This window comes from Haliotis rubra, unplaced genomic scaffold (assembly GCF_003918875.1).
Source record: "Haliotis rubra isolate DU_JTF1 unplaced genomic scaffold, ASM391887v1 Scf180, whole genome shotgun sequence".
Classification (NCBI taxonomy): domain Eukaryota; kingdom Metazoa; phylum Mollusca; class Gastropoda; order Lepetellida; family Haliotidae; genus Haliotis; species Haliotis rubra.
The window spans coordinates 4,141-280,672 of NW_025765781.1; the positions used below are offsets into that span (position 1 = coordinate 4,141).

The following is a 276,532-nucleotide window of genomic DNA, read 5'->3' on the forward strand; positions in this document are numbered from 1 at the left end:
GAGTGGTACTTAACAATTTTAGTTTAAAAATTAACTAATTTCACAAATTAGGACACATCACTACAAAAGTATTACAGCGACAGTACTAATTCTACGGTAGTATAATACGAGAGCAGTGATTTTAGCAAAAAGGGCAATGTGGGTAATATTCACCTCACTGCAACAATGGTCAAGTATTAAAAAGCATAGGCGGAGACTCCAACTGCCACATAACAATGATCATTATGTCTCTTGCCAGACAAACATGTCGGATCTTGTCTCAGTGGCTGCGATCAAGGATCTTCTGACAGAGTGTCCAATATGCACAGAACACTTTGATGACTCAATACGAATTCCTCGTCATATGCCATGCTGTGTCCAGTCCATATGTCAGCCCTGTCTGGAAACCTACAGTGGAGGCAATACAACCATACCCTGCCCCATCTGTCTACACCAGCATAACCTGCCTGGTGGAGTGAAATCCCTACCCAAAGAGACGGTCATCCTGAAGACTCTGGACTACCTCAAGATCCAGAAAGGTCTTCATCTTCCATGTACAGACTGTCCTGACAAGGAAACAGCTCAAGCCCAGTGTGACAACTGTGGGGTATTTCTCTGTTCAATCTGTCTGAATGCCCACAGGAGGAATGTAGCAACAAAGACACACACAATAGTTACCTTTGATGAGATGAAGGGGCGACCTGTGCAGAGTTTCCGTCGTCGACATCAGTGTAGTCAACACCAGCAGCCTCTACAGTTCTACTGCCACACTTGTACCAAGGTCGTCTGTGTGTCATGCACTGTAGTAGATCACGATAAAGGGAAGGGACATAATGTTGTGTCTGTGGATGAGGCACACCAAGAACTGTCAAAATCCACAGAAGACGTTTTTGTGAAGATGAATGCAAAGTCAGAGTCACTGAGAAAAACAGAAGCAGAATTGATTCAGAAGCTAGAAAACATTGAAATGTCCAAGAGGGTTGCCACACATGATATCAACAAAACCTTTGACAATCTGGCAATTGAGCTGAAGCAACGGAGGGCAGTCCTCTTGTCAGATGTTGAACATAAATCTGCTCAGAATCTTCAGATGACAGAAGAGTCACTGGAATCAACAAGAGTTTTGCAGGCAAGAGTAAAATCTTCCACTGAATACACAAAACTAATGAGAAGTAAAGCTGACAGGATAGAGGATCTTCAGGTGATGGGGTCTTCAGCTGCCTCTTTGAGAGCCATGTTGGACGACACGCCACAAGAGGTATCCTTTGTCAGGACTGGTGTGAACTTTGTGGAGGCAAACATACATCATCTTCGTGATAGTATCAAGGCAGCTGGAATGGTCAGATCAGTCACGTTCTCCCCAACAGAGAGGCCGACAATACTGCCAGATTCTAAAGCATACAACGCCATCGTACTGGATCCAGCAGAGTTACCGACAGGTATGGTGTAGAAAATTAGTTAATAAATTAGTTAATGCTGTCGACCAGTCCTTGGTTTAGTTTTGAGTGAGTGAGTGAGTAAGTGAGTGAGTGAGTGAGTGAGTGAGAGAGTGATGGTAGCATGCTACCATCGGTGCGACATGGGCCAGACGTCGGTTGCATCATCGGCCCAACGTAGGTAAACTTCAATGGCCTTGCATCGACCCTACATCGGCCCTACATCGGCAAACTTTATTGGCCTTGCATCGACCCGGCACAACTTTATTGGCCTTGCACCGGCCAACGTTGCCATACTTTATCGGCACTGGTCCGTTGTAAGATGGAAACCCGAAACAGCGGCAAACAACGCTGGTTGAATACATGCTGCTTGCCATTGATAGCCGAATTATCTTTTGTATCCAACATAACATTAATATGGTGCAAACTCCCTTAGGCCTCCTTCCCAACAATATGCATAATGTTCTCTGTTGGAAGCCTAATAACACTGAATGTATGAGATCGTGTCCCACTGCAACGTTTCCCAAACCCTCGCGACTTCTGAGTAGCACGATGCATAAATCGAGTAAATTCCATAAACATAAAACAACCTCGCGATAGTGACTGTGAAATTAACCTTCCGCAATGGAGGTCAGATCGACCCATTTGCTGCACAATGACATTGTTGTATCGTTCTGAATAAACTTCAACTAAGATGACGGGCGCGAAAAAATGACTTTAACGTGTGAATGAGTGAGTGTGTGTGTGTGAGAGTGAGTGAGCGAGCGAACGAAAGCTGCAGTTCCGTATGAGAGTATATGATTCACTGAGTCACAGCATACTGACGACCAGTCCTTGTTTTATCCCCTAATGCTGATCGCCAGGCAAGGAGGCGTACCAATTTTAACGTCTTTGTGGTGCGACACGACCAGGGATCAACCACCGACCTTCCACTCTCAGGTTAATCTCTCCTTCCGCTCCACTGCACCACAGAGGTCATTATAATTGTTTTTGCAGAACCTTCTGTTTCGATAAAGGTCTGTGGGTTGTTTTACCAGTGACATAACATATATATGATATTGTGGAGATACAACATGACCTATACTTTTTCAGTGATGGAGATGGACCGGAAGTTGGGTGAAGGGGAGATAACATGTGAGTAGTTCTGGATGTGGGCATCTTGTCCTTGGTGAAGCTTCAATACGTTTTCTGTGTCACATGTGTCAATACATCACTCTAGTGTGATATTTATAATAGTAACATGAGACCCAGTTCATTTTCCTAGGAGGTACAGTTCGCTGTTTAAAGGCTATTGTGCAGCTACATACATTTGTTGTATCTCCATATTTTTTGTTTCTATAATATCAATAACTTCTCGTTCACTGTAATGGTTTGTATCAGGTATGAATGCTATTCTTCACACAGACCCTATGCTGGAATGGGACCCAGGAACAGCTCGGCGTGGTATAAGCGTATCTGGTCGGGTAGTCACCAACACTCCACCAACCACCCCTTCTCCTGATACAGGATGTCGGATACAAGAATGCAACTCAGTTCTGGCGTCCAGACCTCTGATGGTCGGAAACAGCCCCGGTCAACAGTGCATCTATCAACTAAACCTTGGGTTCTCTGTGAAAGAAACTATACCAGACAAGTGTATGATGCTAGAGACTGTTCTGACCCCCACCCCTGTAGATGCTTCCATCGGTCAACTCACTGGACTGAGTGTACGTGTTGCTACATGCCCCGACGACAAGCAGAAGCTGTGTCTCCGGGTTGCCTATAATAACACCTTCCTCAGTGACACCCCACTCACCCAGAACAGAGGTGGCCAGTCTCATGACCTACCACTGTGTTTTGTACTGGATGGAGCTAACAACAAACTGTCAGTTATCAGTGCTGCTGATAACACAGTGTACACCACTGTCACAGATGTAGATTTTGACAGACCCATGTGGGTCATGATGTATGTTGGTTATCCCGACTATGTAGATGTAACAGGAGAACTGTTATCAGGCCACAACGTTACACGATCCTTCAAAGACTACAATCGGTAACCAATCCTGGGTAAATTGTACAAGATCACATTATGCAGCAGATGCTGGTATTTGCAGTAATGATTAATGTTTTACTATTAGTGTTAATTACAAAGTTTATCGCAAAAGAGCAAACGAAAAATGAACTGCAACGCATGTCGCGAATATCTAAATATGATTCTGTACAGGTTAGAAAATCAGGTGTGTTTTATTTGGATCAGAATTTATCTGAAATAACGACAAATTTGTTTTCAATGGAACTAACTTTTTTCATTCATCGCATGTGTGCCTTTGTAAATAGCGGATCCATTCGTAGTGAATTATTACCTATTTATGAATGGTTGATGTGTTTTTGAAGTTTGAAATATTCTGATAGTTACCAGATTTCTAGTTCTAATTCATATGCTGTTTTCACCTAACATATAACCATAGTGTGATGTTTATTATTTACGAACGGCTGAAGTAATGTGTGATGTTTTTTCGCATGGTATCGTACTACTAGTCCCTTCACCCTAGAATATATGCCTTGATGCTTTACCAACACAGCGTTAGCAGTCACATTTTCTCTCATATTGAATACAAATATTTTATAAGAATGAATTTGTAGCTCCAAAGGGTGTTTACTAGTATGTAACAAAGAGAAACCCTCTTTTGTCCCGGTCGTTTCTAGAAATGTTACATTCTATCCACTACTATCCAACTACCTGGGTATAAATACTTATGTTATGTAAATGTCCATCTTTAACATGTTTACATACTATATGTGGCCTGTCTAATTAGACATCGACTACCTGTTGCTAACCTCTGCTTGTCACTACCTTCTATGCACATATACTCCTCATCACCTGGTCACTTTAAACTTGAAAACAGTGTGATATATAGTTCATGTTATTGTTCCTAACCTCTGCTTGTCACTACCTTCTATGCACATATACTTCTCATCAATTGGTCACTTTAAACTTGAAAACAGTGTGATATATTTCATGTTATTGTTCCTAACCTCTGCTTGTCACTACCTTCTATGCACATATACTTCTCATCAATTGGTCACTTTACGCTTAAAAACAGTGGGATATATTTCATGTTATTGTTCCTAACCTCTGCTTGTCACTACCTTCTATGCACATATACTTCTCATCAATTGGTCACTTTACGCTTGAAAACAGTGTGATATATTTCATGTTATTGTTCCTAACCTCTGCTTGTCACTACCTTCTATGCACATGTACTTCTCATCAATTGGTCACTTTAAGCTTGAAAACAGTGGGATATATTTCATGTTATTGTTCCTAACCTCTGCTTGTCACTACCTTCTATGCACATATACTTCTCATCAATTGGTCACTTTAAGCTTGAAAACAGTGTGATATATTTCATGTTATTGTTGCTAACCTCTGCTTGTCGCTACCTTCTATGCACATATACTCCACATCACCTGGTCACTTTACGCTTGAAAACAGTGTGATATATTTCATGTTATTGTTCCTAACCTCTGCTTGTCACTACCTTCTACGCACATGTACTTCTCATCAATTGGTCACTTTAAGCTTGAAAACAGTGTGATATATTCCATGTTATTGTTGCTAACCTCTGCTTGTCACTACCTTCTATGCACATATACTTCTCATCAATTGCTCACTTTAAACTTGAAAACAGAGTGATATATTTCATGTTATTGTTCCTAACCTCTGCTTGTCACTACCTTCTACGCACATGTACTTCTCATCAATTGCTCACTTTAAACTTGAAAACAGAGTGATATATTTCATGTTATTGTTCCTAACCTCTGCTTGTCACTACCTTCTACGCACATATACTTCTCATCAATTGCTCACTTTAAACTTGAAAACAGAGTGATATATTTCATGTTATTGTTCCTAACCTCTGCTTGTCACTACCTTCTATGCACATATACTTCTCATCACCTGGTCACTTTAAGCTTGAAAACAGTGTGATATATTTCATGTTATTGTTCCTAACCTCTGCTTGTCACTACCTTCTATGCACATATACTTCTCATCACCTGGTCACTTTAAGCTTGAAAACAGAGTGATATATAGTTCATGTTATTGTTTCTAACCTCTGCTTGTCACTACCTTCTATGCACATATACTTCTCATCAATTGGTCACTTTAAGCTTGAAAACAGTGTGATATATTTCATGTTATTGTTCCTAACCTCTGCTTGTCACTACCTTCTACGCACATGTACTTCTCATCACCTGGTCACTTTAAGCTTGAAAACAGTGTGATATATTTCATGTTATTGTTCCTAACCTCTGCTTGTCACTACCTTCTACGCACATATACTTCTCATCAATTGCTCACTTTAAGCTTGAAAACAGAGTGATATATTTCATGTTATTGTTCCTAACCTCTGCTTGTCACTACCTTCTATGCACATATACTTCTCATCAATTGGTCACTTTAAGCTTGAAAACAGAGTGATATATTTCATGTTATTGTTCCTAACCTCTGCTTGTCACTACCTTCTATGCACATATACTTCTCATCAATTGGTCACTTTAAGCTTGAAAACAGTGTGATATATTTCATGTTATTGTTCCTAACCTCTGCTTGTCACTACCTTCTACGCACATGTACTTCTCATCAATTGGTCACTTTAAGCTTGAAAACAGAGTGATATATTCCATGTTGTTTCTAACCTCTGCTTGTCACTACCTTCTATGCACATATACTTCTCATCAATTGGTCACTTTACGCTTGAAAACAGTGTGATATATTTCATGCTTTGGTTGCAACCTCTGCTTGTCATTGCATCAATGATCTTGAAAACAGTGTGATAATGATTTCATGCTTTGGCAACAACAACAAAATAGTAAAACTGCGTCTGTATATTGATCATTTTGGATTGTTGAGAGAAACCAGATGACATGAGTCATGACATGTGTTAACCAAGTCAGTGAGAGTCACCATCGACCTGCACAATCGGGATACGATGACATGTGTTAACCAAGTCAGTGAGAGTCACCATCGACCTGCACAACCGGGATACGATGACATGTGTTAACCAAGTCAGTGAGAGTCACCATCGACCTGCACAACCGGGATACGATGACATGTGTTAACCAAGTCAGTGAGAGTCACCATCGACCTGCACAACCGGGATACGATGACATGTGTTAACCAAGTCAGTGAGAGTCACCATCGACCTGCACAATCGGGATACGATGACATGTGTTAACCAAGTCAGTGAGAGTCACCATCGACCTGCACAACCGGGATACGATGACATGTGTTAACCAAGTCAGTGAGAGTCACCATCGACCTGCACAACCGGGATACGATGACATGTGTTAACCAAGTCAGTGAGAGTCACCATCGACCTGCACAACCGGGATACGATGACATGTGTTAACCAAGTCAGTGAGAGTCACCATCGACCTGCACAACCGGGATACGATGACATGTGTTAACCAAGTCAGTGAGAGTCACCATCGACCTGCACAATCGGGATACGATGACATGTGTTAACCAAGTCAGTGAGAGTCACCATCGACCTGCACAATCGGGATACGATGACATGTGTTAACCAAGTCAGTGAGAGTCACCATCGACCTGCACAACCGGGATACGATGACATGTGTTAACCAAGTCAGTGAGAGTCACCATCGACCTGCACAACCGGGATACGATGACATGTGTTAACCAAGTCAGTGAGAGTCACCATCGACCTGCACAACCGGGATACGATGACATGTGTTAACCAAGTCAGTGAGAGTCACCATCGACCTGCACAACCGGGATACGATGACATGTGTTAACCAAGTCAGTGAGAGTCACCATCGACCTGCACAACCGGGATACGATGACATGTGTTAACCAAGTCAGTGAGAGTCACCATCGACCTGCACAATCGGGATACGATGACATGTGTTAACCAAGTCAGTGAGAGTCACCATCGACCTGCACAACCGGGATACGATGACATGTGTTAACCAAGTCAGTGAGAGTCACCATCGACCTGCACAACCGGGATACGATGACATGTGTTAACCAAGTCAGTGAGAGTCACCATCGACCTGCACAACCGGGATACGATGACATGTGTTAACCAAGTCAGTGAGAGTCACCATCGACCTGCACAACCGGGATACGATGACATGTGTTAACCAAGTCAGTGAGAGTCACCATCGACCTGCACAACCGGGATACGATGACATGTGTTAACCAAGTCAGTGAGAGTCACCATTTGGTCCTGTGAAACACCTCTTACGACAGCATGGGTTGCTCAAGACCAATATTAAATAAAACTCTTCGCTGGTATTTTCTCTAATACTGAACACGATGATTATTTGCATATTGATAACACTTGTCTACAGCCCGGCAACGTCATCCGATACAACCACATCGACCACGTCTTGAGGCACATGGGTGAGTGAGTGGATGTGTGGGTGTGTGAGCGAGTGAGTGAGTGAGTGAGTGAGTGACTAAGTGAGTGAGTGAGAGGAGTGAGTGAGTGAGTGAGTGAGTGAGTGAGTGAGTGAGTGAGTGAGTGAGTGAGTGAGTGAGTGAGTGAGTGAGTGAGTGAGTGAGTGAGTGAGTGAGTGAGTGAGTGAGTGAGTGAGTGAGTGAGTGAGTGAGTGAGTGAGTGAGTGAGTGAGTGAGTGACTATGTATCGTCACATCGGCAAAATTTCAGTCACATCGTGACCAGAACAATTAAAAAGTATATGACAGACGAATAAAATTAGAAATTATAAGCCCTGTTGGCGAAGAACAGTAAAACTACTAGTGCATCACAGATATTAAAGTAAAATTAGTTGTTATCATAAACAATGTTATTAATGAGAACAATACAACTTAAAAACAGACAATAGATTGCCAACAACTGAGGGTAGATCACCATACTAGAGACCGTGGGGACTTACAGTACATTTGCTTCCTGCATGAATCGATCCCGTTAACAATTAAGACAAATCTGGCCATACATTAAAATGACACATATTCTAGAATTAAAAAGAGTGGAGAGATTTCATTTACTTTGAAGGTTTTCGGACTTATGTATCCTCTCGGGAGGACAATAATTTTACAATACTTTAACACACACACACCCCACCACACCTTTGAGGATAGAGCCCCTAACAATCACAGTGACTAATTTAATCTACCAATTTTATAATGCCATTGATCTATTTACAAAACATAGTATTCAAATTTTTCCTAACAATTCTATTTCTTTCAAAAACAACAATTACTATATGATATTAATACCATAAAAAGATCCTTAACTGTGTTGACACTGAAATATTTATCCCTTCTGATGGGAAAATTGAAACAAGACGATCGCAGGAAATATCAATGGTGACTCATCAAATTGTTCCTCACGTAAAGTTATCCAGCAATAGGACTAATTTGCTCCACGTGCTCTGCGTATGAGGAATTAACACTGCGTCGGAATATATTCTTCCGATACAATAATAGTGCTAGAAATTTATTCCATAATAACTCAAAGGAATTGCTTTCTAACTGAATTACCTGTTTAGTTTACAAGAGTAAGTCAGTGAGTTTAGTTTTACGCCGTTTTTGGCAATATTCCAACAATATCACGGCGGGAAAACACCAGAAATGGGCTTTACACGTTGTACCCATGTAGGGTATCGAACCCGGGTCTTTGGCGTGACGAGCGAACGCTTTAACCACTAGGTTACCCCACCGCCCCTTAGTTTACGAGAACATACACACAATAATCGCAATCCCTGTATAAGAAAAACAATGTCTAATACAGAATGAAACACAATATATATGCTAAATAATTGTGTCCGGTGAATTATGATTGCAAATTTCTATTCTTGATTAACGAAGTGTCTGATCACCTTTTTGTTTACCTTAATTCGTCGAGGGAATGCGATCTACAGTTTGACATCGTAAAATACTTGCATTATATATCAGAGGGTCTTGTTTACACATGTACGTCTGTAGTATACGTTTAAGGGGGTAACTGGCGAGATGCCGATATCCGGAAAATTGTTTATCTGGACGTAATGTCGAGGGGTTAGAGCCAGAACCACTTATAACCACACAGGCGCATTTCGAGAAACAGCACTCAAATGTTTGGAAAGTTATAAAAAAAAACAATAATCAATTCTTGTTTACTGTTTTGTGACTAGGTGACAGAGTATGCTGGTGCATTCATGTTACTATACAACCATAAATATAATCAGCCTAATTAGATAGGTATGACGAAAATAAACTTTAGCTTGTTCTGGCGTAAATGTAAAACACTCTGGGCTCTGTAAACATGAGAGCGATAATCAGTTAAATTAGAAACACAGTGTATGGCAGTTAAGAATATGTTGAAAATATGTCTGTCCCCGAGTCAAGAATCCGGTTATCTTTAAACAGGGGAATTTGGCATAGTTTGCGGATACGATTTTATCTGTGTCGCAGTTTCCACTAACTCGGGGAGCATTATCTTTGCCCATAACAATTGTATCAATGCGGAAGCCAACTAAAAGCAATGACACCTGATCTCAAGATCACCCATATCATCACAGCCAGCCAACCACTGTTTCCTCTAAGCCCTGTAACCATATCCTGAGGTAAAGCTGCTTTAGGCAGTATCCCACACTCTCAGCTGGTGGCTGGAACCATTAACCAGCAGTAACTGCCTTTCTGTTATTGAATGCATTTTACTTATAGCTCGCCTTAAATTGTGCTTGTGAGATTTTATCTTCACATGTTGTTATCACTGAAGACATCAGTAATTGCTTAAACCACCTTCAAGACTTTCTTTTAGACTTTTCTGTTAGATGACAACAGCGTCTCAATACTTTCAACATAGTTCCACAATGCATCATTACCGTGTACTTCTTTATTGAAGAATAAAACCAATTACTATAAGACATTGTAAGTGTTTCAGTATTTTTAACTATTTCAATATTATATTACATGTAAACAGAAATTCATAAACAGTATAGTTTCAAATTACTGAATAGAAGAAAATCAAGCACAGTCACACACATACACATAATACGCAACCACAGATAAGCCCATTGCATATTAAGTCAAATTAGGGATAAATGTAACGATCTGAGTAATAATTTAAGCCGCTTGGTATATAGAGTATCTTACCCGAGTGTCTTTTGATATCAAATATATCACCACGAGTTGATAAAGTAACAAATGTCCGAGGCCTCCCGATATTTTACTTTGATCAACGAATGTTGATATATTTGATATCAGAAGACACGAGGGATTGATTCTATTTATCATAAAAAATCACTCTTCCTTAGCTTTCAATGAAAAATGTACTTCTCTGAACACAGTACTGCCATTGAACTCGCAGTGCAGCAATGACATAGCAATGTGACGTCATCAAGGTCATGACGTCATAGCATTGTCAGGGCATTGTGCAAAATTTACTCTCAAAACGATATGTCCTAGGAGATATCGTCTGATCTCACACAAGCAATGTCTCCTGTGGAACACAGTTTTGGATGATAAAACTTAATAGAACTATGACACTAGACTATGACATAGATGAAGGCTAAAGACAAGATTACATTTGATACTAAATAAAATTAAGTCTGTTATAAGTGAATCAAGATTACATCACACAGATTAGATAGAACACTGATATGTTCATTTCAGAGACTAATCACATCACATTAGGTATTTGATGACATAGATATGTCATGTTAGATATGTGACATGTTAGATATAATAATGAGTAGTATTTCCTTTCGTTAATGATTTGCTGACGTCTCAAAATGTAAATGTCATTTTTTTAATTGAGAATTAATATTGATATCCACCTCTTAACACTATTTCATACTCTTTAAACTTGTTAAATAACTTATAGGAAAAGGTTTACGTAACTTTGTGGTCTGGTGGAAAAAAGTGATTTGTGTGAAATATGTGTGCAAGTTAAATTTGCAAAATGAGGAAATATATAGCAGAACACTTTACAGTAAATGAGGAGTCAGGAAATAATACAACATAACATTTTCTTGGAAACATGGCATGCCATTTGAATGAAAGTGACTAAGAAATATATAAAACCAGACTATGACACTATGATTATTACACTATCCTCACCCATGTCCACGATATAACATACACCATGTAATAGCACAAAGCAACGACTGTTGTTTCAGTGTCGTAGCTTTAGTGTGTATCGGTGTCTGTATCCTGCTCCAAGGCGTCAGGAAGGGGGAGGCATTCTACTTTGTCAGCATCTGTCCGGAGTTCTTTGTAATAGTTGTGATACTCTCTGGGTATAATACCCGACCGACAGAGTGACATGAGATCTTTTTTCTTGGCTGTGGAAATTGCTTGTTTTCCCGAGTACCTTCGGGTCAGAGGTCCACAGATACTCTGAGGTCTTCCCCGGTGGTTGCCTGTAGACACTTTCAGTTCTCTGAATGGCTCATTGCTGTGCTCAGTCTTGAAGAAGATGTTTTCTGGGTTGCCCTTAATGTAGCGCATCCAGCACATTGACAACCAGTTCACACGACCACCATCTGTAGGTGCAGCTGTCTGTTCAGGTATATATGTATATATAGGCGCATCACTCTGTTCTGGTATATATATATATATATATATATAGGGCATCACTCTGTTCTGGTATATATATATATATATATATAGGCGCATCACTCTCTGTTCTGGTATATATATATATATAGGTGCATCACTCTGTTCAGGTATATATATATATATATATATATATATATAGGCGCATCACTCTATTCTGGTTTGTCTATAGGCCCATAAGTCTGTACTGGTATGTCTATAGGCGCATCACTCTGTTCTGGTATGTCTATAGGCGCATCACTCTGTTCTGGTATATCTATAGGTGCATCACCCTGTACTTGTATGTCTATATGCGCATCACTCTGTTCTGGTACGTCTATAGGCGCATCAGACTGTACTTGTATGTCTATAGGCGCATCACTCTGTTCTGGTATGTCTATAGGCGCCTCAGACTGCACTTGTGTGTCTATAGGTGCATCATTCTGTGCTGTTATGTCTATAGGTGCATCACCCTGTACTTGTATGTCTATAGGCGCATCACTCTGTTCTGGTACGTCTACAGGCGCATCAGACTGTACTTGTATGTCTATAGGCGCATCAGTCTGTTCTGGTATGTCTATAGGCGCATCATTCTGTTCTGGTATGTCTATAGGCGCATCAGACTGCATTTGTATGTCTATAGGCGCATCAGTCTGTTCTGGTATGTCTATAGGCGCATCAGTCTGTTCTGGTATGTCTATAGGCGCATCAGACTGTTCTGGTATGTCTATAGGCGCATCAGTCTGTTCTGGTATGTCTATAGGCGCATCAGTCTGTTCTGGTATGTCTATAGGCGCATCAGTCTGTTCTGGTATGTCTATAGGCGCATCAGTCTGTTCTGGTATGTCTATAGGCGCATCAGTCTGTTCTGGTATGTCTATAGGCGCATCAGTCTGTTCTGGTATGTCTATAGGCGCATCAGTCTGTTCTGGTATGTCTATAGGCGCATCAGTCTGTTCTGGTATGTCTATAGGCGCATCAGTCTGTTCTGGTATGTCTATAGGCGCATCAGTCTGTTCTGGTATGTCTATAGGCGCATCATTCTGTTCTGGTATGTCTATAGGCGCATCAGTCTGTTCTGGTATGTCTATAGGCGCATCAGTCTGTTCTGGTATGTCTATAGGCGCATCAGTCTGTTCTGGTATGTCTATAGGCGCATCACTCTGTACTGGTATGTCTATAGGCGCATCATTCTGTTCTGGTATGTCTATAGGCGCATCAGTCTGTTCTGGTATGTCTATAGGCGCATCAGTCTGTTCTGGTATGTCTATAGGCGCATCAGTCTGTTCTGGTATGTCTATAGGCGCATCAGTCTGTTCTGGTATGTCTATAGGCGAATCAGACTGTAATTGTATGTCTATAGGCGCATCATTCTGTTCTGGTATGTCTATAGGCGCATCAGACTGCATTTGTATGTCTATAGGCGCAGCAGATTGCAATTGTATGTCTATAGGCGCATCAGACTGTAATTGTATGTCTATAGGCGCATCAGACTGCATTTGTATGTCTATAGGCGCATCAGACTGCACTTGTATGTCTATATGTGCATCACTCTTTACTATTGTGTCTGTAGTATCATTACTCTGTACAAGTATGTTTGCAGGCGCATCACTCTGTACTGGTATGTCTGCAGGCGCATCACTCTGTACTGGTATGTCTGCAGGCGCATCACTCTGTACAGGTATTGCACACTGCTGTGGTAAACATCTGGGCGTAGTATCCATCAGCTGTATTGATACAAACTGGGTTTGATTATCCTCAGTGGTATGATCTGGTGCTGGTATATCCACTGACTCATCCTCTTCATCATTTGCGTCATACTGTATTGGCATATCCGATAGTTTATCAGATTGTGCTGGGCATCCAGCCACTCCCCACATGGGTTTGGTTCATGTTGAATATAATCAGAATTGACAGACATATTAGTGGCAAGTGACCAACTTGTGGCTGTGGCAAAGTCAGATTGTAATAATTCATCTTCATCTGCGTCGGACCATAATTCAGACATCTTGCATAGACCTAAAACCAGAGTACTAAACTAAGGGACTGGCTAATATCACACACTGAATTTGATAACACTAACACTCAATAATCAAAGCAATTTAGTTTCAATTTTAATTAGTGCTGGCAAATAAATTTTATACAGACAGCAAATCTCGTAAGTGAAATACAAGTATATTACCACACTCATGTGTGTTATATTTAACAAGTACTTATTTTCTATTTACAGATATGACTTACCTGTAATGTCTTAGTGGGATTTCCGTACTGTAAATGTTCCTAATATAAACGCACACTTTAGAAAATAGCTCTTCTCCTAAGGTTCAAAATAAACTAACCTTGGTTAGTGTGAAACAAACCCTGTAAACAGCTGGGAGAGGCACGCTTATATATGGTCACAACAGAATAACAGTAATTAAGACCATCTGATCCCGGAGAGAGGTCCTTATCAGCTGTAAGTCTAAAGAGCCAGAACATTCCTTCAGCATATCAGTTGTTTTAACCGGTAACGGAAATTTTTGATGGACACCACACACAGTCTGCCAGAGGCGACTGTTGCCAGTTATGGGTTTATGGCATGAGAATATCAAGCGTGGTTACAGCAGTTGAGCAGGACTGAACGGTGTATATTAACATAGCATAACCTGGTCTATACCAAAAGGAGAGATAATTGATAAGTTGTTTGAACTCTAATGCATAACCACCTAATTAAGCCCCTGATTGCTATGGGCTTTTTTTATGAGTAACAAATCAGTATGTGAGTGCATTAATACCCTTACCTAAATTTGACAGAATTATTTACTTAAGGTGTTCTGGCACTAACCCCTCGATGCAGTAGTAGTAGTAGTAGTAGTAGTAGTAGTTGTAGTAGTAGGCGTGGTAGTTGTAGTAGTAGATGTGGTAGTAGAAGCTGTAGCAATGGTAGTTGTAGCTGTTGTAATAGCAGTGGAAGAAGCCAGAGCAGTAGCTGTAGCAATTGTGGTAGTAGTAGAAGTAGAAGTAGTAGTAGTAGTAGTAGTAGTAGTAGTAGTAGTAGTAGTAGTAGCAGAAGTAGTAGTAGTAGTAGTAGTAGTAATAGTAGTAGTAGTAGTAGCAGAAGTAGTAGCAATAGTAGTAGTAGTAGTAGTAGTAGTAGTAGTAGCAGTAGTAGTAGTAGTAAAAATAATAGTAGCAGTAGTAGTAGAAGTAGTTGTAGTAGTTGTAGTGGTAATGCTGATGAGGTAATATATTTATTTGTATTTATTATCATGTTATTTTTACACAAGCAACAGCAGTGACACTGTTTACTGATGATTTTACTATTTACTCATGATAACAACCGTTATAATTCTGATGTGATCGCACTGCAGCTATTATTGTGATTTTAAGCGAGATGTTATGAGTGGCGTATTGCATGTTGGACATCTCTACATGATCATCTTAAGTGGACTACTGGCTTCCTCATATACACTGGGGAAATATAGGAGTGGCGTAAACACGATGAATGATGATGGTGATGATGGTGGCAGTTGTGATGATGATGCGATACGAAGATGGGTGATGTTGATGGTGGCGATGATGACAATGTTGATAATGTTGAGGACGATATCACTTGGCCTGGAACTCTACAACATGGATGGCGGTTGTCATGTGAGACAAAGCCCTGCCCTAGCAGCAACTACACGTTATGGGAGATCCCCGTTATAGCGCTACTGGACCACAAGCTGAAATACCCTTGCATGACAGTGGCCGGGTGCATCGTTAAGCCAGAAACGGAATCGGATGCATTTCAGCTTCTGTGGAGGAACTTTTACAACTTCTATAGGAGTAAAAAGATTCCCTTTATTGTGAACATGAAGCCAGGGTGGCTGAACACGGACTATCATTACACGGCTTTGGATAGGTTTATTTTGTCCCTTCTGGATCTTAACGACGTGTACATTGTCACGATGCATCAGTTGGTTCAGTGGGTGAAGAACCCGCCGAATCTAACAGCTATTCATGAGTTCAAACCCTGGAAGTCTCCCGGGGCTTTGGGAGCTGGAGTTTCTGTGAATCTCAGTGTGCTTTTGTTGTTCTTGGAGTTTCCGTGCTGGGATATATTTCACGTCAGTGTTTTACAATGATGTTCATTGCGATGTTTACATTGATGGGCGTGTTACATTGATGTTCATTGCATTGATGTTTTCATTGCGATGTTTACATTCACGTTTACATTGATGTTCATTGCGATGTTTACATTGATGTTAATTACGATGTTTACAGTGATGTTCAATGCGATGTTTACATTGATGTTCACGTCAGTGTTTACATTGCTGTTCATTGCGATGTTTACAATGATGTTCATTCCGATGTTCTCTGTAATAGTCACGTCAGTGTTCACATTGATGTTTATTGCGATGTTTACAGTGATGTTCATTTCGATGTTTACAGTGATGTTTATTGCGATGTTTACTTTGATGTTCACGTCAGTGTTTACATTGATGTTCATTGCGATGTTTACATTGATGTTCATTGCGATGTTCACAGTAATGGTCACGTCAGTGTTCGCAAACGTGTTCACAACAGATACTTTCAGAAATGTTTTGTGTTCATCAAGATATTCCTGTGATGGGGGATATTTATTAAACTTGATATCCGCTTGACATGTTAACAACGACTGGTTTAGTTTAATTCTATCACGCATGATGCTATGTTCAATCACTTGTATTAGGAACTGATTTTATATTTTTCACTCAATAAATGTTCATTCGTTGGTATCCGGATAGCCGTTGTTTATAACAAGCAAAGCTCCCGTTAATGACTGCTTGATTTTAATGTTGGCTAAAGTTAAGCAAATCGGCAGCCAAGACTATAGTGAGGTCAGCACGGTTAGCAACAATTTCCCTTGAATGACACAGTGAATTCGAAGTTTTCTCTTTGGTTCAGTATGTGGGGAGATAATGTGCATACTGCAAATCGACAGTTGCAAATTGAACTTGTTCAACTTTGCAAACATTAAAGCAAATCTATTGAGTTTTGTAGCCTATACGGTGAAGTGAGGTGAAATTGGGTTTTACGTGGTGCTTGAGAATATTTCGCTCATATGACGACGTGCATGCGTGTGTATGTATGCGCGGCTGCTTGTACTAGCCCAGACTTAAGCTGGTTTTATAGTGCTAGCCCACTGAGATACCATGTCGCAGTGAAGCATGAATACCCCACTCAGACACATTATAGTGACTCCGAGCCGACCAACAAGTACCATACTTTAACGTCTTTTGGGTATGACGCGGTCGGGGATCGAACCCGCGACCTTCCGCTCTCCGGGCGGACGCTCTAACCACTACACCACGGAGGCGGTCTTTCTACCAACACAGAGAATGTTAATTTATCTTTGATACAAGGGTGCTGAGGTACATTTCCTGAACTCAGTATGTATTTAGCGGAGTTTGATGAGGCTTTGGAATTCAGTACAACAGATGAATTGACATGTCCTCCTGTTTTGGGATCAAACCAAGCGTCAATAGTACTGATGCATGGTTACAAAATGTTTCATGGCAGTGAGTGAGTGAGTGAGTATGGTTTTACGCTTTTAGCGTAATATTCCATCAATATCACGTGGGGAACACCTATGTGGGGAATCGAACCAGGGTCTTCAGCGTGACGAGCGAACGCTTCAACCACAAGGCTACTCCCACAAGGCTATGGTAGACATATGGAGGACATTTCAAAATTTAGAACCAAAATGACAAGCGAATAAAAAACTACTCATAATATATTCAGAATTATACAATCATACACAGGGTTTTGTCGCTTCTAGTGATGTTACATGTGACCTTTATGAGGTATAATGTTTGGTATTATTAAGTTAGGTTGTGGCTTTGTCAGTGGGAACAACCATGAACTTTCTATGTGGGAAGCCATACCTTGGATGACAGCTGTCCCCCCCATTTGGGGTATCGAACCCAGGTCTTCGGCGTGACAAGCAAACGCTTTAACCAAGGCTATCCCACTACACCGGTACGACCAGAATTTAAGTGTGTTATCATTAACATAACCATCTGAGGTCAATTATTAATTAACGAATTATATTGAAACACAAATTCATAGATCAACAATAGTAACAGGAATTATACTAGACAACAGGGGAAATATTTAAGAATCCCTGTACTAAATCTTTGATTCACGAATGTACATAATTTGTCACAGTTTTTAATTTGATAACATTTTGGTATCATTGAACTATACAATTGTTTTTGTTCTGTAAGTGCTATAAATGTGTTTTATCTGTGACACGCTTTTCAGTTGTTGAATATCTAACGTGCTACGAGGCGTGATTGTAACGTGGTAGGAATACCCATGATTCGTTGATGTCCACGGGTCCCTTTCGATTAGGTCACCGTGACCTAGCATAACATTTGCTAACGGTTTTTAACATGGTGATAAATGACGCGTAGCGTAGATATTGGAAGATAAGACGCCTCCGTGGCCCAGTGGGCCTGCCCCGGACAGTTGAAGGCTGGTGGTTCGATACCTTACCACGTCATAGCAGAACCAAACGCGAAGATCAAAGTCAAATGCATATGAAATGTCTCTTTTTCCCATGAGTATAAAGTTTTAAATAAATATTTTTGGTATAATGTTTTTATTTGACCTCTCTGTATTGTTCACTTCGTAATGCACACAAATAAGATCTTTTTTTTAGACGAAAGTGAATGAGTAAATCGGGTTTGACGTGGCTTTAAACAACATTCCAGCAAAACGACAGGGGACATCAGAAATGGGCTTCACACCTTGTACCCATGTGGGAATCGAACCCGAATCTCTCAAGCGAGATCTGTCCTTTGAACATGCTCCAGTGCCCCAAGTCAGGTAGAAGAACTGGTCACAAAGTGACAGTATTCCAAATATGTGATGCTTCAATGTGTGATGGGCATACATCAACACAGATGCTGTGTACACCTGTAAGTGGAGCGGCTAAGCAGATACAATGTGCATTTAATGATAACATGAAACTTTCCACATTTATAGACTGATGCATAGTGAACATTTTAGGATATGGAGGCACTCAAAATAATTTCATTTTGCGCATGCACAGTATATAATTAATAGTTTGCCTTTCCAGGATGCTGTTATACTTTTGGACCTGCCATCAATACCCTACTGGGACGACGTTTTTACAGAGTACTGTCCCAAAATACTGAGCAATTGCCATAGAGTGCTCTTACTTCGTGTGGGTTGGAAGCTGAGGGAGCTTCTAAGCCTACATCTGTGTATGTTCGAAGTATCACCTATCTCATCCAGAAGGATATAGTTGTTTTGGCTACTTCTGCTGTGAAATCTCTCATGAGCGGGATGAAGAGTCGTCTTAACTTCTGACGTCTGGTGCTCGTTCTACATACATAGACGCGTAGGACTCCAACCAGACGCAGTGATAAGTCTTCCTTATCTGCATAGCCAAATGTTGAAGATGATTATATGATGTGAAACTGTCGGTCTGGCTGATTTTGGGCAATAAAATCCAAACAGAGACCAAGATGCGCTGATGCATTTGGACCTTTATCAATTCTGGTGAGGCTAAGGTCTATAGAATGGATCTCTCACATTCTGAGTGAGTTTGGAGCCTTCACCATGGTGATGACAGAGCTGAAGGGTGCTAAAATTGAACCCTGTCTGGAGATTTTTGAGGTTATGAGGTTGTATATCTGCTGGAATCCCTACTTCTGGCAAATTGGTCAAGACTCTTCAACTTATCATCATACAGGCTTCTGGTAGATCTGCGTAGAGACAGGGAGACTGCTGCTCTGCTGGAATAGCATCGCCTGGTCAAGTTCTTCTTGGTATGCTCCATGCGTGCAGATCGAAGACACCCGGGTTTTGATGCTTCTGCTTCATTTGAGGATAAGTGAGAAGGTTTGACCAATCTGGAAGTTTTAGAACCGGATTGCCTGCTAGCTGGATGAGTTGGCTGTCCTTCTCATCAATGACTGATTGGACAGTCAAGGGGCCCAGTGGCTAATGGCTCGGATAACTGCCTAACCTCAGTGATTGATGTGAAGTAGCTTCTCTTCTGGAGACCACATGTCATGGTGTGCTCCCCAACCCTGTAGAGACGCATCAACCTAGAGATGCAGGTTGAAACTTGACTCGCTTAGAAGGTCCCTGCGCAGACCTTCAATTTCATAGCCCACCACTGGAGATACTGTAGTAGGTGATGTGGTAGTTGTGGTCTGAAGTCCTGATGGTCCAGGAGTGAGGTTAGAAACCTCTGGATGGGTCGTAGTAGCCCCTTTTCGTTAGTGATTGGGCTGACGTTGGGCAGCAATTGTAGGGTGAAATTCAACTGACGTTGGAGTATAACAGCTTATTTATTTTTAATGCCTTATTTATTTTTAATGCCTTTGTCTAGGTAGAAGGTGCATCTAATTTACCCTGTTGTGCAGGAAACTCACGATGGACTTGGTTACCTGTGTGAATAACCACGGGCCATGAAACTGCCAAACTGTAGAACTCTCCACTGGTATTTTTTAAGGCTGAACGGGAATCGTAGATACTTTCTGGACCATGGGTGGATTGGCATATGCAAATATGCATCCCTTAAATCTATGCTTGCCAGAAAATTGTTCTGTTTTATCATCTGGAGAATTCTGAACTTCTCTGCCTTCAATAAATAATCGTTGTTGAACGTCTTCATATTAGTCTGGACTTTCTGATTAAATTGTTCTTGGGAACCAAGAAAACTTAGGAGCAGAACCCCGGATCGAGTGCCCTTTGAGGTATTACTTTTATTGCTTCTTTGGATAGAAATGTTTCTATCGCATCTGTGAGTTTGGGTTGTAGGGTTTCTGCGTAATCTATCTGCGGAAGATAGAGTGGAGCGGTGGCGTCGTGTTCCCGGAATGGTATATCTGTTCCTTAAGGACAAAAGCATACGTTCTTTGTCGGACTGTGGATCTTAAAAGTGTGATATCATTGCCTTGTTGATGGTTCTGGACATGTGAGGCCCAGGAAGACTCGTCTGATGATAGTATCAAGCTGAGCAAGCTGGGAAGACCCTGCATTCTGGTAGCTTTGGTTCTTGATGACTTACAAAGTTGCTCCAATTGGTGGTAAGGTGAAGGAGGACGATCCTTTGATGGGGAAGCTATAGGTAACCTGTCTGCAATCCAAGTTAGCTGTTTTTTATCATCGCAGATTGATGTTGGCCCTTCATGATGTGTGTCTAACCCTGTTGGCACTAATATGAGAGAGTGAAGAGTCAGAGACTTGGTCACGATATTGACCATTAAACAATAAAACCAATTAAGTATGATTTGCATCGGAAAAAATTAATGCTCCTTTGCAAAAGACAACCTGAAGTATCTCCCTCGCTTGCCCTTGAGCCATGAAGTTGGGGAATAATCACATAGATTTTGATTGTTAAACATATCCAAGACTTTTTAGCACCCCGGGGTATATAGTCGACGCCTCGGCCATCTGTCCGTCCGTAATCATTTTGTTTCCGGAGCTTAACTAAACAAAAGTTCCATATTTTTCAACCAAAATTGGTAGATATATTAAAGAGAACCCAAAGTAGTGTCTTTTGCTATTTACAGATTTTGTCATCTATATTTTTCTTGGTTTCCATAGAAACGATTTTAACTTAAATCTGAAATTATTTCAAACATGTTCTTTTATATGTTGACCAATTTTGGTGCTTTATCATCAAATGGACAATTCTTATGAAAACTTGATCTTAGCCGCTCCACTATGTCTATCAACATGGGCAGGATATCCTTCAAATAGGGGCGGTGGGGTAGCCTAGTGGATAAAGCGTTCGCCCATCACTTAGAAGACCGGGTTCGATTACCCACTTGGGTACAATGTGTAAAGCCCATTTCTGGTGCCCCCGCCGTGATATTGCTGGAATATTGCTAAAAGCGACGTAAAACTAAAGCTCATCGACTCACTCTTCCAAATACATGGCAGAGCGCTAGTTTGGACGTTTACTGTACGGTGGGGTAGCCTAGTGGTTAAAGCGTTCGTGCGTCACGTCGAAGACCCGGGTTCAATTCCCCACGTAGGTACAATGTGTGAAGCCCATTACTTGTGCCCCCGCCGTGATATTGCTGGAATAATGCTAAAGGCGGCGTAAAACTAAAGCTCATTGACTCACTCTTCCAAATACATGGTAGAGCGCTAGTTTGGACGTGTACTGTACAGCTGGAACACACTCCCAGTTAATGATGTCCATCAGATGCACATAAGCAGTGATAACTATATGGATGACAACATCAAAAGGTTAGACCAAAGGCCCCGTGCAAGGACGGATGCAAGGATGAAGACCAAAGGCCATCTATCGATGACAACATCAAAGGTTAGCCCTGTACACGGAGGGATGAAGACCAAGGCCATCTATGGATGACAACATAAAAGGTTAGCCCTGTACACGGAGGGATGATGACTAAGGCCATCTATGGATGACAACATCAAAGGTTAGCCCTGTACACGGAGGGATGAAGACTAAGGCCATCTATGGATGACAACATCAAAGGTTAGCCCTGTACACGGAGGGATGAAGACTAAGGCCATCTATGGATGACAACATCAAAGGTAAGGTTAGCCCTTTACACGGAGGGATGAAGACCAAGGCCATCTATGGATGACAACATCAAAGGTTAGCCCTGTACACGGAGGGATGAAGACTAAGGCCATCTATGGATGACAACATCAAAGGTAAGCCCTTTGCAAGGAGGGATGAAGACTAAGGCCATCTATGGATGACAACGTCAAAGGTTAGCCCATCACGGAAGGGATTAGGCCATCTGGATGACAACATCGGAGGGATGAAGACCAAGGCCATCTCTACATCGCTATTTAGAACTTGAAACAGTACTTAACTACTGTGTTTTGTATGAGTCACGCCAAGCACATTTGGCACGGTACTACTGTGACTGTATGATAAAACGTGCTCTAGAGTGAGTGAGTGAGTTCAGTTCTACGCCCCACAGCGACATTCCAGCCATATGGCGGCGGTCTGTAAATGATCGAGTCTGGACCAGACAATCCAGTGGTCAACATCATGAGCATCAATCTACGCAATTTGATACGATGACATGTGTCAACCAAGTCAGCGAGTCTGACAACCCGATAACGTTAGTCGGTTCTTGCGACAAGCATGGGTTACTGAAGATTAATTCTAACCCTGATCTTCACGGGTCGTGCTCTAGAGCTACTAAAGGGAGGGCAGTTGTTGTGTTGGTGGCGGCTAGGATATAACATCTCTATGTATATACCACAGATATTTGTGTTCTCCAGCCAGGAAGAAACAGATACAAGAACAATGCACCATGCAGCAGCTGCGACGGAAGATGGTGCTGAGTCCTGACGTCTGTGTCCTGTTGCTACACAATGGACCAGCAAACAAGTAAAGGAAGTCGTCTTCCTGACAGGTTGTCACTCAGGGGGAAAACACCAAACTGACCTGCTACATCTGTACACACACACCCGTGAAGATCCGGGTTAGTAGTGGTCTTCAGCAAAACGTGTAACAAAAGAGGATGCCCCACACAGATTTATAACTCATAAAATAAGATACATGTAATCGTGCCCACACTTAATATCTCAGCAGTTCAAGCGAAGCCAGCAAGTCGTATTTATAACTTACGTTCATGAATGTTTGTAACTATGTATGTGTGTGTGTGTGTGTGTGTGTGTGTGCTTGTGTGCGTAAAATGGTATTCTTCCAATAACATTTAATTGTAAGAGTGCCTCCCATTCCCCCATCCCCAAAAATAATAATATTATACAATTATCATAATATAATATTATATATAATAATATAATATAATACATAATATACTGAAAATGTAGGATGATAATATGATAATACCCTGTATTATTATTGTATTACCCAGGCACGGTATTGTTACAAAAAATATGGGGGAATTGAAGGAACTCTTTCCCATTTAATCATGTAACCATATTTATTTCCCTGCCCCTTCCAAAATCACCCTAAGTGGGTTACATAACCGACTTCATTACCCACGTGGTCAACGTATGGATAGTTGCATACTAATCTCGTACGTCACACGAGTGTCGTATCGCGTTGACCTGTGTCGTAACGACTTGACCTGAGATTCTAACGATTTGATTGGATAACCGATGACCTCTCAATTAGGTCACATTCTGACGTAACTATTTTTCATTCATAACAAACACGTGAATTTATTCATTCTTCAACTTAAATGCATTGTGGGAATGTAAACATCGCGAACGTTGCCGTGTCGCTGTTTAATTGTGAGTCGAACTGAGACATTATATCCGTCGAAAAAACATAAACGCAATGTTTCCACCAGTGATGTTAGCCGAATGAAACAACTGCAAACCAAGAAACGGGGTGCTACGGAGCAGTTTACTGTAGGAGGCTGTACGAGGCGATGACAACTGATATGCACTACCTAGGCAGTGACGTCATTACAGTGTGACGTCATGCAAATATTGTACTACAGTACAAAACTCTTCCGCAACCTCTTTATGAAACCGGTTTCGGTTTGAAACCAAAATATTAACAAAAATACGCTACTTTGTCAATTTAATGCATGTAAGACGTGGGTAATAAATAAAATACCACACTCGGTCTCATTACATACGAATTATACGACACTCGTGACCTTCCTATGTTATCTTTCGCTCGGTCAGATACCATAGGAAGGACACTCGTTTCGTATAATTCGTATATAATGAGACCTCGTGTAGTATTCTCTATTTGTGTGCTGGCGATTAAGTGCCTTACTCTGAGAGTGTGGGTTCGAATCCGGGATGGGACTCAACCTAATAAACCTACTGGAATCTATACTTTAACGATAAGGTGTAATCCCCAAAATGTTATATTTAACATTTGACTACTTTCAAAATGACACTGTGTTTTCAAGACTATCCCCGAGCAAGCCTCTCACTCCGCTGCACATAATGTGTTGTGTAACTAGACACGCTACTACAACGGGGACATTTTGTTTAAAGGCACAATGTCACACATTTTTAACAACATTTTTGGCCTATATTATATATATTGGAGCATGTGCACTCACTTTAGCCTCCCATTGATGCACGAAAAGACAATTATCCCTTACGACCTGCCTGAAAGCAATAAATGGAAATTCGAGGCGAACAGCTTCCAAAAAGAGAACACTTGCCATATATGGAATGTAAACGATTGCTCCGTACATCGAAAACTGTCGCACGCGGTGTTTGCCAAAGTGGTTTCAATCACAAGTTGTACGTAGGATATTCGTTGGGAGCGCTCAAAAGGATATAACTCTATGGGGTTCGCCTGAACCAATTTTCGGCCCGTAGAGGGCGCGCGAGTAGATTTAATGCAACGTTGCATTAATTCATACGAAATTTTCAATATAATATTGTTCTCTAATAATCTCTACGTAATTTTGGGGGAATAAATTATATGGTAGCTTCCCTGAGGGCTGATAGTTAGTATTATTGAGATAAATGCATCATTGATTTTTAGAGAAACGTCGTGTGATATAGTGCCTTGAAACATATTTTATTCACAAACTGAAAAAAGGTCGGTGACAAGTTCTTACAACGTATAAAACCTCTCTCCAGGAATATTGACAATAACACATCATAAATAGGTATTTAAAACAGACACACAGGAAGACGGACAATTAAGGGAAATGCTATAATAAAACACGGTGCAGAGGAAGATACGGTCTAGGCCGTGCTTGGCACTTATAATTTTACATCCTAGTGACCGCATCGCTAGCCCTAGGTACTGAAGATGATGATTTTGATTTTGATGATGATGATGATGATGGTGATGATGATGATGATTTGGACATTTAGCGTGCGCTTTCCGACACAATGCGTTTTGAACTTGGTTGATTTTGTGTTGTGTTTTTGTATTATTATTTTTTATGTTAGCATATGTTGGTTATGTGGTATTATAAGCGACCCTAAGAATAAACAATACTAGTAGTAAGCCTGCAATATTAATGAATAAAGATCTATCTCTCAGTCCATCAATAAAATGTGAGAGTAAGTGACTTGAATTGTTTTCATCACTGTCAAAAACCTAATGTTTGTGGACGGCTATTGTCGTTTACAAATAGTTATCTGCCAAGGCTTATCGGCTTGACCATACTTGTTGATAGCTGTGTCGCCCATAGGTGAGTAACCATCATGTTCAGAAGATATACGGGTTGCTCTTGTGGGAACTCACCACATGCTTGAAGACAGTGTTCGGAAGGTATCCAGCTAGTGACCTACAAGGTAAGAAATATACAGCCATATGGGTTCGTATTAGTATACTGTGTAGGAAACTTATTGGTATTCATAGATCATGGTGGAATGGTGTTCTTGTCATTGAATGACGGATGACCAAGTAGACAAACCATCAAACCATTTGGTTTAAACAATATCAACTTTGAGAGAAAATGACCGGTTGATAAGCTACTTGAGTGTCATTTCTAATACATACTCACACGCACGCACGCACGCATATATATATAGAGACACACAAACACACACACACATATGACATTTAAAAGATGAGTCCAGGTATTTCTTTTCTTCTTGTCTCTTCCAGATATTTCAAAACTCTGCACAAGATATTTCGCCGTTCAACCAATGTTGCTGAATGACGAGCGTTAAACAGCGGAAGAGCTTGTGCAGATAAAGCAGTTTTAAAATATCTGGACTCATCTTATATAAGTCATGTACATTAAATGCTGACTGACCACCTATATATTGTCCCCTCACTACTGATGATAACTGATCCCTCCCCACACCATAATCCTGTCTCCACTCCACCGATCTGTTTGCACAACACAGTCCTGATGGTAACGTTCTCCCCGTCGACGCCATCCCCGTAGAGGCCCGTAAGCATTTCGCAAAAGAAAACGTGACTCGTCGGAGAACACAACATCATGCCAACGTCGTAACAACCACAAACGATGCTGTTCAGCCCATCGTCGGAGTTCACGGCGATGTCTATCAGTCAGGATGGGTCCAACATAAGGGCGTCAATCGACACCGTAATCCTGCCGCACGGAGACGGCGTCGGACGGTGGAAGCACTGATCAAACCACGTCGGCCTTGGACAGCGTTGGCGGTTCTGGCAGCCGGCACGTACGATCCCGAATATGGCGCCGAACAATGCCTCGATCTTGGCGAGGGGTGGTAACACGTGCCTGGCCAGGACATTGGCGGTCCCTGGTGGTTCCTGTTTGTTGGTAACTGTTGGCAAGTCTTATGATGGTGGAATGATGGCAACCGAATCGTCTGGCAATAATCCTGCTTGATGTGCCAACCTGCAACATGCCCAACGCCCATTCTCGTTCCTCTGGTGACAATCTTGGCATTGCAAAATAAACTTTACTTGCGGAGGTGCAGCTAAAATGAGAACGGTTTTTTGCCGACGGTCATTTATGCCCCTGGGGCGGTGGGGTAGCCTAATGGTTAAAGCGTTGGCTCGTCACGCCGAAGACCCGGGTTCGAATCCCCACATGGGCACAATGTGTGAAGCCCATTTCTGGTGTCCCCCGCATTGATGTTGCTGGAATATTGCTGAAAGCGGCGTAAAACCAAACTCAGTCCGTCAGTCATTTATGCCCCTAATCAGCATGTTTTGCGCATGCAATTTGTGCTTTTCATGTGTGTTGTGCATGAATTTTGTTGCTGTCATGTGATGTGTTCCATGATGTGTTCGGGCAATCCGTTCTTTACTGTACAGCATTATTTATTGTTTTTTGTGTTATTAACAACATTTCCAACGTTCATCTACACTCTCAAAACAATCCTATTACCATATTTCAAAATGTAGAGGTTGTGCGTTTTCAATGATGTTCAGTATATTTTTTCGTGTTCCATACAGTCTAAGTATTACTATTGTAATTGGTACACTTACGTCTTTGAAATAAAGATTGGATTTTGTACGACTTAAGTTTTCGTCCACAATATTCAATTCTTTAACAGCAGGCGGTAAAATGAGTTCTTATATATTTCATACGGCACAGTGGCAGTCAGTGTCCATTTAAAAGCCTACTGTTATATACGGATTTGTAGACACGGATGGAAGTGATTTATTTCCTGAATGGAATGGGGCTGATAAACAGGCAAGGTATATCCACCTCTCCGAACAAAACATTTCAGAATTACGAGATTCGAACCCACACCATTAAAGTCAAACACTCACTCATTCACTCACTCCAAGTCAGCCGTCTAATCCATTCAACCCCCGCGGCTTCCATTTGTACTTTACTTGGAAAGTGTAATCCCAAATATAAGATGTGTTACACTTTAGTGGAATCCACAACCAACGTTCTGCCAAACCTAGAGATGAAATCATGGCATGTTGTTTTATGACGCAGGTTATCATTATCAAGATGGGCGTACTGAAGCACCTGCTGACGGCCACAGTTGCCGCCTACCTGGTGTTTGGCTTGTTCCGCTACCTGGACACGTCTGTTCCCGAGGGCGTGCCAGAAGTCTGGAACGCTAGGATCCTGGACGCTGCACTCAGGACTAATGGAAAACTGGTAGGTTTGGTTTTGTTTTGGGGGCGGTGGGGTAGCCTAGTGGTTAAAGCGTTCGCTCGTCACGTAGAAGACCCGGGTTTGATTTCCCACATGGGTAGAATGTGTGAAGCCCATTTCCGGTGTCCCCCGCCGTGATAATGCTGGAACATTGCTAAAAGCGGCATGAAACCATACTCACTCACTGTCTGTTTTTTGTTTGTTGTACTTATGTGAAACCCATGGGGCAATTCAAACCATCAGCCCTTGAGTGCAACTCAGCAATATTCCAGCTATATTGGTGGCGTACATTATTGTACATAATCGAATCTGGACCAGACAATCCAGGGATCAACATCATGAGCATCAATGTAGACAATTGGGATACGATGACATGTGTCAACCAAGACAGTGATCTTGCCGAGTACAAACTACATTTGTAGTATGTATTAATAATTGATGAGGCGGGTAGACAGATACACACAGAGACAGACAGTATATTTATATTTGAGTATATCTAACGTACCAGATACTATCCCTCCATGATTTCGGCATTACCGGCGGTGTCACGTGGTTCACCAGAAAGATGGTTGACGTCGTCTTGACAACACTCATCACCGGAAGTCCTTTCGGGAAAGGCGACGACCCAGAACTAAAGGTACTCACCTTTGTTTGTTGTTGTTCAATGTCGCGCTCATCAGTATTCCAGATGTACGGTCGGTAAATAATCCAGTCTGAGCGTAACTTCCCCTTTTCAAATTTACAGACAAACTCGTGGAGGTTTGAAGATGTAATTTCTAAAGCAAACACATCTTATTTCGTCCATGCCATCACAGGCGGCCATGTATTTTTTTAAGACGGGTTAGTTTTCCGTGCGGGAAATATGAATATTCGGAAGAAGACCGACAACTTAACGGTGATTGGTTAAGCTGAATTTCTGCAACGGTTACAATGGTACTCGAAACAGTTACAAGGCACATGTCATACCTGCATATACTGATCCTGCGCTGTGTATCTTTGTATCTTTTCAACTGTTAGTCAGCTTAATCTAAAATGAAACTTACAACTTTATCAATGAGAGCTACTTGTTTACTGCATAGAGCGATGTTTCGATGTATAATCTTACACCCTTATCAAGCCACTTTTAGCTTGATGACGGTGTACGAATCTCCATCGAAACTTCGCTCCATGCAATAAACAAGAAGTTGTTACTGATAAAGTTATATATTTCATTTTGACTCACCAACTTCTAGAATACCGATCAAATCTAAGCCTTATTATTTACCTCCAGATAACGGACACCCAGTATAAAGGCGTGGATGTGAGGGTCTACGAGCCAAAGTCCTGTTCTGGAACCGACAGACCGGTGTTGGTGTATTATCATGGAGGTGGCTGGTCTTGGCTGTCTATAGGTAGGTTCCAACTTACCTGTCACCATGACACATGACACATGACGTGATGGTGGCTGGTCCTGGCTGTCTATAGGTAGGTTCCAACAACTTACCTGTCACCATGACACATGACGTGATGGTGGATGGTCCTGGCTGTCTATTGGTAGGTTCCAACAACTTACCTGTCATCATGACACATGACGTGATGGTGGATGGTCCTGGCTGTCTATTGGTAGGTTACAACAACTTACCTGTCACCATGACACATGACGTGATGGTGGATGGTCCTGGCTGTCTATTGGTAGGTTCCAACAACTTACCTGTCACCATGACACATGACGTGATGGTGGCTGATCTTGGCTGTCTATTGGTAGGTTCCAACAACTCACCTGTCATCATGACACATGGCACATGACGTGATGGTGGATGGTCCTGGCTGTCTATAGGTAGGTTCCAACAACTTACCTGTCACCATGACACATGACGTGATGGTGGATGGTCCTGGCTGTCTATTGGTAGGTTACAACAACTTACCTGTCGCTGTCTATAGGTGGTTGCAACTTACCTGTCACTCATGAACATCATGACACATGACGTGATGGTGGATGGTCCTGGCTGTCTATTGGTAGGTTACAACAACTTACCTGTCACCATGACACATGACGTGATGGTGGATGGTCCTGGCTGTCTATTGGTAGGTTCCAACAACTTACCTGTCACCATGACACATGACGTGATGGTGGATGGTCCTGGCTGTCTATTGGTAGGTTCCAACAACTTACCTGTCACCATGACACATGACACATGACATGATGGTGGCTGGTCCTGGCTGTCTATAGGTAGGTTACAACAACACCTGTCACCATGACACATGACGATGATGATGGTGGATGGTCCTGGCTGTCTATTGGTAGGTTACAACAACTTACCTGTCACCATGACACATGACACATGACGTGATGGTGGCTGGTCCTGGCTGTCTATAGGTAGGTTACAACTCACCTGTCACCATGACACATGACACATGACGTGATGGTGGCTGGTCCTGGCTGTCTATAGGTAGGTTCCAACAACTTACCTGTCACCATGACACATGACACAAGACATGATGGTGGCTGGTCCTGGCTGTCTATAGGTAGGTTACAACTCACCTGTCACCATGACCTGACACTGTCTATAGGTAGGTTCCAACAACTTACCTGTCACCATGACACATGACACAAGACGTGATGGTGGCTGGTCCTGGCTGTCTATAGGTAGGTTCCAACAACACCTGTCACCATGACACATGACACATGACGTGATGGTGGCTGGTCCTGGCTGACACATCTATCCTGGGTAGGTAGGTTTACAACAACTGTACCTATCACACATGACACAAGACATGATGGTGGATGGTCCTTGACACTGTCTATAGGTAGGTTCAACAACTTACCTGTCACCATGACACATGACATGATGGTGGCTGGTCCTGGCTGTCTATAGGTAGGTTCCAGCAACTTACCTGTCACCATGACACATGACACATGACGTGATGGTGGCTGGTCTTGGCTGTCTATTGGTAGGTTCCAACAACTTACCTGTCACCATGACACATGACGTGATGGTGGATGGTCCTGGCTGTCTATTGGTAGGTTCCAACAACTTACCTGTCACCATGACACATGACGTGATGGTGGCTGGTCTTGGCTGTCTATTGGTAGGTTCCAACAACTTAGCTGTCACCATGACACATGACACAAGACATGATGGTGGCTGGTCCTGGCTGTCTATTGGTAGGTTTCAACAACTTACCTGTCACCATGACACATGACGTGATGGTGGCTGGTCTTGGCTGTCTATTGGTAGGTTCCAGCAACTTACCTGTCACCATGACACATGACACATGACGTGATGGTGGATGGTCCTGGCTGTCTATAGGTAGTTGACAACTCACCTGTCACCATGACACATGACACAAGCCGTGAGGGCGGCTGGTCCTGGCTGTCTATTGGTAGTTTACATCTCACCTGGCACCATGACACATGACACATGGCACATGACACAAGACGTGATGGTGAGTGGTACTGATTTTAATTTGAGCACACAAGGCCTCATTTACTGAATCAGTTGTTGGTTGTCTTCCAATTTTTACCCCGAGCGCTACTTCAATAACAAGATGCTTAATATATTCCCACATGGGGATCCTTATTGGTAGTACACTGGCTTTGGAAAGACAACTCATCGTTACATAATGAGGTCACATGTTAAGTGAAGAATTCGCATAACAGGAATGTTGCTGAGTGTAAACAGCAAATAAAACAAAAGCCATTTTGAGTTGATGATGTTTCCAGATGTGTACGACCCGACAATGAGGGTGCTGGCCTTTCACAGATACCGTCAGTCTCCCGAGCATGCTCATGCAATCCCTTTTCAAGACTGCCTCACCGCCACGGAGTACGTTTTAAACAACGCCGTCAAGCTACAGATAGATCCGACCCGCGTAGCGACATCAGGTGACAGCGCCGGAGGACATCTGATTGCCGCTGTGGCCCTCCGCCTGAGGAAGAAGATCAAGATCCAAGTTCCGATATATCCCTGTCTGCAGCTGCTGGATCTCCAGACTCCATCCTACATTGAGAACAGGATGTATATCCTCGGGATGCTGAACGACGTCTCCATGTTGTCCTACTGGCTGAACTACGGCAACATTAGCTACGACCATATGGACGACATCCTCGCCAACAGGCACACCTCATCTGCTGTCAAAAAGTCGAAATCCGCGGAAAGGATTAGTCCGAAATACTACATGAAGGAGCATAATTATCAGGACTGAGAGTTTGAAGTCACCCTGTAAACCCACTGATTTCGAAAACGAAAAACTCTTTTCGACAATTGAAGGCACTGTCCATGACCCATACTTGCGTCATTTATGGCCGATAACGCGGAGTAATGAGGGTTACCTTTGACCTATGTGTTAACCGTCGGATATGACGTGCTGCGCGACGATGGACTTATATATGCGCAGCGATTGAAGGAGGCAGGCGTGGACGTACATCTGGCGCATTATACGGAAGGTTTCCATGGAATGATTTTCTTTTTTGATGGACCAATACCATTTGAAGTAGGCAAACGGGCACTGGTGGATCTAGTGGTCTTCTTGGAGAATCATTTATGAACGTAGTCTCCGCTGAATTAGGTCTTTGATTGCCATCACAAGGTATATTGTAGTTAGGTCAAAATACTGCGACATGTGCGCAAGAAGCCTAGGGGCACTGGCAGATCTGAAGGTCTTCTTGAAGAAACACTTATGAACATAATCTCACTGAAATAGGCGCGAAGTAATGTATATATCGTCTTTGAATACCTTCAGGATGTGTTATATAATAAGATCGAAATGCTATGGCATGTACGCAAGAACTCATAGCAAAGCAAAATCAATTGATTGGATTGACTGAGAAAGATTTCTCCCCAAATGTGTCGATATAACTTTGTACGATACATATGCAGATGAGTGAAAACTTAAACAAATAAAACAACACATGTGCCACCATGTGTCTGATGTAATGTCATGATAGAAAGAGAGACGAAATCATGTATGATTGCTTGGTTGATTGCTTGATTAAGATAATTTCTCCCTAAATGCGTCGATATAACTTTGTACGATACATATAGAGCTGAGCACAATGCCAGAATGAACCATTCCCCTTCTCAGACAGAAACAAGCGATATGAAGGCACCTTGTGTACAGGACATCCATGCACCGAGAAACAACTGAACATCTGTATCCACTGAGGTTAGGTAGAAGTGTACCGAGCAGGTAGACACTAAATGAGTCGTACTAAATGTATTTCATGCGAGGAAAACATATTTTCTTATTTAAGAATTGTGACACCAACAGCATCCAAAAGATTCAATGCATCGACATATTCAGTAACTGATACAAATACTTCTATTGATCCACATGTATAGTAACAATTTCATGATTCTAATCGCTCTCCCAATATTTCTTTATTCACCGTTGGGCGGATCCACACACACACAGACACAGACACACACAGACAGACAGAGAGAGAGGAGAATTTTCCTCTAACCTTTGGATTTCATGATTTATGTGCACCCCTCTTCTCAATATCCTGGATCCGCCCCATGTATGAAATAAGCTGTTTGCTCCTGGTGGAACGTAAGGGCCCGTAAGTCTCTCGAAGTGCTACTTCCGGTACCGAGCTTCCGGTGACAAGCGTATATTCAAGAAGTTTTGGTTCCTTATTATATGGTCTCTGGTTTGTGTAAGTTGTGTTAGATATAATAAAACAGTTCAAAGAAATTTCTGAATTTTTCATTATTGATGATTGAAGGAACTATTCATATGGGTCAGAGGTCATAATGAAGCCCCCGGATCTCAAGATTCTTGCATTTACATAGCGACTTGTTTGTGCTCGTCGGGACCAACTAATGTGTGTTTTATCTTTCTGGCCAAGTTAGCCACCTTGCCACAGCTCCACATGGACATGTGGAATAATTTGGCGAGTCAATTTCACCTCGATTCATACTGGTTGGTTGGTTTGTTGTTTAACGCCCCACTCAGAAATATTCCAGTTATATGGCAGCGGTCTGTAAATAATCGAGTCTGGTCCAGACAATCCAGTGATCGACAGCATGAGCATCGATCTGCGCAAATGGGATACGATGACATGTCAACCAAGTCAGCATGCCTGACCACCCAATCCTGTTAGTCGCCTCTTAGGACAAGCATGGGTTACTGAAGATCAATTCTAACCCGGATCTTCACCGGTCAGTTTTAAGTGTAGTGCCTCTAGTTTCACAGATGTATTAGCAGAATCATTCACATCCTTCTGACAAATGCAAAAACTCTAGAGAAAGTGATTGAAAATGATTGTAAACATTTGTTTTACCAACTACCTATTTGATCTTCTAAACTTTCTTAAGAGTATAAAAGACCGACAGATCTAACAAAACATAGCTATTATTCATGAATTTATTTTCAAAGAACTATTTTTCTCATTGTTTTCAAACATAACTACCCTTCATTTCAGGGTTATTGCTACACTGAATGACATCATCCAATAAACTAAATTCATACAGCATCAGAATTTGTGTCACCAGACATAATCATGAATATAAATAAAACCTTAAAGAAGACATACTTGCTATTAACGACAGGTACATCCAGATCGGCTTATCGTTTACCACAGAGCTATTTTTGTGTGAAGGGATAGGTGGGCTGGGATTGATTATTTGCCAGGGCTGGTAATTTATTACGGAGGTAGTGAGGATAATGTGTTTGATAAATTACAAGGATAGTTATTCCAATTTCTCCTTAGGAATGGGTGGGTGGGCTGGTCATCATCCTTAGAGGTGGGTGGAGTTAGGTCATCTTCCATAGAGGTGGGTGGGCTGGGTACGTATTACATAGCTAGGTGGGATAATCATTTATCAAAGATGGAGACTGCATTGGTGGATCCAGAAGGGGGGGGGGATGTGTTGTTCAGGGGGTTCAAAACCACCACCACCCGTCCTTTTGAAAATGACTTAAGACCTCATTGAAGATTTTCTTTGCATTGGCAGAGCCAATGGGGGCTGAACACCCCACCCTACCCGTTTCAAAATTCCTGGATCCACCCATGGACTGGCTCAGGTATTATAAAGGTGGGAGGTTAAAAGAAATATTACTCTATGTAGGAAGTCATCAGCTATCATAAATAACCAGTCCCTAAGAGGTAATCTATCTCCAAGGGTGATTTAATAACATTAACAATATGGATTGATTCTCTTGTAACTGACCACCAACTGTGTACAATCACAAACTTAAAAAAGTCAAATATTTACCAGTATGACACTATTACTATGCTATACCCTCATAACTGGTCAACACATTTCTATTGGCGACAACAATAAAACTATGCTAGACCTATCTGAAGTACTAGAAATACTGAAACATCTGTTCATGCCTTCCTTGTGTTACCCGATACCCCGTAAAAATGACTAGATTTCTGATGTTTCATCATCCATAGTTCTGTTTGTTACAGAGAATCCCTGACAGTTTTACCCAAACGAAGTTAGGGGAAATGGTGAAAACATCTGTAAAGCAAGACTAGCAAGAGTGAAACTCGTTAGCAGCTTCGTGTCCTTGAAATACATTGAGTGTGTGAGTGAGTTTAGTTTCACGTCACATTCTGCAGTATTCCACTTATATGGCGGCGGTCTGTAAATAATTGAGTCTAGACCAGACAACCCATTGATCAACAGCATGAGCATCAATCTATGCAGTTGGGATACGATACATGTCGACCAAGTCAGTAAGCCTGACCACCCGATACTGTTAGTCTGATATACATTGAGATTAGCATGTCTCAATACCATAAGTATCAAGTTTCAGGAAAGCATATTGTATTATGCGAGTCAGTGGCAGACATATCATATCATTGTAACATATGAAACCTCAATACTGCTACACACAAATGTAATCTCTTTATATAATAATGTCATTCTAATCATTATGAAAAATGTAATTTCATCGAAAGTAAATGATATATCAGTATAAATACTATGTTTAAGTGAATCACCCTGTATACTGTACAGTGCTAAGTGATGCATAAAAACACTGATATGTCAACAAAATCCTATCTCAACATTTCCTTGTATAATTTGATGTGTAATGGATTGTGGTTGCAGGTTTATCAGAGTGAGTGAGTGAGTATGGTTTTATGCTGCTTTTAGCAATTTTCCAGCAACATCACAGCGGGGCACACCAGAAATCACAGAAATGGGCTTGATACTTTGTACCCATGTGGGGAATCGAAAACAGTTCTTCAGTGTAACAAACAAACCCTCTACCCACTTGGCTTCCCCACTAAACAACTGACATTAGTGCGTCCATATTAGCAAACAGGATAAACACACATAAAGTCACCGAGCCTGAACACGTTGGTAGCCTCTTATGACAATCATGGGTTGCTGAGGACCAATTCTAACCCAGATCTTCACAGGGAGACAACCATGGGTTGCTGAGGACCAATTCTAACCCAGATCTTCACAGGGAGACAATCATGGGTTGCTGAGGACCAATTCTAACCCAGATCTTCACAGGGAGACAACCATGGGTTGCTGAAGACCAATTCTAACCCAGATCTTCACAGGGAGACAACCATGGGTTGCTGAAGACCAATTCTAACCCAGATCTTCACAGGGAGACAACCATGGGTTGCTGAAGACCAATTCTAACCCAGATCTTCACAGGGAGACAACCATGGGTTGCTGAAGACCAATTCTAACCCAGATCTTCACAGGGAGACAACCATGGGTTGCTGAGGACCAATTCTAACCCAGATCTTCACAGGGAGACAACCATGGGGTTGAAGACCAATTTGAACCCAGATCTTCACAGGGGAGACAACCATGGGTTGCTGAAGACCAATTCTAACCCAGATCTTCACAGGGGAGACAATCATGGGTTGCTGAAGACCAATTCTAACCCAGATCTTCACAGGGAGACAACCATGGGTTACTGAGGACCAATTCTAACCCAGATCTTCACGAGGGGAGACAACCATGGGGTACTGAAGACCAATTTGAACCCGGATCTTCACGAGGGGAGACAACCATGGGGTACTGAAGACCAATTTGAACCCGGATCTTCATAAGGGGAGACAACCATGGGGTACTGAAGACCAATTTGAACCCAGATCTTCACAGGGGAGACAATCATGGGTTGCTGAAGACCAATTTGAACCCAGATCTTCACAGGGAGACAACCATGGGTTGCTGAAGACCAATTCTGAACCCAGATCTTCACAGGGGAGACAACCATGGGTTACTGAGGACCAATTCTAACCCAGATCTTCACAGGGAGACAACCATGGGTTGCTGAAGACCAATTCTAACCCAGATCTTCACAGGGGAGACAAGCATGGGTTGCTGAAGACCAATTCTAACCCGGATCTTCACAGGGGAGACAATCATGGGTTGCTGAGGACCAATTTGAACCCAGATCTTCACAGGGGAGACAACCATGGGTTACTGAAGACCAATTCTAACCCAGATCTTCACAGGGGAGACAACCATGGGGTTGCTGAGGACCAATTCTAACCCAGATCTTCACAGGGAGACAACCATGGGTTGCTGAAGACCAATTCTAACCCAGATCTTCACAGGTAGACAATCATGGGTTGCTGAGGACCAATTCTAACCCAGATCTTCACAGGGAGACAACCATGGGTTACTGAAGACCAATTCTAACCCAGATCTTCACAGGGAGACAACCATGGGTTGCTGAGGACCAATTCTAACCCAGATCTTCACAGGGAGACAATCATGGGTTGCTGAGGACCAATTCTAACCCAGATCTTCACAGGGAGACAATCCATGGGTTGCTGAGGACCAATTCTAACCCAGATCTTCACAGGTAGACAATCATGGGTTGTTGAAGACAACCCAGATCTTCACCAGTTATTTGACACACACATTGTGTAGAATGACCTCACGACAGTTACATAAACGGTCTACATCAACAGACATGACATAAACATGACAAGAAAAGATTATGCACAACAAATTCAACATATGTAAACAAATACATATAATAGAAAACAATTATATAGTAATATCACATACACAGTTCACATATGGTAAATATAAAATTCTAAAATAACATAATTACCAAAATTTGAGATGATGTATTCTGAAAATGACATATTCCTCAATACCTAGTAGATGGAAGACCTGTCAAAAGGCTAGGACCGGCAGAAGACAATTAGAACAATATTTTGCTTGCTGGTTTCTTTATTTTCTTATGAGGTCAAAAGCTCAAAATGGTAAGTGAAACTTACAGCCTCTAATATACAACAGAATATAGGAAAATGCATTAAGAAGTAACCTTAACCTCATGTACCTCAGTTGATTAGCAGCGATGACAATAGATTAGAGTTATTTCCCTCTGGTTTGAGTTTGCAGAATTGAAGATTCTTCCAGTTTTATTTAGATCTGCTGGGGGCCAATTTCATCCCCAAGTGTGCAGAAATCCTAATAGAATCTATCAAATTTGAACTAAAAACATCAAAACTGATGTTGCCAGTATTCTACTTTACAAATCAAAACATATTGCAATAGTTTTCGAATTATCAAGCCAACTTAATAGATATATAGATGTAATAGAAATGAATAAAGGATTGTCAACAATATCGGAATTGGCCATTTTCCTTCTATCTGTCAGATACTGTATGAAATCAAACTCTTAGCAGATCTACATAAATCTGGATGAATCTTCAATTCTGCAACTCAAACCAAAGGGAAATAACTCTCATCTATAGTTGCCATCATGCTAATGAACTGAGTTTTCTTACCCCTTGTTAAGGCTATAATGTATCTGGGACAACTGAAAGTACTGATGCATACTGTCCACAATATCATTGGTGTATTCAAATGCCTGTCAATACAGTCAAATTATGTATGAGTATTTTAGGTATCTGGAAATGAGAACATCCTCCTGGATTGCCTCCATAATTCACAACAAAGCAGCAGCACTATCAATGTTGACATATAACCCAGAGACAGAAACACGGCTGAGTGAGTGAGTGGTTGAACGGCTTTGTTTGTTGTCTAAAAGCAGCACTAAGCAATATTCCAGTAAAATAGCAACAGTCTGTCACGGACAATCCAGTGATCGACAGCATGATGGATGAATGAGTGACACCTGAAATTGTATTGCTTTTGTTCATATCAAGGTGTGTGTGTTCTTGACTTGCCCACCCGCAACTTTCCCTAATATTTACTAACGACAAGTAAAGTCTGTGATGGAATCTGTTCGAGAATTTGGTAAAATCCATTTTGTCCAAGGAATAAAATGAAAACAGTTACCATGGTAGTCTTGTCATTATCACATGTCGACTAACTGACATATATTGCATATATTGTGTCTACTAAGAATTACACCATTCCAAACCTGTTCCTATGAACCCTAACCTTTCTGGTACTGACCAAATATAACTGCTTAACACGTTGACTGCCACCACAAGTATACTCGTAGGCACAAGAAGCAAACATCTCATGGCGGTAACAAAAGAGTCCAGGAGATGATTGTTTTTTGTGCCCGTTTTGCCAACATGTGAAACTTGCTATATAATACTACTGATATACGTACGAGATAATTTGTAGTGGCAAATTCTGCCAGAATTGTTACTATGAGTATACTCATGATAGGCAGTCAACGCGTGAATGTCTATGACAATGACAGCCACGGCCTGTAAATAATCAAGTCAGGACCAGACAATCCAGTGACTGATATCATGAATAACATCCCATATCCTCAGGGTTGGATACAGGGTCACGTGTCACTGACCACCAAATCCTTTCCATCGTCTCTTATGATCAGCACAGGTCCCCGCTTTCAATTCTACCTAAAATCACGAAATGTGCAACAAAGATACAAGGAAGTACAATCACTCATTATCTCTCAACTAAGGCTGTCACATGACACTGCTGCATCTCTCTGGCACGGAAGACTGAGAGGAAGGAAGCTATTGAAGGTTGGCTTGAAAGACATGTTGGGCAGAGTGTTCCCGGGGAGACAACATCAAGTCTGTTTCCCGAATGGCTGGTCAAAGTCGTCATCTTGGAGAGCAGATAAAAACTCCCTGAAACCCAAAGAAACATTTACTAAAGTGTATATTGCAAAATGGGAGCATACAGATAGAAGAGTGACTGAAAAAGTGATTTTACACCACTTTCAGTGAGTGAGTGAGCGAGCGAGTATGCTTTTATGCCGCTTTAAGCAATATTTCAACGATATCACGTGGAGGACACCATAAATGGGCTTCACACATTGTATCCATGTGGGGAATCAAACCCGGGTCTTCAGCGTGACAAGCGGATGATTTAACCATCCACCCCTACACCGCTCTTAGCAAATTAGTGGTATGTTGTGTTAAACTAAACCAATAAACATGGTTTCATTATCTTTTAAAGACCGCTCTCAAGCTATTTGACAGTGGTCTGTAAACATTTGATATTTGTGCTTTGGTTCTTGTTTAATTTGTCAGTCAGCAATATAGGAGGCATATGACAGCAGTCTGTGAGTGAGTGAGTGAGTTTAGTTTTACGCCGCACTCAGCAATATTCCAGCCATATGGCGGCGGTCTGTAAATAATCAAGTCTGGACCAGCACAAGCATCGATCTACGCAATTGGGAACCGATGAGATGTGTCAACCAAGTCAGTGAGCTTGACCACCCGATCCTGTTAATCGCCTCTTACAACAAGCATGGGTTACTGAAGATCAATTCTGGCCCGGATCTTCACGGGTCTACAGCAGTCTGGAACAGATCATCCAGTCTGCAGACAACTGAGATAGACAATCCAGTGACTGACATCATGAGCTTCGATTCATTAACCAAGTCAGCGAGTCCAGGAGAAAATGTAGGTTGATAAAAAGCCAACCAGACATGTACATACTCTGGCTACCAGACAAAACAGACATTCATTGACGTACCCAAGTTCCTGGCGTTTCCTACTGGGGTCCTGTTGGGGAACAACATCAGGGGTTTGGTAGACCTCAGGCCGAGCTGCGAAGAAGACAGCCATCAGACTTATTAACAGTTCAAATAAACAATTTGGAGCCAAAGTCACTTCTGTACTAGCATCAAACCAAAATTCATCACTTCATGTCCTGATTTGTTTTATAACATGACTGATATTTCTGATGCCCAAAACCCATCTGTTAACTAAGCATCATGATATATAGGAAATGACAAACTCGTAACATCTTCTTCCCTTGAAGATTCAGGCCTGAATTGGTCCTTAGCAACCCATGATTGTCATATGAAGCAACTAATGGGTGGTCAGGCTCACTGACTTGGTTGACACATGTCATCGTATCCCAATTGGGTAGAATCATGCCGTTGATCACTGGCTTGTCTTGTCCAACTTGATTATTTACAGACCGCTGGTATATTTCTGGAATATTGCTTAGTGTGGTGTTAACAACGACCAAACAGCATGATCTTCTGTCAATATGCTCATCATGGAACATCCTCTACTTAAGAGATGGAGAACTCAACCATCGGTTTCATGTCAACTGAGTGAGTGAGTGATAGTTTTACGCCGCACTCAGCAATATTCCAGCTATATGGTGGCTGTCTGTAAATAATCAAGTCTGGACCAGACAATACAATGATCAACAGCATGAGCATCGATCTGCACAATTGGGAACCAATGACATGTGATAACCAAGTCAGCAAGCCGGACCACCCAATCCCGTGAGTCGCCTCTTATGACAAGCATGAGTTACTGAAGATCAATATTCTAACCGGATCTTCTTCAGATGACAACTGACTGAGTTTAGTTTTCGCTTTTAGCAATATCAAATATATTCTAACCGGAATCGAACCGGGTCTTGGCAGCGAGCCAGCGCTTTAACCACTAGGCTAACCCACCGCCCCCTCACGGGTCAGAACAGAACAGAAGCAACAAAAGCAGCATGCCCACCTCCAAATATACTCCTCGGCCCTGTTTTCCTCTTCTCTGTCTTGAGTTCCCCGGCAGAGTCCTGGAGTATCTTGGAGATGCGCTCCAGCTGTCGGTCCATGCGTGACGCTGACTGCGGAGACCTATTGTTTGAGGTCCGTGACTTCTCTCTGCTGTGACCATTGTCTACACTCAGGGAGTTCGTAGCCGCCATCAGGTCGTCAATGCTGATCTACAAGCACAGGAGCAAGGGAGGTAATTAACAAGATGAATGGAATTTCCCACCAATCTTCTACTAGGTCTGTAACTGTAAAAGTCAGTGTATGAAATAAGCCAAAAGTCCAGCCAGACATCAGGGCCGGTAACTTCAAAATGTTACCAGCCCAAAATGGATTTAACCAGACCAAATATGGTGAATTTACTCAGATGTATGGAACATTTAAAATTTTTACCAGACCATCGGGCTGGCTAGCTGTAAATTTAGACCGTTCGTCAGAAATCTAGACCGTCTCGGGCTGTCGGACGGGCCTTTTTTCATACACTGGTAAAAGGTATGGTTGTAAGGCTCGCTGATGTTGTTGACAAGGTAACGTCATATACCAATTGTGTACATTGATATTCATGATGTTTATCACTGGATTGTCTTATCAGACTCAATTATTTATTATTAAACAACAAACCAACCAACCAACCAATGTCTGCGACATAACAGACTCACCTCATTCCGGGGCCCCATGTGTTGAGACTTTAAGTCACTGAAATCAGTCGTCTTCATATACTCCACTGCCGCCTTGAAAGTCACCAAGCAGTAGCTGGGAAAACAATGATGATATACAGGATACAAAATACAAATAGATGTTAACATGAAATAGAAGAGTTCCCGTAACAGTTGAAAGCCTCAAGCCATGCAGGTTCTAATTGTTTACGTCGTTGGTGTAACCCATAATCTCATAACCAACCAGACTTGGTCCAAGTCCGTTGTTGTAGAGAACCAGGTTAGCTAACACTACCTGCACACATAACCTACCTGACATTGTCCATGTCCTTGGTGGTAGAGAACCAGGTTAGCTAACACTACCTGCACACATAACCTACCTGACATTGTCCATGTCCTTAACTAACACTACCTGTGGTAGAGAACCAGGTTAGCTAACACTACCTGCACACATAACCTACCTGACATTGTCCATGTCCTTGGTGGTAGAGAACCAGGTTAGCTAACACTACCTGCACACATAACCTACCAGACATTGTCCATGTCCTTGGTGGTAGAGAACCAGGTTAGCTAACACTACCTGCACACATAACCTACCTGACATTGTCCATGTCCTTGGTGGTAGAGAACCAGGTTAGCTAACACTACCTGCACACATAACCTACCTGACATTGTCCATGTCCTTGGTGGTAGAGAACCAGGTTAGCTAACACTACCTGCACACATAACCTACCTGACATTGTCCATGTCCTTGGTCATAGAGAACCAGGTTAGCTAACACTACCTGCACACATAACCTACCTGACATTGTCCATGTCCTTGGTGGTAGAGAACCAGGTTAGCTAACACTACCTGCACACATAACCTACCTGACATTGTCCATGTCCTTGGTGGTAGAGAACCAGGTTAGCTAACACTACCTGACATAAACCTACCTGACATTGTCCATGTCCTTGGTGGTAGAGAACCAGGTTAGCTAACACTACCTGCACACATAACCTACCAGACATTGTCCATGTCCTTGGTGGTAGAGAACCAGGTTATCTAACACTACCTGCACACATCCTACCTGGTTGTCCATGTCCTTGGTCAGAGAACCACCAGGTTAGCTAACACTACCTGCACACATAACCTACCTGACATTGTCCATGTCCTTGGTGGTAGAGAACCAGGTTAGCTAACACTACCTGCACACATAACCTACCTGACATTGTCCATGTCCTTGGTGGTAGAGAACCAGGTTAGCTAACACTACCTGCACACATAACCTACCTGACATTGTCCATGTCCTTGGTGGTAGAGAACCAGGTGAAGTTCTCCATGTAGTAAATGTCACTCTGGAGGTGACTACACTTGGCCTGGGCTATAACCGTCACCTGTAACAAGGTCCATGGGTCAGTATAGTCGCTCACAAGGGAAATTTCCCATTTTAAAGTAAATACTTCTTCTCTTTAATTCCATAAAACTACTGAATAAATAACAAATATGGGATAATCAAGTCGTATAAAGTTGGTAAGATAAGGTCAGCCCAAATTATTTGTATATTATTTGTATTTTCCAACTACACTGAATGGCACATTAGTTATGTGAATTAGGACACATCTCACAAAGCAAACTTATAGCCAAACTCCCATAGTTAACATAGGCTTATTACAGTCATAACACTCAGGCCACTTCGAGGATGGGCCTTCTAGCACCTCACAGGCGGCTTGGGTTATCTGGGGTAATAATAATATAATTCACTTGGTGAATGGAGTTTAGCTCATTATGAATGCACTTATGTTTCACAGATTAACGATGAAAATGCAGGAGAGAGGGTTCGGGTGATCCTGGCACAGTCAGGCTGGTAAGGCTCATCATCAGCTCAGGGCCCTTGTCCCCTCTAAATGCATCCCAGACAGCGAATGGGTCTACTCCCAGGAAACGCTGCCAAGTCGAACCCACCAAGAACTTACCGGAGAATATGAAGGCTCCCCAACACTGCAGTCTTTTGCATTACCCAGAGTGTCAGAAGGGCTGTCTCCCTGTGGAGAACCCGGGCACTCCCCTGATCTGTGCCAAGAGATCAGGAGGTACAAAACCAAGGGCACCGAGAACAATGGGGAGCCTGACGACAGTGTACTTGGGATGCAAGCGAGACATTTCAAGGCGAGGTCCGCATACTTAGTATGCTTTTCCTGAATCTTGCCAATCACATTGGCGTCAAAAGGGACGGAAAATTCAATATATATAAATTCATTGGCTTTATCAAAAAGGACAAGATCAGGTTTGTTAGCAGGAATTCTTCTGAGGCTGTATATGGGCCTATTCCACAGAAGTTTGAAAGCATCATTTCCCATGACACCCGGGACATGTTCAGGGTCGTACCATGGATGGACCTCGGAGTCAAAGCCACAGGCATGTCGGAGACAGTAGTAAAAGCAACGAGCCATGCCATCACAGTCTCTGTGAATTCATTGCAAAGTCAACATTTCGTGTCAATATTCTCTTAAAGAATCACATTTAGGCGATTGCGAGTGGGAGTGAGCAACATAAAGGAAGCCCACAGTTTCACATTGAAGACCAGCCGACTTCATCCAGGCGGAGGAGTCGGTGGAATCGCTATTCTGTTCCACACACTACATGTACACACGATGCAATGGTTTGTCAGAAAGCTTCTCCACAAACGACCGACTCTGGGCAGACTTGGTGAAGGACTTCACCTGGTTTACTCCCATTGCAATGATTGCTGTACCGTCCAGCAGTACATTGCCATCAACAAAATCCACCTCAAATTTCAGATTCTGTCCAACAAACTTGGCACGCTTAAAATAGCTGTGGAATTCCTTCCTTTCATCATGAGTCTTATTATTATCATCATTGTTCCTCATAGTGCAGTGGGGGCGGTGGGGTTGCCCAATGGTTAAAGCGTTGGCTTGTCACGCCGAAGACCCGGGTTCGAATCCCCACATGGGTACAATGTGTGAACCCCATTTCTGGTGTCCCCTGCCATGATGTTGCTGGAATATTGCTAACAGCAGCGTAAAACCAAACTCAGTCAGTCATAGTGCAGTGGAGCAGTTATTGCTCTGTAAGGCCCCTGAACAGAAGTCTGAATGTTACTTGAAGAAAGGTTATTATGAAATATTCTAATATAAATATTGAAAAGAAGCACTCCAATAATTTTCAACTGAAGTTCATCCTGACCAGTAACACACAGGAGCATCTGCTTCAGGATGAACATTCGTTTACCATACATTTTAATTTCACTTTGTTTCAAGTTGAGTATGGTCTTCAAAATCATTGTTACTTTTGCATGTGAGGCTCATTCTATGCCTCATGGCTTTAAACCAGGCCTCATGGCCTCCAGTCAGCCCCTCAAACCACAAATATTTGTGACTTATCCTAAAAATCGATTTAAAGCAAGCATTCGGCATGTATCAGATGAAACTGATACGGAAGATCGATTCCAACAACTCCAATGAAAGCAGGAGATTGCTTCCGTTATCTTTCCCCTTTGAAATACTTCAACAATTGAATGAGTGAGTGAAAAAAAGAGGTTTCAAGCCGCTCTTAGCAATATTTCAGCAATATCACCAGATATTGGCTTTACACATTTTGCCCAGTGGGAATCAAACCTATGTCTTCTGCATTAAAAGTGAATGCTTTAACCAACACGCTACCCCCCAATAAACAAACGTCAATTCTCGTAAGTCAGTGCCACATTGCACATGCTAGGGGTAACTTAAAAAATAGAAAATAGCCTTGGAATCGGCACTACATCTGTTTTCAAGCGACAAAAGTTTCACAAGTCTTACCAGAATGGGGATGAGGTCATCTGAGGTCAAACAGGCATCTACAACAAACATCAAGTGATGCAGTGAGTGAGTGAGTGAGTGATAGTTTTACAGTGCACTCAGCAATATTCCAGCTATATGGCGGCGGACTGTAAATAATAGAGTCTGGACCAGACAATACAGTGATCAACAGCATGAGCATCTGGGAACCGATGACATGTGTCAACCAAGCCAGCGAGCCTGACAACGATCCCATTAGTCGCCTCTAACGACAAGCATGAGTTACTGAAGGGTCATTCTAAGTTCTAACCTGGATCTTCACGGGTTAACGTAGTCAGTGATTCAAGATAAGTGAAAGTAGAGTGAGTGAGTGAGTTTAGTTTCAAGCCGCTTTTAGCAATATTTCAGCAATATCACGGAGGGGAACACCAGAAATGGGCTTCAGACATTGTACCCATGTGGGGAATCGAACCCGGGTCTTCGGCGACGAGCGAACACTTTAACCACTAGACTACCCCACGGCCCCGGTGAAAGTAGAGACGTAATGATATGGTGAGGCTGGGAAACAATATCTCGATAATCGTGGTGATAAGATTTGCATCCCAATACACTACTTAAATTTCTCCCTTTCCCCATACTGCTGGTGATTTAACACCCTCAATCCTGTGCTTTCTTTTAGTGGGGAGCTTTTAGCAATATTTCAGCAATATCACGGAGGGGAACACCAGAAATGGGCTTCAGACATTGTACCCATGTGGGGAATCGAACCCGGGTCTTCGTCGTGACGAGCGAACACTTTAACCACTAGACTACCCCACCGCCCCGGTGAAAGTAGAGACGTAATGATATGGTGAGGCTGGGAAACAATATCTCGATAATCGTGGTGATACGATTTGCATCCCAATACACTACTTAAATTTCTCCCTTTCCCCCATACTGCTGGTGATTTAACACCCTCAATCCTGTGCTTTCTTTTAGTGGGGAGTGAGTGAGTTCAGTTCTACGCCACTTTCAGCAATATTCCAGCAATATCATGGCAGGAGGCACCAGAAATGGGCTTCACATATTGTACCCATGTGGGAATCGAACCCGGGAAATACTAGAGAATCTGCATAAACTGGTTCTGTTATTATCCAGTGATTGGTATCCTGAGTATGTGAATCTGACCTCCCTGTCCTTCCAGTCGCCTCTAACAACAAGCATTACTCAACACAAGTCCAATTCCAACCGGGATCTTCACAGGATTACAAGAAGGTAAACAAATAGTTTGGACAGTGCCCGAAACCTGGATTCTTTCAAGTAACAGTTTGAATGGAAATAAAACTAAAATGAATTCCATATCATTTCTTCTTTCTCCTTGAGTAAGTTGAATGGTACATACCCCCACTTGAAGACTGTCCTTGTAGGTTCGGCTGCTGGTTTTCTCTCACAAATGCATTCAACCCTTCTGTCACATTGTCCTGAAACAAATCAACAGTGTCATTCAACCCTTCTGTCACATTGTCCTGAAACAATCCACACTAACATTTAGCCCTTCTGTCACATTGTCCAGAAACAATCCACACTAACATTCAACCCTTCTGTCACATTGTCCTGAAACAAATCAACAGTGTCATTCAACCCTTGTCTCACATTGTCCTGAAACAACAAACGCTGACGTTAACCCTTGCCTCAACCCTTAACCAGTGTTTGCCCTAACCCTGAAAAGCTGCAGGCCCTAAGGACTCAGAACCATAAAAAGTTGTGGGTCCGGATCAAAATGTGTACACCCTATGTTTTACCTACAATTATAAGTAATTCCCAGCAAACAAAAAATGTGACAACTAACAAACTGAGTTAAAGAAATTTAAACTAGTAATTTCTGAATGAAATTTTTTGAATACTCTTAGTTATTGAGGATGAAGAAGCTACATTTGAGAAGCTAAATAATTTTGGCTACCAACCACTGCTGACTTGAGACACAGCTGTTTAGCTCTGGGGGTGGTCAGTCCATCCAGGTTAGCCAGTTCAACCACCTGCAACACATAAACACTGCATCATGACAACACCTGCAACACATAAACACCTGCATCATGACAACACCTCTATCATGACAACACCGGCATCACATAAACACTTGCATCATGATAACACCTGCAACAGATGAACACCTGCATCATGACAACACCTGCAGCAGAAAAACACCTGCATCACGACAACACCTGCAACAGATAAACACCTACATCATGACAACACCTGCAACACAAACACACCTGCATCATGACAACACCTGTATCATGACAACACCAACACATAAACACCTGCATCATGACAACACCTGCAACAGATAAACACCTGCATCATGACAACACCTGCAACAGATAAACACCTGCATCATGACAACACCTGCATCACATAAACACCTGCACATTGACAACACCTGTATCATGACAACACCTGTATCAAAACAACACTGGCAACACATAACACCTACATCATGACAACACCTGCAACACATAAACACCTGCACATTGACAACACCTGCATCATGACAACACCTGCAACACATAAACACCTGTATCATGACAACATTTGCAACATGACAACACCTGCAACATCACAACACCTGCAACATGACAACACCTGCATCACAAGATTTACAGGATGTCTGGCAACAGGTAAATACAGTGAGACCCCGGATTCCTGGACCCCAAATATCCGGAAACCACGCATTCTGGTCAATTTTCATGGAAAAAACATCCTCTTGTAAACGTTATAGTGACTGTCTATAATGGATATGTGGTTTCCGATCCCAGACGGCAAATTTTACCAACCAACTATCTAAATCAACACAAATGTAACTCACTTATCCGAACGAAGCTTTGATCTACGGCTGACCGTGTGAAGTGTTAATCCAGATTAATGACCGATCAGCTGAATGATCAAAATGACCATGCTGTTTTGGAAGTTATTTTAAACCAGAAGTGTATGCTGGCTACCGTTTCAAAATCTAAGCCTGGATGACAGATATCCAGATATCTGGATTTTCAGTTATCCGGACGATTTACGCAGAAACGAATGTGTCAGGATATCTGGGGGCTCACTGTACTATAAAAAGAAATTCCAAACAAAACAATAGAGCAACAACAGTTTTTTAGCTATTAAAAGGATATTACAACACTGATACAGAATATTAAGATATTATAGCAATAATACTTTAGCTATGACAACAACTATATCACCCCCAAAGTCCCCCTACTTACAGCAGACGGAAGGGGGCATGAGAACTCCACTCGGACACCAAGGTGTTCTGGCGTGATTCCACTCAGTTTCTGACACTGCCGAGACAACAGTTGGTCATCAGCAGCAAACTCCTCACAGATGACCGGGAACACCTTCTGGTGGACGCTGCCCAGCACATAACTGGAACACCAAAACTCGAATCATTCATCCCAGATAGAACTGTATGCAAATACAGGTCCTCAGTGATAAATGAATATATTAAGGTATAACCACTGTGGTTCTTGTTAGGTCACACTTTCATTTTCAGTACACTAATATACTGAGTCAAAAAAGAAACTTCACATTCTTTCTTCAGGGCACTATAAAAGAACAAGAGATGGTAAGATGGTTAAATTGTTATTATTTCATTGCTGAGATCTGTGTGATGTACTCGATACACTGACAGTGCCATAATCAGTTCCATTAGGCTACACCGCCGTTCCAAAACATGGGTATACGGAATGTCAAGTCACAAGAATAAAAATGCGAAATTTCTCAGTTCAATATCGTGTATGGCCGCCCCGCGCATTCACCACTGCGAAACACAGTCTCCTCATCGACTACCTGATGCTTGTCAACACGTGGTTGGGGATCCTGCGCCAATGCTCTTGCAAGGCAGCGCCAAGTTCCTGCAAATTCTGAGGTTGGTTCCTAAGACCACGAAGCCTTCTCCCAAGTGCATCCCAAACATGCTCTATTGGATTAAGGTCAGGGGACCTCGATGGCCAGTCCATGACGTTGATTCCAGCGTTTTGAAGGAAATTTGGTGTCAACATCGCGGTATGAGGCCGAGCATTATCATGCTGGAAATGTAGACCTGGGCCATGAGCCGCCATGAAAGGAACGAGTTCAGGGGTGAGCACCTGGTCGCGATAAGCAGCAGCTGTGAGGTTTCCACGGATGACCAGAAAGAAAGCACCCCACACCATGCAACTTCCGCCCCCGAATCTGTCGACTTCCTGAACACAACATTGGGCATACCGTTCATGACGTCTTCTCCAGACTCTATGCCTGCCGTCCGTGAATCTGAGGGTAAACCTGGATTCATCACTAAAGACGACTCGATTCCAGTCTCTCTGGGTCCATCGGAGTTGACATTGGGCCCACAGCAGACGTTGACTTTGATGAAACGGTGTCAATATTGGCCCACGATATGGACGTTGAGAATGGAGATTGGCAGCCCGCAACCGATTTCGAATGGTCTGTGAGGACAATCGACCTCTAAACATCTCAGCCCTGCTTCGTGAAGCCGGCAGAAATCTGTCACGTAGGTGACGTAGGACGATTTGATGGTCTTCTGCTCGTGACGTCACACGTGAACGACCCGACCTTGGGCGATCAGAAGTGGTGCCAGTTTGTTGTAGACGACCTCGCAAGTCATACACAGTACGACGGCTGCATCCCATTGCTCTTGCGACGTCAATAACTGATCTTCCCGCTTGCAACATGCCATTGGCACGTTCATGTTGCACATATGACAATCGTGGCATTTCAAGTACCATTAGAACTGTGGTTTAAAAGTGTTTTTTTCAATTCTTGAGGCAAATGCAAACATGTGCATATGAAGAAAGCTTTGATGTGAAGATCACGTGATCGACTGCATGTGCAATACCTTATTTGGCACTAACGTCATTTGCACGACGAATGGATGGGTTTGAGTGGGTTTTGCTTACGTTTTTCTAGAGTCGAAAGATAGGGATCCCATTTCGGATACATAGATGTATTATCAGAGAAAAATTATTCATTATTTTTCAAATTACATTTTGTGAAGTTTCTTTTTTGATCCACACAACTAGTGCATGCTCAAGGTGCTGGTATTTTTTCCCTCGATCACTGGATGTCAATCTCAATGGCACATTGTATTATTAATCTCAACTCCCTGGGGAGTATACAACTCTTGCAGCCACTAGGCGCACAGAGTTATTGTGGCTTTCTCATCCTAATGAAGTACCCATTCCAACTGGGTGGGCTGGGACACATAGTCACAGTACTTTGTCCAATCATTAACTTTAAAATAGTTTTAAAATACAGTTTAAAACTGCGAAGTTTCTCACTTACAGATGTCTTGTTGTAAACTCGGAGTCTTTGTGTATATATTTATTGTCATCATTTTGTGTTGAAACGATGACCAAATAAGAATACACAAGCAGCAACCCTTCAACTTTGAGTGAGTTTAGTTTTACGCCACACTCAGCAATACTTCAGCTATATGGCGGCCCTTCAACTTTGACACGAGGGATTCTGACTCTTCTTTAGATTAGGAATGACTACAAGGGAGTAAGATTACTCTGCCATTCAACACACCTGCCCATCGATTCTACCTAAAATCACACAAAAGTACAGTTGGGGAAGATTTGTCTTTTCTGTGTTTTCCAGAACACATTTTCAAAGGTTTGACCGAATCCTTGTTTAAGCCATTGTTTCCAGCTGATCAAATAACAAAAGTTTCCACATGAAATCATTTTTACCTATACCTAGTTCAGAACATTTCACATAAAACGTGTACATTATGATACTTCACATATCAGTCAATCAAATTCCAAGTTTAATGCCACATGGGTGATAATCATTGTTACTGTCATCAGTGTTGTACCTACCTTTCTATTGAACCGGACAGAGCTTCTCTAAACTTGGGATCGGAGTATAATTTATGTTTGGTACATTTTGTGCAGTTCTGAAGAGAAACACAAAAATCCATATTTTACTTGTCCATTTTTAAACAGACATGACGTCACAACAATTCCAATAATCAAAGCATTCCTAATCTAACACCAGAAATGGGCTTCACACGTTGTACCCATGTGGGAAAAGAACCCGGGTCTTCGGTGCTACGAGCCTGGCTTAACCCCACTACCCCGAAAGAAAGATATGAAGGTCAAAGGTGATCACATGAATATTGTCAGTGAGCCTAGGGGCGGATACAGCTTTTTGTGAAAGGGGGGGGTCACAGTCTAAGGCTGTAACAATTCACTCGCATATTCGGTGAATCGAACCGTAGCCCTTCATGAATTCAATTCATTATTCGTGGTCACCAGAACTGAATATTAACGAATATTTACGATTTTTAAGGGGAGCATGTTTTACTTGAACCCTTTTGTCCTTTCCAAAGTGAGATATGCAAGAATGGAACATGTACTAGCATTGCAGTAGTGCAAGTCATGTTAGTTTGCCAAGACTGCACATGGTACTGTCGATTATAACTATTACATACCAAATTTGAGTGTCATGAGATCACTGGTTATTGCTGTGACAAATTAACACTGTCAACATGTCCGTTCCATACTGTACATCAATCACTTAACTACAATATTGTATTCGTGAATAATTATTCGTATTCGTTATCCGATATTCATGATACGCATCATGTTCGCCACATAGTGTATTCTAGGGGTGTCGCGATACGCGAATGTATCGATGCATCGATACATTTTTACTGACGATACGATACGCGATACATGCTTGCGCGTATCTATTCCTATTTTAAAACTTTATCAATTCAAATTTTTATGCTATATCCATCTCCTTCAAAGTCTTGATAGTAAAATTATACGAGACCGCTCCGATAAATAGATGTAGCTAGCTTTACTTAAAAAATAGGTTGGAAACTAACAGCTTTTGTGATTGGCTAGACTATTTTGATGGACCAATCAGCGAGCGCGTACGTGCCGGTAAGGTAACGCTATGAAAAGGTGCGAAAATTATGTATCGCGATACGTATCGTATCGTGACCTTAAAATCTTGATACGTATCGTATCATGAGATTGGTGTATCGTGACACCCCTAGTGTATTCATTGTACCCCTTTTCACAGGTCATATTATAAAATTTCATGACAAAAGGGGACCCGCCTATGGAGCCTGACTACCTGATCCCAATGCTGAAGACCATGTCTAACCAAGATCTTCACGGGTAGTAAAAGGTAGTCACACTAATCATCGGAGGTAAATCAGCCTCACCTCAATGGCATCAGCAGCCATGTTTTCCAGCCTTGAGGCAGCATCCTGCAAGTAGTTCTTCAACACCATATAGTTCTTGTTGAAACGGGAGATGCTATCGTCTAGCGATCTTAACACCTAGGCAGAAAGTTCTCGAATAAGTTGTGATATGTTGTATAATGGTCAATGTCTGCTGAAGATTTGGAAAGCTACTGATGAACATATATGTGTCATTTTTTTAAAATACATAATAGCAAGCAGTACATTTGCAGAAACACCAACAGAAAACAAAAGCTGATTAAAAGTAGGTGTTTTTCTATATTTGTCTTTCTTGTGAGAGAGTGGTTGCACTCAGTGAGTCAGTGAGTGAGTGAGTTATTATGCCGCTTTTAGCAATATTCCAGCAATATCATCGCAGGGGACCCCAGAAATGGGCTTCACACATTGTACCCATAAGGCGAATCAATCCTAGGGTCTTTGGTGTGACAAGAGAATGCTTCAAACCACCAGGCTAACCTACAGAGTATAAAAAGAGTTTTGGGAATGTGGCCTGTCCAAGGACTGGTTGTCCAAAACAGTGACCAGTCCTGAATAAACACAGCCAGTCCACAAAACTAAAACGAAAAAAAACAAGAAGACAAAGTCATCAATATCCCCCGCAATGGCAAAATACTCTTTATGAATATGTGTACTAGTTATGATTATGTTTTGGAGCGAATACAGCAAAGTGGAAGGAGAGTATTGAAAGGTTTTTAAGATCTGTTCCAGAAAGGAGTACTACCACCAAATTCAGATTCAGCCTAACCTGTTGCCATGGAAATGCAACAAGATGACATCCTCATAGTCACAGCCTAAGTCATGTTTCCATGAAAACCACAAAAAATAAAATTCATATCTGGGTCTAAACCCCAAAAGGCACATCTAGGGATCATGCTTGATATGTGTACCAAGTTTGATGAAGCTAGCATGTATAGTTTAGGAGATATGCTTCGGACAAAGTGTAACAGGCGCATGGGCGGACTGAATAAACGAACCTCGTTTCTATATCCCCTGCAACTTCGTTGGGGGATAATAAACAAATGTTGCTTTGATCACAATATTCTGAGAAATGTTCGTAACGTTTTAGTTTACCGCCATTAGACAAGTTTGCTGCAGCATGGTATCACTAAGAGTGATTGGTACAGCTGAATCTATTCAGCCAATAAGAAAGCGAACTTGTAAACAGCCAAAGGGAAGTAACTCTGTCACATCAATGAAAATGGTTTGCAACAAGAAAGAACATGAACAAGAAAGAAGACGAAGTTCAAAACAAGTTAAGTTTATTATTTTTTCAAATATTTCCCCTGATCAAAGGACAGCCTTACTTATTTAATAGACCATCCTTTACAAGAATAGACCGTCAAGGACAGTGGGACAGGCTATATTTTGTACACTGCTACCCTAGTTACAGTAAGCTTATTACTGCCACAGTCTAAAATGTTTATACCATCTACATAGATTATAATTACATCTGCGTGTACAAGGGACACAAGTCTGCACATCAAACTATAGTTCCTCAGACAACATGGCCACCCATTTCATGTGATATGAAATGACATTTTTAACATTTCTTTACTAGTTTTTGACATTGTTCCGTGAAAATTAACAATGGTAAACAACAAATACTATTTTTCCTTCTTGACAAACTTACCACAGTATATTCATCAAATGATTTCAGAAAGGCTTTGCACCTGAAAAGAAAAAAAAGATTTATCAGACTTTTGGCAATTGTCAGTTTCAAATAATTTGAAGCCTTCTCTGTTTATAGAGGCCATGAAACCGGAGATAACTCTACTACAATATTACGGGGTACAGAGGACAACACTTGATAAAGCATGTAGCCACTGCATCAATATGTGCAGCCGACGACTTATTTTGGGGTGGTTTGTTTTGTTCACAAAACCAATAAACAACATGAACAACAACAAAATTAGAACAAAAATCTGAAAGTAAGGATAATCATATTTGTGTTTCTTGATTTGTTAATTTGTATACTTACTCTACGAGAGACACCCTTGGTGTGTACAATTCTCCATTACTCTGCCCCTTTGAAGAATTCTTCGTCTAAGAAACAAAATACATAAAAATACTCAGCATCACTCAATAATATAACTAAAAACAACTAAAAGGGTTCCATGAAATCCTGAGACAGGGCTTTTACAAAGAATTATACAAGCTTAGATGTTCCTACTGTTTGGCACTCACTAGAACATAGTCCACAAACATTTCAGTTAAAGTTCAAGTAGAGTGAGTGAATGAGTTGGGTTTTACGCTGCTTTTAGCAATATTCCAGCAATATCATGGCGAAGTGACACCAGAAATGGCTTCACACATTGTACCAATGTGGGGAATTGAAACCGGCCTTCGGCGTGACGAAGGAATGCTTTAACCGCTAGGCTACCCCACAGCCCCAATTTCAAGTAGAAGTGTCATTTAACAATTATAGTCAGAAGCAATAAAGCAAATGTGTAACTCACATGGTAAATTGGGTCCAGAGGTCTCTCAATTACCAGGATTTTGTAATGCTTGTACTCCTGGAAATAGTACAACATAGTACAACATGCAAACAAACGATACAAAATATACATCGTGAATAGTTTCTGTTTATTACAGAAGAGAGTAATCCTTACTGACTGCGTAGAGTGTCGCACTCAGTAACATTACAGCTATATGTGGCGAGGACTTGTAAATAACTGAGCCTGGGGAATGGCAATCCAATTATACTTGGGGCGATGACCTACACCATCAGGTCATGATGACATGCAGTCAACCGAGTCATCGTGACCTAACACTTATTGTCCTAGAATCCCATGGAGGAGAATACAGTATACATGAGTTTTGGGTGTAAGTAGGATTATTAGACTGCTTATAGCAATATTCCAGCAATAGCAAGGTAGGCGACACCAGAAATGGGCTTCACATATTTTTCTAATGTGGGCAATCAAATCCAGGTGTTTGGCCTGACGAGCAAACACTTTAACCACTCGGCTACCCTAATATCCCTGATTTCTGTTAATTAAGTATAGATATTACCTTGTTGTATGCTAATTCTTCATTCAATATCTTCACAGTAATTGTTGCAGAGAAGCCTGGAAATAGCCACAAAAGCACCCAAAATTTGAACATGTTCAATGAAAAGATAATCATTTGCTTGCTTTTTTCACAGATTTTTTCCACAGCATTCGTTTGTTATTTTAAGAGTAATTCACACAGTTTACTAACATGAAAACTACCAAAATTTGTATACACTTATATAAACATGAAAAGGCTTTTTAGAACATTTCAAACAAACACTGTCAGAGTAAGGCACGAATCACCAGCACGCAAATCTTGTGATTTAACCCACTCAAAACATGGAGGTCCGACATCTTTAACTTTAACGGTTCAGGGATTGGGATAGAGAACTCTGACAGTGGGCCATTTTCAGGATTATTAGCCATTCTGAATTTAGAATGGGCCACTGCCCTTGTATCAATAGTAAACTTCAAAATTTTAATGGACCATTTTTTATTCTAATGTGCAAAATGGCCCGTGGCCCCTGCCTTTCCCAATGCCTGACCATTAGTACGTCTGGTGCAGTATTACCTTCCCCTGTCTGCAGGACTCCGCTTCCTTCCTCCAGCAGCACCGTCCTGCTGTGGGAGTTGATTGTCAGGTATTGCCTGCACAACACATACAGGCATCATCACCAGTGTGTTCATATAAGTCTAACATGACAATCAGTTTTTGCTGAGCTGAGCACTATGACCCTTCAAAACATCTGTTTTACTGACTGACTGACTGAGTTTGGTTTTACGCCGCTTTTAGCAATATTCCAGCAACATCACGGCAGGGGACACCAGAAATGGGCTTCACACATTGTGCCCATGTGGGGATTCGAACCCGGGTCTTCGGCGTGACGAGCCAACGCTTTAACCATTAGGCTACCCCACCGCCCCATACATTTGTTTTAAGTAAACTCTCCAGGTGGCAGAATGGGGATTCTTGCTGACTGATTAATTGGTTTATTGTTTAACGCCGCACTCAGCAATATTCCAGCTATATGGAGGCAGTCTGTAAATAATCGAGTCTGGACCAGACGATCCAGTGATCAACAGCATGAGCATCGATCTACGCAATTGGGATACAATGACATGTGTCAACCAAGCCAGTGAGCCTGACCACCCGATTCTGTTAGTTGCCTCTTACGACTAGCATGGGTTACTGAAGATCAATTCTAACCCGGACCTTCAGGGGTCGAAAACTATATGACCACACATACCCTCTGAAATATGGAGATGTCCTCAGGATGTGGGTTTCTGTTGAAACAAACATTAGTATCATCATTAGACATTTTATACAATACATTTGATCAATTATCTACATGGTTATTCCAAAATGGTTACTTAACATGCTCAACATACTTCACAAGTGTGTCGTGTTTATAGGTTTGCTTGATTTTTGCAAGCTGTTTGTTTTTTCTTTTTCTCATCAACCAAACACACCAAAGATGGAGCCATGACGCAAATTTAAAAAAAACACATTTTATGTAAAACATGTATAGATTTTTCTGTGGTCGGCTGACTCTGTGAACAGTAAAAACACTTAAGCATGATAAGAGTCTTGTACTTCTATTATTCTATTATCCTCCACATTTACACTATGTCAACAAACAGCTTGTCACAGCGTGTGCCCCTGGCATAAGAATGTAGGAGTCATCATAACTCCCTGGTGTCATGAGAGGAAGTCATGGACATGTTTTTGGGAGCCAGCTTCAGTTTGGAACTTTCATCAAGACATCAACTGTGACATCAACAAGGTAAGGCAGGTCAGGTATTTAATCATCACTCAGCAGTTAACTGGCAAACATTTAGGGCCTATTCAATTATGCCGGTTCCCAATAAAGCAGTTCAGCTGATCTTGGTGGCAAAATGGAGCAGCAGTTTTGGGAACCAAAAAATGATTAAAAATCAACTGAGAACTAGGAAAATATTATTTTTCGAAAACCCTGCAGTTTATATTGAAACCTATGACTGGGTTCTGAAACTGTAACTTGTATATATATTTTATTACTTGTAACAAACAAAAGTATAATTCACATAAAATGGAGCAGTTTTGGGAACCAAAAATGATTAAAAATCAACTGAGAACTAAAATTTACCCTAGTTTATTGAACATGACTATTTTATGTAACTTGTAAATATATAATTACTTGTAACAGTATAATTACATCTCTTTATGATTTGTTAATTAACTGATAAAATGAAAAACATATGCTGTCATCCAATTCGTTCCACATATACAGTAGCTGAGACATTTTTGGGGTATCCATTTTGAAACCGGATGGTGAAACCATCCACTCGTTTATAAAACTAGAAATTAGTTTCACTTTGAAACCATGTATCCGAAACTAGACACTCGTTTATAACAGGAGAAACCAGTTTCCAAAAGTTGAGATTTATCTGAACTAAGGACCCAGTAGCATTGCATCAACAATGGCTCAAGCTTCTAAATTCACTGCGTATTTGAGATGATTTGTGCATCAAATACGCAGGTTTTCTGTATGATGGCAGACACTGTTGTCATATATTACTGTGCTATTGAACAATATACGATCTGTGCCATCAAACCAACAACAGCACAACACTTACCCACAAACTTCTGGTTGATGGTTAATCCCTCCAGAGATGAGGAGAGAGGTACACAGATCAGATGACATTTTTCCTGGGCTCGTTCATACAGATCCAGGTATGTGGTCTGATAAATAAAAGGAATATGTTAGCAGCTCACTTAAGTATATGAGTGAGTGGGTATGGTTTTACGCCGCTTTTAGCAATATTCCAGCAATATCACGATGGGGCTTCACACATTTTACCCATGTGTGGAATCGAACCTGGGTCTTTGGCAGGTCGAACGCTTTAACCACATGACTACCCTACCGCTCCTTCGATACATGAACATACTCAATATTGATTTCTTGATTATTTGCTTGTTTTACGTTTAATGCTACACTCTGCAACATTCCAACTGTATGATATAGGTCTCAAATAAGTCTGAAGTAAACATTCCAGCGACTGAAATCAAGTGCATTGATCTAAGTAACTGGGACATGTGGGATATGATGGCATGCATCACCACTTCAGAAAGACTGTCTTCTCGATCCCTTTAGTCGTCTCTTAAGACAAGCATTGGTTGCTAAAGACCAATTTAAACACAGATCTTCATGAATCAATCTTGATCTTGAAACCACTCATTGACAACTTTGTGAAACATTTAGTTTTAAGGTCTAATCGACCCGTGAAGGTCCGGGTCAGAATATTGATCTTCAGTAACCCATTCTTGTCGCAATAGGCGACTAACGGGATCAGGTAGTCAGGCTCGCTGACTTGGTTGACACATGTCATCGGTTTCCAATTGCGCAGATCAATGCTCATGCTGTTGATCACTGGATTGTCTGATCCAGACCGCCGCCATATAGCTGAAATATTGCTGAACTAAACTCACTCACTCATTAAGGTCTAATCGCTGCCCATGTGCTTCATAATTTCTAATCTCCATAATCACATTTGTACTGTTTCTTATGGGTTATCAGGGGACTGGATTTCAATAAATCAACAAGTGCATTTGATACACATGCTGTTAATCGCCCTGTGATTAGTGAAGGGAGGTAACTCTCCTGCCCTTAGGTGATTAGCGTACCACTAAAACAACACCATTAAGAAGGATTGTAACACTACAACATTCCAATCAGTAGTCTAAGCACTCAGATGACTGTAAATTACAGCCATACCAGTATTATCACTAAGATCTCTTCATGGAACAGATTCCAGGGCTAACAATATAATGGATGCCTGGGCTGGGACAAGTAACTCCAGTTAAGTGTGTCTCGACAACATCTACCTGTAGCTGGTCATGTGTTACAATGTTAAATGCCAATAACCATAAAACTCCAAGGCATCACTTTAAGTCACACAAAAAGTTCCATTTCTTTCTTACATGTATATTTTCCAATTTTTCTATATTTGACAAGCTGTTCATCAGTGTCTATTCTAGAACTAAAAATCTAGGGATGATTTGTTCCCCCCCCTCCTCACATAAAAAGGAGGGGGGCAGAGCTCCAGATAAGATTTATCTCATGTGGGTACTGTACCCACTGCATTTTGTTGGAGTGGGTATTATGAATGTTGAGTGGGTATTTCATTTTCCGTTACCCACTGCTTTCAAATATGTGGGTATTTCAGTCATTTTACTCACCTAAGTATTATGTCATTGAGTAAGTTTACTAGCAGGTATGTTCTGCCTTATGTCATACCTAATCAAAACCAACGTAAATATAATGGAAATGATTTCATAAAAAATCACTCACCCATACTGACAGTACAACACTAGTCCTATACTAACAGTACAACTTGATAGCAATCAATGTCTTTTTCATTACACAAGCGACTTTTATAAATATATTCTGTACGCATTTGTTTTAAACTTTTTGCGTATCTAACATTTTAAATGCGTAACTGGTACGCAACAATTATTTTTCAATGCGTAAATGGAAATGTTCTATGCGTATTTTACCCGGATACGCAGCTTATCTGGGCCTCTGGGGGGGATTTGGAAAAAGTAGGGGGGAATACCAGTATCATTGTCTCTCTAAATAATGTACCTGTAACCTCATGTGAATAAAGAATAACAAACAATTTGAAGTTGTTGTTTTTTCTGTAATGATTGAAATGAGCGTGAACCACTTATTCCAAAAATTGAACTAGATTCCTTGAAATTCACATCTTTAAAACTTTATTTAATGCTTACAACTAATTTGAAATTGGTCCACATCCTGTCCACTCAAAGTCAAGTTCTTAACTTCTAACTCAGATTGTTACATATTGAAAGAAAATCTTTGAAAGTTCCTCCTTTGCTTTTTGGTTTTGAATTCCTCAAGAGCTTGCTGGCATCAAAGGTTGCAACAGGTGGGCCCTCAATACTTATTATCATCAACTCTCTGAGTACCTTCTCACTCAGTCTGTTTCTATGTGATGTTTTTATAATATTTTGACTTGAGAAACAACGTTCATAAATTGCTGTCTGGACTGGCAAAGTTATTCCAGTACAGGCAAGCTTCAGTAGGTTTGGGAAAAGGTCCTTGTGACAGCCATCAATGATTCTCCATAATTCATGGAATTTGTCTCTTGGATACTTACGCTGAATCAGGAGGCGTTTTAACATAAACAATGATCTTTCCTGTCACTGAAATGTCTGTGCTTTCATCTATCAAAATTGCTACACAATAAGCATCCTTTAAATCTCCAATTATTTGAGCCATGATTGTATTTGCAATTGCTTCCTGAATGTATTCAGCAAGAGGCCGTGACCTGTATGTGGCATTACCCCCAACGCTAAGATTTTTAACATTGGACCATACTTTTCAATAGCAATGTTTTCCTTGCAAAGCCAATATACTGTGTCAGACTTAACAGCTAATTCCTCATTGGATACTAAATTAGACACAGATGCCTCTATTGTGGTTTGCGACTTCGTTATAGGTATTAGGGAAAGCTGGTGGTCACGGGTTTGGGCATGTCTAGTTAGTGTGGATGTACGAAAGTTATCACCAGTAAAACTATTGCTCATTTTATTTTTGTTATTAGTAACATAACATCGCACCAAGCTCATTTTGAGGGAGCCATGGTCATTCTTTCAACCATTTTATCTGAGGTGAGGTGAAATTGGGTTTAATGTCACGCTGGAGAATATTTCGCTCATATGACGACGTGCATGTGTGTGTATGTCCAGCTGCTTGTACTAGCCCAGTGAGTGAGTGAGTGAGTGAGTTTAGTTTTACGCCGCACTCAGCAATATTCCAGCTATATGGCGGCGGTCTGTAAATAATCGAGTCTTGACCAGACAATCCAGTGATCAACAGCATGAGCATCGATCTGCGCAATTGGGAACCGATGACATGTGTCAACCAAGTCAGCGAACTGACCACCCGATCCCGTTAGTCGCCTCTTACGACAAGATAGTCGCTTTTTATGGCAAGCACATGGGTTGCTGAAGACCTATTCTACCCCGGATCTTCACGGGGGTCTGTACTAGCCCAGACTTCAGCTGGTATTATAGTGCTAGCCCACTGAGATACAATGCCACAGTGAAGCATGAATACCCCACTCAGACACATTATACTGACTCCGAGGCGACCAGTCCTTGTTGTACCCATTAATGCCGAGCGCCAGGCAGGGACCAACAAGTACCATATGTTAACGTCTTTTGGTATGACGCGGTCGGGGATCGAACCCGCAACCTTCCACTCTCCGGGCGGACGCTCTAACCACTACACCACGGAGGTGGTCCATTTTATCTGAAAAACACTTGGTTTAATCTCGCAGGGACCCGGGTCGGTCTCAGGGTTTTGCTCGCCCTCCTTTTCACACTTCCCTGTAACAGACGTATCGGTCTGGGAAGACGTGGCTGTCATGTTCTCAATGGTATTTTGTGCAAAAAAGTCAGTTATTTATTAACATACGCGACATTATTCACGCCAAATTACCACAAACCGTTAAAAAAAATTTCTACATTTGTCGTCTGCATTACTTCAAGTGATAATATTATTCATTTTGATTTCAAAAACGAAACTAAAACAAACCGATTTTCTTTAAAACATCAAGGAAACTGTGTATTGAAAGCAATATACAATCGGCAATGTGTTTAGAGTTTTTAGTCTAAGGTTTTCAATCAAGTAATTAATAAAATCATAATTTTATTGAAAAGTTTTATCTGTTTGCATACTGAAGTGAATGGTATTTCGTTTCCCCAGTGCCGTTAGTGGATTTAACCAAGGGAGGTTACTCTGCCGTGTATTCCTGTTGCTATCGATCAAACTAGACTCTGTGTCCAACTCTGATTTACAAAAATCATTTTCTGTCAATATAAAGTTTTTACGTACAGTTTTTGAAAGGTATGTAGGGATAAAATTAATATGCGCGACAGTTCACGCTGTGCTGTTTTTATGAGGGGCGATTTGATAATTCTCAGCACGAATCGCGCAATCGCAGGTCCTAGAATAGAGACTGTGTTCATGTACCCATCTTACAGATGCATCTACATAGATTTTGTTAGGGTTCTGGTAAAACAATTCATTACTAGACATTTTGAACCAATTCATTACTAGACATTTTGAACCAAACTTTTGATTGCAAAATCAAGATCACATAAACCAAAAGGACTGACACAAGTAAGCAAGCAGGTGAAACTGACACTAACTGCATCCCTCAGTTAACCTTAACGATCTTAAAGGGTGGTTTAACCCTTAAAGGGACATCTCTGGATCATAAAGGGGTGTTTGAACGGAAAGGGGATCCAAGGGCTAAGCCGGAGTCCCGAGTTGAGGGTAACCTAATCTAACACAACTAACAGCGAGGATTAAAAAGGCACGTAAGACGTTTGATGTGATAGCGGATATCTGAGCTAACTAAAAAGCAGCACCTGATAAACTGCATTGTCATATGCACTAAGTCACTTTTAATGAACGGAAGTTTAAAATTTTCCTGTTAAAATTGTGACCCATCTTTATTCCATTTTGAGTGAAAACAGTCATATCTTCTATTACATAGATCTACTAACGATATGTAAAACGTTACAGAATAGGTTTGGGAAAGGAAAACATACGCAATAAATGACACTCAGAGAGGCAACATTACGACTGTTATCACTATTTCGAACACTACTCAGTGACAAATTGACAGTGACACTGACAGGGCATGATAATGCAAAACTTTCTTCCATACGACAGAACATTCAAAACAATTCGTTGGCCCCTTAAGCAACATGAATGGAACTTGGTGTTTCATGAGACGGGCATGAGACTGAACTAACATTCACTTCGAGAATAAATTCTTACCTGTAGTGCTAGGAAAAAAGGATTGTTGTCGAGTTCATCGTCGTCACAAGACATTTTCTGCTCGTGAAGTTTCACGGCCTTTGCCTTGCTAATGTGTTCCACATTCGCAACAACAACCTACACATAATTTTAAATGCCTGTTGGATTTTATGTGAATACTCATTGACACTATAATTAGTTATTTGTTGTGTGAGTATTATTTGTTGATATAAACAAATTGTTTTGGTCAGAATATTCGCACTTCGCTTTTAGAAAGTAACTATGTTCAGGTAGAGCATAAGTTGTGAAGCATATAGTATAAAAATTAGTCTCCAAACTAAAACGTTTTGTGTGATACAAATGCAATATTGAAGTTATAAACCTCTTAAAATACCGTTTTCCATATATCTTTTCAATTTATGGAGAGCAATTGATTATGTATTGAGAGATACCATAAAGTAACGGCTGGGTATTTTTAGAGAGTTTTCAAAATGGCTGCCGTTTTGTGAAAAGTCAGTGTAGTTGTTATTTTTCTTCAGTAAAGTATATATAATGAAACGCTGAAATCCTGCGTTTACGTTTCATCAACGAATTGTGATGAGAATTATGTTTAAAACGCCCATAATCGATTTTTACCCAAAGCGACAGTGTTTTTGATTTTATTAATTGATGATCTTTGTGGTGTTTAGTGTAGATTCAATCTGCAACTTTTCAACCCAAAAGTGCACCTTTCTGTGAATTTTGCTGACAGTAAAAGCAGATTTTGAAGTAGCCATGAATTGACATTTAATTTTGTTGTATGTATAGACATATGCAAATATATCTTTTGTTTTCTTTCATGTCACTATGTTTCATTCAGATGAAATGTTCAGCAAGATTAGGATGGAAGTTTTAAAGTGTCTCTTTGCTGGTCACAGTAAAGCAACACATTTTCATAATAGCTCACACTTTTCAATTTTCGTGTTGTAGGAACAGACAAGAATGGTTAGCTTAAGAATATGTGCTTTTTGGATTGTGAATTCTGTTTTACAAGCAGACTTTTCTAAATTGAATGTTATGCCTCACGATGAGGGCATCAGATTATACTACAAAATGTCTTGATCTTCAAATTACAGAAGTTTACATCCTTTTCATCTGTGTATCACTTCTAAATGCCATTCAAAAACATTATATTTCATATTTGCAGGTGTTTTTACAACAAGAAGAAAATGTGAATATCCTTCCAGCATGAAGTTATCAAATTTATGATTTGATTGTCATAAAAACCATAGATATGGCGACCAAACGGCCAGCAGATGATTCATCTGGGTCAGCTGGACCTGCTGCCAAGAAAGCTCTTACCAGAATTGAACCTCTCAAGATTGGTCCAATATCAAATCTGGTATGATAATGTTGTGAATTTTATAACATCCATGATTATATTGTGCCAGATCCACACCCTAAAAATGCTCAAAGTGCTGTATTATTACCTTGTCGATAGAGTTTTGGATTTGATCTGAATAAATATCACTATGGTCAGACAAAAGTGTCTGTGAAAGTAACAAGCCATCCTTACAAAATATGGAGCCATCAAATGGACAGTCATAAATTTGTTTTGTGTCAGTATATGGTCATGATAATATATTTGATAAATACTGAGACTTTCGAAACATGCCATCTGTGTGATTAAAGACATTTGGAAGAAAAGCAGTCTTTTTAATTAAGAAATACAGTTTGCTCTACCACCATGTATAGTGTAATAAAGCACACTTTCGCCCTAATCTATTATAACGTTAAAGCACTCGGAAGCAAGCGTCCTCGTGCTTTAACTATAATAGTTCAGGGCGAGAGTGTGCTTTATTACGCTATACATGGTGGTAGAACGAACTGTAGTTCTTTTCTAAGATGCCAAATTTAATACTTTCTAAGGATAATTACGATTAATCTAAGGCAGAAAACAGACGACGGTGTCGGTGACCTAAATTAAGAATCCTGGCACAGGGCTAACTGGCGCACTGTTCTATTGATGTGTCTGCCCCCCTACGTTAAGATGAATGTTTCCAGAAAAACAAATGATAAACAGTTTGATGACGGTTTACGATTAAATATCTTCTCTAAATGGGGCAGGGGGGTAGCCTAGTGGTTAAAGCGTTGGCTCGTCACGCCGAAGACCCGGGTTCGAATCCCCATAAGGGTACAATGTGTGAAGCCCATTTCTGGTGTCCCCCCTTTCTGGTGTCAGTCTTCTTTAAATTACATCTACATTCTAATTACATCTGTGATTAACGTGTAGACCATCTGGGGCAATATGAATGTCTCATTTCTACTACCATCGTGTGTTTAGATCAGTAAATCCAGATGAAGCTGAGTAGTCAAGCGACATTCCACGATTGCATTGTGGGAATGTAAACATTGCGAACGTTACCGTGTAGCTGAAAACTTGAGTCGAATTGAGACATTTTAACAGTCGGAAAACATAAACAAAATGAATCCACCAGTGATGCTATCTGTGTGAAGCAACTGCGAACCAAGAAACGGGATGCAACAGAGTAGTTTACTGTAGGAGGCTGTATGAGGCGATGACAACTGACGTCGCTTACATTGTGACATAATGTAAAAGTGTTCGACTACGAGGGGGCAGACTAGAATGGCGCAGTGACACCAATACATTGTGACGTAATGTAAAAAGTGCACATTATCGTGTGATAAAGTACTGTCAGCACCTTTGGTCTTTCATTGAAACATCTTAGAATATATGTTTTTGCCTAGAAAATAATACGTCTCAGAATCTAATTGTAATCAAATCATCATGACAATTTGGCTGTATTTTGAACTTGTGCAGTCATCATAGATGCATTATGTGGTTTTGTTTGTTTAGAAAGTACAATTTGTATGGCAAACTTACTCAAATTACTGAAACAGTGTTGATGCAAGTGGAATTGTTTTTCAGGAGGAACTAGATCTCAAAGTTTTAGTTTTTCAAAACAAGAAGTTAGCTGAAAGAATTGAACAACGTAAGCGTGCAGAAAGTGAACTACACAAAAGAATTGAACAGCTAGAAAACCGACAACGTACTGATGATGCTGTACTTATGATAGTTAACAGATACTGGAATCAGGTGAGATTTATTATAAAGTGTTATCATGTTTATGTACAAGCAGTGTTCCAAACTACAGTTATAACTAACTCAAAGGGACCACTCAAGTTTTGTACATTTTAAATATTCATGGTTTGTTTTATGCACTTTGACTAAAAAATGCAGCAATTGATCATTACCAAATAAACAGTTATGTCTGTCAGTTCATAATAAGCATGTTCATTATAGACATATAAGCATACTGTAAGTGTATTCATTCTCAAGTGTATTCCTTCTCAGAGGGAAGCTATTTCTTAGGGGCCCTTGAAGAACCAGGTTAGAATTGGTCTTCAGCAACCCATGCTTGTCGTAAGAGGCGACTAAAGGAATTGGGAGGTCACTTCCTTGTCACTTGTCATTTTATCCCAATGTGTAGATTGGTGCTCATGATGTTGATCACTGGATTGACTCAATTGTTTACAGACCACATCCATATACCTTGAATATTGCTGAGTGAAGTGTTATACAACAAACATTCTTTTTTATATATTCCTCCTTGGGGTACTTATAAGCATTTAAATGTCCATTTAAAATCCCTACGACAGTTGTAACAATATTTGAATAAAAATATTTACAAAACAAAAACTACGTTTTGTCTTGTGAGACCACCCTTACAGGGCCCTCCGGCCCCCTACAGCCAAGGTAACTCTAGACAGTAACCTCGTACCTCACTTTCCATGCTGAATGACGTCAGACAGAATGTGGGCAGGTGGGCGGGCGTACCCCAAGGAGGAATATATTCTAAGAATCTGAAACCTCTACAGGTTAGTTCGATTCTTTTTTACATATTCCTCCTTGGGGTACTTATAAGCATAAGACAGACTCCTAAAGACGGAGCTAAGGAGTGGCATTCTGTCTGCAGAAACACCCCCGACAAGAAGTGGAATTTCCCAAGCTAAATATAGCAGAAAAAGCTCACTTACCCGGTCACGTGTCCACCATAGCCAATCAGGCGGGGGCATGAGCCAGGGTCAGGGTCGAACATATTATAATTTGTGAGACCACCCTTACAGGGCCCTCCGGCCCCCTACAGCCAAGAGCAGGTAACTCTAGACCGTAACCTCGTACCTCACTTTCCATGTTGTCGTTTACTGGCAAGACGTGGGTCCACTTCCAAGAAGGTTTAATTTCCCAACACGAATTATGAGTGTCTCAGAAACAGCAACTGTATGTATGGTTCTCTTTTTTCCCTGCATGGGCGATTTGGAGACTTGTTCTGAACTTTTTCATTCATAATTTCTAGTTGTAACTTGGTACCTGTCGCGGTCGGCTCGCCGAGTGCGTGTCAAGATGGCGGACAGGTCCCTTCGCTAGCCTCACTGTTCATTGGCTTCCCATGTGGTTTTTCAATGTTACGTGTGGTTATAGTAATTTTTATTTATATGTTGTTACATGTAGGGCGTTGTTCCTCTGCTGGCATTTTCTATCTTACGCTAAAAGTCGTAATTGTTAGTTATGTTCCAGTGCGTATTGCTTGTTATTGCCAACTGTATGCTACGTTGTCACATTAGTTGTGTTGCCCATGCATGTTTTTTCATATATGTATGTATGGGTAGATTGCTGCACAGGTTTTTTACTTGTTGCAGTTTAAATCCTGTACTTCGTGCCTCGCTGCCTTTCCCGTGCGGGATACGCACGAGGTATGTTTGAGATGTCTCATGCAGACTGATCATGAAGAAGAGGGGTGTCCGGCGTGTGAGATTTTCACGCCTAAGTCCAGGCGGGTGGACAAGCTGTTTAACAGCAACCTGCTTTGGGCGGGGGGTGATATCTGGGCTCAGGATCCCCCGTCCAAACGTTCACACAGTAAAAAAAAGGGGTCTGGGGGAGCCGCTTCCCATACGGAACCGGCTCCCAAAAGGGCTAAGGTTACCAAGGAGGCTTTGGGCTCCCGTGGGAGGCTTTCGCACCTAGCCGGGTCGCCGATGCACGCCTCCGCATTCTGCTTGCGCCGCCTGTGGTTGTCCGTGGAGCGGTATTCGCCGGCCACGCAACAGGCGCTCCTGTCTTTGCCTTATACCATGGGGTCCTCCCTGTTCCCTGGGGCATTGCAGGTTGTACGGGAGGCCGCGGAGGCCGTGTCTACCTTCAAAGACTCTAAGCCTTTATTGGAGCAGCCCTCCGCTCCTAGCCAACGGCCTTCCCCGCTCGCTTCCGCTTATCCTTTTGTCCCGGCAAAGGAATCTGCAAAGTGGACTGCCCTTTTGCAGTCCAAGAGGAGCAAGCGCGCAAGAGGCAAGGGCAGACCTGCTCAGTCGCAGCAGCCTTTTCGGGGCAGGGGAAGCCAGCCCAGGCTTCCCGCTGATTCCTTCCCCAAAGCCCTTATTGCCCCCCACTCACGCAAGCGGAGACTTGCCGACTGTGGGGGTGCACTGCCTCATGCCACGTCCCTGTCGTTGGCCGGTTGTCCCTATTCCTTCGGGAGTGGGAGGCAGCCACCACAAATCCCTGGGTCCTGTCCACGCTCAGGGATGGCCATTTGCCACAGTGGAGGCGAGATCCTCCGTCCTTCTCCGGGGTTCGGCACACTCCTGTGCCGACTTCCCGAGACAAGGCGGACATGCTCCGTGCCGAGGTTCAGTCCTTACTGAACAAGGCAGCCATCGAGGTGGTTCCTGTGGGTCAGCAAGGAGAGGGGTTTTACTCCACCTACTTCCTAGTGAACAAAAAGGACGGAGGGTTCAGACCCATTCTGAATCTCAGAGGGATGAACAAGTTACTGGAGGTGCCGTCTTTCAGGAATCAGACACTCAGATCAGTGATCTCCTCCGTCGAGACAGGGGATTGGCTTACGTCAATCGATCTCAAAGACGCATACCTCCATGTTCCAATGCACCCCGAGTTCAAGAAGTACCTCCGGTTCTCCTTCGACGGGACGTGCTACCAGTTTCGTGTGCTCCCCTTCAGCATCTCCATGGCGCCAAGGGTGTTCACCAAACTTATGCTAATCCCAGCTCAGTTAGCCAGGTCTCAGGGCAGGTGTTGTTACCCGTGCCTGGATGATTGGCTTCTCAGGGCCTTAGGTCCTCAGTTAAGCAGAGCCTCCACACTGTGCGTGATGGATACTCTGGTGTCACTGGGCTGGATTATCAACCTCAAGAAATCAGACCTCGTTCCGATGCAGGATCTAATATTCTTGGGGGCCAGATTCAACACGGAGCTAGGGATTGTTGTCCTGGGCGAACGCTCAGTCTGCGGCCTCTGGTCGGAGCGGGAAGTCAATCAATGTGTTAGAACTGAGAGCAGTCCGCAGGGTGTTCGAGAGCTTCAGGGTGTTTGTTCAAGGCCGTGTGGTTCGTCTAGAAATGGACAATCAAACGGCCATGTCTTACATTCTCAAGCAAGGCGGCACAGTGTCTCCGTCGCTCCTTCAGGAGGCGTGGCAGTTTCTACTGTGGTGCGATCAGTTCAACATTCGGGTTTTGCCTGTTTATCTCCCGGGGGTAGACAACGTCCGTGCAGATGCACTCTCACGGCGTATACTAGCCCCACACGAGTGGATGCTCGACCGGGAGATATTCGGGATTATCTCCCAGTTGTTCAGGTCGTTCCAGGTGGATCTGTTTGCGTCTGGGGTGACGAACCAGATTCCTGTGTTTTGCTCTCGGATTCCGGTTTCGAGGGCTCTAGCCAACGACGCCTTTCAGCTCGATTGGACGGACAGGGTACTGTGTTCGTTCCCCCCGATACCACTGATTTCCAGGGTCCTGTCGCAGCTGACCGCACAACCAGCTTGGCTACTTGTGCTTCTGGCACCCTTTGGTCGGCACAAAGTTGGTTTCCGGTAATTTCAGGTTTCTGGCTCAGCCTCCTGTTCTATTACCTTTTCGACCGGACCTCCTATCCCAGAACGGAGCTTCCCACCCCAATCCCAGGATTCAGTGGGTGGCTTGGCCGCTGTCAGGGATCGCCTCCGCGGCGAGTGGAATTCCTGCACCAGTTGCAGACACAATTCTGGCTTCATGGAGGGATTCGGCAAGCCGCTCAATATGAGGATAGATGGGCCTGTTATTCGCGCTGGTGTGTCAACAGGGGGATTCTTGATCTCTTTTCAACAGATTTAGTCTCTGTTTTAGAATTCCTCCAGTCTCGGTTGGACGCCGGTCTAGCAGCATCAACTGTTCGACGATATTCTACGGCTATTTCTGCGTTTCATATTCCTGTTGACGGTGCTCTCTTGGGGCAGCACCCTCTTGTACAGCGTTTTTTAGCAGGCGTGGACAGAGTCCGTCCGGTTGTCCGGCGGATTAGTCCCCCGTGGGACTTGTCAATCGTTCTTGATTGGCTGTCCGGTCCACTGTTTCACAATCTGTCGGCTCTTTCACTCCAGCTTGTGACGTGGAAGACGGCGTTTCTTGTGGCGGTGACTTCAGGCTAGCCGGTTTGGCGATATTCACGCAATGTCAGCCGATCCCGCGCTTACTGTTTTTCACAAAGACAGAGTTAGCATACGGCTGCCTGATACTTACCGTCCTAAGAAGGATAGTCCCTTCCATGTGACGGTGCCTATTGAGCTCCCAGCTTTCATTCAGCCTTCCCTGCCCGGTACCTCTCTACGACGTGCTCACGTCTTAGATGTCCGTAAGACACTTAAGGCTTATATCAAACGAACAAAGGGTACCCGTAAGGATAACCAATTGTTTTGTTGTTATGGCGGGGTTCAGACTGGTCTTCCGGCGACCAAGCAAACCATTTCTCGGTGGCTTGTCTCTGCCATACATATGAGCTATACTCAAACAGGGCATATACCGCCTGTAGGGTTGAAAGCTCATTTGGTTAGGGCAGTTGCCACTTCGAAAGCTTACGCTGCAGCCCTGCCCATTGAGGAGATCTGCTCCGCGGCTATTTGGAGCCGTCCGAGTATCGCTTCATCCGTCATTACCAACTTGACAGACTCTCCAGTGAGCGTGCTCGGTTCGGTCAGTCAGTTCTCTCCAGTGGGCATGGTTCCACCTCTCTAGCCGATTGAGCTTTCGAGGATTTTATTATGTGAACCATTATATGCCAATTTTAACACTGGTGTTGGGTTTTAAAAAATCTTGTTTACATATCCCCTTGGTGACGGGTTTTATGTGGTGATGGTTTTTTATTCCCATGTCTTTTGCATTCTGCTCTAGACTTACTGGCCTTGGAAACTTTGCTTAATATATATATATTAAGGCATTTCGTTTCTGGCGGCTTATTGCGGGACCCTTATCTTCGCTTCCGAGTAGATTACGGGAGGGAGGGTTTATCTCGTTTGTTTGCTTTAGCGAGGTTTCGTTGGCAAATTATAATATGTTGTATCATTGTGTTTCTGCAGACAGAATGCCACTCCTTAGCTCCGTCTTTAGGAGTTTGTCTTATGCTTATAGGAGTACCCCAAGGAGGAATATGTAAAAAAGAATCGAACTAACGTGTAGAGGTTTCAGATTCTTTGAATATATTCCTCCTTGGGGTACGCCTACCTGCCCACATTCTGTCTGACGTCGTTCAGCATGGAAAGTGAGGTACGAGGTTACTGTCTAGAGTTACCTGCTCTTGGCTGTAGGGGGCCGGAGGGCCCTGTAAGGGTGGTCTCACAAGACAAAACGTAGTTTTTGTTTTGTAAATATTTTTATTCAAATATTGTTACAACTGTCGTAGGGATTTTAAATGGACGTTTAAATGCTTATAAGTACCCCAAGGAGGAATATATTCAAAGAATCTGAAACCTCTACAGGTTAGTTCGAATTTCTTGGGGTGTCCAGTATCTGTCTCAGTCTTGTGTTCAGTATCCTCGGTGATCAGGCTCAATGGCCAGGGTTGTTGCTCAGTATATTGTTCACTTGATGTAAGAGGCAACTAGTGGGATCGGGTGTTCAGGCTTGCCGACTTGGTTGACACCTGTCATTGTATCCCAACTGCATTGATCAATGCTGATGATGTTAGTCACTGGAATGTCTGGTCCAATTCAATTATTTACAGACCGCTGCCATATAGCTGGAATATTTCTGAGTGTAGCGTAAAACTAAATTCACTCACTCACTCACTATTCACTTGGTGGTCTTGTTTAAACTTGACTGATTCCAGGCCACTGTTATAATGTTTGAATATTGCTGACTGTGGCATTTAACATTAAACTGCTGTTCCTAATTAAATGTTTCTACGGTGTTAACATTTTTAACGTGACGATTCCCCATACATATGTTTTCAGCTTGATGAAGATGCACGTGTGTTGCTGCAGAGATTTGATGCTGAAACAGCTGATGAAAATGAAACCAAAAGTATGAACACATTTATAAAATCAGGGTTTTACCATTACTATCAAAATGATCACGTTTTACAGCTCCTTGCTGGTAGTATGAGGGCCCTATAAAGTACTGAAACGGTGTAGTGTAGTGTACGTTCAGATAATTACCTTAGATAATACCTTAGATAATTACCTGGAATGAATCAGCAATTATGATAACTGCTTGGTGAAGTAAAAGACACAGACAACTACTCTTGATATGCTGTAGGTGTGCTTTGGGTATTTAGTTAATCTGTTTTAGATTTAATTACTAGTTTTAAATTTGAATCTGGGATAATTTAGTTATTTTACTGTCCTTCGTTGACAGGTTTTTACAATTTACCATTAATTACTATGTATAAAATTAATTGTTCTCAATACGATATGGCTGCAATATTGCCGATGTGACGTTAAATTTTAACGCACTCACTCACTTTGGGTATTTTACGGTATTTGGCAATTGTGCATCACATAAAACCCTGATAAAATATTTTTTAACTCTCACAGTTTCAGGAGAAGACATGACAATTGATCATTTAGTACATTATGCAAGCTTGGACATACATTAAATGTGTTACTGACATCAGGAGTATTCATAATTTGGTTACAGTTTGTACACAGGGATACAATGGTGTAACTAAAATAATGGTCAGTACAAGCCATGCAGTCCAGCAGTACATGTTGACTGACCACTGTCTGTAACTATTTTATATAAGGCGGCAATAGTTTCATCATCATTGCCTAATCTTGATTTCATAGAATCATTTTAGCTGATCTTTACAACTTTGGTTTGACTTAAATTTCTTGCAGTTACTGCATCCCTTCAACTGTTTGCTGTTTAATATCAGTTTTGATTACCCATAATGTTAGAAATATTTGACTTCATAACAACTGTATATGTACAAATTCAAATCAGAATGACATACTTGAAACAATGCCATAGCTGAAGATGTTGATGTCATTTGACATTTGTTGTTTTCCAAGACCATGCAATTTCCATGTGCAATTTCTAAAGGGGAGCTAAAAAGGATAAAAAATAAGTAACGGTAGTAGAATTATAACACTTGCATGTGTGTCAAACTGATTTCACAAAGCTCTTGCTTGGAAATACAAGAATTGTGATATTTAGTTTGTAAAATCAGTATGACACACATGCTGATGTAATAATGTCTATAGATTTCACTAGCTGGAGCTACAAATTCAAATTTTGGGCAGTATTTTGATATGTGTCCCATTTTACGAGTTAAGGCACTTAGTAAAAAACTTAGGTAAATCCCAGATGTTTTCAATCTGTTTAAGACCAAGAGCCATTCAAGGATGTAGAAGAGAGGTATAAACCCTAATCATGTTAATATAGCTGGCAGACCACTGTTAGACTGTTAATAGTGGTATTTAGAAAGTCTGATGTGATGTGCTGGACCTACTTTAGTCCGGCTCGCTGACTTAGTTGACATGTCATTGTATCCCAGTAATGTAGAACGATGCTCATGCAGTTGATAACTGGATTGTCTGGTCCAGACCGGAATATTTCCAGACTGCTGCCATATAGCTGGAAAATTGCTGAGTGTGGCGTTAAACAACAATCAATCAATCTATCGATCACTCATATTGCGAAATTCGGTTAATTACCTTGCTAAGGAGGAAAAAGAATGCCTGCATTCAAATGAACATTTTACTTCAATTTCGAGAGGATCTGTACAAAATACTAACAAGGATGGGAAAAACAACTTATCATAGTATCAGCATGTTTGCTTCGTCCCCTCAGATGAGAGTGATGAGACGACAGCGTTTCTTGCGCTGCTGTCGACGTGGGACAAGCAGGAACTGGAAGAGAAGCTGAGTCAGAGGGTGGAGTTCTCAAAGCGAGCAATCGGCAAACTGCTCCAGGCCTTCGACCGACTGCTGCAGAGGAACGAGAAGCTTCACAAGGTCCTAGAGAACAAGGCTGAGAAGGACAAGGAAGATTTGCTGGGGGTCGTGGTTAAGCCGGCCAAGGATTCAGATGATGAGGATGAAGAGAAAGGTAGGACATTTTTGTTTAGTGTTTAAAGTAGTCATCAATATTACAGATATGTTAAGTGGGCCTGTGAAAAATGGAATGTGGACATGCAAATCAGATGTTTATCAGCAAGGTCACCATGTCCAACCACCAGATTCATTCCATGCTTTGTATGACAAGTCTAGGCTAGTGGGGCTGTTCTAAGCTTGAATCCTCATGGAAGCCAAGATGTGTTCAGTGTTAGGAGTAAAGCAGTCTTCTAGGAGAATAACGTCAGTGTTCGAAGTAGTTGAGATATCAACTGGATCTGTGAACACTGCTAGATAGAAAAGATTTTTTGATAACTGTGTGCTGGCTCATCATGATGAGAACAAGGAGGTAATCCCATGACGGATTTGTTGTCAAACTCGGGGTAAGACTCTTGCAGTAAGTGTATGTGAGTTTCAGCAATATTCTGGCAGTATCATGGCAGGGAACACTAGAAATGACTTTCACACACTGTTTCCATGTGGGGACTTGAGCCTCGATCTTCCTCATGAAGGGCGGTGGGGTAGCTTAGTGGTTACTGCGGTCACTCTTCACACCGAGGACCCAGGTTCGATTCCCAAATGTGGTGTGTGCTTTCATGGTGGAGTTAAAAAACAGGAACCAAGTAGGAACAGAACACTGTGGCGGGGGATATTGATGACCATGTCTTGTGGATAATCTAAGGATATTCATTTAGCAATTGTCAAGTCCTATGATCTATATCAATATCAATATCCAGCTCCTACTATCCAGGGCCTAGATTTTCGAAGCTCTCTTAGTGCTAAGATAGTCGTAAGTGCCATGCATTAACATTAACTTAAAACTATCTTTGTGCTAAGAGAGCTTTGAAAAACTAGGCCCAGATGAACAGGTGTCATGATGTCCATAGTAATGCCTGTTAACTACCTATAGACATTTCCTTCAGTAATCATCCTAGAGACTATACATTATACGTATTACCAAGGTCCAGGTTAGCAAGGGTTAAGTGTGTGCTGTACTGTATTCCTCTATAGACGATGACAAGTCTGATGAGGACAAGAAGGATGAGGAGGATGGGAAGGAAGACGAGACACAGAAGAAGCTGGCGGAGATTGAGAGTATGGTGAAGGAGGAGCTGGACCACTTGCGGAAGGAAAACAAACAGCTGCACAACCTCGTCACCAGCCTGCATCAGCGTCACCATGAGCATACACTCAAAGTAAGTTACCATTATGTTGATTAGGGGTGGTGGGTAGCCTAGTGGTTAAAGCGTTCACTCATCGCGCCATAGACCCAGGTTCAGTCCTCTGCGTGGGTACTATTTGTGAAGCCCATCTCTGGTGCCTCCACTGTGGTATACTTGAATATTGCTAAAAGTAGCGTAAAACTAAACTGACTGACTCATTCACTTACGAGGGTTTAAATGTATGTATACATAAAGAACAAGTCAAACTGTTTACTATTTTTAACTATTTTTAAGTTAAGCTTGCTATTGGTATTGCCAAAGGCATTTGATTGAATCATGACTTGTGCCATGTTAAAGATACAGCATGTACATTCTATAATGTTGTAGTTTTGTTGATTGCTCGCTTTAACAAGTCACAGGTGAGGGAGCAGTCTGCAGATTTAGCTTGTTCAGTCACAAATCCATAGTTTAGTCAATGTCAGTTTGGTCCAGTAAGCTCAGCATAAGTCCACATAACTATTCATACATTAATTTTATATGCCATTATATCACTGAAATGATATTGCAAGCCACACGAATCTAAATCTTAATGAGTCAAAGCGAGATTTTAACTCTTTCATTGAACAAATGCTTATAGTTATTTATTATTTATTTGTTATCTTGATGAAAATCCTTACAGCTTTTAGGAGAATGATGCTAGTAGTACAACTGCATACATACTTTAGTGTAATAAATATTTAAAGGAACATGTTTAATATGATTTAGTGTATACTCATAGTTCTTGTTTCTCTATACTGTTTAATAGCTTAAAAAACAAACCCATATGTATATATATTGTATGATTAATGGTACAAAATCTATGATGGTGGAACTATTTTACTAACTCCAGCAATATCTTTGTACCTTCTGTACACCAGTTGATTTAAGATCAGTTTCCTTATAACTGTTTGTGAATCAATGAAATAATGTATCGAGATGGACCACAACTGGATCTGTGTAAACAATGTTACTACCTGTCTCTGTTGTAGATCTCCGAGCTCCAAGATCAGGTGACAGCGTCCGAGACTGAGATTGCAGAGATGAAGAACAAGGTGGATGATCTGGAATATCAGTTTGAGAAAGCAGATCAGCGGTGTGAGAAACTGGATAGACATTTGTCAGAGGCCTTCTCCAAGCTGAGGAACTATGAGGAGACGACTGGAGCCATCACTGTGGAGGGAATCAAGAGTATCGGAGGAGTTTCCAAAACTAGGGTATGTTTTGACTGAAATATGGCAATTGTTGCAGATGTTCACCGATGAAACCTTTAGCTTGTTATCCCCCGCTGGGGGAGATAGTATTAGGCTACGTCCGTCCGTACGTACGAATTGGAATATCTTAAGAACCGTTGACTAGATTCTTTTCACCTAGGTTCATCACAGTATAAGAAAGGTCCCAGCCAGGTTTGGTGACCATGACCTTAATTTCAAGGTCACAAGGGGACTTTAACGTTTTACTTTTGTCAGCGAGATATCTCAAGTACCGTTCACTAGATTTTCTTCATATTCAACACCAAGCTTTATCTAGGGAAGGCGTAGGGCCCAGTCGATTTTGGTGACCTTCACTTAATTTTCAAGGTCACAAAGACACTTAAGATTTCAGCATGTTAAATTGCATGTTAAGATAGTCAGCAAGATATCGCAAAAAACATTCAGAGGATTTTTTTCATATTTGACACCAAGCTTCATTCAATGAAGGCGCAGGGCCCAGTCAATTTTGGTGACCGTCACATAATTTTCAAGGTCACTGCGACACTTTGAAGATTTCAGCATGTTAACCTGAATTCACTGGATTTTCTTCATAGACTTTCAAGACTTCCCTTGAATTTTTTTCATTAAGCAATTTCTTTAGTACCAATTTTGCATATTTCATGTCAAGATCAAAGTCAGTCTTGAAAATATTTGTGTGTTTGAACAACTAAAGAGCAAGATATCAAGACAGGTTGACTGGTCATGTTTTGTTGACATTTAACTTCATCTTAAAATTTCATTACTTTTTAAGTTTGATTTGATAATTTGCGGCGGGGGATTATGTCATCTTAGTGACAATGCTTGTTGGCTTTATGTGTGCAGCCAAGTACAGGTTGTTGTCGTCCTTGCTTCAGGTCTTGGTCAAGAGTTGTGTTCCTTGTCAGTGCCTGGATCAGCTGATCATGTTGTCTCCAGTTGTGACTGTAGTTTTGTCTGCACCTTACAGAAGCTTATAAGTTTCATCTCAGACCTGTATTACTATTGGCTGATCTCCCTTATTGGACTGACACGCCATGATATAACTGAATCCTTTCAAAGCAGTGTTAAACACAACACACTCAGGTAGTTTATTGAATTAGTTACCTGATAAGTATGTCCTGAAAGTTTGAATGTTGTTTGACTGAATTTGTCGTGATATCTGCAACTCATTAGATGCTATGTGTGTTGTGATATCAGTGGCTTGTTTGACTGAGTGTCTTGTGATATCAGCAGCTTGTTTGACCAAGTGTGTTGTGATATCAACACCTTGTTTGACCGAGAGTGTTGTGATATCAGCAGCTTGTTTGACCAAGTGTCTTGTGATATCAGCACCTTGTTTGACCAGTGTGTTGTGATATCAGCACCTTGTTTAATCGAGTGTGTTGTGATATCAACATCTTGTTTGACCAAGTGTCTTGTGATATCAGCACCTTGTTTTACCAAGTGTCTTGTGATATCAGCACCTTGTTTGACCAGTGTGTTGTGATATCAGCACCTTGTTTAACCGAGTGTGTTGTGATATCAACATCTTGTTTGACCAAGTGTCTTGTGATATCAGCACCTTGTTTGACCAGTGTGTTGTGATATCAGCAGCTTGTTTGACCAAGTGTGTTGTGGTATCTGCAACTTGTTTGGCCAAGTGTGTTTTGTGATATCAGCAGCTTGTTTCACCGTGTTGTGATATCAGCAGCTTGTTTCACAGTTTCACAAAGTGTGTTGTGATATCAGCAGCTTGTTTGACCATGTGTGTTGTGGTATCTGCAGCTTGTTTGTCCAAGTGTGTGCGTGTGATATCTGCAACTTGTTTGGCCAAGTGTGTTGTGATATCAGCAGCTTGTTTCATCAGCTGTGTTGTGATATCAGCAGCTTGTTTGACCAAGTAGTTTCACAAAGTGTCTTGTGATATCAGCACCTTGTTTGACCAAAAGTGTTATGATGTCTGCAGCTTGTTTGACCAAGTGTCTTGTGATATCAGCACCTTGTTTGACCGAGTGTGTTATGATGTCTGCAGCTTGTTGGACCGAACGTGTTGTGATATCAGCAGCTTGTTTTGACCGAGTGTGTTGTGATATCAGCACCTTGTTGGACCGAGTGTGTTGTGATATCAGCAGCTTGTTTGACCAAGTGTCTTGTGATATCAGCACCTTGTTTGAAGAGTGTCTTGTGATATCAGAGGCTTGTTTGACCAAGTATGTTGTAATATCAGCTGCTTGTTTGACCAAGTATGTTGTAATATCAGCTGCTTGTTTGACCAGTGTGTTGTGATATCAGCAGCTTGTTTGACCGAGTGTCTTTTGATATCAGAGGCTTGTTTTGACCGAGTGTGTTGTGATATCAGCAGCTTGTTTTGACCAAGTGTGTTGTGATGTATGCAGCTTGTTTGACCGAGTGTGTTGTGATATCAGCAGCTTGTTTGACCGAGTGTGTTGTGATATCAGCAGCTTGTTTGACCGAGTATGTTGTGATTTCGGCAGCTTGTTTGACCGAGTGTGTTGTGATATCAGCAGCTTGTTTGACCGAGTGTGTTGTCGGCATTTGTTGTGCAGCTTGTTTGACCGAAAGTGTGTTGTGATATCGGCAGCTTGTTTGACCGAGTGTGTTGTGATTTCGGCAGCTTGTTTGACCGAGTGTGTCTTGTGTTTGCAGCTGGATGAGATCCTGTCGGAGCTAGAGGAGCAGCGAGAGCTGGCCACCAACCGCCTGACGGAGCTGGAGAAGCTCAACAAGGATCATCAGGAGGCCTGCAAGGAGGTGGAGAAACTCAAGATGGATGTAAGAGTTTCTGGTGTTTCAGCTTAAAACCTTGTTCAGCAGTACGCTTACTTATTATTACGGGGTTAACGTGGTGAGACTGGTGTGAAGACTGTTTAGTTTTGATTTTGTATTTGCATTTGTTATTTAGTATCAACAAAACAAGCTAGCTAAATATTTGATTTATCACTGGTGAAATTCAGCCTGTAGTATTTGCTGTGATGATACAATCAGTGAGAATTGAGAATTTGACAAAGCAGAGTTAGACACAACAGTGTTAATGTGTATTGTTATGAGTCATTATTATATTGTCGGAGGATGGGTGAAAACTCCGCTCACTCCTGGCACGAGTCCAAGATTGCAGACCCATCATCTGTGTCTTCTGTTACAGCTTCAGCACCTGCCCGAGGCAGTCATCATCGAGACGACGGAGTACAAGTGTCTTCAGTCCCAGTTCTCTGTGCTGTACAACGAGAGCATGGCCATCAGAACACAACTGGAAGACGTGCGCAACCAACTCCAGAACAACAAGAACGGGCATCTGCGTCACATTGAACAGATGGAGGTATGTAGCCTTTTAGTGCAGGGATTTCACATGGTATTTGAGGTCCTAAATTTTATGGTCAAGTGGATAAACTCCATAAACTCAGATTCTGATGAATAGTATGTAATAAGTGTATCGCCTCTTCTGATCCTAGTGAGGGCAACAGCATACCTTAAGGTTAAAGTGTTCACTTATCATGCCAAAGACCTGGCTTCGATTCCCCACATGGGTACAATGTCAAACCATTACCTGTGTCCCCCGCTGTGATATTGCTGGAATAGTGCTATGTTTTCACTCCTTTCTTGTTCCTTATATAAGTGCCTGAGTTTGTTACTACAGGGGACTATAGTTCGCATATAAGGAAAGCCTGGATTTGCTCTCTGTTGCTTTTGCCCACATTCACATAGCTGAAAAAAATTACACATTGATTCATTAGGGGTTGCTATAAGTTTGATATGTTATCTTAGCTTAGTTATGTTAAGGTTTGTGAAGGGTGTTGTTATGTGAAAGATGTTGTTATGTTAAAATGTTGTGTCATGTGGAGGGTTGTATTATCTGAAAGGTATTGTTATGTGAAGATTTGTGTTATAAAAGGTGTTGTTATGTAAAGAGTTGTGTTATGCGAAGTGTTGTATTATGTGAAGGCTTTGTGTTATATAGAGGTTGTATTATATGGAGGATTGTGTTATGTGGAGTGTTGTGTTATGTGAAGGGTTGTGTTATGTGGAGGATTGTGCTATATGGAGGGTTGTGTTATATGGAGCGTTGTACTATATGGAGATTCGTGCTGTATAGAGGGTTGTGTTATATTGAAGGTTGTACCATATTGAAGGTTGTACTATATGGAGGGTTGTGTTCTATGGAGTGTACTGTTTGGAGATTTATGCTGTATGGAGGGTTGTGTTATATTGAAGGTTGTACTATATGGAGGGTTGTGTTCTATGGAGTGTACTATTTGGAGATTTGTGCTGTATGGAGGGTTGTGTTATATTGAAGGTTGTACTATATGGAGGGTTGTGTTCTATGGAGTGTACTATTTGGAGATTTGTACTGTATGGAGGGTTGTGTTATGTTGAAGGTTGTACCATATTGAAGGTAGTACTATATGGAGGGATGTGTTCTATGGAGGACCATGTTGCAGAGTGATGAGCTAGTGTGCCATGTGTTATATGGACTGTTGTCTTTCATGGAGGGTTGTGTTATATGGAGGTTTACGTTGCAGAGTGATGAGCTGGCGTGCCATGTGTTATATGGAGGGTTACGTTATATGGAGGTTTACGTTGCAGAGTGATGAGCTGGCGTGCCATGTGTTATATGGAGGGTTGTGTTATATGGAGGTTTACGTTGCAGAGTGATGAGCTGGCGTGCCATGTGTTATATGGACTGTTGTGTTATATGGAGGTTTACGTTGCAGAGTGATGAGCTGGCGTGCCAGAAGAAGCTGCGGACAGAGATGATACAGCTGGAAGACATGCTGGCACAGCTGCGGAAGGAGTACGAGATGCTGAGGATAGAGTTCGAGCAGACACTTGCAGCTAATGAACAGACAGGTCAGGTTCACACAGATCTCTTCCAATGAGCTATCATGGCAATCCCAGCAACCCATAATAGTCAATTTAATTAATTGGGTGGTCTGTCTTAGCTTTGATCTCTTGTCTGAACCCGACAAGATTATTTACAGACAGCCATCATTTAGCTGGAATGTTGCTGAGTGCAAAGAAATTAAGAAACAAACTTCAAATGACCACAGGTTACTAATAAGTTCATGGTGTCACCAAACATATTGTGTCATTGGTCTTTCTTTTAATCTGTAGTTCACTTGCGGAAAATTTGAGTGGACGGCAATGTCAATAATTTCCAAAAGTCTAACATCACAGTTTTGGCATTCTGGTTATATTTTTGTTAACGCAAAGACATCAAAACACATCATCCACTCCTTCACAGGCACCATCAACCGGGAGATGCGGAACCTGATCCAGTCCCTCCAGAACCACAACCAGCAACTCAAGATGGAGTCGGCCAGGTACAAGCGCAGACTGAAGGAGACGCAGGTGGAGAATGCCAGGGTGAGGATATATAGATATCTGTACATGCGTGGTCATAGTGTGTTTCAAAGACAGGCTCAAACTGACCTGAACATGCTTGGAAGTTCCTGTTGAGAAACCCTTGCCTCAGACCAACCAACATGATGAAACCTGATAAACAAAGGACCAATTCAAATGGCCAATGCTGCAAAGCAGCCTCTGAAACCAAAAGTGCAAACAAAAACCACAAACAGCCAGTTCCTCCCAGCTACCCACCACCCTGATAAGTGGAACACGAGGAAGACTGTTCTGAGCCCTAACTGGACTTATCTTCAACCTTAGCACAATACACCCTGTCAATAAATATAAGTTAAAGTCATGGTCATCATCATCAGCAGTCATACTGAGTATTTGTTTTCGTGACTGTGACCTAGGAAAGTAGATGAATTAGGCTCTGGACATTTATATACAGAGTGGGGCTGGTGAATTGATGCAGAGTCAGGAGGAGAAAACGATGCAGCAATAGAAAAAAACAACAATGTTTTTACTTCGACATGTTTCTTATCAAATGGAGCAACTACTACCACTGGAGAACTAAGTAGACTGTTTTGTATCAGGTAACAGCTGTAATAAAAATGGATAAGCAGATAGGGTAGATCACTAGAAAACCCACGAGATAACTTGATTAATTGGATAACTAGATAAACCTAGTAGATCAACCAGACAGTGACATACTTTTGTGTGGTCTCAACTCGTGTAACTATTTTCATGATGATTTTACACTGGGTGCTGTCTTACAGTTAAAGGCTGAAGGTTCCGGATCAACGTCATCAACTCCCTCATTGTCGTCGGACACGAAGGAGATCAAGGAGGAAGCCCCCGTGACCACCCCGCCAGCCACCATCAAGCTGGAGCCAGAGCTGCTGCCGGTGAAGAAGGAGGAAGATTTATCAGATGACATGGCGGAGTACCGTGAGAAGGGCAAGACGGACTCCGAGGTCATCAAGGAACTCCGGGCACAGCTCAAGTAGGTGCACAGATGAGAATTAGAGAATAACCAATGAGATGCAATGTTTTACAAGTTGTCTGTCATGGGTGAATAAATGGGGAGCAGATAACAGATCAGTGTATTCCACTGATAACCATTTTGTGATTTCACGAACAAAAATGTCAGTCATTTTTCTTGGCAGTGAGGCACTATGAGGTAGTAAGTCTACAACTGACCCACTGACTTTGAAAATCGGGTAATGCACATTGCCTTTAGTGTTAGAGAAGATGTGAAGTGTATTCCGACAGGTTCAGATTCACTGTAAAATTTGATGGGAAGACTATAATAACCCATATAAAAGAGGGTTTCATGTTTAGCAGTATACACGGCGTGTTTATTAGAAACCTCACAGGTCAGAGTTGTGTCCCTTGCATGAAATTTTGAAATCAACATTTGACAGATGGGACGACTATTTGACGTTTGTATTCCTGTTAGTCCCTATAAATTGCCACTCGTGAAGATCTGGGTTAGAATTGGTCTTCGGTAACCCATGCTTGTCATGAAAGACGATTAACAGGATCTGGTGGTCAGGCTTGCTGATTTGGTTGAAACATGTCCTCGTATCCTAATTGTGTAGATTGATGCTCCTGCTGATGATCACTGGATTGTCTGGTCCAGACTTGATTATTTACGTGATTTATTGAGTGTGTTATCAAACAACAAACCAACAACCCTATAAATTGGCATTTTAGTTTTGTTTAGGGAACAGGCTGTATCTGAGTAATGTAAAGTGATATAGCATTAAGATAGCTCCAAGTGATTCAGTGCATGGTATGTATACAGGAAGGCCCAGGACAGTCAGAAGGAGCTGAAGCTGCTGCTAGACATGTACAAGAGTGCACCCAAGGAGCAGCGGGACAAGGTCATGGTACGTGGTCTCGTTAACATAGTCGCTAGTACGGAACCTCTGTTACGTGAATGTAATTAATGAATTAGAAAACAGCTTTAGAACAGGCTTAGTATTAAGTAAAATGTTGCTGAAAGCGGTGTAAAACTAAGCTCACTCACTCACTCACTCATTTTGATACCTACAGCCCCACTAACAATAAATGTGTCCATGTGATGGTGTTTCAGTTGATATCCTCAATATCGATATATGTGTCCATGTGATGGTGTTTCAGTTGATATCCTCAATATCGATATATGTGTCCATGTGATGGTGTTTCAGTTGATATCCTCAATATCGATAGATGTGTCCCTGTGATGGTGTTTCAGTTGATATCCTCAATATCGATAGATGTGTCCCTGTGATGGTGTTTCAGTTGATATCCTCAATATCGATATATGTGTCCCTGTGATGGTGTTTCAGTTGATATCCTCAATATCGATATATGTGTCCATGTGATGGTGTTTCAGTTGATGGAGGGGCAATGGGGTAGCCTAGTGGTTAAAGCGTTCACTTGTCACGCCGAATGCCCGGTTCGATTCCCCACATGGTACAATGCGTGAAGCCCATTTCTGGTGACCCCCGCTGTGATATTGCTGAAATATTGCTAAAAATCGCCATAAAAGTCACTCTCTCTCACTCACTCACTCACTAACTCACTCACTCACTCACTCACCCACTCTTTCAGCTGATGGCCTCGGAGAAGAAGTCTCGTCAGGAAATGGAGGAGATAAGGGCACAGATCAAGAAGATGCAGGAGGCGGAGAAGAAGGAAAAGAGGAAGCTGGCAGAGGAAGACGCCATCAGAAAGATCAGGAAGAATGAGGAGACAATCTTGGAGCTCCAGAAAAACCTGGCATCTCAGAAACAGGTAGACCACATGAAGATGTTTGATGGAAATAGTGCCTGTAGGCACTCTGAAGGGGAAACTGTGTAACAGATGGTTTAAAAAAGAGTCTAAGACTATTTTAGGGAATACTCCAGATGACTTCTCTTCCTATATTCAGGCCCAACTTTCACAAAAGTAAGCAGGGTTTTTTATGAATCTGAAAACCAAGAAAATTGGAAGTATGCAGCACAGAAGTTAATCAAACTCAGTATTGGTTCGATTTCACAAAACTTTATAGAGAACATCGGTCCTCATGTGATCTTATTGCACCCTCTACATGCAAATGAAAGACTGAGCGAGGAGTGTTTGCTTCTCAGAGAGAAGAGGCCTTGCTGAATGACCTTGAGGTCACCGGACAGGCATTTGAGGACATGCAGGAACAAAACACACGCCTCCTACAGCAGCTCCGGGAGAAGGACGACGCCAACTTCAAACTGATGTCAGAGGTAACACGTCTAACTGGCTTATTTCATACTGAGTGAGTGAATGATTCTTAGTGCCTGTGTGAATATGCAAGTCTCAACCAAGCACTCTTGTGGCTGAAACTTAGATGCTGGAGCGATTGATAATGATCGGTCGATCTCATGTCAGCGATTGTCGATAGGCTCAGGAGACTAATTGATATTCATGAAAATTAATCATCAAATTAAACTTTAGAAAGTATGTTTCTTATTATGTTTGTTAAATCAAGATATAAATAACTGATGCAGTTTCGTGACTTGTGAAACAACATCCTTGCATGCGTGTCTCAACAGGAAGTATCTTATTGTTTCCTAAGTGTCCTAGATTGTCGTGGGTATTAATTTGTGCCTGTTACGTTTCCTCAATGTTATGATTCTGTCTCGTTATTTGCCCACAAGAGTTTTGTGGTAGAGTGTACAATTACAATTGATTATTTATTGATTACTCTGGTCTGATTATCAATCTACAAATTATAAGCGATAACCCACACTGATAACAAATACTGGTTGGTGAGTTTTGTATCTGAGTGGGGAATCCATGGTAAACTGTAGCATGATATATATTGAAATCTCAGTGGGCTGACATAAAGCCTTTAGTCAGAAGCTGACATATGCATGTTGCCACCTTGAAGGCAATGTTAAACCATCAATAGTAAACTATAGCTTTTAGGTATGTACATGCAGATGTAGTGAATGTGATCTCTTATGCTGCAGACAATAGCCACAGGTCCACCATGAAAAATGACAGGACCGTTTTCAAAGTGAGTGTTTTTGACTAAACGTGAAATCACACAATAACCCCGTTCATCTCTCCTGTATCGCTTTGTAGCGGATCAAGTCGAACCAGATCCAGAAGCTGCTGCGAGAGGAGAAGGACATCCTGGTGGAGCAGGTGTCGACGCTGCAGCTGCAGGTGGAGGCGCAAAACGAGGTGGTGCGCAAGCTGGAGGAGAAGGAACGCATACTGCAGAACAACCTGTCTACAGTCGAGAAGGAGCTCAGGTAACAGGGGACAACCAACATTTGTTTGTTTGTTTGTTTGTTAGTGCACTGAACAATGTTCCAGCAGTATGCAATTTGGATACGATGATACTCATAAAGTCAGCAAGCCTGACTACTTGATCCCATTAGTCACATGGCAAACATGGTCTGTTTGAGACAAATAGCCGTAATTGTGCTAAGTGCTCAAATATTACTGATTGAAGCCTAAAACAACATTCACTCTGACCATGCCCTGTTCTGCCTGTCTCAATAGCTTGACCCAGCAGGCGATGGAGATGCACAAAAGGAAGGCAGTTGAGAGCTCCCAGACAGCTGCTGACCTCAAGCTCCACCTGGACAAGTACCAGTCCCAGCTCAAGGAGGCCCAGGTTGCTGTGGCCGAGAAGACAGGTGCTCTCGAACAGGAGGCATACAAGTATAAGAGAACTCAGGTTTGCAGTCTTTACCCTCTTCTGAATGTAATTCCTGTATGTGTTCTCATGTATAACCATATGGCCTATAATTCTGAAGATTTGTATCCCAGTTGTAGTGTCAGTAGAATGTGCTCCAATATTTACGAAGTGCTCATGAAGTTAGTTAGTTACGCACACACCATCAGCTGCAACAACATCATTCTCTGAGAGAGAGTCGCTGTGTAGGTGCAACTGTATACAATATGACCTCAGGTTGTTCCTGGAGAATTATTAGAGGGACAAATACACAACAAATTGAAAAGACTTTTTAGATTCCAATAATACGACATGATCAATAAAGTCAATAGTTATCCAACTTCATCTTCAATGTACAAGTGAGTGTTGTGTTGTGTGCAGGAAGAGATAGCCAAGCTTCAGCGTAAGCTTGAGAGGAGTAAGAAGATTGAGATGGCCGGGGCTGCTGACGAGGTTCTGCTGGAGGAGATCAAGGAATATAAGGTAGCTACACACATATGTACTTGTGACTGTTGTCACTCTCATGGACCACCTGGTGGGGTTTCCAGGGTAGAATAGGTCCCCTCAGCATCTTGATGTTATACCAGTCCAGATTTTCTGGGATCTCAAACCATGTGCCCTTTCCAATTTAGGATTTAACAAAGTTGTTTCTGTTACTTTAACATTATCCATGATTCCTTGAGCTCATATCTGACGCTATAAATGTTATTACCTGGTGGATTATTTATAACAAGAGTGAATGAGCTTGGTTAAACGCCATTTTGAACAGTCTTCTACTTATGTCAGAGCTTGTCAGTCTAACCTGAAGTAATGCATGTGTCATGTCAGGGGTGGAAATAACCCATTGCCCGACGTCCGAGTCCAGTGTTTTTTTCTGTCGGGCAAGCAAATTTGTATATCACAATGTACCGGTGTCCAGTTGACATTCCAATGCCAATTATGTTGTGTATTTAAAAAATCAACAAGAAAACGGCTGGTATAGTGGAAAAATTATCAGGGCAAGTGATTTTACATGTGCCACTGTACCGAAGTACACTAGCAATTTTAAAGTTATTTCCACCCCTGCATGTATTTACCACATTGGTGAAATGCACAAGCATGGATATGGTGCTGACAAACCTAGATACTTCAATGAGCAAACCATGATTTGAACCAGTGATCTTAGGCTTCTGGCATACCAAAGGGACGCAACTCTGCACAGAAATTCATATGCCTTAGACAACCACTCATGCCTACTTTTCAAAGAGGAAGTTTGTCTGTATTTCAATGATATGTTTTTTGTGTTCCAGGAACAACTGACCTGTCCCTCTTGCAAAGTTAACCGGAAAGATGCAGTGCTCACTAAATGTTTCCATGTATTCTGTCTGGAGTGTTTGCGAACTCGCTACGAAACCCGACAACGGAAATGTCCAAAGTGCAATGCTGGCTTTGGAGCCAATGACTTCCACAGACTGTATTTGACTTGATGGAGGGAGCTGTGTGCTGCTCAGCACTTTAGGAGATGACTTCATTTCAGACTTGTCACAGGTTAAATCTTTGTCCAAACTTCACGGGTTTGTATGCATTCTGTTTCTCCATCACCCATCAGTACATGTTGTTCCTGTGGGAATTCACAGTTAAAATAGTCTCATGGTAAAGTGGTCTCATGTATCTGTGGGTGATGGAGAAAAGATTATACAAATGGTGAAGTACTTGTATTGGCGATGAGGTTCTGTCTGTAGCAAAGGTTCCATCGTTAAAAATGACACAAGCATTTTGCCATCCTCTGTTATCCAGTGTGCATTATCTTCTTTTTATTATCATCGATACAACCATAATGATATGGACCAAACAGTGCTATAGCTATGAATTAAGTCTTATTTGAATGACATGTTCTTAACAATAACAATGCAGTCAGATCACAGATTTTTATTCATTTTGTGGAAAGTTATTTACACCTGGGATAGACATATCATCACTTACTTCCCAAATGAGTGAATTTGGTGTTTTGTCAGCAGGGGCACTCGAGAAATGGGATTCACACATTTGACCCTTGTTGGACACAAACACATACTTCGGCATGACAGGTGAAGGCTATAACCACTAGGCTGTCCCACTTTCAACCACTTCATAATTGAATCTGTGAATGTGTCCAGGGCATTATCATTGTCACTTGATATACTACTCCACTTTTAATAAGGATATGTATATCTGTCTGTTAAACACAACACCGACTCATGTGTCATTTGACTCTCTTTTAAATATTCTATTATCCTTATCAAAGAGTGAGTGAGTGTAGTTTTACGCCACTTTTAGCAATATTCCAGCAATATCACAGCGGGGGTCACCAGATGTGGGCTTCACACATTGTACCCATGTGGGGAATTGAACCTGGGTCTTCGGTGTGACAAGCGAATGCTATAACTACTAGGCTACCCCACTGCTCCTTTTATCCTTATCAAATATTGAGTGGTATATATAATACATTGGATAGTGGAGGATGGCATTTTGGCTATTTGTAATGATTTTATCACAAAGTCATCATTAAGCATTGTTCCATTACATCATATTTTACAAATGCTTGTGAAGCATATCAAAAAGTGATTAAATTCAATTTCCATCAAATAACCTTGAATGGTGGCTTTAGAAGCTCTGACTGTCATAAGTTCTGTGTAATCAATCTGAATTAACCATATTAGCATTAGCACAGATGTTAGTTCACACTGTTGATAGCGTTTATCATCTTGAAGTACTAATGGCGTCATTTCATTAACTTATTCGAATATCTACAGGTTGGTACATTTCCAGTACAGAATCATACGGATATAAATACTACTTCAATATTTATGTTTCATTCGATGCTTATTGTGCTAGGTGAAGTTGTGAGGACACGATAACATGGAAGTAGGCCTGTGTGAGACACCCAATAACATTTATGTGATGAGATTCATTTCTTTATTTTGACACATTTCAGCTCGAGGCATTTTTCATTCCTATTATGTGTATGGTGTCTTCAACTTCATTGTATTTTGGACCCTAGTGATGTATTCTGGAACGATACCATTCATATCTTGATAGTAATGTTACTCTAGGCTCTTAACTTGTATACAAGAGCCCTTGCCTCGCCTAATGAAACCCTGTAATTTGGTTTGAGAAACATTGAACATAACTTCAAAAAATATTTTTACAAGTCATTTGTACTGTTCTACAATACCATTCTTATTAGTGTGGGTATTTCATGGGTTAGAAAATAGAACTTACCGGGGCCTACCTTCCTTTCCTTGTTCAATGCAATCAGGATGCTCATGATGTTGATCACTGGAATGTCTGGTCCAGACTTGATTATTTACACACCATCGCCACATAGCTGGAATATTGCTGAGAGCGGCGTTAAACAACATACCAGGCGTTAAACAACATACCAACCTCGAAGTCGATGAGTCGATACCAGATAATATGACTTCATGGACAACAACTTCCTCAAAGCAATCGTAACCTTACGACCTGTCATAACGCTGTAGTTTACTATAGGCTTATGAACGTCATAGGGCTTACAACGTTTGGAGGATCGGGGCCCTATGATTAAGTTCAAATTGTATACTTAATTCTAAGGTGGTTTAGAAATAGTATGTTCAAATTCTTAAAGCATGTAGCATTGAAATATGAGCCTTTTTTTTGTAGATATTGGAAGGTGATGAAAATATTAGTAGACAAGACAGAAAGTTCGTTTGATTTTTCTATTTGTGTACAGATTGTTAGTTATTCTGTCATAACTTATAGTTAGGTTTTACTCATACAAACATTGAATCACAATGTCGTCAATGCCTTTGAACTGTATGGTTTTTAAGACAATAGAAATGTAATTCATCATCCAAAGTTCACATCCACAGAAGATACTACCAGATGAAATGTCATCACAGCTCTTTAGAGATCATTGTGATGTCAATGGCTCCCATGATGATGTAAGCCGATTCCAGGCTCCATTTGCGTGTCGTCAACTTGCACCAAAGCCTGTAAATGAGAGGTGGAGTTCAGCTTAACCATGGGGTCACAATCTAATGACAACTCTATGTTCTTTGCCGGGGAAGAATGTCAGCTCTTTTACACTCTGTCATTGCTTACAAGCTGAAAAAATCGAAAGAATGAGTTTGGATGAGAACAGATTCTCAACTTTGTGTCTTTTGATATCAGTGTTTTATACTGTCATGACTTGTGTTGATATGTTTGATGTCATGAGACACTGAGGTGAGATTTCCCCTGTGTATGTAGAAAGTGAGTTTGGTTTGGATTCTGGGTGGAATGTTTGTACCTATTATCATCGCCTTAACTGTATCCTGTGTGTTACACAAGCATGTTTGTACACAAGTATGACCTGCTGGAGTTAGTATCTGTGAGGTGTATCCTGTATCATGTACCATGTGTGTAAGAAAGCGTGGGAGGCGATTGTATGCTGTGTTGAACATCCTCGTCTTATTTTCATCAACTCTCATCACAATAAACCAATACCAAAGAAATGGACTTAATTGTTTGTCAAACTTTCAGATCAAGAGTTCTTTTATTTCGTTTGCAGATTATTTTTAAAATGCATGATTAAAACATTGAAAATAGCATCTGTGGCAAAAAGTGTAATAATATCCAACGGTGACACTTATATGTATATTCACCCCAGTCAGTGGATTGACATAATTAATATTCATTCTCAGCTTGCTGAGGAATATGTGACTGAACGTAGCTGCATGTGAGGTACTAGACCATCTCATTAAAAGTGCCAATTTCTGGCCTTTTGACTAATGTGCTTGGTTTCACAAGTGTGAGTTTGATGCACATGAGTGGTAGAGCACCCAAGTTATGAGACCTAACTTGTCAAAGGTCGCCTGAAAACTGTATGAGTATCGTGTAATGCTTACAAAATGCCATTTAGAAACATTCGTTTATATTTGGGATTACAATTTCTCAGTCAGCAGAGGGGTTCACAAAGTATGTGTGATCTGGACTACCAGTTGTCGGACTTCATTCTTGTTGAAGTTGCAAGGGCTGAGTGGGTTAGATGGCTGACTTAGTGTGCTGACAATTAGGTACCGGACTCTGAGTGTCCGGATGAGACTCAACCACATAAGTACTTTAATGTGAGTGTAATCACCAATATGACATGTTGTAATGATTGTTCAAGCTGTCAGTGCATTGCAATATCCCATTGCTTGATGAAAGTCCACAAAGAACAGATCATGGAGAGCCAGGTATATAACAACACATGCTTATCTGTTTGGATGGTCAGGCTTGCCGACTTGCTTGCTTGTTGTCACATTGGTGTAGAGAGAGTGAGTGAGTTTAGTTTTACGCCGCATTCCGCAATATTCTAGCTGTATGGTGGCAGTCTGTAAATAATCAAGTCTGGACCAGACAATCTAGTGATCAACAACATGAACGTCAATCTAGGCAATTGGGATACGATGACATGTGTCACCTAAGTCAGTGAGCCTGACCACCCGATCCCTTAAGTCGCCTCTTACGACAAGCATGGGTTGCTGACCAATTCTAACCGTATCTTCACGGGTCTGGTGTAGATTGATGCACATGATAGAAATCACTGGATTTTCAGGTCTGGACTCAGTTCTTTAAAAACCTCCTGACATATTGCTAAGTGCAACGATGAACAACAAACAAAACATAATTATTATCTTAATACCATATATTATTAATATATTACAGAATTTGCAGATCTACACCATGTAACTGACAGGCATTGTGAATAAAAATCAACAGAAAGATATATAATCAGGGGTGTAGCTACCATTATAAAATAAAGCCCGGACTTACACATGATTGTTGCTAAAGAGGTTGGGCAAGCCCTCAATACTATCAAAATATAAAGCTTTGCAACATGTACGGCTTACACGAAAAAATTGGCTTGCTACGCGCCTGATAGTTGCACGGATATTACAAGAAACGACCTGTGGGTAACACTAGGGGTGTCTATCAACCTACACCATCTAGGATAATGACGTTCCTGAGTTACATGTTGTGAATGTCTTGACAGTGCAGAGTTGTAAGCAGTGTGACTCGGAAGGTGTGCAAATCTGAGATAAGAAATTTGCAGTTAATAAATGTTAGACACATTGGAAGCTGAAAGCTATTTATTGAGAAGCTGGACAGTTGGAATATAATAATCTGTCCACCCTTTTATAAAATGGACCAACTGTTTGAACTCTAAACCCAAGCACATATTACTAAATACAGCAGTTGCATGGTAGTTTGGAAAGTGAAGATCTCAATTTTGTTGACAAACAGTATTTTGAAACTTCTTGAAAGAAAAAAATCTACATTCCTGAAAAATACATATACAAAGTCCTGATACAATAATGTTTGTCATTTACCTCATTTAGGTTTGTCCAAATAAGTGGCATGGCTTTCACGACCGACCAACACATAAAATATTAACGAAGTACCATTACAGTAGTAAATCTTACTTAGATATGGCAGAACAGTTTTAGTGTTTCCATCTATGCTGGATAAATTACATTAAATCAATCACTTCCAGCAGCTAGTGACCTTGCAAATATGTAAACAACACCCTGGCAAAGATATCTATTTTATTGTTTAACACGGAAATATACTACGTACGTAGCTTGGTCAACATGTGAAATGTACATAAAATGTTCACTTAACAAGGGACATAACTCGGATACCATTTTCAAGATGGCTGCACCCATGCAGCATGTTCGGACACTTTGTTGTAGGTCGTTCAATGTCTTGTATGCAAAGTCCTGGAGTAGATACAGTGTGTGTAATGTCACCAGTGAAGCTGTTTCGATGCCATGCCGTCTGTTCTCTTCGCGGACAAACGGCCAAGTCGAGGATGATTTCTTCGGCATCAAAGAAAATGATGGATGTGTTGAAAACGAAAGTGTCAAACAATCTTCAAACGATGGACACTTGCAGACGAAATATTCCTTCAGGAATAAAAAGCCAAACACGACGTATACTAGCTACCCAGTACCTTATGGCATCGTTAGAAAAGAGGAACACGTTAGCAGTAAAAAGAAACAACGAGATGAACATACGCCATTAACGTACAAAAACAAGGAATTATTTGTAAAGAACAAATATGGAGACAGAGTTGCTGTGAAGAAAGAGGGACCTTTGAAAAATATTCTAAGTCAGGATGATCTTGTGAACCAGACAATTAATCCAGGAATTCAAAAGTTCACTCAGCACGAAGGTGAAAATATATTTGATGAACAGTATTTTCAGATGGACGAAAATCCCACAACTCGAGTAAAGTATTCTGATAAGGATTATATGAAACTTCAACAAATTGCTTCACTTACAGAAAACTCGGACAAACAAACTTGTGGTAATGATATAAATGATAATAACACGGACTTGAATTTTGTTGATAGTCAATATTTTCACAGCAATGAAAGCATTCAGAGGTCTTCAGAAAGCAAGCCTGAACATACTACCGAACATTTAAAAGCCCCAAAATATCAGCTGTTGCATGGTAGTTTGGAAAGTGAAGATCTGAATTTTGTTGACAAACAGTATTTTGATACTGAAGCAGTGCATTCAGACAACTCATCTGTCGCTGACAAGTCATTGCATGGAGGACTAGGTGACACAGTTGATAGTGGTGTTGACGGAACAGAGCATCAAACAGGAATTAACAGAATACCTCAAAAAAGAGGTATTAGAAGACGAGTTGTTGCCAGGCAACAAACAAGAGATGAGGATGAGGACAAAAGGTCACCAACAGCTTATGATGTTTCTCGCAGAATACAAGAAAACTTGACAAAGTCTACCACAGATGAAGATGGTAGGTGATGTGTCATATGATCATGGTGACAGGTGGTCATCAGTAAGATCTATATTTTATCATGTTTATAATAGCAATTTTTTTATTAATTCCCCATGTCATGAAATTTGAGCAGTAAACTCGACTACAATGTCTACAGAATGCTGAAACAGAATAGTTTTCAGTTGTTCCTGTAAATTGTAGTATGATATCACCAGATATCATTTTACCTGTATTATCTGTTGACGTTCATACCACATGTGTACAGATACTCTCAATTATTTAATTTATTTCCTTTGCCATGTTGACATGATGAAGACAAGATAATGAAGACAGGAACATGTTTTCTCCCCTCACTACATGGTCATGGGCTTTTAAGTTCAGCATATTGTTCTGCCTGTGGAAAAAGCAGTAGGAGACTCCATCATGAAACAGTTGTGACGTAATGTGTCAGATCTGACCACAGTACCAGAAGGGATGTCCTCATCATTAATACAGGGGTCAGTGGGGTAGGCTAGTGGTTAAAGTGTTCACTTGTCACATCAAAGTCCTGGGTTCGATTCCTCACATGGGATCAATGCTGTGTGAAATAGTTTCCATATTTTGCTAGCCAGTTGTGCTAGCTATGCCTGAAAGGTATTAGCCCACAAAATAATTCACTGGCTCGATATTTGAATGTAGAAACTGAGCAAAATATTACAAAAGGTACATGTCTTTGAGAATAAGGTATTGTTGGCATGAGATGGGTTTCATCATTATGATGCTAATATGATGAACATGTTTATCAGGCCATAATCTTGCATGATTTAAAGCTGTATTATAACTTAACAAGTCGGAGAAAGTGGTATATTAAGAAAATGACCCCATGAAAATTCATAAGCCAGTCGGGCCAGAGACTGTCCAGATTTACTGGCCTGACTGGATTTTTACCAGCCACGGGCTAGCGGGCCAGTGGCTATTTTGCACACTGGTAAAATGTGTGAAGCCCATTTCTGGTGTCACCTTCTGTGTTATTGCTGGAATATCAGTAAAAGTGGTGTAAATCCTCACTCACTCACTCACTCACTCACTCACTCACTCACTCACTCACTCACTCACACACTAATACAGCATTATGAGATGGTGTTGTTTGCAGCAACTGGTGGTACATCAAGACGGTATGCGGGGCCTGTAGACAGCAAGGGGTACCGTATCCTCAAGCACCAGGTGGACGATGTGATGACCATGCCCTCGGTGATGGTGACAAGGCTGCTGCAAGACAGCATCATTTACAACAAAGGTTTGGATGAGTACTGATGTATTATTTCCAAGATACACTACTGATATATAGGGACATGTAATATCATCCCAACCTGAGTGAGTGAGTAAGTATGGTTTTACGCCACTTTTTAGCAATATTCCAGCAATATCACGGCGGGGGACACCAGAAATGGGCTTCACACATTGTACCCATGTGGGGAATCGAACCCGGGTCTTCGGCGTGACGAGTGAGCAACGCTTTAACCACTAGGCTACCCCACCGCCCCACTTGGGTAAAAATGTGTGAAGCACATTTCTTGTGTCCCCCACTTTGTTATTGCTGGAATATTGCTAAAAGCGCATAAAACTAAACTCACTTATTAATTGAGTGACGTCGAGGAGAATTGCTACATTGTAACTGCACCAGTTATCATAACTTGAAAGTCAAGTGACATCATTGATCATTTGATGTCTCTGCCAATGAAACTAGGTGTGTATCATTTTCACAATCAAGACACTGTTTATGTCTCTTTAATGATGAACAGAATCTCACCTAAGTGTTTATTTCTATATAGAATGTATCAACACTTGGTTCTCACAACCAGACTTTATGAACAAATACATGAATGTGATATGTTTATGATCCGTGAATGTGCTAGAAATACAGAAGGGGTGGTGCTGGATATGTTTTCAAGTGTAAAGGAATTATTAATAAAGACTGAATTTGTTTTTTAGGTGACATCATAGCCATTGACAAACCGTATGGACTGCCTTCTCATGGTAAGTAACCGTGGTCAGTGACTCAAACTGTCCAGTCACAGTAACATGTTCTAATGAATCCATCCATCCATCCATCCACACACCCATCCAGTCATCCAGTAACCATGTTCATCCAATGATCCATCCATCCATCCATCCATCCATTCATCCATCCACATCCATCCATCATCCATCCACACCATCCATCCATCCATCCATCCATCCATCCATCCATTCCATCCATCCACCCACCCATCATTCATCCATCCATTCACCATCCACACACCCATCCATCCATCCATCCATCCACCCACACACCCATCCATCCATCCCTCATCTGTCCACCCATCCATCATTCATCTGTCCATTCATTCATCCATCCATTCACTCATCCATCCATCCATGTTGGATTGAAAAGGCAAACGTGAGGAGCAAGTCAACAGGCACACTGACTTTGTTGATAGTGTTAGAGACTCCCATCCTGCCCTAGTGTTGTACTATGTATGGCATGTGCCCTGTGTGACCTGTCCGCCTGTATTTCAGGTGGACCTGGGGTACACATGAGTGTGGGGCAGTTGCTGCCTGCTCTAACAAAGCTTGTGGATCCCACTGGACAGCTGGACACCCTACACCTGGTCCACCGACTGGACAGACAGACAACGGGGGTCATGCTACTGGCCAAGTAAGTACCTCTTTAGAACACCTGGTGTCAGTCTAGTGACCAAGTGAACAGTCATCATGGTTTGTGGTACTGACCTAGTAATAAAATTTGTAGGCCATCTGGTGTTATGATACTAAGTAGCTCGCAACAACACCTGGTGTTATGATACTAAGTAGCTCGTATCTACACCTGGTGTTATGATACTAAGTAGCTCGCAACAACACCTGGTGTTATGATACTAAGTAGCTCGCAACAACACCTGGTGTTATGATACTAAGTAGCTCGCAACAACACCTGGTGTTATGATACTAAGTAGCTCGCAACAACACCTGGTGTTATGATACTAAGTAGCTTCTAGAAACACCTGGTGTTATGATACTAAGTAGCCTGCAACAACACCTGGTAATGATAGTTGAGTAGCCTGCAACAACACCTGGTGTGTTATGATACTGAGTAGCCTGCAACAACACCTGGTGTTAATGATACTATGTAGCCTGCAGCAACACCTGTGTAATGATACTGAGTAGCCTGCAACAACACCTGGTGTTATGATACTGAGTAGCCTGCAACAACACCTGGTGTTATGATACTGAGTAGCCTGCAACAACACCTGGTGTTATGATACTGAGTAGCCTGCAACAACACCTGGTGTTATGATACTGAGTAGCCTGCAACAACACCTGGTGTTTATGATACTGAGTAGCCTGCAACAACACCTGGTGTTATGATATGATACTGAGTAGCCTGCAACAACACCTGGTGTTATGATACTGAGTAGCCTGCAACAACACCTGGTGTTTATGATACTGAGTAGCTGCAACAACACCTGGTGTTATGATACTAAGTAGCTTGCAACAACACCTGGTGTTATGATACTGAGTAGCCTGCAACAACACCTGGTGTTATGATACTGAGTAGCCTGCAACAACAACACCTGGTGTTAATGATACTAAGTAGCTTGCAACAACACCTGGTGTTATGATAACTGGTGTTAGATACTGAGTAGCAAACAACACCTGGTGTTATGATACTGAGTAGCTTGCAACAACACCTGGTGTTATGATACTGAGTAGCCTGCAACAACACCTGGTGTTATGATACTGAGTAGCCTGCAACAACACCTGGTGTTATGATACTGAGTAGCCTGCAACAACACCTGGTGTTATGATACTGAGTAGCCTGCAACAACACCTGGTGTTATGATACTGAGTAGCCTGCAACAACACCTGGTGTTATGATGATACTGAGTAGCCTGCAACAACACCTGGTGTTATGTTATGATACTGAGTGTTATGATACTAGCTTGCAACAACACCTGGTGTTATGATACTATGATAACTGAGTAGCCTGCAACAACACCTGGTGTTATGATACTAAGTAGCTTCGCAACAACACCTGGTGTTATGATACTAAGTAGCTTGCAACAACACCTGGTGTTATGATACTAAGTAGCTTGCAACAACACCTGGTGTTATGATACTAAGTAGCTCGCAACAACACCTGGTGTTATGATACTAAGTAGCTTGCAACAACACCTGGTGTTATGATACTAAGTAGCTTGCAACAACACCTGGTGTTATGATACTAAGTAGCTTGCAACAACACCTGGTGTTATGATACTAAGTAGCTTGCAACAACACCTGGTGTTATTATACTAAGTAGCTTGCAACAACACCTGGTGTTAATTATACTAAGTAGCTTGCAACAACACCTGGTGTTATGATACTAAGTAGCTTGCAACAACACCTGGTGTTATGATACTAAGTAGCTTGCAACAACACCTGGTGTTATGATACTAAGTAGCTTGCAACAACACCTGGTGTTATGATACTAAGTAGCTTGCAACAACACCTGGTGTTATTATACTAAGTAGCTTGCAACAACACCTGGTGTTACGATACTAAGTAGCTCGCAACAACACCTGGTGTTATGATACTAAGTAGATGTTACGATATTAAGTAGCTCGCAACAACTCCTGGTGTCATCCTACAGACACCATGGTTTGTGGTATCCCTGTGTATAGCTCCTAGTGCCTTGCTTCCCATCAACCCATAACATTTTTAACAAATACTTCTCTGACAAATTTACAAACAATATGTGAAACAATAACAATTTTGTCTGTGTGTGGTTTAATTTTGGTTTCTAGAAACACCTCTAAACCAACATCCCTCTAAACCCACATTTTTCACCAGTCCCCAGCGATGTTGTTTTAGAGGGAGTCAACTCTGTGAACTATTTTGTGAAACAATTTCAATCTTGCTTTTACTTCCTTCAAGACTCATTGTGACACCAATGCATTCTACTTGTATTTTTAAGTGTTTACAGGACTGGCCAATGAGATGGCTTGAACATTTTTGTCTCTTTGACAGAACGGCAGAGATGGCCTGGCAGCTGAAGAGCGCCTTCAGGAAGAGGGAGGTAGTGAAGAAGTACTGGGTACTCACTAAGGGTGTACCAAGTCCCCAGAAGGGTACGTCCACCTCACCAGAGTTCCAGGTTTCAATAACTCTCACATTGATCTCATTAAAATTAGGCATTTTACTCCTCGTTTTATACTTTCCTCGGGTTTATGGTTTATGGTTTATGCATTTACTTTTAACAAAGCAATGTGATATTATTAATAATTGTTTTCTAAATTTGATTAAATAAACAGATCAATACAACTCACTTGAAAGGTATCACTAGATATCAGTACCAACAATGGGCTTTACACATTGCACCCATGTGGGGAATTGAACCTGGGTCTTCAGCATGACGAGCAAACGCTTTAAACACTAGGCTACCCCACCGCCCCCATAACATTATAAAGACACAACATTAGTTATGACTGTAACCCCATGAATTGGAGAATGTTTTATTCCAATTTAGGAATTTGTACTAACATTGACTGCCTACTAGAGACCAATATCAGTATTTGAATACCGGGTAGGTCTAGATAAATCCCTGTAGTCACCAAGCTGAGTTGTGTCTCTAATGTCAGGGTCCTCTGAAAGGTTGTATGAATTAGCACAATACCCAACTGTCTATACACCTTAATGTCTTAGATATAGGGGCAGTGGGGTAGCCTAGTTGTTAAACCATTCGCTCGTCACGACGAAAACCTGGGTTTGGTTCCACACATGGATACAATGTGTGAAGTCCATTTCTGGTGTCCCCAGCCGTGATATTGCTGGAATATTGCTAAAAGCTGAGTAAAACCATACTCACTCACTCACTCTTAGGTATAACTTGTTGATGTCATCTCTTCATTTCCAGCTGTGGTTGATATACCGATGGCGGAGGGGACAGTCGGGAGGTTTCACAGGGTGAGATGTTTCACGTGTTGATGTTGATGGTAAAGTTGTGTTATATGGCTTGCCTTCCAACCACGCTAACTCTTAGGGACTTGGGTGCTAGGGTTACTATCTGCAGGCACTTGTGTTATCAGACTTGGGCTATTGGAATCAGGGACTTGGGTTATCATACTTGGGTACTTGGGTAACCATGTCCAAGAACTTGGGTTATCAGGCTCAAGGACATTGGTTATCAGACTTGGAGACTTGGGTTATTGTTTTCATACTACTGTGCTTGGGTTATTGTACTAGAATGCTTGGGTTATCGTACTAGGGTGCTTGGGTTTTCGTACTAGGGGGTATTTACTAGGTGCTTGGGTTGTATGTTGTTCGAGAATGAAGATGACTGGATTTGGGTGATGTTTTGATCGAGTCTCAAGATGACTGGACTGTTTGATCCAGTCTCGATTTCTTACAGACCACTGCTACATAGGTGGAATATTTCTGAATGTGATGTTAAATAAACAAATCCAGCTGTTAGAGCTACTAAGTTACTGACAGTCTGATTACTCTTTTGAAATGACCTGAACATCACCCGAGCATGTTGTTATCACGATATTCCTGCATTCAAAATAAGTATGCCATGGAACAGATAAATTGGGACCAACTTACTCTGGAAGGCATCGTAATGGTTGACTTAACTATGAATACAGATGGATACAACTGGAGACAGATCATTACTAGTTTCTTTGGCATCAAGTATTTAATAGGACCAGCGTATGTAGATAGTTGCCATGGTACTGTCTCAAAACTGCCTCATCTTTACTGCTGCAGATGGTGTTGAAGCCAGAGTCTACTCCAGACACGAGACTAGTCAGCAAGAGGAGCTTCACGGAATCCCACCAGGCAATCACAGAGTTTGAAGTCCTAGATAGTCATGGCAACGCAGCGCTTGTAGAGTGTACACCTCTTACAGGTAGAGCCCATAGAGATTTGGGTTAGAATTGGTCTTCGGTACCCATGCTTGTCGTAAGAGACAACTAACGGGTTCAGGCTCGCTGACTTGGCTGACATAGTCATCGTATCCCAATTGCTTAGATTGATGCTCATGCTGTTGATCACTGGATTGTCTGGTCCAGACCCGATTATTTACAGACCGCCGCCATATAGCTGGAATATTGCTAATCAACAAACAAAAACAGAAATACAACTAAATATTCAGTTCATCCACAGTGAAACATTTTCAAGTTATGTTTCAGTATGTTCCAATGATGTTCCAGTAATGTTCCTATGATGTTCCATGTTCAGTATGTTCCTGAATGATGTTCAGTAGTGTTCCAATGATGTTCCAGTAATGTTCCAATGTTCCATGTTCCAATGTTCCAGTAATGATGTTCCAGTAATGTTCCAGTGATGTTCCAGTAATGTTCCAATGTGTTCCAATGTTCCAATGATGTTCCAGTAATGTTCCAATGATGTTCCAGTAATGTTCCAATGATGTTCCAGTAATGTTCCGATGTTCCAGTAATGTTCCAATGATGTTCCAGTAATGTTCCAATGATGTTCCAGTAATGTTCCAATGATGTTCCAGTAATGTTCCAATGATGTTCCAGTAATGTTCCAATGATGTTCCAGTAATGTTCCAATGATGTTCCAGTAATGTTCCATGTTCCAGTATGTTTCCAGTAATGTTCCAATGATGTTCCAGTAATGTTCCAATGATGTTCCAGTAATGTTCCAATGATGTTCCAGTAATGTTCCAGTAATGTTCCAATGATGTTCCAGTAATGTTCCAGTGTTCCAGTAATGTTCCAATGATGTTCCAGTAATGTTCCAAATGTTCCAGTTCCAATGATGTTCCAGTAGATGTTCCAATGATGTTCCAGTAGTGTTCCAATGATGTTCCAGTAATGTTCCAATGATGTTCCAGTAATGTTCCAATGATGTTCCAGTAATGTTCCAATGATGTTCCAGTAATGTTCCAATGATGTTCCAGTAATGTTCCAATGATGTTCCAGTAATGTTCCAATGATGTTCCAGTAATGTTCCAATGATGTTCCAGTATGTTCCAGTAATGTTCAATGATGTTCCAGTAATGTTCCAATGTGTTCCAATGTTCCAATGTTTCCAGTAAATGTTTCCAAATGTTCCAATGTTCCAGTAATGTTCCAATGATGTTCCAGTAATGTTCCAATGAATGTTCCAGTAATGTTTCCAGTATGATGTTCCAGTAATGTTCCAATGATGTTCCAGTATGTTCCAAATGATGTTCCAGTAATGTTCCAATGATGTTCCAGTAATGTTCCATGATGTTCCCAGTAATGTTCCATGTTCCAATGATGTTCCAGTGAGTGTTCCAATGATGTTCCAGTAATGTTCCAATGATGTTCCAGTAAATGATGTGTTCCAATGATGTTCCAGTAGTGTTCCAATGATGTTCCAGTAATGTTCCAATGATGTTCCAATGATGTTTCCAGTGATGTTCCAGTAATGATGTTCCAGATGTTCAGTAATGTTTCAATGATGTTCCAGTAATGATGTTCCAGTAGTGTTCCAATGATGTTCCAAATGATGTGATGTTCCAAATGTGTTCAGTAATGTTCAATGATGTTCCAGTAATGTTCCAATGATGTTCCAGTAGTGTTCCAATGATGTTCCAGTAGTGTTCCAATGATGTTCCAGTAATGTTCCAATAATGTGTTCCAATGTTCCAGTGATGTTCCATTTATGTTCCAAGATGTTCCAGTAGTGTTTCAATGTTCCAGTGATGTTCCAGTGATGTTCCAGTATTGTTCTAGTGATGTTCCAGTTATATTCCTGTGGTGTATATATATATGTGTTTCAGTGATATCCCAATGATGTTTCAATTATATTTCACTTATGTTTCACTGATGATCCAGAGATGATCCAATGATGTTTCAGTGGTGTTTACATTCAAGTGAAGTTTCAGCTGTGTTTCAGTGGTGTTTCTGTGTTTTCTTCTGACCTTTAAGTGCTATTTCTGTTTACTTTAGGGCTGAAACATCAGATCCGGGTGCACCTGGCATTTGGTCTGAACACCCCAGTACTCGGCGACCACAAGTACTCCCACATCACCAAGGTGGCACCACAGGTGAGACAGGATGTTGGGTCTATTCTGCTGCATATGAAAGTGGGACACGAGTGGTTCTCAAGAGTAGTCACAATACTGTAGCATAGCCAAACAAGACGGAATTACTTACAAGAAACTTCTTATGTTGGTGTCTGTGAAGGTCCGAGTTAGAATTGGTCTTCGGCGTAAAAGGCGACTAACGGGATCGGGTGGTCAGGCTCGCTTACTGGTCTGACACATCATCGTATCCTAATTCCGTAGATCGATGCTCATGCTGTTGACCACTGGATTGTCTGCTCCAGGCTTGATTATTTAGAGACTGCCACCATAAAGCTGGAATATTGATGAGTGTGACGTTAAACAAACGAATAAATAAACAAAAGAATGAGCCACTTTCCATTAGTCACTACCTTTCTTATATCTTCTTCTATTTTCTCATTCCTTAACTGGGGCGGTGGGGTAGTCTAGTGGTTAAAGCATTGGCTCGTCACGCCAAAGACCCAGGTTCGAATCCCAACATGGGTACAACGTGTGAAGCCCATTTCTGGTGTCCCCCTCCGTGATGTTGCTGGAATATTGCTAAAAGCTGCGTAAAGCCAAACTCAGTCAGTCATTCCTTAACTCAGTATTTCCATCACTCAATCCTATTCTCATTCTCTCATCATGGGTTCTCACTTAAGTACTCATTCTTCCTTCAGTCTCTAATTCTGTCAAATTCTTCATTTCTTTTCTTTTCTCACTCCACTGCCCAGTATTTCCTCACTCCCTCATCCCTTCTCGTATTGTCCCGTTGACACAATTTAACTAATTTCTTGCTCAGTTGTACACAGGTCATTTTTTCCCCTTTCTGTTTCATTTTCTCATTCATCAAATCTCTCATTTATTACAACCTGTGAAGGTCCGGGTTAGAATTCAGTAACCCATGCTTGTTGTAAGAGGCGACTAACAGGATCGCTGACTGAGTTGACACGTCATCGTATCTCAATTGCATAGATCGATGTTCATGCTGTTGACTCCTGGATTGTCTGGTCCATACTCGATTATGTACAGACCGCCGCCAAATAGCTGGAATATTGCTGAGTGCGCTGTAAAACTAAACTCACTCGCTCACTCACTCATTCATTATCTCTCTCCTTCCTTTCAGCGTCTACACCCTGACCTGCTGCACCGACTCGGGATCCGGCAGAGCAAGGTGCGTCATCTTCCAATGCTGCTTCACGCCAAGAGCATCCTCATCCCAGGGTTCCTAGACGGGAGGAATCTCTCCATCCAAACACGACTACCTCGACATTTCTCTCTCAACATGAACAGGCTGAAGATTAAACCACCCAAAAACAGATAGTGGATATTACAATGAAAGAGTACCATGTATGGATGGACGAGTTATCACCTATCTCACATAGTCCTGTCACAAGCCCTCGAGGATTAAAGCTTTTAAAACAAATATACTGGACAAAAATAGTTAGGGATAAATGTAAATTTTGAAATTATGAATAAAGATTTTTCATTCATTGACACACTGATAAAATATTAATCTTAAAAATACCAATATCCCTAACTTATTTGGTCTAGTATATGTAAATGTTTGAGATGACCGTAAATTTGAGATGTTGTGAAAATGCTGCATGGGTCTTCACCAGATCGTCACAAAACAACATGTTTGTCATGATGTATTGTACTGTGTAGCATTTCGGATCGGGTCATCTCAAAATATATTTTTTTATCTTTAATCCTCGCAAAGACACGAGGTACTGTGAGTCCTGTGTCTACAGTGATGATCATATGAGAGACGGTGGTTAAACCATTCACTTGTCACTCCGAAGACAGTATTCGATTCCCCACATGGGTACAATGTGTGAAGCCCATTTCTGGTGATCCCTGCTGTGATATTGTTGGAATATTGCTAAAAGTGACAAAACCATCCTCAAGCTAATTGTATGAAGGGACATGCTACTTATACAAAATGTCCCAGATTCTGCCTACAATCACTCCTGTTTTCTATCAGAAACCAGCCAAAATCAAGGTTAAAGACTTGGAATACTTATATAGAGTTAACAAATTACATACAGAAAGGTTGATACACTCAATATTATATACTACTCAACTTGCTATGTAGATGACTTACTGCAGATGACTTTTTCTCTTTAGCTATGTTGAGTAATATACTTATGTAGGTCACTGCACTATAAGTTTGGCAGGGACGGTGGTATAGCTTGTGGTTAAAGTGACTGCTCGCCAGGTTTGATTCCCTACATGAGTACAATGTGTGAAGCCCATTTCTGGTGTTCCCTTCAGTGATATTGCTGGAATATTGCTAAAAGTGGCATAAAACTAAACTCGGTAACTCACTTTATGATGTTGTATGCCCTCTGTCACATGAACAATGTATGTCTGGTATACCGGGCCTGTCTTTGATTATTGAATAAAGTGACAATTAACACTCATTGCTTGATTTTCATATGTTGTCATTTATTCAGCTGATGATCTTAGTCCTGGTTGGAGAATCAGGATTGTCTACTACATGTCCATATAAGATTTAGTATAATTGTAGGAGAAAGCAGGGATGTTGCAGAGTGGTGTAGAGGGGCAGACTTTGGATATTCCAATGGTGTTATCATAGCAAATAAAATATTTATAAAACAATTCCAGCATGTTCGGGTAAAAACTGGTGACAATCATTTAATTTCCTTCAAAATATTTTTATCAGAAAATTGTTCCAAGAGTCCCTCCCTGTTGATGTCAATAGGATGCATTTTCTGATGTTGATGGTTGTTGTGACAATGGTGCATGGTTCGTCACCATTAAGTCATCAAACAACATGTTTTGTGAACTTAATGATGGTATTAAATGGCTGTCCAGTGCTATGGTTGGAGTTATGTATTTTGCATCCGTGTCTCCGTGACAAAACGTGTTACTTTACAAAATAATAAAACATTATGAAAACCATGGGGTTGATTGAATTTTTATGTTTAACTGTCCAGTGAGTGAGTTATGTTTTATGCCACTAGTGGAGATTTAACGGAACATATACCCTGGAGATTATCGAGGATGTGTATTTTGCTGCTTTCGTTCATCAGAGGGACTTCACAAAAGCGCAAAATCCGTAGCGTATCTGCCACCCCTCTTCAGATCGTACCAGGTCAGATACGAGGCTGTACATTGGACTCGATGGCCATATGCAGTGTATGAAATAAGGCCCGTCCGACCTACCGAGACGGTCTAGATTTCTGTCGGACGGTCTAAATTTACAGCTAGCCAGCCCGATGTTCCATACATCTGAGTAAATTCACCATATTTAGTCTGGTTAAATCCATTTTGGACTGGTAACATTTTGAAGTTACCGGACCTGATGTCTGGCTGGACTTTTGGCTTATTTCATACACTGCCATATGTCATGTCCAGATTGTCTGCTGTCTGTCGTTCGTCATAAATATCTGATACAACAGCTCCTACCCACCCACCGACCCAATGTTTCAGTGTGTTCAAGAAGTTCAGGGCCGTGGGGTAGCCTAGTGGTTAAAGCGTTCTCTACTCACACTGAAGTCCGGGTTCGGTTTCCCACATGAATAGTGTGCGTGAAAGCCATCTGAACACCTTCAGCGTCCATCTTATTCTCCTGAACCTGTTTCGTCAGATTTCCGTATGTTCCTAAGGCGCTGTGGGGTAGCCAAGTGGTTAAAGCGTTCGCTTGTCACGCCAAAGACTCGGGTTCGGTTCCCTACCTGTGTGAAGCCTATTTCTGGTGTCCCCCGTCGTGATATTGCTGGAATATTGCTGAAAATGGTGTAAAACTAAGCTCACTCACTGTTCCGAAATACGAAGAAATGTTTACGCAAAACTGTATCAGCTGGAACAATGATGCGGTAGCAGCAATTGGAGTGAGTGAGTGAGTATGGTTTTACGCCGCTTGTAGCAACATTCCATCAATACAACGGACGGGGACACCAGAAATGGTCTTCGTCTTCGGCGTGACGAGCCAACGCTTGAACAACTACGCTACTCCACCGCCATTCATATGTCCAGTTTAAAGAGAATCTTATCAAAGATGAGAAAAACACAATTTTCCGTAGTTTTAGACCACAAAATGTACTTCGTCAAATGATGTTTTATCATCACCACTATCCCACCAGAGAGTCTGCCACCTATAGAGATCCTTTCTGCCGGTTTGTTAATTTATGTCATAGTCTGGAAACACATGTTCAATATTATCGTCAGAGGTCCATGTTTCAGTTAGACCAACAATGTCAAACTGCCTTATAAATTTTACAAAATCAATATCTCCTAACTTGCTTGATATACCTGCGATGTTCCAGAAAATAAAGTTAACATCATTTTTTAATGTCAGTTGCTTTATCAGTCTCATTGGGATTTTTGTGATGCGTCGTAAAATGACCCTGGCCTAACCCCTATCTCCTCTGCCCCCTGTCCGGAGGGTGCGGACTTTACCTCAGTCGCCGACGCTTGTGCTGTTCCCCGGGAGCTCTAACCCTGTCTGTGGGTGTTGACTGGTCATCACATTTCATACACTGCCATATGTCATGTCCAGATTGTCTGCTGTCTGTCGTTCGTCATAAACATCTGATACAACAGATCCCTACCCACCCCCGACCCAATGTTTCAGTGTGGTCAAGAAGTTCAGGACCGTGGGGTAGCCTAGTGGTTAAAGCGTTCGCTTGTCACTCCAAAGACTCGGGTTCGGTTCCCTACCTGTGTGAAGCCTATTTCTGGTGTCCCCCGTCGTGATATTGCTGGAATATTGCTGAAAATGGTGTAAAACTGCTCACTCACTGTTCCGAAATACGAAGAAATGTTTACGCAAAACTGTATCAGCTGGAACAATGACGCGGTAGCAGCAATGGGAGTGAGTGAGTGAGTATGGTTTTACGCCGCTTGTAGCAACATTCCATCAATACAACGGACGGGGACACCAGAAATGGTCTTCGTCTTCGGCGTGACGAGCCAACGCTTGAACAACTACGCTACTCCACCGCCATTCATATCAGCTATGGAGATCGTTTACGACAGCTCAGAGAAAAAGGAGTAGAATGTATGTCAGTGTTGAAGGGAATAATGTGACAAATAAACCATATCTATGTTATAGGTTAATATGGGCTTTTGGGACCATGTGGGGCTCAGAGATTATTTACCATCCTCGTAAATGCAATAACACTGAAAGACATCAAACCTCACAGAGTTAAGAGTCACGTGACGCCTCTCTGTCATGCCTCTCCATGACAAAACGTGTTACTTTATATTACTATTTGGATAGTAAAGCATTATGAAAAGCATGAGGTTGATTGAATTTTTATGTTCAACTGTTCAGTGGGTGAGTGAGTTTAGTTTTAGGCCGCTTTTAGCAATATTCCAGCAATATCACCGCGGGGGACACCAGAAATGGGCTTCACACATTGTACCCATGTTGGGAATCAAACCCGGGTCTTTGGCGTGACGAACGGACGCTTTAACCACTAGGCTACTCCACCGCCCCTCAACTGGAACAGAAACGGCAACTCAACTGAATTTATGCGAGACAGAAGTAGCAGTGTAGACAGCGAGTAGTCTGGTCGCACCAAGTCTCCAGCACAAGCGACAGTGTAATAATCTGTGCATACACATTTAGTATTTATGTCAACCAATAATTACACAGCCAAATTCTTGAAATACATAATTTATCTATTTATGTACATAGAACATGCAAGAGTACAGTGAATGTTGAAATATTAAGTTTGGTAACGTCAGGTATTTAACGATCCAAACCCAGAAGACATAGCAAAGATAAATACCAAACCTGGGGACATATTTATCATGATTGTTACACTTATCTTTTCTCAACCGCATGCAATCACCAGAACACATCTTGGTGTCAACACCCATGTACTTCTCGGCGTCCGGATTACCACCTGATGTTTCCAGGCTTCCATTTTTACATTTTTATCAGTGTACACATACGGTTAATTAGACAAGTGTTTTCACATACCTGCTTATAAGGGGATAAATATTTGATTTATTTTCATCACTTTGCTACAGCAAAATAGCGTAAATTGATGCTCATGCTTTGATCACTCGATTGTGTGGTCCAGATTGGATTATTTACAGACCACCGACATACAGCTAGAATGTTGCTGAGTGCGGCGTTTAACAACAAATCAAACCCCAAAACAACAAAATAGGACGGAGACGTAATATTAACATTGAAATAGTGGCGTCTGGGTGCTAGGTAGACATTGATGGCATCAAATGTTCTCCACTGCGGCATCCGGAACTTTAAATAACAAGGCTGGGCATCCTTCGTCCGGCATCCAGCATCCGGCACCAAACGCAGTTGGATTGACATCCTCAACACATGCTACAAGAAGTTTACGACGATTCATACATTCTTTCTAAATTCATTCACCATTCAATATTTTGAACAACATATTGCTTTTAATTTCGTTGGAATAGTTTGAATGTTCTTCCTGAAGTCTTGGCTGCAGAAGCCATAGATGAATGGATCTGCCACATTGTTGATATAGAAGGACCTCATAGCTACTACGTGCCAGTGGGACAGCGCATGCGCCGGAAACGCCGCCATGTTGAAACCCATGAAGTAGAAGACCAGGAACAGATGTGGGGTGTAGCTGAGGAAAAATACGATAGATACAAGGAACATCATTAGGAATGTCTTCTGTGTCTTCCTCTCGTACCGTGTTTTCTTATCGTTTGGAGGCACTATAACACTATTACGATTAACTGTGACGGTTAGTTTTCGTGAATTGTCCTGGCCACCCTGCTGAGAGTTCTCAAGCCCTTTCTGGTTAGTGCTGGCCAACGTGTTTGAAGTGTTCGGTGTTATGACCCGATCCCCCTGAAGGTCTCTGTCAAAGGATAATGGGTTTACTCGATTGGTTGAAACATTTCTTGCAGCAAAGGCTTTCCTTTTCGTCCAGAGTCCCCATCCAGTGAGAATGTACAGACCGGCAAGGATGACTAGACTTACCAGGAAGAGCGATCCCAACACGATGTAGAACGACAAGGGATAACGGGTTTTCATATATGCATTTTGAACCCCGCAGAAAATATGGATCCCGTCATCGAGTTCCAGTTCCGTGATTCCAAACATGATGACGACGGGGAGGCTAGAGTCAGGGCCACGCAAAAAGCAACAACACCAATAATCTTAGCAGATTTTACAGACATGTTGGACGAATGGGGACGACAAACGGCTTGGTAACGAATCGTTGCTATAGAAACTAGCAGTACAGCGGAAGCAATGGCGGTGAAGGCGATCATGAAACACGACATCTTACATATGATCATGTTGGGTAGACGCTCAGGGTCATATACAGACGCCAGGTCAAGCGGCATGTGGAAGATGCACGCCAGTAGGTCAAAGGCACCTAGCACTGTGAGAAGGGTGTTGAAGGCTGACGATTCCTTCTTAAAGGCGTACAGGACAAGCAAGTTGCCGACAGTTCCGATTATCATCGACAAGGAAATGAACCCAACGACAACATTACTGACAGCAGGGATGGGGTCCTGAGACGTGGAATTCATTGTGAGATTCGTTGTGGTTTCCAGGAAATGTCAATAACGAAGTTAATGTTACCTATTCATTATGCTTTTGTGGAAATTTCAGACTCATCCGTTTGCTTTCATTCGTTCCTACTTTCTTCAATACGTTGCATTGATCTAGGGTAAACATTTCGCATCAGAACATGTTGTCATCCATTGCGTTAAGCTGCTCCACGACTCAGCTCCATCCAGGTGGAGATGATGGTGATGATGCTTGACAAGGGGTCCTGTGTGAGCTGCAGGTTACCAGCGATTACCTCCCTTTAGTAACCGGAAACCCCCTGAAAAGAGATAATGGTCACTTAAGAACACATTAGTACTTTAGTAGTTTCACTTATTCACTCGACTCCACACAAGACAATTGTCCGACCCCCCGCCGTGATATTGCTGGAATATTGCTAAAAGCGGCGTTCAAAAGCGGAGGGTTTCGGCCTCCTGTTTCACTTAAATACTTGAGTGATGCAAATCTATGACCGCTTAACGAAATTAGCCGATGACCAAATTTTTAAATGCTGTGTGGGGCGGTTGGTAGTCTGTCGTACAGACCCTGAAGCAAATATATCCAAGAAAGCCCACACAAGTCTAGAAATTGTGGCAAGTCAGGAGTCTGAAAATGAAGAAAGTCTCAGGGCTCCTTTTCATTATATATATTTTTTTTACTATGAACTTTTTTCAGTAAAATATGTTCATTTCAGAGACTAGTTGTTAGTCTAGGCGGTTGGGTAGCCTAGTGGTTATAGCGTTCGCTCGTCACGCCGAAGACCTGGGTTCGATTCTTCACATGGGTATATGTGTGATGCCCATTTCTGGTGTCCTTTGCTGGAATATTGCTGGAATATTGCTATCAGAGGCGTAAAACCATACTCACCTACTGTAACATCTGCGTACATTAATTAAGTAGAACCTATGAACGCCCCCGTCCATACAGTTTCCTTTGTGCCTGATCCGGCCGAAAGATTAAAAAATGTAAAAATCTATAATCGATATCCCTATCTCGATATATCGTTTAAAACGATTTTTCTTTATTGTTCCGTCAAATCCCCATGGCGCAATAAAACTAATATATGTATTTACCAACACTCACAGAGAGTGCGACACGAATAATGTTGTTTGCGAGGTATTACTATGTCTAGTGGATAACACAATAGGACAATATATCATATTATAATAATAATAATAATAATAATAATAGTCCACTTATATAAACCATCTCGTTGAATTAACCTTATAGAATTTTTCATGCTTTCAGTTAGTTTTAAAGCGTATGTCGATCGGCGGGATATATAGAGGTGTGTGTGTATGGTTTTAGCAATATTCCAGCAATATCAGTGTGGGGGACACCAGAAATGGGCTTCACACATTGTTACCCATGTGGGGAATCGAACCCGGGTCTTCGGCGTGACGAGCGAACGCTTTAACCACTAGGCGACCCCACCGCCCCACAGCCGGGTCGACCTCGCCACGTATTATACAGACAAATCAATCCCTGGCAAACAATGTAAGTATCCCAGCCATAGGAAAAGTAGAACAGTTCAACATACAAATGAAATTCAAAGGTAACACTACTGAATTGTTTCTGAGTGAGACTGCAACCGAAAGCTCGCATCACATTCGTTTGAACTGCTATAGTTCGGCCGGTATTCCCAATGGAGTGCTTATTTACTGTGGGTGAAAAACTACATTAAGTTGGGGATGATAATACTGATTGCACTGTTTAACTACCAGCCAGTCGTGGTGCTTCTACTTGAGGCCGACAACCTACTGACACAGTTTTCTGCCAACGCGACTGGGATTCATTAGTAAGTGGGAAGAAGGGGTAGCCTAGTGGTTAATGCGTTGGCATGTGACGCCGAAAACCCGGGTTCGATTCCCCGAATGCGTGATGCGTGAATTTCTGATGTCCGTCGTGATATCGCTGGAATATTGATATAAGCGGCGTAAAACCATACTCACTCATTAACTCACTCAGTAGTAAATACAACATGTAGCCTGATGTTGGTCTGTCTCGCGGTAGCCTCTACCAAATAATTTTCCCTTCCACCCGGTCTGGGGCGGTGGGGTAGCCTAGTTGGTAAAGCGTTCGCTCGTCACGCCGAAGACCCGCGTTCGATTCCCTATATGGGTGCAAGGTGTGAAGTCCATTTCTGGTGTCCCCCGCCGTGATGTCGCTGGAATGTTTCTAAAAGCGGCGTAAAACTACACTCACTCACTGTCCATTCTTAGTCAAGAGTGGACTCGCTGACAAACCATACTCCCTCATTCACTCAACCTAGTCTGTGATGCAGTAGACCTAAATGAATCAAGTCTATATTCCCCTGAGTCTCCGAGCTCACTGGGTCTACGTTTCAATTTATGTGTTGTTGCTTGCTCCGAAAGTATATATTTCCAGTCACTTCGTGTTAGTTCTGGATATTGCTCACAACACTAAATATCAGAAAATATACACATGGAAATTAATTAATAATAATAATAATGAGAAGTCTTATAATGCGCTAATCTCCACGCAACAAAGCATGCTCCAAGCGCTAACACCCTGATTATTATTACCCCGGATAACCCAAGCTGCCTGTTAGGCGCTAGAAGGTTATAGTCACATGACTTTGTCCAACCGGGTACCCATTTTCTGCTGGGTGAACAGAGGCAATTTTTGAATAAACTCACTTGCCTAAGGTGAGACCACATGTATCACATGTGCTTCGTTGTGGGGCAGGACTGAAGTCCTAGAAACTCTCAGGAGTCAAGTTGTTAAACACGGTCACCCATCCAATGACTGTCCGAGCTCGCCAGGGCGGTGGGGTAGCCTAGTGGTTAAAGCGTTCGCTCGTCACGCCGAAGACCCGGGTTCGAATCCCCACATGGGCACAATGTGTGAAGCCCATTTCTGGTGTCCCCCGCCGTGATATTGCTGGAATATTGCTAAAAGCGGCGTAAAACCATACTCACTCACTCACTCCGAGCTCGCCGTTGCTTAACTTCAGCTGATTCGTGACCTACGCTCACAGAGCGCACAGGACCACACGCCACCACAATTAAGCACCCCAAATATATTTTATCATAGTGATGTAGCCATCGATGATGATGATGATGATGATGATGATGATGATGATATGGCAGTGATGTCATTGGTTAGTAGCACAAGGTTTCTTGATCAGCCATCATGCACCTACTCATACCGTGAAAAGCATTATTTGTGTGAGTGAGTTGATGGGTTGGGTGACAGAGTGAGTGAGTGAGTCAATGAGTGAGCCATATCAAAATAGAGATACCACTAATGAGCTTCAAACACCAATCTGTGGAATCAAACCCGTCTATTCTTCATCACTTGCTTCAGATTTATAGCACTACATCCGAGTAATACGAGTACAACCCGCGCCATAGAAGAAACGAATCAGTCATCAAATAATTTTCCAACATTACACAAAAACGTTTCCCCATTAATATCACTTAAGAACGGAATAAAAGAGGCACGGGCCTTCACTTTTGTAATACAAGCAATATTTATAAGGAAGTACATACAATCCAGGCATTTTATACGGAAGTTGCATCTCTGCAGTTCCAATGTTCTAATTGTGGTCAAGAGTTATATGGTAACGTCTGGCAGAATAGCTAATGTCGGTATATACAAATTTTATACAATAATCAATATCCATCAATTCCACCATTGTCAAGAGTATATGGTAACGTCTGGCAGAATAGCTAATGTCGGTATATACAACTTTTATACAATAATCAATATCCATCAATTCCACCATTGTTAAACACTGGGCCGTGTGTCACGAACCCTTACAGGGACTGATTAATGGTATTAACCCAAAAAACTAAATAATTCTACCCGAAACGGAACTTAAGTTTTTGTTTTCTTCTAAACCCCAGTGTGTTTTCAGAAGATTCAGTATTTTGGCAATGCATGTTGTCCAGTCGGTGTGACAACCTTTTATCACAGCGCAATCCCAGCGTCGTGCACTGGTCTACCTGAAGTGTTTTACTAGGCTGTACATACCGTACTCACTAGTTTCACTGTTTCACGTACCCGTGAAGATCCTGGTGCGGCGTTAAACTAAACTCACTCACTCACTGTTTCACGTGACTATGACATAACAACACAATGCCTTCTGACCTAACCATAAGTGTTGTGAAGATTCTTAGTTTTTACAACTAAAAAAACACTTTTCTAAGCATCGTCTATACACACGAAAAAAAGTATCGCAACACAACCTATTTTTCATGGCGTTAGTATGCTGCCATTAATCATAGCAAAGGGACTTATCATGCCTCAGTTTAACTGCTGTCTCACATCACTATCACATAGCAACACAATGCCTTCTGACCTAACCACAAGTGTTGTAAAGATTCTTAGTTGTAGTCTAGACTGCGGACTTTGTGTACCCCTCTGATAAGGGTCAAATGTAACATATGTTATATTTGGGATTACACTTTCTTAGTAAAGTACAGATTCTAGTACTTTCTAAAATGGCATTGTGTATTTCACAGCTTTCGGCCGTGGGAGCCGTGCCGATTAACACTTATCAGACGGGTACACAAAGTCCGCAGTCTAGACTACCAGTTGTCCGACTTCCATTTTTGTGGAAGCCGTGGTGGCTGAGCGGTCTAGGCGTCTGACTTTGTGTGCTGGCGATTAGGTGCCTGACTCTGAGGGTGTGGGTTCGAATCCCGGATGGGACTCAACTCAAAAAAGTACTAGAATCTGTACTTTACTAAGAAAATGTAATCCCAAATATAACATATGTTACATTTGACCACTTTCTAAAATGGCATTGTGTATTTCACATCAAGAATTTGTACTGGATAATCTCTCTGGCGTTTTCTGCCAGAATTCGGGTTGCTTTGACTTGTTTGACCCAGAATATCTGCCAGTCGAAAGCAAATTAATGTCGAATGAACCGTAAGCCCACGCACCCATTATGACGTCACTTGACAACAAAACTGATAGTGGCCCGTCGTTAAGGTTGAGCGGTCCAATATCATTTGCAGCGGCCCGCAAATTTCTGATAATAGGAGGGCCGTTTCATGATAATTCCATGTATTTTAGCTATAATAGATGGATACCTGGACTCCTGGCGGGCCGACGTGGAGTTACTGCCGCCTCTTGACGTAAGAAATCACCAACGGAACGTGCACGATATGGCCTAGCATTGTCGTCCATGAAGACGGACCTTGTGTTCAGAAGATGGTCATCGAAATGTGGTACAACAACCCTGTCTATGATGCCAGTGGTGTACCGTTATCCAGTCAGATTTTGTCTGATCGTCACAAGGTCAGGTTAACAAGTATTGTCACAACCACCCCAACACCATCAATGGACCCCAGTCAAACGGTACTTGCTCCAAGATACATTATTGTGCATATGTAATGTTTGTGTGGAGATGGACTTTAGTCCGACCGGTGCATCATTACCCTTGACGTCAAAATCCTGTGACGTCGAGCCTGACACGGACGTCTGATACAACGTCTGTGACGTCAAAATCCTGTGACGTCGAGCCTGACACGACGTCTGTTATTACCGTCGGCTCAATTTTAGGCGATTTCGGACCGTTCTATTGGCAAATCGGCTAATAACAGGGTGATGGATGACAGCCAACATATCTTATAATATCTCTCAGTGACATGCCAGCATTCCGCATAAAAAACAACTTTGAGAGGATGCCCCACATTAGCATATCAACAACGAAATCCAGTGAGTTATCGAGGTGTAGTGAGTGAGTTTAGTTTTACGCCGTTTTAGCAATTTTCCAGCAATATCACGGTGGGTGACACCAGAAATTCACACATTGTACCCATAATCGAACCTGATCCTTCGGCGTGACGAGCGAACGCTTTAACTACTACGCTACCCCACAGCCCCGTATCGAACTGTAAGAACTGCTTTCTGAAACTTGATATTTGCTCAGCACACGGAACACTGTATCCCAATATACGAGCCATAAAAGAAATCAGCCATCAACTAATTTTTTAACATAACGCAAAAATGTTTTGGCCATTAATAACACTCAAGAACAGAATCAATGGGACACATGTCTTCACTAATCCAATAGAACTAATAATTATTAAAAGTACATACGATCCACTCATTTTATACGGAAGCTATATAGCTGATATAGCTAATGGCTCCCATATATAACCTTCATTCAATAATCAATGTCCATCAATTCCACCATTGTTAGACATTGGACCGGTCGTCTGTGCGTTTTGATGATTGCTTACAGAGACTGATTAATGGTATAAATATTTTACGACAGAGCGAAAACTAAATCTACCAGAAACTAAATTGACGTTTTGGAATTTTTCTCATTCCCTTTGGTGTCATGTTTTATGAATATTCAATATCTTTGCAATAGATATTGTCCACTCGGAGTAACGAGTTCTTCCAATGGCACCAGTTTGATAACTGATCTGTGTTAGACTGCACAAGTCATATCCACGTAGTTCCACTGTTTCACGTGACTCTCTAATAACAAAGCATTGCCTCGCGACCATATAAATGTTATACAGGATTCTTGGTTGTGTACTTACTATCTTTAACAATAAGAAAAGACTTTCCTTAACATAACAACACGCGGATCAATCGGTACACAAGCACTTCATGACTTACAGTAAACTACGGTTGTGTCGAACTGAAAGGGACAACTCGATTTCGTCATACCCGTAGTTCGTGATACACATTTTCGACTGAAATGCAAGTGTTCGGGTCCTCAAAGAGTTATAGTGAGTGAGTGGTGTTTTACGCCGCCTTTGCTGGATTATTGCTAAAAAATACTCACTCACTCACTCACTCCATACGCAAACATTCTGAAAGCAGTCCAGGAACCAGCCTGGACTCATTCATTCTCATATGATTCGGGAGTATAAACTGCAAGTTGCATTTGAGGCGCTAGAAGATTATAACTGTCCCCTCCCACCGGGTACCCATTTAATGCTTGAAGAAGGAAGACTGGTATTTACGTCATTAAGAGACTTGCAAGACCACATAAAATACTGAATGTTCAAAGAGACCTATACTTGGGGGACAAACGGGATCAGGTGGTCCGAGTTGTTGATTTGATTGATGCATTTCATCATATCCCTAGATTAGTAGATCAAAGTTCATGATATCAATCACTGGATTGTCTGATCCAGACCAGACTATATACAGAACACCGCCATACAGCTGGAATACTGCAAAAGTGCAGTTGACTAAGAAACACATGAACAAACACGGAATAAATAAACACCCCACCCCCACCATCAACACCCCCATCCCCGTGATCATAAGACACAATCTGTTAAAAGCAGAGTCCGATTTTTATCATGAACATAATTATGTTTACCATACCTGTTCTATTGTTAGAATTTATCTTCAGTCGCCTATACTTGTTTGTTTGAACATATTTTATTCAGTGTTGAAATGGATTGGGCACAAGTTATGTAACTTATTACCGCCCGCTCCCATCAGAAACATGAACAGTAATGAACAATAATGATTGGACGTAATGGATGGACATAATAATATTGAGACATATTATTGATTAATTGAAGCGCTTACTTCGTACAATGTATTTATGCACATGTCTAAAGATATTTTCATTGATAGTATTTGGCAGAGCAGGGTTGCCGTAAAGAATGGTATCAATGTCTAACTGAACTTTTGATAGTTCAAAGTCTTTCTTCAGATCAAAACGGCAACTGACAAATTCTGGACATTTTAAGAAGAAATGGTTAGCATCTTCCACTGGAGCACCACCGCCCATACTTGTCGTAAGAGACGACTGACGGGATCGAGTGGTCAGGCTCGCTGACTTGGTTGACACATGTCATCGTATCCCAATTGCGTAGGTCGATGCTCATGCTGTTGATCACTGGATTGTCTGGCCCTGACTCGATTATTTACAGACCGCCGCCATATAGCTGGAATATTGCTGAATGCAGCGTAAAACTAAACTCGCTCACTCACTCACTCTATTGGTATCATGACAATAACAATCAGCATTATTGAAGCCAACAATAGCCATCCCTCCACTTTACATTATTAACTATTTACGACACGGGGTCATGAAGGGTATAACAGGTTCCATTGTCCTCAGGTTCCACCCACCACTTTGCAGGGATTAACCGTTATCTTGGCTAGACAAATACGGGGGTCATATCAAAGGCGTTCAAAGTAATTAGTCAAAGCTCAAATCAGGATTAACGAGCATACGTGACTGTTCGCTACCTCAAAATGACCTCTCTGTTTATTAAAACTAATTTATATAAGCAAGATGCATTAGACATTCCGAACCTATATGCCAATATATATATACATATAACTGGGCTTCAAGCAATCCACTATGATCATATACTTATATATGTATCCACGTATATACAATTTTCTTTTAAAGGGATGTATTTATTTGAATTTAAGTGGTATGTATCAACATGTATCCACGCAAGACAGGATGATAGTCAACACTCTTATATATACTGAGTCAAAAAAGAAACTTCACAAAATGAAATTTGAAAAATAATGAATAATTTTTCTCTGATGATACATCTATGTATCCGAAATGGGATCCCTATCTTTCGACTCTAGAAAAACTTTAGCAAAACCCACTCAAACCCATCCATTCGTCGTGCAAATGACGTTAGTGCCAAATCAGGTTTTGCACGTGCAGTCGATCACGTGATCTTCGCATCGAAGTTTTTCTCATATGCACGTGTTTGCATTGGCCTCAAGAATTGAAAAAAACACTTTTAAACCACAGTTCTAACGGTACTTGAAATGCCTCGATTGTCAAATGTGCAACGTGAACGTGCCGTTGGCATGTTGCAAGCGGGAAGATCAGTTATTGATGTCGCAAGAGCAATGGGATGCAGCCGTCGTACTGACTACGAGGTCGTCTACAACAAACTGGCACCACTTCTGATCGCCCAAGGTCGGGTCGTCCACGTGTGACGTCACGAGCAGAAGACCGTCAAATCGTCCTACTTCACCTACGTGACAGATTTCTGCCGGCTACACGAACCAGGACTGAGATGTTTAGAGGTCGACTGTCCTCACAGACCATTCGAAATCGGTTGGGGGCTGCCAATCTCCATTCTCAACGTCCATATCGTGGGCCAATATTGACGCCGTTTCATCAACGTCAACGTCTGCTGTGGGCCCAACGTCACCTCCAATGGACCGAGAGAGACTGGACTCGAGTCGTCTTTAGCGATGAATCCAGGTTTACCCTCAGATTCGCGGACGGCAGGCATAGAGTCTGGAGACGTCATGAACCGGTATGCTCAATGTTGTGTACAGGAAGTCGACAGATTCTGGGGCGGAAGTTGCATGGTGTGGGGTGCTTTCTGTGGGAACAACCGTTCCCGACTTCTGATCATCCGTGGAAACCTCACAGCTGCTGCTTACCGCGACCAGGTGCTCACCCCTGAACTCGTTCCTTTCATGGCGGCTCATGGCCCAGGTCTACAGTTCCAGCATGATAATGCTCGGCCGCATACCGCGGTGTTGACACGAAATTTCCTTCAAAACGCTGGAATCAACGTCATGGACTGGCCATCGAGGTCCCCTGACCTTAATCCAATAGAGCACGTTTGGGATGCACTTGGGAGAAGGCTTCGTTGTCTTCAGAACCAACCTTGCCTTGCAAGAGCAATGGCGCAGAATCCTCAACCACGTGTTCAGATCAGGCAGTCGATGAGGAGACGGTGTTTGGCAATGGTGAATGCACGGGGCGGCCATACACGATATTGAACTGAGAAATTTCGCATTTTTATTCTTGTGACTTGACATTGTTTTGGAACGGCGGTGTAGCCTAATGGAACTGATTATGGCACTGTCAGTGTATCGGGTACATCACACAGATCTCAGCAATGAAATAATAACAATTTAACCATCTTTCCATCTCTTGTTCTTTTATAGTGTCTGAAGAAAGAATGTGAAGTTTCTTTTTTGACTCAGTATAGTTACCCCATAGGGTACCTTGTGTGAAGCCCACTTCTGGTGTCCCCCGTCGTGATAGTGATGGGATATTGCTAAACCGGCGGAAAACTAAACTCAGGCACTTTGATATACTCTTCAAAAAATGAAACGCATATGTGATTTGACTGACTGACTGAGTTTGGTTTTACGCCGCTTTTAGCAATATTCCAGCAATATCGCGGGTGGGGACACCAGAAATGTGCATCACACATTGTACCCATGTAGGGATTCGAACCCGAGTCTTCGGCGTGACGAGGCAACGCTTTAACCACTAGGCTACCCCACCGCCCCATATGTGATTTGAGAATCATGTAGCTGCAGCAATATATACATTATATCTTTCTTTCCTTCCAAAACGTCATCTTTATGTGGTTGTTAACAGGTTCAGTGCCAAAACGCTACACAGCTGGCATACCATGACATGTCTACCAAGTCACCCCATCCAGTTAGTCGCCTCTTACGACAAGCATGGATTACTGAAGACCAATTCTAACCCGGATTTTCTCGGGTTGGTGATTTTGAGAAGACTGGACTAAGGTAGCTGCAGCAAACACAATACAAATATGCTATTTCTTTCCAAAGGGTCATCTTTGTCTGACTGGAAACAGCTTCAGTGCCTAAACATGCGGCACTTTTAACTTTTCCCCTTGTTTTAAAAGCGTTTGAAGAAATATTTGCCAAAACATCACCAAGAAAACATGCAAAGCAAAATGCACGTGAAAGTAAGCGGAAAAACATGCGGTATCGATCACTATAAATAGGCAAAGGTTGCATTCAATTTTGTCATTCCCTTTTTCCCCGGAGAAGAGGAAATCAATATGACATGACTGAGTGCCGCCAACCGAACCATCGCCATAAGCCGCCTTGAAGCTGAAGTTGATCAGAGCACCATGTCTCGCCTCTGAGATCGTTTCCTGCAGACCAATTCCGTCCAAGATTGTCCGAGAAGCGGCGGCCCAACAGTTCCCACTCAAACCCAGGACCGCTTCATCCGGGCTGCTCATTTACGTCATCGTCTTGCCACATCCATGGTTTGGGAAGAATTTCTGACCAAACTGTCAGGTATCGATTGCGTGAAGTAGGGATTCGACCAAAAAAGGTCAGTTGTCGCCCCAATTTTGAGAGACTTCCATCGGCGAAATCGCTCCATTAAAGTCCGGAACTGGAACCTTAGAAACTGGAGGCGAGTCTGGTTCAGTGATGAATCACGAGATGGAAGACAGCGTGTTTACCGTCGGAGAAATGAACGTTTTGCCCCTAATTGCATTTGACAGGTCGACAGATTCGGTGGCGACAGTGTTGGGATGTGGAGTGAGACATCCAGCACGCAAAGATCTGATTTAGTGGTAGTTCAGGGCAATTTGACAGCAAATCGGTTCATCAACGAAGTCCTTGCACGTCACATGCCTCCGATTATGGACCGACAGAGGGAGTTGTTCCAGCATGACAACGCTACTTCACATACAGCACGCGTCACGGTCCGCTACATTGCCAGTTCTAACGTCAATGTCTTGCCATGGCCTTCCCGATCACCAGATAGATCACCCGATAGAACACCTATGACATGAACTCGATCGACGTGTACGTCAACGTTAAAACACGCCTCATGATCAGACACTTCCACAACTGGCCATGGCATTGCAGGAAGAGTGGGGAAGAATTCCACAAGAGCGACTTCGTTGACTTATCCAGTCTGTGCCGAGACGGTGCCGAGCAGTAATTGCTGCCAATGGTGGCCATACAAAGAACTGACCTTGACGCCAGCTTGTGGACAAAAGTAAACAGTAACACAACAATAAAGGGTGCTGTTGTGTTGGCGAACTCTTTGACTATAGACGTGTGAATTGAGATCTTGTCACCATTGAAATCACGTGAAATAATTGCTCTTAAACTAACGCAATAAATTCTTCTAAAATGGCTCATGCGTTTCTTTCTTAACAGTGTATATTTAACTTGATGTGGTCGCCACTGGTGATAAAGTCCGCATCGTTAACGATGTCAAATAAATGTATTTTGTTCTTGTTTAACTGAATACACCCCGTATTCGTGCTCTGCAGGGATGACATTATGTACGTGAGACAGTATGAGGTACGAGTGGACCGGACTTCATCCTCAAGGACGATAACGCTCGACTTCATCATTGTTGATGGCTCCTTAGAGCAGATATCCTTAGTCCCATAGAGTAACTGGTCACCTGTGCTCAACACTATCGAAGACATATGGAAGGAACTCCAGATTGCTCTATCACGACACTACGCCCTTCCTGCAACTCTACAGGAGCTTTTCAAAAGCTTCCCTTGGAACCATCCAGAAACTGACTGGGTGTCTCAGATATCCGTGCCATGCTGTGATATCATCACGTAGATCACATACGCACCGCTGAGTTTATTTTTGTTTTTTTAATAATAAAATGAATTTGTTTTCGTGATTCAATATTTGTTTTTGCGTTTCAGTTCTGGTCACTCTGACCAATGGAGCGACTGATTATTTGTTTTGTGTTGATCAAACATGGTATGCTTTGCATGACATGTATTAATTATGACAATATGAAGAGGAAAAATGTTGACATTATTAAAGAACACATTACATGTTAGAGTAGTTTTGTATAACGGTGGGGCGATGGGGTAGCCCAACGGTTAAAGCGTCCGCTCGTCACGCCGAAGACTCGCATGGGTACAATGTGTGAAGCCCATTTCTGGTGTCCCCAGCAGTGATATTGCTGGAATATTGCTAAAAGTGGCTTAAAACTATAAGAACTCATTTATATGATACTTCAGTGGAGTTCTGAAGCAAATGAAAAGATTGCGATAGCTCCAGCCGTATGCTATTGTTCTCCCGAACAGCATGCATGACCGCCTTACATCTTCAGGGAATCGGTGGCGGAAAGTAAGTGACCTAAGTCATCCTGCTGGTGCTAGAGACGAAGTAGCGCCGAATATAATTGGTTGATGGCAGACTCTGAAGATGGTTAACGGGATGAAGCGAACTACATTGTGTTGTCCCAGCATCGCATCTGCTGTATCATTCATGATAGCTAATCATATACGGCATCACACATAGGCGTATGGTATGGAGTTGAGGAGCGTGATGAGCGAATGATTTATCATTAGGTTGCTCCCGCTGCTTTCTGTTAGATTATGGTAGACATGTAGAGAGACGGACAACAGTCACCAACGACTGACAACAACATAATCAACATTATCACTGCATGCAAGATCATGGTCATAATCATCGCAACATCCCATCATCACCATCATCATCATCATCATCATCATCATCATCATCATCATCACCGTCCTCATCACCACCAACATCACGCCATTACACATTATTATGGTCAATATTATAGTGATAAATATAATCCAATTACTGTATCATCATCATCATCATCATCATCACACGTCATTATTATTACGACACGCTAATATTATAATGATAATAATAATTATCATTATCATTCTATGAGTTCACTTCACATTATAACAATCCTTTTTTCATCATAATCATCATCATCATCATCATCATCATCATCATTATCGCGGAAGTCGCGTAGAAGTCGCGGTGGCTGAGCGTGTTAGGCGGCTGACTTTGTGTGCTGGTGATTAAGTGCCTGTCTCTGAGGGTGTGGGTTCAAATCGCGGACTCAACCCAACAAAAGTACAAGAATCTGTACTTTACTAAGAAAGTGCAATCCCCAATATAACATATGTTATATTATCATCACCACCATCAACAACAACAAAAACAACCACATAGCGTGTTGACTGACTGACTGACTGAGTGTAGTTTTACGCCGCTTTTAGCAATATTCCAGCTACATCACGGCCGGGTGAACACCAGAAATGGGCTTCACACATTGTACCCATGTGGGGAATCGAACCCGGGTCTTCGGCGTGACGAGCGAACACTTTAACCACTAGGCTACCCCACCGCCCCCATAGCGTGTGGTGTAGCATTAGACGTGAGACAGACACTCTGAACATATATGTATGTAATGTCACCATGCAGAGGTAGAGTGGGTTTACTTTGTGAAAAAGAGTAAATTTGAGGACAGTTATTGTTGCATCTGGGCGAAATTGAGATATGATTACTCCATCTGCGAATCCTGGCGTGTTTAAGGGACGTAACTCTGAACATTACAGACCAGTGGGTCCCTCCACCCCAGTCTACCGTTGAATTCAGTTACTAGTCCCTTTCATCGCTTTATATCCTACCCGTCAGATGAAGGTATACAACGAGTTGTCTTTACCTCACTGGTCATACAAGTATTCATTTACAAAAAAAAATAAACATTTTGTGGTATTAAATGAACATACCTTCACCGAATCGCCACATCAAGTTATGGCTCTCAGGGCGCCGTGTACTACAAGTCAAGTGGCCACATTCGTTATATATTCCTAACTCCTTATATCGACCAGAGGGCGTGTTCCAACAGTGCCTTTGTTCTGGCAGACTGTGACTCTGTGGACTGTCTGCCTGCTGCAGGTGATTTGAGTCGCCGCGGTCATGTGACATTGCGTAACAAAACGTATTCTGGGCATTGTAACGAAATATCATCAAACATGCGTTTATTCGTGGATGTATGTTAAAGAGCTATGCTGAGGATGTTATATCTATTAATTATTGATATGCTCTAAACGTCTTCATATAAGTGTTATGAGGGTTGATAACTTCAGAAATGGTCCAAAGCTATATGAGTTATGGTTTGGTGTTAAGGTGGTGATACATACGCTTAGTTTCGAGCGTGATTTTGTGATTTTTGTAGAAGTATGTACATTTTCTAAACGGCAGTATGCCAACCTTTGTCTGAGCTGGGGATTGACACACACATGTGTTATTTTATCACATTGAATCTTGAACATTCAAACACTAAGCTCAACTTCTTTTCAGCAGTATTGCTCTCTTGTACAAGTGATGAAGAATTATCCGGCTATTTTCATTCCCGAAATGATAACGGCCAACTGAATTGGAAAATAATGTGAGGAGCGACTTGCTCTTTGCGACAACATGAAAAGATTTCTGAGTTAGAACAGGTTCCAAACAACCTGTAATGGCCGTTAGAGACAACCTAATGGATCAGGTGAACATGCTCGATGGCTTGGGTAATGGCACGTCATGGTAGCCAGACAACATCATTGTGGCTAACCGAAGCCACTAGGGAATAATTGCACGGAATCTCCGCCCAATTATCCTACATTACATACAAGAAAGCATCCATTGATGTTCTCTAGTTCAAAGACATCAGTGGATCTCTTTTCATGAGAGCCAAGGGCGCCTGTGAACACAAACAAACAAACAAACAAACACAAGATGCGATGAACTTACCGGTATTTATAATAAATAAAAAATAAATAAAAATAATAAATAAATAAATAAAATAAATAAATAAATAAATAAATAAATAAATAAATAAATAAATAAATAAATAAATAAATAAATAAATAAATAAATAAATAAATAAATAAAGTTTGTACTTTAAACGCTGACGTGATGAACTTATTGAACCACATTGATTTCTTAACAGAGCAATTATTGTGTATACATATGGTGGGACAATTTTGACATTTAGTACCCAGTCAAATTTTTTTAAAGAAAGGTCCATTTACCAGCCGCACCAAGGGAAAGATTGTTTTTTCGTTGTCAGCAATCTCATTTAATCATTTCAATCTCTTAGAGACGTCTAAGGGCGATCGAGAAGCCTAGTGGTCAAAGCTTTCGCTCGTCACGCCATAGACCCGGGTTCGATTCCCGACATTAGCAGAATGCGTGAAGCCCATTTCTGGTGTCCCCCGCCGTGAAATTGCTGGAATATTGCTAAAAGCGTCGGAAAAACATATTCACTTACTCACTCACTCACTCAGAAACGCAGTAGGTGTAACTTCTTTTCGCTTGTACACATTATCTTGTAAGTGAAAAACATATAACCCCGTGTCTCCGGAAATCGCAGTTGTATTACATTGTCTCGGGTGATGTGCCCCAGGGTCCGAAGCATCAGCCACTATTTCTCATTTGGCGTGTCACACTTACATACCCTGTATGTTCTGGTTGGTGTTTTATATCAAAACCAGAAACTTTGAGCTCTGTAATAATATTCTGTGTTGACGTCTTAATAAATGACGAGAAGGATCCTGTTCGGCCACTACTGCATAAGTCCCCTTTGACTAGTATAACTTTTAATAGAGTTGAAGGACTTTGGCACTGAACATTAACTTTGCACTAATCTGATCCAGATGTTGGCACATAAAGGGAACTATATCGGGTAATTGAGGCCCAGTCATTGTTGTGATGGGTAATAATTCTCTTACTTGAAACCCAAGTGAACTCGCTAAGGCTTTACCAATTTTGAAAGAATGTGCCCCACTGCTTAAAACCATCATTCCACTCGACCCATCTAGTGTGAGACTAGCTCTGTGTCGCTTAAAAAAACATCGTTCAGTGTGCACGCACTATTATAACCATCAGGTATAACATGGCGGTCTTTTATTTAAAAGGAACCTATTATTGCCTTGTGAAGAATTTATATTGGCCCACCGCGGTAATATGTTACATCGTAGAGGGCAACTTCAAGATGCCACATTATGTCATCCACCCGTGAAGATCCGGGTTAGAATTGGTCTTCAGTAACCCATGATTGTCCAAAGAGGCGACTAACGGGATGGGGTGGTCAGGCTCGCTGACTTGGTTGACAAATGTCATCGGTTCCCAATTGCGTAGATCGATGCTAATGGTGTTGATCACTAGAATATCTGGTCCAGAATCGATTATTTACAGACCGCTGCCATATGGCTGGAATATTGCTTAGTGCAACGGTAAACAAACAGACAAATAGAACAAACATTATGTCATCAATAAGCAGTTGATTAGTCTGCCCATTGTTATACCTGGAAGCATAACAAACATATCAAATACATAAAGATACAAGAATATAATGGTTTCCGAGTACGAGAATCCATAACATCAATACCTCAAGAGGCACGCAGTCACATTATTTACTATCCAATTCACACATGGAATTATCACGACTAATGGGAGGAACATCATGGTTATATTCATTTAAGCATTTTGACAGTCGACTGCAAAAGTCCATCACCAAGACTTCCTCCTTGAAAGCTTGTTTCATCAGTCCATCAACAGTGGAAGTGTCTGTCATTTCAACATCATCCACTTTTATATTAAACAAAAGAAAACATAGATTCAATATAACAATGTCTTCACAATACGGACGCAGGTTCAACCCATACCACAGACTTAGCCACCCATTAGGAGTCAAAGCAAGTCGTGAGTCTGCAACTACAGCTAATAACCCAAGTACCAGTCATCAGAATCAGACACTTCTAGATCACTCTCCTCGTTTCTAATATGTTGAAAGAGGTACAGTGTTCAGAATATAGGCCACCCATCTGTGAAGCCAGGATTAAAATTAATGGTAATGAGGTCTTGAGTACTGGAGATAGCAATGTATACTACTGTTATGGATCTGTAGAGTACTGGAGATAGCATTGTATACTACTGTTATGGATCTGTAGAGTACTGGAGACAGCAATGTATACTACTGTTATGGATCTGTAGAGTACTGGAGATAGCAATGTATACTACTGTTACGGGTCTGTAGGGTACTGGATAGAATAGCAATGTATACTGTTACGGATCTGTAGAGTGGGTCTGTAGAGCATTGTATACCACTGTGTCTGTAGAGTACTGGAGATAGCAATGTATACTACTGTTACGGATCTGTAGAGTACTGGAGATAGCAATGTATACTACTGTTACGGATCTGTAGAGTACTGGAGATAGCAATGTATACTACTGTTACGGATCTGTAGAGTACTGGAGATAGCAATGTATACTACGGATCTGTAGAGTACTGGAGATAGCAATGTATACTACTGAGTCTGTACTGGAGATAGCAATGTATACTACTGTTACGGATCTGTAGAGTACTGGAGATAGCAATGTATACTACTGTTACGGATCTGTAGAGTACTGGAGATAGCAATGTATACTACTGTTACGGATCTGTAGAGTACTGGAGATAGCAATGTATACTACTGTTACGGATCTGTAGAGTACTGGAGATGGATACTACTGATCTGTAGAGTACAATGTATACTACTGTTACGGATCTGTAGAGTACTGGAGATAGCAATGTATACTACTGTTACGGATCTGTAGAGTACTGGAGATAGCAATGTATACTACTTACGGATCTGTAGAGTACTGGATCTGTAGAGTACTGGAGATAGCAATGTATACTACTGTTACGGATCTGTAGAGTACTGGAGATAGCAATGTATACTACTGTGACGGATCTGTAGAGTACTGGAGATAGCAATGTATACTACTGTGACGGATCTGTAGAGTACTGGAGATAGCATTGTATACTACTGTGACGGATCTGTAGAGTACTGGAGATAGCATTGTATACTACTGTGACGGATCTGTAGAGTACTGGAGATAGCAATGTATACTACTGTGACGGATCTGTAGAGTACTGGAGATAGCATTGTATATACTACTGTGTAGACGGGTACTGGAGATAGCAATGTATACTACTGTGACGGATCTGTACAGTACTGGAGATAGCATTGTATACTACTGTGACGGATCTGTAGAGTACTCGAGATAGCAATGCATACTACTGTGACGCATCTGTAGAGTACTGGAGATAGCATTGTATACTACTGTTATGGATCTGTAGAGTACTGGAGATAGCAATGTATACTACTGTGACGGATCTGTAGAGTACTGGAGATAGCAATGTATACTACTGTTACGGATCTGTAGAGTACTGGAGATAGCCACGACACTGAGTCAAAAAAGAAACTTCACAAAATGTAATTTGAAAAATAATGAATAATTTTGCTCTGATGATACATCTATGTATCCGAAATGGGATCCCTATCTTTCGACTCTAGAAAAACGTTAGCAAAACCCACTCAAACCCATCCATTCGTCGTGCAAATGACGTTAGTGCCAAATCAGGTTTTGCACGTGCAGTCGATCACGTGATCTTCGCATCAAAGTTTTCTTCATATGCACGTGTTTGCATTGGCCTCAAGAATTGAAAAAAACACTTTTAAACCAAAGTTCTAACGGTACTTGAAATGCCACGATTGTCAAATGTGCAACGTTGGCATGTTGCAAGCGGGAAGATCAGTTATTGATGTCGCAAGTGGAATGGGATGCAGCCGTCGTACTGTGTATGACTTGCGAGGTCGTCTACAACAAACTGGCTTCACTTCTGATCGCCCAAGGTCGGGTCGTCCACGTGTGACGTCACGAGCAGAAGACCGTCAAATCGTCCTACGTCACCTACGTGACAGACTTCTGCCGGCTACACGAACCAGGACTGAGATGTTTAGAGGTCTGGAGACGACTTCGTGAACGGTATGCCCAATGATGTGTACAGGAAGTCGACAGATTCGGGGGCGGAAGTTGCATGGTGTGGGGTGCTTTCTGTGGGAACAACCGTTCCCGACTTCTGATCATCCGTGGAAACCACACAGCTGCTGCTTACCGCGACCAGGTGTTCACCCCTGAAATCGTTCCTTTCATGGCGGCTCATGGCCCAGGTCTACAGTTCCAGCATGATAATGCTCGGCCGCATATCGCGATGTTGACACGAAATTTCCTTCAAAACGCTGGAATCAACGTCATGGACTGGCCATCGAGATACCCTGACCTTAATCCAATAGAGCACGTTTGGGATGCACTTGGGAGAAGGCTTCGTGGTCTTAGGAACCAACCTCAAGAGCAATGGCGCAGAATCCCCAACCACGTGTTCACAAGCATCAGGTAGTCGATGAGGAGACGGTATTTGGCAGTGGTGAATGCGCGGGGCGGCCATACACGATATTGAACTGAGAAATTTCGCATTTTTATTCTTGTGACTTGACATTCTGTATACCCATGTTTTGGAACGGCGGTGTAGCCTAATGGAACTGATTATGGCACTGTCAGTGTATCGAGTACATCACACAGATCTAAGCAATGAAATAATAACAATTTAACCATCTTACCATCTCTTGTTCTTTTATAGTGCCCTGAAGAAAGAATGTGAAGTTTCTTTTTTGACTCAGTATATACTACTGTTACGGATCTGTAGAGAACAAAGAAAGAGAAGATTTTACAACATCGGGGCACTGACAGGGCATCTAATCTTGTTGCTAGCGTTTTGGACAGTGTTTTTTGAAGGAGGGGCGAGCAAAATATCTAATGCTATAGCTTCCGTATTTTGTAACCGATTCTGTACACTTGACTCTGAGCTACTAGAGTCACTTGCCCTTCTACCAAGCGGCCCTAGGTGATAGGTTGGAGTATTAACCAACTTGTAATGACCACGACAGAGTAAACAATGAGGACAATTTTTATGGATATACAACTTCTTTATTCTATATAGGCGACGTTTCGATATATACTACCCATCAAATGTTAAGACTCACTAGTGTAAATGTAGCCACTTACTTCAGTCAACTGTTCTGAACTAGATTTTGCAAAATACTCCATACTGTTTAAAGATACTGATTACACATGAACTGCATTGTAAAACAAATTCGTAACGTTGAAAAAGTTATTGCCATAGGTTCATAAAATGATGAAACTCAGTGAAAATTGGCGAATTCTTCACAAAACTTTACACCAAAACGCAGCTGTTCACATGCACGATATTTGCACATGTGTTTCAGCAAATGATGCATGATCCTCATCCAATGCATCTGCATAAAGTTTGCAGTTGATTCCCCCAAGCTAGTTGAGAAAGTCATCTTCAGTGTAACCACATGTGATTAGCACAGACAGTGATTTCCGTAAAATCACTAATCTGCCTTTTGAACTCACCCGTCAATGGCGGAAAGGTGTGAGCCGCGCTGGTTTGTTAATTGGATCAGTTTGCTACACCAATCAACTTCTTATTGACTGACTTCGGCTTATGTATACAAGATTGCTGTTGTTTGAATCGCATGGGACCAAATTTCCTTCTCGAGTCATCGTGTGTATTTATGAGACGAATTCGTGTAACCGGTATTCAAATGATGACAACTATAACAGGGAATGGTCGGGACCGACAGGTACTTCGAGTTATGCATAATATTCGAGACACCGGCATTCGACTAATCGGGATTTGACTGTATATATATATACATAACGTATAGTGAGTGCTTTAGGTGAGTATAGATTCTAATGTGGGGTGAGGTGAGGTGAAATTGGGTTTATCGTCTTGCTTGAGAATATTTCGCTCATATGACGACGTGCATGCGTGTGTATGTGTATGTGCGGCTGCTTGTACTAGCCCAGACTGAAGCTGGTTTTATAGTGCTAGCCCACTGAGATACCATGCCGCAGTGAAGCATGAATACCCCATTCAGACACATTATACTGACTCCGAGCCGACCAGTCCTTGTTGTACCCATTAATGCCGAGCGCCAGGCAGGGACCAACAAGTACCATATTTTAACGTCTTTTGGTATGACGCGGTCGGGGATCGAACCCGCGACCTTCCGCTCTCCGGGCGGACGCTCTAACCACTACACCACGGAGGCGGTCAGATTCTAATGTAGTTGTCAACCAACTTGCTTGACAGCTACATTGGACTATATGTCGACACGTCGCCTATACAGAATAAAGAAGTTGTATATCCATAAAAATTGTCCCCATTCTTCATCTCCTCAACTTCTAGAATGCCAACTAAAGAAGTCATACGACAGCGTAATCAAAGCAAACAATAACACAACAGTCTGCTATTCCATTGATGTTATCTCACGCAAGTATGATATTGTTCCAGATCCTGAATCCAGACGCGTAGCAAGCCAAATTTTTCGTGTACGCCCGATAGGTTACAAAGCTTTATAGTTAGATAGCATTGAGGGCTTGCCCAACCCTTTTTAGCAACAATCATGTGTAAGCCCGGGCTTTTTTTAATAATGGTAGCTTCGCCCCTGGAATCTGTATACTGGGAATTTAACGATATTGTATGATCGTGTGCTTCGCCAGTGCAAGATCACCAAGGACAAAAGTGACACACTGTGGAAGATCAATCAGAATGTGCCTGCTAAATCACTGACGGGTATTTCAATCTTATTCAAAGAAGATTGGAAACCAATTCCAAAAGATAGTGAGGCTTTTACAACCCTGATATATTCAGTAAGTTGAAGTGACCATCGACTGCCAATCAGCTATGTAGTCAAGGTATGGGTTCATACCAAAAGTGGGGTGAGGTAAAAACGTCCTTCCATAAACCGTAGTCCGGAAGGAATTTAGCCCAAATTGTTTAAAAGGTACAACAATTATATACACAAACGATGAAGACCACTCAAAATTAACATTTAACCTTACCTAGTAATTATTGTTAAGAAAATTTATGTTTTCACTGACCACCATTTAGAGATTTGATAACACTAAATTATAAACATGACTACTGTCTGAGATGTCGAAGCTCAGACACGAAATCGTGGGCTTGGAGGTCATTCTCGTATGAGAAAAGATGAATTGATTACATTACTCGGTTTGATCTACACCAAACCACCGACCGTAAGAGAGCTAACAGCCCAGGCGAGAAATCGTGAGCTGGGAGGTTATTCTCGTATGTTAAAAGCTGGCGTAATTGCCTTACTGAATCACGGTCTGCCATACCTGCAGCGCTGATGTCGCACCTATAGAGTTGAGATCTGTGCCGGCAGAACATGCCGTTGGTAATTACCTGAGAGGTCGGAGGATGGATGTTAATTCCACCATTGCCGTAAACAGTGTTAAGTACAAGTTAACGGTCAAAATATCACTAAGCAAAAAACACCACGATTGACACTACATAGTATATTAAACCTCATTTCAGAACCAACCAAGAAGTAATAACTGAGTCAGATTCTATAAATCTATCACAATACACTGATACATCATTCCAACAAAAAACAAGATGCTTTAAGGCAATGGACTGATAGAGGCTCCGGGTGGGTTGGGGATAGAATTGATGATTTATATTTGGACTAAATTATAGGCCCTTGAAAAGTGGACCTTAACATATATTTGCCTCCATATAAGAAAGAAAGAAAGCCATAATTAATGTTTAAAATATCGACAACTGCAACTACAGTGCACCTTGGTTATAATCTGATCCCTGAATATAATGCCATGTTTTTGCCAGAACGGATTTCCTTCATATATACTCATGCCAATAATGGTTGTCACCCCCATCCCCACCACAACCCTCACCCCCACCCCCTCCAATTAAAAATTGAAGGGGGTGACAACCATTACTGGCATGAGTATATAATACCCTGGTTATAATGCCAAACTGAATGCCAATTGCCAGTGGTTTTTGGAACAAAAGTCATTTTCCCCTGGTTATAATGCCAATTACACTAGCTGCATGTATTGGTTAATTGACAAGACTCAAATTAATTGACAAATTGATTATTGCTTTAAGTAGTCATGTAACCCCAGAGGGGATATCACGTGTGACAATACACCTCCTGCCACCTAGAACAAGTCACCAGCAGCCCCTAGACGCTGGGATTATCCAGTCATTCAAGGCTCATTACAGGAGACATCAGCTCAATCACCTTGTTGGTTGCATAGAACCACTAACTGTCCTACCTGGTTATAATGTCACCCTGGATATAATGCCACATTTTCTCCTGGACAGACGGTGACATTTAAACCAGGGTATAGTATAACAAACATGGGGTAATACTGTGTCGCCAGAAACAATAGAGCAACTCTTCTCGCACGACACAATTTGTGTGGATGACATCAAATGATGATCCACCAAACTTACTCTGTTTTAGTTGGGGATGTAGGAGCCGCATTAGGGTGAAAAAGCTGAATAATGACGGGTGATCCGGTACTCTATTGCCTATACTACTCTTCATGTCCGCCTATTTTATAATCGCCATTTTGTCGGCCATCATGAATCTCATTCTTCTTCGGTTTCCGAAAATATATCGCCACTACCATTCTGATATTGAACCCAAAATCAAAGTATCCAAATTTTTCGCTTTCACAGTTAAAAGACACAAACAAAATTCATGATCAGTTATAAAGCAACATATTATTTAAGGATACTCCATGATAATAATTCCATATTAAATCGAATTAACAAACGTATTGTGTATTTATTTTGTAAGGAAACACATTTGCTTGGGTGGTTACATTAACACGTAATTATAGAAACAGAACTTAAATAAGTAATGGCATATTTAGTAGCTATTCATTGCCAAAAGTTGCATGACCATCCTTCGAACTGATTTCTTTGTATCATCAGCAAATCTTGACCAAACCCTTGCAGTAATAAATGATGTCCAAGGCAATTCCCTATTTTCCCTTGTGCCGGACGTTCCGGAATTATTTCAGGTAAACAATTAACTAGACTTTGCATATGTATATGACGGGTGCTACGGGTGGGGCAGGACACTGGTATCATCACTATTTCATAGTGATTCATAAACACATGCTCTGTCATCGTATCGCATGGGGACAATCACTGGATTGTCTGGTCCAGACTCGATTAGTTTACAAACATAATCGTACAGCGGTAATGCTGCTGAAACACATATATGCTCATGATATATAACTGTACAATCGACTCTGCTCTTTGCAGAGATTTCTATGAATGCGGAAAGGTTTTGTCGCTTCTATCTATTGGTGATAAAAGAATTTCACAACAGCAATGCTTGGAAACAAGCCGTCAAGCTATAAACAAGAGGAGCAGGATCCTAGCGTGACTAAGGGACGTAACTCCGAACCATGACCGTTGGGCCCCTCCATACCAATCTAAAGCTGAAGGCACTTACTTGGCCCTCTAAGTGATACCACCTATACACATCAGATGAAGTTATTCGGCGAGTTTGGTTTACCTCATATATCATGGAATAATTGCTTTAAAAAAAGAAACCATTAAAGGAATTAAATCAACATACCTTCACCGAATCACCACTGCAAGTTATAAGTCTCTGAGCGCCGTGTACTACAAGCCAAGTGGCCATATATACCTAACTCCCCGACCTTATATCGACCAGAGGGCGTGTTTCAACAGTTGCCGTGTAATGTCATACTGGACTCTCTGGACAATCTGCCTGCTGCAGGTGATGTATGTGGCCTTGGTCACGTGACATTGCGTAACAAAACAAATGCTGTTATTGTTTGATCGGCCTTCTACAGAGTGAGTTAGTTCATATATATCGCCACATCTACAATATTTCAACAGTTAATTATTATATCAAATATGAATAAAATTTGAAATTAAAAGCCTGTCGTTGAAGAACTGTAAAACTACTAGAGCATCACATATATCAAGGTCAAACTAGCATGTAATCATAAAACGATATTATTAAAGAGAACGAAACAAAATACAAACAGGCTATAGATCGCCAACAACTAAAGGTAGATCACCATACTCCGGGCAGTGGGGACTTAAGTTCTTTTGCTACCTGCATGGCCCCAACTTCGCCATCTTGAAGTTATAAACTCAGTAACGATGACTACAACTTTATGGATGACAACTTCTAGTTTATTGCAGAGAACAGTGAAATATTAACAGAAAGAACATGCTCGATTGAACTTCAAACGTTCTGAAATGTAGACACCAACGGATGATGTTGGAAAATTGCTCAGCATTAAAGGAAAGTTAAACGTTGGAAAGATGAAGTCATCCTCTTGTGGAGAGTTCGTTTTTGTCTCTCTGAATCTTTATGCCATGCAAGGAGCGATCTTCTCTTTGCGATAACAACATAGAAGACTCCGCGAGATTTCTGGAGTAGGACTGTTTCCAAACAACCTATAATGGCCCTTAGAGACAACCTAATGGATCTGATGGACAGGCTAGTTGCCATGGTAAATGATGCGTATCCTGATATCCTTGGTCGTTGTTCATGCTATCAATCACCTGATTGATCGTTTTTATACAGGCTGTTGCCCTTCATCTTGAATATTGCTGAATATAAAGCCGTCTAGTAATTAATTTTGGTAATGATCATAGGCCATCCCTCATCAATAAATCTGTATGATCGGTTACATTATGTCGGATATATTAACATACCTTTGTTGTACATATAAACAGACACCCAGTGAAAGATGACTGCGGACACCAGGGCCTATATTTTCGAAGCTCTCTTAGCGCTAAGATAGTCGTAAGTTAAGGTTAATGTATGGCACTTACGACTATCTTTGCGCTAAGAGAGCTTCGAAAATCTGGACCCTGGACTGTATATTATATGTTGTCGTGCTTAAGCATGAATGTTCCTGAAGGCACACAGATGCACACACAACCTCACCAAATTTACTGGTTTATCTCAACATTACTCAAGCGTCAAGCAAAAAAACTGATATGTTGTGAACAGGTTTCGATGATCGTAATGGCGTCTCGTGATTATCCTTGCAATTATCATAATACATCTGTATGATCAAGTACATTATTTTAGATACAATAACAATTTAACATACCTTTGTTGTACATATAAACAGACATCCAGTGAAAGATGGCTGCCTTCGTAGTCTAGTGGACAAAGTGTCTGCCAGGTGAGTCGAAGGTCTGTGGTTTGGTTCCTGGCCGCCTTACACCAAAAGACGATGGTACTTCATGTTCCCCTAACGCTTGGCATTAAGGAGGTAAAGATAATGGAGAAGGATCTCCGTCTTCAACCATAGAATGGTACCTAGAGAACTGATATCCAAGCAGGTATAACCAATCAAACGCACGCACGCACATGGGTATGCACGTCTCTGTAGAAATGCACCAATCTCATACCCATGTCACCTAGCTATTGGACCTTATACATCAAATAATATTAACTGCTAAGCTTTTAGATTACCAAACAAAGCTACATGGCACATTGTGACTCGGAAGTAGAGCTTAGCCGCTGGGGAATATTTGTCCGGAGTGTGCGCCAGATTATCCCACATCAAACACAAGAGAGAATCCATTGATGTTCTAAACATCATTACATCAGAGTCCTCGGCTTCCGGGAACGTATAATTGAATGCAATATGGTTGTGTTCATCGCGTGCCGTGTTTGTTGGTACGGAAGTTTGCTATTTATTGCAGTCGATGTTTATTAGGTATAGAAATGAAATTGAACGTTTTTTGGTCCTGGATCAGAGCGAGTTTTTTTAAAGTGCAAATGAAGAGGATTCTCTGAGTGACGCTTGAGTTACATTCAGCAGAATTGTTTATGTGTCGTTTAACGCTAACTCAGTAATATTAAAAGTACACGACGCAGTCTGTAGATAAGTCGACCAGACAGTCCAGTGATTGATATCATAAGCAGGGATCTACGTATTTGGGATACGATGGCATGCATCATCCATTTCAGCGAGCCTGACCACCCGATCTTGTTTTTTTGCATCTTTGGACAGGTTGCAGAAGATTAATTCTAAACCCAATATTTAAGGGTCCCACTGTACGGAAACTTTTCCAGTCCTAATGAATATACACATTTGCACCGGATTCAATATTATATCAATATAACGATAGGGACGCCTGATATATTCTTCACATATTGTATCTTTATGGTAAAAGCAAAAATCTGGAACCGTTCAGTGTTTATGCTAGGGTTACACTATGTTCCTGGCGGCCACGGCAGCCCCGTTTCGCCGAAACAGGGATGTTACGACGTTAATTGTAATACAAACGCAAATTATAATACTTGCAGTAATAAACTTGACGTAAATTGTAATAAAAATTGACGTAAATTGTAATACGCAAATTGTAATACATATTTACGTACATTGTAATAATTTTCGTTGCGGTAAATGTAATACTAGTAAATATTTACGTAAATTGTAATAACAGTTTTAATCACTCGTAAATACGCGTGTGTTTGTTTTTCGTTGCATTCCATACATCATATAAGCTTGTTAGGGTGACAACTCAAGAAAGAAATGATGGATTTTGTTAAATTTTGGTACCAAGGTATATTGGCGAGATTCACCGAAACAAGTGAAATTGAGTGACCTTGAGATAATTTGCAAGGTCACAGCAAACATCTGAGGGTTTTGCCAATATAAAGAGTATTAGCGCGATAACCCAAGAAAGAATTGACAAATCTTAGCCAAATGACCAAAATGATATTCGTCCTGATATATAATCGATATAAAATCTCTAACTGTCCTCTGTATCATTTCTTTTCGCAAATATCTGTTGAGGTTTTGATGTGTATACATATAAAGTGGGGGTGGGTTGGGGGTGGGTTTCTAAGGGGTATATCAAATCAAATCAAATTAGACATTTGTATAGCGCTACATATCCAGAGTCCTGCTCATGTGCGCTTAGTCGAATGCTCTTTTGAAGAGGATGGTTTTGAGACAAGATCGGAAAAACTGTTGATATTTTCCGATTTTCTGACATTTTCAGGTAATCCATTCCAGAGTACAGAACCCCTCTGCTTAATGATCTGTCCCCGTATGTTGTGGTTCGGACAAAAGGAATATCTAAGCTTTGCTGACTAGCTGATCTGAGTGACCTTCCAGGCTTGTGGAGGTTGACTAGTTCCTGGAGATAATGTATTGTTGTATTGTTGAGGGCAGTTCTTAAGGGGACAGGGGCTGTGGGGTAGCCTTGTGGTTAAAGCTTTCGCTCGTCACGCCGAAGACCCGGGTTCAATTCCTCACATGGGTACAAGGTGTGAAGCCCATTTCTGGTGTCCCCGCCGTGATATTGCCGGAATATTGCTAAAGGCGGCGAAAGAATAAACTTACTCACTCACTTTAAACAAAAGCAACAAGAGAAATGCTTCAAATCTGTCAACCAATTATTTTAGTCTGCCGAGTGAGTATAGTTTACACCGCTTTCAGCAATATTCAGGACTGGGTATACCAGAAATGGGCTTCACACATTGTACTCATGTTGGGAATCAAACCCGGGCATTCGCCGTCACGAGCGAACGCTTTAACCACTAGGCCACCCTGCTGCTGCCACATTTTAGTCTGGACGTATGACATTAACAGATAGCTGACGCAGCACATTCCAAGATTTGTCTTTGATGTAAGGTTCGCGACCAAATGTCTGTCATTCAATAAATATGTAAATTCTCTGATATCAAGGCACTGTGCTGTGTTTATATGACAAAGGTAGAGTGAGTGAGCTTTTGAGTGAGTCCTGTTTTGCACCGGATTCAATATTATATCAATATAACGATAGGGGACGCCTGATATAGTCTTCACATATTGTATCTTTATGGTTTTAAAGCAAAAATCTGGAACCGTTCAGTGTTTATGCTTGGGTTACACTATGTTCCAGGCGGCCACGGCAGCCCTAGATTCGCCGAAACGGCGGATGTTAAGACGTAAATTGTAATACAAACGCAAATTGTAATACTTGCAGTAATACACATGACGTAAATTGTAATAAAAACGTAAATTGTAATAAAATTGACGTAAATTGTAATACGCAAATTGTAATATAAAATTGGCGTACATTATAATTACGTTGCGGTAAAATGCAATTACTATATACGTAAATTGTAATAACAGTTTTATCACTCGTAAATACGCGTGTGTTTGTTTTCGTTGCATTTCATACATCATATAAGCTTGTTAGAGCGATAACTCAAGAAAGAAATGATGGATTTTGTTCAATTTTGGTACCAAGGTATATTGGCGAGATTCACCGAGACAAGAGATTCACAGGAAAAGTCTGAGGGTTTTGCCAATATAAAGATTGTTAGCGCGACAACCCAAGAAAGAATTGACAAATCTTAGCTAAATGACGAAAATGATATTCGTCCTGATATATAATCGATATATAACCTTAATTCTCTGCTCTCAGACCTTACCCGACGATGTTAACTGATTGCTTGCGTCCTGTGAGATACGATTAAAAACCATAATAACGCATCGCCAGGGACTCCAAGACGTAACTGTAGAGTTTCCAAGAGAGTGGAATGGGTATATCTAACAGACTTACATGCATGTAGAGTCGGAGGGGTGGACGGGTGGGTATTCGAACGGATATATCTGCGAGAGACGTTCAAAAAGTAGTCAGTCTCACCTAGAATATGATACAAATGCAGCTGTTTTTATGTTTTATTTTTCTACATATTATCTGTCAGCCTCAAGCAAATTGGTTTTGCTATGTTGCAGCTTCACGATCCCCATTTTGTGTGACTTTGTATCTTGGCTTGGTACTACCAAAAAACCCGTAAAATCTGCAATAAAATGCATCACAAACTTCAGGAAACAAAATATGCAAGAAACATTTTTGTATGTTTGAGATTGGCAGAGGTCGGCTAGAATCAAACTTAGATATTAAACTGCACAAAAAAGCAATTTGAAACTACAATGGCTTGTTCAAATGACTCCCCCTTCTGTTTACTGAATGAACTCGAGAAAGAAATGATGGATTTTGCTCAAATTTGGTACCAAGGTTTATTGACGAGATTTACCGACACCACTTGAATTTAGTGACCTTGAGGTCATTTTAAAGGTCACAGCGAAGGTGTAAAAGTTCTGCACATGTCAAGCTTGGTAGCCGCGAACTCAAGAAAGGTTTTCGAAGCTCTCTTAGCGCTAAGATAGTCGTAAGTTAATGTTAATGTATGGCACTTACGAATGCCATAGCGCTCAGAAAGCTTCGAAAATCTAGGCCCTGGAGTCTTAGGAGTTGTTATCGACCGAGTTGCGTCCCCCGGGCATGTCAGGATCTGGTGATCGTGAGAACAAACCCAAGTTTGTAATGACATCCCATGTTCGTTATTTTCAAGTTCATGGCAAGGTGACACGCAAAACAACCATTCATCTAAACTCGCGCACTGATATAATTGTGTTTGATTAACTGCCGGGCTCTAACAAATATTTTTTCGATGGAATTTTTCGTGTGTGTGTGTGTGTGTGTGTGTGTGCGTGCGCGCGCATGTGTGTTTCTGTCTGTTTGTATTATTTATTCGTTCATTCAATCAATCAATCTATGTATCTATGTATGTATCTATCTATCTATTTATTTATCTATTTGTCTATTTTATTTTTTAATTTTTCTATTTTGTTTTTTCCACAATCCAATCCAATTTTTTACAGTAAACCTTCTTTAACCCGGATGTTTACATAAAAGTAACACACAAAACAAAACCAGGCACTGACGTAAACACGTATCACTTCATTTTACCTCGATCTCTGGACAAGGTGAATACCATACCAAGGACGTCAACGGAACAGATATAAAAACACGACGTTATCTTAGTCGTAATCACTTGAGGCGACAGAAGGCATTGATTCTGTTTTGTAAGCTATTGACGTCATGCTGTGAACATGCTAGTGGGTAATAATCAATAACCAATCGATTCGAGTCAGGTGTAAAATACGTAAAAGATACGACAATATTTTGACACGCGTGACACTATAGATGCCCTGACCTTGTTGGTAGGCATTGATTATGCTGCTGGCAACACAACACGAGGACAATAACGTCACTACGTTCTGTAAACAACGTCGTCCGTTTAAGGCGTTAGAGCGTTGCAATCGGTGATTAATTAGTTGGCGATTGCACAATACATGTAGTAATTACGCATCGGTGAGATCGATATGTGGAAATTGGAAAAAGACAAACGCTTGATTTAACGCCAAAGTCAAACGGAGTAATGAATTCCGATTTGGTAAGTACGAATTACAATGAGGTTATTTCCATGTTAAATATTTTATTATTTCCAAACGAATTAATTATGGCCTAAGTTCCTTTATGTGATTTTGGAGAAATATAATGGCTGGTTATAAATATAATATCTCATTAAGGCTTCTTTTTTATTGATTTTCTTAAAAAGTTTATATTCTAAATACAAACTAAGGTACTTAAAAAACATTACTCGGTTGTTACAAACAACAAACAGTCTGAATGTTTCCACATCAGGATTTCAACCACCTCTGCTACACTTCTGTTTTCAGTTGAAATAGACATTTTAGATGTTCCTGTTGATTGACAATTGCAATTATTAAATCAATAGGTTCAACCTATATAATAAAACGCACTTGCAATTTTGGGATATATAACATGAAGAATATACACTCTCTTAAAAAAAAAGAAACGCATATTGGAGTCATGTAGCTGCGGCAAAAACAATGCAAATATACTGTTACTTTCCAAAACGTCATCTTTGTGTGATTGTAAACAGCTTTAGCCCCCAAACCCGACATTTTTATGTTTTCCCTTGAAGAAATATTCGCCTGTAGCTTTTCCCCTTGTTTTAGAAGCGTTTGAAGAAATATTCGCCAAAACGTCACCAAGAAAACATGCAAAGCAAAATGCACGTGCAAGTAAGCGGAAAAGCGTGCGGTATCGATCACCAAAACAAGGCAAACAGGCATGCCATGACTGGGTGCCGCCAATCGAAACATCGCCTTAGACCGCCTAGAAGCTGGGGAGTCACAGTCTGCAGTTGTCCGACATTTCAACGTTCATCAGAGCACCATAATTATCTCGCCTTTGGGATCGTTTCCTGCAGACCAATTCTGCCCAAGATCGCACGAGAAGCGGTCGTCCAACAGTTACCACCCAAGCCCAGGGTCGCTACATCCGGGCTGCTCACTTACGTCATCGTCTTGCCGCAGCCGCGGAGACTGCACAACGCATCCCTGGTTTGAGAAGAATTTCCGACCAAACTGTCAGGAATCGATTGCGTGAAGTGAGTATTCGACCAAGAGGGTCAGTTGTCGCCCCTGTTTTGAGATACTTCCATCGGCGCAATCGCTTGCGATGGTGTTGTAGAGTCCGGAGGGAACTGGAGGCTAGTCTGGTTCAGCCTTCTTCACCGCCGAGATGGAAGACAGTGTGATGAATAAATGAAAGTTTTGCCTCTAGCTGCATTCGAAAGGTCGAAAGATTCGGTGACTAAAGTGTCATGGTGTGGGGTGAGATATCCAGCACGCAAAGATCTGATTGTGGTGGTTCAGGGCAATTTGACAGCAAATCAGTTCATCAACGAAGTCCTTGCACGTCACATGCTTCCGATTATGGACCGACAGAGGGAGTTGTTCCAGCATGACAACGCTGCTTCACATACAGCACACGTCACGATCATCTACCTTGCCAATACTAACGTCAATATCTTGCTATGGCCTTCCCGAACACCATATCTAAACCCTAGAACACCTATGGGGTGAGCTCGATCGTGTACGTCAACGTTAAAACACGCCTCAGATACTTCCACAACTGGCCATCGCATTGCAGGAAGAGTAGGGAAGACTTCCGCACGAGCGACTTCGTCAACTTATCCAGTCTGTGCCAAGACGGTGCCGAGCAGTAATTGCTGCCAATGGTGGCCATACAAAGAACTGACCTTGACGCCAGCTTGCGGACTAAAGTAAACAGAAACACGACAATAGGCTGCTGTTGTGTTAGCAAACTCTTTGTCTATAGACGTGTGAATTTTCACCTTTTTCCCATTGAAATTACATGAAATAATTGCTAACGTAATAAATTTTCTTAAAATGGCTTATGCGTTTCTTTTTTTGAAGTGTAGTTGCACGGGGAAGCCTACGGACAGACACACGGACAGTTGCACCAGATAAGCTTACGGACAGACATACGGAAAGTTGCACGGGGAAGCCTACGGACAGACACACGGACAGTTGCACCAGGAAAGCTTACGGACAGACGCACGGATAGTTGCACTAGGAAAGCCTACAGACAGACACACGGAAAATTGCACTAGGAGAGCCTCCAGACAGACGCACGGAAAGTTGCACTAGGAAAGCCTACGGACAGACACGTGGAAAGTTGTACTAGGAAAGCCTACTGATAGACACACGGAAAGTTGCACTAGGAAAGCCTACATACAGACGCACGGAAAGTTGCACTAGGAAAGCCTACGTGCAGACGAACAGTCAGTTCAAACATACAGACAGTTGCAGAAAAGTACGGACAGACGCACGGACAGTTGCACAGGGAAAGTCTATAGACAGACGCATGGAAAGTTGCACTAGGAAAGCCTACGGACAGTCACACGGAAAGTTGCACAGGGAAAGCCTACGGACAGACACACGGAAAGTTGCACGGGGAAGCCTACGGACAGACACACGGAATGTTGCACAGGGAAAGCCTATGGACAGACACACAGAAAGTTGCACTAGGAAAGCCTACGTACAGACACACGGAATGTTGCACAGGGAAAGCCTATGGAGAGACACGCGGAAAGTTGCACTAGGAAGCCGACAGACAAACACACGGGAAGTAGCACTAGGAAAGCCTACGGACAGACGCACGGACTGTTGCACTAGTAAATCCTACGGACAGACACACGGGAAGTTGCACTAGGAAAGCCTCCGGACAGACGCAAGGGAAGTTGCACTTGGAAAGCCTACGGACAGACACACAGAAAGTTGCACTAGGAAAGCCTACGAACAGACGCACGGAAAGTTGCACAGGGAAAGACTACATACAGACACACGGAAAGGTGCACTAGGAAGCCTACGTACAGACGAACAGTCAGTTCAAACATACAGACAGTTGCAGGGGAATTACGGACAGACCCACGGACGTGCAGGAAAAAGCTGAATGGACAGCTGCACGAGCAAGCTGCGGAAGACCCTAGGACGTACAGGAAAAAGCTCAATGGACAGCTGCACGATCAAGCTGCGGAAGACCCACGGACGTACAGGAAAAAGCTCAATGGACAGCTGCACGAGCAAGCTGCGGAAGACCCACGGACGTACAGGAAAAGGCTCAATGGACAGCTGCACGAGCAAGCTACGGAAGACCCACGGACGTGCAGGAAAAAGCTCAATGGACAGCAGCAGGAGCGGATGTTCAGACGAGCTGAGCAACAAGATATTCCAGACAGATAAATTGCACATACATTAAAAAACCTAAGCTTTAAGTCACTCTTGTATTACAACAGTAAACACTATTTCGCAAGCAGTCATAACATACATATCTTAAGAGACTTAGCCTTTACTTGTTCTAATCGATATTTTTGGTGCAGTCAAATTTATAATAATGAGGATGCTGAATCACTGTGCAAGTCAAAACTGCCATTAACGGCTTATTGCTGGGGACATATTCCCATGGTGCTTGAATCAGCTGATTGACACTAGGGTCAGCACGTGCATGTTTATACACCGCCCTTGTACTGTCCCAGTTCTCTGACACTGAGATCAATAAACATTCATTAACGCTACAGAAAGGAAATGCTGTTTCATGCTGAATTGCATATATGTTAAGCATATTAATTGGTTATAAGCCACAATGAATGTTTCAGCCATAATGAATTCATTACAAAGTTGAAACGAGGAAACCCTTTAATTGTTTAACCTTTGAGGTAAACAGTTAAATTAAGGACTGTAAACAATGCTGGGATCAAACATGAATGTAAGGCGTGGCAAGCGTTTACCACTAAGCAAACCAACACACACACATCTAAACACATCTACAAACATATTATTCTCCCCCGAAATAAACAAACAAACAAACAAACAAATAAATAAATACTGTAGTTTTCCCTGTACCTTCGGAAAAAATAATGTAGAGGAATATATAACAGTAAAGTATATTAATAGATAGATAGATAGATAGATAGATAGATAGATAGATAGACGGTAATTTGACCTATAAGGTGATACTGACAAATTGATATTCATTCGGTTTTGTCTGCCCCTTATAATTACATTCGATCTTCATTATAGCCGCGACCCACATCCTGGTGCTACGTGATTACTTCGTATACTCCCCAGGGAGAAGAGACATGGGAGTGAACGGGTCTGCACATTGATTTTGTGTTTTAATGCCATAGCATCTGGTAGTGGTGATTGGAATTTTAACAATGTTGGGTTGGGTTGGGTTGTTGCTTAACGCCACACTCAGCAATATTCCAGCTATATGTAGGCGGTCGTTAAATGATCGAGTCTGGACCAGACAGTCCAGTGATCAACAGCATTAGCATCGATATATGCAATTGGGATACGATGACATGTGTCAACCAAGTCAGCAAGCCTCACCGCCCGATCCCGTTAGTCGCCTCTTACGACAAGCATGGGTTGCTGAGGGGCCTTGCTCTCTTAGCCTAAGATAGTCGTAAGTTAATGATAATGTATGGCACTTACGACTATCTTAGCGCTAAGAGAGCTTCGAAAATCTAGGCCCATTTCTAACCCGGATCGTCACGTGTTTTTTAACAATGTAAATGCGTGCCGTAAAAAACCCAGGCGTTTCAAAGGTTATGCCTGTTTTATCTCTGCATGATTTGCTTATCATATATGTAGAAACATGCCCAGTGGCTGTACTAGACTGACGCTTAGTCTTTTTAATAGATATGTCTTGATAGAAACAAACGATTTATTTCAAATTGAAGTAAGCCCCGTACTTACCACCTTAGACTAACGCTTAGTCTCTGAATTTATATATATTTCATGGTAACAAATAATCCCATATAAATTGAAAAGGAGCCCCAATGAGATGCAAGATTCAGAAATGAATCTGATGAAATCTAGACTTGCTTCAGTTAGAGTATTTAGCATTACAGGAAAGGCTAGATGGAAGGGGGGAAATGCAGTTCAGGGAGTGTGAGACAGACTATCGCTATGACTGAAGACCAAACATGTCCGTCCGTCCAGCTTGTTTGTTCGTTCGCTCGTTCGATTTGATATTGATTCAGTTTTACGGAAGTGACGTCTTAGGCTGCACGATTTGGTTCGATTCAGTGAAAATCGTATCTGACACCTTAGTTTCGATTTTCAATAACCATTATCACTATTTCGATTCGATATTTGAATACCTATTTAAATTATTTCCACACAGCCAGAACGGAATTTTGACTCCAACTCAAGCAGTTTCGAGCGGTGAAATACGGCGAAACGTGATTGGATGACGCCGGGCTAATTATCCAATCAGAATATGTTGTTAGTAGACATCGCCAAGTTGATGATGGGTTTCACGCTACAAACGCCGACTCTGAGAGTTAAATGAAATCTGAAGTTTTTACTTGTATGAAGAATCGAATCCAATCGACATCTGGGTGAATGGTTGCAACCCAAGTAACGTCCACTTTGCATTCACAATATTGACAAGCTTTAGGATAACAACTTCTTTTATTCCGAGAGTGAGAACTGCCCCAGCTACAATATGCCCTAGCAAATTTAGTCATTCATTCTTATCTATTTAAAAATGATTAAATATATGCCGTAAATGCATAGATTTTGTCAACATTGATATTATATTCTTCATATAAAAGTTATTAGCAAGTAATATGTCTGATAAATGTTCCATTAGTAAACTCAAAACTATGTATATACTTTTATGTGGAGAACATAATATCAAAGTTGACAAAACTATGCATTTATGGCCTATATTTAATCATTTTAAATATATTGGGGCATTTTGATTACCCCCTGGGGCAATTTGACCAAAACTTCGGTGCAATTTGACTCAATTTGCTGGGGCAATTTGTAGCGGGGGCAATTGGACTGGCAATCGAACTTTAATCTAATTTATGTTGAAAATACCACTGACAGTAAGTTGTAACAGTGAATGATGGAGTATAAATGAATCTCGTGGGTATTTCTTCCTTCTTCACCCTAGCTTTTGGATTTTCATGCCCCATGTGTGCATGTCTCTTTCATATGCGTCCGACTCGGAATGATCGGAGCATTTCTCCTGCCTAAATCTGCCTCTTTACTTGGAAATCGGAAGAAATGGTGGCTCTTTCCATTGATTGATGATTCCGTTCATCCCAGGCAACGGAATACACCATCGTACCATTTACAAAAACGACAGAAACAACACGATTTGTATTACTGTAGAGCTTGTTCTTTGGCAATATGGCGGACGCTTGTCACATATGACGTCACGAGCGGAAAAGTCACGTGAGTTCCAAGCGGAATACGCATAATCTCCGAAGCTAACAGAAACTGTTTTCGCGATTAAAACATAATATAGCATATTTTTTAAATAACACCCGGGGTACATGTTTCTGATGAATTTATCTTTCACCCAGCAATTTATTGCAATTGTCTAGTATTCTCCTTTAAATACCCAGTAGCTGCCCTGCGTCTTACATAACAATCAAGACACGATTGGCAAGCCAATCTGCCAACCACCAATCAGAATTGCTCATACCAAACAACCTGACTGCAACTAATAATTGCGGCGAAAGCAATTCAACCACCGACGGAACAGAATCACAGTATGATGCCCCAAACCACGCAGGACATATATTCCCTGCACCCACGACCAACGAAGGGTACAGTTCCTAAAGTAAGTTAACGACCAACACCCGGAAGTAAAATGTCTAGATCTGCCCGAAACGTAAACACGTGCTCCCAGTTCCACCATAAAGCTTGTCAACATTGTACTTCCCAGCTTCTGAAATGCCACTCAAAGAAGTTATCACTTTGCAAGTAATTTCCACGTTCAACTTCACTTTTCTTGATTTTTCGTCGGAAACTTGCACGATCTGCACGCCCTTTTCTCAAATTGGATCAGAGCCAAAAACAAGATTTGAGCGCGTCACACGTCGGTGATGTTGACATCAGTATTTGGGGCTCGCAGTGACTTATAGTAAGGAGGCCATTGTTTCAATATTGGGCGTGTATCATTACAATGTATTAACTCATGATACTAATCCTCTTTGGTAAGACCTCCGCCCGTATTCTCTCCCCAGATTTTAACGATAAGGAAACATTTCTTTGAGTGGCATTTTCAGAAGTTGAATATGTCTTTCAGTATGTTCAGTTACAATTAAAGAAATATGTTAAAACTCATCCTTATCAGATGAGGGAGTTCAGGTGATATGATTTCACCAGAATCTAAATTAAGGGGGGATACGGGCGGAAGTCCTTCCCAAGCTCCTTTTCTGTGCTCCATTTGTACAGTGAGTCGTTGATTGATATTTTATTAGGGTTTCAATGAATAAATAGATCATTATTCATAATTTCAAAATTTGCATATATCCCTAACTATTTTTGTCCAGTATATGATAACAATGTATGGAAACATTACGCATAAATGTGAACCTTCACATGTATTATGGAGCGGCATTGATAAAGTATGACCAGAAATTATTGAGAATTTTAGGAATATGTTTAATTGGATTTCTAGTATAAACAACCTTGACCAGCTATCAAGTGCTTGGTTTCATTCAAGAGAGACAACTCCGTTAATCCCTTTTCATTAGTTTGTGAAGAGTTATCCCCTTTGTTTACGACAAAGCAGACGACATTTTCAGTGATCCTCAGTATGGAGGATTTAGAGAAGAGGAAGTTGATTTTAGAGTATTATAACAAGGATCAGATCAGCTAAAGTGATTTCAAGTAGAACAGGCATCCCTTTGTCCACTGTTTATCGTGTTTTGAAAAATGTTGCAAATGGATATGGCATTGACCACCAGGGAGGCACAGGTAGGCCCAGAAAATTGACTGTCGGTGACAGGAGGCGGCTTGGTATTCTTGTTTCTAAAAGCAAACGAAGGAGTTTAGAAAACTTAAGGCTGAATATGATTGATAGAGGAACTGGGGCTGTCTGTAAGGAGACAATTAGAACTGAGCTGCATGCAATGGGTTGGCAGAAAAGTCGAGGAATTCCATCACCGATCATGAAACCTGAACAAAAGGAGCGAAAGTTGACTTGGTGCTTACAGCAGAGAAATTTTATCTGGGACAATGTGATTTTCTCAGATGAAAGTTCTGTGTGGCTGTTTCCTAATACACTGAAATTCTGGATCAAACAAATTGAAAAACCTTTGCATCAGCGCCCAAAGTACAGTCCGAACTTTAACGTGTGGGGTGGCATATCTGTGTTAGGGGCAACGCCCCTGTGTGTATTTGAAGGGAATATGAACAGTGAGCGGTACACAGATATTCTCGAGGGACATTTACTTCCATCTGCTCACGTGTTCTATGGAAATGTTTGGATTTTCCAGCAGGACAACGACCAAAAACATCGTTCAAAGCATTCACAGGCCTGGTTTCGGACCCAAAATATGACATTATTAGATTGGCCGAGCTATAGCCCGGACCTAAATCCAATAGAAAATGTTTGGGGACTTCTGAAGGAAAGTGTCAATAAGAAAAATCTGACAAATATTGCTGAAATGAAAGAAGAGGTGGTCCGATATTGGGACAGCATGGACCACGACTTTCTAACTTCTTTGATCAGTAGTATGCCCCGCCGCACTGAAGCCTGCATTGCTGCCCATGGTGACTTGACAAAATACTAACTGTTCACCTGTCTTTGAATCTGGAGTTATGTTCTGCTAATATTTACATTTAATACGTGAGTAACGAGTGAAAAAAATATAAAAAATTACAATCTTTAAATTCTCAATAATTTCTGGTTGTACTGTATAAGCCAATGAGGCTTGTTTGCCAATCCTTTTCTTTCTTCTTGAATGGAATAAAATATGTTTAAACGACAAGGATTTTGCACTAACCACTCCCTTGGGACAACAACGACCTAACCTCTATATACCAGGGAATTTCATCCAGCCGATGACATTTTTGTTCAACCAATAACTTGAAAACAATTGGTTGAATTGTTTTCAATTTGGGGACCACCTTCCTTGTCTAAACTAGAAATGCAGTGCAAAATGTGGTTCCGATTTTCTAATTCTTTCAAGAGTTGCGTCAGTTTTCCGTCAAAATTTGAAATCATTCAAATATCAGTCAATAAAAAAGTTCAGTCTTTTCTAAGAGTAAATCAACTGAAATATTGATTCAAGATAAAGAATGATTGAAAAATAACCGTCAGTTCCTGAAAAATATAAGATCGTTTTCACAATGGAGTTTGTCACGGTCCTTTCGACAGCTCAAGAATGACTGCGCATGCTCACAAGCACCTGGTAAATTCGTAAATACTTGCCTCTTTCCGTGACCTACAAGAAGACTCGTACCCCTATCGTACGCCATTATTGCCAATAATCGTGGCAAACCAATCAGATCGCGCGTAGTAAAACGCATTTCGAAGCATGAAAATGGCGATACCGTTGAACTTTGAAACTTCGCTAAACTATGCCAAGCACAATTTAAACATAAACGTTGAGCTACAGGACCAGTAACTTAAAACACGGAAACACATTTACAAAGCTAATGACTGTATTGCTGTTTTGCCCACGGGATATAGAATATTTTAGGAGCCATTTTTGAAAATCAGAGTTATCTTCCCTTGGTAATAGTACTAGACTATGTTCATCCCAATGCCCGTTTGCGCTTAGACAGGGCCCAGTCGAAATATCACAAACACACCCTGTTGCGAGCTGCACGTGCATGCTTGCCTTAAACATGCATGTTCCGGGGTCGGTTTGCTATAAATGCAGTATGCACAGAGCCCCTTTTGGTGTATGTTATGTTGGCAGACACAGCTAAAATTTGGTTGTAGGCATGAATTAAGCTTTATTTTGACCAACCAGAGAAATGCCCAAGCGTCCAGTGCCTCTGAACCAAAGATGGCAAATTTTTGGTATACACCAGACTGGTATGTCATGTCGTGCTATTGGAGCAAAACTGAACATGAACCACACTGTCATCAGCAGGCTGATACGTAAGCAAACTGTTACCGGTGAAGTGAAGGATGCACCGAGGTCTGGGCGTCCCAGAAAAACCAATGACAGGAAAGATCGTGCTCTCGTACGCCATGCCAGACGAAGCCCAATGTCTGCTTGTACACAGCTACGACATTGATGGCATCCACAAATCAGAGTGTCCATCAGCACTATCAGAAGACGCCTAAATTCTGCAGTATTGAGAGCAAGGCGACCAATCAAACGTCCACTCCTCACAAATCAGCACCGCCATGCCCGTTTAGCCTGGTGCCAAACACGTGCTCGCTGGAACCTGAGGACATGGAGAAGGATCCACTGGTCTGATGTAAGCAGATTATTGCTGCATCATACAGACGGGAGGGCACGAGTTTGGGGGAATAGAGGCACAGCATATGACGAGAGGAACATTCAGGCTGATGTTCCATTTGGGGGTGGATCCGTCATGGTGTGGGGGTGTTGTTCCCATGACTGTTAAATTGACCTCATCACAGTTCCCGGGGCAATGAATGGACAGAGGTACCAGAACTTGATCCTGGACGGTGCTGTAGTGCCTCATTTCGATAACCATGCTCTCGCCACACGTCCTGTCTTCATGGACGATAATGCCAAACCACATCGTGCTCGAGCTGTTGTTCAGCATCTCCAACACAACACCACTGAGACACTACCATGGCCAGCCAGAAGTCCAGACATGAATCCTATTGAGCATTTGTGGGACATGTTGGGACTTAGGGTGAGAGCAAGAGATCCTCCAGTTCAGAACCTTCGGAAATTGACCCATGTATTGCATGATGAGTGGCAGCAGATCAGAGAATCAGACGTCTGGTGGCCAGTATGAGACGGCGTGTAGAAAATATTATCCAAGTGCGAGGCGGTTACACCAGATACTGAGTTAGCCAGTTATTGTGAACCTTACTAGTGTGTTCAACATTAATGACATGTGAACTGTGTTGTACGTCTGTTGTAACGACCCCGGCAGCCATACTTATTTCACCTTAGTTTACGGTGAGTTTTAGTTAACTTTATTTTGCTACAATTAAACCTTCAATTAGTGCTCAAAGTCGGTCTAGTGTTGTCAATTTTCTGACTGAACGCTCACATGAGGCCATCTAAATGTGCTTAGTGTATATGTGCTTTTCTAAGCACCATTTTTATGAGGTTGTAGATCCAGTTTTAATGGGTGATGCGATATTTATGACGAGGTGCATATAACTGACAATTGGCTTTCACTGTGTGTGAGTTCATGAGAATATTGATTTCATAGAGTGAGTCCCAAATTGTGTGAACGTCGGAGCTTGCAACATGAATAAGGGATGTAGTGTTTTCACAAACCTGCCGTAAATATAAGTTGAATTCGACATTGCGGCATTACATCCGAACGCATCATAAAATCATACTCGGGCGGTGAGGTGGGCAGGTGGTAAAGGTGTTCTCTCATCACTCGAGGACGCGAGTTCGATTCCGCCGAAGAATACAATGTATGGCATTGCTGGAATACTACAAAACGCGGCGTAAAATCATACTCACTCACTAATCATTATGCAACAACAGCACACAATGCAAGCAGGGGCTAAAGTGTATGTGCCGGCTGGGAACTCGATTCGTTATAACACATAGTCATTTGACTGACCAGTCATGTGTTGACGAAATGTTTTTGTCCTGAAGTTTCATTCTCGCGAGGCGCTACTTCCGGTACTTCCCGACTCCCTTTGCGCGAACCAACTTGCGATATGAGACTAAGCCCAGCTTACTTCCGGTACCGGATTTCCCGTGACAAGCGTATATTCAAGAACCAGTTCTGGTTCCAAATTGCGCGACCGCCAAATATGACTTTACTAGACCGGACCAAGTGTACAACCATGTTTGGCTGTCACAGCTGTTTATAGTCGTAATAGTTGGCTAATTCGGGGAGATCGGAAATTTGTTTTTCCTGCAAGAATTATCGGTTCCCTACTGTCAACTGACAACCATGAGACCATTCGAAAAGGTATGACATGTTGTTTGTCACCGAAAGCACTAAGGTCTCGCGAAGTGCGGTGACTTTCTCACGAGCTCTATAGGCAGACATTTTGGACTTTGAGATGACAACGCAGGCCACATAGCGCACTGCGACCTGCAAGAAAAGATAATGGTCGTTGTCTTCTTAAGGTTTATTATTGTGGGGGAGCTTTGTAGTAAAAGCTTTCTCTGGTCACGCCGAAGATCCAGGTTCGAATCCGAACATAGGTACTGTGTGTGAAGCCCATTTCATCCCCTGCCATGATGTTTGTAAAATATTACTTAAAGCGGCGCAAAATTCACAGCTCTATGATAGCGGCCTGCAGACAAATGAACATGAAGCAGACAACCCAACCTGACTCGGACCCAGTCCATTCGGCAGCGTCTTGCCATCAACACAGATTATTGGGTTGACTTATTAACGGGAATCGCACGGAGTTTGTGTAATATCTTGAACTTCCCACTTAGAAAATCAGATTGATTATCAGAAAAATGTTTATCTGGAAAGCTTTATCACAGATAGTGGTTTCAGATCTCAATAAACTGTACTTCACCGTTTGTTTTGTTTGTTGTTTAACGCTCGGCAATATTCCAGCTATATGGCGGCGGTCTGTAAATAATCGAGTCTGGACCAGACAATCCAGTGATCAACACAATGAGCAGAGGTCTACACAATTGGGATACGATGACATGTGTCAACCAAGTCAGCGAGCCTGAACCGCCTCCGTGGTGTAATGGTTAGAGCGTCCACCCGGAGAGCGGAAGGTCGCGGGTTCGATCCCCGACCGCGTCATACCAAAAGACGTTAAAATATGGTACTTGTTGGTCCCAGCCTGGCGCTCGGCGTTAATGGGTACAACAAGGACTGGTCGGCTCGGAGTCAGTATAATGTGTCTGAGTGGGGTATTCATGCTTCACTGCGGCATGGTATCTCAGTGGGCTAGCACTATAAAACCAGCTTAAGTCTGGGCTAGTACCAGCAGCCGCACATACACGTACACACGCATGCACGTTGTCATTTGAGCGAAATATTCTCAAGCACGACGTTAAACCCAATTTCACCTCACCTCACCTCAGCGAGCCTGACCACCCGATCCCGTTAGTCTCCTCTTATGACAAGCATGGGTTACTGAAAATCAATTCTAACCCGGATCTTCACGGGAGATTTCATACTTTATATTGTCTCGAAATTCTAGTTTCGTTATTAGATTATTAATGTCAATATTTGAAAGGCCGGTTAATCACATACACATAAACTCTTTTAGTATCCCAAAGTCTTCCGAACATGCGTTTAACCTTGGTACACTAAAGCCACAGATATTCTCAGGCACTCAGTCAAAAAAGCAAACTGGGTCGATTGATAATCGACGCACTGTTGACGTGCGCTGAACGCAAACAGCCCGAATGATGGATGGAGGTGGAGTCTGAACATCCGGGGTATTATAAGTAACATATCATTAAGTACCGGGAAAATAACGGTACTGGGGTCACCACCGGTTTATCCCAGACAATATCTAACACGAGTTAAGGATATCATTACACTGTGTCTTCTTTACGTGTTATTGATACATCACTACTTATATTGATTTTATACGTCACAGATACCATCAACTAAGTCAATGGGGTGTAAATGTACACATTAATAACGGAACCATTAGGCGTGGCATAACTGGGAACAGTGTGAGATGGATATAGAAACTGGTATATTGACTAAGCATTGTTTCTTAATGACAGCACTGTCTACGTGGTCAAGTGGAGTGACTCTCTCGGGAACAAAATGTCGGAGAATCGATCAAAGGACCCGTAATACCAGTATAGAGAGTGACTTTACTTTTACGCCTCACTCAGCAATATTTCAACTATATGGCGGCTGTCTGTAAAAATAATGGTCACGTAGATCCGGACTGCTTCGTAGACTGCCAGGAGTTTGTCTTTCACAAGATGGGGAAGGAGTGAGTGCTTCAGAATGTTTACCTTAACACTGATTTGTTTGTTTAATGTCGCACTCAGCAATATGCCAATGGGTTATCAATAATCAAGTCAGGATCAGACAATCCAGTGATCAACAGCATGAGCATCGACCTGCGCAATTGGGAACAGATGCCATGTGTCAACCAAGCCAGCGAGTCTGACCACCTGATCCTGTTAGTCGCCTCTTACGACAAGCATGGGTTACCTAAGATCAATTCTAATCCTGATCTTCACGGGTTTATACCAATATAGAAAGTCAGAGCAAAAGAATACCCAGTTTTGACTGTCATCAGAAACAATCCCGTTTGGTGTAACTGGAAACTTAGCCGTGAAAAATAGATGAATGGGTCACTGAAAATCAGTGATGACACCAGGTGTTCGCGAAAATGGTGAACATGTCCTGCCCTACCGATAGCACCCGACATTAACAAAGTTCGTAAGTGTTTTGGCCTGGCGCTGTACAGCAGTACTCCAACCAAGCGACGGTGGCCTGTAAACAAACCAGACAATAATTATTATGCTACAAATGAACCAGAAAATCTAGTTAGATAATTTAGTTTACGATGCTCATAACTAAGGAAAAACGTAAATACATTTGTTTCACAACATATATGGGATCAGCTTTAATGTCCCAAACACGCTAAAAGAGGGTTCTACAGTAACTACGTTTATAACGGTGTTAAACGAACTAACGGATATCTCCAAACTTTGAACAATACCTACTTCTCTCAGATGCTATTCGAAACCGATCCTAAAATTTAGAACATGCAACCATAAACTTCCCATAGAAACTGGGAGATGGCAAAATATACCAAAAGAACACAGAGTTTGTAACTTATGTGACTCACATTTGGTCGGAGATGAGTTCCACTATTTGTTTAAATGTAATTATTTTGCAGACATATGTAAATCATTGTTAAAAGAACCTTATAGTTCCTGGCCATTATCGAAATTCCGTCAACTGTTTTGAAGTAAAATATCTACCCTTAAAAATGTATCCAAGTTCTTTAAGATTGTTTGCAAACACTTTAATTGATGCATCATTTAGTCATCTTGTTGTACATATTGTATGTAACATACTCATTTGTTATACTCATGTACCACCGATGGTGGATTATTTTGAGTAATAAAAAACATGTGATGATGATGATGAAAACTGATGTTTTAGTCCCGGTCACAAACTGTAGATATTGGTCAAACTAAGGTTATAGTAAACTAAATTCTTTAGCACTAAGTTCGCTGTATCCTGTAGTTTAATTGGATAAACGAAAGTTTACTGTGCCTGAGGAGGATTCATGGTATCACAGCGGGCTAGAACTATAACCGGATTCAATCTGGACTAGTGTGTGCGTGCGCACATCTGAAAAAGTACATCACAAAAAGCGTTAAACATGTCAATTTTCAAGAGAGGGAAAAGGTGAGAAATGAGGTGAAAATGGACTTTCACGTTGTGTTCAAGATGATTGAGCTGACCCTATTTTGATTGATGATTGACCCTCTTTTTATTTATTCCAGACAAGGTAACAACAAGTACGATGTTTTAATGTAACATCTCTGAGGATGGAGCGGCCGAGGATCGAACCGCGGACCTTTCGGGTGTGTGCATGGATCCTGAAAGTGTGAAACTGTCGTGAAAACTGGTGAAAATAAACTGTGCGCCACTCCTTTCTCAAAATGCTGTATCCGCCCCTGTATATATAAATAGCGAAAGGTCCTTTCCGGACTGTTTTCACTCGTACACTCGTAGCTATTCATTGATCACATTCTAAGGGTCAGTTATATCACAAGAACACGTAAAGCTTGTAAGTCACTCAGTCTTTAGCCTAGCGGTTAAAGCGTTCGCTCGTCACGCTGAAGACCCGGTTCAATTCCCCACTTGGGTACAATGTGTGAAGCTCAAGTCTGGTGTCCCTCGCCTTGATATTGCTGGAATATTGCCAAACTCACTCACTCATATTATTTCCGCACTGAAGAGAGTCCATGCCTCTAGTACATAGATAATACTAGTTCAGAGTGTATACAAAGCAGTTTTCCGCTAGACGAAGACAAGAAAAATATCCAATGACAATTGTCGCAAAGATATACCGCTTGAGGTGTTTAAGATTCATGTTAAAATACATTGAGATGGAGAAAGGAACATTTACTGACTGTCATGCAAAGGAATTAAACATACTTTTAAAAGTTGTATTAACCCAAACAATGCTCCCAACACATTACTAGACTGAGTACAGTCGCCGAAATGGTAAAAAATTCCCGGTTCTCGTAAAATCCCCTGGCGGCAAAAAATCGCAACATGAATTATCTCCCTTGTTTCTAGCCAATCAGAACACGTGTTACATCGACTTCGCTCCAATACGGCGGTCGCCATGGAGTTAGTTGATCAAAATTCGAAGGATAGATTCGGTATTTCATGTTTAACTGAAAATCAGAAACTAGCAATAGAAAGTGGAGCCACAAATATCTCTCCACTGCCGGAGAATTAAGTTGATGTGACACACAAGAAATTTAATGGCATCTTGTCCGTTGTCAACGAAGGCGATGGAGACGTCATTGATCCGCCATTTCATGACTGAGTTGTGTCTAGAAGAAACGTTTGCGCATCGCGCAGAAGAGGTTCTAGTTTTCGCGAAGCATACAGAAATTTCTGAGGCTTTGCGAATGGTAACTTTTTGTAACAACGTCGCTGATTGCACAAATACATCTGATTGCAACCAATCACGAATCCTGAACACTCGCACCATGAAAGGGCCGTATTAGAACAGGTTACGTGGGAAGATATGACTTGAGTAACCTCTGTGGGAAGAGAATGCATTAACCTGTACTCCTGTATAATTGTCTTTATGGCACATGTGTTTTCATTGTATCAGTTAATTGTCAATAAGAAATCATGTGACAATAAACTGATACCTGCTGCTAACATTTCATCAAGTTGCCTTGCACATTCTGCTCTTACTTTTGAAGATTGACGACGGAAAGGCATATGTACTGGTTCTGCTTAACCTGTTTCTATTTTGCGCAAATGAAGATCTGCTTTGCTTAATTCCTGAAGACTTGATGCAAATACTGATCTTTGTGAAGCAAGGAAGCATTCTAGTTGCGTCTACTCATCAGGAATTCAGTCAGAGTTACTGAGATCACATTTTAAAGGTTCTGTACTTCTGTACTCTGATAATGTTGCACTGATGTTTGACCTTGATGAACCTTTGTTGTCTTCCAGCAGACATGTAACATCCGGGTCCACGTAAGATGCTGTTGCCAGGATTGTATTTGCTTTCAGATGGACAGTTGAACTTGTGGGATTCATGATGCGAATCCGTGGCTGTACCAAACATCAAGCAGCTACTAGGTTTGTATAGAAGAGTGATGAAGCTGGCTCTAGAAGAAGTCTTTTGTGATGTATCTGTGTTTACACGTTTAACTGGCAGATCACACTGAGTGTGTGGAGGAATAGTGCATTGTTGTTGAGCCCTAACTGTGCCTTTGTTCTTGTGAACTAGTGGTACACTGAACACATTCCCAGCTGAATGGAAGAGATCTATTTGAACTCTGCATTTACGGAGAAAGTCTTTTCCTAATATTAGTCTGCTGGGAATAGAGGAAACATGGAATTGCTGTTGAAACTGAAGATGGTTAATAGAAATGGAAAGTGTTATGCTACCTAGCACTGGATGGGTCTCACCACCTACACCTGTTATCCTATTATAACAAGAGGGTATCAATATTCTGAGTAACCTGCTTTTTTTAGATAGTTGAGTGTAACACAAGAAATGGCTGCACCTGTGTCTACTAAGGCATTGGTTTTGACATTGTTAAAGAGACTCTAATGGTATTGATATCCAAAGGCTCAATTAGTGAAATAGAAGGTTCAGGGGTTTCCTTGGGAACTTTGATAAAATCTCTGAAGTTTGAGTTGACAAGGATTTACTTGAGGGTTTTGGAAGGTTACCTGAAGATTTCGTCCTTGGTTGCCTGGTCTCCTGTTTGGAGCCAGGCGCCTCATCCTATTGTTTATTCCAGCAAACTACTTCAGTGTGGCCTGGTATTCCACAAACAATGCATGTAGTTTTTCTATATTTACAGACAAAAGTATTTGGACACCACCCACCACAACGTTTACATTTTGGTTTGGGAACCAATTTCTGTAGCTGCTGCTGTTGCTGGTGCTGGTGCCGCTGGTATTGTTGCATCTGCAGTTGTGGTTAAACTGCTGCCACTGTTGCTGTTGCTGCCATAGTTGTTGTTGCCTCCATCCTTCATGCTGCCGTCGTCTGTTTTTCTTTTGAAGCGGCTGCTGAGGATTAGCTGTGTCCTGGGAACTGTGGCGGGTTGTCTGCAGACAGATTAATTGCTTGATTGCTTCGGAGAGCTTGGCAATCTCAGTATCCTCAGGCCTCAGGGCTTGGACTGCTGTGCTCCGGTTTGCCTTTTCTGCATCATCTGCTGCATGCCTTACTTCTTCCAGTGTCTTGGGTTCTTTGTTCTCAACCCAAACACGCATGGCTGAGTTAAATTCCTTTATAGCAATACCCACAAGGAAGGTTTCAGGTAGATCTTTGCATCCGGCCATTTCTATCCTCGGTACAAAGTCCCTTGCTGATTCATGTTGATTTTGTGACATTGTCAGCACTCTCATGTCATTTTTGCTGGGCATAAATCTCTTAGTAATGGCTGTTAACTGGTTGTGAATGTCACTTGTTGTCATCTCTGAGAGACTGTCATACCATCTACTGGCACCCCTTTCCAGATACATGTATAAAGGCAGGAGAAGTCGTTGTCCTTCACTGTCAAGTCTTTTTCAACTGGACAAAGTTCCTGAACTTCTTTACCCATAAAGTAGCATTATAGTCTGGAGAGCCTGAGAACTTTTCCAGGGGGACATCAGCCACCACAGCAGACTTCTGTTGGACAGGTCTTGATGCTGATTCATTCACTTGCGCAGATGTTCCCTATGCCACTTGGTGAGCCTGAATCTCCTCTTGTCGGACGTCAGTTGTGCCTGTAGAGCTTGTATCTTGTCTGGTGTGGTCTCCACAGTACGGTTTTTCAATTCCTAGTTGATGAGGATACTCCTTGGTGAGAGGCCGGTGATCCTGATTTCTCCTCCAATTGAAATCGTGAGGACTAAAGGTCTAAATACACGACTTCGTCTGGTTGATAATTTTGTGAGGCCTCTTCTTTGTTGAGAAGTAGAGACCTCACTTTAAGATTGTGAGATGTGTTGTTGGGGAACCTTAATTAGAGAAGGAAACCGTGAGCACAGAATTGTGACGTGATCCATTTATTTCTGGAGTGCAAGTGATTGATATTACAGAACAATCGATAAGATTATATACATATTAAAATACATGAAAGAAGAGTTTGATAATCTAAGGTATTCATACAAATTAAATTATTTTAAACATTCCATATTTTAGAATGGCTTAACAACATTTTACAATAAGTACGGTGTCACATGTTTTCTTATTGACAATAAACTGAATATGAAACACATGTGACATAAAGACAATTATACATGAGTACAGGTTAGTGATACACAATATAGTCAAAGGGGCTCCTGGTAGATAGAGATTATGAGTTTGGCCGGAGGCTAATTGAAGCAATGATCCACAAAATATCTCAATTAACTCTAGGTTTACAAATGCAAAAGGTAGTTTGCGTGATACGCTGCACTTAGCCTATAAGTTAACATTGTCTATTTATGACTTGATAATTAAATAAAACAACACATTAAAAATATGAACTCTACAAATCTGAAGGGTGGTAATCATTTTTAGATGCGTCGCTAGTAACGAAGGGAGACAACTTCATGTCTTAACATATCAGTCTCAAAGGGAGATGCAATAATTACTTTTATAAAACACTATTTGTAGCAGACATTATATATTACAGTTTACAATATAGTTTAACAGAATTGATATAAACATTGTATACACTGATTTAAGTCTGGAAATACCCCTGGTACACATTGGTCAAAGTAAAACTTATGTTACATTGTAATGAAATAAATAATTACAATAATACACCAGTATTGCATATAATATATCACATGTATACATCAATAAGTGAGCTGCTTACCTTGAATAGACAAGGAAACCGTGAGCACAGAATTGTGACGTGATCCGTTTATTTCTGCAAGTGATGGTTAGGACCTACACCTGCCCTCCATATATACCCCTTAACCCGGAACACAGTGATTTGTCATCTCGTGCCACGCTCACAGTTTCCATTCAAGATGACCAGCTCGCATGATAAACATAAATCTTTTCAACTTCTATGCACATCGCTCTGTAACTGCAATGGGAACTGTTAAGGGAGACTTCAGAATCACAGAGATCGATGTTTGACAAAATGATGTCACGTGACTGATCAAAACAGTAACCTTTCCATTAATTGGATGATGAATTATATCTTTTGCTATTAAACATAAGTCTTGTTTGTTATATTTCTTGAAAGTATTAGAAATAGTATATATATATCTCAAATTGCAAGAAATGAACATTTTTTATAGTCGGCGACGATTCTGGGTGGACTTCAGCACTCTTTCAGTTTTTAGCGGCCGTCTCCGATTTTTCGGAAAATAGTTTGTTCTACCATGATGTTCCCTAGCACGGTGCAAGGTTTTCTGCTATATTCCAGCGGGGCAATGTCATATATTGTTAGAATTGGAAATCCGTGATCTTTGGCGGCCATCTTGACGCCTCTTGGAAAACGTTTTTCGGAAAATGGGCCTAAAAAATCGGGCACATCCAAAAATGTGAAGTTGATTTCAAGAGCATCACGGTGAAAATAACTCCGTCTGTTAGAGACTTGCTTCTATTGCAGATCGGTACTCGCATCGCAAATACGGTAATCTAATCTCCAGTGAATGTTATTTCATATCATAGGTTATAGCCCTGGAAAGCCACATTTAAGAAAAACATTCTGGGCTCTCGACAAGAAATCACACATTTCAACCATAAGTGTATCAAGGAACCATACCACAGATTCCTTGGAAATCTGCCAGCACTCGCCAACCACATGAAGACTATATTCAGCAAAGGGATGGATGACCACTTTGACCAGAACTTTAAGGACTATCTAGAAGGCAGAGTTGCTGAACTAACAACATGTACCTCCAACAAGTTAATCGACGTCAAGAGCCTTCTGACCTCTCAGTCTGAGGCAAGCAATTTTAAGGCTCAACCATTCAACAGAATTTTGGTGGAATCTACTATGAACACTTGGTTTCATCCTTCATCCCAACGATTCAACAGAATAATCACCACAGGTTTCATCCCATCTCAATCTTCAAAGGCGGAGGCAAACCAAGGACGTCCCCAGATTCATACAGAGTAGTGACTCTGTTGCCTGTTATTTCAAAACTCTTTGAACAGGTGATAGCGAAACGGATTTCAAGACTCCACAGACTTCCCTGATCCTCAGCAATGCGGCTTCCAGAAAGGCCTCTCGTCTCTCCATGCATCATTCCTCCTACAGGGAACGGAATGACTCTCAGAAAGTGGTGTTCTTGGACAGCAGTAAAGCCTTCGACACTGTGTGGCATGATGGGCTACTCTGGAAGCTGAAGGAGTTGAACATTCATCCAGGTGTGTGGCGCATTTTCTGTAACACATACGCTGAAATGGAAAGCTGTGTTCTCGCCAATAATACCTACTCATCCTGGTTTAAACTCGACCGTGGAGTGAGACAAGGTAGCGTCATGTCTGCCAAGCTCTTGGTCTATATCAACGAGTTTCTGAGAAACCTATCACATCTTAAGAAGGGAGCATTCGTACTGGATTTCCACCTCGCTGCTCCAACTCAGGCAGATGATATCTCACTGATCAGTCCTATCACAGCTCATCTACAGTTCCTGGTAACAGAGTGTCAGAACTACAGTGCCAAATGGCAGCTCACATTCCCTCAAAAAGCAACGTCTTGGTCATCCTGCAAGAAACACCAAGTGCCATGTCAAACTTTACGGAATAAAGTTACCTAAAGTGGACAACACAAGGCATCTCGGCATTCTTCTCGACTCACACCTCAGCAGCCACACTCAAACATCAAACGCATGTTCGAAGATGAAGTCAGCTGCAATGATGTTGATGAAATCAGGCTTACACAACAGTGGGTTGAATCCAATTACCAGCTCCAATCTTGTCAAGTCTGTGTGTGTGTGCCCAAGGCCTTGTTTGAAAGCAAATTGTGGTCAGGGTTGAAAAGGGGCGATATCATCACTGTCGAAAGGCCACAGCACAGCGATTCTGTATGAAAGATATGTCAGGGGCTCCCAAAAACTACTAGAACTCCCTCATTGGACGGTACTCGGCAGAGTCACATATCGACACAAGGAAGTTGTTTTTCCTTGGCTCCTTGTGCAACAGCAAGAAGCACCTACTTTGCTTTAAACTCTTTATCTCACGCCTGTTTGCGTTTTGAAACTGTACATTGAAGACAAGAACAGGATTTATACCAGGTATAGTGCATGTACTTGAAAAATACAAACTGATGCTGTTTCTTGATAATTTCGTCTCCTCTGATGTCTTCATGAGTCAACTCTCCTGGAAGAAGATCGTAAAAGACTCTGTCATGGAAGACGAGAAGTCCTCCTGGAACCCACGAATGGCATCAGATCCAGATCTCAGACACTTCAGGACATTACACCCCTCGATAGAGCCACACCAAGTTTGGGGCCAAAAGATACCCCTTCGTGAAACAACAGTGCCTCTTCATAGTGCAAATGTGTGCTCTCTGGCTTCCTTGCCGTGTGTATGGAGCTTGTGATAAATGTAGTGTGAACTGACAGACCTCCTGATCTATGTCCTAACATCGTGTAAAGCTTGGGCTGGCTGCAGAGACCAACTCTGGTGTGACATTATCAACGTGGGCCCAGTGGAGTTGATCGTGGAACTGCACAAGACTGATATGGACCTGGTGTGCAGCCTGCTGTCCGGCCATCCGAGGAGACTGAGCTGTACACACTGACTGTTGTTAACGGACTCTACGCGACCTGTCATGCATGAATATTTTACGCGTTGTTAATTTCAACTTATCTCGCATTCCTTTGTACTAAATATAAGTGTTTTTATATATAGTGCCGAGCCAGCGTTTATAAGCGCGCATGGGTTCGCGCAGGGATTACTCACATGTACGCTCAGTGCTCAGTACTCATCACTCTTGGTACTGTTACTGAACACACACTGAACACGCCTCTCGAACCGATTCTAGGAGACCAGTCGGCACTTCGATAAATTCCAGGGATAACTAACTGTGTGCTACTATTATGGAATGGATTTTCCGATTCTGCAATTCGAAATTATGCGCTGAACTAGAACTAGAAAACACAAAATCCGCATTAACTGTGAAGTAAAGCGAAACAATTCCTTCGCATTACCCACATGGTCATGTGGTTCCTAATTTGCTACAGAGAGTTGTTTTTTTCATATGGAATTGCAAAAGTACAAAGAGACTAAGTATCATTGCCTGAACGTTCATTTTGAATAATCCAAGTGTATTATTGTTAGAGAAAGTTCACCTGAGTCACAAAGGTTGACCTGGGAAGCAAGTTATAACTATACGCCTGGAGAAATGCTTAGAACTAAACTTAGCCATCTTGAATCACAGCGAATGGCTAGGAATACATAATGTATCTAGTAATATCAATATTTGATCGTTTTGCGTTTAGCCATGCTGACTTGTAAGCTACTGAACCGTTTGTTTGCAGGAGGCGTAACTAACATTATAAAAGAAGCTACAGAGGTTGGGCAAGTCCCCAATACTATCTAAATATAAAGATTTGCAACCTATCTGGCTCACACGAAAATATTTGCTTGCTACGCGCCTGGTTTGTTCAGCAATATTACAGCAATATGACGACGGTCAGGAACTAAACGCCGCCATATTGCCGGAATATTGTTGAGTGCGGCGTAAAACTAAACTCACTCACTAAACTGTAACTAAGCGAATCTGGACCATACAATCCAGCGTGAGTGATGGAAAGTACAATCACATGTCAGGTCAGCGAGCTTGGCCATCCAGTCCCGTTCGTTGCCACGTACGACACGCCGAAGACCGATTCTTCCTTCAGGTGTTCACGGGGGGTTGCTAATGTCAACTGTACTGTTAGTTTGTTGTTGAACACCGCACTCAGCAATATTCCAGCTATATGGCGGCGGTCTGTAAATATCGAGTCTGGACCAGACAATCCAGTGATCAACAGCATGAGCATCAATCTACGCAACTGGGATACGATGACATGTGTCAACCAAGTCAGCAAGTCTGACCACCCGATCCCGTTGGTCGCCCCTTACGAGAAGCATGGGTTGTTGAACATCAATTCGAACCCAGATCTTCACGAGTCTTAACTCTACTGACACAACCGCCTCCAAGTGAGCCGTAGGCACGACAACGAACACGCCGACGACACATTTCTATTTGACTCAGGGTCATGAGTTCAAAATAAATCAGTTTAGACATGTCACCCGTCCCATGTCAAGTCCACATGATATATATGTTTTCTGTTGAGCGATTCCTGGCGTATATGTGCTGTTTCACAGGTCCGTCAGGGCAACGTAAATCTTATGTTCAGGTCACAATCTTTCATTCTCTCTGCGTAATATTTGTCGAACCATTCATTTTGTTCCGGAGTGAACCAGTTCTTCCAGTCACCAACGACACCTGAAACAAACGATTGACATGAGATATGATATGATATGATTTAAACATATTTTTATTCACGAAGATGAATTGGGATTGGTGAACAAGCATTAATGCTTATATTAACACCGCTCCCAATGATATGATATGATAAACCCATAAATATTTAATTGGCCTGAGGTCACTAACGGGATCGGGTGGTCAGGCTAGCTGACTTGGTTGACACGTCATCGGTCCCAACTGCGTAGATCGATGCTCAAGATGTAGATCACTGGATTGTATGTTCCAAACTAGATTATTTACAGACCGTCGCCATACAGTGAGTGAGGCGTTAAACAACAAACAGACAAAATGATAATTATGATGTACATCAGATATGCTATGGTAAAATGCCATATATAAGGTATGATATCATGGTATATGAGATACATGACATAATATATGACGTTGTGAGCGAGAAATTATACATCCTGTGCTATGACATGATAACATGGTATATCGGACACAGGTAGTGTTATTACTGTTAATCGAGACATCAGAATTGTCCATGGTCTGACGACAATGCATTAACCTGCTTCTATAGTCTGTTTGCAGTGAAAACGTACCGATGAATGTCACTTCAAACAAAAAAGTAAATCAAATAAAGTGAAAATAATATTGCGAATCGTCACAATTTTACCTTGCCAATTGAACATTTAAATCTCAGAATTTTATTCATCTTAGGATAAAAGTTGTTTAACAAACGATCATACATTGAAATCGCTATTATTGATTTGTATTACAAAGGGGTAAGAGCAGTAGTTGGAACAGTGAAACAAATGCACGTGCTTCGTGATGAGCGTTAACTTAGACCAACTCTACTTGTTCTCGGTGTTTCATTTGATGTGCATACACCCTTGTAAAACAAACCAATAGTAGCGATTTGAAACTATGATCGTTAGTTAAACAACTTTTATCCTAAGTTGAATATAATTCTGAGATTTAAATGTTCATTTGGCAAGGTAAAATTACGAGGATTCGAAATCGTAATTCTACTTTCTTGTTTAAATTGAAATTCATCGGTACGTTTTCACTGCAAACAGACTATAGTAGGATACGTTTTATGGCCTAAAATATGATGATGGTGATAACTTGGAGATTTTACGAGCGCTTTCGGAAATGATGCGTATTTCGCTCTCGGTTATATCCACTCCAACAAGCTCAGATAAGGCTAATGCACTTACAAATGGTTCAATTTGATTGGGTAACATAGGCGGATCTACAGACTGTTTCCTATTTGTGTGGTGACAGGGTGGGCGGGGCTTGACTGTGTTTCCGATTTTGTATTGGTGTCTGCCGTTTTCATGTTAAAAATGAAATACTGTAAAACGGAAATATTCTGCCTCAGTTTATATTTTGCGAATTTTGCGTTTATATCCACTCCAACAAGCTCAGATAAGTCTAATGCACTTACAAATGGTTCAATTTGATTGGGTAACATAGGCGGATCTACAGGCAGTTTCCTATTTGTGTGGTGACAGGGTGGGCGGGGCTTGACTGTGTTTCCGATTTTGTATTGGTGTCTGCCGTTTTCATGTTAAAAATGAAATACTGTAAAACGGAAATATTCTGCCTCAGTTTATATTTTGCGAATTTTGCGTTTTCTTCCCCACGCAAAATATTTCTCGGCGTAGTCAACACCGTAAGCCGGAAAACCGGCCAAGACGTCACGAGTCCCCAGACACGGTAGGCCGGTAACCCGGCCGGGCAGTAGGTGCGTCAAATGATTTATAATTTAGGAACCTAACTAACGTATGATTCATTTTCTAAATCAATCACTTTTACAATGCCTCAAAACACTTTCAAATGACTAATATAATATCGACATGATTAGAATATTAAACTATTATTCGCAAAGTTAATTTAAAAAACGATTCGCGGACACATACTTCGGCAACGGGTCCACATCAACGTTTTCAAAGAGCAAAGTAACGATGTTTCGAGATCATAATTAAACAAATTGAATAAACTGAAGAATATATTCAATAACAGTACTCATAAAAGTAGTCAAACGTAAATTATAACTTACTATTTCCATCATTTTTTGTGCAATCGTGTAAAGTAATTCAAGTGACATCTTGGCTTAGCGCTCGGACACGATGTTTAATGCTAACATATATGCATGAAGCAATTTTATCACAGGTCATAACCTAGTACGATACGTGAATCTGTGAATTGATTATTACCGATTTGCATATTTACAAGAATTGCAGTATATATCCATACAGACAAACAATGTTGATTCTATATTTAAATGAATGAAAAGTAATAAATTGTAAGAATTTATTACTTAGCGAGTGAATTAGCGAGTGTATGAGTGTGTGTTTGGTGTTAGGCCACTTTAGCCTTGCTCTAGCAAGTGAGTGAGTGAGTTTTACGCGACATTCAGCAATATTCCAGCTAAATGGCGGTGGTCTGTAAGTAATCGAATCTGGACCAGACAATCCAGTGATCAACAGCATGAGCATCGATCTGCGTAATTGGGAACCGATGACATGTGTCAGTCATGTCAGCGAGCCTGACCACCTGATCCCGTTAGTCACCTCTTACGACAAGCATGGGTTACTTCAGGCTCATTCTACCCCGGACCTTCACGGGTCTTAGCCTTATTCTAGCCGTACAGGGTGTCCTGTGACATAAGTCTTATCTTCTTCAATAAGTGTCGTTATTTGATGCAGATATGTCTATGTACCGTGGATGAGTGAATGGATGAGTGGAAGGATGGGTAGGATGGATTCGTGGATGGATGGGTAGGTGGATGGATGGATGAGTGGAAGGATGGGTAGGATGGATGCGTGGATGAATAGATGGATGGGCTGCTGAAGGAAAGACCACATCATACTGTCATCGTGCTCTCCTGACATTAGTATCCCGGTTGTCATGGACACAAGCAGATTTCCTACCTTTCCGGTACAGTCCAGCAAACGCCCCCCTGTTCAGACGATATCTGTGCTTTCCTGTGGTTCATACCAGTGAAGCTTGTGTGTTCATACAACTCACACAGGAAGTCTTCACCCCGATCTGTGCCCAGGAATTTGTCGAGTTTCCTTAATTCACGTAAATTGTTCTGATGGCGAAAAAAAGCGATAATTAGTTAAAGATAATTTAACATTTATATATTTAAATCACAAAACTACAAATGCGCCCTAAACAGGCGCAAAGCCCTGCTTTATAATCCCGTTCAATTTTCTAAGTGAATTTCATTATCCGCTCCTTGGGCAATATATACAAGGCACATAAAGAAACTGTGCATACAAAAATTTAAAACCTAAATTTATCAAACCTGTGTAGACACATAAGGATTTAAACTCAGCGATTAGTGACATGTATCCAACATGCATGCACGTGCCACGTTCCGTGACGTCAGTGGGTTCGTCCTTGAGACGTGCAATACGTTGTTGCACGTGCATTCCGGGAAAGAGAAACAGAGCAAATGAATGCCACACAATACTGTCACTTTGGAAAGCTCAACCCCTGCCCTTGCGATCGTTAAAAAAATTAAACGGCTATTGAAAAGCATAGCATGCCAAGGCTCACGTCTGCACAACGTCATGAGGCCATTGGGATGGTCCGTGGGGGAATGTCTCAACGACAAGTGGCGGCACATTTCCACTGCCACCGGAACACCATTTCTGCACTGGTGAGACGCTACCAGAACACAAATGACGTCATCGATCGGCCACGTTCTGGACGTCCACGTGTAACAACGCCAAGACAGGACAGATGGATAAGGGTGACCCATCTTCGCCACAGGTTTCAGACTGCAGTGGTGACTGCCCGAACCATCCCAGGACTTCGCCGTATCCACCCCAACACAGTTCGACAACGTTTACGTCATCACGGGATCAGACCACGATGTCCCGCCATACGGCCTATCCTGACACAACGTCATCGACAAGCTCGCCGAATGTGGTGCCGAAATCATGTCCGCAGACCCTTGTTTTGGTGGAGAAATGTTGTTTCACAGATGAGTCCAGGTTTAACATTTCCCGTAGTGATGGACGTCAACGTGCCTATAGACGTTTGGGAGAACGTTATGCACAGGCCTGTGTCTTGGAGAGGAATCTCTTTGGTGGTGATTCCGTGATGATTTGGGGTGGAATAACAGCACGTCAAAGAACTCCTTTGGTGATTGTTCAGGGCAACTTAACTGGTGTGGGCTACAGGGATCAGATTCTTCGACCTTTGGCAATTCCTTTTCTGCAACGTCATGGCCTTTGGTTAACATTCCGACAGCACAATGCCCGCCCTCCTACGGCAAGGGTTGCTATGGATTTCTTGCAACACCACAACGTTGACTTACTGCCTTGGCCTGCAAATTCACCGGATCTCTCCCCGATAGAGCATGTTTGGGACGAGATGAATCGACGTCTACGCCGTCTTCCTCATCCGCCAGATAACGTCCTTGACCTTGCAACAGAACTTGAGAGAATCTGGCGTGACATCCCACAAGCCTTCCTTGCACGTTTGATAGGCTCTATGCGTCGTCGATGCACTGCTGTTCTCAATGCCGATGGTGGACATACCCGTTATTGAGCTTGTGACATGGTCGTTTGACCCCTGTCCCGCTTGTGGACTCGTGACGTCATTGTGAATGACTTTTCAATTGAAATTCTCCCGACTTGTTATGGTCTCATGATCCCTCCATTAAAGTTTATATGTACCTTTGACATTGTTATCGTACTTATCAACTGGGATAATATTTTGACAATGCACAGTTTCTTTATGTGGCTATACACCGCTTCGCTGTGAAGGATGCGAGTTACATTACCAAATCATCCTGCGGGTACCCATTCACTGAGAGGGGAACAGCGGCCAATGTCTATTGATAAACACCATATGTAATTGGGTCTCAGTGTAGGTGAGGTTCTAAACCCATTACTTATGCAGATACGGTCACCCTCATCTCCCCTCCGCGACCAACATTGCGCAACTTTGCTTAAAGTGTTGTGTCACAGCGTCACAACGACAAGCCATCACAAATTCATACATAATTTGATAACTGCTAAGTACAAACTATCTTTGCACTGCTATAAATGTGGACTTGACAATGTGGAAGCAGTATTACAATGTTGTATCCAGCACTTTAGCGACTTATTATCCCATCAAATATAATGTAAATATGTTTAAAATCCCTTTGGAATATATATGGTGGATAAATGAAATATAGCAAATATATTCCCTTCATTACCAAACATACAAAAAAGGCAAAAGTTATTGCGACAATCAAAAAAACAAACGGAATAGGTGTTAAACGTTTACTGAAATGTTATTATGGAAAGACAAACGTTTCAAGACATGGTAACGATCAACAGTTCATATGAACAGCGCCCTTGACATATACAAATGATCCACAACGAAAGAGGGGTTCCACGTGGAAGTTCAAACGGTCAGTAGCGAGAGTGTCCACCTTGTGCATCGATGCAAGTCTGGCACCTGCGCTTCACCGAGGCCACTAAACCTCGATGGAAGTTGTGGTGAAGATCATTCAATATCCTAGGAAGAAATTTGGCGGAATTGCTGCACCGTTGTTAAAGGATTCGGATGACGTCGTAAACGTCTCTCCATTTCATCCCAGTCGTCATCAGTATGTGAGTGAGAGAGTGAGTGAGTTAAATTTTACGGCGAATTGTTTTTCTAACCTCTGCACTTCTGAAGACTGTACTGAGTGGATAAGCGTCTGGTTGTCTTGTCTTTAGAAGAGAATGTTGCTGGCCATCTTTTCTGGAGCATGTGATGCTTCTTTCTTATCTTATGCAATTCAACAACAACTGCTCTGTCGCGTTTCTTAGGCCATTTTTACATTCCTTTTCTTTGGGTCAAATCCAAAATTCCATTCACAAGATTACCAATGAAAAACAACTTTTTCTTCTGAGTATATATCATAATCTCATAAATAATATATTTTTCAGTTCAATGGTCACATCGTGGTTTCTTGCTCAAAGATGTGTATTTCCTAATATAATCCCACTAGAACAACAAAACCAAATCACACCATTTAACCAGCAACTGTAACATTGACGACGATGCCTGAATTACGGAAATACTGTTCTGTATGGAATACTGTAAGGGACATTCTCGCGATCTCGCATTTGTGGCCATATTTGACAAGTCGAGATTGCGAGAATGCGAGATTTGACAGCATGTACAAATGTCGCATTCTCGTGATCTCGACTTTTGACAAAAAGTGCTATGTACCAAAAACACGAGAATGCGAGATCGCGAGAACGCGAGATTTTGGCCAAATCTCGCGTTCTCGCGATCTCGCATTCTCGCACTTTTGGCCTTTTTAGCTTGTTTCCAAAGGACGAGATCGCGAGAATGCGAGATCACGAGAATGTCCCTTACAGTATTCCATAGTTCTGCACTGCAATCCCGAAGTCTTAATTTACTACGTTAGTAAAATCCACGGGCAGGAATAAGGTGCTTACAAACGTGGAAAAGTATAGTGTTAGACCCACGGTCATAGGTTTCTGGTACATCTAAGGGAAGCAACTCTGTACAGCCAATTGGGGAATTAATAAGGTGATTGTGTTGGTCCTTCTCATGTAACAGAGCGGTTCTGATAAAGATAAAGAATGAAAGGAACAAATGTACCTCCTTCATGTCTTCGTAATGAAGAGTCAGGATAGGTAACTCCGGATGCTTTCGTTTTTCTTCTTCCCAGTCAAAGACGAAGTCAAACCATGATCCGTATGAAACTGCCAGGCAAGAAGCACAGATAAACTACAAACGGCATGTTACTGAGTAATATTAAGTGAGTGAGTGAGTTAATATTTAACGTCACATCGGCAATATCTCAGCCATATCGTGACGAAGGGTAATATTAAGTTATTAAGGCGAGTGTATTTGAAACCTATCCCACTTTTAATGGAAAATATGACGTTTAATTATTCATCTTTATATTCCTATTGAACTGTTGAAAGAAATGTCTCGGTGAATTGATGGGGGATGAATGTAATATTTTTCGGTGTTAACTCGTTTACCGGTTTTCCACTGACATAACGCGTTACTTGTTGACAAACAACAAACATAGAAAACAGTGCATCTTTCAACAGATAACACACTATAACCGTATGGCTGATACTGATTCATAGTGTACAGTTTTGCATTATTTTTAACAGTGCATTGTATCGGCCGGTGGTCAAGGACTCTCAATAACATTATTTCAAATTCAAATGAAATTGGCGATCAGATTAATTTCAATTTCGAACCAATGAACTTCTCAAAGCCTAAATCACCTTGACTTTTTTGCGTTTTGTTTTTCTGGGTGTTTTCTCTTTTTAAAATTTGATTAAATATTTGGTGATGTGGCATTTGTAGGTGTTCCTCGTTTGGGATATATATATATTCGTGTATGTTTGGAGGTGTTTTTTAATGTGTGTGTGTGTGTGTGTGTGTGTGCGCGTGCGTGCGCTCGTCTGTGTCGGTGTGTGTGTGTGCGTGCGTGTATCTTTGGGCAAATGTTTTCAATACGATAACCCATAGGCAGAAACCAACAACTGCCTCTCTGAACAGATACTCAGAGTTACCTGCCCTTCACTTACATTTTCCAAGCACATGGTATTTCATGAAGTTTTCCCACTTCCCCTTGTAGTTGTAGTAGGGGAGTTTGAGCATGAAGTTGTAGTAGCTGACGGCGACGTCTTTAGGGTTCCGTAACAGGTACACTATTTTGCATCTCTTCGTCACGATGTCCGGTGGAAGCCGACTCAGCATGAAGTGAGTGTTAAGTAGTCGTGGGGAAGACATTGCCTGGATGTCATCATGTGGTGCATACTCCAGCATCCCCACTCCCTTCTCCACAGCATCGTTCAGCAGATGACCTGCCAGAAGCATTCGCGAAGCCTCCCATACCCAGTGTGTCCCTGCAGTCATAGATGTAATGGTAATAATTATTTTTAAATATTTATCAATGTCACTGAAGTTTGTGTCCCTTTCGACATGAATGTGTTTTGACAAACACATGGCATATATATGCGGACCTCGCTTACGAATTGTCACATTTGCATCCCAAGTGAGTGAGTTCAGTTTTACGCCGCAATATTCTAGCTATATGGCGGCGTTCTGTAAATAATCGAGTCTGGAGCAGACAATCCAGTGATATTCTAGCTATAGCGCGGCGGGGGACACCAAGAATGGACTTCACACATTGTGCCCATGTTAGGAATCGAACCCGGATCTTCGACGTGACGAGCGAACGCTTTAACCACTAGGCTATTCCCCACATGGGTACATGTGTGAAGCCCATTTTCTGGTGTTTCCCGCCATGGTGTTGCTGGAATATTTCTAAAAGCGGCGTAAACCTAAACTCACTCACTCTTGGTACCTTAGATTTGGCACCTCACAATCTCTTGACTGACTGGCACTGGGAGAGTGTCCAGGTTTGCAGCTACGAAGATGAGCCTTTCTGACACTATGGGTAATGCAGAAGGGAGTCATTTTCTCTTGGCAGGTTCGACTAGGCAGCGCTTCCCACAGGTCCTCTTGTCTTTGCGAGGATTGAAGATTGTTGTTTTTTTCTTTTGAGATAACCCCCGACTCGAAATACTTCGCAGTACGACGTATTGTACTGTAAAGCATTTCGAGTTGGGGGTCATCTCAAAAGACACGAGGGCCTGTGGCGCTTCTGGGGAGAAGTCTAGTCTGTCTCACAGTCCCTGAACCACATTAATTTCCCTACTGCCAAGCCGTCTCTGCAATGCTAAAGCCCTAAGTGAAGCTAATGAATAGCCTAAACAGCCTGATTGTGCCAGGATCACCGAACCGCCCCTGCTGCATTCATCTGTTAACTCTGTAATGCATTATCATAATAATTGATGACCCTCTCAAGGCGTTATCTTGCTGCATTTCTGCACTGCTTTCACTTTAATTGGTTAATAAGGTTACCAAACCCTCCCCACCAGCACCTGTATTTGGATTACATAATCTTGCTCAGTCTTACCTGAGAGTAAAAGGGCATAATTTAGATCAGACTCTCCTTCAACTAAAAGTCAGTATCGGGTGGATCATGTGTGCGTGCGTGCGTGCGTGCGTGCGTGCGTGCGTGCGTGCGTGCGTGTAAATAAAAACATGTTCTTAAGGCCAAGACGCATTTGAGAAAATAAACTCTCGCCGTGACAAGGAATGCCAACATTCAAACAAAACAGTTCATAGTATTACTATCTTTGTAAGAATGTCAGGAATTCGCTGCTTAAAGCTCCAAATGAGTCTAGGGTCACAATTACGTACGCTGTTGTGACGTGCATTCTTGGGAAACCGCTGCATTCTTGTGAAACCGCTGCATCGTGTTTATGTACAGTGTTATGTATCACAATGGTCTCCTACAGACCTCTTGCTGGGATGTTACCGGCTGGCCTCACAAACTACACTTTATTGCTCGCCATTAACAGTCAGTTCCCACTCGTAATCGTCATGGGCTTATTCTCCAGGAAAATGCAGTGGATCGAAACTGTTGATGGCATATTATCGTCGCCGCTATTATGGTCGTGGCCATGAAACCGAAGTCACTCTATGCTGCTGCACAGTATCGTCGATTGTGTTTAACATTGTATGAAATAAGCCCATTTATTGCCTTTAATTGTCGTTTTTAAAGAAACCAGTGATTCTCCAAGAATCCGACTTTCGTTAGTATTTAAGGTCTCAAAATGACACACGTCAGTAAGGCAATGGTATTGTCTTTAATGTGCATATGGTTGTACCCGCGAAGATCCGGGTTAGATTTGGTCTTCAGGGAGCCGTGCTTGTCATAAGAGGCGACTCACGGAATCGGGTAGTCAGGCTCGCTGACTTGGTATCCCAATTGTGTAGATCGATGCTCATGCTGCTGATCACTGAATTGTCTGGTCCAGACCAATTTACCAATGATTGACACCATAAGCATTGATCTATGGGATACGTTGACGTCAACACCTGGCCACCCAATCCACTCGATTCGGCTGCTGGGACCAGGTCTAAACCGATACTTCACAGGGTGAAAGAAATACTTTATACAGACCGTTTATGACCCCGAATGTGGATCTTTAATTTGAAAATATATGTACAACAATAAAATAGCGTATAAAAAAGAAACTCAATATCCTTTATCTGCGTTCAAAAGTACATTCAAATATTATATGTCAACACAGATACTTAACGTACTGGAAATATTTTTTTATTGCGTAGTAAAACATCTGGCTTTATGACTAAAATGAATAATTTACAGCTAATTCGGTAACATAACTGTATTATGAATGTAAATACTAGAGATGAGGCTAGGTTAAATTGGGTTTAACGTCGTGCTTGAGAATATTTCGCTCATATGACGACGTTCATGCGTGTGTATGTGTATGTGCGGCTGCTTGTACTAGCCCAGACTTAAGCTGGTTTTATAGTGCTAGCCCACTGAGATACCATGCCGCAGTGAAGCATGAATACCCCACTCAGACACATTATACTGACTCCGAGCCGACCAGTCCTTGTTGTACCCATAATGCCGAGCGCCAGGCAGGGACCAACAAGTACCATATTTTACACCACGGAGGCGGTCCTAAATACTAGAGACTGGATCCGATCAGGTAGTTGACTATACAGACGACGATCAGGCATTGTACATCCCCAAAAAAAAAATCTCCTATAATCCTCTCCGACAACAAGTAAGGGATATGACAAAACTGTAAATCTCGACTGACTCCGACAACAAGTAAGGGATATGACAAAACTGTAAATCTCGACTGACTGACTGACTGACACTCACTCACTCAATACACAGGCCCGTGTTCTCATTTGTCAGTATAGCGATGGACACCAGAAATGTCTTTCACTCATGAGGGGAATCGAACCCTGAGTTCGATGTGACGAACGAGAACCTTACCCGCTACACCACCCGACAATACCTTCATCATTGATATTTTGACCAGACATTCGTCTATTTGATACATCTGACACAATAGCACAATATCCGGGGACCCGCTCATAAAATCGATCTTATCGTTGCGACTATCGTCAGCGTATTTTAAACTATAAGATTTAGGATAATTTCAGCGAGTGAGTCGGGTCACAAATCGCTTTAAGCAATATTCCAGCAATATCACGGCGGGGACACACCAGGAATGGGCTTCACTCATTGTACCCAAGTGGGAAATTGAACCCTGGCCTTCAGCGTGACGATCGGACGTTTTAACCACCAGGCTACCCAACCGCCCGAAGATCATCTCGCAGCTAAGACGACTTTGTGGAATTGGTCCCGATTCTTACCTGACTTGGGGAACCCGCAGATGATGATATCGTCCTCCCTGATAGGGATCTTGTGTATGTTGACAATGGAGTCTGTCTGGACGTAGTTGGGATAGTTCTGTCCCTGGTACTGAAACATTGGGAGCGCATCACCTCCAGCATCTAGAACCTTGATGCGCGACATCTGGCGGGATAACAGAGACTGAAACATGATAACGGAAACATCACTAATACTTGCAAGCATCACGCCTGACTGCACAGTCTCATGCCATGCAATGTCATGAATGCATGTCCATGGCGCTAACGTCACTTGCTGATGGTAATTAGAGACACTGTACGTGTATTTGCATAACATTGACACACGACCATATGATCGGATACCAACATACAAAAAAGAATGCACTGTTAATGCAAAGTGGTATAGCTCTAAACCGGACCGCCTATTCTTATAATCATATACTGCTGCCAACAGTGCATGGAAATAGAAAATAATATATTCCTACGTTCAATGTGCTGGTGTTGAGGCCTGTGGATATACAATTGAACCATTTCCATAGTCATAAACACCTTCTCATTGTCAGAGACCATTGCACAGTTTCGACCATATCAAGATCTTTTGTCAGTGGATTGCTATCAAATAGTGATAATACCAGATGTTCACGTGTGAGAGCATTTTGTCACGTTTGTACCTAGCGTCACCAACGCATGCACGGGCAAGTCAATTATTCATCTGATTATTTACGCATGTCAGAATAGGGAATTCCATCGGACAATTTGCTATACCGATGCGTTAAATATGGAAATGTCCTCAACGTGTCAAACTTTTTGAAAACTTCTCCCAAAGGCCTTCATTGTCGTAATCTTGATTAAAATAAAAAGTTGACATACTCAGCAGTATAGAGGCGCAAAGATTTGGACTGAATACAGTCTTATCAACTTGGATGAAACTCGGTCATGACTTCCAGATATCTGATTATATAGAAGTCAGGGCGTGTGAAACTGAAGACAAAACATATGAAACAGCGATACTAGAATAGACTTGGTTAATTTGGGTGAGGAACCCCTGTGGGTTTAGTGTTGCTTGTTGTTTAACGTCGCCCTCAGCAATACTCCAGCTACATGAAGGCTTTCTTTGAATAATCGAGTCTGACCAGGCAATCCAGTGATCAACAGCATGAGGATACAGCTGGGACACAGTGACATGAATCAACCAAGTACTGCTGCGACTGGCACCCTGAACACTGACTCCGTAGCAGGGAACCGATACATACATGTGAGTGAGTTTAGTTTTACGCCGCACTCAGCAATATTCCAGCTATATGGCGGCGGTCTGTAAATAATGGAGTCTGGACCAGACAATCCAGTGATCAACAGCATGAACATCGATTTGGGCAATTGGGAACCGATGACGTGTCAACCAAGTCAGCGAGCCTGACCACCCGATCCCGTTAGTCGCCTCTTAGGACAAGCATAGTCGCCTTTTGTGGCAAGCATGGGTTGCTGAAGACCTATTCTACCCCGGATCTTCACGGGTCGATACATACATGTGTCAACCAAGACAGCGAGTCTGACCACCTGATCCCGTTACGACAAGCATGGGTTGCTGCATCCTCGATAATCTACAGATTTATCGGAACGTATACCCTAGAATATCGAGCATGGGGTTGCTGAAGACCAATTCTAATCCGGACGTTCAGTAAAACGTGTAGTTGTAAGGAGAACGAGTTTGTAATAATTAACGTTACTTTTCAAGTGAGTGGGTTTAGTTTTACGCCGCACTCAGCAATATTCCAGCTATATGACGGCGGTCTGTAAAATCATCAAGTCTGGACCAGACAATCCAGTGATCAACGGCATGAGCATCGATCTACTTTTCAAGCTAATTAGTGAGTGATCAGTGAGTTACGTGTAACGAAGAGCCAGCCACTGTTAACGTTGTTTCAAAGTGAGTCAGTGAGTAACTGAGTGAGTTACTCACTTGCAATAAGGTTCCGCTGTAAGGACGAAAAGCTAGTCTGTGTCAGTGACGTAGTCGGAGCTGTTGCAGATTTAGGTGTCTGTCCAGTCACAGAAGTTCACCAGTAGCTCCTGAAGTCCTTATCTGTGATCGTAGTATATACCTACATCTTGTACCGTAGTGGTTACTCGTCTTGGATGCGATGGTCTGCCAACCAGTCCAGCCGCTGTCCAAGTCCCGAATAACGGAAAGTAGACTATATTTAACCCTCAGGTAAATCCAACTGCTGTGGATCGGGTTACCCTTAATGTATGGTCAGCCTGTTGTATCCCGCGCAATGCCAGGTTTCAACGCCAGTGGTCGTTCCCAACTGTGTTTACAGCGTTGTGATGGTATGTATACAATTGGGCTTAGGGACCGTTCATAATTTATGGCTAGGGGGGGTGATGATGATTTGTATGGAGAAGCATGTACAATGTGAATGACCGCCCCTAAATTTTATATACAAAATAAGTGACCCCCCTGCATGTCATGTACAAAATCAATGCCCCCCCTCCCCTTCCCATAATTTTTACGCATAATTTTAAACATAATTTGTATGTACGGTCATTGCTGACCCTCCTAGTACGTGTGTTGCAGATTGATGTCTCCCAGAACAAAATGGGTGGCCCCCTGTAAAATCAACATCCCCGTGTGTAAATGTGCGGACGGTCCCTTAGAGCACTAGATTCATGTGTGTGCAGGGTGTGTGTGTGTGTGAGTGTGTGTGTGTGTTTTTGTGTGTGGTGTAACGTGTGAGACTAACGTATAGGAAGACACCGGACAAGGCTTGTGTGGATCTTGTGCGTGTGGTGTGGTGGTGGTATGCGTGTGTGTGTGTGTGTGTGTGCGCGCGCGCGCGTGTGAGTAGGTACGGAAATAGACCACTCAGACAGACACGGTGATGTATTTGTGTGTTTCTCTGTGTGTGTGTGTGTGTGTGTGTGTGAGACTAAACTAGACAGGCCAGGGTGAACGAGTGATGGGTTTGTCGGCATGTCATCCATAGAAATTGATAGTGAGTGATATGGTTTTACGCCGTTTTTAGCAATATTCCAGCAATATCACGGCGGTGGACACCAGAAATGGGCTTCACACATTGTACCCATGTGGGGAATCGAACCCGAGCGAACGCTTTAATCAATAGGCTACCACACGGCCCCTAGAGATTAAGAAGTGTGTTGTTAATTACTCTAGTTACGTAAGCCCGTTGGTGTTTATGTAGGTTATTAAGTTATTTGAAGTCACTAAAAGTTCAACTAGCTTACATCAGCGTGTCACGTTGACTTGTTCTGACATAATGCTCTTTATCTCTAAATCCTTACCAGTGAAATTTGTGCCCCTGTCCGAACGGAATTCCTTCACTTTACCTCTGATGGATATGAAGTGCCTCAACGCGTTGATAAAAGCCGAGATACTCAGCTCATCTCTCACCTCTATTTGGACGGCTCTTGTGACAAGGCAAGTGAACAACAAAGCCCAACGCTTGCTATTTGCCTGTCCTCCCCTGGTGCGTCGTGTGGTGAGGGACCATGGGCCGAATGTGTCCACGCCTACATAAGTAAATGGAGGATATGGAGTTAGGCGATCCTTTGGCAAATCTGCCATCTTCTGTTCAGTGCCTCGGCCTCGCAGTTTGCGACACTTCACACACTTGAAAGTCACAGAGTTTGTTAGGCGCTTGCCGCAGGTGATCCACTGGCCCGCAGCTCTAACAGCTGCCTCCGTGAAGTGACGTCCTTGATGATTCACTTGCTCATGGTACATGCGAACTAGGAGTAGCGCTATGTGATGACGACCAGGTATGATCAGTGGATTTTTTAAGCCAACTTCTAATTCTGCTTTGTTGAGACGGCCACCTATCCTGAGCATTCCGTCTTCGTCAATAACTGGATTCAATGAAAAGAGTGGGCTGTCCTTCAATAAGGACATTTTAGAGCGGATGCGCTGTATGTCTTCAGCATAGTATTCACACTGAACTTGACGAATGATGAAGTTTTCAGCTGTGATGTAAGCATCTGCACTTGAAAAGGCACTTGGAGAGATGTGATGTCTATCACGTGCGATACTCTGGAGTCTCACTACAGCACGTACAAGTTTCTTCCAATCCGAAAATCTCTCAACACTGAGTGTCAAATTGTGGTTGTGACTTGTCAACCATTGTGACACATGACCTTACTTCACTTTGTAATTCATAGTCTTGATCCATGTCAGGGCTGATCACTGTCTCCGTGGTGTCTGATTTCCTAGGGAGCTGAGATGGGCCATTTAGACATTTGTTATCTCCTATTATGCTTGCCGACATAAACCTTGTTCCACAGTCTGCTGGGTTTGTACCTGTCTCAACATAGTTCCACTGCTGTGGAGAAGAAAACTTTCTGATAGTTGCTACTCTGTTGGCTATGTACACTTGAAATCTTCTAATTTCATTAGAAATGTACCCAAGTACAATGCGACTGTCCGTGAAGTATTGAACAGATGAGCATGGCGCTTCTAGACTCTCACATACTATGCTCCCTATTTCTACTGCCAATACAGATGCACATGACGAGACGAGGAATTGTATGTCCATGCGCTGGAGCAACTTTTGATTTGAAAACCGATTTCTGATCCTTTTTCATTTTGTCCAACAAGATATGCCACAGCTGAAATTGCTTTTCCTGAGGCATCTGCGTACACTTGTACTTGTTTCTCAGTTTCTTCAAAGGTTTGTTGTAAAAATGCTCTAGGAATGTTCAGCTGTTCCAGTGCACTTAAAGAGTCTCTCCAGCTTTCCCATTCCTCCTGATATTCACTTGGTAGGGGATCATCCCAATCAACTTCCTGATTTATCAACTCCCTGAGGAGCACCTTTCCTTGAATGATAACTGGTGCAACAAATCCCATGGGATCATACACACTATTGATGGTTGAGAGGACACCCCCCTTTGTGTACGGCTTCTTCTCACCTGACCATCTGAATGTGAACGTGTCAGTCTTGACATCCCACAATATTCCGAGGCTCCTCTGTAGCGGAAGTTTGTCGCCGTCAAAGTTTAAGTCTTTCAAATCCTTGGCCAAGGAAATGGCGGTCTGCTTCAAGTTCAGCCAATCTTCGTTTTGCTTGGGCTGCGGCGACTTGATTTTCTTCATCAATAATAGCACTTTGTCTTAGTAGACCTGCTTCTTTTGCTGCATGATCTATAGCAGCCTTTGTTGCTTCCGCTTTGGCCAACTTCCTTGCCATGTAAGAACTGGCTTGTGAATTTTGTGAACCAGATGCATGTGAAGGCACAGACCTTTCCTTTACTGCATTGTCAATTTGTGTATCAATGTCACGAACAGCACTGTCCATTTGCATTGCAAAACTACTAAATGTATCCTTTAGTATGTTAAAGTCATGTGTACTTTCTTCCGTACCAGTTCTGGGTGCCGTTCCACTAACCGATCTTAGACCTATGCCAATCGTAAACCTCTAAAATCCCAATCTTAGCGTGACGTTACGATCGGCATACCGTTCCACTAACCAATCTTACCTAAGTCAATCGTAAAGTTAAGATTCAAAGTCTAAGTTGCTCATGACCAACTTAGGATAGCTAAAATCAATCGTAGAGAAACCAAAATGGTGGCTTTCCTATTCTATGTGAAAAAAAAGAGCGATCATTTCACCGTGAGCGTCCCCTAAAATCCCCCATGAAATGAATTTATATATTTCTGTGATGTAAAAAAACACTGCAACGAAGCCTTACAAATGTCAGGCCAGTCTGACCACTGTCGTCATGGGAACACAACCGAGCGAGTCGATCAGTGTGACACATTTGTACAACAATATTGCAACGTCATGGTTAAGAATAACGACAGCCGTGAAGTGAACAATGTTCTGAAGCAAAAAGATACAAATATGTTTGATTTCACTGCGCATATTTGGTGGGGGATTCTAAAGGCAAGCCGCGTGTGATTCAAGATTAAATTACATTTGTGACGTCATTCCATTGTCTGCTCGCTCCATTACTTTTCAGGAATGGAGCGATGTGTACCAGCTTCAAATTAAAGGCTTCATTTTGTCATTTTGACATATAACTTTGATAACAGAAATATTCCCAATACTTTGAATGTAATTTAAGTAGGGTAATATCCTCGTAACTCTCCATTCCTTAAAAACAATGTGCCTCTCGCACGAAAGAGTCTCGATCTAAGCCTGGGCCTAGATTTTCGAAGCTCTCTTAGCGCTAAGATAGTCGTAAGTTAATGTTAATGTATGGTATGGCACTTACGACTATATTAGCGCTAAGAAAGCTTCGAAAATCTAGGCCCTGGATCGGATCGTAAGATCGGGACCGGCTACGATCGGCCTAAGATCGGTTAGTGGAACGGGTGTAACTTTTAGCTAAGACGATTGTAAAATTGGCGTAACTTGCTAAGATTGATCTTAGTTAAGATCGGTAAGTGGAACGGAACCCTGTTTAGGAAAGCAACAAAATCAACGAAAATGTTTCTTAGTTTGTCAAAATTGCTTCTCAAGTCTTTCTCATATTTTCTTAATGTCTGTAGATCCAATTCACCCTTCCTGATGTTGTCTATTTGCACAGCAACAACATGCCAAGCTGAGTCAAGTTTATCAGTAAAATCCTGTCTGTGTGATTCATATAAACTTTGACCTTTATCAGTTAATGTTCTTTTTCGCTTTTGATCGTCACCACTATCAAGAACTTCCTCACTATCAACAACTTGTGATGATGACTCATCCATATTTGAATCCGAAGGGTTACCCTCTGCTATTCATGTGTCTGTATATCAACACAATTCTTTGTAGATATGTTCATGAATAATGTTCATATCACTATTTCCACAGTCTGCTGGGTTTGTACCTGTCTCAACATAGTTCCACTGCTGTGGAGAAGAAAACTTTCTGATAGTTGCTACTCTGTTGGCTATGTACGCTTGAAATCTTCTTCATCTATACACCATTATAACATCATTACATATGCGATCAAAGGACAACATGATGCTTCACGCGGATGTTATACCGGGGAGGTCGAGAGATCAAGAGCACCTCTATTTACGTTCTCCAACATTCACTACTCTATCTCCAATGATATACTTTCTTTACACAGAAAACCGAGCTGTACAGGTATGCATGTAAGACGCTGTCAGGTGGCGGTGTCTCGAGGAACGTTGACGTTTCCCGGGAAATAGAAGTACTACGGTTGAATGAAGTGCAACACCTTTCCGGAACGATTAAAATTAGCATTTAACACGATCAGCCAGCTGTACACCTGCTGGTTCAGCATACACACAACAACCCAAGGGGAGTGTTCAGCTCAGACAAATTCAGGTCAGACACACATGAGTGATTGGAGATATAGTTCAGTCATGGTGAGGTTATCAGAGATTCGGCTCAGACATACGTGCGTGGGGTTATTTGAGATGCAGTTCCGACATGAATGAGGAGGTCAGAGATTCAGCTCAGACATACATAAGATGAGTGGAGTTCCACCTCAGACATGAGGTTATCAGAGATTCAGCTCAGACATACATAAGGTGATTGGAGATATAGTTCCGACATGAATGAGGTTGTCAGAGATTCAGCTCAGACATACATAAGGTGATTGGAGATATAGTTCCGACATGAATGAGGTTGTCAGAGATTCAGCTCAGACATACATAAGGTGATTGGAGATATAGTTCCGACATGAATGAGGTTGTCAGAGATTCAGCTCAGACTTACATAAGGTGATTGGAGATATAGTTTCGACATGAATGAGGTTGTCAGAGATTCAGCCCAGACATGCATAAGGTGATTGGAGATATAGTTCCGACATGAATGAGGTTGTCAGAGATTCAGCCTCAGACATACATAAGGTGATTGGAGATATAGTTCCGACATGAATGAGGTTGTCAGAGATTCAGCCTCAGACATACATAAGGTGATTGGAGATATAGTTTCGACATGAATGAGGCTGTCAGAGATTCAGCCTAGACATACACATACGGTGATTGGAGATATAGTTTCGACATGAATGAGGTTGTCAGAGATTCAGCTCAGACTTACATAAGGTGATTGGAGATATAGTTTCGACATGAATGAGGTCAGAGATTCAGCTCAGACATACATAAGGTGATGGAGATATAGTTCCGACATGAATGAGGTCAGAGATTCAGCTCAGACGTACATAAGGTGATGGAGATATAGTTCCGACATGAATGAGGTGGTCAGAGATTCAGCTCAGACATACATACGGTGATTGGAGATATAGTTTCGACATGAATGAGGTTGTCAGAGATTCAGCTCAGACATACATACGGTGATTGGAGATATAGTTCTGACATGAATGAGGGTTGTCAGAGATTCAGCTCAGACATACATAAGGTGATTGGAGATATAGTTCTGACATGAATGAGGTTGTCAGAGATTCAGCCTCAGACATACATAAGGTGATTGGAGATATAGTTCCGACATGAATGAGGTTGTCAGAGATTCAGCCCAGACATACATAAGGTGATTGGAGATATAGTTCCGACATGAATGAGGTTGTCAGAGATTCAGCTCAGACATGCATAAGGTGATTGGAGATATAGTTCCGACATGAATGAGGTTGTCAGAGATTTAGCCTCAGACATACATAAGGTGATTGGAGATATAGTTTCGACATGAATGAGGTTGTCAGAGATTCAGCTCAGACATACATACGGTGATTGGAGATATAGTTCCGACATGAATGAGGTTGTCAGAGATTCAGCTCAGACATACATAAGGTGATTGGAGATATAGTTCCGACATGAATGAGGTCAGAGATTCAGCTCAGACATACATAAGGTGATTGGAGATATAGTTCCGACATGAATGAGGTTGTCAGAGATTCAGCTCAGACATACATAAGGTGATTGGAGATATAGTTCCGACATGAATGAGGTTGTCAGAGATTCAGCTCAGACATACATAAGGTGATTGGAGATATAGTTCCGACATGAATGAGGATGTCAGAGATTCAGCTCAGACATACATAAGGTGATTGGAGATATAGTTCCGACATGAATGAGGTTGTCAGAGATTCAGCTCAGACATACATAAGGTGATTGGAGATATAGTTCCGACATGAATGAGGTTGTCAGAGATTCAGCTCAGACATACATAAGGTGATTGGAGATATAGTTCCGACATGAATGAGGTTGTCAGAGATTTAGCTCAGACATGCATAAGGTGATTGGAGATATAGTTTCGACATGAATGAGGTTGTCAGAGATTCAGCCTCAGACATGCATAAGGTGATTGGAGATATAGTTCCGACATGAATGAGGTTGTCAGAGATTCAGCTCAGACATACATAAGGTGATTGGAGATATAGTTCCGACATGAATGAGGTTGTCAGAGATTCAGCTCAGACATACATACGGTGATTGGAGATATAGTTCCGACATGAATGAGGTTGTCAGAGATTCAGCTCAGACATACATACGGTGATTGGAGATATAGTTCCGACATGAATGAGGTTGTCAGAGATTCAGCTCAGACTTACATAAGGTGATTGGAGATATAGTTCCGACATGAATGAGGTTGTCAGAGATTCAGCTCAGACGTACATAAGGTGATGGAGATATAGTTCCGACATGAATGAGGTTGTCAGAGATTCAGCTCAGACATACATAAGGTGATGGAGATATAGTTCCGACATGAATGAGGTTGTCAGAGATTCAGCTCAGACATACATACGGTGATTGGAGATATAGTTTCGACATGAATGAGGTGGTCAGAGATTCAGCTCAGACATACATAAGGTGATTGGAGATATAGTTCCGACATGAATGAGGTTGTCAGAGATTCAGCTCAGACATACATAAGGTGATTGGAGATATAGTTCCGACATGAATGAGGTTGTCAGAGATTCAGCTCAGACTTACATAAGGTGATTGGAGATATAGTTTCGACATGAATGAGGCTTGTCAGAGATTCAGCCTCAGACATACATAAGGTGATTGGAGATATAGTTCCGACATGAATGAGGATTGTCAGAGATTCAGCTCAGACTTACATAAGGTGATTGGAGATATAGTTCCGACATGAATGAGGTTGTCAGAGATTCAACTCAGACGTACATAAGGTGATGGAGATATAGTCCGACATGAATGAGGTCAGAGATTCAGCTCAGACATACATAAGGTGATGGAGATATAGTTCCGACATGAATGAGGTTGTCAGAGGTTGTTTAAACCACAAAACAAGTGCCATACACTGCTGCGTTTACATATACACTTACCGTGAAGGCGAAGTGAAGGAATTATCTGTGTGAATGAAGACTTACCTCCTATACTGTATCGTCAATCTTCGCCTTGCAGTGAATCAGTTTGAAGTTGACCGTCTCCGTGATGTATTTATTATTCTATATCCACTGACAGATCACTCGCCCACGTACACGGAAACATTTTGCTATAATTACTCCATATCGACAGTACTGGTGAGGCCCACAGTGCGGGAAGCTTAACAACTGACCTGTAAATATCTGCGTGCATGTGTATAGAGTATGTTTCAGTGGTCTAGTATGTAACACGATAACATAAGCGAGATTGTTTACCTCTTATGTCATAGTGACCTTCACCACGAATCTGCCTAATGCAATGGGTGGGTGAGGTGAGGTGAGGTTGCGTTCAAGATCAGTGCACATTTCTGTAGAGACGGGTGTGTGCGGTGCGTGCGTGTGTACGCGTTTGTCGGCTCAGTATACTGTGTCTGATCGGGGGTATTCGTGTAAAACAGTGGCATGGTATCTCAGCGGACCAGGGCCCCGTTTCACCAAGCTCTCATAGGTCTAAAATCTCGTAACTTTTCTCGAAGCATCAATAGTTTCTATGTTACAGTATAGGAGGTACAAATGCTACGAGAAAAGTTACGAAATCTTAGGCTTACGAGAGCTTTGTGAAACGGGACCCAGGGCCTAGATTTTCGAAGCTCTCTTAGCGCTAAGATAGTCGCAAGTTTATGTGAACCATAAAAGCGGCGCAAGTCCGGACTATTGGAAAAGAAGTTACACCCACGCGCGCACGCACCTACATGCGCATGCACGTCACTGTGTAAATACACTGAATAATCTTGAACACCGATTTCACCCCACCATACCTATGAGTTATTGTCATGGTTTAGCGCCGCTTTGAACAGCATGCCAATAAATATTGTGATGTGTCATCTCACGAGATATTTGAGCGAAACAGGGGCGGTGGTGTAGCCGAGTCGGAAGACCCGGGTTCGATTCCCAACATGGGTACAATGCGTAAAGCCCATTTCTGGTGTCAAACGCCGTGATATTCCCGGAATATTGCTAATAGCGGCGTAAAACTAAACTCGCTCACTTACTCGAACATTGTTTTTCCGATAAAATCCCATAACACGATGTTCTTTAATAGTTTTGTCCGAATATTATTATAATGTGACAAAATTGTGATGTTGAAGTTAATTCGGACTATGGACAAATCGATTGTCCTTACTCTTCATGGTGAAGCGTGTCACTTGGATCTGTAAAAGAAAAGTGTTTTAAAGAGCTTGAATGGAACAGAGATGGGATTTCGAAGACCCGGGTTCGATTCCACACATGGGTACTATGTGTGAAGCCCATTTCTGGTGTTCTCCACCGTGATGTTGCTGGAATATTGCTGAAAGCAGCGAAAACTAAAACAACTCACTCACTCACTTTCATGGTCGTGCGTTCATGATCAGATGAATCGCATCCATCCACGGGCTATATGCAAAGGCATTTTTAAATTGTTAAAAACGCAAATTGTACAAAATAATTTCTTCAACATGTACATGTAAATAGCTTTAGCCAAAGGTTCCGGGTGGTACGCAAAACACAGACGAGTGACAAAGTGACAATTTTTCGAGTGCCTCGCTCATGGTCCAAAATGACGAGAATTCAACATTTCACATTCAGGCGGCTATCAGCAGCATTAGAGGCTCAACATTTACATAATTGTATACATCTTCATATATATACTGAAAGGCAAAAGAAATGTCGTAATATTGGAAATGACATTTAACTATCAGTGGAATATTTGAACCTATTTTTTTTAAATATTACGCCACTGAAATGCAGTACCGGCTTTCATCAGAGAAGCTAACGACTCTCCATTGTCCCTCACGACAGTTTTGCCGCTGTTGTGTCCACTTGGAGACGTTCCCGGCGGTGACGTTGGGTGAATATGGGTTTCCTGGCAGGACGTCGACAAAACAGGTTCCTGAATTGGAGACGTCGCCGAATGGTTCGGTCACTGACTGGTCGCTGGTGGTTTCCTATGGTCACCCAAGCTGTTTCTCTGGCCCTTGCGAATAGGTCTTGCACGTGTTGATGGACGATATGACGGTCCTGGCGACGTGTTGTTACACGGGGTTGACGGTCATCAGTGCTGCTGGTGGAGTTGTATCGCACTCTAAGACGTTCTATCGTTCGTACGCTGCAATTGAAGTCATTAACAATGACTCGAGCATGTTGACCAGCGTGTGGACGTTCAATGGCTTGTTGTGGTTGATCTCTCGTTAACCTAGTCATAGCTGCTGTGTTCAGAAAACAAGTAAACGACTGCCATTCAAGCCGGCAATTTATGCCTGAAGGCATTTATGATGCACGTGCATCTCGATTTCAATGTTGTGTTTGTGGGAACTCTTCTCTCTCCAAAAACAAAAACATTTCTAACCTCAATCTCAAACAATACTTTATTGGGCAATGCAGGCTATACGACCACGATTCATGTTTCCTCAAACTTGACTTCCGGTGTACATGTATATTTTAAAAAAGTAGGTTCAAATACTCCATTGATACTCAAATGTCATTTCCAATATTACGACGTTTCTTTTGCCTATCAGTATAGTTATACAATGTGTATCAACTAGTGTCGGGAATTGGTTAAAATCTAATAATTGATGATTGGTCCATTACAACTGATCAATCATCGAAAACAATTGGTTAGCGTCATTTATCAAATGTTCCTGTTATTTTTGCTAATGAACACAAACGATAAAGAAAAAACATGTAGTAATTTGGTTTTCTTGCAAATTGCATAAAGTCCATTTGCAAATTTTGCATATTTAAATGATCATTAGTATGTTAGGAACACATATTTTCTTGATGCTTTAAGATAAATTCAATCATGACTCGGAACGAGCTTGTAGTGCTTATGAAATGTAAATTTAATGATACAGACAAAACCATCCCTGTGAAAGATATTGGTAATGCAAACAAGTGTTCCAAGATCGGTCGTGTTCGATTACGAGAAAACATGTTCGATTGCTTGGTCGTTTAGTCACTGCGAGCAATCTTCGATTATTTCAATTAATCGGACCACCACTAGTATCAACAACTTCACCGGGCAGTGAGTACATAGTCTGTATTACAATATACAATTACGAAACATGATGCTTGGTTTACATGGTAACATAATGGTTTTACACATTTTGGATAATTTCTAGTTTTCGACAAAAAAAAGTAAATCAATTTTTAGCAAGTTCGATTTGTGTAAAACAATTGATGGGGGGTATGTTTATTCTAACGCGTTATTGTCACGGAACCTGCGTATTTGCTTTGTGTTTGAGGAAAATAGTCTCAGGTGTAATTGCATACTATATTCATAAGGACAAATTAACTATAGGATAAATCTTCCAGACCCAGACCTGATAATTATTTACTGCTGTGTTTTTCGTGAACGTAGCTGGTATATAAAAGTCGTGAAGATCTGGAATAGAATTGTACCTCGATTACCCAAGTTTGTCGTAACAGGCGACTAACGGGTGGTCAGGCTCGCTGACTACGTCTTGGTTGATGCATGGAATCCATGGTACCTTGATCTAAGTACATGATTTCAGTCGCAATAGTAAAACGCGCCATAACAAATTGCATGACCATCCTACTTAGACATTGACACTCACTCACGCACACACGCAGGCACATACACGCGCACGCCCGCACACACACGTATATATAGAGCGCCCAATAGCCACCTTAAAGATGCTCAGTGGCCAGGGACATCATCATTTTACTCGGTTAACCCAACCTGTCTGTGGAGGGAGGATCGTTAAAGAATTCCCAGTTGAAAATAAATATAAACAGTTGCAGTTTAAGATTTTACATTTTCTAATACCACATTATGTATATCTTAACAAAATTGATATTAAGGAAAATGATTTACATGTATGTGAAAAATGTGGAGAAATAGATTCTGTGAGGCATTACGTGTTTTATTTTCGTTTAGTATTACCCTTTTGGATTTCCATTTTCATGTGGGAAAAGATTCATGTTGAAAATAGCGTATATGGAAATTATAGAGATGTTGCTTTATATGGTGTCAATGGAATTTCAGAAAACTTTAAACTGATGAATCACTGGTAAAGCTAGCTAAATTTAGTATATAGGTGTAACGTGACTGGAATTATTGTATGTTTGATATATTTAAAAGGGATCTGTTATTACGGGTATAAATAGGAAAAACCCCAGCCAGTCTGCTAACACTGAATTGAAGTTTCAAATATTTTACTATGTACAAATGCATATGTTTTCAGACACTGTCATGTATTCATGCATACAAGTGCAGTTAAAAACTGCAATTGAGATTATGTATCAGTTTCATCTGGAATAATGCTGCTGAAAAAATGTCTGTTGAGTGCTAGAAGGTTAAAAGTCACGTGACCAGCTTAATTGCCCCGGGTATCCATTTTCTGCTGGGTGAACAGAGACAATTGTGAACAAACTCACTTGCCTATGGTGAGACCATGTGTACTGTCACTTGTGCTTCTTTGTGGGGCAGGACTGAAGTCCTAGAAACTCTCAGGAATCAAATGGCCAAACGCGGTCACCGTTCCAAGGACTCTACATGACCAACTTCAACTTCAACTGATTTGTGAGCTGGACCCTATATATGCACAAGACCACATACCACCGCATTAATAACCAACCTTCCTGTTTCAAGTAGTACCATAGTCTATAGAATCTACATTAATGGGGCAGTCCTAATCTCAGGCGGCTCTCACTGGGCAGAGTTGCCTCCCCTGGATGTGCTTGCGAACTAACCCAGAGCGTTGGTTCGAACTCTAGATTCAATCCGGTAATCAGTCTAGATTTGTCGCCACCATACCTACGCCACCATACCAAAGTGGAAAACGTCAACTTCCATATTTTCTGCAAATCTGGACATCTCATGCAATGATATTAGAATTCACTTTTTAAATGTTGGGAAAACATTTTTTAAATATTTTATACGGTTAGATCAGCAAAATACTACCACCACCCCCAAAATAAAAAATAATAAAAATATATAACATATAACTGTTGGTTTTAATTTTATGAATAGGCCCGTGTAAAGAGAGTAGCAGAAGAAACTACCTCGCAGTTCGTTTCATTGTACGTTTGATTTTCAGCTGAATGTATATATCTTGAATCAGCAATAATCGTGTAGTCAGCACTAAAAATATATTCCTATATGTTTTATAAATACAATTTGATTTATTGATTTTATTGATCTGTTAAAACGTTTATAATTTTAAAAATCTCCTTATGCACAACTGCGGATGAGTATCTTCGCCATCTTATCCTTGAAAATAAACGGTAAACATAATATGGGTAAGCTGGTTGCAAATTCACTTTTTATCCCTGCCATTATGGGACCAAAATATATTTTGTACACAGAACTGCCCATCCATAGAGTACTTTTTACAAACTGTTACGGGGACGACATTTTGTTAAAGAGACATAACATATTATCACTATACTTCACATATATAGAGATGTGTTTTTACTTCAGACCAAAAAAAGTTAGTAAAAGGCCATATGAACAAAATGTTACTCTAATTGCAAATATAAACACGAGACATATTGATTTCGTCAAAACTTGGTACATTCTACATAAACGCGCAAGTGCAACGACCTTGTATAACGAGTTTAGCTTTCGAGCACCTTAAAAACGAGAATCAATGGTGCGAAATATTTGCCGGAATTATTATATATAATTTGTTCTAGTCAGTGTCACTGACCATAGGACTCGATGCTTTTGTCACACAAAATCAATACATTATTTTATAATGGCAATAACATCGATTTCAACTTGCAGTTCTAAATATATCTGTATTTCTGATTTCGTTTTTGTCATGAACGACGTTTTCGTGAATTGTCATCTATTATGGCTGCTTCCGTGTTAGGATTTTGTGAGAGTTTATTCACATGAAATATCTTACGAAATGGAAGAACATGACGTAAATCCATATTCGTGACGATAGCAATCATTAAATGAAGTGTACGTCCGTGTGCATGGGAATGCACCATGCCATTCTTTAGACGGAAAACAGGTAAACACTGCCTCTTGAATTCAATCGGTAGGCGTTTCTCGTGTATGTCACCTGTGTCACAGGTCATTTGTTGATCAGCGTTCAAATGAAATCTCTCTCTTTTTAAATCACGCCTTTGATGACATATATTTGGAGGATTATTGATCCATGCAGACAGTTATTACTTTGTTTAGATCTATTTCTTATTGAGAGCATTTGAGACTCTATTTTGATTTCATGTGTTCATTTTGACTGTTGAAAGGCATGTTAAAAATGTAGGCCTAAATTGAGAGCCAAATATTTGTTTCTTGACATACCTTGTGACTATAGGTTTTGATGTCAGTGAAAATATTCACTGAGCCTTTCAACAATAGCCCATATTTTTCTTTTAGAACAAACATGATAAATACAGTGTGTCCACATACAGAGATTTATCCAGGATTTAGAACTAACTACTCCTGCATGCGTGTCATTATTGTTTCAATTATTTCTGGGGAGCAAGTTCTTATCTTCTTAAATACCGATGTGTCTTAACACTGTATGATAGATTGCATTCAATGCAATATTTACACAACTAAGCATCAAAACACTTCCTTATTTATCATTAGTCCTTTTATCAGTGAAATACATGTTTTCTGTTCAAAGATGTAAAATTTATTATTAGTTGCTACTTTAATTTAGAAAGTTGCAAATCCAATTTGGGAATCACACTTCCTGTTTACTAGGTGCCAACTATCTGTCTCTGAGCAGGTCAAGATATATCCCTGACATAGCTTACTTTGCAGGCCCCTGGCATTGATCACTGATCATTTGCTAAAAAGTAAGGAAAATCCTTTCAGGGATTTGTCTACACAATCTTATGTTTGGCTCCAATTTTGTAATAAATTTCATTTAAAGATATCCCAATTCAGGCTATGTTACTTTTACTAAACATTTAATAACTTTGAGTTTGTTAATCGGTTTCATGTTGTTACAGGGTATGGTTTCATGTTGTTACAGGTATGTTGGAATACTTCTAAAGGAAGGAATGAACAGTACAAAACTTGTCAATTTTGAAAACAATTTCCCAATATGTAGACCATGGACACAGTGTTTAAGATCTTTTGAAAAATTCCTGTTCAAATTCATCAGCCTGTGAGAAGTGTTATTTGGTTTAAACATATTTTATTCTATTCAAGAAGAAAGAAAAGGATTGGCAAACAAGCATAAATGGCTTATATTAATGCCGCTCCATAATACATGTGAAGGTTCACATTTGTGCATAATACATATTTATAGTGGTTATAACAAGTTATCTCTGAATAATAACAATCATGGATATCAACAATTTATCTTGGTTTTGTTTCGTGGCCAGTTGATGGACTGACCGTAGAATATCCATATTAGTCTGATGAGATACTGAGTTATTGCCATTTAGCACATCCCGCAGGGAGAACCCTTTCACATAGAAATAAGATTCGTATCGAGTGGTATTATATTTAGGACACATGAAAAAATAGTGGAATACATCCTCATAATCTTGTGAGCAGGAACAAGAAGCATTATCAGAAATGAAACGATTATACTTATCACTGTTTAAGTCACTGCATCCCAATCTAAGGCGGCAGTGTATTATTTGACAAAATCGACTACCAAAATTTAGATCGAACATTGTGTTGGTATTAACTTGTGGTGTGATTGAATTCTTAAACTGTCCAACAGAGGAAGCGTTTGTAGCATTTGTAGGTAGGTCATTCCACAGTTTAATTGTATCGGGCAAAAACGATTTGGCGTAATTAGCAGATTTGCATCTTATAGTCTGATAATTTTCATTATTCCTAAGATTGTAGTTACTGTTATCAGAAACATTCCCTGGAGCAAGATCACAAAGATAGTCAGGAACCATATGGTTTACCATTTTGTAAAATAATGTTAATTTAAAAGTTTCTCTCCGTTTCGATAAGGAAGTCATGTTTGTCTCATGATATAGTTTCGCATGGCTTGTACCTCTAACTGCACATGATATTGTGCGTAAGGCATCTAAGTGAAGGTTTTCTAGTGACAAGGACTGTTCCTTTGTACAATTGTCCCAGAGATGACAGCAATAGTCAAATAGAGGTAAGATAAAGGATTTATACATTGTTTTGAGAGTTTTGCGTGATAGTCTATATTTAAAACTACGAAGGCAGTTAATCATAGGGCTAATTTTGCTTATCATTTCATTAATGTGGGAATGCCAGAGGAGGTTTTCCTGAAAAATAATGCCTAGGCGTTTATGAATCTGCACTTCATTTATAGGTGTACCATTCATCGAGGTTTCGTTTTGTGTGAAAACTGGATAGTTTCAGTTTTGTTTGGATTAAATTTTACTTGCCAGGTTTCCGCCCATTTAGATATTCTGTCTAAATCTGAGTTAAGAAGTATTATAACACAATTATATTTTATAAGCTACAAAGGAAATAATTATGACAGATAGAAATAGGGACTGGCAGGGCCATGTTTGTTTGAAACGTCTAACAAGCAGCACAGAAATATTACATATTCGTGTCTGAAGCAAACAAATGATGGCCAAAACAAGTGAGAATGCTCTTGTTAGGTTTAATCTGATTAAACTTCAATTTTACCTTCAATCATAGTTGTTGGTATAGAGGCATTATAGAATATCTCTGTACTTTAAAAACTTGTGCAGTTGGAAACTACTAGTACTTGATTCACACTGTTTAATCAGAGTTTCAAATCATAGTAATTGTTGTTCACAATGTTACCATGGTTACCATCACAGCCACATTTCCACAGAAGCTATTAATTCATAGAAAATCAATACAGTTTCAAGTATAGTCAGTAGGCCTTTTGAAATAAATATGTGTATATGTGGGTTACAATGTGCAGAGTTGCTTTTTGGCAAACTCTGTTCCAAATAATTTGAGTGAGGTTATATTCTGCAGGTGCCTTACTAAAATACAAGTTGTCATGTTATTAATATTAATGTGTTGTCACAAAAATGCCACTGTATCCTTGGTCACAATGTTGCATTGTCATATATTGAAACGGCTGCAATAATTAGAGCTTTCTATTGAAAATAATATGATTCATTATTCATGTGTAGATTTATTTCCCTGTTTTCACAGATAAGGCTAAAGCTGAGCCGCCGACGCCATTGACTGTCCCCACAGCAACGCCAGGAGGGGCAACTGTGAAGCGGACTCCGTCAAACCGCAGCGATCACAGCCCGATTACACCCAACTCTTTAAATGGAGATATTGGTAGATAGATAATTCCTCCTTGTTGTTTTTGGTGCCTAGTGTTTTGTGGGTGTTTGAAACGTATATTAATTTTTGGGTTAAAATCATGTTTGAGATTATTGCTCCTAGTAGTGAAATGCATGCATTTGTGTGTATGTTCTTGCTTGTACCAATCTGGATTAATCCCTGTTCTGTAGTACCAGCCAACTGATATATCATGCTACAGTTTTTCATGGATACCCTACTCAGATACTATACTGACCAACCAGAACTTTTTATTGGTGCTGATTATGGCTCACAATATGCAAATTGATAATCACTATCAGAGCTCAGTAACCAATCAATAATCAGTTGTAATCGTAAACCCCTACCACTAAACTCATGTGGGCAGTAACAGGACAATCATCATGATCATATAACATTTTGCAAACAAAACAGGCACCGATTTATACCACTATCAAGACATTCAAGGATACTTCTCGAGGATGTTGTTTACAGAGCCCCAGATAAGATTTAGCTCGTGTGGGTACTGTACCCACTGTATTTTTTTGGAGTGGGTATTATGAATGTTGAGTGGGTATTTCATTTTCCGTTACCCACTGCTTTCAAATATGTGCGTATTTCAGTCATTTTACTCACCTAAGTATATGTCATTGAGTAAGTTTACTAAGCAGGTATGTTCTGCCTTATGTAATACCTAATCAAAACCAACTTTAATATAATGGTAATGATTTCATAAATATCACTCATCCTGTACTGATAGTACAACACTAGTCCTATACTAACAGTACAACTTGATACAAATCGATGTTTTTTTTCATTACGCAAGCAATTTTTATAAATATGCCGTACACATTTGTTTTAAACTTTTTGCGTATCTAACATTTTAAATGCGTAATATGTATGCAACAATTATTTTTCAATGCGTAATTGGAAATTTTCTATGCGTATTTTACCCGGATACGCAGCTTATCTGGGCCTCTGACTTCTTGTTGAGACACGTGCTCGAGGATGTTGTTTACATTGTAGTTTTACAAGTCAGGAAACTGCATCAGTTGTTTATGTCTTGATTTAACAAACATAACAATAATAAATATACCAGAGGCACAGATAAGCTGCGTATCTACGTAAATTACGCAAATATTTATGTGAAAACTCAATTCCTATTAAGTCTATTGCGTACAAGTACGCTTGAATTTTTGTAAATACTCAATAAATGTGATCTTACACGCGTACACACAAAAATGTCAAATCTTAATATGCGTACCGGTGGATAGATACTGTAACTGAGGTATACTGAGAGGTTCTATTTCAGGATATGAACTTGACAACTTGCAGTTTTCCTTATCACTTCTCATATTACAGATCAAATATAAATAAAAAACACTCAAATTTAAACGTTATTATATTTTTAAATTATTGGAAAATGGCAAAATACCCAATTGAGTTTGAGTGAGATGAGTACAATGTATTTGGTTACTCAAAGGAAAATTAGGATACCCAATTGAGATGAACACAAGCGAGTACATAACTCAATGACCCAAAAAGTTATCTGTAGCTCTGATATACATTCCAACATTTGAGTGAGTGAGTGAGTTTACTTTTATGCCGCACTCAGCAATATTCCAGCTATTTGGCGGCGGTCTGGACCAGACAAACCAGTGATCAACAGCATGAGCGTCGATCTTCACAATTGGGATACAATGACATGTGTCAACCAAGTTTGCGAATCTGACCACCCAATCCCGTTAGTCGCGTCTTATGACAAGCATGGGTTACTAAATTCATGGGTCCTGTTTCATATTTTATGAATATAGATTAGTGTCCCGAGCACATCGATAGTGACTGATGCAAGTGGGATCGATTGATCCAGCACTACTAGGTACACTCCATTATAACACTAAGCACTAAACATCTGTTAATGCCGTTTGTAAAGAAAGGTCAGGGATTGAACCACAGACCATCCACTCTCTTTGTAGATGCTTTATCCACTACACCAAGGAGGCAGTCCCTACAATTTTTGAATTGATTCAATGCTTGTAGGGTGATTTCCTGTAGTTTGGTATTGAAGTTGGGTTAGAAAGTACTTCTCACCAGATAGCATTCAGAAAAGCGTTAAACTCAACGCTGGCAATGGTTTTGTAACATTGCCAACGCTTCAATGCTTGTAGGGCCAAGGTCTGAATGCTATCTGGGTAGGAGCTTGGCTATTACTATGGCTGATACAGTACATTGTATCGCATAGAAAATACTGGTTCACGTTGTCATGACAGTATGAGAATGCGATATGTTGTTGCAAACCAATACAATCTGAGGCAACGCATACAGAAGTCATGATGCAAGTGAGTGAGTTTGGTTTTACGCCGCTTTTAGCAATATTCCAGCAATATCATGGTGGGGGACACCAGAAATGGGATTTACACATTGTACCTATGTAGGGAATCAAACCCGGGTCTTTGGGGTGATGAGCGAACACTTTAACCACTAGGCTACCCCACCAACTCCCTGATGCAAGTACTGAACACTGACTACTTGTAGGTGGCTAAATTTTTGTCTACTTCATCATGTTCATTCATTCAATCAGCGCTTTCCTCTCTGACAGTTGTCAGCTACAAGTGATGTGAGATGAGGTGAAATGGGGTTTAAATTCATATTTAAGAATATTTCGCTCATATCACGACGTGCATGTGTGGCTGTTTGTACTAGCCCAGACTTAAGCTGGTTTTATAGTGCTAGCTCACTGAGATACCATGCCGCAGTTAAGCATGAATACCCCACTCAGACACATTATACTGACTCCGAGCCGACCAGTCCTTGTTTCACCCATTCATGCCGAGCGCCAGGCAAGGACCAACAAGTACCATATGTTAACGTCTTTTGGTATGACGCAGTCGGGGAACGAACCCGCGACCTTCCGCTCTCCGGGCAGACGCTCTAGCCACTACACCATGGAGGCGGTCAGCTGCAACGAAGAAAATGGGTACCCTGATGGATAAGTCGTGTGACTATAACCTTCTAGCACCTAACAGGCAGCTTGGGTTATCCAGGTTAACAATGTGCTGTGCTATTCATTGTTAGCGCTATGAACATACCTGGTGTGGAGTTTGGCGCTATATCAGGGCTCCAGATAAGGGCCGTATTGGCGTATGTACGGATAAAAAACATTCACGATACGGTAGGAAATAATTTAGAAAACGTAGCAGATACGCACCACAGCAATGGTGTACGGTCTTAGAATCATTTACAGACGTATTTATCTGAAAAAGTATTATTTTATTGTTTATTGACCTGTTTACACAAGAGTAGCATTGTTGTGGTGCATATATGAAACGAAACACAAGATTACTGATACTCCATTAAATTCCACGCAGTACTCTAAATGTACTCTTAAGGTTCTTAAGCGACTATGCTTGTGGTAAGAGGCGACTAACGGGATCGGGTGGTCAGGCTCGCTGACATGACTGACACATATCATCGGTTCCCAATTGCGCAGATCGATGCTCATGCTGTTGATCACTGGATTGTCTGGTCCAGACTCGATTGTTCACAGACCGTTGCCATATAGCTGGAATATTGCTGAGTGCGGCTTAAAACTAAACTCACTCACTCACTCACTTAAGATTTTCCAGTAGTCCCATGTTGAAAATATAAGGAGTACGTACTCCTGATGTTGAACAATTATCTGGAGCCCTGTATATAAACGGACACAATATTAGTTGTGCTGTCCCTGGTGAACTGTGTCAGTGATGTACACTCATACAGCTTGACTTGATGTGCTGTGTTGTTGTAGGTGTGCCAGAAACGATGCTTGATGGAGGTGTCGCGGGGAAGAAGAGACCCACGAGTCTGCTGTTACAGTCAGCATCACAAGACTCTCAGACAGGTGAGATATAGAGTTGTTTATGTGGATGTCAGACAGGTGAGATATAGAGTCATTTACCTCTCACAGTCAGGTGAGATATAGAGTTATTTATGTGGATGTCAGACAGGTGTGATATAGAGTTGTTTATGTGGATGTCAGACAGGTGAGATATAGAGTCATTTACCTGGATGTCAGACAGGTTAGATATGCTCATTTACCTGGAAGTCAGACAGGTGAGATATAGTCATTTACCTGGATGTCAGACAGGTGAGATATAGAGTCATTTACCTGGAAGTCAGACAGCTGAGATATAGTCATTTACCTGGTTGTCAGACAGGTGAGATGTAAAAAAACAACAGGTGAGACGTGATGTCAGTTACGTAAATCTCAAGCAGTTTTTTAAAGGCATTTAGAAGTTGGATGAACATACATGACACGTTTTATGGATACCAACTTCTTTTTTATTCTTTACACGACGCTTCAGAGCTAATTCATTTTCACCTGATGAAGGAGCAAGAATTAGCTCTGAAACGTCATGTAGAGAATAAAAAAGAAGTTGGTATCCATAAAACGTGTCATGTATCCATAAATCTCAGGCATGTGAGATATTTTGATTAGAACACTGTGCAGAAGATTTTAATCTCTATATTTACTACAGTGTTGACATGATTGCTCGGTAACATAGTAATTTATACAAAGCAAGCTGAAATACAGTTAGGGTTGAAAATAATCACATACCGGTAGTAGAGATATTTTTAGAATTATAGTTACATAAGTTATGAAAGGGACCTCTTGACTGCCTGATGTCATGGGATTATGTAGTGCCATTCATTGTTGCCAGGTGTACAAGGTCCTGCATCACCCATGCGGACTTCGTCACGACTGTCAAAGACTCTGAGGGAGATGCTGCACGATCAAAATGGTGTGGCCTGCTTCCTCTATTACATGAAGGCACAGAAAGCAGGGAACCTCATCCAGTTCTGGCTGGACGCCGAAAGCTTCCATGCATCGACTGTGATGCGAGTGAGAACGCACTCTTTGAATTCCGTCGCTTGTAACCATGGCAACACACATGTCTCTACCAAAGATATTCAGACTGACTCACAGGATGACACTTCACGAGTGCAAGACGTAGGAAGTATATCAGTCCCAAGTGTAAATAGTGGTGTGGACAGCAGTGTAAATAGTGGTGTGGAAAGTTGTTTAAATAGTGCTGTGGAAAGTAGTGTATATAGTGCCACAGGCAGTGATGATCAAGAGGGAAGATCCAATGATCAAGGCATGACTGCAGAATCCGGGCAACACGAACCCGGTCAACAAGACAGTGTGTTTAGTGCTAGTGACCCTGCTCAGAGACTCAGTGATCCGACTGCTGGCCCCGGGGGTGCTGGGACAGCAGGGAGGGAGGACACAGGGGGGTGGGGGTAAGGAGGGGGTGGTGGCTGGAGGGGGTAGATCTCCAGATCAAGTGGACACAAGCAGGGGTAATGCAGGACTTTCAAAACAAGACTTGAAGGAGAAGTTGAAAAAAAGTAAGTCAGTTTTGGCATTGATTTAATAACTCTTTCTGGAGTGAATGAGTGAGTGAGTTGAGTTTTATGCTACTTTTAGCAATTTTCCAGTAATATCACAAATGGGTTTCACACATTGTACCCATGAGGGGAATCGAACTCAGACCTTTGGCATGAAGAGCGAACGCTTTAACCTCTGGGCTACCCCAACCACCCTTCTTTTTATAAAATAGAAATCAAAATGTTGTTTGATTTTATTGAAAATGTGAAATAATATACAACATGCTAATTTGCTTTTGTGGTTTCAAATATACAGTATTGTTTATGGAATGTCATGTTGTCTCAGGTATACAACATGATGCCGTCACAATATTCACCAAGTACATATCCCAAGATGCAACACACCCTATTGGTATCACCGAGCAGATCCGCAATGAGACGATACGTGAGTAATGCGGTTGTTCCTCATTTCGTAAATATTGCATGTTTGGGAATGTATACAACATGTTTATGATTATTTTGAAGTGCAACTGTGGAACAATCACAAAAAAATGGCTGAATATCCGGTTTAACTTTTGTGTTTAATGGAGAATTACAGCTATGAAGATTCCAAGTTAGAACAGGTGTTTGGGAGAGGCTTGGTTGATTTTGTTTCATTGTTTTGAATGTTTGTTTATTGATTTACACCGCAATATTCCAGCTATATGGCAACAGTCTGTAAATAATCAAGTCTGGACCAGACTATCCAGTGATTGACATCATGAGCTTCGATCTATGCATTTGGGACACGACATGTGCAGTGGTGGAAATAACCCTTTGCCCGAAGCCCCAGTCCAGTGTTTTTTTCTGTCGGGCTAGCAAATTTGTATGTCACGCTGTACCCGTGTCCAGTTGACTTTCCAATGTTAATTATGTTGTTTATTTAAAAAATCAACAAGAAACCCGCCCGGTATAGTGGAAGAATTATCAGGGCAAGTGATTTTACATGTGCCACTGTACCGCGAGTACACTAGCAATTTTAAAGTTATTTCCACCCCTGATGTGTCCACCCTCACAACATGGATAGTTGCTCATAATATCAATCACTGGATTATCTGGTCCAGACTGGAGTGTTTGTCATCCGTCTTCATATAGCTGGAATATTACTCAATGAGGTATTGATGGTATAGTCCAAGAATTGAATAATATATCGATATTAACATTTGTTTTTTTAATTTTATAATGTATTTTTTGTCTAAATTTGTCTAACTTGTCTACTAATATTATTAGTTTGGGCTCCAAAATAAGATCATGTCTTCAGTTACCATGGTTAAGCTTCTCTTGTTTCCAGGACGTATATGTAAGGAGGATGGTCACGTAGATCCGGACTGCTTCGTAGACTGCCAGGAGTTTGTCTTTCACAAGATGGGGAAGGAGTGAGTGCTTCAGAATGTTTACCTTAACACTTGTTTGTTTGTTTAATGCCGCACTCAGCAATCGGCAATATTCCAGCAATTGTTTGTCAATAATCGAGTCTGAACCAGACAATCGAGTGATCAACATCATGAACATCTATTTGCGCAATTGGGATACAATGACATGTATCAACCAAGTCAGGCGAGCCTGACCACCCAATCACCTCTTATGACAAGCATGGGTTGCTAATGACCAATTCTATCTCGGGACTTCATGGGGGCGATTGAGGAGCATTTTTACAGCAATACTAAGAATTTTTAATGTTGACAAATGTTAAAATGTTAATGAAGGCTGGCAGTCAGTCGACACCAAGGGAACAATGACACCATTACTCAGACTATTCAAACTCATTTGCCCCATGAAGGTCCGGGTTAGAATTGATCTTCAGTAACCCATGCTTGTCGTAAGAGGCGACTAACGGGATCCCTGGATTGTCTGGTCCGGACCTGATTATTTACAGACCACCGCCATATAGCTGGAATATTGCTGAGTGTGGCGTAAAACAAAACTGATTCACTCAAACTCATTATATGTGTACTTTGTTGACTTTGCCGACTATGAACACTAGAGTTTTGTAACATGAACTGAGACCACTTAGACCACTGAAACATCCTTCTCTCCATCAGCTGTACCACGGTGGTGGGGTAGTCCCTATTCGTTAAGGCATTCACTTGTCACGCCGAAGATGTGGGTTCGATTCAACACTTAGGTACAATGTGTGAAGCCCATTTCTGGTGTCCCCCACCCTGATAATGCTGGAATATTGCTAAAAGCGGCATAGAACTAAACTCACTCACTCACTCCTCTGTTCCAGGTTCTACTCTGGGTTTCTGGACAGTGAGTATCACTGCAAACACCAGGTGGACGTCCTGACTAGCGGCAAGGTCTACCTCGCCGACGTCCTCTACAACGAGCTGGCTCTGTCCTACTTCATGGAGGTGGGCACATACTCCGAACATCTTCAAACTTGGTCCTTGTGTTGCAGATCAGAAATATTCCCGCTTCCAGAGATGTTGCCTGTTTTCTCTTTTTGTTTTGTTATACATTAATATGCTTGATATGGGATATGAGGTAAAATGTCCAAGAAACAGTTGTCTGCATTCATTTGATTTGAGACATAGTCATCTGCAACAAACAGAATTTTACACAAATTAAATATTTCTGGTGCATTCCCTCTATTTCTGGTTCAAAACCTCTAATTCAGGTGTATTCCTTCTAATTCTGGTTTGTTCCCTCAAATTCTTGTTTATTCCCTCTAATTCGGGTTCATTCCGTCTAATTCTGGTTCGATGTGACCAGTTTCTCCTTGTCTGCCTCAGTTCTGGACACTGAAGACGCTTGTCACCAACTGCAGCATTGTAAACATCTGTTAAATGCATCACTTTGAGCTCTCTACCCACATCAAGTTTACATATAATGAATGACATACAAGAAACACTGTTGAAAGTGGCTTTTAGCCCAGTTCATTCCTTCTAATTCTGGTTTGTTCCCTCAGATTCTTGTTTATTCCCTCTAATTTGGGTTCATTCTCTCTAATTCTGGTGCTTTCCCTCTAATTCGGATTCATTCCCCTCTACTTCTGGTTCATTCCCTCTACTTCTGGTTCATTCCCTCCAATTCTGGTATGTTCCTTCAAATTGTGGTTCGATGTGACCTTGACCCAGTTTCTCCCTGTGTGACCCAGTTCCTGGACACTGAAGACGCTTGTCACCTACTACAGTTCTGGCTGGCGGCAGACAACTTCCAGCAACACTTGGCCAACCAGGGCCCCGGGTATAATGGTCTGCAGGCACAGGACGACGCCATGGTGCTTTATGACAAGTGAGTTATGCTGTAAACATTCTTGCATAGCTCAAAGGTCCCATGAACGTCCGGGGTAGAATAGGCCTTCAGCAACCCATGCTTGCTATAAAAGGCAACTATGCTTGTCGTAAAAGGCGACTAACGGGATCGGGTGGCCAGGCTCGCTGACTTGGTTGACACATGTCATCGGTTCCCAGTTGCGCAGATCGATGCTCATGCTGTTGATCATAGCATTGTCTGGTCCCGACCGTCGCCAAATAGCTGGAATATTGCTGAGTGCGGCATAAAAGTAAACTCACTCACTCCCTCGCATAGCTCAAAGGATGCCAAGACTTTGTTCAGCAAAGATATCGTAGCTTCTTATGACTTAAGATGATGATAATCTTTGGCATTTACTATTTTCAGGACTTTTCAGAAAAGCGAGACGTGTAAATTAATTATACCCTAGCCAGGCAGGATAATAGTGAACCCTCTTATATATATAGTTTGATAGTATAGTGGTCACTGGTCAATGCCTTGATAAATTAAAAACATGGGAAATATGTTGTTTTTGCCCAAGATATTTTATGGATTTAAATCCATAAAATACCATAAAATATAATTTTAAAAATATCTTGGACATCTATAACAACTTCCAAATGCCACTAAAAGACATTATTTTGTTATTGTTTCCCAGAATTTAATGAATAATACCACAACTGCTGATTTGTTCTTGTATTTTATTTTCCTTATCCTGACTCATGCTCTTTTTTTCCTTATCCTGCTTGTCTCCTTCCTCTTGCTAACATAGTGGAACACTTGTATCTCCCTAATTGAAGTTCCCTTCAATGTAAAATCACTAATTAGTACACCACGAAGTTACCTCCCTTCCACAAGCTGAACGAGGGCTTCACCTCTACCCATGTGCCTCACTCTTCCTTCTTCTCCCAGTGAGCTGGACGTGAGAGCCTCTGTGTCTCCCGACACACTATATCCTTTGATTATATTTAGTTAGTTACCCTCGTGATAGAGATCTATAGAGGTTTAGCTAGTATCTTCAACAATTATATATTGATATTTAGTCGGTTTCTACTGTTTATGCACGGACGCGGTTGTTGCAGTGGATTACGCTTGATAAAAATTCTGTACTGCTGCACATTACGCTTTTTATTCTGCTGCTGATCCGCATTTAATATGCCCTAGCTGTACTGCGCCATGTTTCATGTGATTCACGCTGCAGCTGCGTATACTAATTTATCCAATTCTACCTTTAATAAATAATTACTTTGCGCTTGAGACGCTGCAGCAGATAGGTCACGATGCAGAGTCTAGCATGACTGATACACCTGAACCCCTCGCCAGTCTACTGCTGTTGGTCGACCCTCCCGCCTGGTTTTCCGCTAGAATGGTGGAGAGGCGGGACGAAGTCCGCCGCTTCCAAGAAGCGCCCTGCTTCCCCAGACATCCCTTCGCCGCACTGAGGGGTATTCAACGGTCTACTAGAACTTTCTCAGCCGAGATTGTTCTCATCGCAGATTTGGGCCTGTATGATGATCAGCCGATCATCATTCCTGATGTACATCAAAGAATGACTGATGTCGGCAACAGTGATGTCAGCGCGAGATCAACATTCGATGATCTTCCTGAGGGTCCCGCCGCTACTAACACTCAACGCAGACTTCGCGACCCCCAGGGCAGCCCGACCTCTGAGGGGAATTCAACGGTCTACTAGGACTTTCTCAACCGAGATTGTTCCAGCCGCTGAACTTATTCTACGATGATCAGCCGATCATCATCCCCGACGATGAGACAAGTAGCGACCGGGTGATAGCTACAATGACATCAGCAGAGATCGCCATGCAGCCTGATGTCTCTACACTGATGTCAGACGACTTACCTGAGGGCCCCACCACTAACAGCGCAGAGATGGCACCGACTACTTCGCCGCAGACCATCCCAGACGAAGCTACTACGCAAATCATGGTCGTGATGGAGGGTCACTACAGACTGGAGAAGCAGCCAGCCCAGAGTACGAGCCTTCGCTAAGGCTCCAACTTAGACAACACTCTAGAGGCACCTCCAGTCAACGAGCAGCCAAGACGATGCAGCCTTCGCTGGCGAAGTCGCAGACCACCTTGACGGCGGACCCAGATGTACAGCCTTCGCTAAGGCCTTCGCTGGGCGGATAGATCATCACATTCCTCGGCTTCATCCTTAGATGCAGACTCAGCCACCAGACCTCACGGAAGCCTTCGCTAAGCTCAAATCGCCGCTCCCCAGCACCGAACGCAGAGGAAGCTTCGCTGGCGCTGCTAGCGTGCTTCGGAAGGCGCTCGCTGGCTGGCATTCGCTGGCTGGCACTCGAAGGACACCAAATATAGATCGCCATTTAACAGAGTCAAGGGACTACTCAAGAGCTTCGCTGGCTGTCAATAGTCTCCGATCTCCTCGCATCATCACCACATCGACGCCTCACAGGTTACCACACAAGTCTGCACACAAGTCTACATCACCTTCCTAGAGTGGCAGTACGACGCAGACATACCTGATGAAGGAAGACGACGCAGATGCTATCACCCTACCTCCGATCGACCCGATTGCCGCGTAGCACAGAATCTAGACATAGCATCCCATAAAGCCACAAAAGTTCAGACACCATAATTGCCGAACTTTCACGCCTAGAAGTTTTCCACGCACAACATGGACCCCTTCTTCAAGGCTTAAGACATCGATGAAAACTACAAGTTGATCATCGATATCAACAATAAGAACTACAATCGTGAAATTGGTTCAGTTGAATCCATGACGAGACGTATGTTCGCTGGCCTAAATAGATCTAGAACGATCATTGAGACACTTATCGCCAGATTTCGTGAATACGACTTCTGAAAATGATAAGATGATCCACTCGCCCTACTTATGCAGAACCAGCAAGTCCCAGGTCAGCCTCGCTAAGGAGCTAGAGCCTCACCAGCTACAAGGGACGCCGCTGAGGAGTAGCGCCACGACCCCACATCCTGTTAAACACAGAGGCCATTCATGGCAAAGCCTTATATATATATATATATATATTCTAATCGACTCTTGATTCGATACCTTCGCTAAGGTCGCTAAGGCTAAGTGGCTCCAAGTCTACTTCACCAGTAGATCTAGAAGGGATACTTCGAGAGCTTCGTGGAAGTCTCCGGGCGCTCACCGAGGAAGTCTCCTCCAAGGTCTCCATATACTCAGCCACTCGCCATATATAGCTACTCCTCAGTCCGCTCAAGACATCGCATAAGTTGTCTATCAACTGTATGCCAGATGCCGCCTATAAGCCTACGCCAAGACAATTGCACAGGCTATTTACAACACAGAACGCCGCTGTATTAATTTGTCAACGACGCTTCATAGATCTTCACAGAAATCAACTATTCCGTGATAAATTGCTAGTATATGCAATCCCGACGACGATACGATTATCTACATGCGACCATTACGCATATCTGCAGACAATTCAATATCGAAATTGAACAGCAGCCTTGTTACAGCGAGTATAACTCATAATCGCCAACATTTCTGAGAAGAAATATGTACAACAAATTCAGCTTTAATTCTACAATTATGACGATACATTCATGTATACAGTCTACAAGCTGACAACTTACAAGTTATTGTACCTTTATATATAAAGAAGTCGGAATTATATTCAAAACTGAAGCACTTTCACGACAGCCAGGAAAATAACCTACCCAGCATTAATATTACAGAGCGAGGTATTTTATACCAAGCTTTCGCTGCGCTACCATTAATCCTCAAACACGTATCACTCGGGTAACTTCGAAGTTACGATGAAGACCGACGATTGTTCTAATATCAACGACGCACTATATTATACAAGGTTCCTTTTCCTGCTACACCGGGTGACATCACAGCTGGTACTCTACAGAATCAAAATGCCTTATTCTGATTGGACCCTCGATGAACAACGCCTCTACACAGAGGTCGAAAGCATAGTTCACAGTTCAAGACATAGGTTGCAAGTGACAACTTTATATCAATGAACGAAAGCAAGCCTCCTTACAGCCCAGTTAACCTGAACCTTCATGATTAGGCTGCTTTCTTCAGGTTAGAGACCTCCCCTGTCAAGTTTAGACAAGGGCACAGCAGTCAGGCGATTTTACATAAAGTTCATCGAGGACACAAACTCCCCGGTTAGTGCATATACATCGCCAAGGACATCGCGAACGATTTACCTAGACGACGGATACAAGTGGATCGAAATCCACAGCCGCTTCAGACTACACCTGAATTTCATCATCAAGCTACTAACACAACTAGATGGTTAGTAAACCTACTAAGTTTCTGTTTGGAGAATAAACGGAAGTTTCAATGCACTCAACTTGGGGATATGAATATAGTGTTACAACACCTCACAAGTGAGGTTTATGAACATGCCTGGATGACATACTTGGACTCCATGATAATGATGATGCTATCACGCTGGCCAGCAAGAGCACTGTAAATTTATCTCCACCAAACCAAACAGGAAGAAAAAATACAACAGATTTTTTTTCTCTCTATCATCAACTTACGCAGAGTGTAGTCTCACAATGCACTATATCTCCGCTTGGATCAGAACTGTCATACTACGCATATACAAGACAGATGGACCTAATCCGACCCTCCATGAGCTTTAATACCTTTGATATTAGAGCTTAACTTCTACAATTTCATCTACACAAATGTTATTTGAAATAATGGAGGGTTTATTACTGTAGATCCGATATGGTGGTTGCCAACCATTATCTGAGAGATATCACCACCGAGGACATCTCAGGTATCCACCAATTTGATCCCATGGTCCTTGCACAACAGTTGACAGTTCCTCGAGAAGATAAGTCAATCTTACAGATTTTACTTATCTTATAACAGTACTAAATAGCTTCATGCTATATATAATTTGCTTAAGCTCGCTTTTTATCATCACAGTGGTTACATGATAAATGCATTAGCTAACAAACTCTACAGAGTTTTTTGGCTATTATATACTTGAGCTTAAGTCAAGTATATTTTAAGCATAGTACTATACTCATATTGTAAAATATATTAGCTAACAAACTCTACGGAGTTTTGCTATTATATAGGTAGCTTAAGCTCATTCATATCTTAAGCTCAGTACTATGTTTATATCATATAACTATATTAGCTAACAAATTCTAAAGAGCTTTTGCTATTTGGCTTAAGTTTCATCATATCTTAAGCAATATGGTTACATTATAACATGTATTAGCTAACAAACTCTATGGAGTTTTTGCTATTATATATGTAACTTAAGCTTATTCATATCTTAAGCGCAGTACTATGTTTATAGCATATAGGTATATTAGCTATCAAAACTCTAAAAGAGTTTTTTGCTATTATATATTGGGCTTAAGTTTTCATCATATTTTAAGCTTTATGGTTACATTATATCATGTATTAGCTAACAAACTCTACGGAGTTTTTGCTATACATATGTAGCTTAAGGTTTCTTCATATCTTAAGCTCAATACTATGTTGATACCATATAAGTATATTAGCTATTAAAACTCTAAAAGGTTTTTTGCTATTATATATTTAGCTTAAGGTTTACTTCATATCTTAAGCTCAATACTAGGTCTAAATCAACATAATAAAATGTATTAGCTATCAAACTCTACACGGAGTTTTACTATTATATATATATAGCTTAAGTTTAATCATATCTTAAGCTCAGTACTATGTTTATAACATAAAAGTATATTAGTTAATAAACTCTAAGGAGTTTTTGCTATATACATTTAGCTTAAGTCTAATCATATCTTAAGCTTAGTACTATGGTTACATTATAAATCTATTAGCTAATAAGCTCTACAGAGTTTTTGGCTATTGTATATGTAGCTTAAGTTAATTATATCTTAAGCACAGTACTATACTCATATTGTAAAAATATATTAGCTAACAAACTTTACTAAGTTTGGCTATTATATATGTAGCTTAAGTTAATTATATCTTAAGCACAGTACTATACTCATATTGTAAAAAATATATTAGCTAACAAACTATACTAAGTTTGGCTATTATATATGTAGCTTAAGTTAATTATATCTTAAGCACAGTATTATACTCATATTGTAAAAATATATTAGCTAACAAACTCTACTAAGTTTGGCTATTATATATGTAGCTTAAGATAATTATATCTTAAGCACAATACTATACTCATATTGTAAAATGTATTAGCTAACAAACTCTACAAAGTTTGTTGTTATATATATAGCTAAGCTTATTCATATCTTAAGCTCAGCACTGTCTATATCATATAAATATTTTAACTAACAAACCCTAAAGAGGTTTGTTATTATATAATTAGCTTAAAATTAATCATATTTTAAGCTTAGTGCTATGTTTATATCTTAAAGTATTTTAGCTAACAAACTCTAAGGAGTTTATACTAGCATATTAACAAGCTTAAGTCTATTAGTCTTAAGCATTGTATTAATATTATATATACTTATCATAATAAGTACATTGTAATAACCTCTATATGGCAGCTGATAAGCTGGCAGCAGGAATTCATCAGTTCAATGCCTTTATGAAGTTCCCATAGGGTTATTACAATCATCACAGTTCAAATCACTAATTATTAAAATCCAAAGTATTATATATTCCCACCTCCGCTCTGTTGGATTCTACAAGCAAAAAGAGCATGAGTCAGGATAAGGAAAAATATGTAATTTTTTGAGTAAAATTGATATTTTATACTTATCCTGACTCATGAGGTCAGCCCTCCCATCCTCCCCAAATAACACTTTGGATTTCCCTGTAAATTCAAATGTTGGGCTCCAGTATATGAGGAGAGAGTGAGGCACATGGGTAGAGGGTGGCCTCGCTCCCAGCTTGTGGAAGGGAGGTAACTCGTGGTGTACTAATTAGTGATTTTACATTGAAGGGAACTTCAATTAGGGAGATACAAGTGTTCCACTATGTTCGCAAGAGGAAGGAGACAAGCAAAAGAGCATGAGTCAGGATAAGTATAAAATATCAATTTTACTCAAAAATTACATTAACACATGGTTTGTGGAGTTAATTAAAGGGTTCGGGACAAATGAAGCTGCACTATTCTTGAGGTCATAATTTTCAGGAAAACCAGCAGTTTGTTGGTTTACATGATGTTTACTGATTTATAACAAAAGCTGAATAAATTGGAATGACTTAATTGGTGTGATTATTTATTTTTAAGTGGATAATAAAAAGGTGTGGACACTCTTACTTTCACGGGGGTGGGGTAGTCTAGTGGTTAAAGCGTCATTGCCACGCACAATAAGACCGGGTTCGAATCCCATTTCTGGTGTCCCCCGCCGTGATGTTGCTGGAATATTGCTAAAAGCGGTGTAAAACCAACCTCAGTCAGTCAGTCAGTCTTACTTTCACAAAGGCCAGCTAAAATATCTGTCTGTGCCCAATGGCACCCTTCAAAACAATTGCATTTCTATATCTGCCCTGTATGGAGGAGTACAATTGTTGATGTATAATAGGAATGAGTGTTTCTTAATGAATTGTCATGGTCCGCTGTCAGAGTGAACTTTAATATCTTGACAGGTATTTCTCCCTACAAGCCACACAGCCCTTAGGATTTGAGGATAAAATTCGCTTCATGGTGGAAGGCAATATATGCCGAGAAGGAGGCCCTCTACCTGACTGCTTTGCCAAACCTAGAGATGTAGTGTTGAATACATTAGAACAGGTATGTCCTTGTTTCAATGAGATTCTAGTAACTGCTCATGGTATTCATACCTTACAGTATTGTGTACAGCAACCTGATTTCAGCATACCTGAAAGAAATCAAACTCTAGTATTGTCTCACTTGCCATAAATGACCTGTGAACATCCAGATTAGAATTGGTCTTCAGTAACCCATGCTTGTCATAAGAGGTGACTAACAGGATCACATGGTCAGACTCGCTGACTTGGTCGACATGTCATTGTTATCCCAGTGCGTAGATTCATGCTCTGGCTGTTGATCACTGGATTGTCTGGTCCAGACTCGATTATTTAAATACTGCCGCTGTTAGGGGTGGGTATTGCAGAGAATATTCATATTGTGATATATTGCGATGCGAAAGCATGTATTGTGATATGCATTGCATTATATTGCATTAAGTACTTTTAAACAAAAAACTACTTGTAATCGAGTTACTGCTTGATTTATAGAGCAAAAACACAACAAAATCACTATGCTTGATTAAGCTTTAATAACAAATTTTAATCATGATAAAATATAAATGTGAATAATATTTGGCACAAATGAAACAAGGAAATATCCAAAGATTTCCGATCGTTACGACGTTTTCCGAAAGCATGTCAAAATACCGGGTTTTGATCAGCGTATCGCAATACGTTTCGTTTTCATGTCTGAACTGGTAAATACCGGTAAACCGGTTATATTACGCGGCCCTAGCCACCGGACGTATAGGTGGAATATTGCTCAGTGTGGTGTTAAACAACAAACCAACCAACCATGCCATAGATAAAAAAGATTAGGTAATGGCCTATTTGTCCATTATCAGAGTCTGTGAACATTTTTTTAAAACAAATCCACTTGTGGAGCTGAATCATAGGATATTTCCTTCAATGATGACACACAAAAAAATTCTTGGATGATTTATCTGATTTTCAATATGGCCAATATGAAGTGAAATTTGTTATGTTTACTCTGTAGTGTTTACTTCTATGTTGCATTATTTTGACCTTGGTTGTGTCTACAGATTCCTAGATATTCCAATTCTGATTGTTGTTCCAGTTCTACTTCCCCGCCTACCTCCAGAATGACATGTATTACAAGTACCTGTCGGATCTAGTCAGCACTGTCCAAACAGCTCAAGACATCCCAGTCAGGCCAAAACACAGGAGAACAGGTGAGCTACAGCACTAGGTCAAGGACAAAACCAGAATATCAACATCTGATGATGTCTCCATTACTTTTAAAAAAGTGGACAAACGCTTAGACTTGATCTGTCTTTGAACTGAGCCATACTTTTAGAAGGCGACAAACAGTTTAGTGAAAAATATTTGTTTAATAAAATAAAATATTAAACTGTGTAAATTAGCTCGAATGTGTCTTCTGCTGCTGAGTTGTCAAGCTCTAATGTGAGTTGGTTTTACAATACACGGTACCAGGCTCTACACAGTTCTGTTGAGCCCTAATCGAGTATTTGATCAATCACTGGCAGATCATGCTGACTGGAGAAGCTGAGGAAATGATTTGTGTGTGCTATGTATTTTCACCTACAGAGAGTGATGCATCATCGGAGCATCATCGGAACACAGTGTAGGGAGTCAGAGTGTTGGAGCAGACGGCATCAAGAACACCCTCCTAGCCATGGACACCAGCCACGTGAAGAAGGCACTCACTCGCATCGAGGACGACATGCGGATCGACTCCATGCTTCTCAATCCAGATGAGTTGTGGAAACGGCCAGAAGCTGGGTAAGTTTAGTCCTGTTCAGTGTAGACTTTTAGTCTCTTCCTGCCGACAATCTTGTTCTCCCGTCCAAAGTTCCTTCCATGCAAACCTGTGATTATCCGAGTTAAAATTGATCTTCATGCTTGCTGTAAGAGCGGTGAACGGCAGGGAATATTTCATAGCAGGAAGTGAACGATTTTGGAATTGGCACAACACTAAGCATTCATATTTGGCACAAAGATAGTTAGATAATTACTCTAAATGTTGGTGTATTTTGTTTTTCATTTATATAGCAATGGTACCTTAAACTTTGATATATTTATGCATCTTTACTAAGACGTAGCCGAAGCTAGACAATGTTTTTTACAGGCTCATGGGCTTGTATGATGACGGAATGGAAAGATATTTGGTGGAATTACGCACCTGTGTCTTTTATTTTACAGCATGAATTTGGGGGACAATGTGGCCTTTACAAATATGGATCTTGACAATTTTCCTACACCTAAAAATAAAACCTGCTCTCCTTTTCGCGTGATAAATCGTTCACTTCGTACTATGAAATATTCCCTGCCGTTCACCGCTCCTACAGTGTGAAGAGGCTACAATATGATTCCATCTTTTTTAAACGTTATTATTAGACTTAGTGACACAAACCTTTGTATTCAGTGTAGGGAGACTAAACTACAGGAATAGGAAATAGCTTTTTAAAATGTCAGAGTTGTCATTTATCTGTTACAACTTTTAAAACTGAATCCCCATAAATTTAAGAATTTGAGTTTATTGCTATTCTCAGTTGTAATTTTTGGCTCCAGTGCTATGACCTTGGGGGCTGTTGATGACCTTGGACAGTTCAAGTCAATGTTTGCTCCGGAGCCAGATCATGAGAAGAAGAAAGGTAAGATGGCTATTTCTGATTGATTTTACCAATCACTGAATTATTCATAATGAAATCTGTGGTCAAATTTCATTCAGCTGTCATTGGTCAGTCATTGGAATTCCAGCAATATTCGACCCGTGAAGATCCAGGGTAGAATAGGTCTTCAGCAACCCATGCTTGCCACAAAAGGCGACTATGCTTGTCGTAAGAGGCAACTAACGGGATCGGTGGTCAGGCTCGCTGACATGGTTGACACATGTCATCGGTTCCCAATTGCCCAAATCGATGCTCATGCTGTTGATTCCTGGATTGTCTGGTCCAGACTCGATTATTTACAGACAGCCACCATATAGCTGGAATATTGCTGAGTGGGGCGTAAAACTAAACTCACTCACTCACTCCAGCAATATTCATCAATTGCCTGTACTACAATGGACAAACCTTAACCAGGACTGCCTACAATGTACAAGTTTGCTGAACATTTGTATTTAACAAGAATGACTGTGGTACTTTATTGATGTTTCATTTATTATGAGTATTGATTAGTCTCCCATGCCCATCGATGATCACTGATGCAAGCGGGTTGATCAATTCATCAGTTATTCGATGTTTCAATTGCTCCACCACTATGGTTAGAGGTTGAAGAGGTGATTTGACTTAACACTGTAAGTGCACTAGCATGAAGTTGTTAAATTTGATTAGAAAAGCTTTTGGATAAATACTGTAGAATCAGTGAGAAGAGTCTATTGAGAGGATGTGTAACATTAGGTTTGAGCTGAGAGAAAGAGCTTGAAACGTTTACTATGAAGATTCACAGATTGTCAAATTTGCCACCTCATTGCTATATTCAACCCTCGCTTAGTGTGGACCCATGAAGATCTAGGATAGAATTGATCTTCAGTAGCCCATGCTTGTCGTAAGAGGCCACTGAAGGTATCGGGTTGTCAGGCTCGCTGACTTGGTTGACACGTCATCGTATCCAAGTTGCATAGATCGATGCTCATGCTGTTGATCATTTGATTGTCTGGTACAGACTCCAGGGCTCCAGATAATTTTTCAAGATCAGGAGTACGTACTCCTTATTTTTTCAATATAAGAGTACTTGAAAACTTTAAGAGTACATTTAGAGTACTGAATGGAATTTAATGGAGTATCAGTAATCTTGTGTTTCGTTTCATGTATGCACCACAACATTGCCACTCTTGTGTAAACAGGTCAATAAACAATAAAAGCATACTTTTTTCGGATAAATACGACTGTAAATGATTCTAAGACCGTACACCATTGCAGTGGTGCGTATCTGCTACTTTTTCCAAAACATGTCCTTCCATATCATGCATATTTTTTATCCGTACATACGCCAATACGACCCTTATCTGGAGCCCTGGACTCGACTATTTACAGACTGCTGCCATATAGCTGGAATATTGCCAAGTGCAGCGTAAAACTGCACTCACTCACTCACTCACTCACTCACTCACTCACTCACTCACTCACTCACTCACTCACCTCACTCCTCCTCACTCACTCACTCACTCACTCATATAAAACAGATAACTGAAAATGTCTTCTGTTCCCAGATTATGGTGTTTTGCCTGACATTGATAATATGATAATGATATGCTGTATCTGTCAATTTGTTTTCAGGGTCAAGATTTTTCAAGAAGAAGAAAGATAAGGAAAAGGTTAGCATGAGGGAGTTGGGTAAACTGGGTAATGGTAAAAGCTAAATAAGCAGTTATTCTATTTTAGTTAAGTACTACCCTCATCATCCTTTATTTATCATCACATCGTTCCTCCTCACTCACTCACTGTATCCCAATTGATTAGTTGATTTACAACACATTTCTAATTATATTAGATTAAACAAGTCTCAACAGTTGATATTTTTGCCCACACTGTGTTCCAGTTATATGAAATGAAAGAAACGTGAGATTCTATCACCATAGTTTGTAACAATTGGTAAAACAATATGCAAATCTTTGTTCTAACATAGAAAACATTAACTGTCACTATAATTTGTCAGTCATACTTCCCCAATGGTGTATGTGTTCTGTTCAGTATTTATCTGAAAGATCAGTATTTATCTGTAAGAAATTCAGCCATCTACTTTGAATTAAAGGCCAAAGATCTTAGTGAACTAACAAAAGATGAAAGGAGTTAGTGAACGTCATTTATCATCCAAAACTGTGTTCCCCAGGAGATATTGCTTGTGTGAGATCAGACGATATCTCCTCTGGGCAAAATCGTTTTAACAGTAGATTTTGTACAATACCCTGACAATGCTATGACGTCATGAACTTGATGTCACAGTGCTATGACATCGCTGCACTACAAGTCTAATGGTAGTACAGTGTTCAAAGATGTACAGTTTTCACTGAAAACTAATGAAGAGGGATTTTGATGATAAATAGAATCTCACCCTTGTGAGATTCGTCAAGCCTCAGATATTTGTTACTTTGTCAACTCGTAGTGATATATTTGATATCAAAAGACACTTGGGTGAGATTCTCTATTTCTCTTCAACAGGAGCAGGAAGACATGGCTTTGAGAGTTGCCCAAATGATCATCAACGATGTGACAACGATGACTCAGACAGGAGATATATACGCCGGTGTCGTGTCATCATCACCAAGACTGGCTCCCCGCAACACGCCCGACAGTGCAATACACTCCAGCAAGGGAGGTAACTCCTAGCAGTATTAACCAGTGTTGCAGTATCTGGTTACTCAAGTATGCTCGGACTGTTCATGGATGTATTACTGAATGATTGATTGACAGATTCATTACTGTAGAGTGATTGACAGATTGATTACTGATACAGATCAATACCTAAATCTTCCATGCAGCACATTACACGTGTGAAATGAATGATATTTTTGTTAAAATGTGATATTTGTTTGCAGTTGTCGATAATAATATTATATTGTGTTTATCATCGTCATTCCATGGTCTGATAGGAGGCTGGTTCTAGACGAACGTATTCGACTGTATTTTCTTGTGTACATTGCACACTATGTTATGGCATGGCCTGCCTGTCTAGTACCCAGCCTAACAATGGCAGCCATGTTGAAAAATCTATTTATGGTCTCTCACCATCTTCGTTCAAAAGGTATCAAAATTTGGTACACTTGTATTTGATAGTGGGGCTCAATATATCTGTTCCTATTTAAACAATTATTAAAATTTGACCATTTCAGTTCCTCTATGCCCTTTGTTTTCTGAAACTGTATCCAGGCTCTCATCTTCAAGTCTTCTGGGCACTCAAGCCGTGTATGATTGTAGGTTTGAATCCCGGTGAACCAAATACTGTATCTAGCTATGTCCCAGCCATACATGTGCTTGTGGGTTCCACCAACATGGTGAATGTCTCAGTCCTGCATCAGTTGGAACTTTCCTCTGAAATTAAGCTGACATGTGTGATATACTGGAATTCTTTTCAAAGCGGTATTGAACCCTTCTTACTCACTCTGTGGTTTTGTAAACATATCATATTGCTGTTCCATTGATTTCATAATCACGAAAACAAGGAGTAGTTAGTGGTGCCATGAAGTAGAACTCTTCCACTGGTATGTGTGACTGATCATAAGGAAACAATTATTGTAGGAAATATCTCAGCTCAGTACCATGTAAACTGTCCTGTTTTAGACTATTGAGGATGAGAGTAAATCTCTTGTAAACATAAACTAAACATTAGTTTACGACATTGTCAATGTATGATATGACGAAATGATATCCAACATTCCTATATCATAATGATCCATCCACCATTGCAGGGATAGAACCTAACTCTAACCTACAGCCCGGGTCTAGTACAAATCCTTGAAGGCTTGCACACATTTTCCAGTTTCACTATTTTTTAATATCAGAGCTTATTTTAACCTGGGCTAGTAAAGGTTTTTGAGTATAGCTCTGACCCAGACCATTGTGAGAATGTTAGACATTGTCTCTTGGAGTCAGGATTTCAGGATATTCTTCAAAAATGGTTCTTCCTCCTGTTGATCATTCTGTGTACAGTTGTTCCTGTCTTTGAGGAAGGATCCTGATCTGGTTGGTTATTCGAAAGTTGAAATAGATTGAGATATCAGACCTTCAATTTGAAAACAAATAATGTGTCTTCAAAAAATTGGTAAAAATGAATCAGAGTTAGGTTTTGAAATTAACTTTTATCAATAAATATTTGAACATTGCAGTGTGTAATGGTTTTTTTTACATTTGTTTTCGCAAACAACTTACAAAAAACACTGTCCTCTGGTTTTTCATAACTTTTCATAGTTAGGACAAGAGGTCTAGTTTCATATGCTTGTCTTTTCATACAAGCTCTCAGGAGGGCACACAGCTGAAACTCAATTGCTCACTCTTTAGGCTGTAGCAGAGTTGCTTCCCCTGGCCTTGCTAGGATCTGTTGATGGGTTCAAATCTACAGATTGTAGTTCAACACAACATTAGGATGTGAATCATATCCAGATCTTCTTCAGGATGAGTGAACGCTTGAACAACTGAGCTCCAAATCACAACAATGCAGATAAGTATCAGAATGTCCCGTATTCTCATACAAGTCTATGTAAACAACCTAGCAGGTGTATCAGATGGAAATGTCAAAGCGAAAGTATTTTTTATATTAAACATCTACCAACCTTCATTTGAATGAACTGTTAGCAAATGATGTATATTCCTTTGGTAGCTTATTTGATCTGGGCAGTTTCAAATGATGACAATCAGAATCCCTAATGGTTTAATGATGGTCCTTGGTGTGGCTGGCTAAGTAAGGCATTGCTTTCAGTCATAATAACCTGCCAGTTAAACACAGATAGCTGGCAATGGATAGTTACCTTTTAAAACATCCGAGCTATCATAGTGCTACGACTGTTACGAATCTATGTTAAATGTCACAATTTGTTGGTGCAAGATTTTACCAATAAAAAACCTTGTTAAATCGGCCATTATTAATACTAAACCTGCTGATTAACAAGTAAGTGTATGATAGTCTTAGTGATATGATTGCTTTGTGGATTGGGACTGTGTTCTAAATCACCATGTGTAGCCCACTGATGCTGCTTGAATAGAAAGTTAATCTGAGTTTAGAGATATAATCTGTGTGATAAACATAGATGGCACCATCCTGATGTGACTAAAAGCCTGTTCAGATTGGCATCATGTTAAAAGAATTCTTATTTCTTATGACTCTTTTTCTAAAATAACTGGGACGGTGGGGTAACCTGTTCAAGTGTTCGCTCGTTACGCCGAAGACCGGGTTCGATTCCCCACATGGGTACAATGTGTGAAGCCCATTTCTGGTGTCCCCCGCTGTGATATTGCTGGAATATTGCTAAAAGCGGCATAAAACCCTACTCACTCACTCACTCACTCAAAACTAACTGAGGTAGGATGTTTTCTGGGTTTTTTTCTCAAAACTTGACATTGTGTATTTATGGTTTATTTACTTTCAATGCAAAAATGGTTGGAATATCAAAAGCAAACATGATATAGAATACATTTGATTATATTGTTGGCCTGCCTGGATTCTAAATATTACCTAATCTAAGATCTGACAGTTGCATTCATTGTGATTTCTATTTAAAAGCAATCTTTACCATCTGCTGTAAAAAAAATATAGTCATTCTGATTTTGTATCTGCGGACTTAAATTTTTATGGTAGTAGATCCATAAAGCCAGCAGTTAAAGTATAAGCTCTCAGGTTCCAAATCCATAAATGTAAACCTGTTTGTACTGTTCTACAAGACTATACTGACACATTACAGCCATTATCCCTGTACAAAGTGTGAACAAATTCTCATGATGACTATGACTAGGATTGACTTGCCAGTCCGACTCTTATTCAGGTCTGGTGTATGCAAAAAGTTGGATTCAAGGACAGTAACGGAATTAGAGTTGAAAAAAATGTTTAGCGGATTGTCAGAATGAACAAAATATTATTGACGGGGTCAGTTTAGGGTTGAACAGGTCATAAGAATCAAGATGATTATTTAATTAGCCTAAGCCCTATGTGACCGACAACAAAGGTGTGGTACCTGTGTTACCATGGACACAGGAGTTGTACTTAATATCTACTTGGTGCCAAAGTTAGATAGATGAATCTTCAGTGTCACATACTGTGCTCAGATTCTGATGTATGTGTTGATATTCAGCGTTATACATTATATATTTATGTGTATAGGGATTGTTGAAATTATACAGTTATATTAGAATTATATTTTTTTGTTCAGATTCATACTCCAGAATCATTGTGCTTTATCAGTATCAAGTATGTTTTTAAATTAAATGTACAAATTCCTCAATGCAGGTTTTGACAAAACTCTGAAACCTTGTTAATTTAGACTACATTGATCCAGACAGTTTCCTTGATTAACAAGCATCTTAAATATATTATCAGGACTGTGGGTGGTTGAGGCATAGAATGCACTAAAATCTGCTGTGCAGAGTTATGTCCCTTTGTGATGCCAGGAACTGATGAATGTGGGTTTGAATCCCGATTTGTCCTGATGATGTGTTAAGGCTTGTCAGCAGTATGCCTATACTCTTGGGTTTCACTAAAGTGGTAAATGTCTGAAACTTTATCTGCTACATTCTTCATATTGAGCTGAACTGCCATAACACACTGGACTTTTGTTCAGGTTGTAGTTAAACCCAACTCTGTCTTGAAATTCATTCTCAGACAGCACATTTCCTAAGTGATCTGTGACAAATGTTCGATTCCAGTCTACCTAGGGCACTTACACAACTAAGAAATTCATAACCATTCAATCAACTTAGAAGCTGCTAGCTTAGCATATATTTCCACCTGTACTAGAGATTTATTTACATGTCTGTCCTGGAAAGATCTGTGTTAGAATTCATATAAAGCAACAAATGCTTGTCGTAAGAGGCGACAAACAGTATCGGGTGGTCAGGCTCGTTGACTTGGTTGACACATCATATCCCAATTATGTAGATCAATGCTTGTGATGTCAAGAACTGGATTGTCTGGTCCATACTGTGTTGTTTACAGGCTGCCGAAATGTAGCAGGAATATTGCTGAGTGCGGCGTTAAACAACAGACTTAACCAACAAAGTAATTTTCATGTCTAAAGTTTGGTTCAGTAATTTACATAACACCCATTTATTTTGTGTCAACTTCACAAGAAATGACTAGTGTTTAATTTTAAAAACATGAATTGTTGTTTTTAAAATTAGTTGTATCAAACGTCACTGAAAAAAAAAGTTTCATGTTTTATAAAAATACCTAAGTTGTTCATGTGACATGAAAAATATGTGTTGACGTAAGAATTACTATACTTGGATTCTTCTATCACAGAATGCAGTGGCCCAAAAAATATCCTGTGTCTTAATGAAAACCCAGCACAACTTTTACTAGTGGTAGCATCTTAAGTCAATCTCCTACCCAGAGTTCCATGCGGCCAGCCAGCATAGTACCTCTGCCACAGGCCAGAAAAATGTGACGATTCGTCACATCTTGCACCGTCCATTCAATATAATGTACACATTTCTTAACTCTTTTATTTTTGACGAGCCTAAACATCTAATTAAACATCTTTGATAGAATGGCTTAGTTTCACTGAGAAAATATCCTAAAACATGTAACACTATTTCGATTTGCGTAGCGATCCTTTGTTTACGTAGGTTGTACGGCTCCACGTGCTGTCATCGGAGCCGACAGGGAGCAAACGATGCAGCCAGTTTGATATCTAAATATGTACTGTCATAAATGTTACTGTCGCAGTTGTGGAAGAAATATATGTAACAATGTAAAACATTGTAAAGAGCACGCTGAAAAGCTTGCGTAAGGCCAATCTCTTCTTATTATGAATATGCGCGTTTGTTTACAAACAAGAGAAAAGTCCGGTCACGTGATATGCAAATTAGCCTGTGGCAGTGATGTCATGTTAAGTCATCACTGCGCCGGAGTGTGATCTTAAGTTTGTTTTATATTTATGTGGTTTTCTACTATTTCTATCCAACAGGTAGTTATGTGTTGACGGGGCTGTGTTGGTCAAGGGATATCTGTGTGTGTGTCAGGATCTTAGGCATTTCACGTCATAGAGCATTTTAACAGTATAGTTTGTGTTATCCAGACATGCATGAATGATGTTTGAGATATGTACTGTGTTATATTTTATGTGAAGTCCCATTTTATCTGGAAAAAAACTTGAGAAACAAGTCAGATCTCAATTTGTAACTGACATTATGTGAGTGTTTCAGCTTTTGTCTTCTGGGTGTGGGATGATGGCCCAAATGATGCAGTTCCTAGATGCAGGGCTTGGTGTAGACAAACCAAGAATCAGGGGTTTGAACCCAAAGATAAGACTGACAACCAAATGATGTGATTCTGTATAGAAAAGCGAAATACTTGAGATAAGCGATATCTCATTTGTCAGGGGCGGTGGGGCAGCCTAGTGGTTAAAGCGTTCGCTCGTCATGCCGAAGACCTGGGTTTAATTCCCCACATGGGTACAATGTATGAAGCCCATTTCTGGTGTCCCTTGCCGTGATATTGCTAAAAGCGGCGTAAAATTAAACTCACTCATTCTCATTTGTCGTAAGATGGAAGTCACTACATTGAGTTGCTTTCCTTTGGTATATTATAAGATTTACATCTCTTTGGGCTTTCATTCTGCTTCAAGTGAACATGCTGTGATGTTATAACTGAAATATTGTTGTCAGTTATGACTCACACATAATTCACTCACACACACTCACTCCCAGTTTCAGAAAAAGACATCAGAGATTTGTTACAAATTGGGATCTGCCCTGTTAGAAGTTGAGCCAGAATTGCACTACAGTTACGCCAGATCTCATGTCTTATGTACAGTTATTCAGGAGTATCACACTGAATAGCTTAACCTGTCAATTCATGAATGGAATGTCAATTGTTATTTTTTAACACATATTTGTTTATTTTGTCTATGATTTCAGCATGTGGAAAACATTCATGTTTTTCTGTTGACCATGTTTATTGAAGATATTCATAATTATCTAGTATCAATATTTTATTTTTGAACATGTGTACATAGAGATATATGTTAAACTGGTTTTAGGGTGTTTTATTTTTGTTTGTATAAATGCTGGGGATACGAGTGCACCTACACAGTTAATGTTCCTTACCCCTAATCCTTGTGAAGATCTGTTATAATTAGTCCACCCAGTGTTATCAGAGGCAACGGGGTGTGGTGCATTCTCTTCCCACAGAGGTTACTTGTCATATCTTCCTACGAACCTCTGTTCTAATACGGCCCTTTCACGGTGCGAGTGTTCAGGATTCGTGATTGTTTGCAATCAGATTTAGTTGTGCAATCAGCGACGTTGTATGCTTCTGGAAAACTAGAACCTCTTCGACTGCGCGATGCGCAAACGTTTCTTCTAGACAGAACTCAGTCATGTAATGGCGGGTCAATCGCGTCTCCATTGCCCTCGTTGACAACGGACAAGCTAGCCAATAAATGTCTTGTGTGTCACATCAACATAAGTCCCTGGCGGAGGAGAGATATTTCTAGCCCCATATTTGCTTGCATTAGTCAAGTTTGATCTAAGTCGATGTAACACGTGTTCTGATTGGATAGAAAGAAGGGAGATAATTCGTGTTGCGATTTTTTGCCGCTAGGGGATTTTACGAGAACCGGGAAATATGGCCGTATTAGAGCAGAGGTTCGCAGGAAGATATGACAAGTAACCTCTGGGAAGAGAATGGGTGTGGGGTAGCCTTGTGGTTAAAGAGTTTGTTTTTCACAGTGAAAACCTTGACTGCTGGAGCTCTACATGCTCACTGAAAGGGACATTTTAGGATTCAGGTGATCAGTCTCGCTGAATGAATGTCACTGATGAAAGACATCATATCCCAGTGGTGTAGACTCATGATGTCAGTTATGGTTTGTCTGGTCCAGAGACTAATATGATCGGGTGGGCAGGTTCGCTGACTTGGTTGACACATGTTATTGTATCCCAATTGCGTAGATCAATGTTCATGCTGTTGATCACTGGATTGTCTGGTCCAGACTCCGCTGCCATATAGCTGGAATATTACTGAGTGCAGCGTAAAACTAAACTCTCTCACTCTTGTCCAGACTTCATTATCAACAGACCATATAGCTGGGAAATTTGAAACAACAAAAAGCAACAATATATACTACCCATCAAAAGTTTAGACTCACTTAAAGCACTCACTATATGTTATGTATATGTATGTGGTTACATCGAAGATGAATTTCTCCACCAACTTGGGGGAACCAACTGAAAACCTTATGCAGATGAATTGCACAAGGATGATGCTTCAAATTGCGAAAGGCATGAGCAAATGTCGTGCATGTGAACAGATGCGTTTTGGTGTAGAGTTTTGTTAAGAATTCGCCAATTTTCACAGATTTTAATCATTTACTGAACTCATGACAATAATCTTTTCAATGTTACGAATATGTTTTACAATACACCAGTTCATAACTAAACAGTACCTTTAAACAGTATGGAATATTTTGCAAAAAGCTAGTTTAGAACAGTGGACAAGTAAGTGGCTACATTTACACTAGTGAGTCTAAACTTTTGATGGGTAGTATATTTAGGCCACTTATGGTTTTATTATTTGGTGTACAACAGTTTTGTCAAGAATTCAGTGTTCGAGTTGCTAAATGTTCCTGATGCTAAATGTTCCCACAGTTACTGCTTCTCATGCTAATGTAGTAGAACAACATTTAACTTCCTGATTAGTATTGCTACCAAAATACATTATTTATGATTTTGAAATAAGAGTATACTACCAATCAAAGGTTTAGACTCACTAGTGTACATGTAGACACTTACTTCAGTCAACTGTTGTAAACTACATTTTGCTAAATATTCCATACTGTTTAAAGGGACTGTTTACACATGAACTGATGCATTGTAAAACAAGGTCATATCATTGATAGTCATGAATTCAATAAATGATGAAAATTGGCGAATTCTTCAAAAATTCACACAAAAATGCAGCTGTTCACATGCACGATATTTGCACGTGCTTTTTAGCAATTTATCTGCATAAGGTTTGTAGTTAGTGCAGAAATTCATCTTCCTTATGATGTAACCATATATATATTCATACATAACATATAGAGTTTTGTGAGGTGAGGTGAGGTGAGGTGAAATGTCAACTTCTTTATTTCAATTATGACGACGAACACAATGTTGTACACCCATGATGAAGGAGCCCAATGAGGATATACCGCAGTGAAGCTTGAATTCCTCATAATAAACAAGTTTGACATCCATAAACCAGGCAGGGACCAACTATCTTCCTTATGTATATCACTTCTAAACCCGACCTTTCAAAGACCTAACGCATATATTCATACATAACATATAGTGACTGCTAAGTGAGTCTAAACTTTGATGGGTCGTTTATTTCAAGAAGTAAGGCCCTGACCACGGTTACCCCATGAAACTAATGCTACAAGCAGGCAGATGTCGGAGAGGTTGCCTCACTAGTCACACCTAGGATATGTTGTGCAATAATAGAGAAACCTATAGACAGAGGGGCAGTAGCAAACTGTAAGATAAGAGCTGGGGTCAGATTAATATTTTCCTCATTTTCATGATGCTAGTAATTGCATTTATATAGTGATGTTCATAGAGTGTGGAGGGGAGGGAGGGGACGGGACTGCATTGCATACTTAGTAGGGGTGAAACAGGTATACCGTAATGCAATCCAAAAATTTGGTAATTTTGTTTTTTGTACCATCATTTTATTAACATTTTGAAACCTTTTCTAAAATGTCTAGAAATCAAATCATTTTGTCAAAATCTATGCATTTCTTTGCTAGACAGCCACCATTTTCCCGGAAGTAAATTCTCATACATTGAAACGGACTGAACCAAAGGCCTTGTACCAATACGTACCATACTGTTACACCCCTGATGTTCAGATTAATGCCAGACTGAAAGTGCTATCCTGCTGAGACACCTGCCACAGTTATACGATGCCTTTCTCAGATACAGTGTACTTACTGTGACTGGTTCTTGTTTTGTCCCCTTAGTGCCAGGCAAGGTAACATCATGTAACATCAATTAACATCTTTTGGTACGATACCGATGGAGATCGGGCATCAAACCACCAACCATCATCTCTACAGGCAAACATTCTATCCACTTGACCACTCAGAGAAATTTATTTCCTCTCATTACAATCTGTTCTATAGTTTAACCTACCAACATTACTTTAGACGTTCAAAGAAAAACTTTTGTCATTTTTGTCTGTCCCAGCCATTGACCTTACAGTTTGATTTTTAAAACAAATCTTTAAGTAAATAACAAACATTAGGAGTTGCACGTATTGTTCAAGGCACTTCACAAAACATAGAGTTATATCCCTTTGCAGCCAGGATACGCTGATCATAGGTTCAAATTCTGACTTTGCTTCAGTTTTGGTTTTTAGTCATTCAGAACCATATCCTTACCTATGTGTTTTACCATTCAGTGTTATGGCAAGCATGGCCTTGGATGTTCCTCCAAACATGAAGATACCCCGTAAAGATCAGGGTTTGATTTGGTCTTCAGCAACCCATGCTTGTCATAAGAGGTGACTATCAGGATCGGGTTGTCAGGCTCGCTGACACGGATGACACGTTAGTATGTCCCAATTGCGTGGATCGATGTTCATGTTGTTGATCACTGTATTGTGTGGTCCAGACTGGATTATTTACAGACCGCCGCAATATAGCTGGAATATTGCTGAGTGCAGCGTTAAACAAGCAACCAGCCAAACATGAAGATGACCTGACTGAAGTATGTGTTAGTTGATGTCAGTGGTGTGTGTGTATATGTGTGTATGTATGTCCTTTCTGTGGGATCTGTTTACATACGAGTACCAGGTAGAGAGCAAACGTGGTATAATTTCAACATTCACAGTGGATCCTTGTTAGTAGTGCAGAACCATCTCCAGTGATATTGTCTGGACATTTTCCAGATTAACAAATTTCCAGAATTAACAAATGTCTGGAATTAACAGATTTCCAGATTTATATATAGTCATATCTTTTGTATGAATCAAGACGTTCTTCACACTTGTCCACAATGCAGGGCTGCTGGATTGAGAAGGTCCCACTGTAGTTGATACACCTACAGAGGTGGTACTGAACTTTACAGGTTCATTGGTCCTTTGATTTACTCCTGTATATACTTGTCAGCATGAAGATGATGATGATTCAGGTGACATCCCTGTTATATATGTAGAGATACTGATGTTAGCCAGAGTGTATATACATTGTGTCAGCAGAGTGTGTAGATAGTCGGGTAGACATGTTGTTATTGTACCAAGTATTGTACAAAAAATACTGTTATGTATTATAGTTATGAATCAAAATAAAACCTTTATTTATATCATAACATGTTGTGTGTTTGAGTCATTGGTGGGGTAGCTTAGTGGTTACAGCGTTCGCTCGTCATACTGAAGGCCGGGTTCGACTCCCCACATGGGTACAATGTGTGAAGCCTTCTTTGGTGTCTCCCTGCCATGATTTTGCTGGAATATTGCTAAAAGGCAGCATAAAACTAAACTCTCTCGCTGACTATTCTCCCACTTAAGGTTGATGGGTCATGGCGCCCGTGAAGATCCGGGTCAGAATCGGTCTTCAACAACACATGCTTGTCGTTAGAGGCGACTAACGTGTGGTCAGGCTCACTGACATTTTTATCCGTGACATTGTATTCCAGTTGCATAGATTGATGCTGATGATGTTGATCACTGGATTGTGTGGTCCAGACTAAATTATTTACAGACTGCTGCCATATAGCTGGAATATTGCTGAATGCAACAGCTATTACTTTTATCATCACTTTTGACTTCTGTGCTTTTGTAACGGAAAAATGAAGGATGGATCCTGTACCCAGATTTATTGGCCAACATTTGTGGCGTTAAACTGCAAACAAGTATAGTATGACTATACTCTGAAATGACATGTTCATGGTAAGAATATACCGGTACTCAAATGTCAACAATCCCACTGATCACTCACTCGCTCAGTATTACAGACACAGAGCAATATGACTATGAAAAATACATTAAGAACAAGACATGAACGCAATTACAAAATGAAATGTATTGTACAGACAATGAGCAATTACAATTCTTACAAATGAAATATGTACAGCGTAATTATAAGAATTATCATTATGTGCAAATGTACATTTACAAACAGCTGAATACGGATTTTTTCAATACATCCTACCATGGCCCACTATAGTTTGAATTTTTTTTTTATCATCAATCTTTTGGAATATAAAAGAAACTGGTAACAAGAACTGGAAAAAAAAGACCTGATATGTGACGGACACAGAATATAGAATCAACAGACATTTGTTTGCTTCAGTGAACATGTAATTACAATAACAAAAATAATAATAATGGACATTTATTATGTGCCTGTATTCACGCTTATGGAACTACAGTAAAATCTGAGGATAAGTAGAAATTACTAAACGAGTGGGTGTTGAATATGGAAAATATTCGCTTTGGTTCGTGAATAAATCAAAACTATCTCGCTGGAATATTTTCCGTATTCAACGTCCACGAGGTTTATGATCTTTACACACAGGACGGGAACACAGTGTGATCCATGACAAACTGAGCAGACGATGCTGGATGAATCCAATACGGAAGGGAGATAACTCTGTGAAAACTTCATAGATGAAAATAAACAATTAACAATTTTCAATTGAACAATAATACTAATCCTCGGGACAGCGAAATTGGATTTTGATTAACCACAAACCTAATGTTTTGTTTGGTTGATATGTTTGGTAAAAAACTGCCTGAATGGAATATAATGTTAATTTAAAATATCGAGGTGGTAACAGATAGGTCACTTGCACTCAAGTAGTTAGGCATCATGAAGTCACTATCATTGAATAACCTAGTCTAGTTTGGTTACACTATTCATTGGATAACTTTCAACTGGTTACACAACACCTGTTTCATATAACCAAAATTTTCTCAAAGATATTCAGAACACTTGTGTAATGATATGCAATAAATATACACATGTATGTTTGTGGAAAGGATAAGGTTTTAGCCACCCTTGGCAGTGTTTGAGCGCTAACATAATGGAGGAGATAAGAAGGGACGCCATGATTTACATTCATTGAACTGAACCCCAGGAGGGGCTTTAAGAGTGTCGAACAATAACTGGTTACCCTGTAACAATCACACTAATATTGATTGTTAAGTAAGTTCTTGTTTAAATATACATTTGTAACTGACTTATGAAGACTTGGGGTTTTTTTACTTTTTTTTGTGCGAACTAAAAGGACTCTGTGAAAAATGAGTTAACAATTTAATAATAAATCCATTTGTATAGCGCCCTGTATCCAGTCAGCAAGTGGTTGCACATGGCGCTGAGCTTCTAGAAATGGGTGTTGTTTTTTAAATAATATTTCAGACAAGCGGAGAAATTTTAATTCATTAATTCTTGTCACAAAGAACATGAAAGGAAAACCAAAACAAAAGCAAAACATGGACGGGTGTCGGAGTCGGTGGTGTGGGGTCGGGCTGGGGTCGGTGGAATGGGGTCGGGCTGGGGTATAGAGATACATTGTGTATCAACTAAGATAAGATGATCCTTCAGGGGAAGTAAACAGCATGCCATAACAATTTACAAATAATATCCAGTCCTGTCGATCTTCGGGTGGTCATGCCACCTGTATAGTTTGAGACATTTAATACGATGACTGATTATGCTTTTCTAGGGGTATCACTCATACTCTTTTACATGTCTTAACATAAACTTTATGAAAGAAATACACGTAAGATGTTAACTAATAGATGAGACATATTCAACACACCAGAAAAGGCATCGAGTATCTTTGAGATGACCCCTTGTGCCTGTAGGCAGCACGTGCATTTCATGCCAGGCGAGTAGATGGTCCGTCGTCATACCTGGCTGAGCTACCTAATTGCCATCTATAGTCTGATCTAATGTTTTCAGCAACTATTGTTATAAGGTAAAAATGCATCCCTAAAACCATGAGACAATTACATCAGATTCCGTATTTAGATTTACAGGACAGTACCCTGTCGTCGGTATATTATATGTAAGACCATGATCACAACTCATTCGATCCCGTTCTACGCACATCTGACTTTGGTTCTTTTTGGTAAGATCTTTTTCTCTTTTGTATTTCAACTTCTTTTGTGTGCAATTTCTCTCTTAATGACCGCCTTATCTGGACATGTTGCGATGTGGAACCTCAGTTTTGGGTGAGGCATGTCATGGCGAGCATTGAAAGGACACACATCGCAAATTCCTTAGATATATGAGTCTTTCTGCATTCAGTGTTTCAATGTATGCTCTCAGTCCAACTCGTATTTCTGTTGTTCGTTCTTGTTGTTTTCAACTGCAAAGCATTTACTGAATGTTGTAAATATACTGTTATACGACTGCAGAAACAGTCCATGGTTTATACGTCAAGGCATCCGTACTTATTGATGCCCTGATGCTTAGTACCGGAGAAGAGTAATTCTACTCAAGCTCTCATTCGGCACGCAGGAATCAGTTAAGAATGCTGTTATTGTTTACTGTGATCTGTACACAGATTGACATTTATATGAGCGTGTCATGTTTTAACATGTGTTATTGTCGTATACAATTTATATTATAACACTAGTTATATTCGTCGTGGTTTAACACTCGTTTTAAGTGTAGTAGATTAATGGCCGGTATCCATTCGGACGGGAGAAGATAAGCTCCACCCTTGCTGCCGTCTGGTCCACGCCACATCGATTATCTGGCTCCACACATGCTGTTGGCGACCTCTACGATGTCCCACTGCCTACACGTTGCGAAAGCATCAGGGTACATCTTCAGTGAAAATATTAATGCGTGGGTTATATTTTCTATACCTATTCTATTCGTTCATGAACGTTATCATGTAATCTTATATTCTATTTCTACCTATTTAACCAAGTGGGAATTTGTCAATACTATCTTAATATTCATTACTACGTCAAGATTGTACTCATTATTGCATTATGGAATGATGTAACTTTAAACGAATTAGAAATATTGTATCGGGACATGTGACAAGGGCAGAGCTGGGTCGAAGTGACCCAAATCAAAGAACCAGGTTACAGGCTATATAGACAGCGTGGCCCAGCCGAGTTTCTTGGTGCCGTGACCAGGATTTGGAGAACAGACTTCAGACCGTGGAACAGACAAAGCAACGGGAAGACGTCTTGAGGTAAGCTCTACCGAATGTTTTCCAATTTGTTTGTTGGCTAGTGAATAAAGTAAGGGGATAATTTATTCTCTCAGCGATTAGAAATTAGTAGAAGGTAGCACTGGATATAGTACTGTTATAAGGTTAAGAAAGGCATCTGTTATACAAGAAACGTACCACAAATTCGTTAGTGAGGATTACGGTGATTGCATCAGAAAAGCAATGCTATTACGGCTTGGTAATAAATTAAGGGATCAAACAACAGGACAAATCTCATTGACAGAACAGGAAAGTCCTTTTAGGTATTAATGAACAATGAATCACCGATGAGAGTTTTCAGTAATTTTCCGATCACGAGGCAAGACATGAGACCATGGAAAGATGTAATTTTGTACAAATCAGAGGGATTCTATAAGGTCATGTGACAAAGGTGGAGCAGGCTCGAACACCTTAAAAAGATACCGTCAGCACTAGAAAGTGAAATCAAAAGGTTATTATCCATATCTGGTGAAGAGCTTGCCCCATCCTGTCCAGACCACTTCACCTTGTAATGACGAGAGGGATCGAGTAAACCTATGTGAGTATAAAACCTGGTGTTGGGTTATTCATTGTATACCAGAGTACCAGCACATGAATGAAATGTGTTTATTGAGGAGTTACAGTCGTCTGACCGCTCACTCCTAGACTTAACATCCCCATGGACCAAACGAGTGTGTAACTTGAGCTTACGTCACCCCTGACAATGCGGAACGGCCATCTTAATAGGTAACTGGTTATAGGGTTTACTAACACCCAAATCCCAGTTACGACAATATGTATTAAATTGCGTGTAATTGTAAACATTTGGTTTTCGTGTTGAGAGAGAGAGAGAGAGAGAGAGAGAGAGAGAGAGAGAGAGAGAGAGACAACTAACAAAGAGTGGTCAGAGGTCGTTGCGCTTCAGGACATTCAGGCTTACTTACAGAACATTTGCTAAGTACCTTAACTGTTAGAACTATAACCGTTGATGTTGAATAAAGCCACTAGACGAAACACGAAGTTTTGAATTTGATTGTTCCTGCTTGGTCGTCTACCAGCAAGAAGTCCCAAATCAAAGAACCAGGTTACAGGCTAGACAGCGTGGCCCAGCGGAGTTTCTTGGTGCCGTGACCAGGATTTGGAGAACAGACTTCAGACTGTGGAACAGACAAAGCAACGGGAAGACGTCTCATGGTAAGCTCTACCGAATGTTTTCCAATTTGTTTGTTGGCTAGTGAATAAAGTAAGGTGATAATATATTCTCTCAGCGATTAGAAATTAGAAGGTAGCACCGGATATAGTACCAGTAGAAGGTTCATCGCTAAAACTTTAAGTGAACGGGTGGCCTGCGAGGTTAGATTTAGCACGGAACTGATAAAGGGAGATCTGGGGGAGTAAGAGAATTGATCCCCTTATCTCAGATCTTTGATTACTTTTCAAAAGATAGATGGGAAATATACTGAGAGTAATTCTCTAGAGGAGATATACAAGTGTACTTCCATCTGATGAAAAGAAGATTTGAGGCAGAACAGGCCAGAAAAGAAACTACGGAAAGAGATAGCAGAAAGATAGCAGAAAGAAAGCGGGACTAATGATCGCAAACTCATTAGTAAGAATGAACAAGGAAACATCCCAAACATGATCGGAACATGAGAGTTTGACCATTACCTGGGGATCAAATGAAGTTGTTGAAAAGGCTGCTGGGCTCTTCATAATGAAATAATAAGGTATAAACTTCTGGATAGGGAATTCATTGGTGTAAATGTCAAGTGCAGAATATTGCAGACACCCAAACTATCTGTTAGAACTGTTATAAGGTTAAAAAAGGCATCTGTTATACAAGAAACGTACCACAAAGTCGTTAGTGAGGATTACGGTGATTGCATCAGAAAAGCAATGCTATTACGGCTTGGTAATAAGTTAAGGGATCAAACAACAGGATAAATCTCATTGACAGAACAGGAAAGTCCTTTTAGGTATGAATGAACAATGGATCACCGATGAGAGTCACTCAGGTTATGAATTTACCGGATTACTTTGCTATTTCGGAAGCGAAAGACCAGTATATTGAATTCTCTTCAAAGGATTTTCAAACGTGCTATGGTGGACATGAAAAACACTGTCCAATTTTCCACAGTCCGAAACCTAAAACGTCTCTTACATGCGCACTTGCTTTGTTTACTCAAAACACACAAGAAATTAAATCCTTGTGTGATATTAAATTTAGATTGAATGGACTGCGATCGATGGCTCTTGAAATCGAACCAGGCCCTATTCTTCTTAGTGGTATAAAGACCATTATACTAACTTGCAATGGTCGCATTGAGAAACGTCCAGCTTGTCAGATTTGTCTATTTAAAATTCATTGTCGCTGTGCATTGAAACTGGATGAATTCGATTTAGACATGAGAATTCATAATTGTGAGAAAAAAAATACAACTTCCAAATTATACCCACCTAATTTTCTTACTACTATCCGAATTTTTAAATGAATCTATGTGGACCCAATTTGCAACTTTACAGCCTCTCCTTAACGATTCGGCTTTTAATATCACACATTTATTCATTGACGAAACAGTCTTTGATAAAATCCGTAGATAAGACAGGGATGTTCAAGCTGATCTACACCTTATTTCAGACCGTATGAAAAAGTCACAAGTTATTTCCAATAATTTAATTGATGGTAATTGGATGGATTCTCTCACCCCGTACGCCTTGGCTGGAGACTACACAAACCCTTGTCACGTAACGGCTAGCATTGCCGCAGGGGTATCCTTCTTCCTCTTGATTATCGTTCTTTACTTATGGTTTAAGTTCGACGATTATTTTTCGCTTTAATGTTACTTTCCACAGGTTCCCCGACGAATAGTTTGATGGTTTGGGGAACTCCAAAAACTCCACCACCCCCAAGTTATCCATCACCATCTCTTATGTCCCTGATAAAATCAACTATATCAATGGATGTGTTTTGATTGTATCTACAGTATTTTTCTTGCTCTTTCGCAAAACTAGAAAGCTCAATCGTCCAGTTACATCACTGGTTCTCCATTTGACTAATTCTATTTGTCATGAAATTGTGCTTTCGCAGTTTCAACTTTGTCCCCGAGATTTGACGGTTTCTTCTTGAAATCCTGTCACTAATCTTCGCATTAAACGGGAATTCCTTTCATACTACCTACTGTTTGACTCTCATAATTTACAAGTTCATACGCCGACACAAGCTATATATATTTCTGGCAAAATTAATATCAGTTGGGTAAAAGCTCTTCAATTAAATTCGTTTATTCCCATTACGACGGGTGTATTTCTCATCCTACAACATATGGGCGTAGCTTTCCATCTACCCTTGACATAACGTATGTCCACCTAACTATGAAGCTTGTGGCTAGAGGTTAATGGGGCACGTACATTAAAAGATAAAGTGTTTCTCTTTAATCCTCTTATAATTGTACTAAATCACTTTATATTTTTTGGTAAATATATAAAAAGCCTCCACATCTCCTCATTCGGCCCCACGCTTCCAGGCTTCTTGGTCATTCGGTGAGATTCATTTCTGACATACATTTATTCAGCTGCATTTTGCAAAATATTTTAGAAAATTCATTTTTTGAGATTCACATTTGAAATTCCTTTTCAAATTCATTCTCTACCTCCGATTCATTTTGACAAAAAAAATATTTAAAAATTGGCAATATTTTGTATAATTGTGAGTCAAGAGTCCGGTTCCCACAGTTGACTGACCCTACTCTACCTCTACGTTTTCTTCTTGTTTATCCTATCTTAATTAGTCTTTGATATGGAGATCCTGCACAATCAGGCTTATTTTGGGTGGGTCAGTAATAGGGACCTATTAGTCTTAAATGGGGACATTTGGGCTGCACTACGACGGCAGTCTGGGCTCGTAGCGTCGTTGCACGCACCCCTCATACGCAGTCCTTCCCATTTTCAGACGCTACCGTTTTGGCGCGTTGTTTTATTTTTGGCGGGACTGTTGCCAGTACTTTCTGAACTGGACCAAATGGACATTGTCACACTCGAACAAGTGACGAGTCTAGCAGAGTATTTCCGTGCGCCCTACATGTTTGTGGCATGCGCGCGGACCGCCTTTACAAAACGAAATCCAGATGCAATTATGTCTTCATGGATGATACGGGCCGTGATCACCTTGAACACACATCGGCTGTCATTATTGGGTATTTTGGATTTTTTGGAGCAGGAATATGCTTTCCCAACATGCCGTTTAATCAGTCAATTAGACACTAGTTTTGTGCCCGATACCGTTTTCATCCGCAGTCTCGTTGAGGAGACTTGCCAACGGCATCGAACATGGTTCCGCAGCCCTTCTGCCTATTTTGTAAAAGGACTGTCTTTTGAGACGGGACCAATCCCCATGATACTACCTTTACATGCTGTCATGCCACCATTCCTAGGGGATGTGCTGAACGATTTCGATCCTGCTCTTTGACGCCCGGATTTATCCCACACATTTATTGTCTGGACTGCGGCACCCCTTATCTTCATTGCCGCATGGTCCTTACATACGGGTTGACGCCTTTGCGGGTTCATTCTTTCAGCAACCACCAGATTAATCCTCGTCCCGCTAGTGCACCCCCAGTGATTGCCCTCCCTTCACATTCACATCCAGCTCCCCCCTCCCCTCTCAATCTGCCAATCCATCACGGTCCCCACGTTATGCCGAGGTTGTCTCGGATGATGGGTGGATATCCTCGGATTCGGACATGCCCGCCCTCGAACCCATTGCCCCTTTATCGCCGGAGTCTGCATCATCAGAGTCACTTCTGGACTTTCCCCAGATTTCCAGGACAGCCTAAATCTCATATTGCATGGTTTACTTTTCTATATATGGTAAAATGTAATGTCAATGATATAACTCGACATATACCTATTCTATTCGTTCATTTAATGTTAGATATATTGTGATATTATATTCTACCTATTGTAACCACGTTGAAATTGGTCAATAGTATCTTATTATTCATTATTACGTCTCAGATATACTCATTCTTATATTCAACTTGTATTATTGTCATGTAGTTATCGTAATTGTATTGTTTGCACACTAAAATCCGTATAGTCTGGAGAGATGGTACTTAAGATAACTCTCCGAGATGTATCTTTATAATATTATGGATGGTACTAGCAAACTTAATCTGTCAGCACGGACACGACTCGATTCTCATCCACGTTTCAATGTTTTTCCTCAATCCCTCATATATTTATCTATGTTGTTCAGTATATTGAATTCTCTTCAAAAGATTTTCGAACGTGCTATGGTGGACATGAAAAACACTGTCCAATTTTCCACAGTCCGAAACCTAAAACGTCTCTTACATGCGCACTTGCTTTGTTTACTCAAAACACACAAGAAATTATATCCTTGTGTGATATTAAATTTAGATTGAATGGACTGCGATCAATGGCTCTTGAAATCGAACCAGGCCTTATTCTTCTTAGTGGTATAAAGACCATTATACTAACTTGCAATGGTCGCATTGAAAAACGTCCAGCTTGTCAGATTTGTCTATTTACATTCCTTGTCGCTGTGCATTGAAACTGGATGAATTCGATATAGACATGAGAATTCATAATTGTGAGAAAAAAACAACAACTTCCAAATTATACCCACCTAATTTCTTACTACTACCCGAATTATTTAATGAATTTGTGGACACAATCTCTCCTTAACGATTCGGCTTTTAATATCCCACATTTATTCATTGATGAAACAGTCTTTGATAAAATCCGTAGAAAAGACAGGGTTTTTCAAGCTGATCTACACCTTATTTCAGACCGTATGAAAAAGTCACAAGTTATTTCCAATAATTTAATTGATGGTAGTTGGATGGATTCTCTCACCCCGTACGCCTTGGCTGGAGACTACACAAACCCTTGTCACGTAACGGCTAGCATTGCCGCAGGTTTATCCTTCTTCCTCTTCATTGTCGTTCTTTACTTATGGTTTAAAGTTCGACGATTATTTTTCGCTTTAATGTTACTTTCCACAGGTTCCCCGACGAATAGTTTGATGGTTTGGAGAACTCGAAACACTCCACCACCCCCAAGTTATCCATCGCCATCTCTTATGTCCCTGATAAAATCAACTATATCAATGGATGTGTTTTGATTGTATCTACAGTATTTTTGGTATTTTTCTTGCTTTTTCGCAAAACTAGAAAGCTCAATCGTCCAGTTACATCACTGGTTCTCCATTTGACTAATTCTTTTTCTTGTCATGAAATTGTGCTTTCGCAGTTTCAACTTTGTCCCCGAGATTTGACGGTTTCCGCTGGAAATCCTGTCACTAATCTTCGCATTAAACGGGAATTCCTTTCATACTACCTACTGTTTGACTCTCATAATTTACAAGTTCATATGCCGACACAAGCTATATATATTTCTGGCAAAATTATTATCAGTTGGGTAAAAGCTCTTCAATTAAATTCGTTTATTCCCATTACGACAGGTGTATTTCTCATCCTACAACATATGGGCGTAGCTTTCCATCTACCCTTGACATAACGTATGTCCACCTAACTATGAAGCTTGTGGCTAGAGGTTAATGGGGCACGTACATTAAAAGATAAAGTGTTTCTCTTTAATCCTCTTATAATTGTACTAAATCACTTTATATTTTTTGGTAAATATATAAAAAGCCTCCACATCTCCTCATTCGGCCCCACGCTTCCAGGCTTCTTGGTCATTCGGTGAGATTCATTTCTGACATACATTTATTCAGCTGCATTTTGCAAAATATTTTAGAAAATTCATTTTTTGAGATTCACATTTGAAATTCCTTTTCAAATTCATTCTCTACCTCCGATTCATTTTGACAAAAAAAATATTTAAAAATTGGCAATATTTTGTATAATTGTGAGTCAAGAGTCCGGTTCCCACAGTTGACTGACCCTACTCTACCTCTACGTTTTCTTCTTGTTTATCCTATCTTAATTAGTCTTTGATATGGAGATCCTGCACAATCAGGCTTATTTTGGGTGGGTCAGTTATAGGGACCTATTAGTCTTAAATGGGGACATTTGGGCTGCACTACGACGGCAGTCTGGGCTCGTAGGCGTCGTTGCACGCACCCCTCATACGCAGTCCTTCCCATTTTCAGACGCTACCGTTTTGGCGCATTGTTTTATTTTTGGCGGGACTGTTGCCAGTACTTTCTGAACTGGACCAAATGGACATTGTCACACTCGAACAAGTGACGAGTCTAGCAGAGTATTTCCGTGCGCCCTACATGTTTGTGGCATGCGCGCGGACCGCCTTTCCAAAACGAAATCCGGATGCAATTAGTCTTCATGGATGATACGGGCCGTGATCACCTTGAACACACATCGGCCGTCATTATTGGGTATTTTGGATTTTTTGGAGCAGGAATATGCTTTCCCAACATGCCGTTTAATCAGTCAATTAGACACTAGTTTTGTGCCCGATACCGTTTTCATCCGCAGTCTCGTTGAGGAGACTTGCCAACGGCATCGAACATGGTTCCGCAGCCCTTCCGCCTATTTTGTAAAAGGACTGTCTTTTGAGACGGGACCAATCCCCATGATACTACCTTTACCATGCTGTCATGCCACCATTCCTAGGGGATGTGCTGAACGATTTCGATCCTGCTCTTTGACGCCCGGATTTATCCCACACATTTATTTCTGGACTGCGGCACCCCTTATCTTCATTGCCGCATGGTCCTTACATACGGGTTGACGCCTTTGCGGGTTCATTCTTTCAGCAACCACCAGATTAATCCTCGTCCCGCTAGTGCAACCCCAGTGATTACCCTCCCTTCACATTCACATCCAGCTCCCCCTTTCCCCCCTCTCAATCTGCCAATTCATCACGGTCCCCACGTTATGCCGAGGTTGTCACGGATGATGGGTGGATATCCTCGGATTCGGACATGCCCGCCCTCGAACCCATTGCCCCTTTATCGCCGGAGTCTGCATCATCAGAGTCACTTCTGGACTTTCCCCAGATTTCCAGGACAGCCTAAATCTCATATTGCATGGTTTACTTTTCTATATATGGTAAAATGTAATGTCAATGATATAACTCGACATATACCTATTCTATTCGTTCATTTAATGTTAGATATATTGTGATATTATATTCTACCTATTGTAACCACGTTGAAATTGGTCAATAGTATCTTATTATTCATTATTACGTCTCAGATATACTCATTCTTATATTCAACTTGTATTATTGTCATGTAGTTATCGTAATTGTATTGTTTGCACACTAAAATCCGTATAGTCTGGAGAGATGGTACTTAAGATAACTCTCCGATCTTGATAATATTATGGATGGTACTAGCAAACCTAATCTGTCAGCACTGAAAGGCTCGATTCTCATCCATGTTTCAATGTTCTTCCTCAGTCCCTCATATATTTATCTATGCTGTTCGGTGCCGTCTCTTACACCGCATAGCATTTATTGAATGTTGTCCCTTAATTGTTTATGTTCATGTTGACGATTATAGATTCTGTGAAGGCTATATACGAGGTACAATTGTATCTCTTTAGCTCATTCCATATTACGAATATGACATATGTCAATTGGTTACTGAATCGTTTTACAATTCGCATTTGTATGACTGTATCGTACTTTGTCTTAATAACTTTATAGTATTTCGACCTTTACCTCAATGGCCTTGGGTCCAGAAAAAGATCGTTGTACTCCATGATAATGTATATATCCATGTTTCACTGTACTGTTTCCATTCACTTCCGGTTACAAATATGTTGGTTGTGGCTTAACACTGTTTTTCAAGTGTTGCAGCTCCATCTCTGGCTCACGTTCTGTTAGGACGAAAGTCAAGCACTTCCTCCACTGTCGTCGGATCCCCTCCACCATCAGTGACAACCACTATACGCCATAAGACAGTTTGTTTCTATCATAGCCTTCTACACCTTCTGACACCATCATTCGACACGGTCGGTTGGTCGCAAGATAAACGACGTCTACCAGTCTACTTATGTGCGGACATTTTTCAACTTCCCACGAGGCTCCATCCCAAGATCATCATCTGAGATCTTGCCAGGCTGTGTGTTACATCACTGACTCTTCGCTGTGTGTTCCATCTGACATTTCGTTGTGGAGTTCGGTACAAAATACCGGATAGCTCATGCTGTGACTTTTCCTGCCCAAGACAGTGCTAGTGAATTCGTTGGGGACCGATGTCAAGTGAACTTTTGTGAATGATCAGACGAGATATGGTCATACGAAGTGACATTTAATCGTCTTTATTACTTTTATGAACTTTAACGGAATAGGATTGTATTATATATCTTGTGTTGTGTACATGCTTTGTGGTATTACGAAGTAACATGGGAGCCATTTTATTCCCATTTTTCGAACTATAGTTAGTGTACCTTGGACATGTTTGCCAGTTTCGCGTTTTGTCCAGATTTCTCTCAAAATTCTCCTCATATCCAAGTCGGTATGGCGAAAACGAAGGGAAATCATTCAACATGCAGGTCGAGTTTTAAAGTATTGTCGGCAAGATATGGCCATCTTAAGACAGGGTTGCGCGAAATTCATAAACATATTCCTGTCTCTGAACGACGTCAACCCTTTTTACGACTGCATCACTTTGCCCAACGCCTGTATGTTGACGTTTAGGCGAAAGTATCTGAGACCCAGCACCATAGCCATAATACCTCCCAGCGGGTACCAGGACAACCAGCGATGACAGTCGAAAATATGCGCCGAATGGTTAGCGTCTCTGGAACGAAACCAGGGTCTACTGTTACCGGGAGCTACACTCTCCGGTTTAAATTAATAATAATAAGAACATGTTTTATTGTTGATTAATGTTATATTATTTTATGTTTGTGCATGCAGTAATATGTATGAATTTATAAATTGTGTGTTAACTGTGTATTTAACTGTAAAGGAAAGTTGTACGTGAGAACCGGGAGCGCAGATAGTAACGGATTATAGATATTAATTGGTTGTCCGAGGCGGGGTGACATCGGACAGTGTAACAAGTTGTAATTGAGTTTTTGGGCCATGGTCAGAGGGAGAATATGACTCGGACCATGTCACAGTGGACAAGGGGTAATGTAGCAGGGGATTAATAGAGCCGAGTGACAGTGGCAACAAGGTACAAGCCTTGTTACCTGTCACTAGTACAGGGGCTGGTAGTCGATCAAGGCTTAATAATTAGGTATAGCATATGACATCAAAAGGACAGTCCAGCAAAACAGTCATGTTCTGGATTTCTGATTTGATGAATTATGGATTTTGATGTAGGAAAGTTTGGGGATAAAACTAGGGGGAAAAGTTAGGTTCGGGGAGACGGTTTGCGGGACTAACGTTAAGTGGTCAGAGGTCGCTGCACTCCCGGACATTCAGAATTACTTACAGCAGGCTTGCTAAGTATCTGAATTGTTAAAGACTATAACAGTTGATACTACACAAAACACACTAGACGATCCACGAAGTTTTGACTTAGATTGTTCCTGCTTGTCGTCCACCTGCGAGAAGTTCCAAATTAAAAGAACCAGGTTACAGGCTAGACAGCATGGTCAAGCCGACTTTTCTTGGTGCCGTGACCAGGATTTGGAAAAGAAACTTCAGACGGTGGAACGGACAAACCCACAGCAACACATCAAGGTAAGCTCTACTGTACGTTTTTATTTCGTTTTGTTGGCTACTTAATAAAGTACGCGTATAGGTTAATTTTACAGGGATTAGAAAGTAGTACAACAAGGTAGCACCGGATATAATATGAGTAAAGAGATTTATCGCAAACTTTTAGTGAACGGGTAGCCTGCGAGATTAGATTCAGTGCGGAGCTGATAGAGAGGGATTTGGGGGAAGAATAAGTAAACAAATCCCCGTTTCTCAGGTCTTGGATCACTTGTCAAAAGATACAAGGGGAATATAACGAGAATAACTCTCCAGAAGCAATAATACAAGTATTCTTTTTCCTGTCGAAAAAGAGGTTTGAAGCCGAACAGGCCAGGAAAGATATTTTACGTAAAGAAATAGCGGAAAGTAAGTGGGAATTGAAACGAATGGACGCACGTAGATGGAAATAAGCAAATTAAGAAATTGAAATACATATAGGAATCAGAAAAATGGCAGAAGGAAATGATAGGGTGCCCGACCTTCCAGCAGACTTAGTTGCATCTCATTTGACACGGGTAGAGGAGGCCATACAAGCCCAGGGTTTACCCCAGCAAGTTAGGAATTTTTCGGGGGAATGTTATAAGAGGTTCACTGATTAGGTGAAGGAAGTAGAAAAAGCCTGCATTTCAGTTAGCGCTTCAGATAACGCAAAGTGCACGTTAGCTATCCAGACAGCGGTAGGACCAGCTGCTGTCTTTCTAGTTAGAAAAGTGAGGGAAAACCCTCAAATCACTTGGGCGCAGCTCAAGGCGCAACTTAAGGATAGATTTAAGCGATGTGCAATACGCACAACAAAAATTAAAGAAACTCAAACAGGCTGCTGGAGATTCAGTACAAGGATATTTTAAGACTGCTATCCCTAGCTGACGAGTGTTATACCTGGGTAAGAACTACAGACGGCCGTTATACAAAGTATTTTAACGGATATCTTTATCAACGGACTAAGGGATGATCATATAGCAAGAAGGCTAATTAGGGAACGGCCAGCAAATTTGCAGGATGCCCTTAAGAAGGCGTCAGTTGAACAACAAGCTACCAGGACGTACAATCTAAGACGTCATAGGGAAGAAGTTCCAATGGAAGTAGATTCTCTTGGAAAGGACCCGAGGTACGAGGCATTAGAAAGACAAACTGATTTATTGACCAGTAGGACAGAGGCATTGGCAGACAGTATTGAAAAATTATTAACTTTGAATGCAGCTCAATCTCACGTTTCAATTTAATATGCATAAATTGACGGAGTAGGGATCCGTATGACTAGTATGGATCAATGATATGGACCCATTCGTCCTAAATGGGGAAATGAGAGCTGCACTGCGACGGCAGTCAGAGCTCTTTGTGTCATTGCGCGCACCCCTAATCCACTGTCCGTCCCATTTTCGGGCGCTACCGTTTTGGCGCGTGGTATTATTTTGGGTGGAAATGTGGCCAGTAATGTCTCCGCTGGACCAAATGGATGCTGTCACGTTAGAACAGGTAACAATCCTTGTGGAGTATTTCCGTGCGCCCTACCTGTTTGTGGCATGTGCTCGGACAGCATTCTCAAAACAGAATCCATTTTCAATTATACATTCTTGGGCTATAGGGACTGCGATAACATTTAATACAAATCACCCCTCATTACTGGCCATTTTGGATTTCTTTTTCTTGGAACGGGAATTTGTTTTCCCGACATGCCATTTAATCCGCCATCTAGATACTACTTTTCCGCCAGATACCATTTTCATCCGCCATCAGGTTGATCAGACGTGCCATCAGTATAAAACATGGTTCCGTCAACCCTTTTGAGTATTTTGTAAAAGGACTGTCTATTTTGAGACAGGATCGACCCCTATGATAAAACACTTACCATGCTGTCATGCCACCATTCATAGGGTGCTGAACACTTCAGATTGTTCCCTTCGGTGCTTGGGGTTATCCCAGAGATTTATTGTCCGGACTGCGGTACCCCTTACCTTCATGGGCACGCGGTACTGACACAAATGATGACACCTTTGCGTGTTCGCTATTTCCGCCAACACCAGGTTAATCCTCGTCCTGCAAGTGCACCGCCAATAATTACCTTCCCTTCACAGCCGGCTTCCCATCGACCTTCCTCCCCTCGACCTACCAATCCATCGCGGTCCCCAAGTAATCCCGAGGTTGTCTCGGATGATGGGTGGATATCTTCGGACTCGGACACGCCCGCCCTAGAACCAATTGCCCGATCCTCGCCGGACTCATCGTCCTCAGAATCACTTTTAGACTACCCACCGGTTTCCAGGGCAGCCTAATTAATATTATGGCATGGTATATTTTTCTATCCATTAAAGATGAAAATTAGTGTTAGGCATTAACAAATTATTATGTTCATTATTTAACACCTTCGTTTCTAAGAAAACCTCAGGTGTTTGTTTGCCAATGCCTTCATGTCAATCATAACACAGGCCTATACTTATTCTATTTGCTCATTTAATATTTAGATATCTTGTGATACTATAATCTGCCTATTTAACTATGTGGAAATGGGTCAATATTATCTTCTTATTCATTATTAAGTCATACATATCCTCCTTATCACATCAAAATTGTATTATGGTCGTATAGTTATCATAGTTTGATTGTGTTCAAAACGTGTAACCCGTTTGTGTAATTTTTTACCTCTAAGCTGAATAATATGTTTTTCGTTCTTCATCTCTTGTCTATACTTCTTACTAATCAGATGTATTACCCGGATATTCTTCTTGGGTTGTGGACAATAACGTTTCCACGTTTCAAATTCACATGTTGTAGTTTGGGAAGATTGACAAAGTTGGAGTAAGCTTTTAATCAGTGTATCAAACTGTACCTATATCTATATACCAGTCCATGTACACATAAAAAATTCTTGTTCGGTAGAAGTAAAACCTATACCTGATAAAAAGAGTGGAGACGGTAGCTGGAGTATCACCAGAAGAAATAGTACCTGGGCATGGATGTCCTAAAAGAATCATCTCTAGGTACGGAGTTTTGTAATGAGGTGATTAACCAAATCACGAGCCTATTAAACAACGTGAAGAGCACAAAGAGAGAGGAGGAGAAGAGTTTGTTCACCAGCACTCCCAGAATGCCTACTTGTCGGACGGGGTGTATTTCCTGCAACAAGTTTGACAAATGGACAGTCAGTGATGCAGGGTGTCGAACATCGTTTATCTGTTCAGGTTTTTACAAGAATTCCTGGACAGTTTATAGGGCAGTGTAGACGCAGAACAGAGTCTGACGCATGGCTTTGACACCTCGTAGCTCTTCTGGGTAGCTTGGGAAGCATGCACGGAAACGTGAATGACTATGACAATGTCTTCATCGTCGTGGACTAGCACGACCCGGAGTACGAAAATATGGAAAGGGTCATGCATCTCCTAGAACATCGAGATGAGCAAGACGACAATATAGTGATATATTTTTCATGGGACAACGAGGAGTACGAACGCATCAACGACACTCCTCATCAGTCCTGGGCAGATCAGCCACTGATACCACCCCGAAACGACGAAGACGACGACGATGCCCGGGTTGAAGAGATAGAGGTACGAGGAGAAGACAACGATGACCAACACTCCCAGGATAACTATTCGCCAGACGACGTGTTTTTCTTGCGACAAATTCGACGCATGGACAGTCAGCAATATAGGGTGTCCAACATCGTATATTTGTTCAGGTTTTTTACAGCTATTCCTGGACAGAGTACATGGTAGTGTGGACTCGGAACACAGCCTCCCACGCGGCTTCGACACCCTCATAGCTCATCTGGGTAGCTTGGAAGGTACTTCATTAATTTAAACTAGGTAGTCGTCATATCTTCCAATCTAATACATGCGTTATTTTCATATACTTCAGTCGGCTGTTCGAACTTGATCTTTGCAAAATGTTCAATTCAGTTTAAAGGTGTTGTTTACACATGAAGTAATGTATTGTAAAACAAAACCATGACGTTGAAAAGATCATTGTCATGACGTCAGTAAATAATGAAAATCAATGAAAATTGCCGAATTCTTAACAAAACTTTACATCAAAGCACATCTGTTCACATGAACAATATTTGTATAAGCGTTTTTAGTTTTTATAAATATGTATCTTTTCCGCAGAGATATGCCCAACGGACGTCGTGACGTATCTAGAAAATGATGATACCGTTTGTGAGTTTTCGGGAGCTTACAGGTGACACGATATTGTGGGCTATGGAACATGTAGCCCAGTCCAATACATCTTTCACGTTCGGCTGTACCATGACGATCAATCTACACATAGTTAGGGATCCTGCCGCTGTGGGTAGGGGTAATGGACGTCTGTCTAAGAAACAATTAATTACTCTACACGAGTTTACTAGTTTACACGAGTAAGACCAATAGGGGTGGCTCAATCACTAAAATAGAGAATGTTGATAACTTGTGCTTAGGCCGGACTATAGCCGTAGCAGTGTACCTTCTTAGACAAGCCTCGTTACCCCGGGATGTGACCAAGAAGGAACGCAGACAGCGATACACTGAGCAAGAAGCGTTCTTGAGGGATGCGAGAGGCGTACAAACTAGAGCTACCGAACTTTAGTACGAACGAGTAGGTCTCAGACAGCAAGTGTGTATGGAAGGTCGTTCCGCGTGGGAGGCTATTCAAGTATGTTTAAGGGAGGAGGTGCGCTTGCACGTACACACTATCACACCCGGTAATGGTCCTTCTGTTTTGTACCCCACCCGGCATCGGCGAACACATCCCGTGCATCGATATTTTCTGGTGGCCAACTAACACTCCCTGAGGCGGTACAAATGGTCACTACGATTGTATCAATTCAGTAGCGGGTTTGTACGGCGGTAACAAGTATTGCAGGCAATGCCATAGGGGGTACAAAACAGAGGACAGGCACACGTGCACTAGAGAGTACGCGTGCGGAAAATGTGGACATAAGGGTAAAAGCTGTCTTTACGATTTTCGGCAACAGCAGCGCAATAGGGTGGTTCCCGGTGGTAATGTCGACGATCGATTGGAACTGCTCGGTCATCCTTGCCGACGGTGTCATGTGTGGTTTCCTACTACGGACTGTCATGAGGCTCATATCGCCAACCGTGTTTGTGGGTAGAAGAGATTCTGGTGTCCCCAATGCCGCACCGACAGAAATGCGGACCACGAATGTCTCGAAGATGAAAAAAACAAAGTGTGTCGTCAGTGTAAGAGTCTTTTCGGACCGTCTCACCGATGCCACATGTCCGTTGACGTCGTCAAGGAGGACAGTATAGACCACGATCTCACCAAGTATATATTTTAAGATTTCGAATCCATGTGCGACGAAAACGGCAAACACATACCTTATCTATGCGTTCTCCAGCTCGGTTGCGGTAAGTGCATGGGTTCCGAGAAGATAACTCAGTGCGTACCCCAGGATAATAAACGGGAAAGTCATAGACGGTCCCCATACAGAGACACTGTCAGTCAGTTTTTTTTCACGGCTAGTGCTACCACCGCCTCCGAAAACACGCCCGGTTACCACCACCACGTTGCCCGAGGGGGATACGTCTGTTCAAAATTCTACCAAAGCTGACGACGACAAGGGTGGTAACCCCGCCATTGTGGTCGTGGCTCACTACGCTAAGGTTTATGACAACCATTTCATTTTGAAATCGTTGTTAGATCATCTTACGCAAAAAGCGGAGGTTATATTGACCGGGAGCAAAATTTTGAACATGTCTATCGGCAGACTTCTATTCCGCGACTCCCACAACTATATCCCCGACGCTCTAAAGAAATTCTGCGAGACTTTTTAGTTTGGAAGCCATTGAAAAGGGATATTTTCTTCATCTCTTTAATAAGATCGGCGCCAACCAGACAACTCTCCTGAACAATCTGCCTGCCATGCATTATTACGGTGTAGATAGCATGTCTCGGGGCGATCGCGAGACCTTCCTCTCGTGGTATGGGGAAAACGAAGGGAAATCATTCAACATGCAGGTCGAGCTTTTAAAGCATTGTCGGCAAGATATGGCCATCTTAAGACGGGGTTGCGCGAAATTCATAAACATATTCCTGTCTCTGAACGACGTCAACCCTTTTTACGACTGCATCACTTTGCCCCACGCCTTTATGTTGACGTTTAGGCGAAAGTATCTGAGACCCAGCACTATAGCCATAATACCTCCTGGCGGGTACCAGGACAATCAGCCACGACAGTCGAAAATATGCGCCGAATGGTTAGCGTCTCTGGAACGAAACCAGGGTCTACTGTTACCGGGAGCTACACTCTCCGGTTTAAATTAATAATAATAAGAACATGTTTTATTGTTGATTAATGTTATATTATTTTATGTTTGTGCATGCAGTAATATGTATGAATTTATAAATTGTGTGTTAACTGTGTATTTAACTGTAAAGGAAAGTTGTACGTGAGAACCGGGAGCGCAGATAGTAACGGATTATAGATATTAATTGGATGTCCGAGGCGGGGTGACATCGGACAGCGTAACAAGTTGTAATTGAGTTTTTGGGCCATGGTCAGAGGGAGAATATGACTCGGACCATGTCACAAGGGGTAAAGTAGCAGGGGATTAATAGAGCCGAGTGACAGTGACAACAAGGTACAAGCCTTGTTACCTGTCTCTAGCACAGGGACAGTCCAGCAAAACAGTCATGTTCTGGACTTCTGATTTGATGAATTATGGACTTTGATGTAGGAAAGTTTGGGGATAAAACTAGGGGGAAAAGTTAGGTTCGGGGAGACGGTTTGCGGGACTAACGTTAAGTGGTCAGAGGTCGCTGCACTCCCGGATATTCAGAATTACTTACAGCACGCTTGCTAAGTATCTGAATTGTTAAAGACTATAACCGTTGATACTAAATAAAAACCACTAGACGATCCACGAAGTTTAGACTTTGATTGTTCCTGCTTGTCGTCAACCTGCGAGAAGTTCCAAATTAAAAGAACCAGGTTACAGGCTAGACAGCGTGGTCAAGCCAACTTTTCTTGGTGCCGTGACCAGGATTTGGAAAAGAAACTTCAGACGGTGGAACGGACAAACCCACACCAACACATCAAGGTAAACTCTACTGTACGTTTTTAATTCGTTTTGTTGGCTAGTTAATAAAGTACGCGTATAGGTTTATTTTACAGGGATTAGAAAGTAGTACAAAAAAGTAGTACCAGATATAATATGAGTAAGAGATTTATGGCAAAAACTTTTAGTGAACGGGTAGCCTGCGAGATTAGATTCAGTGCAGAGCTGATAGAGAGGGATTTGGAGGAAGAATTAGTAAACAAATCCCCGTTTCTCAGGTCTTGGATCACTTGTCAAAAGATACAAGGAAAATATAACGAGAATAACTCTCCAGAAGCAATAATACAAGTATTCTTTTTCCTGTCGAAAAAGAGGTTTGAAGCAGAACAGGCCAGGAAAGATATCTTACGTAAAGAAAGAGCGGGAATTGAGACGGATGGACGCATGTAGATGGAAATAAGCAAATTAAGAAATTGAAATACATATAGGAATCAGAAAAATGGCCGAAGGAAATGATAGGGTGCCCGACCTTCCAGCAGACTTAGTTGCATCTCACTTGACACGGGTAGAGAAGGCCATACAAGCCCAGGGTTTACCCCAGCAAGTTAGGAATTTTTCGGGGGGAAGGTTATAAGAGATTCACTGATTGGGTGAAGGAAGTAGAAAAAGCGTGCATTTCAGCGCGCTTCAGATAACGCAAAGTGTACGTTAGCTATCCAGACAGCGGTAGGACCAGCTGCTGACTTTCTAGTTAGAAAATTGATGGAAACCGTCAAATCACTTGGGCGCAGCTCAAGGCGCAACTTAAGGATAGATTTAGCGATTTAAGCGATGTGCAATACGCACAACAAAAATTAAAGAAACTCAAACAGGCTGCTGGAGATTCAGTACAAGGATATTTTAAGACTGCTATCCCTAGTTGACGAGTGTTATACCTGGGAAGAACTACAGACGGCCGTTATACAAAGTATTTTAACGGATATCTTTATCAACGGACTAAGGGATGATCATATAGCAAGAAGGCTAATTAGGGAACGGCCAGCAAATTTGCAGGATGCCCTTAAGAAGGCGTCAGTTGAACAACAAGCTACCAGGACGTACAATCTAAGACGTCATAGGGAAGAAATTCCAATGGAAGTAGATTCTCTGGGAAAGGACCTGAGGTACGAGACATTAGAAAGACAAACTGATTTATTGACCAGTAGGACAGAGGCATTGGCAGACAGTATTGAAAAATTATTAACTTTGAACGCACCTCAATCTCACGTTTCAATTTAATATGCATATATTGACGGAGTAGGGATCCGTATGACTAGTATGGATCAATGATATGGACCCATTGGTCCTAAATGGGGAAATGAGAGCTGCACTGCGACGGCAGTCAGAGCTCTTTGTGTCATTGCGCGCACCCCTAATCCACTGTCCGTCCCATTTTCGGCGCTACCGTTTTGGCACGTGGTATTATTTTGGGTGGAAATGTGGCCAGTAATGTCTCAGCTGGACCAAATGGATGCTGTCACGTTAGAACAGGTCACAATCCTCGCGGAGTATTTCCGTGCACTACCTGTTTGTGGCATGTGCTCGGACAGCATTCTCGAAGCAGAATCCATTTTCAATTATACATTCATGGGTTATACGGACTGCGATAACATTTAATACAAATCGCCCCTCATTACTGGTGTAACCGGGAGCTACACTCTCCGGTTTAATTTAATAATAATAAGAATATGTTTTATTGTTGATTAATGTTATATTATTTTATGTTTGTGCATGCAGTAATATGTATGAATTTATAAACTGTGTTAACTGTGTATTTAACTGTAAAGGAAAGTTGTACGTGAGAACCGGGAGCGCAGATAGTAACGGATTATAGATATTAATGGGATGTCCGAGGCGGGGTGACATCGGACAGTGTACCAAGTGTAGTTGAGTTCTGGGGCCATGGTCAGAGGGAGAATACGACTCGGACCATGTCACAGTGGACAAGGGGTAATGTAGCAGGGGATTAATAGAGCCAAGGGACAGTGGCAGCTAGGTACGAGCCTTGTTACCTGTCACTAGTATAGGGGCTTGTAGTCGATCAAGGATTAATAATTAGGTATAGCGTATGATATCTAAAGGACTGTCCAGCAACCCAGTCATGTTCTGCGTCTCTGACATGATGGATTGGGGTTTCGATGTGAGCAAACCTGGGAATAAAACTAAGGGGAAATTGTGATTCGAAAAACGGTTTGCGGGGGTAGAGTAGCTGGTCAGAGGTCGCTGCGCTCCCTAAACACTCAGGCTGACTTGCAGTATGATTGTCAAGTGCCTGTGCTGTAACTTATGATAAACGTACCGTTCGAAGACATTTAATAAAGAACCACTAGACGAATCACGAAGTTGGTCATTTCTACATGAGCTGTTCCTGGGAGAGAAGCGTCCAGATCAAAGAACCTGGTTACAACCTAGACAGCGTGGTCTAGCGAACTTTTCTTGGTGCCGAGACCAGGATCTGGAAACCAGACTTCACCCAGGAACTCCAATTATATCTCAAGGTAAGCTCTGCCAAAAATATCAATTCTGTTTTGTTGGCTAGAAAGTATAAAAGATTAAGAAGTTAGTTAGGCAGGAATAATAAGTAACGTAACTGAGTGTAATCCAGTATAGAATGAGCAGAAGGTTTATCGCAAAAACATTTGAGGAACGGGTAGCCTGTGAGGTTAGATTTAACGCGTATATAATTGAGAAGGATTTGGGGGATTACGTTAAGCAATCTCCCCACCTTAGGTCTTGGATTTTTGCACAAAGAATATTGGGAAAATACTATGATAACAACTCCCCAGAGAACATTATTGAAACATTTTTCCAATTGATGAAACAACGGCATCTGGAGAGGCAAGCTAGGAAGGGAGTGTTACGCAAAGAAATCAAGGAAAGACAAAAGGAGTTGAGACAACTCAACAACAGTAGGTGAATAATAAATAACAGTAGATTAATAGCGTTGGTGTAGAGTAGGGTATAAATTTAACATGGCAGAAGGTAATGACAGGGTACCAGATCTTCCGGCTGATATAGTGGCTTCCCATTTGACAAGAGTAGAACAGGCAATTCAGGCTCAGGGTTTGCCGCAACAAGTGCGAAATTTTTCGGGGGAGGGCTATAAAAGATACACGGACTGGATTAGAGAAATAGAAAAGGCTTGTATTTCAGTGAGCGCCTCAGACACAGCTAAATGCACTTTGGCGGTGCAAACATCAGTAGGTCCCGCCGCTGATTTCGTAGTTAGAAAAATTAGGGAAAACCCTCGTATTACTTGGGTTCAACTGAAGGAAAGTCTAAAAGACAGGTTTAGCGACCTAAGTGACGTGCAGTATGCCCAACAAAAGTTAAAAAAGATCAAGCAGACTGTTGGCGAAGTAGTGCAGGGATTTTCGGACCGATTGCTAGCATTAGCAGATGAATGTTATTCATCAGAGGAATTGCAGACACCTGTGATTCAGAATATTCTAACGGACATTTTTATAGACGGACTTAAGGATGACTATATAGCCAGGAGGTTGATTAGGGACCGACCGACGAACTTACAAGAGGCAATAAAGAAAGCGTCAGTGGAGCAACAGGCCGCAAGGACATACAATCTCAGAAGGCATAGAGAGGAGGTACCTATGGAGGTCGACTCCTTGGGAAAAGACAGCCGGTTCGAGGCTTTAGAAAATAAGACGGACGCACTAGCTAGTAGGACAGAGGAGCTGGCTAATAGTATTGAGAGACTATTAAATTTAAACACAGCTCAAGCCAGGCCATATATTCCTAGGAAAACTAGAAATGGACAAAATACCTCAAAGATGGGGGGTAATGTAGGATGGCAACCTAATTCCCAACAAGTAGAGTATCAGAATGATTGGCGAAGGCCAGTTCATCAACAACCGTCATAATATCAGTGGGCGCCAGATGGATCACCCATATGCGCTTACTGTGGGGGGATAGGGCACACCAGGAGGAAATGTAGAAAGCGGTACCAAAGTGTGCCACCTCAGGGAAACTGAAATCCCTAAGTGAGAAATGCCGTACTCACTTAAGGGCTAAAGATACGGCAGTTGAGGCAACCATGGAAGAATTAGGAGGGTTATTCACAAAGTTAGGAATAGGACATTTACAGATAGCGGCTCTAGTGGATACTGGGGCGGATATAAGTGTGATTGATAAGAAGGAATTTGAGAAAATACCTAAAAGATGGATTTCAGCATATGAGACAGACCCAAGCATATTAGTACCGATGGTGGGTGTATCAGGGAAAAGTTTGAATGTCGTAGCCAAAGCCAAAATTGAAGTTAAGATAGGAAGGGCGAAATTTAATGTAAAAGTTCAGATTATCAAGAATTTGAGGAAGAAAATGATTCTAGGAAATGACTTTTTAACGGGATTTGGTGCAATGATAGATTTTAATAAGAAAACTTTGGCTGTTAAGGGGGAGATAGCAATACTAAAACCTGAAGGCAAAAATGATGCCAAGGACCATTTATATCTAGTCAGAGCACAAAAGGCTATGCATATAGCTCCCAGATCGGTAACTAGAGTTACATGTTCACTTGGACAAGGGACTAATGACATGTGTTGTGGTGCTGCCATTAGATAACACTACATTTTTCAAGAACCAACCAGGTTTATTTATGGCCAGTACAATAGATCGCCCGAAAGATGGGAAAACAATTGTAGAAGTGGTAAATGAGACAGGACGAGCTTACAGAATTAGGAAGCATCAGGTTGTAGCTGTGGCAGAATGCGTAACGAGAGGAAATATACAGTCAATAGAAGAAGTAGTTGAAATAGGTAAGGATGAATTTTCATTAGCTAAAGGAGTCAATGAAACAGGGAAAACTGAGGGAAAAGATAGACTGTCGAAAATAGAATTAAGTCATGTCCCTCCAGGTCAAAGATATGTATTACGGAAACTACTAAAGGAAAATTCAGAGTTATTTGTAGAGACAGATTTAGAACTAGGACGAACAGATATCATCAAAGCAAAACTGGATACCGGTGACCATCCACCATTTAGACAAAAACCCTATCGGGTACCCTTAAACCAACGACCTGAGTTGGAGAAAAAGATACATGATTTGTTAGATGCCGGAATCATAAGACCATCCACCAGTGAGTACGCTTCCCCAGTAGTATTAGTGCAGCAACCAAACAAACCTCTGAGGGTATGTATAGACATGAGATTATTGAATCGTCAGTTAAGACAGAATAGCTATCCATTACCCCATATGGAAGATGTAATAGCGGATCTGGGAGAAGCTAACTATTTCACAGTCTTGGATTTGAAGAGTGGGTATTTTCAAATAGAATTAGAGGAAGAATCAAAAGCTAAAACGGCTTTTATCACCAGATATGGGTTGTACGAGTTTAATAGACTACCTTTTGGCATTTCCACTGCTCCATCAATATTTCAGAATTTAATGGACAAGATTATGACTGGAGCTCTGGATCGGTATGTTAAGGCATTTATAGATGACATTTTAGTGTATTCAAAGACTTTTGAAGAACATCTAAAACACTTGGAGGATGTATTTACTCGGCTGAGAAAGGCAGGGCTTAGACTAAAAACATCTAAACGTGAACTTCTTAAGAGGAAAATTAAATATCTAGGTCATGAAATATCAAAAGAGGGGATAAAGCCTAACCCAGAGAAAATAGAAGTAATACAGAAACTACAAAGACCAGAAACAGTGAAACAAATTAGATCATTCATAGAGTATTTCGTAAAAGGACTGTCTATTTTTAGACAGGATCGACCCCTATGATAAAACACTTACCATGCTGTCATGCCACCATTCATAGGGTGCTGAACACTTTAGATCGTTCCCTTCAGTGCTTGGGGTTATCCCAGAGATTTATTGTCCGGACTGCGGTACCCCTTACCTTCATGGGCGCGTGGTACTGACACAAGTGATGACACCTTTGCGTCTTCGCTATTTCCGCCAACACCAGGTTAATCCTCGTCCTGCAAGTGCACCGCCAATAATTACCTTCCCTTCACAGCCGGCTTCCCATCGACCTTCCTCCCCTCGACCTACCAATCCATCGCGGTCCCCAAGTAATCCCGAGGTTGTCTCGGATGATGGGTGGATATCTTCGGACTCGTACACGCCCGCCCTAGAACCAATTGCCCGATCCTTGCCGGACTCATCATTACAAGAATTCCTGGACAGTTTATAGGGCAGTGTGGACGCAGAACAGAGTCTGACGCATGGCTTTGACACCTTGTAGCTCTTCTGGGTAGCTTGGAAAGCATGCACGGAAACGTGAATGACTATGACAATGTCTTCATCGTCGTGGACTAGCACGACCCGGAGTACGAAAATATGGAAAGGGTCATGCATCTCCTAGAACATCGAGATGAGCAAGACGACAATATAGTGATATATTTTTTATCGGACAACGAGGAGTACGAACGCATCAACGACACTCCTCATCAGTCCGGGGCAGATCAGCCACTGATACCACCCCGAAACGACGAAGACGACGACCGGGTTGAAGAGATAGAGGTACCAGGAGAAGACAACGATGACGACCAACACTCCCAGGATAACTATTCGCCAGACGACATGTTTTTCTTGCGACAAATTTGACGCATGGACAGTCAGCAATATACGGTGTCCAACATCGTATATTTGTTCAGGTTTTTACAGCTATTCCTGGACAGAGTACATGGTAGTGTGGACTCGGAACACAGCCTCCCACGCGGCTTCGACACCCTCATAGCTCATCTGGGTAGCTTGGAAGGTACGTCATTAATTTAAACTAGGTAGTCGTCATATCTTCCAATCTAATACATGCGTTATTTTCATATACTTCAGTCGGCTGTTCGAACTTGATCTTTGCAAAATATTCAATTCAGTTTAAAACCATGACGTTGAAAAGATCAAAACTTTACATCAAAGCACATCTGTTCACATGAACGATATTTGTATATTTTATATATGTATCTTTTCCGCAGAGATACGCCCAACGGACGTCGTGACGTATCTAGAAAACGATGATCTGCAGGTGCCAGCCTGCATACCGTTTGTGAGTTTTCGGGAGCTTACGGGTGACACGATATTGTGGGCTATGGAACATGTAGCCCAGTCCAATACATCTTTCACGTTCGGCTGTACCATGACGATCAAGCTACACATAGTTAGGGATCCTGCCACTGAGGGTAGGGGTAATGGACGTCTGTCTAAGAAACAATTAATTACTCTACAAGAGTTTACTAGGCGTAAGACCAATAGGGGTGGCTCAATCACTAAAATAGAGAATGTTGATAACTTGTGCTTAGGCCGGACTATAGCCGTAGCACTTTACCTTCTTAGGCAAGCCTCATTACCCCGGGATGTGACCAAGAAGGAACGCAGACAGCGATACACTGAGCGAAAAGCGTTCTTGAGGGATGCGAGAGGCGTACAAACTAGACGTACTAAACTTTTGTACGAAGTGTATGGAAGGTCGTCCCGCGTGAGAGGCTTTTCAAGCATGTTTAAGGGATGAGGGGCGCTTGCACGTACACACTATCACACCCGGTAATGGTCCTTCTGTTTTGTACGCTCCGCGTACTCAACCCGGCATGGGCGAACACATCCCGTGCATCGATAGTTTCTGGTGGCCACCCAACAACCCCGAGGCGGTACAAATGGTCACTACGATTGTATCAATTCAGTTTGTACGGCGGTAACAAGTATTGCAGGCAATGCCATAGGGGGTACAAACCAGACAACATGCACGCGTGCACTAGAGAGTACGCGTGCAGAAAATGTGGACGTAAGGGTAAAAGCTGTCTTTACAATTTTCGGTGACAGCAGCGCAATAGGGTGTTACCCGGTGGTAATGTCGGCGATCGATTGGAACTGCTCGGTCATCCTTGCCGACGGTGTCATGTGTGGTTTCCTACTACGGACTGTCACGCAGATCATATCGCCAACCGTGTTTGTGGGCAGAAGAGATTCTGGTGTCCCCAATGCCGCACCGACAGAAATGCGGTCCACGAATGTCTCGAAGATGACAAAAACAAAGTGTATCGTCGGTGTAAGAGTCTTTTCGGACTGTCTCACCGATGCCACACGTCCGTTGACGTCGTCAAGAAGGAGGACCGTATAGACCACGATCTCACAAAGTATATATTTTACGATTTCGAATTCATGTGCGACGAAAACGGCAAACACATACCTAATCTATGCGTACTCCAGCTCGGTTGCGGTAAGTGCATGGGTTCAGAATCTGAATACTTGTGCGAGACATGCCCCTGGCGTACCGAGAAGATAACTCAGTGCGTACCCCAGGATAATAAACGGGAAATAGTCATAGACGGTCCCCACACTGAGACAGACGGTCAGTTTTTTTCACGGCTAGTGCTACCACCGCCTCCGAAAACACGCCCGAATACCAACACCACCTCGCCCGAGGGGGATACGTCTGTTCAAAATTCTACCGCAGCTGACGACGACGACGACAAGGGTGGTAACCCCGCCATCGTGGTCGTGGCTCACTATGCTAAGGGTTACGACAACCATTTCATTTTGCAAATCGTTGTTAAAACTTCTTACGCAAAAACCAGAGGTTATATTGACCGGGAGCAAAATTTTGAACATGTCTGTCGGCAGACTTCTATTCCGCGACTCCCACAACTATATCCCCGATGCTCTAAAGAAATTCTGCGAGACTTTTGGTTTGGAAGCCATTGAAAAGGGATATTTTCTTCATCTCTTTAATAAGATCGGCGCCAACCAGACAACTCTCCTGAACAATCTGCCCGCCATGCATTATTACGGTGTAGATAGCATGTCTCGGGGCGATCGCGAGACCTCCCTCTCGTGGTATGGGGAAAACGAAGGGAAATCATTCAACATGCAGGTCGAGCTTTTAAAGTATTGTCGGCAAGACGTGGCCATCTTAAGACGGGGTTGCACGAAATTCATAAACATATTCCTGTCTCTGAACAACGTCAACCCTTTTTACGACTGCATCACTTTGCCCCACGCCTGTATGTTGATGTTTAGGCGAAAGTATCTGAGACCCAGCACCATAGCCATAATACCTCCTGGCGGGTACCAGGACAACCAGCAACGACAGTCCAAAATATGCGCCGAATGGTTAGCGTCTCTGGAACGAAACCGGGGTCTACGGCTGGATCGTGAAGTGTCCTTCACCTGCGGTGTTGATGTCTACGACGACAACGACACCACAACCGTGCAGAGACCGCATACCTACAAGGTAGACAGTTACGATCCTACTAAAGTAGCTTACGAATTCCTAGGGTGTTTCTGGCATGTGTGTACAATGTGTTTCCCGCCTAAGCGGAACATCAATGTACACTACGGTTCGGGCACTACCCTGGCAGACAGACACAATCGCACCATGTATCTTTTAGGTCCTTTACGACAACACCCGGAAGTGTCTGCCATACACGCCATATGGGAGTGTCAATACAGAGCCGGTAGAGCAAGGGAAGACCAACTACCCGACGAGGCTACCGTACCTCTCCAACCTCGAGACGCGTTTTACGGGGGTCGCTCTAATGGTATCCAATTACACAAAAAGTGTGGGGAGGGTGAAAAGATACGTTACGCGGACGTGTGCTCGCTGTACCCATACGTGTGTAAGAAAGGTCGCTTCCCCCTATCCCACCCTCGTGTTATACACAATCCCAAGATAGACGAATTGTTCGAATTGGGCGGTCTCATCAAATGCGACATTCTACCCCCTCGACGACACTATCACCCGCTCCTACCATATCACGCTAATAGTAAGCTTTACTTTCCTCTCTGTCGAACGTGCGCTGACACAAACGCAGAAACAGAGTGTCAGCATACCGACGATGAGAGGACATGGGTGGGTACCTACACCACCGTAGAAGAGCATAAAGAGGTTCGAGAACTAGGTTATGCAGTCAGACGTATTTTCTCCGCGTGGCACCAGTTCGAGGTTTACGACCCCGACACCGTCGGCACCCAGGGATTGTTTGCCGGATATGTCGACAACTTTTACAAGCTGAAAGTTTATGTTGAACAGCCACTGGGGCAAATTTGGTCAGTCTATTGACAAGACCCAGTGTTGGTACATCACAAACGAGCGCGATTTCTACGACCTCTTTCCCGATAGGTGTATAGATATGAAAGATGTCGTATTGGTCAGCCCACACACTCTATTCGTCACCTTCGCCCCCACTGAAGCTCACCGAGTTCCACACACCGCCAGCAATCCCGTCATAGCTGCGTGGGTCATGGTGCAAGCTAGGCTAAAAATGTACGAAGCCTTGGAGTGCCTAGGCGATGCCGTGTTGTACTTTGACACGGATTCGGTCATTTATGTGGAGGAGAGCGAGCCTCGACCTTTGAAACTCGGAGATTCTCTGGACGAATGGACCGATGAGATAGAAGAGGGCAATTGGATCGACGAATTTGTGACCTGTGGACCGAAAACTTACGCTTATCGATTACATCATCGACCGCATAAAGGCCTGCAGGAAATTTGTAAGATCAGAGGTTTTACCTTAAAATATCACACCTCGACTCATTTGAATTTCGAGGACATGGTCAACACAGCTCTCCAGACCCCAGACGCTCGCACGAAAATCCGCGTCACGTACCCTCATTTTCTGAAGAGGTCGGGTCCAAAGCGAGGGTTGGACGTACCATGAGTCAAACAAAAGATTATGGGTTTTGCTACAGCAAACGTCGCATCATCGCCGTCCCCGTAACCTCTAACTTGACCTACACGGTACCCTAGGTTACAACACCAACCCCGCGTGACTTGTTGATCACACTCGATTGGTAAATAGTCTGGCATCCCGCCAAGCCATGATCTCTACTTTAGTGAGCCACACACGCACACACACAGATGCGTCATGACACGCTCGACGTACATACTTTACTATCTATCATCATGTCTCGACAAATCAACTACACCCTCACTAACGTGCTGTCACACGTGATGGTAGCCCTCCGACACAGCATGGGCTCCTCCAAACCGACCCCGCAACGACAACACGAAAGAGACTTCACACCCCAGATATACCATCGTCGACATTGGAGAACCCGCCACCACCACCACCAACACCCACCACCGGACATCATAGTGCGGGTGTATAGCGAAATGCAGCCTGTATACGACGTTATAAAAACGATATGCGTGAGGGGAGGTATTGAAATTCATTTCGTCAAGAAGATTAGCAACGACATAGAAGGCTATGTAGATGCTTCCAAGCATAACTGGCTAGTGACTGACGACGCTGCAGGTGATTTGACCCAGGAGGACGAAAAAGAGCTACTTAGATGGTTCGTTAAAAGGTCCCATCACAGACAGACCAGTATTCTATACTCACAACAGAACATTTTTGCGCGGACACCATTCCACAGAACAATCAGCTTAAATTGCACGTACGTGGTTGTGTACAAGAAACATCGGGATAGAAGCCAGATAGAACATTTAGCTAGACAGATATTCCAGGGTCAATCGGGATTTATAAGAGATGCCTACGCCCATGCTACGTCACAACCCCACACCTATATAATGCTGGATTTAACGGTGAGTACACCCGACGAGATTAGAGTGCGTGGTCACCAGTTTAACAGGGAACACAGGGAAATAGACGTATACCAGCCTAAAATTATAAAGTGAATAATAGTATGGATTTTCTCATCACTTAACGCGTCAACTAGGTGACGACTATCGTGCGTTGTGACTACCACGTACGAGATAATACTCCCCTTTTATGCGCGTACGGGTATATAAGCACGCATACCCCGTACAGAATAGTTGTGCTTGCTGTTCGCTCGTGGATTGACAACACATCTTTTTTTTTTAACAGACTCACTACCTGTATCTACCACTCAACATGGCTTCCAACGTTATGAACACCAATGCTGGTGCTGTTGCTACTGTGTGTACTGGTTAGCGTAAACATTGCTGGAAATGTCCGGGATCCAGCGACAATGTTTTTGAGTACTGCCCGAAGGCAGTGTGCGGGAACAGGTGCGGGGGTTCAGGACATTGGGGGATGCAGTGTCCCCAACCCTGTACGGTATGTAATATGAAGGGGCATTACAGAAGAAACTGCCCTAAGCTAGGCGGCGGGGTGATGACCACCCCTGCGAGGATGGTCGACGCTAAAACGCCCACCGCCTCGGTCCCACGTACACCCGGCAAATCCAGCACCCCCAGCTACGGCCAATGCTACAGATGTGGGAGCGCGGATCATTGGTCTCCTAACTGCCCTGGGGCAGAGTGTTACAAGTGCGGGGAAAAGGGACACTACGCCAGACAGTGCCCCAACGATCCTACGTTGTGCAAGAAAAAGAAGGCGGTCGCAGAGAGCGACCTCTGGGATGGAGAGATGGTGATACCCGTGGAGAAGTGCTCCAAATGCCTCAAAAAGACATGTGACGCGAGCACTCAGACAAACGGGCGTTGGATGAGCTGCTCGCAGTTCAAGGGGTTAGGAGCGCGTCCCAGGTTGAGCGAGGATGGGGGTGTCGGGACCACGGAGGTGGTAGCTCCCACAAGACGTCCCGTAGTTTATACGGTAGAGGACGACTCTACTCCAGAGAGTAGTCCACGGCGTTTGCCCACCACCCCTGACGATGTTTGTCGTTGTGAGAGAGAGAGAGAGAGAGAGAGAGAGAGAGAGAGAGAGAGAGAGAGAGAGAGAGAGAGACATGCGAGATACGCCCCCGAGGCTTTGACGATAGTGTACGGGTGTTGATCGCCCTGATGTGGAGCAACGTATGCCCTCGGGGGGTTGACGATGATGTCACGCACGTGGTGATCCCTGACTGACAGACCTCCCAGATATGTCAAGCTCGAAGTCAGTTAGAGCCGGACAGCCGGAGAGCGAGGTTGTCCACTCACCATAGCAAAGATGTCTCAGTACTACGACACTCTTAAATACCAGAAGGATGGAGAAAGGGGTCAATTGTCCGTTTGCTATGAGGATGATACAGACGCGAGGAAGCAGCCCGTGACTTTATCGGACTATGTATACGAAGACGGTGTAACTATGGATGGTAAATATGATGTTCGACGTGGGAACGACACCTGTGGGAAACAACCATCGGTGGTGCATAGAAAGCTGCTGGTGGATTTAAGTCGGAACTACTGTCACGAAACGATGTTATGTGGCTACGACAGGATGGCTACTTTTAAGGACTGGCCCGAACAGATGGTTCAGAAGGGTAGACAGCTAGCCTGGAGAGGGTTTTATTATACCGGTGTTTCGGACAAGGTGGCGTGTGCCTGGTGTGGATTACGATTGTGGAAATGGTGTGCCGAGGATGATATCGACTTTGAACATCACAGGTTTAGCCCATCGTGCTCATTCCTGAAAATTACGTGTCCCTTCAAATTCGACAGTGATACGAGGACTTATTTGTGAACTGAGAGCTGAATTGTCAGTAATACAATGTAATGTAAGCATATTTACGAATAAAATTTGTGAAATGTTGTTTACTTGTCTCTGTTGTGTTTTATAAAAGAAAAGTGTTGACGATGTCTACCTCATGGGTACATTTTGGGGGGGGGGTGGTTTTAAAAAATGAAGAATACGATGTTCGTACGGTCTTGTATTGTAGAGAGCTTTACATAGACTGTCCGACTCGATGGTAGAATATAACTGCCTTCCCGTGATGTATTGTAGAGAGCTTTACATAAACCGGAGGGCGTGTTATTGAGCGTCTTGATGCATTTGTTTTGCTGCCTTGTATTGTAGAGAGCTTTACATGGACAGCACGACATTTACAGACCTCTTTTTTTCAAAAATTGTTCCCTGTTTGGGGTTTACTATACGAGGTAAAGAACGTAACACTCCATACTGCTTTTTTCTACCTCACAGATTTGTTTTTATGTAGAATATCACCGTCTTGTATTGTAGAGAGCTTTACACAGACGCGTGATTAAGAGTGTCTAGGTATGTCTTGCGGTCTAGTATTGTAGAGAGCTTTACATAGACTGTACGACATTTCCTAGCCTCCTTCAAAATTTAAATGGCACGCTAACGGTGAGGTGGAGATTATTTGACGGACGCATTCGGATTCTTATGATCGCCATTTGTGTGTGTGTGTGATGTGACAGAGATGGCGAGTCAGCGCCTTTTTTCCTACGTCAGACACTGTGACGTCATAGCGTGGTTAGCTCCTCTTTTCCGTCATCGCCTCCCCGTGACGTCATGATGGTGGGTCTTTTTCCAACGTCACGGGTGGGCCAACGTCATACTGGTGGCGAGTCTTTTTTCCGACGTCACGGGGCGGTGAACGTGATGTCATGGTGGTGGCGAGTCTTTTTCCGACGTCACGGGGAGGTCAATACCTCCCCGTGACGTCATGGTGGTGGGCCAGCGCTTCCCCGAGGGCATATTACGTCACCTCGGAAAAGCGCTGGCACCTTACTACTGTCTTATCCATGGGTTACGCTTTCGTCAAACTTTTTTCCAGGGGGTAAGAAAACAACATCGTATCACTTCGCGTGAACAAACAACAGAAGACGACTTTGTCAGTAGAGACGTCAAATTTGCAATTAAACATCACTAGACAAGATTATTTACCATTTAAGTTATAAGTTGTTTTTGCTGGGCATTGTTTTATTTGCAGGGATTAAGATTACCGTGCGTATTTGTCTCGTACACAAAGCCGGAAATAGCAATCAGCTGTGCACACGTTTCCCGGCGAACAAGTTCAAACATGCACAATAATATAACGGGATGAATTCTGACGCAGTCGTCAGTAAAATATAATACAGAATACTATTATTTAACCCAACGAAATATATCCTAGCATTGAGTAATTATATTTACAGTTTTTATGTAAAATATATATAATCAACACTAAGGTTATACGGACCCTCATGAACGTGGTAAGCACATGGAATGGGGTAAAATACGGAAGCCATTTAAATGCACACAATTTTACCGATGTTACTGTACTATTAGTCAATTATTAATACACGTCTATTCGATGATAGGATAGTGTTAACCACCGCCATTCCGATGTGGTATGGAATGTGCCAGGCCACATTGTCGGTGCCACGGGCCATGACGTGTATAAATACAGAACCAAATGACATCAATAATATGGTAATAGCAAGTTGTTGCAGTAAGGCTTTTCTTTAATTACTTTGTAACATATTTTTTTAGCATTAGGTTCGGGGGTGGGGTGGGGAAATAAGAAAAACTGGAATATGGAGATGTTCATGTTTCAGGGAATATTTGAAATTTGAATTTTGAATATTATTTGCTATTTTTCTCTCTTTAGTTTTTTTTAACTTTCTTGGTTTTTAATCAGGTCGGTGGAATATAGTGTTTAAAAAGATGTAAAAACATTTATTTTACACTTTCATCACATTTCGGTTCGGCGAATCCGTAAACCAAGTAATAACAAAGGACTAGTGAACTGCGTACACAATATACGTTACAAACACCTTCTGAAGTTCATGCATGTACAAAACCCGACCTATTGCCGTATCCAGGACCAAATCTAATCCATCCGATCAACATTAGGCACCTACGTGTAAGTGCTCTTTTCATGAAAAATATAACAAATACTTGGCAGACATGTCACATGGTGATCAAACTAAATACACTATTGCGTATTACAAACAGAGGATACTAAACGACCTTCCGTGTAATACCATTTTTACTAAACGAGTTAACGCTTTCGCCTGTTTGATACTAAATCTTTCACGAGTTAAATAAAATTGGTATTTCACGGAAGCGAGTTTAGTATTCTATTTATTACTCTAGAAACATAAACTGATAGAAACTGACTACAGTATAATGACTCATACCTATTTCCCGTCAAGCAAGGCCTAATACCATTGCGACACAGGCATTAGCATTGTGACGTCATAACTAACCATTATGACGTCATATGTCTAGCGGTATTACACTGCAGTATCTTCCACGGGCGAGTAATAATATTTTATTGCGGGACGCTGGGTGTTCATAACAGATAAGGGATAGATCTTGTATGTGATAATAATAACTTGTCTTCTTTCACCACAGTGACACTGGTTCCGCTGGGAATAATTTAGTTGAACGCCTCCACCTCTAATTATCATTTGATCTACAATGTACGTTTTTCCGCATATGAAACAAAACGTTAAGGACATTCATCTGCAGTAATGTCAATTGTGATTGTAGAATCGTTGTATGTATGTTTATGATAATTTGACTTGAAAAACGTATTGGTTATTAATCATTTACATACTGTAGCTAGATAAATCGGGGAACGCAAGCAACTCTGACGTCGTTGTTTCTCCCCATTTCATCTATACTGGACAAAATAAGTTAGGGATATTGGTATTTTTATGATTGATGTTTTATCAGTGTGTCAATGAATATATAGATCAGTATTCATAATTTCGAAATTTACATATTTCCCTAACTATTTTTGTCCAGTATATTACGGGGAAAAACAAAATGACAACACTTTCTCAAAAACAATAAGTGTCAAATAAGAGTGCTAGAATAAACATGTTATCATTGCTATATATAATGTTGTCGTTAGCTGTGGTGTTACGTCACGTGTTCGTTGTGCAGGCTGAACTTTGTGACGTCATCTGATGGTAGAGGGAGCCGTTGTCGAAGTACGCTGTTGCAATGGAGGTCGAGTTCAGGTACATAGGATGAATTTTCGCCTTGCATCTGCATCAACCTGAAGTGAGTGAGTGAGTTTGGTTTTACGCCGCTTTTAGCAATATTCCAGCAATATCATGGCAGGGGACACCAGAAATAAGCTTAACACATTGTTCCCATGTGGGGAATCGAACCCGGGTCTTCCGTGTGACGAGCGAACGCCTTAACCACTAGGCTACTCCACCGACCACATCAACCTGAAGAAATCCATACAACATTTTAACAATGAAATATACAATATTCCATACTCATCTGTTTGCTTGTTTGTTGCTAATGCCTCACTCAGCACTACTCCAGATATTTAATGACGGTCTGTAAATAATCGAGTCTTGACTAAACGACCCAGGGATTGACATCATGAGCATCGGTCTACTCAAATGGGAGACGATGACTTACATCAATCACATGAGTAAGCCTGACCACCAGATCCTGTTAGTCGCCTCGTATGACAAGCATGGGTTGCTGAACACCAGTTCTAACCCGGATCTTTGCGCTTCTGTAGAATATGCTGGAACTCTGGTTTCAAACCATTTAAAATTTAATAAGTGCCAGGTAGTGAGTGAGTTTGGTTTTACGTCGTTTTTAGCAATATTCCAGCAATATCACAGCAGGGGACACCAGAAATGGGCTTTACACATTGAACGTCTTCGGCCTGACAAGCGAACGCTTTAACCACTAGGGTACACTATCGACCCCTGTAAACGCCGAGTAAAGCTGGGCTTTGGTATCGTGGAATATCTTCTATTATCGCCATTACATTATCAGTAATACTCTACATCTCTTCACAATATTTCTTCCTGTTGAAATCGGTTTCCTGCGGGGTATAGAGTATGGGTCAAAGTATATCATTGAACTAGCAATATATAACCGGCAATAGTCCGGACCAGTAGCCACAGATGACATGAGACGTTTGAGTACTTTATAATGTAGCGCACGCACACTCACTCACGCGCACACTCACACACACTCACATGCACGCGCACATTCACAGGCACACACGCGCACTCACAGGCACACACGCGCAATCACACTCACACGCACACAACCTCAATCCTCCCAAGAAGGCACAGTTCGTCCCACCAAAAGGCAAGGTACAAGACAAAATGTTATAGATGTCAACTTCTTTATCGTATACACAGCCCTTTCTCAGGGGCAAGGAAAAGCCCGGAAACGTTGTGTAGAAGTCGCCATCCATAAAATATATTTTGTTTTATACTTCAATACCAAATTCCATATGCTCAAGAACCTCAGCTGACAAGGTAGTTGTTCGTAAGTTACATGTTGTCACGTCACACTTCCTGACCACCAGCAACGCCTTTCACTATTTTACAAACTAAGACAGGCTGGACTGTTAAGTAACCATGGAGCTACAAGTGTGAATTTAGGTTGGCTGAATTTCGGGAATCCGTATAACAAAATCAAATAGAATTCTAACTTGCTACCCTTTATTGTTTAAAGTATTATGAGAAACAACCACGGCTGCCTTACCTGAACATCGTGGTGGAGGTAGTTGAGGCCGATGATGTGTTCGGGGGCGCCTGTGTTGCCGAGAAGGATGTATTAGTCGGCGGCGTTTACATGTCCTGGCCGGGCAATACCCAGGTTCATCTGATGGAGAAGAACAAGATATATACTCTGAGAGTTAGTCCATTTATTTCTCATCTGATGTGTTATGCCTGGGATAGTACACTCCAAGATGCGGGACGTGAAGATGCGTGTTAGAATGGTTCTTAAGCAAAGAAGAGACCGCTAATTCAGGATCGAGTGGTCAGACTCGCCGACTTGGTTGACACGTCATCGTATACGAATTGCATAGATCAATGCTCATGTTGTTAATCACTGGATTGCCTGGTCCTGACTCGATTATCTACAGACCGCCTCTGCCATATTGCTGGCAGATTGCTGGCATATTGCTGAGTGCGGTGTTAAACAACAAACCAACTAACTAACCAAGCAACCAAGATGAGAGGCGAGAGTTTTAAACCCAGACCTTCTTTTCAATGGGTCTGCTACAGTTTATACCAAATGACCAAAGAGGTACTGATGTTCTTTTTATGCGGATACTTAGACAGCATAATTGCAAGAGGGGTGGATTAAATATAATTTACTATGGTCTTAATGGGATTTTGTTGAATTTATCACCACGTCATTGGTATTGACGTTGACCTTGAAAGACCTTGACATGAGCTACCATTGATTTCTAGTTTGTGTTTACACATCACCAAGGACAAACGTATGGGTCGCCTCAGAAGACGTGGCAATACCTAGTACGTTCCCGGAGGAACAGAAGAGGACTTTCACTGTGCCTTGTATCACGTGGTCTTGTCCAGCGGTCCACGTAGTGGGGTCAGAGGGTATGCAGGCCGAGTCGTAGAAGCCACTGGAGAGGAATGAAATTGACATTCAGTGCTGTTTAGACGACAACACGTTGAGTACGATTGGTCGCATATATAGTGTACATTCATCATAATATATCTCTACCTACTGGCATGTCATGATATTTACGGGGCGGTGGGGTAGCCCGGTTGGTTAAAGCGTTCGCTCGTCATGCCAAAGACCCGGTTTCGATTCCCCACATGGGTACAATGTATGAAGCTCAATTCTGGTGTCACCCGCCGTGATATTACTGAAATAGTGCTAAAGGCGGCATAAAACTAAACTCGCTCTCACTCCACGATAGTTATACGAAGTATGACGAAATTACGCGATATGAAGTTTCAATATTAGAGCATACCAACAACATTAGACTATAGTCTTTTTGACCACAGCCTGAATGCAAGATCGTGTGGCCGATATTAGACCATAGTGACGACAATAGACCATTGGGTACAATAAACATGATTGGATGTTTAATCAAGCATAAAAAGTTAATGTCTCTTGAACCACTGTAAGGCATCAACTGGGGGTTAGGATAGCCTTGAGGTTAAAACGTTCGCTGGTCACGCAGAAAACCCGGGTTCGATTCCCCACATGGATACAATCTGTGAAGCCAGCCAGCCAGCCAGACACACAGACAGACAGAGTTATTTCGTAGAGTGGCCATGAGGCCAATAGTACACTGAAAATTTGACATGTTCTTTGGAGCGCTGGCATGAGAAGTACACTGGCATTTGTAAGTATCATAAAAAGTTATGGATTTTGTTTACAAATATGGCTAGGCGTAAAATAACATTTGCATTTTGGGTGTTAAGTAAATTTACAAATTTCTGTATGTTGGGATTTACACAATAATATTGTGGTATATACCTGATGCGTAAATCAGAAAAAAACAGGACATTGTAATAGAACATGGTACTCGTCCTGGACAATATTGACGCAATGAGCGCACATGGCAGAACTGATATCATCATCTTTGGATCTTCTATAGGTTTGTACATTCAGTTTACTGATGCCACATCTAAATTTTGTAAGATCTGCGGAGTTGCATAGAGGATAATACTTCTAAATATGTTCCATGGACAATGTCATGTTTAAATAGTGAATATGCATACAAATATTTGGAGCTTGCAATATCGGATGACCATTCTTGGTAATATATATCTCTATATATTGTTTGAATAGCTTTAAGAACATATTAGGATATCCAACTGTTTGGTGGATCCATACATGTGCATAACCGTATTGAAATAACAATGTTCTAACTGAGGAGGTCCAGTTAGTATCTCCATTATCATCTAGATTTTTCATCATATTATAGCAACGTTTAGAGTGTCTTGTGGCTGGCTGGCTAAGTAGTCGTAACCAGTATGATATAACTCTTGTTTTATAATTGACTTGGAGTGGATATCTTCCACATTCCACTAAAACAGCTTTATTAGAAGAGCGATAACCAACTCCTAGGACAAATTTGCAAAACTTAGAGAGGACTTTTTCAATGTTATGACGATACATTGTTCCCCAAATTTCTGAGCCGTAGAGCAAGATTGGTTGAATTTTGCCATCAAAAATCTTAAGGCATGTATCTGGAGGAAGAGATTTAAATCGACATATAATTTTTTTGATAGGATATAACGCCTTCTCGGCTTGTAACCACAGAACCTCACAAGCTCTTGAAAACAGGTTCCGGCATGAAAACACTATTCCGAGATATTTGTAATTGGAAACAGATTCCAGTCTTTCAGAGCCAATAAATCATTTTTCATTTTTTGAAAGTCCACCACCTTTTGTAAATACAACAATCTTAGTCTTTTCGGTATTAATCGACAGTCCCCATTTTTTGCAATATGATTTAAGAACATCTATTTTCTTCTGCAAGTTTATGACACTATCTCCAAATATGGCGACGTCGTCCGCAAATAATAAGATAGAAAATGCATCTACAGTTTCATCAATGAATGCACCAGTGTATTCGCTATTCACAATATCGTTTACGAGTTCCTCTATACAGTATATAGAATAAATAAGACGGGAGACAGTATGCAACCCTGCCGGACTCCGGCTGTCGACTTAAATACATCAGTGATAGTCTGCTTACTGCATCTCACAGCTGCTCTCACATTCGAATACATATTGCGAAGCAGAGAGGTTATTTTGCCATGTAAACCATTATTCAAAAGAACATACATTAATATATTCCTATCAACAGTGTCGAAGGCTTTTTTGAAGTCTAACAAATATACAGTAGAATTTGCCACGTTTTGTCTTATGTATTTATGAATTATTCAGTTAAGTATGAATATCTGGTCAATTGTACTGTAATTGTTTCGAAAGCCAGCTTATGACTCAGAGAGTAGTTCTTTGGTTGATATCCAGGATTTTATACGCGTGTCAAGTATTGATGTAAAAACTTTACTGATAATGTCCAGAAGCGCTATTCCCCTATAATTATTAGGATCATCTCTATTTCCTGTCTTGTGCAATGGGACTATAATGCCTAAATGCAATCTGTGAAGTCCTTTTCTAGTGTTCCCCGCCGTGAAATTGATGGAATATTGCTAAAAGCGGCGTTAAACTAATCTCACTCACACACCATAAGGCATGGAAGTGGAGGGCACAGCATTTTGTGGACCGATAGCACAAATTTCGACAGGACATTAAGTTAACAATCATTTCTACATTGTAACCCGAAAAACCAGAGCACCAAATGGTCAGTTCTGTACCTGCTTGGACCAAACCCCAGCTTGACATGGTACTTCCGGTAGAGGGCGCTTATCCCATGTTGGAATAGTGATGGAGCACCAGGTGTGGCTGCAGACGGGCGGTCGACCTGGAAACACGAACACAGCTTATGATAGGAGTTATTTACACAAACGGGGAGCAGTGATGTAGCCTAGTGGTTTAAGTGTTCACTCGTCACGCCGAAGACCCGGGTTCGATTCCCCAAATGGGTACAATGTATGAAGCCAAATTCTGGAGTCCAGAGCCATGTTATTGCTGGAATATTGCTAAATGCGGCTTGTATTGGCGGTGATGGAGTAGCCTTGTGGTTAAAGCGTTCGCTCGTCGCGCCGAATACCCAGGTTCGATTCCCCACATGGGCACAATGCGTGAAGCCCATTTCCGGTGTCCCCCGCCGCGATATAGTGATATTGCTTGAATATTGCTGCAAGCAACGTAAAGCTAACTCGCTCACTCACTCCTGTACGTTTTAGTCAAAATGCAGGTAACGAACTACAGTTATCAGGAAAAGTTTACTTTTTCTGAATTTCTAACTTCAGGCTTTTGGTGAGGTTGGTAGTGGTGGTAGTTGTTGCGGTGTGGGTATGTTTGGAAATCATGGACGTCACGCCCAATACCGGGTTTGAATCCCTAATGGATTTCAAAGTATTGAGTGAGTGAGTGAGTTTAGTTTTACGCCGCACTCAGCAAAATTCCAAGCTATATGGCGGCGGTCTGTAAATAATCGAGTCTGGACCAGACAATCCAGTGATCAACAGCATGAGCATCGATCTGCGCAATTGGGAACCGATGACATTTGTCAAGCATCAAAGTATTGATTACCAATTCAGGACTGAACTATTGCTAAAACCACACTCAGTCAGTAATCAATGGTCTTGAATATTTTTTGTAAAAGACGAAAATATATCACCTGTTTGAGTCTGTGTTGAGTAACGGAGTAACGGTTTCCACTTCTTCAAAAGAACCGCCATCCTCCCAGTCTTGGAGCACGTCGTGGTTGTAGTTGCGCTTGTGGAAGGAGAAGTTGTACTCGGCCTGTAGGACTGTGGGGCACAGACCTTTGTTGGTGACCACACCGCTAGAAAGGGGAAGAGGATAGAAAGTGAGAGGGGATGGTGCCATGACCAAGGACAT

General features: G+C 41.4%; 10 protein-coding genes across 14 annotated transcripts; 6 read left to right on the plus strand and 4 right to left on the minus strand.

Moving 5' to 3' along the window:
- The first annotated feature begins 203 nt into the window (after positions 1-203).
- Positions 204-3,560, plus strand: LOC124273410 (E3 ubiquitin-protein ligase arc-1-like). 2 transcript variants are annotated; one of them, XM_046708668.1, is made up of 3 exons: positions 204-1,418; positions 2,508-2,549; positions 2,820-3,560. In XM_046708668.1, the coding sequence occupies exons 1-3, from the start codon at positions 245-247 to the stop codon at positions 3,449-3,451; spliced, it is 1,848 nt and encodes a 615-aa protein (XP_046564624.1). In that variant the 5' UTR covers positions 204-244; the 3' UTR covers positions 3,452-3,560. The 2 variants fall into 2 exon arrangements, with proteins under 2 accessions (XP_046564624.1, XP_046564625.1); XM_046708669.1 differs by lacking the exon at positions 2,508-2,549.
- A 24,749-nt stretch (positions 3,561-28,309) lies between these two features.
- LOC124273393 (neutral cholesterol ester hydrolase 1-like) lies at positions 28,310-33,132 on the plus strand. The gene is given in 6 exon segments (XM_046708656.1): positions 28,310-28,462; positions 28,968-29,096; positions 29,730-29,850; positions 32,163-32,629; positions 32,631-32,727; positions 32,730-33,132. Coding segments are annotated over 6 exon segments (1,224 nt in total). The 3' UTR covers positions 32,987-33,132.
- A 5,193-nt stretch (positions 33,133-38,325) lies between these two features.
- Positions 38,326-64,988, minus strand: LOC124273412 (ankyrin repeat domain-containing protein 27-like). The gene is made up of 19 exons (XM_046708671.1): positions 64,883-64,988; positions 59,643-59,748; positions 58,274-58,310; positions 57,598-57,674; positions 57,046-57,101; positions 56,490-56,546; positions 56,012-56,076; positions 55,664-55,703; positions 53,995-54,111; positions 52,637-52,713; positions 50,021-50,180; positions 48,722-48,793; positions 48,160-48,238; positions 46,800-46,837; positions 44,275-44,378; positions 43,006-43,099; positions 42,309-42,519; positions 41,314-41,386; positions 38,326-40,460 (listed from the first exon to the last, which is right to left on the minus strand). Exons 1-19 carry the CDS (start codon positions 64,934-64,936, stop codon positions 40,400-40,402), a joined length of 1,578 nt encoding a protein of 525 aa, XP_046564627.1. The 5' UTR covers positions 64,937-64,988; the 3' UTR covers positions 38,326-40,399.
- Positions 64,989-65,290: 302 nt separating this feature from the next.
- LOC124273411 (E3 ubiquitin-protein ligase Bre1-like) lies at positions 65,291-93,211 on the plus strand. The gene is made up of 19 exons (XM_046708670.1): positions 65,291-65,373; positions 66,048-66,242; positions 67,791-67,958; positions 74,152-74,221; positions 75,992-76,249; positions 77,266-77,450; positions 78,446-78,670; positions 81,332-81,457; positions 81,828-82,001; positions 83,395-83,530; positions 83,925-84,046; positions 84,805-85,031; positions 85,836-85,920; positions 86,627-86,809; positions 87,145-87,273; positions 88,118-88,290; positions 88,544-88,721; positions 89,100-89,201; positions 90,008-93,211. The coding sequence occupies exons 2-19, from the start codon at positions 66,135-66,137 to the stop codon at positions 90,182-90,184; spliced, it is 2,826 nt and encodes a 941-aa protein (XP_046564626.1). The 5' UTR covers positions 65,291-65,373; positions 66,048-66,134; the 3' UTR covers positions 90,185-93,211.
- A 2,181-nt stretch (positions 93,212-95,392) lies between these two features.
- On the plus strand, positions 95,393-107,955 carry LOC124273413. The gene is made up of 9 exons (XM_046708672.1): positions 95,393-96,510; positions 97,625-97,768; positions 98,464-98,508; positions 99,031-99,169; positions 101,518-101,618; positions 102,404-102,453; positions 103,255-103,396; positions 105,435-105,532; positions 106,656-107,955. The coding sequence occupies exons 1-9, from the start codon at positions 95,394-95,396 to the stop codon at positions 106,851-106,853; spliced, it is 2,034 nt and encodes a 677-aa protein (XP_046564628.1). The 5' UTR covers position 95,393; the 3' UTR covers positions 106,854-107,955.
- Positions 107,956-111,221: 3,266 nt separating this feature from the next.
- LOC124273401 (nematocin receptor 1-like) lies at positions 111,222-139,727 on the minus strand. Its single transcript, XM_046708663.1, is given in 3 exon segments — positions 111,222-112,564; positions 112,567-113,343; positions 139,452-139,727. Coding segments are annotated over 2 exon segments (1,134 nt in total). The 5' UTR covers positions 113,045-113,343; positions 139,452-139,727; the 3' UTR covers positions 111,222-111,908.
- Positions 139,728-162,441: 22,714 nt separating this feature from the next.
- LOC124273394 lies at positions 162,442-163,130 on the minus strand. Its single transcript, XM_046708657.1, has one exon. It carries the CDS (start codon positions 163,128-163,130, stop codon positions 162,450-162,452), a length of 681 nt encoding a protein of 226 aa, XP_046564613.1. The 3' UTR covers positions 162,442-162,449.
- Positions 163,131-168,823: 5,693 nt separating this feature from the next.
- Positions 168,824-190,880, minus strand: LOC124273414 (sulfotransferase 1B1-like). Of its 4 annotated transcripts, XM_046708676.1 has the most exons (8): positions 190,592-190,880; positions 182,437-182,499; positions 182,295-182,404; positions 180,338-180,518; positions 176,650-176,970; positions 175,700-175,803; positions 172,006-172,169; positions 168,824-169,084 (listed from the first exon to the last, which is right to left on the minus strand). In XM_046708676.1, the coding sequence occupies exons 4-8, from the start codon at positions 180,498-180,500 to the stop codon at positions 169,072-169,074; spliced, it is 765 nt and encodes a 254-aa protein (XP_046564632.1). In that variant the 5' UTR covers positions 180,501-180,518; positions 182,295-182,404; positions 182,437-182,499; positions 190,592-190,880; the 3' UTR covers positions 168,824-169,071. The 4 variants fall into 4 exon arrangements, with proteins under 4 accessions (XP_046564632.1, XP_046564629.1, XP_046564630.1 ...); XM_046708673.1 differs by having other exon boundaries at positions 182,295-182,499; XM_046708674.1 differs by having other exon boundaries at positions 182,295-182,499; positions 190,547-190,880.
- Positions 190,881-196,435: 5,555 nt separating this feature from the next.
- On the plus strand, positions 196,436-221,872 carry LOC124273416 (A-kinase anchor protein 10, mitochondrial-like). Its single transcript, XM_046708677.1, is given in 16 exon segments — positions 196,436-196,608; positions 199,695-199,829; positions 203,599-203,691; positions 204,512-204,963; positions 204,965-205,202; positions 205,528-205,626; positions 206,512-206,596; positions 207,451-207,574; positions 208,321-208,457; positions 216,021-216,165; positions 217,222-217,336; positions 217,713-217,735; positions 217,738-217,907; positions 218,697-218,779; positions 220,409-220,446; positions 221,291-221,872. Coding segments are annotated over 16 exon segments (2,130 nt in total). The 5' UTR covers positions 196,436-196,583; the 3' UTR covers positions 221,459-221,872.
- Positions 221,873-266,515: 44,643 nt separating this feature from the next.
- On the plus strand, positions 266,516-267,028 carry LOC124273396 (E3 ubiquitin-protein ligase XIAP-like). Its single transcript, XM_046708658.1, has one exon. It carries the CDS (start codon positions 266,516-266,518, stop codon positions 267,026-267,028), a length of 513 nt encoding a protein of 170 aa, XP_046564614.1.
- Positions 267,029-276,532: the final 9,504 nt, after the last annotated feature.

Excerpts from the sequence above, each read along its gene's own strand:
- LOC124273410 (XM_046708668.1), top strand. The coding sequence starts at position 245 with ATGTCGGATCTTGTCTCAGTGGCTGCGATCAAGGATCTTCTGACAGAG. Across the intron at positions 1,419-2,507 it reads TCCAGCAGAGTTACCGACAG|TGATGGAGATGGACCGGAAG; the intron begins GTATGGTGTAGA and ends ATACTTTTTCAG. Across the intron at positions 2,550-2,819 it reads GGGTGAAGGGGAGATAACAT|ACCCTATGCTGGAATGGGAC; the intron begins GTGAGTAGTTCT and ends TTCTTCACACAG.
- LOC124273412 (XM_046708671.1), bottom strand. The coding sequence starts at position 64,936 with ATGTCTTGTGACGACGATGAACTCGACAACAATCCTTTTTTCCTAGCA. Across the intron at positions 57,102-57,597 it reads AGTCCTGCAGACAGGGGAAG|GCTTCTCTGCAACAATTACT; the intron begins GTAATACTGCAC and ends GGCTATTTCCAG. Across the intron at positions 56,547-57,045 it reads AAGAATTAGCATACAACAAG|GAGTACAAGCATTACAAAAT; the intron begins GTAATATCTATA and ends TACTATTTCCAG.
- LOC124273411 (XM_046708670.1), top strand. The coding sequence starts at position 66,135 with ATGGCGACCAAACGGCCAGCAGATGATTCATCTGGGTCAGCTGGACCT. Across the intron at positions 82,002-83,394 it reads GTCACATTGAACAGATGGAG|AGTGATGAGCTGGCGTGCCA; the intron begins GTATGTAGCCTT and ends TTTACGTTGCAG. Across the intron at positions 88,722-89,099 it reads ACAAGTATAAGAGAACTCAG|GAAGAGATAGCCAAGCTTCA; the intron begins GTTTGCAGTCTT and ends TGTTGTGTGCAG.
- LOC124273413 (XM_046708672.1), top strand. The coding sequence starts at position 95,394 with ATGGCTGCACCCATGCAGCATGTTCGGACACTTTGTTGTAGGTCGTTC. Across the intron at positions 98,509-99,030 it reads GTATGGACTGCCTTCTCATG|GTGGACCTGGGGTACACATG; the intron begins GTAAGTAACCGT and ends CCTGTATTTCAG. Across the intron at positions 103,397-105,434 it reads AGAGTGTACACCTCTTACAG|GGCTGAAACATCAGATCCGG; the intron begins GTAGAGCCCATA and ends TGTTTACTTTAG.
- LOC124273394 (XM_046708657.1), bottom strand. The coding sequence starts at position 163,130 with ATGACAACAAGTGACATTCACAACCAGTTAACAGCCATTACTAAGAGA.
- LOC124273414 (XM_046708675.1), bottom strand. The coding sequence starts at position 180,500 with ATGTCGCGCATCAAGGTTCTAGATGCTGGAGGTGATGCGCTCCCAATG. Across the intron at positions 176,971-180,337 it reads CTGCGGGTTCCCCAAGTCAG|GGACACACTGGGTATGGGAG; the intron begins GTAAGAATCGGG and ends CTATGACTGCAG. Across the intron at positions 172,170-175,699 it reads ATTACGAAGACATGAAGGAG|AACAATTTACGTGAATTAAG; the intron begins GTACATTTGTTC and ends TTTCGCCATCAG.
- LOC124273396 (XM_046708658.1), top strand. The coding sequence starts at position 266,516 with ATGTCTCAGTACTACGACACTCTTAAATACCAGAAGGATGGAGAAAGG.